The 246,772-nt window shown below is 38.6% G+C and overlaps 1 protein-coding gene and 1 pseudogene across 13 annotated transcripts; both read right to left on the bottom strand.

Moving 5' to 3' along the window:
• Nucleotides 1–6,320: 6,320 nt before the first annotated feature.
• Nucleotides 6,321–166,702, bottom strand: MPDZ (multiple PDZ domain crumbs cell polarity complex component). 13 transcript variants are annotated; one of them, XM_027047126.2, is made up of 48 exons: nt 166,441–166,702; nt 137,971–138,047; nt 134,969–135,135; nt 114,721–114,930; nt 113,956–114,095; nt 113,115–113,328; nt 112,264–112,392; nt 109,629–109,835; nt 107,127–107,241; nt 106,689–106,777; nt 96,576–96,759; nt 95,724–95,813; nt 93,722–93,831; nt 91,117–91,263; nt 90,101–90,265; nt 88,696–88,881; nt 87,341–87,550; nt 85,579–85,695; nt 82,887–83,054; nt 75,097–75,378; nt 74,707–74,830; nt 65,742–65,940; nt 59,820–59,924; nt 55,989–56,081; nt 48,672–48,849; nt 45,477–45,587; nt 40,852–40,950; nt 40,045–40,116; nt 37,646–37,808; nt 35,639–35,835; nt 34,416–34,507; nt 34,105–34,195; nt 32,023–32,103; nt 24,433–24,525; nt 24,274–24,348; nt 23,370–23,541; nt 20,799–20,944; nt 19,779–19,862; nt 19,413–19,606; nt 16,990–17,137; nt 16,046–16,132; nt 15,116–15,206; nt 14,178–14,221; nt 12,971–13,093; nt 11,577–11,681; nt 10,897–11,009; nt 9,532–9,655; nt 6,321–7,739 (listed from the first exon to the last, which is right to left on the bottom strand). In XM_027047126.2, exons 2-48 carry the CDS (start codon nt 137,984–137,986, stop codon nt 7,593–7,595), a joined length of 6,297 nt encoding a protein of 2,098 aa, XP_026902927.1. In that variant the 5' UTR covers nt 137,987–138,047; nt 166,441–166,702; the 3' UTR covers nt 6,321–7,592. The 13 variants fall into 13 exon arrangements, with proteins under 13 accessions (XP_026902927.1, XP_026902928.1, XP_026902932.1 ...); XM_027047127.2 differs by having other exon boundaries at nt 95,742–95,813; XM_027047131.2 differs by lacking the exon at nt 45,477–45,587.
• On the bottom strand, nt 65,952–74,696 carry LOC128312202 (60S ribosomal protein L9-like; annotated as a pseudogene).
• Nucleotides 166,703–246,772: the final 80,070 nt, after the last annotated feature.

Genomic DNA, 246,772 nt, shown 5'->3' with positions numbered 1-246,772 from the left:
ATAGGAACAGAACTTTGAAGAAGATGCTCTTATTCCCATTTTACAGTCAAGAAGGCAGAGGCTCAGAGAGAGAGGTCAGCCACTTGCCCTGTGGCAGCCAAGCCAGGGTATGAATCCAGGGATTAGGAGATGAAGGCTCATGCTCTTCACACTCTATTTCAGAGAAATCTAGAATTCCTTCAGCAGAAGACATTGATCACCTATGACTTACATTCATGCAAGACAGTCAAAGTGGGTGTTGAGATTTTGACGACTTCATTACATAAATACCTGTAACATACAGAGAGGAAAAACTAAAAAAAAAGCATCAACTACTGAATAGAAGGAAAACTAGCCAGGTCCCTCGCAATAAATGTAGATGAATGGGGTGGAAATAATTCACATCGTTTGTTATCCAAATGCCAATAGAAATTACAAAAATAGATTTTAAATGTACAATTCCTTTATTTATTAATCCTGAGATTAAAAGATGAAGAAATTATATGCTCCTTGGCCTAAAAAACCCTCCACTCTTTTTCTGTTCTTTCCCCCGACTTTTTTTAAAGGTGGGCCAGGGTCCTTTATCATACAGTGAATATCTGGCACCAGATCTCCTGTTTCGGTGGAAACAACGTCTGAAGAAGGATAGATTGTCCTTTTATTTTTAGAATGTGAGTAACAAATACATATCTGGTCGTAAGGGAAATAATAGGTATGTATACAAATTTCATAAAGGTGTTTAAAAAACCACTGTGAAGCTAAAACTAGAAGATGCTGGGTGTCCTTTTAACTGCATAGGTATCCACCGGCCACAAAAGAAAGCTCATGAAAATTCACATTCCTTAAATGCAGAGAACTCACAGTTAAGTTTTAAAAAGTTCAGGGGTGCCTGGGTGGCTTAGTCGGTTAAGCGTCCGACTTCAACTCAGGTCACAATCTCGCAGTCCGGGAGTTCGAGCCCTGGCCCCGCGTCTGGCTCTGCGCTGATGGCTTGGAGCCTGCTTCCGATTCTGTGTCTCCCTCTCTCTCTGCCCCTCCCCCATTCATGCTCTGTCTCTCTCTGTCTCAAAAATAAATAAACGTTAAAAAAAAAAATTTAAAAAGTTCAGTGACGTCTCTGAAATACCCATAGCAAAACATATTGTCTATATACTTGATTATACTGACATATTTTCAAGAGTAGCTAGCTACTTCTTAAAATGTTGCACGTGTATTAATATCTGAGCGATGACTGGCCGATCAAGTAAACCTATTAAATATTCAATTAGTAAATCTATCCTTTGAACTAAGGTGTAGCCGGTAAAATGTAAACTTAAGTACTGCCTTGCTGGCTTGAGAGCAATCCTTTCTTATGGGACATATATTTTAATATTCACAGAAAGGAAAAAGATCATGACTGTGAGGAAGGACTTATTTTTTAAATTAGGTAAATATTTCACTATTTCATTTCACTTACAGAATCGCCTTTTTTCCTTAGAAAAGAAGGAGGTCAGGTTGCGTTGCCTCACTCCAAACTTGTCTGGTGCCAGTGAAGGAACATATTTTATACTCAGCTGAGAGATTTTTTATCCGTGCACTTAAAGGCAGCGGGGTGCATCATTAGGTATGCCTGCCATCTGCATAGCCCCCCAGGTGGAAGAGGCATTAGCCTTATTTAATATTACCACAGCATTAATTTTACTTCATTAATTTATGTCATTTGTCCTTTATTTCAAACTCGGATTGCCAGAATAAAAGCACTGGAGGTGATGACCCGATCCCAGTGTTAGAGCCTTATAAAGAAAATTTTAACCTCATTAACAAGAATACTCTTTTTTTAAAAAAAAAAAAATTTTTTTTTCAACGTTTATTTATTTTTGGGACAGAGAGAGACAGAGCATGAACGGGGGAGGGGCAGAGAGAGAGGGAGACACAGAATCGGAAACAGGCTCCAGGCTCTGAGCCATCAGCCCAGAGCCCGATGCGGGACTCGAACTCACGGACCGCGAGATCGTGACCTGGCTGAAGTCGGACGCTTAACCGACTGCGCCACCCAGGCGCCCCTAGAATACTCTTAAGAACAGGAATTGACTGGCTTGCTTTCACATTTTAAAAAAGGAGCCTATAGACAAAGACACCTATGGGGTAGGTGGCGCTGATGAGGCTCTAGAAAATACTGAATTACATAATGAACAACATTTTCTTTCAGTTCCTTTAAGAAAAGAGTTTCCACTGAATTATTACTACCATTCCGACATTTGCCATTCTCCCTTTCTAGCAAAGCGAGCAGGCCTTCCGACCTTTGGTAGGCAAGAGTATCTTGACAGAATTTAGTAATGTAGTTTTTGCTTGTAGTTACTTTATATTAATGGCAAATGATAATAGCTTTCCGTTTAAAGTACTGAGATGTGGGGCGCCTGGGTGGTTCAGTCGACTGAGCGTCCAAACGTTGATTTTGGCTCAGGTCATGATCTCAGGGTTGTGGCATTCAGCCCTTCGTCGGGCTCAGCAGGGGCTCTCTCTCTCCCTCTGCCCCTCTCCCCCGCTCAGGCTCTCTCTAAAAATAAATAAATAAACAAAGTGCTGAGATGCATTTAAGTTAAAAAGTAGTCTATATTTTAAAAAGAATATTTAGTAATTAACAGGAGAGTTATACGAGGATATGGAAATTATGGGTTGTATGACAACTGAAATCTCAGCGTAAGTTGATTTGCACCCAACTTTAGAAGAAAAAGACAAGATTACACAAAAATGAAAACTGAAGGCTATTTAAGAAAGCTTTTGGGGCGCCTGGGTGGCGCAGTCGGTTAAGCGTCCGACTTCAGCCAGGTCACGATCTCGCGGTCCGTGAGTTCGAGCCCCGCGTCAGGCTCTAGGCTGATGGCTCGGAGCCTGGAGCCTGTTTCCGATTCTGTGTCTCCCTCTCTCTTTGCCCCTCCCCCATTCATGCTCTGTCTCTCTCTGTCCCCCAAAAAATAAATAAACATTGAAAAAAAATTAAAAAAAAAAAAAGAAAGCTTTTAAATTTATATTGCTCTGTGTCTACCAGGACATAACACACATGTACAACTATCACCATTTCTTGAGAGATTATCCCATGGACAGTGTCGATGCTTTATATACAGTTATCTCTTTGAATTTTCCAAAGCAAGGTCAATCTTGTTCCTTTGGGGTAATGAAGTTTGGGGCAGTGGAACTCTGAATGTCAAATATTTCAGGGTAGACTCAGGTGAAAAAGAAATATTATGATTTCCAGTACATCAATAAGAAAAGAAATGAGAGAAAAACTATGTTTTCCAAGGGTAAGTGTGCTGGTTCCTGAAACTATGTCCACAAGTAAAGAGGAGGAGGGTGGGGGAGGGAAGGAGAAGGGATCACAAAGTATTCCCAAAGGACACACCCTCAGAAAAAATGCCCAGTGTCAAAGGAACAAGTTGAAGCTCCCCCCAGAAGCTGCCTAAAGCAGTCTTTCCACGGTGGAACTTGTAGAAACTTCTAGAAACATTTTTAGTGAGAAAATTCTGAGATCATTCCCACAGATATGCCTCCTTTTGGACAGAATTCTTTTTAAGGGCCTATGATTGAACTTTCAGTACTTCATCGCTAAGCACAATTCTGAGACAAATAATACAATTATTTTTTTCTAATTGGCACCAAAATGAACAATGTGGACTACCTACCTATATTTTCAAAGGGAAAAGCAACAGCAATATCAAGTACACAAAAGTCACTTTTAAAACATTTGCTCTGCCTAGTTTTCATGCTCTTTCATTTAGAAAATTTCTTGCCGCTGATCATTTTTTTTTTCCTCTTGAGGTAACGGAGGCCAATCCCGCCTTACAAATAACTCTCTTTAGAAAGGGGCAACGTTAAACGTTAGTTCCCCATAGACAAAACTGAGGACCGTCTTTGCACAAATCGAATGCATTCCAGAATACCTGTCACTGACATGAAACAACACACCGGGGCTGCTGAAAGCAGGTGATGATAGTTCTGACATTCCCACACCTAGGCCAAAAAAAAAGGGCTATTTACTCCTGTCTCCCTGCAGGCGTCCTTTCAACTCCTCTATTCACTGGCCTGAGATAAGAACAAAGGCACTAAATCACACATGCCACGCCATTCTCAGACAGGCTCCCTGGCCAGATCCAAGACAACCTCGACAGTACACCTCCAGCAAGGAAGGGCTCCAGTTGCCTCGCCAAACCAATCAAAATCTGCTTTACCAAGATTCCCAGAAATACAAGAACGTGTCCTCTTACGTTTCGTGGCTTGTAAGGTTGGTTTTCATGCTTCCAACTTGATCACCGTTCTGATGTATGGAGCCCACGGACGTGCCGCACCACATTGCTACTCCCGCAGCTACATACCCGTTGGTGCCGAAATTAAACACATCGTTGTTATTACTCTTGTCACGGTTATAGTTATTGTTATCGCCGCCATCATCATCCTGTTGGGGGGGGGGGTCACGAAGAACACCAGGAATGTGTGGTGTTCTCCCATGTGACTTAATCACGCAAGCGATTATATTGCACCTACGATGGGCTATCCGCCATCTTGAGTGTAGGTAACATCAACACTATAACGTTCAAGTCCTCAGACTCTTTGTTCACTTTGTTCCTTCACTACAGAGAACTCTTGCTCTTAGATCTACAGAAAATAATAATAGAGGAAGCGTAAGCCTTTTCACTTTTCTCCAGTGCTGATGAATCTATATTCCCCTCGGTCTTTCTCTTCCTCCTCCCCTCTTCCTCCCTCCCTCCTCTTTCATGTGCTGACTCTGTTAATTAGTAGGTTTCAGGAGGGGTGTTTTTCCTCAGTGTTTATATATCCCTATAGTGGCATACCCCCTGTTTCTTCTTTTTGTTTTTTTAGTATTTTGTTTTTGAGAGCGAGAGAGAGAGAGAGAGAGAGAGAGAGAGGTGGAGGGAAGAGAGAGAGGGGGACAGAAGATCCCAAGCGCTGACACTGACAACAGTGAATATGACGTGGGGCTCAAACTCGGGAATGGAACCCCGAGATCATGACCTGAGCCAAAGTAAAGAAGCTCAACCAACTGAGCCACCCAGGCTCCCTCCACTGTTTCTTTTTTTTTTGCATCTAGCCTGTAAAACAATATTAATACTGTGAAATGAGTCATGACCTATGATTTAATCATGTGTGTGCTCAACCAACAGGTGCAGTGCACCTCCTGTTCCCAGGTCCAGTGAGAGCAGCCATGAATGTAAAAACATCGAAGACACTCATTATTAGTGCCCGAGGGCCTCCATGGCAAAGTACCACAAACTGGATGGATTAGAACAACAGAAATTTATTCCTTCACAGACCTGGAGGCCAGAAGTCTGGATTCAAGGTGTCAACAGGGCACCGCTTCCCTCTGAAGACCTCAGGAATACATCCTTCCTTGCCTCTTCCAGCTTCTGGTAGCCCCCAAGGTGGTCTCTGGCTTGTTTCTTGTCCCATCTTTACATGGCCTTCCTCCCCTATGTCTGTGTGTCTCTCTATGGCAGTAAGGATTTAGGGCCCGCTGTAATTCAGCACGGTCTCAACTAGCTGTATCTGCAAAGACCCTATTTCCAAATGAGATCATGTTCTGGGGCTCCTTGTAGCCACGAATTGTGGGGAGACACAACTCAGGCAAGTACAGACACATACCAGGGACTGTTCTCCTTGGGGTGCCCCACATATTTACTCAAATGTTCATGTGGTTGGTTAAGTTGCTCCCCTAGAGCCTATCGTGAAGTGTGGGAGAAGAATACCTCCTGGATTGCTGGTGGTGTGTGTGGCTTCGTCCATCCTGTGTAAGAACCACGGAATTCTTACATGTTAGCACTAGATGCATGCTTTGAGATAAGATAACCCATCATTTTACAGATAAGGTGAGTCAGACAGGATGCACACGTTCATTAGCTAATTGGGGACAGAACTAGCAGAACAGACGTTCCTCAATTCCTTCCTCAGTGTTCAACCAGACTTTTCATGTCTATTAATATAAATAACTTCCATTAGGACTTTTTCCATCTGAACTCACTTTAGCTCGTGACTACCCCAAGAACAATTTATAGTATTACCACATTAATACAGCACCTCAGAAAAAATACAGAGGCAGGACACGTCTCTTTCCACCATGCTGTCTGTCTTCCACCGCTCCGGAAGGAGTCTATGGATCTGCAGTATTAGTAAAAATTCTGGATGTAAAAAACATAGGGCTTTTCATAATGATGTTGTCAAACTTCCTCTGATTGTAACTATGGACACCATATGTTCAGTTAGACAGGATAAAAACCCATTTTAAATTGTAAATCTTGAACAATATAATGAAGCTTTTTCCCAGTAAAAAGAACAGACAAAAACTACGCCTGTTTCTTTCTTCGTGCACCATGAAACTTCTTATTTATTCACTCCAATTCTGCATTTACACAAAAGTGCTGTAATAAAATATCTGTACACTACTTCTGTTACAAATATAGATAATATTTAAAGTGACTTCATATATTCTAATGTAGGAGTTTCACGCTCTAAAATGGGAATGAACACATGATAATTCCTCACCAGTTGTCTCAATAAACAGCTCCATCTGTTTCCCTTAGTCTTAAACTATTGTATTATAAGATGTTAATATAAGGCAATGAAATGAAGTTATGTTAATCCCCTTAATTTTTCTATCAATTTACTAATGGCACACAACCAAAATAATTACTAACACATTGCTTTTTTCTCTGTCATTAAGATTAATAGTAGTTGAAAACCAATTGCACAGCGCGCTAACACATTTTTAGTGTTGCATCGGTTACCACCAGCATTAAAGATTCTGAGAGATGTCTATGTTCCTCCGTGGTCAGCTTGGCCGCGTTCTAGAGAAACTACAGTCAATAGCGGGTGGCATCACCACTGTACTTACAGAAACATGAAAATATTTTATCACAGGTCAAAAATAAAAATGAACATCAAGATTTGCATCAAACATTTTCTTTACAAACTTAGGGACACTGCTTCATTTAACTGCTATTTACTCAATCTTAGAAACCCATTTTAGGATAAAATGTATATGTGTATTTTAAAGGTGAGGAGATGCAATTTTTCTATAATATTCAATATTGTAACTACTGAGAGTATTTTTAAAGATTTTTCAATGGAAAAACTGTTTAATTTCCTTTTTTATTTAGCAATGGGGAGAGGAGTTGGACTGACAAAATGAGGCATTTTTTATGACACTTGAGATTTCTTCTTTATTTTATATTTTCATTCTTACCCTAATTTATTAAAGCCATTTCTCTTAGGTTAGCTTTAGACTATTTTTTTCTCTACTAACCAGTTCAGCGTATAGCATTTTCTGCAGATGTGATGACAAGTCGTCAGACATCTTTACAAAGAAAGGCTGGATTTACCTATGCACACAGTCCTTCTCTTTAAGTGTACGTTCACAAGATCCAAGGAGAAAGGCAAAATGACACTAGGTGGTAAGAGAATCATTTCCACACGAGAAAAACAAATTTAGATGGTACCTCCCCCACCCAGAGTTTTGAAAAGCCTGCTGAAGACCGCAAGGGGAAAGGTGTCCACAAGACCCATTCTCTCCACGGTGTGGGAGGTGAGCGAGGGGTTGGTTGAGTTGGCTCAACTCTGCAGTACAGTCAGGAGAGAACCATCAAGGTGACAGTTCCTTTTGTCCGCTTAAGGATGGCAACAGCTTCTTCATGGGTGACCCCTTCCAGACTCTGCCCATTGACAGCAATGATCTGATCACCCCTTTTGAGACGCCCATCTTCCGACGCTGCTCCCTGCAATTATAAAGCAGACTTGTTTGCTTCTCAAAAAATGCTGCCTCGCAGCTATACAACAGAAAAAGATCTAAACAAGAATGTAAATTGCTCTGCATGTACACACACATTGCTCTCGAAGCTCCATGGGCACTCCACAGCCATTAAGCAATGATGAACATACACAAAGGAGGTCTTGCTCCTGCATGGTTTTAACACTGAGATTCCAATTTTAGAGAGAATTTAGCAGTCAACAGATTAGTTGGATGGTTTTTGGCTGTTCAGCAGAGCAGTTGGTGGGAAATCAAATTAATAAAGAATATTTGGGAATCTGCCTGGCAGCAATGATTTCATAGAATCCAGGATTTTTCATCCTGTCAAGAAGGCCTACAGAAGATGACAAAGGATTAGATACGAACAAAAGCAGCTTTACAGGACAAGGGCATCAGGCCACGGAGCCCAAAGGTCTACAGGAGCAGAAAGCCCGTATGCATGTTGACAAGGACTAAGCAGGATGCAAGTCCTACTAATTCTAAATGTAATTCTTTCTGGGGCTTTGAATAGGCCGCTCAAGCTGCTGGTTCTTTACTTCCTGAGGGTATGTGCAGTCTTCGCATTTCTTATGGGCCTTAAATGATTAAGATGAAACACAGACACTGCCGTTTGAAAAAGAATCCCATCTTAAGGCATGCTTACAGTAGGCAATTATGCAATTAAATATAAGATTAAAAATATGGAAAAGTTAATGAGGAATCCATAATGATGAAATTCTTAAAATATGTTCTAACTAGCATGCCTTAAATAAATTGTTCCCAGGCTGAGGAAAAGGACTGCATGAGTCTTCTATTCACTGACAAATGCTGTTTGTATTTTTGGACATACCAATGGCTTTTAAAAAAATCTCGTAAATTAAGCCCATAACTAGGTTGCTGTAGATACAGCGCTTTAAATTGGTTAAAAATAATAATTCTTTTTCAAAATAATGGAATAAAACCTCCACATGTAGGCACTTTAAAGGACTATAGCGCTAACCTAAAGCAGCATCAAACTGTTCAATAGGTTGCCCATAAGGATTGCTCCTTTGCACTGTAAAATCTTGAGATTCCAGATTTTCTCCGTAGGAAATTATGTCCAATATTGTAGCTCCTGAAGAAAATGTCTCAAGATCGAATTAATAATAATTATGTGGGTTTGGATTATTTTAAACAGCACCAACGTTGTGATAAACTTATTCTCAACATCCTTAAATCAGAACACTTACTGTATATACAATTATATACACTTTTTTAAGAAATCGAATCCCCGGGCTACAAATAGCTGATTTACTGTAGGTGTAGCTACAGTAGCAGGTTAGATATTATTGAATCTGTGTAGCTATTTTATGTACTTTCCTGTGTCTATTTAGTATTTCACAACAACAAAAAAAAAATGCAAAGAAAAATAAATGCCAGCCCTCTACAGCATACATATTTAAAATGTCCCATTTTCAAAAGACATTCAATCATAGGCGACCTGTTTTCAAAGGACAAAAAAATCAGGTCTTACTGTCTAACTAAAGTTCATTAATATTTTTATTGCATGTTGTCAAGAGTTCCCATGGAATTTCAATTTGAGCCTCTTTTCCTTTAAACATAACTAAGCCTCAAATTGGACAAAAATATTTAATGACCTGTTCCTGAAGGGAGTTCCAAAAGAAAATGATCAACTGTTAACCATTTGGCGTTACCTCAGGCCATAAACTAATAAGCCAGCTGCTGACCACTATTAATGAATGTTTAGGGGGGAAGGGGGAGGTTGACATTCACAAGCTTACCTTCGCAAACACTGTTTTAACATAAATGGGTAAGTCTCCATGAGGGCTGCCATATCCTCCTACTATACTGAAGCCTAAGCCATCTGGTCCTCGGTCTAGTGTAATAGATTTACACTGAGGAGGCCTACAGCAAATGGAAGGAAAAAAAGGGTTTTCTGATTTTCAAAATCAAATCTGTAAGTGATGGATTATGTGACATCCACCTAGAACCAGGAAAATTCTCTGTGCTACTGACAATGAGTATATTGCGGGTCTTTTGGGGATGCTTAAACTGTCAGTGCATGCCAGTCTCAGTATTTTAAATTTACATAATCTGCCAAAATCCTACTTAACACACCCTAATTCTATTACTCATCTAAAGTTCCCTTACACTAACATGTTCATGACATGATCCCCCTGCATGCATGCACATTCTTTTTCCCATTTATTTAAAGGGAGATGGCTTAAAGTACAGAGGACTATCGTGGAAAAGGCATAAACATCAGTATTCCCAAGCTCAGAGAAAAAAATCGATTTCTAACAATGTAGAGGCTGCATCAAATTATTTAAAAGACTTTAAGATGTTCCTCTCTCCCCCTCTCGTTTTTTTTTTTTTTTTTTTTTTTAATTTTTATCTTTGATGTTTATGAGACAGAGACAGAGCACAAGCAGGGGAGGGACAGAAGGAGAGAAAGGCACAGAATCTGAAGCAGGCTCCAGGCTCTGAGCTGTCTGCACAGAGCCCAATGCGGGGCTCAAACTCACGAACTGTGAGATCATGAACTGAGCTGAGGTCAGACACTCAGCTGACTGAGCCACCCAGGTGCCCCTCTTCCCCTCTCTTTATGTTCTAATTCTTTTGTACTACATGTTGGGGGAAGTGTGAATTTTTTTAAGTTTATTTATTTTTGAGAGACAGAGATAGAGCGTGAGCAGGCAAGGGGCAGAAAGAGAAGGAGACATAGAATCTGAAGCAGGCTCCAGGCTCTGAGCTGTCAGCACAGAGCCCTACGTAGGGTTCAAACCCATGAACCATGAGATCATGAATCGAGCTGAAGTCGGACGCTCAACTGACTGAGCCACCCAGTTCTGGAGCCCCGGAACTGTGAATTTTTTAATCAAAATTATCATTTATTAAATGAGTTGGCAATACTGGAATTTAAAAGGGATAGCTTTGATCGGTTCCATATCACACAGGGTAGTGACATCAAGAATAAAATGCGCCCCCCTGCCCCCAAAAGAAAACTCAGGGCAGTGGCATGCTATGTACCTATGCCTGATAAACTGAATCCATGCCATAATTACCTGACAGTTTAAAAAACTCATCTCCTATTTTTTCACCTTGAGGTGAGTGGTAGGGACATAGAAACCATAACATGAGCTCACCCTAAATCATCCTGAAATATACCGCTTGACGTGAGCCCCGTGAAAGGGATACTAGAACCAGCAGGCTCCTGCTGGTGACTCGTGACCACACTCACGTCTCCTCCAGCAACTACCTGTACACGGGAGAAAGAGAGAGACAGAAACACACGTTCAGGTGGCCAGGACCACATCAGTGATTTTTCTTCAAAAATAACTTTTGGATTAAAACATGTACTTTAATGTCCACTTAATCATTTCTGTTAACTTCATATTCAACCGAAAAGAAAGAAATTCCACAAGGTCCAGAGGCCTCTTCAGCTGACAGTAAAAATACTTTAGTAATTCAATTCTACAAAGTTTTTTTTTTTTTGATGTTTTTCAAAGGTGGTCTCATATGCAGTTATTTTTTAAAGATCTTCAGACTACAAAGCCACTCACACCACTTAAAATTCTAGCAATTAACTGTTTACCACTAAAGCCTTGCATATACCCCTTCAGATATAAAATATGAAGCAATAAACGCATCAGGATAAAATGTTTCTTACATGCTTTCTTGGAACGCTCGATGTAATCATCTGTGTTCAAGGGAAATATTAAATACAATAGCATCAGGAGATTTAGGCAGTTTTACCGCCTTACTGTGAAAGCTCATGTGTCAAGCTAACCACACTGCGAAGAGTGGTCGGGATGCCAACTCTTACCTGCATTTCAATGGAGCCAGAGGCATTTTTCAGTAAGTTAACTGCTTGGGTATGAGTCATCCCCTCAGTGGATGTGCCACAGATAGTGACGATCCTGTCCCCAACCTGCAAGGGAGAAAAGAAAATAGACATCTGCGAAGGCAGCCATGGAGAGTGGGACCCTGAGACCTAAACAGTCATTTCCTTCTCTGCCTTGAACATCACACACACAGTGCTCCCAGCAACTGAAACACAATCAAGGAAACCCAATCATTTCAAGAAGGAGTGATGATAAAAAGAAGCTGTACATAATGACTGAGTTCTAGAAGTCTCTGGGGGAAGGGAGAAAATCACTCATCCCTTGTTCATTTCTCCTCAGGAGGTACTGCTTCCTATTATAGAATAAAATACCTGCTATCAATTAAAAAATTTTCTTTGGACATTATTATTTACACATTAGCTGTGTCTCTAAGTCGGGAGTTGGCAAACAATGGCCCGTGGGCCAAGTATGGCCCACTGCTCGTTGTGGTGGACAAAGTCTGGGTGGAAGACAGCCATGCTTACTCAGTTGTCTGCACAGGGCAGAGAAGAGTGGCTGCAACAGAGACCATCTGTCCCACAAAGGCAAAAGTATTCACTTCCGGCCCTGCACAGCAAAGTTTTCCACTGGGTGCAACCATCAATTTTAAAGTGTTAGTCACAAATGTAGTTATCAAAATAGACTCCATCATTTCTAGTTTAGAGACTATTTAAACTAAGACGTGGCTATGTCTTGAGACCCTTTTTGACACGAGGCCACACAGATTTTACTGGAATATCCACGTAATTTTCGGGCTGGGCATTTAGTGTAAATTTCATCACAGTGTTCTATGCTAGCATAATCCCTCAACTTTGAAGCAAGTTTTGTACGGTTTTACAACATAGGTCACATTTATAGTAAACTTCTGCAAAACTGAAGATCAACCACAACCTACGTGATAGTTTTCAATTTAATAAAGTTAAATTGGCATTTGAGCCAGTGACACGTGTAAGGAAAAACTTCACTTCATACTGGTATTCTGAAAACACTTTGTTTTCTTTTAACTTCTTTCACAGACCTTCAAACAAGTAAAAAAAAAAAAAAATATATATATATATATATATATATATATATATGTGTATATATATATATATATTAAGAAATGATGGTAAATCTTCCCAGCTCATTTACTTGTCAATTTGCATACAGCAGGAAATTCTCCTCTCTTACTTCTCTTCACCTTTTACTCCAAGCAAGCCCTCCTGTGGCTGGACTAGCGGATTTAAAAGCAGAATCAGACATTTAAAACTGCCTGCCGCAGCTGGGAGGATTCAAAGGGTTTATAAAAACTTCTGCCAGCTTTGTGAGGGCCGCCAGGGTTATTAGTAGAACTTACTCTGAGTTTTTGGGTCTGAGCTGCAACTCCATTTGGGTGCATCATTGCAATAAATATAGGAACATCACCAAGAGGGCTGCCCACTCCTCCAGCAATGCTGATTCCCAGGGAGTCAGCAGGCCCCTGCCATGGAAGAGATTAAAATATTTTTTTGGTCAATGTAGTATTTTAAATTGATGTTTGGTTTCTTTGGCACAATATCATCCAGTTCACTTAGGTCTTTGAGGCGTGAGGAAAATGAAGCTCAAGAAAGCTGCATTATTTCATGTGACACGGGTCCTTAGCAGGACTTAGGAAAATGAGCATCCTTCCAGGAAATGAAAGAAATTAAAACACATTAAATGAAAATCATATCATTATGGGGTGACGGAAAGAAAGCAGGTAAACTGGTGAACTGAAGGACCCCAGTTTTGGAATCAGAAAGGTCTGCATTCAAAGCCAGGAACCCACACTTACAAATATTGGGCCCTGATGAAGTTCAGCCCTCTTAATGAGTAACTAGGCCATCACCGATGAAATGGAGATTAGAGCACCCCTCAGAAAGGGCTGCAGAAAATATTAAATGAGATGGTGACAGCCTGATGTGTCTATGAGAATTTTCAGCATATAGAAAAGGCTCAATAAATTGCAGCTGGTTTTATGTTCTCTCTGTGGATGGTGGTCAGGGAAATCTGTTTCATGAGAATAAGAAATAGCTGTTGAAAGCCAAGGCTCACTTATGAGAAGCGAGAGATGGAGTGATCATTTGTGTGGGACTGAGTGGATGCCAGTTTGGGTAATACAGGATAGGCCAACAGAGATTTTCAAACAAGGTCCAGTGAAGACTGAATTGTGCTACTTTCCACTGTATTTCAGACATAATTTTTCAGATGGCATGGTAAAATAGTAAGACTGCTAATAGGAAAATATATATGCAGATGCCTCTGAAGTTTCAACAGAATTTATATTGTTTTCTCTTCCCGAAGTTACCCTTTTCATTTCTTTTAAAAAAAAATTTTTTTAATGTTTATGTATTTTTTTGAGAGACAGAGAGAGCGTGAGTGGGGGAGGGGCAGAGAGAGAGGGAGACACAGAATCCAAAGCAGGCTCCAGGCTCCAAGCTGTTGGCACAGAGCCCGATGCAGGACTTGAACCCATGAACTGCAAGATCATGACCTGAGCAGAATTCAGACACTTAACAGACTGAGTCACCCAGGCACCCCATTACCTTTTTTATTTCAACTGTCCTTAATCCCTGTATTTCAGATGCCACTGTAAAGGTGAAAAAAGAATAGGGTTATTAAATTATTTTATGTTCAACTAAATTTTAGTCAATGCCTGAAACTGGATGCAACTAAATGAGACACACTATTTTTTTTTTTGAAAGGGGGGTATTCTAAGTTGCCAGTACACATGACTTAATCCATCTCACATAGGGACTCTTTATTTTTCCAGTTGGAAAAATATGCACACCATCCCATTTCTTCCTTCTTATTTTAATCATTGATTATATAACTGCATAATCCACCTTGAATGAGTCAAGGATAGAATAAGCTTTGGACAGAAAGACACATGTGCACAGCTGAGAAAAATAAAGTCATGGATACATTAAAAGGAATTCATGGACCTAAGTGGCTAAATTTCTAGAATATTAGTCACATTGCAAACAGAGACTGCCATATGGTTAGTTCTTCAATTTGAACAACTTTCAACCAATGCTCCAAGCCAAAAAACCCTCTGCATCATGGTTTCATGTAATTAAAACACAGGAGGATCATACTAATTTTCTCAATCAAAATTTTGCAGTCTTCATGGAAAAGAAGGCTTCACTTAATGGTATCTTCTGAATTATTGGTGTTAAACAGAAAAAGGAAATGAAAATCAAGTGCACCAGTCTTCTTAGTAAGAAAAAAATTACAGAATCCTGATTTTAATGTTTAGCATAGCTCATAGAAAAAACAACAAATGGAAAAGCTGCCAAAGAACAAAGGCACAGCTTCACGTTCAGATTTTTTGTCGACGCACACCCTGGCACCTGTATTAACGTACAGAATGATTTAGGGAAAGAGAGCTCAAAGGTAAATTGAGACAGGGGAAAAAAACAACAGTGTTGGTTACCAAAATTCAAACCAGTAAATCATGTTTAAAGTATCAAACCGATCTTACATGCATTCTTCTTCAAACTACTTTCCAGTGACTCCGATGTACTGGATCCAGAAAGTGGAAAAGTGAATGAGGACAGGCTGCCTTCACTCATCTACAAATACACAATAATTATTCTAGAAAGTTTTGGAAGTAATTATATTGCATAAATACCACTTATTTCGGAATTCAATTCTTTTTTAATGCATCTAGAGAGAAATACCTTTTAAACAACAGTGGCATTTGATAATTAGAAGGGCACTTTAAATAGTTTCTATTAATTTTTTTCCATATTACAGAAGAATTTTCCTAGTGGCATAAAAAACGAAAGCTAAAAGAATAGATGAGGCAGATTCCAACCCAACTAAAATTTTAGTGGATTTTCATAATCTCATTCAAGCGAACCCTCTCTAGGTGGAAACGGATGTTGTACATAGACTGGGGCTTATGCAAACTGTAAAATCAGGGCCAGTCAATTGGAGATGAATGGTAGTCCTCAGGAGGTGAAGAAGGGGCCTTTCTGGACCAGTGATGGAAGTGGGCTTCTGTCATCAGAAGACAACTGAGGAGAGTCATGAACAAATGTGGTTTGTTCAACTTAAATGGGAGTTTTTCCGCTGAATATTGATAAATGTTTGTTATATACTTTAAAAATGTGTCATCTTGGTAGGCTTTACATCCACTAATTGGTTAACGTATGTAATTATGGGAACAGAAAAGCAGAATTGCTGACTTCAAGTTCCTTAGAATGACTTACAAACTACTCAAGAGCCACACCTTGTTTACCTGTCCCTCTCAGCAGGTGCCCCTCCCTCAGACTCCCCACCTCACTCCTGGGGCCAGAGGGCCAGGCCTGGGTATGCCCCCCCCTAGGCAGCCCCACCTTCGGGGCCATCGCCAAGTCCCTTTTGGCATGCAGACCACATCACCCTGATGAATCCCACAGCTACCCACCTGGCTGCTTTGAGAAGGCCTCCTCTCCGAATGGAATGGACCTGCTTTGATTCTTCCGACTTCCAAGGTTACCGTGCCCAGGGAACACTAGGGGAGTGGTTGTTTTATGAAAAAGTTCAATTAAAACGCTCCATTTATCGTCAGCAGTACATAATATTCTTTAAGACTAGGTTTTTGAAAGGCACGCTCGTTGTGGGGTTTCCACAGTCAAGGATGCCTCCAATGCTTTGTGAAAAGAGACTTTCCTAAAACACAAAACTAGTAACAGCAAGCAGCAGCAACACCCAGTGTCTGCCTCACGACCTCATGATTTACATGGAGACTGTTTCTGCTGAGGAAGAGAGAAACGGAGAATCAAGCCATCAACGCAGGAAACCTACTGGTTCAGATAGGCCAAGTGTACTAACTAACCAGGGCTTAACAAACAAAACAGAAACAACAGAACAACCGTGTCCTTAATCGATAACTGGGCAAATTCTTTACTGCCACACTGGACCTGAACAGACCTATGACACAACACTGAAATAAGCCACACTGCTATAAACACAAAATAAGAATGAAGACAACTTCCCTGTGACCTTTGCCAAATAAATCATAGGCGTGCAAAAGACACCAGGTAGTCTAATGTGAAAGCACAATGAGGTGTCTGAGATCCTGGGCTTCTGGAGGTAGACGCACTGGTTTCAATCCTACTGTGATTCACTAGCTATGTGACCTTAATGGATGTCAACCTTGACAAGGCTTTTCTGTGACATTTAATAACAGAAAAGACATTATATAATAAAGCACTATTACAGATTGTTCAGAAATTGCCACTAAGAATGTGTCTCATTTGAGACATTTTAAATAAAGAGAATTCAGTGCTTATTTGACCGTGGTAGCCCAATTAGTTCGCCCTCCTTCCCCCATGCCCCTCATACTCACTGTTGGCCTCTGAGGTTTACCTTCAGCAAAGCAGCCACAGCTTCCTGGGTGGCATCACGGACATCTTCTCCATTCACCGTTAAAATCTGGTCCCCCTGCACCAGTCTCCCGTCAGCGTCTGCAATCCCTCCTTTGACAATGTCGGATACAAATACTCCACTATCACTTCTGCAAACATAATTTTGAATTTGAACATGACTGTTTTTCCGCCACTGGAATGTACTGCTTACTTTTTGAAAAGAGAACACTTTTTAACTAAAAACTTGACTTTTAGTTTGATGACTTTAAAAGTTTGTTTTCAGCAACACAGGGGCAACATTATTAGAATTATTTTCTATGATAATAATAGCTTATGTCTTATAGTATTTCATGGATTAAACGTATGTTTCATAAGCATATTTATTCTTCAACAATTATATAGTGTGAGGTGAAGTGGCTACTATTATTTTCTCATTTTATGGGTCACAGTTACTAAATAGCAAGAATGGGACTTTAGAGTTAGTTCTTGGGTGCTAAGTCTATTGCTCTTTCTACACCATAATGAAGCCCTGAATGAATATTGAGCTGTGGCAGCATAAATATGTTGGTATTATCATCAACATCATTAACATTATTGAAAATAAATAGCGGGGCACCTGGATGGCTCAGTCGGTTAAGCGGCCGACTTCGGCTCAGGTCATGATCTCACAGTCTGTGAGTTCAAGCCCAGCATTGGGCTCTGTGCTGAGAGCTCAGAGCCTGGAGCCTGCTTCGGATTGTGTCTCCCTCTCTCTCTGCCCCTCCTCTGCTCACATGCTGTCTCTCTCAAAAATACATAAAGATTAAAAAAAAAAAAATTAAAAAAGAATCACCTTTTGGCAAACATCATAGGAATAATTAATTCAGGCAAGAAAACATTCATGGACAATGAAACTCATGGGCAAAAGCAGGATGAAAAACTGGATAATCCTAAAGTCTCAAAACAGCTCCACAAAGAATATTTACTGATGATAAAGGGAAAGGAGAACTTACTAGTGGAGAGGCCTGGAACATAGCACCTTAGCCAAGAGATCAAAATCAACATCCCCAGTGCAGAAAGACACCATGTGCCCCCTGGTGGGATGTGTGAAAGGGGCAACGCTCCGCGTCTGTGATATTCCTGCCAAGGATAACTGACCTACCCTCACATGAGCAACCGCAGGCTAACTGGCAGATCCAAACAGCGGATGTGTTCTATAAAATAACTGACTTCTGGGGCACCTGGCGGCTCAGTCGTTTAAGCAGCCGACTTCCACTGCTTAAGGTCCGCTTATGTGGTCACGATCTCATAGTTCGTGAGTTCGACCCCCACGTCAGGCTCTGTGCTGACAGCTCAGAGCCTGGAGCCTGCTTCTGAGTCTGTGTCTCCCTCTCTCTGCCCCTCCCCTACTCGTACCCTGTCTCTCTCTCAAAAATAAAATAGAAACATAAAAAAAGAAAATAAATAGTGAATGTGTACCTTAAACTGATACCGTTTGTTTAAGTATCATTCCTGTGATGCCTTTTATTTTAAATGGATTATTCTCACAATCTAACTTTCGTGCAAGACGGATTTATGCAAAATGAACTAATACTAATCTTATTCCAACCTTCCTTCCATTCATAAAACTACAAAACTACCAGCATTTTCTTGCTGACATAAAACATAACCGTAACTGCAGTGAAAGTGCAGTCACATAACTTCTTGTCAAGGTCAGAACCTCAAATGCACCATTTCCCCATCTGATCCTCTGGCTTTGCTTTCTTTAGCATAAAGGTGTTGGAATTTACTGGATTATGAATTGGTTGATACTTATCTATAAATATTTAAATAAATTAGGTACTGAATTCACCAATTTACCACCTGGCCTCTTACTTCTGTTCCCTTCTGATGGCAAGCTTCTGCTCAAGCCAGTCCTCCCTAGAATATCCTCCACTCCCTGCGCACAGACTATCACTTATCACTTTCAGCCTCAGCTCCGGCACCTCTTTTCTGAGCAGTTTCTCTAATCTGCTTCCTCAAATAGAGTCATGTGTCCCTTTATGCTGCCACAGCTCCCCCACCATATGGTTTGGTCACTCATCAATGGAATCCTTCTTTGCAGGAACATATTTAATTCTCATTTACCAAACTGTGAGTTTTTTGAGACCAGGAACCATATCTTATTTAACTTTGTTCCCCAGAACCTAATGTCTTCCCTGGCACACAGCAGGTACTTAAGAAATACCAAACATCTTTTTGTCTAGTACCTTCAAAATCCCCCAAAGTACTAACTTAAAAAGTTCAAAAGTGAGGTTGTTTGGTGCTCCGTTACTGAATGGGCTGATAGCAGCTGCCTACAGAACACCAGCGCCTGGGAGAAGTCTACTACTGTTAATATTCTTTAAAAGAAGTGACATTCAATCATTTCCGAAAGGTCACTGGGTTTGCCCTTGTCGGTCATACCTTTTCCCAACAATACTTAATCCCAGGCCTTTCCCCGGCTTCTTGTGTAGCTCAATAGTGAGGGTATCACACACATGCTCCTCCTTGTAGGGGGCCTCATCTCTATACAGCGTCAGGCGTACTCTGTGTGGCGTCTGTCTCAGGACATTTATTGCTTCATCATGTGTGGCCTTTCTCAAGTCAATTCCATTCACCTGGACAGACACAGGACACTGTGAGGACCCGGGTGAGTCAAATAAAGAAAAAGCAGGAATGGGGGGGCTGATGAGGGGGAGACGAGAGGAGGAGGAAAGAGGAAGTGAAAGAAACAGAGACCACCCTCCCCAGAATAGCTCTTTCTTTGTTAATTATAAAGGTATTCTGTACCTCTAAAATCTGATCTCCAGCCCAGAGTCTCCCGTCTTTACATGCTGCTCCTTCTTCATAAACTTCATGGATAATAATGGCACCCTAAGGGCCCAAACAAAATATGCTTTATCGCATCCTCCCTAGGACTGATGAGCAAAAATAAAAGGAAAACACACTGTACTTTCAAAAATAATGCTAAGGGTTCTATACTCAGTGGATCCAGAGTGAGTCATATCAAATTTCAAAGAAACGTGTAATGCGATTTTCAAAGAAGTTTATATTTATATATTTTTTCCAATGATAGGGAGGTTTAAAGAAAAAAAATTATGGGGGCGCCTGGGTGACTCAGCTGGTTAAGTGTCCAACTTCGGCTCAGGTCATGATCTCATAGTTCGTGGGTTTGAGCCCCATGTCAGGCTCTGGGCTGACAGACCAGAGCCTGGAGCCTGCTTCAAATTTTGTGTCTCCCTCTCTCCCTGCCCCTCCCCCGCTCTTACTCTGTCTCTCAAAAGTACATAAACATTAAAAAAAAATGATGAAACATATAAATCATACATATGTATATATAATAGATAGACATCACCTTTCCTATCTGCAAATGAAAATGATAGATATACATCATCTTTCCTATCCACAAATGCAATTACTAGATTTTAGAAGATTTTTGACCTTTAGAAAATGTTGTTCATGACTTTTCAAACTCCTCAGTATGGAACTGACCCAACCATATCCCATTAGTAATAAAGGAAATTAAAATATGGCAAAGACTGGAAAACTGATGGACCTATTTTGACCTAAAAGTCACGATCACGAGTGTAACTATCTTAGTGAGTCGGTATTCACTTCCTCAAATACAAATCCCAGTACTAAATTTCTGGTATTTGCTCTACAAATGAAAACAACAGTGAATGATGCATTTTTCTAAGCCTTTATATTTCATTTAATAGAACTGATAAAAACCTCCCAGGCAGTGATCTCTCAGGTGCACTGAGGTTGCCTGAGTAACCGAAGAATCTCTGTGTATCTGAGTGTCCTCACCAGCAGAGTGTCGGACCCTCCAACAATGCTCAGGCCCAGCCCTGTTCGCCCTTTGGAAATCTCAATTGTTGTTTCACAGCCTGGGATAATGGGGCAGGTTGCAGGATCAGAAGCAAAGATCGCTGGTGTTGACGATCTGCTTGTACCTAAAAATAAATTAAACATGAAATGAAATAGGATACAAATTGATTAGGTGGTATAAACAGCAAAGTCACCACACTGGTTGCCTTTGGGGGATGGAAAAGAAAAAGGGCCCAAGATTTGGGACAGCAAAACGTCAAATTTATCTTAATCTTTCAGTTATATTAAAAAAAAAAATCGAACAAAATGATTACATCATCATTAATTAGGGTGATGGGTGCCAAGTTACTTTCTGCACTATTGTGTATTTTCTAAATCGCCCGAGATAATATGTATAAAAGCCCAAGGACAGAAAGTTGAACTGAACCTCTAGTGTCATGTTGATAGTCGACTTTTCACTAGAGCCAAAAAACCTTCTCATGAAATTATGATTTGTAAAACTCAGAACTGTGATATGTGGCAGTAAACTAAAAACACATTCTGAGAAGACCAGAAAACACAAAAAGCACATCAATAATTCTAATCATGGTGCCCGCATTTCAGGGCTTTTTATGCTTTTGTTTTGGTTTTCCTTTTCTTCGTCTCCTAGAGCATCTCTTCTTATGTAATCAGATCTGTGTCTACATGCCCCAGGATTTACTATCTGAGTTTTATAAAACGTCAGGGGACCCCCACCCCCACAAGCAGTTTCGTTCTTTGTGTGTCTCGCGTGATGTTTTACAAACTCAGCTGTTAAATCCTAGTGCATATATGCTCAGGACTGAAGACATAAGAACAGATCAGGAGAAAACAAGGAGAATATAATTTCACACCTTGTTTTATGATAGTCTTCATATCATATGTTTTATGATATCCCAAAGAGCATACAGCAAATGTGATGTTTTGAAGAAGTTAAGAGGGGTGCCTGGGTGGCTCAGTCAGTTAAGCATCTGACTTTGGCTCAGGTCACAATCTCATGGTTCATGAGTTCGAGCCCCACGTCAGGCTCTGTGGTGACAACTCAGAGCCTGGAGCCTGCTTTGGAATCTGTGACTCCCTCTCTCTGCCTCTCCCCCACTCTTGCTCTGTCTCTGTACCTCAAAAAATAAATAAATGTTAAAAAAATTTTTTAAATAAAATTTAAAAAATGAAAAAGTTAAGATACTCAATGAGTAGTTTAAGACAAGAGGCTCTTTTTAGAAATCGAAAACACACTAATTCTTGCTCCTGAAATGGTAAGAGTAGGTGTAAGATGTTTTCTTTTATGTTACATTTTCATTTAGCATTTCATATTTTTATAGACAGTGCTACTTACAGATTGACATAAAATTGAAAAATGAGAAAATTTTTGTAAAACCTTTTAACATTTCAGTGAATTACCCAGTCTTTCTAAATAAAGGATTACCTTCATCCCATATGTATTACTTTTTTTTTTTTATCTAACTATATTACATATGTTTTAAAAATTGCTGTTTCCCTAATTACCTGTCAAAAGAAGTTAATGTTTCAGACTGGAGGCCAAAAGATTTTTTCTCCCATCACAGAAAATGCCTACGTGGGGGTGCCTGGGTGGCTCAGTCAGTTAAGCGTCCGACTTTGGCTCAGGTCATGATCTCGCAGTTTGTGGGTTCGAGCCCCGCATCGGGCTCTGTGCTGACAGCTCAGAGCCTGGAGCCTGCTTTGGATTCTGTGTCTCCCTCTCTGCCCCATGCCCCCTTGCATGCTCTCTCTCTCTCTCAAAAACAAATTAAAAAATAAATTAAAAAAAAAAGAAAACGCCTATGTGTTTAAGTACTTTTTTCAATGCTGCAAGGCTTGAAATTTACGGTCTTACTTAAAAGTTAGTGAACTGTTGTCAAAAAGCAACTTAAAGGAAGGATTTGCCTCAATATGCCACATTGGTATTTTAATGGCACACACCAGTCTCATTCCACAGTCCACATACAACCACTTCATTTATTTTGACAGAATCAATTACACCCAAATGACAGAACTCAAATCAATTATGCTTACCATAGCAATAACTAGCACTTTTAAGAGTTTCTGGTAATGCCAGGCATTGTTGATTCCACAGGTAAAGAGATACCACTGTATTCATTCACACAGATTAGATCACTGAGGCTTTAGAGAAGTTAAATTATTTGCTCAATATAAAAAGGGGATATTCCAAATGTTGTTTACTTCATTAGTCAAACACCCAGAATCACAGGTACCTTCAGCAAAATTTCCTTGGAGAGCAAAGAGTGTCATTGCCTTGCTTTAGAGAGGAAGCAGCTGAGGCTCAGAATGGCTGGATGGGTTTCCCAAGCCCGCATGGCTGGTTAGCGTACAGCCCACACAGACTCCCTGCCTGGAAGTCCAGCACTCTTTCTTCAGGAGCTCATCTCTTTATACCATCTTGTCACCAAAGTGTTCCCTGTCTTCGGCCTTTCAAACAGTGAGTTACATACAGGCAGGTGGCTCCCAAGTAGGAACCAGCTCTGAGGTTAAGTGCACCATACAAGCCCTTACTTCGGATGGACTCCGGTTCCGGGGAGCCAGAAGCTGGGGGCATCGGAGACAAGGAGCTGCTCTTTTCTCCACTGGCTGTACCAGCTGCTGAAGCAACAGCCTGGGAGTCTGGATTCTCAGCACGAATGGTAAGTTTCACTGTTGTCTTTGCTGTTTTCAAAAGGCTAATGAACTGGCGGGGTGTCGGTATGGCAGGGAAACAAAATTCAAAAGCAAATTAGTAGACATACCAGTAAGTCACTATTATAGTTGGAATCTCTTTCCTTGTCAGAACTTGAGGAGTCAAGAAAGAATGGTTGTAGTTTCAGAGTAAGGAAAACGATGCAACCAAAGAATTAAGCCAAAGGGAAAGTGAGAATACAGACGCATGGGTTAAAGGGTCCAACCTTAGACAATTATTAAAACTGAATTTAAAAAATGATTTAAGCTTCTTGCTGGCCAATGTAGAAACAAAAACATTTGCACACCAAATCTCACAAGAAACACAGCTTTTTTTCTAGCACTTATATATGAAAGGCCTAAGTGAGTCTACTAGTAAGTACAGACATAGGGAATATTTACTGGAGCAAATATTCATACAAATTCCTTTGATCTTAACACTAAGTTGATCTTTATTTAGAAATGCAAGTTTTTCTAAGGGAAAATGGAAATGATATTTATCAAAAACATCCACTGAACACCGGACTTACTAGGCAAGAGAAAACATCTTAACATCATTCCATCGGAAAACAGAAAACAGAAATTGGAGGATTTCCAAATAATCTCTTTTCTTCCTTAACGACATCGGTCTAACATAGCTACATGGTCCCAATTCCCTATGATCACATACACACAGACACACACAAACACTGGCCATGCCCACGGACGGGTTTACAGCGTTATTTGCTTTCTTTTGGAAAAGTACCTTTTCAACAGGATAGCCAACAACAACTTCATCATCTACAGCCAATATCTGATCTCCAACTTTCAGCCGTCCATCCTGAATGGAAACATGTACGATTTGGGGCGTTCTTATAGAAGTAATTCCCTTCTCCACCACTTTATGACCGTGAGAAAGCCTCACCTTGGCTGCTGCCCCGTGTTCTGTCAGACTCTTTATGATGACTCCGCTGAGCGTATCTTCTTCACTGATAGCAATGCCCAAACCCCCTTGATCCTAGAGAAATAGGAACAACTTAGAAGACTTGAAACAGATTAAATTTATCGAAAGGAAAGCTATGTGGCCATAACTTCTAAACATTATCTTCCACCCAAGGGCTAGAAAACTGATTAGAGCCATTCTAAAGTTCATTAATAAAAATCTCTTCTTAAGCAAACTTTCAAGTTTTTTAATGGGAAGGAATTCTCTTCCATCAACTATTCAAATGTATTCATTCCTCCCATATGTATACTGTTTCTAGTATATTTAGCATATATATCCAGTTACACATCTCCAGTAACTTTAGAAAAATATCCAGGGAACAAAATGCATTCAATAACTCAATAAACATACAACATTTGCCAATGTAGTTCTGTGTAACTGGCTGACGGCATAAGTCATTTAAAACCAAATCAAAGTATCCTGCTTCCTCTTTGTGGCCTACAACTTAGAAATAACAACCCAAACTGGCCCCTTCATCCTGCCCTTCTTCCTGGAGCAGACAGACTGCAATTACTTCTGCGTGCTCTGTCCTTTCTGGGGCTGAATGCCCAGCGTTGTTTCCCCAGACACTTGTGTTTTGATTTGGTGCAGAGTGAAAACACTCTCAACCCTGAGCCCAAAGACGTGCACTGAAAACCTGCCAAGCCTAGAGAGCCATCCATGTTTTGTCTATATTTTCCACATTTTCTTTTATCAAGACCAAATGTTCAATAGTATTGGCTTTTACATTTCTTTAATGTTTACATTAATAAAATTAAAATAGGGTTTTGGATATTTTCATTCTGGTTAGAGCTAGCAACCTTTTTCATTGTAGTTTCTACCCAGAAATGTAAAATGTAAAGCAAATGTAAAGCAAAAGAGGGAAAGGGAAATCTTGCCGTGATTTCTACGACATGTACACATGAGAGCCAACCAAGCCACCGGGCCTTTAGGACCATGACCATGACACCAGGTAAGGTCGCACCGCCATTTGAAAGACTATCAACACTGTGCTTTTCTGAGGTAGACTATTCATTGTAGACTTTCAGACTGTCACTGGGCATCTCTCTCTACCACTGCTCTCTTTCCAGACAATCAGTCACATGCGTAAGACAGAGAAAATTGCACTTTTGGGGTGAGAAGAGCTCAGTTCTAATTTACTTTCTGCCTACCTGCAGGAGTTTGGATAAGCCACATAACATGTCTGAACCTCAATTTTCTTATCTGAAGAAAGGAGTAATGATGCAGGTGACCCTTGAACAACATGGGGGCTGGGGTGCTGATCCCCCTCTGCACAGGTGCAAACCCATGCATAACTGCTGACTCCTCCAAAGCTGAACTACCAACAGCCTACCACAGAATGGAAGCCTTATTATTGATAACATAAATGGCCGAGTAACGCATTTTGCATGTTATATGCATTGTATACTGTGTCTTCAGATGAAGTAAGCTAGAGAGAAGAAAATGTTAAGAAAATCATAAGGAAGAGAAAATAAACTGCAGTACTATCCTTTATTATCAAAAATGCCCACATATAAATGGACCCACACAATTCAAACCCATGCTGTTCCTGCCCAACCATGACATTGCTCTGAGGATCGGATGTAATAAGAAAGGGATCGAAAACTTGATGCACTATATACAGTATACGTTCCTTCTGCTTGTTACTCTATAGAATGTAACTGGATTTACTCCAGATAAATTCTCTCAACTTGCCAGGATTTTGAGACCTGAATCCTGATTTAGTGGTAAAAGAATCAGGATTAATGAGTAGGAAGGTGAATGTGCTACCAAAAAGATAAAATCCCAATGCCAATGCCAAGTGCATCTAATATAGTTAAACATTCTATTTGGGATTTTCTACACCAATGGTCTTTCCTATTACCACAAAGAAATATTTGTTTGAGTATTACTCTGTATCTACAATGATTGTATGTACTCAACTCTGGGATTTGATTCTATTATTGCCTATTCACTTACCTGCAGTCAGGAAAGTATTTTACTAGTACAGTGAGCATTTGCTGGTTGTTTGCTTAATGCCCATTCTCATCTTACTCTTTTGTATAAGCTCATACATTTGTTTTAAAGAATATCCAGCCCCATTCCCCCTGCTGCCTCAAATAACATACAGGAGCACACACACACTCTCTCTCTCTCTCTTGCTGGCTCTCTTCCTCTCTGCCTACGTGTTGGGTGGTGGTTTTAAAATATATATACAGGGGTGTCTGGGTGGCTCAGTAGGTTAAGCATCTGACTTCGGCTGAGGTCCTGATCTCACGGTTTGTGTGTTCAAGCCCTGCGTCAGGCTCTATGCTGACAGCTCAGAGCCTGGAGCCTGCCTCAGATTCCGTGTCTCCCTCTCTCTCTGCTCCTCCCCCACTCACATGCACAGGCATGTGATCTGAACTGGCTTAACAGCACGGGTCTCAGGACTTGTGCTCAGCATTTTGGGACAGCCACTCTGCCCCCACCCTGCACGTGGAAGAAGTGGCACATGACCCCAACTGTGGTTGGCAGCCATTGTAAAACTGAGAGAAGACCAGCCCGGGGATACCGCTGACCCTTCACGGCTGTGCAGGGAGGAGAAGAACTGGTTCTTGACGACACGACGGAGCCACAGGATCAACTGTCCCTGAGGATCGCTGCCCAGTAACCCGAGCCCATAAATCCCCTTCTTTGACTAAGCCTGTCGGAGGAAGTTGGTTTTTCTTGTTGTTGTTTTTGTTATTGGCAACAGGCAGAGTCCTAAAAGGAACAATAAGCTGCACATCTGCAAATGCGGAATGTTCCAATTCCACCTGGAGTCCTATAAAAATAAGCATGTGTATACATATATACAGACGTTACTGGTATCAGAAGAACAGGATAAAACACGGGTAAAGGATAACAGGGCATGAGAGCAATGTCTTAGCTAACTGCTTAGCTCTCCACCTCACTTCTGCCACAGTACATACAGTACTTAACAGAAAAAGAGCTGAGAAACACTGTTCTGAGCCAGTTATTAAAACACCACCATACAGAGAAGGTGAAACAAATTAAGGGACCAAATTATTTATGGAGCAACAGTTGTATAATTAAACAGCTAGAAAAGAGTGAACAAGAATTAAAAGTGCAACAAAGCTAAACTCCTATTATTGTCAGGAGAGCTATTTTGAAGTTGGGAACATTCCCCCCAAAATTCTCAATGCTATTTGAAGACTTTTAGCCTATAAAACTGTGTGGACACGAAACCTATCTCTGACAACCATGTAAGGTTGCCACCTGCTTTGATGTATAGGTACTTTCCTAGGACAATGTGTACTAAAAAATCAATCTTTCTTTAATCAAAAATATTTCATCTGATAAACTGAACTGGCATTTCAGTCAACACTAAGGGTTCAGATTATATACATTATAAACTTTGTTTATACTTCTATTTTCTCACTTCAAAAGGGGGGGGATTAAAAAGAAAAAAAAGATAATCAACCTGTCTCAAGTGTTTAAGAAGTCGAAACAGAACTAGAAATGACCTGTTACTACAATTTCTGTTTTGAAACAGTAACAAAAACTATTCTCCCCTCCTTGTACTCTTCAAGTACACTTGACATCTTTCCTTTGTGCACACGTGGCATGTAAGCATCTGTGCATTCCTCCTTCTCGCATACTCGGCATGAACTATGGTACCCCATACTATGTAACCCCCCACTTGTAATGGGAGAAAAAGTATGGCAGTTTCTCCCTTTTTAACGTGTTTGCAATATAGACATACAGAAAATTTACCCACATGAATGTTTACTGCAAGAGACATGCTCTCGAGCTATGATTCGTTAAATGACAAATAAATGAAGATATTACTAGTAAACGTTACATAGGCCAGAATGTTGAAGGGGTATGTCAAAATAAACAGGCATTAGATTAAACTAGGTCTTGAGTTATCCAGGGTGTAGATAAGCTAAAAGAAAGCAGAAGGGAATCCCAAGTGCAGAGGCAAGGAGGGATGAATTCTCAAAATAAATCTCCATGGGCTCTTGATACAAGTCAGTCTGAATGAAGTAGAAGACTCATAAGACACAGGTCTTTTGGAAAGGTGAATGGGCCCTGGTTGCAAGTTGAAACAAGGAATGGCAAATGTAAGACTAGAGTTTAAGTTCTAGCGGTAGGTAGCATTTTGAGTTATGGGAACTGTTACAAGTGGGAAAAGCCAAACCAATCGCACAGGGTTGCTGAGAAGTACAGAACACAGTGCACGTGTGACTTTACCTTTAATTTTTTTCAAATAAACGTAATTTTTCAAAATACTGGGAATATAAAGGACAAAGAACTGCAGATGATGTATGAATGCTAGAAGATTGGTTAATTCTCCCTTCTTTGCTTTCTTGCATTTTCTTCCCAGAGTCGACTAATAATGGGGTTCAGAGTGGACAGGCTTATACCATATGCCGTCTCTTAACATGTCATTTTTAGCAAGGGCTTCCTTCCTCCAAGGCTACATTCTGTGGAGCATTCAGAACCTCATGGTTAAAATATTAACTTGCAAATAATAACTCAAACTGTGCCAAGTGTAGAGGCCGCTTTAGGCAAACAGGCTTGGGTGACGGAATGTAGAAAGAGCCCACAGCGACCCCCTGGCTGAATACAGGCAGGCTCATCAGGTGACCCCCCACCCCCCCCGCCTCAAAATATCCACAGGCCCTAACTAACCAATAGGCTACTTATAACCAGGCACAGTTACCAAAACAGGGAAAATTCCATTTGTTGCCTTACCTCCTCACCTTCTCACTTTAACTATGGCCCCCAGTCCCTCCCTGGTTGCAGACAGCCTCTCCTTTGCTGCCCTGCCTACTGCTCCCCTGCGGCGTGTTCAATAAATTTCTATCTTCCTTGTTCTACTACAAGTAAATGCTTTTACCACCTGTGCCATTGGCTTCCACCAGATTGTCCCCCCACATGCAGGGGCCCCCATATGATCAGGAGACACATCACATTTACACACCACACTAAGTGCTTTATACAAATTCTTTCGTTTAATCTTTACAAAAATACTTCCAATATAAAGGTATTATTATTTCCCTATACTGTAGGTAAGGAAACTGAGGCCCAGAAAAGTCAAGTGGCTCCAAAAGCCCACATTTTAAGTCATAGTTGATTGCTTCTTCTGTCAGCTGATCTTAAAACATCCTTGAATATTCCCCTTTATTCACTTTGGCTTTCATCAATAAACACATTTCAGTTACCGAGCTTTAGATGTGTTTGAAATCGACATATAATCAGAAGCTTTCTGTGGGCAATAAAATCTGACATTCTTCTGAGTTCTTAGGTTTCCCCCACAGCAACTATTTCAGAAAGGGAAGTGTACATGTTAGACAACTGCTGAATAAATCAGCAGTAGGCTAAAGACAGAGAATAGCTCTTAAGCTGCTGTAGAATGAGGGCAGCTCGTCCATTAGCTTGAAGAATCTCAGAAGTAACCCCTGAAACAAGCAGCCCCATCTACAGAAGAGGAGAGCGGGGACCAGTGATATCAAGCTTCCAAGTGATTTATGGGAGATCACTCAGAAGGGCTTCGGACAAAGCAGACCTCTGTCCACCCCACTGCTGAATGCCAGGTCAAGAGACTTTATCTGTCTGGGAATGGAAGTCCTTAAAAGATTCTGAACAGGGGATTAAGACGATTAAACATCTAAAGAACACCTTCATCAGGTAGCCTGAGGCAGGAGGAGAAAGCATCACAAAAAAACAGTGCCAACAAGCAGTTAGACATCTCCCTCTCTGCCAGCTTATTCCTTCCTAATAACAATAAAAACAACAACAACAACAACAAAAACAGGCAGTGTTGATGTATGTATGCAAGGTTCTAGACTCTTCACACAACATACATTTCATTCCCAGTACAACTCTATGAGGTGAGCACTACCATCATCTCCATTTGGTAGAGGGGAAGTTTTCCAGATTAAGAACCCTATCCAAGGTCCCAGCCTGTAAGAGGCCAAAGAGGGCTCCGACTCGGAAGGTTTGGCTCTAAATCTGCCTGTTCAGCTGCTACTGGGTTCTGTTCCTTATTCATCTGTTTAGCTGGGTCATTCCCCCAACACTTCCTGGGTACTCATATTCTAAACCCTCAGTAAATAAATTAAATCAGTGCCATGAAAGGTACTTGTAAAAAATATATATTATTTTGGGCTTTTCTAAAGATACGATAAACCTGTATTTTAAAAAAAGCACATAGTATAATGAATCCAGCCTACATTTAAATGCTTCATAATTAACAAATTGTAGGGAAATAACTGCACTGTTAAATACTATAAATTCTGACACTTCAGGATTTAGGAGGAAAAGGAAACTCAATCTGAAACCAGCAGGAGAGAAAGAAAGGTATGCTCTCTCTTACATGGCAACAGAGCAAGGGGTTCCTGAAGTGTATGAACTTCTCAGTAGAAAAGGCAAAAACTTTAATGGCTTGACGTACTTCTCCTTCTACCAGGAGACAAATTGTGCATAATAATGACTTCTTCTACGTGTACTGTAAATGACAGGACCAGGGCAATCCATTTTGCTCATGGTTATTTATTGAAAAAAAGAAACAAAATCAAGAGCCACAGCCTTCCTCCACCCCACCCCTCGCAAATACTTAACAAAGACTGGCTGTGTGCCAGGCGTTATGCCAACTCCTTACAAACAACTTATTTAACCTCTAAAACTAGGTCAAAGGTGATAGTATCATCTCCAATTTACTGGTGAGAAAACGGAGGCAAAGGAAGATCGCGTAATGTGTCAGGTGTGTACCTGACGAAGCAAGGATCGAAGGTGGACAGACAGACTCTGGAGCCCAGGCGGTAAGCATCACACTGCCCTGCCTCTTTGCTGAAGACTGGCGTATGGACCACTTCTCTTCTTTCCGCCCATGGCGAATATCCCACCGCCCCGCCGCCTTCCCCTTCTCCCTGAGCCCCTCAGGGCTCTGTGTTCTCCTTCACCTACTGCCTGCCTGTATTCCAGCATGAGCCCGCAGCACCTGAAAGCATTTCTAGGTTTCTGTTCAGGAAACCACCTCTTTGAAGTGGTCATTTGAACAAAGGTTCAGATCTTTTCAAAAGTAAATACTTCGCTGATGTTTATCAGTGAAACTTCTAGTAATTGGAGCTTTCGGTTTTATGAAGCACAAAGACTATAACTTGTTTCTTTATTCTTTTTATTTCCTCCACAGCAGGTCTTTGGTGAATGTATCAGAGCACAGACTGCTAACCGTCCTGCTGGGAGATAATCCTAAAGGCAGGAAAAGCTTAGTCCCTGTTAAAGTATCAATTAACATGGTAATTCTCAAACTTCCGTGTGCGCCAGAATCGCCAAGAAGGCTTATAAAAATCCAAACCGCGGTCCACCCCACAGGGTTTCTCATTCCATAGGTGTGGGCAGGCCCAAGCGGCTGCATTTCTAACAAGATCCCAGGTGATGCTGATGCCGCTGGTCTAGACAGCACACTTCTGACAGCCAGTAAATTAGACCACTGGTGTGAAGGTGCTCACACCTTTTCATTCCAACGCAAAGCAGACTTACCTTGGGAAGCTCCAGATGCTGCACGTTTGTGAATGAACAGAGGTCCACAGGTGCCTCAGAAGTAGTCACACTTGGTTCGGCCTGACACAGGGAAAGAACGGCAAAATAGACAACCGAATGTTATGTATTTTTGCTTAATAAGGGCCACTTCATCAAAACTGTTTCACGTATTAGAATTCGTTATTATTCTAACATTTCATGACGTTTATGAACATTAGACTCTCTTCAAAATACTAAGAAGGCGTGATTAGACAGCAATTGTTTTAGACCACAAATCATTTTAGGCACAAAGTGGCTCTCAAGACTGCCTGCGTTCCCTCTCAGTGAAATCTAACAGCGACCCAGCTACCAAGTGGCGAAACTAGCTTTTTAAACACAGAACACAAGCAGAGGCGCAATTCACTCCTTTTCACTCTGTTAGTCATCAAGCGAATTTGGGAGCTATTAAACGTTCTACTTGAAAATTATTAAAACATTCCATTTTCCTAAGGGATATATGCAGCACCATTCACATGAAAAGAAAATTTTCTCCTTTCTAATCTTGAGAAATCACTCGCTCGGTGCACCACTGTGAATGACTGCCCAGTTCACCAGAACGAGCGGCCTGCATCAGGTACCAACGCGCTCAGTGTTTGTACGCTCCTTTAGGGGACAGTGTTTCCGTATCTGCACCTTCTTCCACCACGATCGTCACGGCTTCTCTCATTTTATGCTCTTCATTCTCTATGCCTCCTTTCACTCATCCTAAACAAGTATTGGAAGCTTTACCACATCAGAACTCCCACCAAAAACTCCAAATTCTAGACTCACCATCTGGCCACTGCCTTCTCTTTCCTAATTTTTTAGCCACCATTTGCTCAAAAAACACCAGTAATCACCTGGTTACTAGGTCCAATGGACTCTCTTTAGTCATCTCCTCATTTGACCTCTTTGCCACACTCAAGACTGGAGAATGCACCCTTTGGCTGCTATGCAACATGCCCGCTGGTCCTTCCTCATAACCTCTGAGTACTCTTTGTTAGGCTTCCTCCTTATTGCTATTAAATAATTCTGACCTTGGCCGCCTTCTTCTTTCTAAGTGTTTTCTGTACATAAGAGCCTCAGCTCCTGTGGCTAACAAATGACAAATCTGCATCTAAGGGAATTCCTCTCTAAACTCTAGACCCAGTGTCCCCATGTACACTTCTCCCAGGCTCTTCAACAGGCACTTCGTTCTCAAGCAGCCTCAAATAGAATGTTTTCCACTTTTACAGCTATCTGCTTTTTAATATTCTTTTTGGTAAAAGTCAGCCATCCACCAAGTCACCAAGTGAGCCAACCCAAACCTTGCTACATCTTGTCTGTGTCCTTCACCAGCCCATTTCCAGCCCCCAAAGCAGCACCAGACACAAGGCAGATACTCAGCAAGTGCTTGTTGGACAAACAGATCGTCAACCACTCACTGTTCCTCACTGAGTACATTTAGTCAGGGATAAGGTGACACTAAGGTGGATCCTAAACTTCTGACATAACCATTTCTTTCTTTTCTTCTTCTTCTTCTTCCTCCCCCTCCCTTCCCCCCCCTCCTCTTAAGTTTATCATCTCTTCCCTGCAACCTCTGATTTTTCTCTGTGCCATTTCCAAAGAAGTATTTCAAAATACAATTCTTACTGAGGTCCCCAAGGCCTCAAAGGCAAAGTTTCCATCGTGAGTCCCATGGTCTGACCCTATCTCCTCTCTCTCAGTGACCCTTTCCTCACCGGGAACCCACTCCCCCGCTCCCACTATTCAGTGATGCCCTGTGATTTACATTCCTTGCATCAGCCAGAGTCCACACGCCATTCCTCAGTGCATGCCCTCAGTTTGGAAGGTTTTTGCCCCCCCACATCTTCTACTTCCGACATACACTTCATGTTGTCACTTCCCCTAGGGGGTCATTGTCTCTCTCCAGAAGGAGACTTGACAACTTTTTCTACTTTCGTTATTCCCCATGCAGACGCCACTAGTGGCCTCCACATAAGCAGTGTGCCTATTTACAGGAGTGTTTCTTGTAGTAGGCTATAAACTCCTTGGGGGCCAATACCCAATACAGAAAATACATACCTCCTTATTCTGAGAATTCTCTGAGGTAGAAGGCAAAGGTTCTACTGTATTTCCAGGACATACAGCCATCTGACTCACCGCATCTTTATTTCTAAAAGAAAGAGTATTGACCTATCATAGCATAATGATTCATATTATATTCATTCTTTTACTTGAGGACTCAGAAGGACTATTAGAGAAAATTCTGCAACCTCAAAGACTTTGGACTATAACACTCATACATTTATAAATGTCTTATTTTCATTCAAAAGAACTCTGAATTGAAAGCCTAATCAAAAATACTTAGTAAACCAGAAAAAGAAAGTGCTTACCTGATAAAAATTATTTTTACTTTAGAAGGGGCACATTTAATGATTGAAGAAGCATTCTGATGACTTCTTCCATATAAAATTTGACCATTGATCTATGAGAAACAAATAGCATTAATTGAGCCTGAAATTTTAATTTTGCTCATTTCTTATCACCTTATCTAGCTAATATACAGGTCATTTTTTTTCTTCCTATAAAATATTATATGTATGTCTCTTCCAAGAACATGAACCTAACTCTGAAGGAGAGTAAAGAAAAGCTCATGTTTGAAGCTGACGTTACGATGACGTGTGTGTAGTGTGATCCCCATAGACAACAGAGGCAGCACTTGGACTGTAAAAAAAAAAGCACAGCAAGCTTCCTGGAGGGCACTGGGGTTCCAGCATGTTCTGTCAAAGCAAGGGCTCTCCTGGAAGCACTAGTGACCTCCGCAGATCATCAAGGGAAGTCCCTGTGGTCGCAGATCTTAGTTAGTCTCAAGAATCAGGCCCTGGGATTGGCTGCTGGGAGAAGCACTCCGGCAGACCAGGGATTTGGGAAGCAGAACGTGCCCAAGCAGAACAGTACCTAATGGAAACTTCCCGTCATCTAGTCACTTAGCCCCTGCTGACTGAGCCTTCCTGGCCAAGGGAGAAGCACAGGAGTGCAAGGAAGAGTATTAAGGCAATATAAAGACACGTGGATCCCAGCCTCCAGGAGGCAAGGACAAACAAAACAAGCACATGTGATTCTAAACACTATAAAATCTGGTCCAGAAATTTATTTGGTTTGGAGGGCTGAGTTATTGTTTTTGTTATTTAGCCTTAACCTTGACCCCACCTCACCCGACCCCTATCGCTTCTACCATTAGGAATTCAACTTCCAGAACGTCCAGTGGGTCAATCTCATTACTAAGGAGTGATTGGTCGTTTGGCTTTTCAAAAGCTCCTAATAAAAATGCAGCACACAAAAAAATGTTTTTGAAGTGTGATCTTTATTACTGTCTTGGGGCAAAAATTGTTTCTGGTGCAACACAGTCACAACCTTTTAATGGAAGTTAATGGGAACATGGACTCTACTTAGCAGAGATTTGGTTTAGAGCCAAACTTGCTGCAGCACATCTATTTTATTAGGCAAGCAACAGTTTTCTCAGTCACCATATGAGGCCCGGGTGGATTTTCTGGAAACTGATGACTCCAGTGCACCAATTCAGCAATGAATTCAGCATTTTCCATTAAGAATTTACCTCTAGAAGCTCGTCTGCAATCTGCAGTCGACCATCTTTCCCAGCTGCTCCATTTGGATCGATCCCCACTATAAAGACACTCATCCTGGATCGGTCTTTGTTTCCAGCAAGACTTAGACCCAAACCACTACGACCTTTCTCCAGTTCAATCATATGGAGCTCTCCTGTTAGGGTTCCATAACGCTCTCTGATATTTTCTACACACAACAAAACAACAACAACAACAAATTATAGGTTAATTCACAGCCAGATGTTTTACTATGGAGGGTCATCTGGCTTCAAAAGAGCATTACTTGGACCAAAATGTAAATCCTTGGCAGTTAAGGAAAGCTAAGAAAAATCTGGTCCCCTAGGCGTCAAGACTGGGTTCCTGGAGTACCCAAACTCTGAGGAATTTCTTTGCATCTAGTGTGCAGACAGTATCATGTCTAATTAATCAGTTCATCTGGGTGATCAGGCCCAAGAGATTCATTATTAACCAACTCTCAAAAGACTCTGATTAAAACAAAGCACTAGTTTATCATTCACAGAGAAGAGAACATTCTTCTCAGTGAAGAATTTATCTTCACTGATCAGTGGAGACATCTCTCCCATAGAAAAACTGGCCTATATGTGTCACACCATGTTGGGCAGCTGCTTGGTACATACACCCAGAATAAAGAGGATGCATTGTCTTATTGCACAGAGCCATTAGGCCAGGACAAATCAATGTACCCGTCTCAGATTTTAGGACCCATGTCTTCACTAGATGAGACCATTCAACTCTCCCATCCCACATGTTCAAGAGGTACAATTTATTCTTGAATCTGAGAGGGCAAGGCTACATGGAGGTGCCCTAGGCCACAGGCCCAGATGAACAACCAGCCAGGAGCCAACACAGATTTCTAGCCATGCGAGTGAGCTACCCTTAAGGCCCAGTCCAGCTGAGCCCAGTCGACCACAACACCACAACACAGTAATAAACTGTTTCCTTAAGCCCTTAAGTATTGGGGTAGCTTGTGACATGATATTCCCTTTCATGTTTTCTTCAGAGTATATTCTGGCCACCTCAACGGATTAGCAATATACTCTTATTTTATTGAAAACAGACGTAGAAAACTGCAAACTTTACAAATCTTCTCTTAGAAAATGTTACTACACAGCTGATGTCTTGCATTCCATATTGATTCTTACCTGCGCCAACTTCATAAACTGCCATTTCCTGATTCCTTCTAGAATCCAGCGGCACAAAGTTTATACCCTGTGCTTCCTAAAAGCATATACCACGGCTTTCTTAAAGGAATTATATTTTTTAAAACAGAACTTCTTAAAGCACTGATACATGAGTAACTTTTCACTAAATGTTTAATATTTCCTTATAAAAAGGCTTCTTTCATTAGAAAAACAGACACCCCAATGATCCTAAGAATAGCTGCCTTTGAATGCTTCCTGTGCTTCAGACATTGTGGTTTGCACTCCTCAGACATTATCAAATTTGATGTTAGCAACCTGAGGTGAGGACTGAATTTTCAAAAGAGATATAGCCACTGGGCAAAAACTTAGAGGCAGTTAAACAACTTGCCAAAGGCCCCAAGTTTTTATCTCAACACATACTACGCTACCACCCTAGGCAAGACAATACCAGAGTTCAAGGCAAAATATGAACAGCAACCAGACTTTACAGTGAGGAATGTGAGGTCTGGAGAGGGGCAATGACTTGTTCAAGACCACAAGGTGGCGGATCCTGTACTAGGTTCTGAGAGAGTGCCCTGCCCTCTTTAATGCTCATACAAATGGCAAAATGGGCTTAGCAGGAACGTTCGGTTAGAGGAAAGGAAGAACATGATTTCATGCTTTGGGAATGTGGGCTGTATCCAGGCAAAACAAACAGTATTTTTTCCAAACAAAATTGCAGTATATATAACTAAAGCTGAAACATACTTATCCACCCAGGGCATAAGCCTTGAGAAACCCAGAGCTACTTTAATGTCGCTATTATAACTGAATGCATCACAAAAGACAACTTACTCCAGCTGTAACCAAACTCATCCTCTTTGTCCACATCTTCTGAGACTTTGCTTGTGGATGACTGTGTATGATCGCTGCTCATTTCTTTAGACGCTGAAGAAGGGGGTGGAGGCACATTGCACAATGGAGCCTTTTCCGGCTCTGATTCTGACTGACTGGGTGCCTGCGGGAACAAGAAGAATACAGTGGGTATGTGCAGTCTAAGGAAGACCAACTTAAGTAAAAGAAATAAAAGTATAATGTCAAAAACGGGCTTTAAAATATCTAACACATATATAATCAAAAAATGTATATACAATGGTAGACAGGATTCAGGTAAAGTTTAAATATAGTAAAAAATAGCATAATATATAATAAAAAAGTATAATTCATTAAACTATTATTTGGTATTTTAGGCCAATGATTTTTTTCAATTTGAAGGCTTAAATGACAAGACAGAAAAAAACCGTGCAAACTTCCCCTTTTGGAAAAAAATTCTCATTCAAAAGTTTTCATAGATATGCAGGGGTCTAGGCGAGATTTTGTGTGTCTAGAAAAGTCTTCCAAGAAATTGGAAAAAAAAAAATGAACAAATAAGTTAATCAAACAATGAAAGACGTTCAAAGGCTGGCAGTCAGACTATATATATAAAGAATTCTTCATCGCTACCTGAATCCTCTCTCCAAATGACTCTCTTAACAAACCCATGAAAATGAGCATTACACATGCAGGCTCATCTACCAGGGGAGCTGGTTTGTTAGCACAGAGTGCACAGACTCAGATCTGAGGAGCAGGTTTTAAGGGACGGCCCCATCATTCCCTTGCCAAGGGAGTTCACAAGGTAAGTGAGAAAACACAAGAGACCACTTCATACAAACCCAGAGTACGGCATACTTGCTGTCACTTGGGGCTCTCGGTCCTACTTCAAAAAAAGGGCTTGGTATCAAGCTCTTATATTGCAGATTATCAAATAGAATATTAGAGTTGGAAAGGCCTATAAGTCACTGAGCTCATTTTACTCATTTTGCAGATGAAAGACCTGAGGCCATGAGATGATGTTGTTCAAAATCACACCGGTACTAGATTTCTTTTAGTTCTTAATCCAATGCACTTTCCATTATGCCATGCTGTCTCCTCCAACTTCCATAGTTAGTACCTAATCCAACGCTCAGAGATACCCACTTAAAGTTCTAACCATGGTATGAAGCTGTCCCTGATGTCTTGAATCAACATTTTTCCTATTCTTATTTTACCTTTTTTTCATACAAAAATCCCTCTGATATACCTCATTTTATATGTGTGGATCTGGAAAAAGATTTTGATGAAAAAAAAAAAAACTTCCTATAGAACACATCAGATGATAAGCACGCACAAATAGTTAGAAATTGTTAACTCGTGTCAAGAACCAGAATACCACAAAATACACCTAATACTACAACTATATAGCACTGAAGGTGATCTTTCTTTGTTGATTCAGAAACCACGTTAGGATGCTAAGCTGCCCCAAAATGAACCTAATAAATATCAATTACTATTTTTCTGGCAAAGTAACAGAGAGCTCATTGGTAGAGACTTATAGGCAATAGATTTTCAAGTGACAGAATCTACTGTGTTCAAATGTTTTGTTTACACACAGCTGGCCACCCAGACAAAAACTACCACTGCAAACAAAACCCTTGTTATCTTCCCAAATACTGTGCCATAAAACCCTCAAATCAACAACGTACAAATAAAAATGTCCAAAAAACAAACAAGGTTCATTTAACATACTAAGGTAGGGGCGGCGGGGGAGGCAGGGCGTGGGGGAGGGGGGGTATGGAATTTACTTTTTTTCTGGTTAAAATAAAAACAACTTCTCTATAACAAGAGAGAATATTAGCAAGTATAGGTTAAGCCCATTTGGTTTTTAAAAAGGGGGACAAAATCTGATTTAAACCTCCCGTAATTTTAATAAATTTATGGATGCAAACGTTACAGATCTTGCTGCATATCTTTCCTGAGCTGTTATTTTACTTAAAAATAACAAAATCTACCTAAAAAACTGTTTAGGAACTGACTTAGGCACACCATTTTCATACCGAGAGTAAACTAAAACGGTGGGTCCTCACATTACTGACTCATCATAAAGGGAATACAAGCCTGTTATTTATATTTACTAAAGGGGCAAGCGATTAGGTGTTCTATTTTACTACTCCTGAAAACCCTCCTTCTGAATGAGATCATGTAATTAGCTTGTGGTTGACACTTAAGATTTATTAACGAAAATACAATTCCTTAACAGAGATTGTTTAGCCTCCATTGGCAAAAAATGCAAAGTGCACTTGAGATCACTCCATGCCATGTATGCACACAAGTGTAACACACACATAGCACACAGTAACACACCTACTTACTCATGAAAATTTCACACTGAGACAAACCTTAAATGGTGTGGGAGCAAAAGGGTTAGTTGGGGAACAACGGAAGATAACTCTACTTGAATTCTGTAATTCCTATAGTAACAGAAAACATATTCCTTCAGATACAACATCTTTGGTTATCCATATTACAATAACATGAAAACCCAATGAATATTCATAAAATGCTTCCTGAAACTGTTGAGAGCTTTCTTCCTTATCATGATCAAATTATCATATAGAGATTCTTGTAAGTAAGTTTTTGTTTCAATTCTGGGTTTATAATTTCATCGGAAGATGAGACTATCCAAGTATAGGTTTACAAGCATTGAAACAGGGGCATGTTTCCTCATTCAGGCATTTATATGGACACACTTTATGAATATTCAACATACTCCTGCATACACACAATTATTTGTGGAGTGATTAACTTACAGAAGGGCTTTTTTAGGACCACCTTGTAGAAGTCTGAGAAGGATTTAAATCAATACGAGGCTTTAAATAAATTATGTGTGAAAGTACTTCATACATTTGGCAACTAACAAAAATTCAAGTATCAGAAAATTTAACTCACACCAAAATATAGGAAAGGCACTGGACTCACGATTCTCCCTTACTGTTCAGAAGGGCCATCTAATTTCAGCTATAAAAATGAATATGCTCTGGCAAAAAAAAATGTGCTTATGAAAGGATCTGCATGCCCACTCCAAACACACAGTTTTTTTTTTTTCCCTGCCCCAATTTAGTAAACAGTGAACTAGGACAAAGGCACAACAAAGAATGAAACATTTGCAAAAGGCAACGAATGGCAAGACAATGGCATTATCCAACCTTGTCAGCGTTGAACTGAAGAGAATCAGCAAATGGGTTAGTGCTGCTGAAGTTGTACTTAGGATAAAGGTTGTGCGGCAAGGAAGACAAAGGGGATTTCTAAAAGGAAACATAAGAGGCGCTGAGCGCAAAAGAAATATATTTAAAACAACTCAAGTTTTAAGAACAAAGTACTGATTTAAATAACAGTGTGAAATTACTAGATCCAGTCAGATCTAGTCATTAAGAGCAACATCCTATTAAACAGTCTAGAACTAAAGGTTAACCTCTAGCGATCTGGATCTACACCTCGACCTAAATCTGGCCACGAACTACGTAGGATATGAGTTGGTGAAACTGATACCACATTTCTTTTATTTTCACTGTCACAGACAGATGCACATACACGTTGCCCAATCTATATACTCATGTATGTCCCATGCATACCAGTAAACAGGTTTCAAGACGAAAACCATAAATGTTTTTTGTTTACGTTTAAAAGCAAAGTATGCTTCTATTGTAAAACAAAAAAGAAACAGTCTATCTGCTGCAGAATGCAAATTAAACATTTGTCTGCTAGTTCACTGGTAACCTTCATGATTCTTTTATCTTGTTTCCCAGGAAGGAAAATTTTCAAACTTAGATTGGATATTAAGGTTACATCAGGTCAATGGGATGTTTCCCTTTAAAAAGGGAAATCAACAATTTTAAGTAAATGAACCACCCTACAGTGGCGTTCTTTATTTCCGCCCTGTTCTTTTTTTTTGTGGAGGTAGAAACATTGATTTTTAAAATTTCCTATAAAAGCTCCCATATGAGAGGGAATTTATGAGGCTATGCATATACTGAAGTCCTGCCTTAGAGTGTTTCTCACAGATTTTGTGGCTTGCTTGAGATACTCCCTGAGCTAGGACTACTGGAGTTGAATATATGTATTAAAGGCAGGATGACTGCCAGATAGAATTTAGCATTTTCATAGTTTAAAAAAAATGAAAGTAATTTCCTTAGCACAATAAATTCTTCTCCTTCTTTTCATACCCGCTATCTTCTTCTTTTATTGACTGTATCTTTCAGGGGAAATTGCAGACATTTAAAATTCATTTTGGCTCCAATTAAATGTTTGTGTTACTTCTGTCTATAAAAAAGCCCTACTGGCAAGCATCAAGAGTAGGGAGAGGTTGTCATGTGACGCCACCCTGTACGGGAGAATACTCTGGAAAGGCTCTATCCTCAGTACGCCTGTACTAAAGCTTATGCCACATTACCCTTTCAATCTGCTCTTCCTGCAATGTTTTTCCTACAGAGGGAAGATGGGAAAAAGAAATGGGCACAATGACATTTCTGCTCATCTCAACTTTCTCTCTGCTTTTCAGTTTAAATGTCAACTCCTGCTTTACAAAAGAAAAGATCACGAATGCCAAGGAACGCGACCGTTTATTAAGGGTGGGAGAAATGACTAGGCAGAGATTAAAATCATATTCTAGGCAAAATAATTCCATGCTATGGAAGGTGGGAATTATTTCTGATCCTCATACGTGGAATTTTTGGGTTTTAAAGTTCCTTTATAATTCTATAGAATAATAAAAAAAAACATAATGGTAAGAAATGGAATATTTAATGAGAGCTCTCCTTTCCTGTTTTTTTTTTTTTTTTTAATTTGCAGCTCCTACATAGGATTAGAATTTGGCCCTGATAGCAGAGTATAAAGTACAGCATGAGTACAGCAAATGGAGTGGTAGATCTATTACTATGAAGAGATTTATAGGAACAGGCCATATTCTTTATTAAAAAATCAATGATGAAACTTCTACTTATAGTTCGAAGGGCTGATAAAAACGAAAATGTCATTAACTAAGACAAAGCATAGGAAAGACAAAACCATTCTCTAGTCCATATTAATAGGGTCTGTCCGCCCTCTGGTATGACCATGTGGTCCAACGGATGGAACTGTCAGTAATAATAAGTACAGAATATATTATTAATTATCAAGAGGATTATTATCATCATTCTCAGTTCTGGGAAATTCTGATTCTTGAATAGTCTAGGTGCCAAAGAGATTGACTATCTTTTCATCCTATGTACAGGATTTTTTTGAAGTTTTATTGTATCTACAAAGAAAACATTTTCCATTAAGAGAGTCTTCTGTATTGGTGATTTTTTTTCCCCTTTAGATTACTGGAAACGTGATTATTTCCACAAGGAAGTAAACCACTGAAAATAGACCTCATTTTAAATGCAAAAGTGATTCTGATTTCCCAAAGCTGAATGCGTATGAAGAGGAGGAAAAATATCTTTCCCCTATTCATCTGAAGTTCTCAGCTCGATCTCTGTAATAAAAAATGGGATTAACAAGAGAAAAGTACTTATGTGGATTTAATGTTAACTTTCACATGACACATGATCTGAATGACACAGAGCCTTCATTAGATAATGAAGAACTGAAGCAATAGTTAGACTTGAGGTTTTTTACAGGAGGTTTGCTTAAGAGTGGAAAGTCATGGAAAATATGATGGGACAAAAGTATGAACACAGTGGGGAAACTGAGGAAAACTTAGGAAGGTCTCTTCGTTCAGATTCTTCCCAGTGTCCCTCTGTCTTTGGAGGCAGGAATGTTCCTTTCCTCCAGGTATGGGGAGGGCGCCTCTCAGAGGAAGGTTTTAGGACCTGCATCAGGGGAGAAGGGGGAGGTCTGAGTCCTTCCAGCACCTGCCTTTTCCTAAATTCCTTTGGCTTAAAATATTCAGTATTCTCTATTTTGGGGTAGCATACTCTGAATCCTGTCACACATAACTTGACTAAACATGTCACTCTAAGAAAGATTTATCCTGGAGTAATTGCTATAAAATCAAGAGTCATTATACCTCAGATAATAAGATAGCGGTATTTTCCAGGTGTGTGAGAAAATACCTTCCCAGCTCATTAGAAACTGTGACCAGCATTGAAAGAAATGTCTGCAGTTTAAGTTTTTAAAACTAATATGAAGAATCCTATTCAGCAGTTTACAGTACTGTCCTGTATGATATGCAACTTGGAAATTAAAAATACAACAAAGGAATAAAACCTACCCACGTACAAAAAAAAAATGGTTTTAACTTAAACAGCCATTTGCCAACATCATCATTCTGTATCTACGTTGGACGGGACAAATGGAAACAAATGTGGAAAGATTTGTAGTTATTTAAACAAACTGAATACCATTTGAAGAGAGTTGCAGCATGGTGCAGCCCTACCATTTGGCAGATTTTCTCATCTGAATGGGCAATTATTACCTAACAATAAACAACGGAATGATTAAAAACTGCAGGTGTGCAGATAACTGCTCACATGAAGAATGACGAAATTCATTTCTTACAGTAAACCCAGACCAGAGCTACACCTGTCTTGACAACAGAAGGACCGACAGGATAAATCTGGTCACTTCGAATTCCACTGCACAGAACACTGGCGAGTCACTTTTGCTCACCTCATCTACGGAGCTGCCTGCTACTCTCTTTCCATCATTCGAGCACTGATTTCTTGTATTCTTGATTTTAAAGTTATAAAATAATTACCTATTTTAAGTTTCAGAAGGTTCTTTTAACTTCCCTCACATATGTTGACATTTTTCTTTTAAATAAAGCTAATTAATGAGCAGGTATTTGAGAGACAACCAGTATGGCAGGGTCTCTTTGTGTTTTGTTTTCTTTTTACTAAAATCCAGAAGTTAGAACCTCTGTGAACTTCAGAACATCTAGGAAGCTCCTGAAATGATACGCAAACTTTTCAGTGAATGGGTATGGCTCTGAAGAACTTTCCAAGGGGTATGGTTAAGAACTGCTGCACATGAAAATAAGCTTTTTCAGTGAGACCTAAAGAAGGGACAGCTAAAAAAAACAGTCGTAAACTCTTGGCATCGTTTTCCTCTTCGGAATCGTTAGGGCATATCAAATCCACAAAGCCTTGCTTCGTCTCTTCTCCATCAACAACATTCATTAAATTCATTCATCCTACTTTCTCGAATATTTCTTCAAGCCATTTTACCTGTCAGGACTGATGGTAAAATGGGTCAGGAGGTTTTTGTCTGCCAGGGATGAAGACCTTTACAGTGACTGTGGCTGGGAAGCTTCAGTTATGAAATCACTAGTGTATAAACACACAGCTTAAATTTCCACTGTGTAGAATGTTCAGTGGGACAGACAAATACACTCAAGATGATTCACAGGTGATCACGGGATTGCATCAGCTAGAAATTCTGTCTAGAAAGTAAGTGTAGAAAGAAAATGTAATCTCTCGGGCTTCTCAGGGACTCCACCAGAGGTCACACACTATTAAGTTAAACGATTGTATCACGTTCCTCTTAACAACTTATATATTTTGTGACTATGGTGAATACTAACAATTATCCATCTAGACACCGATGGCCATCAATGAATCCTACTTCTCTGTGTCTTCAATGGGCTTCCAGTGTTTATTAAACATGGCAGAAGGGATTTCCAGGATAGCTCAATTAAAAAAAAAAACAAAAACAAAACAATATAAATTTTAACAAGTCTCCTGAGATTTCAACACTGGCTATCTGCTCTTAGAGACAACTTGGCCCTTGTTACATTAGCTTCCAAGTTGAACACTGTTTGGGTTTGCCTACCTTGCCCTTTTTGTTTGCTTACCCTTGGTCTGTTTATAATGCTCTGTACCATAAAGACTACGGGGTTGCCTGCTTTCCGAATGGCTTCCACAGCTTGTTCATGGCTTGCATCTCTGAGGTCCATTCCATCCACCTGCAATGGAAGGCCTCAGCTTAACATTTCAAGAAGCTATAGAACAACAGAACAGTTTGTGGATCTGGAGTTTTGAGGATCCTGGGTGAGGCTCCTGGAAAGTCTGTTTCAGAATCAAAAATAACGGTGACTACTTTTGAGGCTCCAGAACTCTTAATTTGTCCAGGAGACTTGTGGTCCCTTTTTTTGGACACAGATTTCTGTCTCCAATAATCAACTAAAATCATAATCAGTTGAAATGAAGGCTCTGCTTCTGCTTTCCTTACACTATCAGCTGTTCCCTTAAATTAGGAAATCAACATCATTAAAGAAATCATATGAGGGATCTGTCCCGCAGCACTGTCTTCATCAGGAAAATCACCGTACACATTTGCTTCCGATTCATTATAGATTAGTTTGGGAAATGGGTGGGCGATGCTTTGTGTGTTTCTCTCTGTATACAGACGCTTGAAGTTAAAAACAAAAGTCTGATGTTCGGAAAAATCGGGTTATGACAAGATTAGTTTTGCAAAAGAATCTTTGTAGTAGATGTGACAGGAGCTGGAAGCCAAGAAATTGTGCTTGTTACTAATTCTTATATAAATAGCTTGAAAATGAAAGTTATTTTGTAACCTTTTTTTGACCATGGAATGCCGGGGGGATGATCAGGTCAGCTTATGCACTGAATAGGAAGGAGAATAGTTCGAAAGGCCAAATGCTAATCCTGCCAGGTTAAAACTATAGGATACTGTTATCATTTTATCATTTCCAATTACCACAATACGGTATATGCAACAAAATAGCAAAATTGGAGTAGGCACAATTCTGGAAAAGAAAATTAATTATTCGATCTCTGCATAGGACATTATCACCTTTAAAAGAAGTACATGTATTTAATTGAAAACCTCCCTCAGGTTGATACTTAGATAATGTATTACATCTTTCAGTGCATATTAAAAATGGCTTTCATTTTTGTAGAATAAAAGTTAGTGTTCACATCCACTAAATATTCCATCTGTGGATGTTTACCAGGACGTTACAGATCTTTGCTCAAGTCCAAAGAACTCTATACTTAGAATGGAATAGTGTGCAGGTCTCTACTCGTCTAGTCTAAATACATTTTTAGACACTTGGCAGAGACATGTTTTAGAATCTCCAGGATCCCAGAGGCCTAAGGCTTTCTTACTTACTAGAAAAGCCCCTGTACATAAGAGCCTTCAACAAACTAGTGCTAAAACGCATATAGTATTTTACCACACACAGAAACATACTTTCTTTTCAATTTGAAAGGGATGCTTTAACTCCCTCAATACATTTAAACAACATTTTGGTACAAACCATAATCAGTCCTTTCTAGAAATAATTATAAATGTTTCCTTACTTTTTAGCCTTAGGTCAAAGGTATTTAATAGTGAATTATCCATAAAATAAACTGCCCTGTGATAATCTGAAATTGGGAACTTTAGATAGTGTTCTAGCTAAAAAAGAGTTCTTTAAAAAGGTGCTCTGGGCCTGCCTGGGTGGCTCAGTCTGTTAAATGTCCAACTCTTGATTTTAGCTAAGGTCATGATCTCACGGTTCATGAGTTTGAGCCTGCACTGGGCTCTGTGCTGACAGCACAGAGCCTGCTTGGGATTCTTTCTTTCCCTCTCTCTCTGCCCCTCCCCTCATTCATGCATGTGCACTCTCTCTCAAAACAAATAAGTAAACATTTCTTTTAAAAAGGGGCTAAGATATCACCTAATGATAGGCAAGGATGCAGGAAGAGAGAAAAAGCCCATTATTGTTCCTTATAAATGGTTGGAAGAAAAAAACAAAACAAAACAAAAAAGACATTACCCTTGTCCTCCCATGTCTCAATCTTCCTCCCTCTTTAGCTCTCACAGACAATCAACCAGTAAAGGACTAAATAAATAAATCCTGAAACTGTTCATTTTAAAGTTGTGGTTAATATGTTATCATCTTTTTCTACACAATTAATGCATTTTAATGCATTATTAACTATTAATTAATCAGTTATATGGATTTAGAAAATGAGAGACAATCACTTGCATAAAGTAAACATAATGGTCCTTATAATAATAAAGTGATTGGTTTCTACTGGGAAGTTGTCTCTTATTCTACTCTATAAATCCTGACAATTTAGCAAATCTGGGTCAGGTACCCTCCCTCCACCCTCTTAACTAAAACTACACTTACCCTGATCAAGTAATTTATCACACTGTTCTGAAGTGACTTGATTACTTGTTAAGTCTGTCACACTTGACAGGCAGGCATGGTGCCTTGTTTACTGCAGAATGCCCAGAGCCTGTCGTAGCATCTGGAATGCAACAGCTGTTCCAGGAATATTTGCTGAGTAAATGAGTAGTGACCAAGGAAGAAAAGTCTATTTAACATATTATACTTTGTTTTGAATTAAAAGATTAGCAACAATTTGATCAAATACTTCTCTTGTTCATAACAAAGTTACACATACGTGAGTGTGTAAATACACACACACACACACACACACACACACACACACACACCCCTCAGTGATAAATGGGCACAGCACTGAGAAGTAGGAGGAAAATCTGAGCCTGGATTGTGGGGGTGGGGCATTTATATAAAAGGTTACCAGGGTGATTAGCATAAAAGATTTACCAAAGAGACTCACTTGGAAAACAATCTTAACCAACGAAGTTAATCTACAATGAAATGATCGTGACAAAGCATTTCTTGAAATAAAATCTCACTGGAGAGCTTAGTTATGATGTACACATTCTGTACATGTATACATAATTTCAAACAATTCAATTTTTCCCCAAGAAATTTGCTTTGTTCTTTCAAACAGAACTTCATTATTTTAATTCAGGGCCAATGTTTTTAAAAATAGTTGATGATACCTCCAAACACCAGTGTCTGAATCAAGATATATAATCTGTCACCATGCTCTAAAGAGAAAAATTATAGATGAAATGGGACATATGAGAGAGAGACGCCTCCACCACAAGCACATCTGACTTTCATGTTGGGTCGAGTAAGCAGTGTAAAGACAACGATTCCCTTAGTAAAAAGGATGGAAGAGGGAGGGAACTTTGGCACAGAAAGCTCACTAGAGGATACCTCTACTATTCTATCTCCGGGTTTCAAGGTTCCATTTGTGCCAGCTGGACTATCTTCAAGAACATGTTTGATGAAAATGCCCCTCATCACTTCACCGTTGCTTAGACGACTCCCCATGCCTCGTCCACCAACAATGCTGATGCCCAAGGATTTGCTTGGTTCTCTCCAAAGTTCAACCCTATAAAGATAAATAAAATTGTAAACCCTTATAAGAAAGCTTACAGAGAGAAGTCTCACAACACTGGGCTTTGCAATGATTTTTGGATATGACTCCAAAGTCCCAAGCAACAAACGACAAGACAGACAAACTGGACTTCAAAAAAATAAAAAAAACAACTTGTGTTAATCAAAAAATACTACCAATAAAGTAAAAAGGAAACACACAGATTGGGAGAAAATACTTGCAAATCACTCTTTAGATAGGGATTGATATCTAGAATTCTTAGAGAACACCAAAACATAACAACAAAAAATTAAGCCATCGGGTTAGTTAAGCGTCAGGTCATGATCTCCAGCTGGTGAGTTCAAGCCCTGTGTCCAGCTCTCTGTTGACAGCTCAGAGCCTGGAGCCTGCTTCTCATTCTGTGTCTTCCTCTCTCTCTCTGCCCTTCCCCCACTTACACTCTTGCTTTCTCTCTCTCTCTCTCTCAAAAATAAATAAGCATTAAAATAAAAAAAAATTAAAAAATTAAGCCGTCTGATTAAAAAATGGACAAAGGAATTAAACAGACTTTTCCCCAAAAATGATATACAAATGACCCAAAAGCTCATGAAAGATGCTCAACATCACTGATCATTAGGGAAATGCAAATCAAAACCATAGTGTGATACCACCTCACACCCACTGGGATGGCTATTATCAAGAAACAACAAACAAACAAACAAAGAGAGAAAGGAAGTGTTGGCAAGGAGAAATTGGATCCTTCTGTGCTGTTGGTAGAATGTAAAATGTTGCAATCACTACGGAAAACAGTATGGAAGGATCAAAGGATGAAAGCTTTTCCTCTAAGATCAGGACAAGACAAAGGTGTCCACTTTCACCACACCTGTTCAACATATTGCTGGAAACCCCAGCTAGCGCAATCAGGCAAGAAAAATATTCAGAAGGTATCAGAATTGGAAAGGAAGAACTAAAATCGTCTCTATGGAGATGACATAATTTTCTATACATAAATCAAAAATAATCAAAACACTGTTAAATCTAATCAATGAATTCAGTAAAGTTGTGGGATACAAAATTAACATACAGAAATAAATAACATCTCTATATACTGACAACAAAATTTCTGGAAAAAAATAATTGATCTCATTTACAGTAGCACCAAAAATAATAAAATAGTAATACATTTAAGGACTTGACATTTCTCTACTCTGAAAACAACAAGACATTCACAAAATAAACCAAAGAAGACACAGATAAATGGAAAGGTATCCTGTGTTCATGGGTTGGAAGAATATTGCTAAAATGTGAATACTAACAAAAAACATCTATAGATTCAATGCAATTCCTATCAAGATTCCGATGGCATTTTTTACAGAAATAGAAAAAAAAAAACTCCTCTAGAATTTATATGGAATCACAAAAGACTCCATCTAAATAGTCAATGAAAGCCTGAGGAAAAAAGAACAAAGCAGGAGGCATCACACTTCCTGATTTCAAGCTGTACTTATAAAGTTACAGTCATTCAAAACAGTATAGTTCTGGCATAAAAACAGTCACATAGACCAGTGAAACAGAATCAAGAGCCCAGAAATAAACACAAGAATATATAAGAAGGTCAACTAATATTTGACAAGGGAGGCAAGAATACTCAATGGAGAAAAGAAAGTCTCTTCAATATATGGTGCCAGGATAATGGAATATTTACATGTAAAAGAATTGAAAGGGATTCGTATTTTATACCACACACAAAAATTAACTTGAAATGGATCAAGGATTTAAACGTAAGGCTTGAAACCTATTGTGATAATCTTTTGAGGACACATATAAAATCAAGCCATCATGCTATTTGCCTTAAACTTATACAGTGATGTATGTTCAATTACTTCTCAGTAAGACTGGGGGAAGAGAAAGAAGAATGGTGATTGCTAGCAAATGGGGGTAAGGCAGAAATGGGGAGTTATTTAACAGGTACACATTTTCAGTTTTGTAAGACGATTTAAGTTCTGGAGATAGATGGTAGTGATGGCTATGCAGCAATGGGAATGTTCTTAATGCCAGTGATTTGCACACTTAACAAATGGTTCATATGGTCAAAAATTCTAACAAAATTTTTAAAAACTCAATGTAAGTTAATGTAATGTAATTTTAAAAACTCAATGTAATGTAATGTAAGTTAATTTTTGCCAATTTATGACATTTTGCCAATTTAAGGTTTTACCGGTAGTGAAACAAAACCATTTTATTAAACACTTTCTCAATTATATGTTTTATAGGGTCTGATAAACACTAATGCCATTCTGAAGCTGATTTGTTACAAGGAAATGCTGGACTCACACTCCTGGCTGGGACACAGACCAATGTAAAAGTACCATTTTCCAGGAGCTCTAATACTGCAGACATTAAGAAACCAAGAAATTCAGCTACCCCTGAACAGATGGTAGCTTCTACACTTGGCAATCAAATCAAGGAAAAGAACATTCCTGCACACTCTATGTCAGAAGCTTATCTCTGTAGAAATCCTCCTTGCCAAGGTAGACCTGGTACCTAACAGTCCGGGCATGAAAAGCAGTGGCTGACAATATCCTACGTGATTTGATCCCACACCGCCGCCCTAAATTCCTCTCCCATAATTCTGCTTTCCTCTCTATACTCCAGCTACCCCAGCATCTTCTTGTTGTTCCTTAAGTAGGTCAGGCATGCTCTCTGCTCTGGGGCCTTGGTGCTTGCCACCTCCCCTGCTTGAGTGCACTTCCCCTACCCCTATAATAAACACAGGAACTCGTATTTAGTGACTGCATATAGCTCTAAGAGCTATGAATGCACTAAATTTATGTCTTAAGAAAAGGCTGGGGGATAAGAACAAGGTGATTTGCAGTGAGGTAGGTGTCTGGCTGGGAGGAGGAACAAGCAGCTCAGGGTGTTGGAAAAAAAGCAGAGAAACCTAGCAGAGAGCTCTGAGAATGCAGTCTGCTCCGTGCTACAGGATGGGAGACAACGTTGGGCATTAAATAGGAAAACAAAGCATGGTCCAAACATGGCCTCAATTTGAGGAGCTTTGAGGAGTGTCCAGAGGAGAGGAAAGATTGGAGTGTGGACTCCCGTGTAGTGAGGGAAGTCCCAGTAAGAAAAGGCTGGGTATAAAGGAGTACCATGGGTGGAGGGAGAGGACAGCTCCTGGCCAGATGAAGGCAGATGAAGTCAGCATTTTTTTTTTATTAGAAATCTATAATCTTAGAGACCTAACTATTTAGTTCGAAAGGATGTTATCAGGTTCCTGAATCTTAATAATATTTGTATAAATAGTTTAAACTGGTTAAAATCCTAGTCCTCATATTCTTTCACTGTGGGAATTCTGTGAAAGACAAGAACCAAAACTCTTTCTTGTTTCTTAAAGCAATTCCTAAGATAAAATGGCAAAGTAAAGATGTCAGTAAATTTAGCCATTTGTAGGGAGACATTTAATAATTCAGAATACGTATGTAGGACTCCTTAACCCTTCTCTTAAAAAGGAAAAAAATAAAGCAAAGAAAGAAAATGTCTCCTAGGGTTCTTTGTAGTTAGTGTGAATTGGGGAGACCGATTCTTATAATTTCTCAAACAATAAAAATAGCAGCAGGAAACACTTATTAAGAGCTTATCATGTGCTCAGCATTATTCTCTAGATGAGTTTGTTTACTTTCATTCATTTTACAAAGGGAAGAGGCTCAGAGAAGTTAAACAACCTTTGGAAAATAGCACTGTATGTCCACATAGGGTCTGGCAGATAGTAAAGTGTTTTCAAATACAACATATTTGCTAGGAGAAAGGCTGTAACTCCTTAAAACACTGGGGAAGATAACAAGGACCGAGCTGCCGAATGACCAGAGCCAGGAACCAGACTCGTTATTCACTGAACAGGACATGGTAAAACATTCCGTGGACAGAAAAAAGGAGATGTGTAAAAGAAAAATGTTATAGAACATGTTCAGACTCAGTTGAATGGAATAATGGCAGCCTTCCTTGAGACCAATACACAGGTTTGCGGAGAATGAAATTCAGAAAAGCAAAGGTAAAAGAGCTCCGAGGCCAGGCTGCCTGAGCTCTGAATGGACTCCCTCTTTTCAAGTCCCAATTTTTTGCTCCTTAACAATTGTGTGACCCTCTGCAACTTATTTAGTCTCTCTTTTACCCTTCCTCAGCCGGGAAATGGATCCAGTGAGTCTCTCTATGTCAATTACTGTGAGGACCAGATTAATGAAGGTATGCAAGGTGCAAAACAAAGCTTTGGCACAGAGCAAGCAATCAATAAATCTTTTACTACTCTTATTATGAAGATGGAGATTATGATTACTGCAGCAAGGTAAGCAAGATATAAAATTCAACCCAGATGACAGATGAGAAAATGTGTACCCCACCACCTTACTCCTGTTATACCTATACGTTGCTTATTAACACAAGATACCATTTTCTAACCACCAGATTGACCAAAAAAAACATGTTTTTTAAATGATCCTATGATGTGGTCACAAGGACATGGGGAAAAGGAAACTCTCATATATTAGAACTGCCTGATTTAAAAGTTGGTACAGCCACCTTAAAAAGCAATTTGACAACTTCTAATAAAATAAATAATACATTTAAATCTATGAGCCAGCAATTCCTCTTTTGGAAACATACCTAGATAAATCCTCACACATATGTGTAAAGAAATAGATATATTTATTGCACACAATTATTGTAGTTGTGGATAAATGTTAACTACTCAAGTAGCAATCTGGGAATAAATGGTGGTGTATTCATGTGCTGAAATGTACTGCAACAACTAAACTGAATGAATTGAGTATCAACATGATAGATCTCCAAATCACTGGAGTGAGAGAAAATAAGCAAGCTAGAAAATGGCACATAGAGTATGATACCAATTCTGTACATGAAAATCACATGCAAAATAAGAGTAACAGCTTATTTGCATTCTTAAAATTTATACTTTGCTAACAAATATCCTCTATTGCCACACAAAGTAAACTTCTTTAAATTGCATAAATGAATGTCCCATCATATTTCCCGTGTTGTAATGCATATTCATGACACTTGCTCCTCGTTTACTAAAAGCTCTGGTTAGTTCGATAAGCTTCCTCATGCTATTCTGTGAACTGTTCCCAAAAAATACCTTAGCACAGGGTACCTTGTTTAAGATTTCTGGAAGCTCCGAACATATTCTCTCTGTAAAGTAGCTATCACCTTTAGAGATGTGAAGACTAAAACTCAGGCTAGAAGTATAAAAATCTTCCACTTCCGAAGTTACACCCAATTCTTTCTCATAATAAAATATCAGATGATTCCTGTGTTCAACATTTTTTATTTGCTTACTTATTAGTCATGGCGGCGGTGATTACTGACCAGGCCAACCACTGACTGCTTACTCCGCACGAGGCACTGTGCTAAAAATTTTACGTGCATTATCACACTGAATTCTCCAAATCTAAAAGATGTGATTATTAACCTCATTTTACAGATGAAGAAACAAACCTAGCAGAGGTTAAGAAATTTATCTTAAAAAGTGTCAAACTTAGAATTCTAACATGGCTCTTAGGGACTCCAAACTTTTTGCATATTGTCTCCTAAAATCTACTTTTTCTCCAACAATGTTATTAAAAGCTAATAAATCTATCTTAAAAGTTAGACTTGTGATTTCTGTCCTCCAACAAAATTCAAGTTTATCACTAGGATCACCAGCTACAAAATAATTTCATCTAACTTACTTTTGCCTTTATCTTCATATAAACAAGAAACACCATAATCTATTTTCTGCCACAGATCTAGCATTTATATTTTGGTCTGAGTGTGAGAATGATTCAGAAAGACCTTGATTTCTTTAAGCAGCCTAAATAGCTTTACAAGAATTCCAATCAAAAAGTTATTTTATTTCTTTTAGTGTTTATTTTTGAGACAGAGAGGGAGAGAAAGAGACAGAGAGAGAGAGAGAAAGAGACAGAGAGAGAGACAGAGACACAGCATGAAGGGGGAGGGGCAGAGAGAGGGGGAGACACAGAATCCGAAGCAGGCTCCAGGCCCCCAGCTGTCAGGACAGAGCCTGAGGCGGGGCTCAAACCCATGAACCATGAGATCATGACCTGAGCTGAAGTTGGATGCTTAACCAACTGAGCCACCCAGGAGCCTCTCAAAAAGTCATTTTAAATGGCTAGAAATGCTTACTGATTTTTGTGAAAGCAATATAAAATGTTTCCTACATTTTGAATATGACTCAACCAGAAATGTTTAAATGTAAGCAAGGAAAATCATCAAACTGTATTACATCCCTGAATAGTAGAAATTTTTCTCTTCAGAGTATTTTGTTTATTCAGTGTAGAATAAATAATAAGTGTTTACTAAATAAGTGCAAGAAACCATTATGATGGTCACTTGTAGATCTGTTTACAGGGACGATCCAGTGACTACTTCTATTTTATACTTAATGCAAAATACCTTACTTTTTTTCCTTAATTATTTTGTGTGTCTCTATATCTTGTCTATCCAAGTATATTATACTTCCTTGAAGGTAGGATTTCTGTCTCATACTTCCCTGTTATTCACAAAAACATGTGCATCCATAATCAGAGCTCAATAAATTCCTATGAAACTGAATTTGATTTTACTCAGCATGAATACAAAAATATGCCTTAGTGATGCATAGGGATATATAGGAACATATTTAGGAAAGTTATCTTTTCTATATATGAAATTGGCTCCAGACAGAGCATGGGTTAAAATAACTACAGCCTGTGATAACAAGATGCTTACACACGCGCGCGCACACACACACACACGTTTTGAATATATATGCTATAAATGCTAGAGAAAATTTAAATTAACATTTGGTGGTATACCTAAGATCACACTCTATAGAAAATATTATGCATTCTATCTACCTGTGCATAATTTTCTCTAGTCAACCACATTTTACCCCTACTACGTGCCAAACCTTTGTATACATGTTAGTTTCAACCCCGTGGAGTAACACATTATCTTCTCCACTGCACACATGAAGAAACGGAGGGTAAGGGATATTAAAACACCTTGCTTGATGTCACAGCAGCAAGTTGTAATCCAGTACTTGAAACCACACCTCCCTATCTTTAAACACTGAGTAGGCAGAAGACAGAAATAGTCCTTACCGTCTGGGCTGATTCCAATTACTGTATGCTGCATTTTGAAGCTCACTTTCTTCTCCCTCTCCTTCTTCTCGCTCTGGTAGTTCTGGAATGTCTCTGTTAAAAATTTACATAGTGAGTACTCCAAAATCCTAGTAAAACTATGCAAGTTTGTCTTATATATACCGTATTATTTATTTGGCTAAAAATGCAGAGCTACCTTATATTTTTACATACTTGGCCAATTTTACATTAAGGGGAAAAGAAAAACCTAATGAAACAAAATGAAAACCTTATATTAGAATCAATCTACCACAACTTAGTCTGGAGATAGAGCTGAACACTAAGATTCTTAGCTAGTCTGTTTCTTTCCCAAGGAAATATGGGAAAGGAACAAGAAAGGGATAAATGCAAGAACTTTAAAGAAAAACATTCAACAAGTATTTCTCTTTTTTTAAATTTTTTTCATGTTTATTTATTTGGGGGGGGGGGAGTGGGGGAGGGGCAGAGAGAGAGGGAGACACAGAATCTGAAGCAAGCTCTAGGCTCCCGTCTGTCAGCACAGAGACTGATGCGGGGCTCAAACCCAAGACTGTGAGATCATGACCTGAGCTGAAGTTGGACGCTTAACTGACTGAGTCACCCAGGCGCCCCTCAACAAATATTTCTTAAACTAAAGATATAAGAGATAGAAGCACCATGTGGGTTATAAACTTGTATGGCCCTGATTGATTCCGTTCTTGAAAGAACTTATCCACAAATAAGACAGAAAATTAGCATCTCCGCCTCCTAAGGACAGACCAAAGCTTTCCCTTCAAGAAAGACAGAAGATGCTTTAGGTCCAGCTTCAGCCCACCCAGAGGGGTCATGCATAGAATACTCCTCACAGAAAGCAGTGTACAATGTACCTGTATTCAAGGCCACTTTTCAATTTCTTTAGGAATTCAGATTTTGCCAAATGCCAGGCACATAAAAAAATGTGTTCCGTCTGTTAACTAATTTTAAATTAAACTGTAAATAAACCATATCGATACATACTTTGTTTTTCGGAAGGTATACTTTGCATCAATACATTGTAAGAGCAAGAGAGAATGATTAAATTGGTTATAGTGTGTCCTTACACTGTTAGTAAAAATTGATTTCTAAAGACATATGTGAACACATTCTTTTGAAAGCAGAGAAGGCTATAAAAATTCTAATTTAATAAATGTTTCCAGTTGACTTTTATAGAAGCTGAATAATCTAAAGAAAGTGTATACTCAAATTATGTCTATTCTCCAGTGATATGAATACTCAACTCTGTCAAGTTGTATAACCTTTAGACTCTGAGATCAGAAGTCACATAACCCAAACCCAATAATCCATCTGTGTTTGAATGTGTTTCACAACATCTTTGGAAAGCAACTGTCCAAGCTCTCCTTGAATGTCTCATTCTTCCTTTGACCTAAATGTTAGATTTTTGTTTTCATGTGAAGAGGAAATCTGCCTATCTGTCCTACCCATTGTCGTATGTTTGAATTCCCTTCCTGTGCAAATTGAGGTAACAAGGTTCTGAATGAGGCTGGGACCCAGGAGCCTAAGCTTGACAGTGGGACAAGACTGATGGGAATGGGTCCAAAAAGGGGATTTAAGAAGGATGTTTGAGAAGCAGACTGAGGACTAGAGAGACTGAGGGAAACCGTACTCCTGAAGATACAGGGTAGACAGGTGAAAACTAGGCTAACCCTCAGGAAATACAGCTGGAGGGAAGATGGCAGAGAAGCCGGTATGGAACGCAGCCAATAATAAGAACTTAAAATGAGTTACTGAAATATTCAGTGACAGCCATGGGGATGGGAGAAGTTCTTACCCATCAAGCCCAAGCTCAGGGAGCTACCCAGATACCCTCTCAAATACACTAACCTCATGTTCCTACCTTTTTAGCTGTAAGACTAATATCCCGAATCCTCTGATACAAAAACTCCATTTTCTTCAAATGATTCTATAATCCTAGAATCCTTTCATCAACCCAGATAAGCTCCTATAAATGTGCTGTTCATTCATTCCTTATCCATCTTAGAATGTGGTTTACAGGAATCAAGTGCCGTGTGCTCCAGAGAACAGAATGGACCAGTTCTCTTCTCCTGAACTCACTTGGCTAAGAATGAATTAGACTTCTTTGCACCTGTGTTTGGCCACTACCAATGACATTTCTATCAAGTATAACAACTCTTTGTGCATCTGCATTCAGATTTGGGAAATTGGCACAAGGTCACACAGTAAAGTAACAGAGGTAAGGTATGAACTGAGGCCATCTTATTATAAAACCTGAGCTCTAACCTCCATGCTATACTGTCCCATATTTTTATACTGGGCTTGTGCAATTCTCTCTTCGAGTCCAAAGGTTAAGAACATAGGGCCTGACTGTTGATATTCTAATCTTGGCTCTGCCAATTAGTAGCTACGGAACTTGGACAAGTTACTTATCCTCTCTGGTGCAGATTCCTTTTCTACAAAATGCAGGCTGTTTTATTTTGAGGGCCCTTGTACTAACCGCAAATATACTTTCTCTGCAATGAAGCAAGTAGTCACAGCACTGGACAATCCAGGTCAATGTGCTGGGAGGGAGCACACAGCGCTGAAAGTGGCTGTTTCTCTAATGACTTTTGAGAGCTTGTGAGGCCTCAGAACTTAATAGGAATATGATGTTACCTTGGCATAGTCTTTAAACTATTCGAAATAATATTTTAGGGGGATACTGGAATTATTGCTTTACCATTTTGACAGGAAGCTATAATCAATTAATGCCATTAACCATGAGACAAATTCTAGAGAGGGGTATGGCTGAACTGTGCACAAGGTGGAGTGAATACTCCTTTTCCCATAAAATTCATGAGGCCCCAAGGCCTATGACATTCCGCCTCCTCATTAGCTCATAAAATACCTTTCCCTTCCCTAATGCTTTCTGTAGTACTCCAGTCGTGAGCACGTCGCAGAGGAAACCGTGATGCCGTATCAAGATACCTGCACGGTCACTGGACACCCGGGTATTCCGGGATGTTCTGACATCCTCTATGGAATGGCAGAACTCTTGTGAGAACACTCCACAAGGTTTGCAGAGCCATCACTTCTCTGCCATACTTAAAGGGAAATCTGGTACTCAGTTGTTAATGCAATTGAAAAAACAGGCCTGGGGTTGAGAGTGTAAAATGGTTCATTCTTCATGGAAAAGCAATTTGACAACATTTCTCTTCCTGTGTTGAACTCAGTCAGCAGCAGCAGCAAAATGTACTTTCTGACATTCTTAGGGGAGATAAAAAAAACCTTTCTCTGTGTTAAAGGTTCTTAATACATTATGTGTCAAAAGCCTTCAAAAAGCCATACACTGTTGCCTAACATGCATATATACAAAGATGTTCAGTTCAGAACACTCCAAAAGAGTAAGAAATAATCATTAAAAATATTTCTGAATAGGTATGTATGTTAATAAAAAACTAAGTATAATTTCTGAATGTGTTTGAAAACATTTATGAAAGAGGAAAAACCATGATACAATACCATACGAACTGTAGGCTCCAGGGAATCAATGAAATAATACTGAAATCTGGGGTAAATTCCCAAAACCCAGTCTGTTAAAAGTACCATACTGAGTGGTGCAACTAAAGAGGATTTTAATTTCTTGATTTTAACTGTCATATATTTTCCACACTATATGATAGTTTCTTAAGTAATGGGGGCTGAGTATTTTTAAAATCTTAGAAGAGAGAAAAGGAATCCATTCTTTTTCATTGCTAGTCCTCCCTGACTCTGGCTCCTAAAGTCTTTCTAGCTTTCTGTATCAGCCACTCACTGCAGCCAACTTAAAGCTTCACTCACCTGCCAGTATATGAAGAAAATATATCCAGTGCCATTATTCCTCCAGATTGTTGCCCCAAATTTATTTTGAACTCTTCCAAATGTTCTGCAGGCACATAAGTAATTCTGAAACAGAACACAATCCAGGGGAAAAAAAGGAAGCAAAGTTTTTTGCCTAACAGGCAAAGTTTCTGAAATACAGAAATAAAATTATATTGTCCCTTCATCCCTATTTTTTCACTTTTTCATTTAACAGCTTATTCAGCAGAGAATCCAAACTTGGAAAAGATAAAGCATCCTATAAGCAAAAATAACAGGTTAAGGTTTACATTTTTTTTTAGAGAGAGAAAGAGAGAGAGAGACAGAGACAGAGAAAGAGAGAGAGAGCATCTCATGCAGGTTCCACACTCAGTGGGACTCGATCTCAGGATATGAGACCATAACCTGAGCCTGAGCCGAAATCAAGAGTTGAACAATTAACTGACTGAGCTACCCAGCTGCACCTAAAGTTTCCTTTTTTTTTTTTTACTTTAAATGTCAAGCGACAATTAAACTTTAAACTGCTGATAAACTATATGCTTACTAATAATTATGTGAGGGAGGAAAGCAGCATTATTTTCATTTCTGAATGAGAAGAGTAACAGCAATTTTTAGAAAGATCTACTAATCCTTAGAAACATAACTAACAGCAATAACACTGATTTCATCCAAAGATTTCTGGGTTCCTTAGCAGACAAAAATCAGGCATGCTCTACTAAAACACTACTTACCCCAAATTATTTTATATTCATCCATAATATATAATTAATTTTAGGCACTGATAAGCATTATAATAATTATATGTTAGCTCTATTAAGTTATGAACCCGAAAGTCTGAAGTTAAACTATCACAAGTTTATGGGAAGATTCTCTTCCTAATTTGTAGCAACTCCCTAGTAAGCTATTTTGGTTTTAGAGAAAAGCCTGATATTTGCCCTTGAATGGTCACTTACTAATTCAACAAATACTGGCTGACTGCCTACAATATGGAGGGCATGAAGCAAGATGCTGACTACAGCTATAATGTTTAGAAACTGATATTTAGAAGTTCAAGTTTACTGCTGCCCTATAAGGCTACAGAACTGATCAATACAAGGCTACAGAACTGATTGTTCAAGGAGGTGGTCCTGAGATCTTCAAATTAAGGAACAGTTAGGTAAGAGAAACACTCAATTTGAAGTTGGTTCAGCACCTTGTGCAACTAAAAGAAGAAGTATGTATCAAAATTGCACAATATAAAAATCATGAAGACTATTAAGCCAGCTATCCATAACTTACCCATGAAGACAATAAGTACATAAAACCTTAGCAATGGAGGGCAAGGATAAAAGGACTGTCTTTTATGCCATAATAAAATAAGAATTATACCACTGGCATAATTTACTGAGTGAGGAGGATATGTAATTCCAGACATATTGGTTATTCCATAAAAAGCATTCACTCTTGTGAGGTCACTTAAATTTGGAGTCAGAAGACACAGCTCTGTTGCTCATCAAGAGTGTAATGGGAGGGTAAATCACCACCACCAAATCCTTATATCCTCAATCACGAAAAGGACGTCACTTTTTATGAGGCTGCTGTAACCCGAGAAGCATAAAACAAATGTAAGGCAGTGCTGTACCAGGGCATCAGCTAGCCTGGTCGCACCTGATCACTCTGGCCGACTCCGTGGACCCTTGGGAGCCTCCTCATGACACTTTTACCGCAAGGATCAAAAATAAAGCAGCACAGTTGAGAGGGTTCAGGAGTACACTGGGAGACAGAGTCACATTCTAATTCTGGCTCTAGCTAATTTATTCATCTATAAAAACACCTTCTCCATGGTGTTAAAAATATATGGAATAATAAACTTGAATTTATCCCTTCAAAAATAATGAGTAAAAAATGTGTAACACATTATGTCAGGAAGATTGATTCTATTTTACACGAAGACAAGTAAAGATAAACCTAAAACTAAAAAGCCCATTCAAGAAAACTGGCATTATTTCTGAAGACTCAGTAAAGGTAAAACATATAAATAAAAGTCAGGTAAAACATATAAATAAAAACATAAAAATAAAAGATAAAACACATAAAAAGACTTTTATAAATAAATAAAAGTCAGGAGTTGAGGGGGGAGCTGGAACACAATAGCAAAAATAATAATAATCAGTTCAAACTATTGATTTTTTTTAAATGTTTCGAGAAGGAAAAAAGGTTTCTACCCCTAACAACGCTGAAAATGAATTTTCCTCCGTGTTCGTCCCAAATTGTTTTTTTCTTTTACCAAGGCTAGGGGACAGGGAGTTTTACAAATATTTTTCTGATACATTAGATGGCAGTGAGAAATGGAAAAGAAGGCAGTTTGCATAAGTAGTTAGCCCACAGACAGCAAGGACACCAGAACAAGAGGCCCACAATGCAACAGCACATGCAAAGCAATTCTAACACACGCCTGGTCATACAGCACACAAAACCTCCAAATCGCCAGAGCACCAAAAATAAACACACCGCAACAGCTTATTTGACAGTTGTACTAAAAATTCTTAAATGTAAACTAATCTTTGGTTACAAATGGGGTGGAAGAAAAAAGAATAGCATTAGGAACGCCGAAATGTGATACGGCTATTAATCCCGAGACCGCGTCTGCACATGCAGACATTCCCTGACAAAGAGCCTGGTAGCTTAGTAGTTGGAAAATGTGATTTTCAAATGAGTTCACAATCAGCAGTGCAATGTGAAAATGTAACAATCTCATAGTTCTTTTGGGATTTATGTTCTGAAATAAATGGGGGGGGGTGCAAAATGTATACACTGAATCTATTATCTGGATGTATCCCTGCACTGGGAAGTTATAAAAGCATGAAATGGTTTTCACAGACAAGTTGTAACACACAGCCATAATGAGCTTTTGAATCACCGATACTCACACATAAAAGGGGGCTCGATCATCAGCAGGTGCTGTAGAAAATCTAGAATGTGAAGCATACGCCGCGGCATCTTTTTACAATGGTGTTAACAAATGTCAATGTCTTGTGCTGAATGTGAGATGCATACATATGTAGTTAAAAGTGGGTGCTCCTGGTTGTTTTTTTTTTCCCCTTTCCACCTCCCTCCCCATCTACACCTCCCCCAGAAAAGCATCTGCTCTTCACTGGTGTCTATAGCAGTGATTATTAACAAGCATGGAAAAATATAACTGCAATCAATCTTTTATTCCTTGATCAGGAATTCATCCCACACTTTGGGTTAAGGCAGGTGAATTCTGATTCAGCTCGGTAATTATCTGGCAGATGTTAGAAGCAGCTGCTGCTAAGCACAAAACCCTGGCTATTATTATAGAAATATAAGAGCTCCTGGCAAGGTGGAGTGAGAAGTGAAACAGTGCATTCTGGTGAGGCTTCACATCTGGTTTTCCATAGAAAATAATGAAACCTGGAACTTAAACTGGCTGTTCTTGAACTCTTGAAACTCACATTATCTACCCAGGCACGCATGAACACACACACACCAAGTTCCCAGCTATCTATCGTAAACAGCAAAAAAGAAATTCGGTACATTATCTTCAATAAGCAATGATTTTCCTAAAACCCGCCAGTTATGTAACTGAACCATTTAGAGCCTCTTATTTTCTAAGTCCCCCCAATACACTCCCTCCACTCCTATCCCACATCAAGCTAGGCTCATAACCAGAAATAAAGAGGAAGAGACGTGGATGGAGCCTACATCCAGCAATGACAGCAAAGCTTAACTGGCCAGGGGCAACGTTATGGTTCCATTCAGAGTAGTGGAAGGACTAGACTTTCTTTTTGGGAGGATTACTCACAGAGCTTTTAAGGTAATTCTAAACCTCTGCTTCATAAAAGCAAGTGATAAGAAGGGGACGGGGCCAAAACACTTCATGCAAAATGCACGGAACACGCTGCTCAGCCCTGGTCAATCTAAATGGCTATTTGTGTTGATCATTTAACACGCTTTTTCTGAAAAAGGATTATGTGATTCTAATTTCTTTCTACCATTTACCCAGTAAGTCAAATCAGACCCATCTGAATCACAGCCTTACCAGGACACTTGAGAAGAAATCAATGTGTTTTGCGTGTTTCTGCCTGTGTACATCCCCACACACCTGACCATGTGAGAAAGAAATGGATTGACTGGTCTTCAGAGGAGGGGAAGATGCAGGACTTTTCTTATTCTTTACGATATGTTCTGACTCCTGGGATCCTAAAGCAGTAATTCATGAGGCTCTCTCTTTAGATATCCTCAAGGCCCTCATGAAGCTGCTGTCAGCATGAATGGGTCCATTCTGGTGCTGAATCAGAAGGTGGGAGAACAAACAAAGCAAAGGACAGTAGCAACAGAAATGAGGAAAAGAGAAAAAATGACTTTGGGAGCTTGAAAAAGTACCATTAGACTTTTCTAGAGTGGCCTAGATGCCTAAGTTAGGCCAAAACAGTGTCACAATCGTCTTATTTTTCGGCCACTTTGTAAGTTTTGTGGGACATCTGAACTGAGGGGGAAGACTAGACACAGGCACCGTTTCCGGGCCTCAGTGCCAAAAACTGGGCAGGGGACTCGCATTGGTGCCTAGAGCATAAGACGTGCGTATCACACAATAAATCAAATGATCAGTTACCAGGCCATGTGTGTTTTATACTCCATCTAAACCATGTAAGCTAAAAGCCTTGCAAAAAAGGGTCTCCATGTGGGTCTATGTCATTCATCTTTGAAGCTAGATGAATGGGCACTGGTCTATAAGTGGTGAAGAAAGCTCTTAAAGTTTCTCTTTTTTCTTAGAGGCACTGACATTTTTAATGTATTCTCTTGGACTCACATTATTCAGATAATTAAGGAACTGTCACATGATGAGATGATCCATTCCATTACAAAAGTCAAAAGGGCATGCAAATTTACAAAGTCCATCACTGAAATTCTGCCTAAAAATAATACTTCTTTTGTGTAAGATAGCAGAATCCACTTCAGACAGTATACATTTTTCTGCTATTTGCTGATGGCAGAATGAAAAACAGATTGTAAATACAGTTTTCTTACCAAAGCTCTAGCAGTATATACTTTGCACAAGAATAATAGAGAATGCAGTCAGTAAAATAACATTAATGCAGCAAAGTTTCCCATACTGGTAATCATTACTTCAATGTAAGCTAAACCATCTTTCCCTGTGCTCTTATTTTACTATTTTATCCCTTATACATTAAATACAAATATTCAATAGTTGATGCGAGAGAAGAAAAGCCAAGCTATTACACTGATGAGGTGTGTCAGAGTCATAAACTGATTTTTATGTTCGCTCAAGAAATGTTTTGTGACTTAAAAACCAAGCGACATATATGATGTGCTTTTAGCACAATATGGGATTATGGGATAGTTTTAAGCACTTCCTGACAAAATGGCCTACATGACCTACAATCAGACTATACCAACAGATTGGTGAATTCTCTTGGATCACGAGGTAGTTGACCAAAGGGTGAATTATGGGTCAGACTGACACTGTTCTATATAGTCTCTTCCATGACCGACCACTGAAAAACTAGCTTAGTTCTAGGATTTGCATAGGTCAATTAGGTAGTACACAGTTCCTTATACTGATCCTAAGTGGACATCCTGTTCTATGAGAGATGGCTCATATCACGGAGACCTAAGGTTCTTGCAGAATTATTAGAGTAAAATTAAATACAGCAGGCAATTTTTTTCAAATATTTAAACATTGTATCATCTTAAAGAAACTATATCTACAATCAAGAACTATTCAGGAATAGTCAAATTTCTGAGTGATTTATTTTTAGTAAATGTGTGATAATTTTAGCATAGTAAACAGAAGTACATACTGAAAAAAAAAGAAAAAAAGATCCGTGAATTGAACTTCCTGAATTTCCCAAGCCAAACTGGAGTCCAAATGATACTTACTTAATGTCAGGCCCGATGAGAGAGTGTCTTCTCAACATCGCTCGCGCTTGGGCATTGGTTAAACTGATAGTAGATTCTTCATTAATAGACAAGATGCAGTCCCCAACGGCAATCCGGCCATCTCGACTAATGGAACCTCCGTGAATGATACTTCGAACGATCATCCCCAAGCCATCTTTATTAGCACTTACTGTCATCCCTATGGTAAAGGGGAAGCACAGATATATATCAAATACTTGACCTTCAAATTCATTTTAAGTTGAATTTAATATACCCTATGGATTCACAGATAAAAGGAGTAACTTTTTTATCCAATAAAACACAATCAAAAGGAAAGAAAAAAAATGTTAACACAAAATCTACTTTTTGAAATGGTTGTGAAATTATATCCAGAAAATGATAATCTATGTTAGACATATCAGAGATGAAATAGGTCTATGTTGTGGAGTGACTACAACTCAGGTTATTGATGTGTTGCCCCTGAAAGAGAAAACGCTCCTGAGGAAAATATTTTGACAGAAACAAATCAATTTTATAGCAGTTCGTTTCTTAGACATATAAGAGAATAGATAACAAGACTACAAAGGGAAAATTAGTTGTGTAAATTAAGAAACTCTGTGCTATTATTTATTATTATTATTTCTAGTTCATTTATTCATTCAGTATATATTTACTACATGCCTACTATGTGCCAAGTACTATGCTGATTTCTTGAGATTAAAAAAAAGGATAGCTAACACCAAGAAGCTTTTCTTCAAGTCTTATCCTCAGTGACTGATGTACAGTGGTCTGTTTAACTGAAGTGATGTGGACTTAATCCTAATCTCTTCCCATTTTATCTCTAAGTCTGAAGTATGAGCTCCAGGTTTGGGTATTTAATTGCCGTCCCAACATGTTCCCTGGATGGCTAACAGGAGACACAACGTTGGGATATACAAAACTGAACTTCCAAGTTTCCACTTCCCGTACTTCTTCCCATTTTTGACAATGGCACCAGTACCCTACTCTCCATTTCTCAAAGCAGAAATGTTGGAGTTGTTCTCAATTCCTACCCCTCTCTCTCAGCTCTTGTATTTAATCCCTCACCACGTCCTGTCATCGCTGTCTCCAAAATGTATCGCAAATCCATTCACCCTTCTCCGCTTCCCGGCCAACCCCACGCCAAGCTCGCACTTCTTGCCCCACCTTTTGAAAGAGCTTCTCAACTGGTCTTCCCATTGCACTCTTGTCACAGCAGACACAGCGACCGTTCAAACAAGACAAATCACATCACTCCCTTGTTAACAATCCTTCACCAGCGTCCTGCCGTGCAGGACACACCTACAACACACTTCAGTGGCACAACCCATAGGGCACTGCTGGCCTGGCCCTCCCGACGTGCGCCCTTCTTCAGCACCACGCCCTGGGCTCCGTCTCCTCCCGCCATGTTGACTGCCTTCAGAAATACACCTAGTCTCTCCCCACTTCCGTGTTGGCCTGACACCTTCTTCCCGAAGCTCCGGTCGGCTAATTCCTTCTTGCTCGTCAACACCACTTCCTCCAAAAGGGTTTCTCAACGAACGCCCTCTGGATTTATGTTCCCTACTCACCCTACCCTTTCTCCAAAAATATAAAACTTTTTGAAATTATGTTTAAAACTTTACATAAAATAATGTAAATTCACTTAAAACAAAGTGCTAGAAGTTCCTTCCAAACAAGATCATATAATTAAATAATATAAGAAGAGGTACAACTCTATAAGGGTAGTTTGCAAAAACCTGCTTTGAGAGAAGTCACAAATTCCTTTTTAGGTTTTGTTGTTAATATAAAAATAAAGAAATTCTTCTAAATACTAACATTTAAAAAAAAAATTTTTTTGATGTTTGTTTATTTTTGAGAGAGACAGAGTGAGAGCAGGCGAAGGGCAGAGACAGAGGGAGACACAGAATCCGAAGCAGGGTCCAGGCTTCGAGCTGTCAGCACAGAGCCTGATGCGGGGCTTGAAAACTCATGAACCACGAGATCATGACCTGGGCCAAAGTTGGAAGCTTAACCGACTGAGCCATCCAGGCGCTCCTAAATATTAACTTTAATAATACCAAACTAGATTTCTGAGAATACCTTTCTGAGAATAATCCTGACTATAATGTTTCCAACTTGATATTTCATACCTGGATATGGGACATCTGAGCTCTAGTTACAGTTTCTGATAGAAATGAACTATTATCAAAGGTATTTAAAATATTGTTAAGACTTACACTGATGATTTCTAAATGCATTGTTGTCAAGGAAACACCCCTGCTTCCCATAAAGCAACAAGTTGGATGCTGTTTCACCCCTAGTGCGTTTCTTACAAGCAAACGGGGTGGGTCTGGAATGTTTCAATAGGTACTCTAGCTTGTCCTGATGTTGCCACCCTTCCTCCCATCAAGACCCACCAAATGACTACTATGGTAAAATTAAAATTAAAAGGCAAGAGTATGAAACAAAATTTAGCTCAGTGGTATAGACCAGGACTCTAACCCATCATCTTGTTCTCACTGCCACCATGTGCGGTATAAATAAAGCAAGTCACTGGGTCACCTGGGTGGCTCGGTCGGTTAAGCATCTGACTTTGGCTCAGGTCATGATCTCACGGCTTGTGGGTTTGAGCCCGTGTCGGGCTCTGTGCTGACAGCTTGGAGCCTGGAGCCTGCTTCGGACTCTGTGTCTCCCTCTCTCTCTGCCCCTCCCCCACTCACACTCGGTCTCTCTCTCTCTCTCTCTCTCTCTCAAAAATAAACATTAAAGAAATTAAAAAAAAATAAAGCAAGTCACAGACATGGGACAAATCATCATGAGCTACAGTCAATATGACCTCTGAATTCACTTTTAATGGTACATTTAACCCACGATTCCACCAGCTACTAGCTATTAAGGTTTCCCAGTCACATCAACTACATAAACCAAGAAGTTGGCACCAATTTGCTCAGCTTATACTTTCCTTTCACTAGGTGATAATTTTGGGGGTTCAAGAAATTCTGTATAATATAATATCCACTAATGAGATTTTGCTTGTAACTTCTAAGATCTCTCAATGTTTTTCCTGCAAGAAATATAATAGAACAGCCCAAATCACGCACTGTAGAACCAGAGAACTGATTCCAAATCTGAGTTTCACCACTTCTAATCAGTATGGCCTTGCGCTGACTTAACGTCACACTTGGCCTCATTTTACTCATCTGTAAAATGGGAATAATATCTCCTTTTAGAGTTGTTTAAAGAATTATATGAGAAAAACATGGGGAGTACCTTTCAAAGTGCCTGGCACAAAGTTCCCAAAAAAGTACAAAATAAAAGCAAAAGAAAACTCACAAAAATGTATTCTAAATGCATCTCTAGCCCAATCCAAAGCTATATTGCTCTCTAAAGGCTAACTGCAAATCTCAGCTTTATGTATTCATTTTTTTAACATTTATTTATTTTTTGAGAGACAGAGAAAGACAGCTTGAGTGGGGGAAGGGCAGAGAGAGAGAGACGGAGAGAGAGAGAGACAGAATCCGAAGCAGGCTCCAGGCTCTGAGCTGACAGCATAGAACCTGACGTGGGGCTCAAACTCACAAACCTGGAGATCATGAGATCATGACCTGAGCTGAAGTCAGACACTTAACTTGACTGAGCCACCCAGGTGCCCCTTAATTCAGCTTTAAAGTAAAGCATATTCTAGTCATCTTGATGTAGCCTTGGGCAACGCAAGCACTAAAGTGTGACGTATGGTACGTGAAAACCAGAGACAGACTAAGGTTTGAGTACTGGCTCCACCTTCCAACTGCTGAATACTTTTCAGAGAAATTCCTGAGTCTGCCTGTGTTTCTGTTCCTAATCAGTGAAAAGAAGGTAATACGTTTCTTTCTATCTGACCTTTTGACCTTTTCTTTTTACCTTCAAGTTCTAATACAATGTAATCAGCCAATGGACCACAACCTTATCAAAAATCATCAAGATTAGATTTTTCAAAGATATTATGTGCATGTGTATGTATCTGAATATAACATTTCTCCCTTAAATTTAACAAAGTTAAAAAAGAAGTGATTCATGACACCAAAGCAAACAGAATGTGGCAGCTTTTATGGAAGTCTGTCATTTATTAACAATTTCTTTTGGTTATCACTAGAGAAAGAAACAAATTATCCAGAAGGCTGAAAGTGCAAACAATCTTATACAGTTAATTAAGGGGAGACTATGAATCTAAGAAAATGTGTTCAGTGATAGACCCTTTCAGAGCATACTCTCCTATCAGCACAAAGCCAGCCTCTCTATTTAGGTTTTCTAAAACATAAACACACTTTTTTGTTAATTTACATTGTAAAGGCAACACTTTTTAAAAGCTTAAATGAATGATTTAATTATTTTAGTGTTTTACACAGATTTTAAATAGTCCTTTTTTTGTGATCCCTTTGCATTTCTTTACTATAAATGCTATAAAAATCTGAATGTCCAACATCTGTCAAATGAGGTAATGGATAAATGTTGTTTCTTTGGCATATTGAAGTTGAACCCCAAAATGCTAGAGGAACCTCAATGGGTTCCAGGAAGTGTAACATCCAGGAACAAAGCCCTGAAAACATTTTGCATACATAAATTATTTGAAATGATGTCAATGAACTGGAGAAATAAAACTACAAGTTACTTATACTTTTATATTACAAATTAGTTGGCAAACTAATGGTGCTATAATTTCCCACTTACAAGTAAGTGGTTTAGTCTCGAAAGCAAATGAAACGGCTCCCTTATGCTTTTATTTAACCTTATTTTCTTTTACTTTAAGAAAAAGCCCCAAATCAATGCAGCTTTTATTGCCTCTTTAAAATATCACAAGGAAGGCTGAAAAATCAGAAAAATCATGTGGCATCTTGCTGTTTCTGTAGCTGAACGACTTAGATCTTATTCATCAGCGTGCTGGACTGTTCCTTTTTCAGAAACATAGATGCCATCCCCAAATTTTCCAATACCCTTGTTTTTAGCTGTTGCGGCTTGCTGAGTCAAAGCAGCTGAGTTTGATACAAATTCAACATCATTTCCTTCAAGAATTAACTCATCTTTCCGGGTTTGAGATACTGAACAAGCAACACCCGGCCTCACCCAACCCTGTGGATGTATTTTTCACCCAAGAAATTTCAGATTTCAACAGGAGAAGGCTTCTCCTGAATAACATTGAAGGGGAAATGAGCATACACAGACCTCATCTTATAACAGAAGCCCAGCGTAACGCCCTTGACCACGTTCTGCACGTGACTACAGATAGTACAAATGGTAGCCAGTTCATTTCTATTTCCCCACCATTTGTCAACTCAGAGCCTCTTCTTTTTCCTTCCAAGAGACTGAGTTCCATATTTATGTGACTGAAGTCCTTCCGTACAGTTCCTCCGGGGACCTTCACTGTACCGGTGCATCTCTTCAGAATGATGTCAACATTCTCTGTGCTGTCGACGGTCTAATTACTGACAATGGTCTTCATTCTCACAGTAGATGCAGCAAAGAGTTCTTACGATTTAATTTTAAAGTCAAACTGAGGTTTAATGGGATTTCCTGGGACGCCCGGGTGGCTCAGTCAGTGAAGCGTCCGACTTCGGCTCAGGTCATGCATGATCCTGTGGTCCATGAGTTCAAGCCCCGCGTGGGGCTCTGTGCTGACAGCTCAGAGTCTGGAGCCTGCTTTGCATTCTGTGTCCCAGCCTGTCTCTGCCTATCCCCCACTCGTGTTCTGTCTAGCTCCCTCAAAAATAAATAAGTGTGAAAAAAAATGTTTTTAAAAGGATTTCCCGATATGGTAGAACGCAAGGATAGTTCACCTTTCACTGCTTTTTTTCCCCAAGAGCTTCATCATCTTAGTGTATTTCTTACATCTAAACTTAAAAGTCAAGGTGGAGGCAACCCAAGTGTCCAACAATAAATGAAGGTGGTGCTTATATATAAAATGGCATTATTACTTAGTCTTAAGAAGGAAGGAAATCCTAAAAAACCTAATAAAAGAAATTCTGACATGTGATTTGAATGAATGAATCTTGAAGACATTATGCTAAGAGAAGCAAGCCAGTCACAAAGGGACAAATACTGTATGATTCCATCTACATGAGGTTCTTAGGAGAGTCAAAATATATATATAGACACAGACAGCGGAATGGGTACCAGGGGACAGGGAGAATGGGTATTTATTATTTAATGAGTACACAGTTTCAGTTTGAGAAGATGAAAAACTACTGGAGATGGCTGGTAGTGACAAGCTGTGCAACTATGTGAATGGACTTATTGTTACAGAAATACACACTTAAAAATATTTAAAACGGTCAATTCTCTATGTCCTGTATGACACTAAAAAATGATATAGCCTGACATACTAAAATAGAGCAAGCAAAAAATCCACATGATTGTCTCAACAGATGAAGAAAAATATTTGACAAAAGTCAACATCCTCTCAGCAAACTAAAAATAGGCAAGCAAGCCAAGGGGTCAGTTTGTAAAATCAGGTATGCTCACACCATGGTTCTTACAAGAGTCTCCCAACTGCTTCCAATATAATCTACCAGCCTGTGCCAGAATGATCTTGAAACGCAATCAGATCATGTCCCTCTTCTGCCCTTAGCAACCACCTCCGGTAGGAACCTAAAGCAGGAGGGTGTTAGGACAGACGTCCTGTGTCCCGCACAGGAACCCCTCCAGCAACCGTATCCCACCTATCATTTCTTCAGCTTCAATTCTCACTCTGCCCACTGTCACACCCCACCTCATCCACGCCACAGAAACCAGTCATGTTTCACATCACTCTGCCTCAGCTCTAGCAGCTTCCGATTTTTCCCCATCCCTCAGTTATGTGATAAAAATCTCCCCTTTGAAATCTTTCTAAACTCCTCGACACTCAGAGTAGGCATCAGTTATTCCTGTTAAGCTTTCAAATGTTCTTTATATGAGTGTCTATCATAGTGTGTAGAGTATCTTAATGCATTTAGGATTCTATATGTTGATTTTCTTATTCTCTAAAACTCATGTTCCTGGAAGAAAGTGATTAAAGCATGCTATCTATGCATGGTGCTGAGAATACAGAAGACAATAAGTGTTTGATAGTTGAATAAATAAATACACTAGAATAGGGGTTTTCACATGGGCTTTGCAAAACCTCTGCCTTACAAGTTAGTCAACAAATTGGGTTCCGTGGCCAATGAAATGTGAGAAATGCTGCATTCTATAACCTCTTCTTAGAGATCCACAGTGCACATCTGAGTGCCGAAGATTCCAAGAAGTATTTTTTGCAAACAAAAATCTGTCTCCTTACGTGTATCACATTCCAGACCTCTAAACTTGTAGCCCATTTACACTCCTATGAACATCCCACAGAACTAGTATTCAAAGTAACATGCTTTCCTTCCAGGGGTGTCTGGGCGGCTCACTCATTTAAGCATTGTACTTCGGCTCAGGTCATGATTCCAGGGTTCATGAGTTTGAGCCCCGCATTGTGGGTTCTCTGCTGTCCGTGTGGAGCCTGCTTCAGATCCTCTGTCTCCCTCTCTCTGTGCCCCTCCCTGCTAGCTCTCTCTCTCTCTCAAAAAAAAAAAAAAAAATTTAATGGGGGGCGGTGCGCCTGGGTGGCTCAGTCAGTTAAGTGTCCAACCCTTGATTTCAGCTCAGGTCATGATTTCACAGTTTGTTAATTTGAGCCCCGTGTGGGGCTCCATGCTGATAGTTCGGAGCCTCCTTGGGATTCTCTCTCTCTGCCTCTCTCTCTCAACTCAAAATAAATAAGTAATAAAAATTAAAATAAAATAAAATTAAAAAAACATAAAAAAAAAAAACCAAAGTAACATGCTTTCAGAAACCCTGTATTACCAGATGAAATATTTCTCACACGTTTAGATACCCGTAATATCTGTCTCATAATTAACACATTAATAAGAAGCTCTGTAGCTTAAGTTCTATGTTACTCTACCAAATACAATGTATAAGAAATATTGTAACTATGGAGAAATTCTCTGCTATAACTCTCCATTTAGCTGCTGTTAGCAGTACCTGGCTGCCACCGAATGGAACAACATCCTGGAGACAGAGACTGGAATCCCGCTCAGGAAGTAAGCGCTGTTTGGCTTCTCCACCAAGTCTCAGATTTAACAAGGAAACAATACTCCTCCGTAAGATACCAATGCAGAGGAAACTGCCTGGTCCCATGACAGAAGAACATCACCTCTGATGTGGAGCTAAACAGAGTGTCTCGGGCCACGACTGGGCATCCAGAGCAACTAATTTATGATCCTATTTATCAGCACCAAGCGCTAGGGACAGAGCTGAGTCATCAACTCAAAAGCCTGTGCTCTGCCTGCATACGGTTTTAGCTACTGTAATTGGGACCGCATGTCTACAGGAAATCTTCTTTGTCCGATTCAGAAAGTTTTATGACTGTTCACCAAATGCAACCCTTTATGGGTAAAAGAGGACGCGAAAACCCTGCCACCTGGGAAGAAATACTGAATAACTTGCATTTATAGTTCGGTGCTGGCACACCTGGCTGTCTTTTTAGTCTTTATTTCAGTGAATGAGAGAAATTAAACACAAACTGACTTATGCATAACTGGTAACATTCAAAGAAACTAATAATTTACTTTTTCAAAGAATTTGAAATTCCAAATTGCTGACTTTTCATTTTCTAAGAATTCCTTTTCTGATTTGCTGTTTCATACACAAACAGTTCGTATATCTGTTCTTGAAAGTAAATGATGCTCGTGAATACTCTTAAATAATTAAGAGAGTGAGGGATTTAGGCTAGTCTGAAGTAAACAAACCTATTAACCATTTCAGGAAAAATAAAGAGTACATAAAAAGAGAAACCATAAAAACTATAGGAAAATTTGTAACACCTTTTTTATCACCTACAGCCAACAATGCTGAAACCATGTTTGATATTTCATCTTTGGCAAGAGGGTTGAAGAGGCAAGATATATGTGGAAAGGAAGGGACTTACCTAGGCTAGAATTGCCTTTTGCTATAGTAATAGTCCTCTCAAAAGATTCATTGGTTATATTTTGGAGCATGACGCACTCAGCAGTTGAGGTCAGGGAGTTCTGCTGAATTAAGAACTCGGAGCCCTGACAGGAAAAAAATAAATAAAAAATAAGTCACATGGAAAGGAAAACAAGACTTTGGAGTATGATTTCAACATCACCCATATTCTCTAACTGGTTGCGCTTTCTTCAGCAGGAAGCTATAACCAAAACAAGTTCATAGGTTGGATTCTGAAAATCTCAGCGTCAAGAGAGCACTTGCTCCAAATGCAGAGACCAGCCTGAATCCTCGACCATGTCACTGCTTCCAACCTCATCATAATATACGATACATATCTTTACAACGTTACCTTCCCAGCTGAATCAGGAAGCACAGAAGTAAGCTCTGCACTGGATGTCATTTCAGTTGGCAGGTGAGATTCAGTCCATGCTCTCGAGTTCTCACATTCGTATTGCTGTTCAATAGCATTTGCAGGTGTATAATCATTTACGGTAAAGCCAGAGACAGGTCCCATGGTCAAGTCCACTGAAGGTGGACTCTCATCCTGTCTTTGCAGGAGATTCTGGGTGTACAGTTCCTCCAAGGACATGTGCACATCAAGTACTGGATCTGAAGAATTTTCAGTAACATCCTGATGATGAAAGAACAAAAGATAAAAAATCATGGCCAGAGACATCAATGTATTTTTGTAAGACCATTTCTTAATGAATAACTATCTGGTAGAAAACAAAACACAATTATTCATTACCCAAAAAGTACTAGCAAACATACAAATTCTTCACTTAGCTAACATTCTGTAGATGTTTATTTTTATAATGTTTTTGAATACATTTCCCACAAATCATAGATGTTATGTTCAACTGAGTTATTCTTGTATACTGTACACGAGATCACTGAAATACAATATTATATTCTATTTACAAATAAAATTATTTTTAGTTCAATCCACACAGGAAGGCAAGTAACTTGCATTTTCAAATCCTATTTAAACAACAGTTCATTTTCAATCAGTACGAAGTTCCTATTTAATATCAAGAGAATATTGATTCTGATTTACAAGAATCTCCATGAAAAAACTATTTTGATAGTCACTTGTAGGTATTTATGGAGAACAGAAAGCTATGTTATTCAAATTATTATAGGGAAAATTTTCATAAATATTCTGCAAGATATACACAGGAAATATTAAGAAGGTATATAATAAGGTATAGGTTCTAAAGTAGGCTCTCTTATTAACAATCTATATACATCACCGCAGAACCTCTCTTGGTTTTATACTTTACTTAATTTCTAAAATTCCCTGAAACTTTAAAATTCGGTACTTCGACATAAATGCAGGCATGTACTTACAACAGACATACGGTATCACTTGTGTGCTTTGGGCAAGCCGTTGCTACACGAACTACTAGTGAACAAACATCAATTTTCCCTACAATCCTCATATTAATATTTTTAAAGTATAAGAGTAGCATATGAATACATTATCATCAGCAAAGATTCAAGCCGTGCAGATATATACGTGTGTGCTTACAGAGTACAATCTGAAAGCTTTTCCTTATGGCTCCTACTCCCATTATTTTCCCTGGTAGAAATGGCTGGAGTCAGTTGGATGTCTGTCAGAAGTTTCTATTTATTTGCATAATAAACAGATACACACACACGTGCATACTCACACTTACTACATGCACTTGTACATTTTTAAAACCTCACTGAAACCATTAGTTAAATAGAATGTTTTCACTTTCTTTATTGAAGTACCTAATATCTGGGCAGGAAGAGATTTCCATGTCCGTAAATAAAAATCGACTTCGATCTTGTGACCACAAAACTATTCCTAAGTATGAAAGGCACTGGAGCACAGACTCTGGAGCACAGGCCCAGATGCTCACTGAATCACTAGTTATACTCTGTGTCGTGGTCCCCTCATCTATTAATTGGGGAAAATAAAAGGACATATTTCAGGACTGTTGGGAGGACAGAGAGAGTTAATATCACAAAGTACTGGGACACCTGGGTGGCTCAGTTGGTTGGGTTAAGCATCTGTCTCCCAGTCAGGTCACGATCTCGCGGTTTGTGAGTTCAAGCCCTGCGTTGGCTCTGTGCTGACAGGTCGGAGCCTGGAGTCTGCTTCAGACTGTGTGTCTCCCTCTCGCTCTCTGCCCCTCCCCCACTTGTGCTCTCTCTCTTACTCTCTCTCTCTCTCTCTCTCAAAAATAAACATTAAAAAAATTTAAAATAATACTATAAAGTACTAATAAGATATCTGACTTAAGAGAAAATGCCCAATAATTATTAGCCATTGCTGTTATCTTTATTACACATCTTTGTGCATATGAGAAAATTTATTTAGTATAAACTAGAATTATGGGCCGAATAACATGCACACTTAGATGCTGGTATATACTGCCAAAGAGTCTTCCAATTTTTGCTCACAAAAATATGGGAATACCTATTAACTGACCTTGCCAACCCTAAATTAGTTTGCTAATTTGAGCTAAAGAAATATATTCTAAATAAATATAAAATTTAGAGTTTACTATGCATGTCCCTGACAATTAGTGAGAACGTGACAATTGTATATCTCCTGTCAATACTCCCTTCATATATTTAATCCAACTTTTCATAAGTTTCATCAGGGTTTCCACTTGTTCCTGTCATTGATACACTGTATATGAAAAGTCTGTGATATATACCACAAATATTTCTGAGTCTTTACTTATCTTCTCAGCCTGTACATGTTATATGGATATACATGCAGAAATTAAATTCTTTATGTAATCAAGAATTCTTTATGGAAAGAAATTCTTTTTTTTTTTATTAAAAAAAATTTTTTTTAACGTTTATTTATTCTTGAGACAGACAGAGACAGAGCATGAACGGGGGAGGGGCAGAGAGAGAGAGAGGGAGACACAGAATCGGAAGCAGGCTCCAGGCTCTGAGCCATCAGCCCAGAGCCCGACACGGGGCTCGAACTCACGGACCGCGAGATCGTGACCTGAGCTGAAGTCGGAGGCTTAACCGACTGAGCCACCCAGGCGCCCCTTTATGGAAAGAAATTCTTGATGCAATCAAAGTGTCAAATTATTTTTGTGCTTCTGGGTTTCGTAAGTTGCTTAATAAATCCTTCCACACAAAGTAAATGAAATGCTTTCTAGTATTTTTCTTATTTATAAATGCTTTCTTTTCAGATTCAGTTTTAATCCTTCTAGAATTGATTTCAGGGTGTGGCAAGAGGTATGGGTCCCTTTCTGTTTTTCATAAAAGGGTAATCAAGTTTTCCAATACAGTCCATTACATTCCTCTTCTTCAGTGTAAGTTATCATCTCTCTGGAATTATCAAATATTCTTGGTACAAAGAACTGAGGCAAGTGGGAGCATCACACAAGCAAGTAACACCTTTAGACTCTTCGGGAACAATGACAGGAAACCATCATCCTCCACACAGTTGGAGTCTAACCAATAACCTGTTGGCCCATTCACCCAACTTTGGTGATTTTGTTCTAATGAAAAACAACAATGCACTTACTACAGAATTAGCTTCTGTATTACTATATTAATTATAATATTTAGCAGTAAATCATCTTCCTCAGGCCTCAAATAAAGGTTACAATTAAAAACCACTTTTCATCACAAAAAGAGGTCAAGCCACCCTTGTTAGCTGGGGTTTACTATAAATCGTGTAACAGAAATTTCCATGCATTATTCATAAAGGAGTTAACACAGACACACAGAAAAGAAAGAGCTAATCAACACAGTAGACAACATACGCCTACTTCAGAAACGTTTCTGGTTGCTGAACAACCAACTGAGTTTTATTTTTAAAAAGTCTTATGGATCTAAAAGAAAAGCAGCTCTTCCCCTGTAAGATGTTCAAAAATAATTCTATAATTTCCCAGTGCAACTTGGTAGCTAAACCGAAGTCTTGCAAAAAACCTGCATTAATATGTGCCTCTACTTGATACGGCCTTGTTCTCAGGGAAACAAAATGAGAGGTTAAATAAAAATGTCAAGGACACTTGTAAACCGCCGTTTAAAGGTGATGAATAAGTGAGGGTAATACCTGGGCACATTATTTACTCAGATGATTTATTTATATAGACTAAGTAAATACTCAAACATTTACTGGACACAACCTAATATTCTCAATGAGCACTCTACCACAAAAGCCTTTTCATAGTCTTTTCATGTGGGAAAATATACTACAAGCACAGCTGCCCCAACTTACCATCATTCTCCCACCCTTTCTGAGATAAGGTATAGTGCTTCCTTTATTGTTTGTACACTGACCCGACTGAGCAAAAGAAGCGACTGGTTTTATACCTTGAGAGCCTGTCGGTTTGTCACTAAGACTTCCACAATCACTCTCAGCATTCTGACTGGAGTGCTTTAATTAGTTTTTCATACTAACCCCTGCTCCAAAGAAAGAAACAAACATTTTAAACATGGGTGTGAAGGCAGCAACATTTAATACTACAGAATGACTCTAAATGGAGATCTATAGGAATAGGTAGATTTTTATTTTTTGTTAATTGTTTTTTTTTTTTTTTGAGAGAGAGAGCACAAGCAGGGAAGAGGGGCAAAGGGACACATGCAGAGAGAGAAAGAGAGAGAAAGAGAGAAACAGACAAGGAGAGAGAGAGAGAGAGAGAGAGAGAGAGAGAGAGAGAGAGAGAGAGAGAGAGAAGCCCAAGCAGGCTCCACACTCAGCACGGAGCCCAACAGGGGCTTGATCTCGGGACCTACTGTGGGATCGTGATCTGAGCCAAAATCAAGAGTCAGATGCTCAACTGACTGAGCCACCCAGCTGCCTCAGATTTTACTTTATGTTTTTAAATCATAGAATCCATTAGCTGTGTTTTATGTGCATGGTGCAAGAAGGGGCTTCTCTCTGGACAAACACCGAGTTTCCCTTGCACTAGAATCAACAGCATTTCCTAGTGGGACCAATATGAAGAATGAAGGGCATGCACAAAACTGGTAATCATTTCATCCCTGAGGTGAGAGCCAGAGTGGATGTAAAACAAAGGGCGGGGCATGGGAATGTGGATAAGGAGTAGAAAGGAAGACTCCTTTCTATATAAGTATTCTATAAGTATATGTAAGTACGTATGTATTCTTATATAAGTATTTGATCTTTATTGGGTGTATTTAAAAATCCAAAACAGGAAAAAATAAATGAAAGCATCCTCTTCCCAAAACCATGTTGAGCTTTTAAACAAAAGTCTACAAGCACTTAAGTTTGTAAAACAATTATTTCTGCATTTTGTTATGTCTGTGAAGGTGACAAGGAAAAGGGGATAAAAAGAAAAAAAAAATCAAACCTATAACAATGAGAAAATCCACTGGGTTCTGGCCACTCAAATTCACACTTCAATGACCTTCCTCTGTTAGTCCAGATGCCATAGAAGTAGCTGGACAGTATTTTTCAGATTCCTGAGTAATGGTTATTTTCCTTGAACTGTTACATGATAATCAAATTAAGCAAACACCACTCCTTCAAAAATAAAAATCAGAATGGGCTCCCAGATGGGAGAATTTGGGGCAAAGGAGCTCCAAGGTGTGCCTCCAGGCCTTGGTATCCAAGCTGCTGGCCAGGCCCACACAATGCTTGTAGGAGTCAGGGCTTCCCCTAAGAGGACTCCCCGCTCTGGATGATTAGTTCTTACAGCTTCTGGTAGTATACATGACCACGGTCAAAGACTTCTCTTTCATCAAGGTAAGAGGAAAGGTGAAACTATTTGTGCATTTCCAACCACCAAGATTATTACATAGCTAACAAAGTAAAGTCAAAACTGTGAGCAATCACTGAGAAAAATGTGAGAAAATGTGAGAAAAATGGCCAGTTCTAAATTCCATGTCAAATTGCCATGTTGTCTTTTTTTTTTTTTTTTTAACGTTTATTTATTTTTGAGACAGAGAGAGACAGTATGAACGAGGGAGGGTCAGAGAGAGAGAGGGACACAGAATCTGAAACAGGCTCCAGGCTCTGAGCTGTCAGCACAGAGCCCGACGTGGGGCTCGAACTCACGAACCGCAAGATGATGACCTGAGCCGAAGTCGGATGCTTAACCGACTGAGCCACCCAGGCGCCCCAACCATGCTGTCTTTTTAAAATAAATTTAGTGCAAAGAAACAGGAAGATGGATGCATCATCTGGTTTTTTATTTATGTACAATTTTCTAGTAAATACCTTGGTACTATGAAGATGCCATAAAACAAAAACAAAAATAAAAAACAATGCTGCAGTGATTTACCACGATGCAGAAACAGTCCTACTTGCTAAGAAAAACTGAAAGCACACAGGAGTTTCTCAATGTGTTTTAAAACACCCTAATTAATGTCTTCTTTGTTGTTTTGTAGTTTAAATATTTCAGTTGATAGGCCAGCTTGCCAAAATTTGCTTCAACAAAAGAGTAAACTGCTTAGGGAGAAAAAAAAAAAAAAAAGGAGGCAAATAGACTTCAGTAAGCCAATATGGTGTGCTGCATACAGCCAGCATTTGCCCTGTAAAATATATGCTTCTCAGTATGCAGATTGTGTAATCCCTTTAAGTAACAATTACTAAGTTAAACAATGCAATCTGTCCCGCTGGCAAGAAGAAGTGTGCTATGCTGTGGATTAGGAGAGTCCATTAGGAGATGAACTCAGCTTCCAGCCCTGAGGCCAGTAAAGACTGAACACGTTCCAGACAGGACGTGGTCACACAGACCGTCTCAGGTGTGTGCTCCATTCAAGATTATACCTTGCAAACCAATTCAAGGAGATTTCCCAGCATCATTTGCAAGGGTAACAGGTGCACCTTGAACGTGAAAGAAAATGCTTTGAAAATGTTCTGGCCAAAAAATTACTTGTTAATCAGGAAAGGAGGAAAAGTGTGCTAGACTCACGGAAATTCTGCTCTCCATCTTGTTTAAAAATACAGATCTCCTTCCCACTGAATTTATGTGGAAGACAGATGTTTCCTATATTTAAGTAAGTTATTGTCCAGTCTTTTTATCTTCGTTTTTAATGTTTATTTATAGTACATTTCCAACATAGAAGAATAAGGAAAATATATCCATATATGAACTCTTGGCCCGGATTTAACCGATGTTAACATTTTGCCATATTTTCTTCAATCTCTCTTTCCTCTTAAAAGGATATAATTCATTACAGATACAGCTGAATTCCTACGCTTCCTTCTTTCTCAAAGAATAAATTGTTTCCTGAAGTTAAAAAATGTCATTTCCCACACACACTCACACACAATCCTCATAAAATACACTGTATTGTTTTGTCTACCGGTTTCTAGAAAATATTTTTAAAAACCCAACGAATCAATAGAAAGATAGGCAACACAATATAAAAATTGTCAAAAGATATTAAGAGGCCATGGATAGGAGTGAAAACCAAATGGCCAATATATGAAATGGTGTTCAACCCCACTAGAAATCAGAACTCCAAATCCAAATAGTAAGATACCATTTCACATCCAGATGATTGGACAGGTTTTAAAATATTACTTATTAAACCTTATAAAGTACCTCACCAAGAAAATGAATGGAGTTGGGGCACTCATGCCAATACTCTATTTCTAAAATATACTTGGCACACATATGTCAAATAATAACTAAATTCTTCATCCAGTGACGTTTAAACATACTTTGCCATTCACTGTGATTTCTACATAAAGTATTTTTGGCATCATTTTACATAAAAACATATAACAGCATTAAATTTAACTTGCTGGTAAACATTAATGCAAGAAACATTTACCATCCAACTCTGCATGAAAATCAATTTTAAAACCATTAAGAAAATAAAGTTATACTTGTGATTTTTCTAAAGTAGACACAGCTAAAAACACAATTTGAGAAATACATTGACTTTTTTCTTTCTAACATGCAAATCCTAATCAAAGCTTTGAATCCTTGGGTCTATCATTCTGTAAAACTGAACAATTTAGGTAGTACTTAGGAGTCTAGTAAAAGATGCTCAATCAGCACTACCTGAATGAAACTGCGCTTTAGTCTGAATGAATCCATGACCGGAGAAACACAGTGCCTCTAACATGCTACTCCCACAATTCCCCATAAACACTGACCTCTGGAAAATGACACAGAAGGCTCTCCCATAAATAAAATGACAATCTCTTTGTACCTTGGGAGGAGAAGATGGAAGGGAGGGACCATAGTTCAGGCCATCGCTACAAGCACTTCCATGAAGAGATAAAATAGAGGCTTGAGTGGAGTAGATACTGTCATTATCAGGAGAGTACTGAGACTCAAATGTAGATTCATCTGCTAAGTCAGCCTCATTTGTGTCCACCTAGGAACAAAAATGATAGTATCGGTTGGAAATTCTGTTCTGTTACATATACGACAAGTCTCTACTTGAGACTAAAAAGCATCCCGGCATTCATTCTATCTCCTACATGACCCCTTCACACTCTACGACACATCAGAGACTGACTAACGCAAGAGAGTAAGGACAAATCAGGGCTGGCATCAGTTATTTATTCCAACAATAAAAGGGCAAAGGTAACAATTAACAAATGGCCTGGATCAATTCTAAGTTTAAAAAGTTCCATAAATTAAGGAAAATATTTACTTTTTCCAGTCACACTATTTTAAAAAATACCTGCCCGACTCCTAGAACTGTCTAATAAAATGAATGAGGTCAACACCTTCCCTATTCAACTAACATAAACTCAACAAGTTTATTAGATTTTATTAAATTTATTAAAGTTTATTAGATTTTATTTATGTAAGTTGAATTAAATTTCAGCAAGGCATCCAGGCAAACATCTATTTAGAAAACTCACTAAAACAATATATTTTAAATTATTTTTAACTAGATTTTAAAACCATTCAAATTGCAAACTCAGAACCTGATGGTGATCATCAGAAACCAGAAAGAGTATCTGTGGTTTCAAGCTGAAATTATACTAACAAGGGGCCTGATTATGGCTGTGGGGAAGCTATAAAGTTATAAACTCCTATTGTTGGAAAACTCATAGAAAGTAGAGAATTTGACTGTATATTAACTCCTGTTATATTGGGGCACCTGGGTGGCTCAGTTGTTTAAGCATCCGACTCTTGAATTTTGGGTCAGGTCATGATTTCAGGGTTCGTGGCACTGAGCCCCACGTCAGACTCTGTGCTGACAGTGCAGAGCCTGCTTGGGATTCTCTCTCTCTCTCTCTCTCTCTCTCTCTCTCTCTCTCTTTCTCTGTCCCTTCCTTGCTTGTGTTCTTTCTCAAAATAAACTTAAAAAACAAAACAAAACAAAAAACCCCAACTCCTATTAATATCTTCTGTAGCAGAACGAAGTGAAACAATCAACTCATGATGAGTCTGAAGCTCCATTTACAATTCACTTACAGTTACACCTTAGAATACATAGAACTAACATAAATACTACTCTTCTCCAATATTACCAGTATTTTCTGTCTTGATGGCAAAATCCCTGGTGTTCTACTTCTTTGTGATTTCAACTTACATGTGTTTTGCCAAGAGAAGAATTATAACATTATACCAGGTCACATTCTTACAAAAACATGGTAAGAACACAGGCCATTTCCAAGTGACCCTCTTTCTAATAATACATTTTAAATATATGTTCAAAATTCATTAGTTAACTGCTTTGTTGAGTTTTACTCTTCACAAATACACATCATATAGAACAATCTAGATAATAAATAACACTGCTATCTAGATAGATGGTATTAACTAAGCTTTGTGCAATGGATTATTAATATTGTAATGTGATACTGTTGCATTTAATATACACCAAAACTTTCCAAAAGGCAATTTTAGGAGCTGGTTAATATAAAAATATTAACAAGGAGAACTGTCTCCCCAGAATTAGAATTATCAAAATCAAATAATTCATACTTTGTTTTAAAGCAAGATACGCACAATTGGTTATAAGTACATAATGGAGAATGTCATGGGTTTTAAACCTCGCTCTAGTCTGATGCCCTGAAACAAGAATTTAAAAAGTTGGGCATATTCCTTTGTAGTCACACAGGGCAATGTCTGCCCAAAAGAAAAGTTAGGTCAGGAACCTGGCTTTAATAGAAGTAATGCAATAGGATGCACAATCTGTTATATTTATGTTGTATAAATGCCACATGTTTATTTGTGTCTAGTATTTACCTTTATATTTTAATTATTGCTATAGTATTGTCTCCTCTACCAGACTGTAAAGTTCTTAGGAGCAAGGTTCATGTGTTTATTCGTCAAAGTGACCTCCAGTGGTCCACAAATACATTTACTCCAACAAATAATTTTTACATAGATCAAGTAAAAATAAAATTTTAATTAAAAATTTTCTAGCAAATCAGTGATGTTTACATTCTGTAATTTGAGAAAACATGGATTTTGACTATTTTGGAAACTTTTGTGTTCTTAATAACTGCATCAATTGATATATTTTCACATTATTTAAATATCAAGTGGAAAAAATACACTTGTTAATAACCTTGTTAACAGGTAGCCAAAACACCTGATTAATGACTGAATACTAAAAACAGTTACATAAATGCCTAGAAATGGCCCAAGTATGAAATTAAAACAATCGGGTGTTTCAACAACTTTTGGTATGACGTGAAGATTAATTCTACCAGTTGTCAGAATGCATTGCCAACTGAATTTCCTCCCCAAATCCAACAAATAGTTTTCACACATGATTTCTGAACTATGAGAACCACTGCAGTTGAAATTAAAGTGTTTACTTTTCCAAAACATAACGAATAATGAGTAGAGTAAGGTTTTAGACTATTTTGAAAGGCAAAATAGAAGACTCATAAGATTTCGGAAAGAAAGCTTGATAAGTTGTGGCCACTAACCAGAGCCAAGTCAGCCCTGAAGAGGGCTTTGTCAGCCAACCCTTCCTCCTTGCAGGAGTGTGGCGAGTAGAGAAAGGAATCTTCCTTAGCAGAAACATAACCTTCTTCTGGTGAAAGCTGCAGGGAGAATGAGGCTCAGTGTTTGAGGATGAGGATGGGAGAGAACAGCAAGGAGGAAAGAAGGAAAGCAGGGGAGGGGGTAGGAGAAGAACAGTCAGAAGAGAAGAGGAAAAAGAACGGGAAAGTTTTCAAGTGATAAATATTCATATTTAATGTTTTGATTTGTGAAATACAACAAGGATATTTCTTCTAATACCAACACATCAACTGTTAAGTGAGAATCCCTTCTAACTTTTTCATTCTTCTTATAAAAGATCACCCAAATCAATAATTTTTTATATTATAGTAATCTTCTGGCCATTTTTATCTGCCAAATATTCTGGCTACACAATGACTTCTTAATATAAAAATAAGTAAGGCACTTTTTAGGTGTTAAGATATAAAGGAAGCTGCGTGAAAAAAAAAGAACATTAAAAAGAAGGATCAACCTCTAGCTGTCATCCTTTACTAGAACATGATTATAAAGCATGTGATTTACTTGACAAGGAATGTGAGTGAACTCTACAGTGAAGCCTCTCAATTGAGCATGGTTTAAAAAAACACACAAAAATTCTCTCTGTAAACAATCTGCTTATATTATAGACCCAATATAAGGATATTGTAACTGATCACACTAACAGAAAACCTAACATTTTTATTTCAATCTCAAATAAAATAGGCTAAAATCTTCAGATTGCCTTGCCCACATCACCCTGTATTAATAACATAGGCAGAACTTGCCTCCTTTTCTCTGTTTTCATAAATATAGTTTCATAGGCTACCAAAGTTCACTTTGTAATACAAAGTGAGGCATGAAAAATTTAATTAACATTGCAAATATATTAATAAAGCTTACTATTTGAACAAACGCTTTCATAAAGTCAGCAAATTGTTATTTGATGTTTAGGCAAATACACCTCTGTGTTTGTGTTTTAAGAAAGGTGTATTTGCCCTTTCACTTAAAATAGATTTATACACTGAAAAAGCCCTCCAAATATTGAGAATGTCTCTAATATTTATTTGCAATTCAGTGATAAGTGTAATCATTATACCTAATAAACATACTGATGTTATGTAGCATGAACTGATTAGTTGTTTTTAATACTGTACTAATTAATAACAGGAGGGCTATTCCCTCCCAGGAGGAGAGCCAGAAGCTGATGAACCTACTGTGAAAAGTTCAATTTCTTGCTCTGCAGTAATTAGACAAGAAATGTGTTGACAGAATGCAGGACCTTAAACCACACTGACAGAGATTCTACTTCATTTCACTATAATTAAAGATTCCACTGTCAGTTGTTAATGCTATTAATTTCTCTAATACCCCACTACATTGGTATAGATGTTTTAAGGCATATTTCTTCGAAAATACTCATTTGATACTCATCGTGACCTTATTACCCAATAAAAAAAAAAATCAAAAGTGAACTACAAAACTATAATTTTAAAGTTACAAATTTATTTCTGAATTGTCAGTTTTCTTCACTTTTTAAAAAAATATTACTCAAAACTAAATCTTTATACTCATAGAGCCAATAACCATCTTGGTCAAAATTACCAAATGTCGTGATTCATTCACGAGAACACCTTCCGAAGCTAACAGTAGGCCTGAAAGCCATTTTGTTTACAAATTTTAAAAAATCAGTAAAACATGAATTCTTACAGGTAAAGGCTTGGCTACTCCAATTCTCACAGTTCCTGATGGTGCACCCTTCAGCGCCTGCACAGCTTCCTCAAGACTGCTGTTTTCCAAGTTAACATCATTGACAAACATGAGTCGATCTCCAGGAAGAAGTCGACCATCCTTTTCGGCAATGCCCCCAGGCACCAAAGAACGAATTACAATCACAGTGCTTGCTGGATCAATGGGATCCTGACAAAATGAGGGGAAAAAAAAAAAATAAGGTAGTTCCTTTTTACATGGGGGGGGGTGGTGGTGGTGGTGTGGGAGTTTTTATAGATTGGTCACTCTGAATTGTAATGGATGGGTACTCATTTCAAATGTCTCAAAAAAGAATTTCAAGCACCACTTCTGAGGAATGAGTGGGGCAAAGGCTGTCTCCTTCTTACAGAGTACAGAAGGAGTTCCCCCTGAAGGACGGCATCCTCAAGTACCAAGCTGTTCCTGAGGAGACCTCATCACTGTACAGATCCCTTTAAACTTGTAATTTGAATTTTCGATAAGCTGCCCAATTTTATAACAGGTTTTTGAGGCCAGACATCAGATACAGGATTATTAACAGCGTTTGTTAAGTAGGATGCTACAGCTATGGAGTGTACTGAATGACAGTCAGGCCTGCCTTCTTGAAATGAAGACATCTAGAAAGAGTCCATACAGTAGTATGTGACGATGCAGTGTTCAGATACACAGCAACAAGGCTCTGCAATCAAGCCCCATGAAGAACACAACTCCCATGAGTCCTCAGAGATGGCTCTCAGGTTCAGTATTAATTAATGAGAAGCAACAGCTGTGCTCTCGCACCCGGCATAAGCATTTCCTCAGTTACTCAGCACAGAACACAATGTAGGGTAAGGGTGGAGGCCACACTTGACCAATGTAAGCTAATTCATAAATTTAGTCATTTAGTCAAATGACAGGAATCCATATCCAGTTAGAACTCAGTCATTCACTACAGACAAAAGAAATAAGTATTTAACACTTTCAGTCTTACCACTAAAGTATGAACTATCAATTATGAGCATGGGAATAAGAATAATTTAGACATACTCCCCAAATAACAACAACAACAAAAAAACTATTTCTAGGATATTCCTAAAATGTATTTGTAAGCTCTTCAAATTCTCAAGGCTGAAATCTAGAAGAGCTCAATGAATTCAATGTTAAAAGAACCCTTCATGATAAATGAATACTATATATCATCATTTGGAAAGATTTGCTAGAAACAAGGAAATGTCTTTGAAAACTAAAATATTAACTGATTTTTCTATTATCCACAATATACCTTTAGTATTGTATCATTTTTTTAAAAAACATTGTTAAAAACAGGATATATTTACCTGATAATCTAAGATGCTAAACCCAAGTCCTTTGTTTCCTTTCTCCAGCTCGATATGCTGAACATCAGCCTCCCACATGGCCAAAGGTCCTTGAACCTCCACCGCATTCTGACCCACGTCGGTCATCACCAGTGCAGGATCCTCTGTCTCCGAGGACCCGGTGAACTCGCCCAGATCTACATGCGGCTGCGTAACAGACCGGGCAGCTCTTATTTCAGAGGCACTAGTTTAGCAGACACATACCAACACTACAAGGGAAAGGGAGAGGCCCTGCATCTGTCCAGAATAAAACACCCACAAATAAGGGTAGCAACAGCTTACCATGAAACCTTTGCAAATTAAGGCAGTCATTACTGAAAGTTGTTACAGAGGAAGAAATACCTAACTTGGAACAGGCATTAAAAATGTATGGTTCAAAGATCACCTATAAAAATACACAATGGTTAGTTACATCTCAGCAGCAGGACTGTGGGCGGTTTTCACTTTTTTTCATCAAGTGTCTGAATCACCTCGACAGTCAGAAACAAAATGTAGATCTATTTTGATATTAAAGAAAAGGAATTCGTACGATAAATAACAACAATTGGAAAGGAAACGGCTATACGTAAAAGTTTTGTACTCTCGGCAAACAAAGGTTCTAAAATGTTGTGACTTGTGCATGTGATTATTTCATGAATAAATTAGCACACTACAGTAAGACAAGATGTGAAGTCAGACTGGCCTGGGCTTAAAGACGGGGTCTATGATTTCTTACTGTGTTGCCTTGAGCAATATTCTTAAGCTGGACTTCAGAGTTACCCACTTGATAAAAATTTTGTGGATTAGAGGAGGTAACATTTATAAAGCATTTGGCACAGAAATAGGAATACAGAATGTTAGCTTCTTTCAGTAAAAATATATTAAAGTGAACCTAAATTAATTCAATTTTGTTAATCTGTATGAACATAACAAATTCAGGAAAGGCATGTTTTTGATGATGAAATTCTAGTTGATATGCTACCTTTGCTGTTAATTACTGCATATGCTAGGACCATGGATGCAAATCTGCCTACCTGCTTTATTGTAATAATCCCCTTTATACCACATTAAAATGTATACAGATATGCACGGTGCCAGACTGGTGTCTCTACAATTCAGAATTATGTTCCTTATTTACCCTGTTCTACTCATATGAATATTACATTCTTCAAAGTTTTCAGATTTACTCCACTGTACCGATTCCTGCAGTCTGATGTAAATCAAATCCTAACATCATGTCTCATTATACCTTAAATGAGATTTGACTAGACTGCAGATTATACAAAATTCAAATTCAAATACCAAATGAAAGAAGAAAGGCTTAAAAACATTTTAGACGTCATTTAGGCTTCCCATTATTGATTCCGAGTGGTCTCAGATCTAATACCTTTTCTGCCAGTTCAATATCACATAAGTCCAGGCTATCCAATTCTGACTGGGGGGTGGGCGGTACAGTCCGTCGACAGCACACCATTGTCACTTCAATGGGCAATTCTTTCAAAATATTCACCACATCTTGGTGATTCTCCCCAAGCAAAGTTATACCATTCACCTGTGCAAAAAGAGAAGTTGCTCAAGAGGGAACATTTCATAACATGAATACTCCTTTGAAATCAATCTTTTATTAAATAAATGGGGATTTTACTCCAGTGATTACCATCGTTCTGCTGTGCTCGGAACTACAGTCACCTACATAGTTGACCTAAAACAACTCACATGCAATTTATAGTTGTGTCGGAAGATAATCACTATCTTCCACCCACATTTCATGTGCCAGTGTAGTAGCTGGGAAAGGGAGAAGTAATGATAAAAATACCCAGGGATGAAGGGATAAGGAGGGGATTATTTTACAAAGTGACATTTCATATCATTAAGCAATAAATTACAAGGGAAAACAGTACATACAGCGTGCCAGTATGCTTTTCAAAGCCGGGGGAAAGAATATATTCAAATTTTCTTAGTTATTCCTTAAACATATCTGGAAGACGGCATAGTACCAGATATAACAGTAGTTACTTAATAAAGGGTAATGAGAACTGGCTGGATTGTTCACTGCCCATCTTTACGTTTTTTGTGACTCTGAAACATGTACACGTATTATCTAGTCTAAAAAATGAAAAGATGTTTAACATTTTTAAAAAAGAAAGTGTTTATGGTTCTCTGGACTAAAACAAACCAAAAAATACCCAGCATGGAATTATGTGTGAAGATCAATGTACGTACAGATTTGAAATTTCTACTTTTGGTGGGTTTTTACTCGCATTATTTTTCTCAAGTACCCTTTGGAGGGGAAATTTACAATAAGAACTTACTTATTATGCATACTATTATTACACATTAAGCCCCCCTGCAGCCTTTTCAGAAGTTTACTTAAGGGGATAAAGGAATGGAATAGCTCTTTACTTCCAATAGCTCATCTCCACTGAAAAGCTTCCCACTGTGTCCAACAGGACCTTCTGGTAGAACAGATCGGATAAAGTGATGTCCCACTGTTGCTTCCAGACTTATCCCCAACCCACTGCTCTCACTGAACTTGATCACGTGGGCCACCTGAAAGAAGAAAATCATCATGAATCTAGCATTTTTTTCATTTGTTTTTTTTTTCCCTCATGTATATATTTTATGTTCACCCCAAAACAGTCAACTTTCTCACAAAAGCTTCAAAAATCTTATTGTAGAGCTGCAAAGCTTTGGAGCTTTGCCTCTGAAGGATTATTGATTATCTGTCAGCTCTAGGAACCAACACAAACCCCGAAGGAGGAGCCAGGTGCAAGCACCCAAGACACTCTGCAGTGCCTAGAGATGCTGGTAACAGATGGAGGGTCGTCTAAACTACCACAGATAAAATCAAATGCCTGAGCTCCAACAACAGTATAGAAAAGACACATACCTAGCATTTAAACTATGTCCTAGGGACCGGGCTGACCCATTGCACAGATTATCTCATATGCCTCTCATAAATAATTCCAATGTCTATCCTTGTTTCCCAAATTAGGAAAATGAGGTTCAGAGAGGGTCCTTTTCCCAGAGTCACACAGACAGCTCTAAAAGAATTTTGAATCTGAAGCAGTCTGAACCTGGAGCCCACACTCCTGACCTTATGCTGTGTCAACAACCAACAACGGTCTTTAAAAGTGAATCAAAGCTTGGGGCACCTGAGCGGCTCAGTTAGTTAAGCATCCGACTCCTGATTTCAGCTCAGGTCATATCTCGCAGTTCACGAGTTCGAGCCCCACGTGTGTGGCTCTGCACTGACAGTGCAGAACCTGCTTGGGATTCTCTCTCTCCCTTTCTCTCTGCTCCTCCCCCACTCTCTCTCTCCCTCAAAATAAATAAATAAACTTAAAAAAAAAGTGAACCAAAGCTTAAAATAGGAGAATGAACTTCCTATTTCCCACTATTACACTAAATAATGAAGAATGTTAGGAAATCACCCACTTTCACAACAAATCCAATCATTATAATATTAAAATCAGAAGGTATACCAATGATTATCTACTTCGGTCCCTTTATTGTACAGTTCAAGAAACTAAGGGATAGAGGGGCTGAGATTATTTTTTTTTTTAATTAAAGAGATTTTTTTTTAAATTAAAAAAGATCTCTTTCATATCTTGCTAATGTGTGCAGGGCTATTATCAGAAACTGCATCATCCAATTTTGAAATCTGCTGGATGAAATCCTTCTAACTCCTTAAAACCCAATTTAAATGTCACTTCCTCTGAGCAGCTCTCCAGGTCCCTCTCAGCTAATGTCCATCAATCCTTCTTTCTACTATACCACTCCTCTTATGACTACATTTATTCTGTATAATCACATAGCAAACAACTTAAAGTCAGATCTATGTCTTTGTTCAATGAAGGGCAATAAATAGCTTAGCTCTTGCTTACAGCATGCTTTGCCCTTGACACATAACTGGGAGTGCTACCAGATTACTGGACAATGCGCATGAAAGGCAGCCAAAAGTTCAAGGTCCTGTGAGCAAGTGGTTCCTTAAAAGGTTCCCTTCTCTATTCAATTACCCACGAAGAAGTGCAGTCTGGTTATTTGTCCCAGCCATGTTAATCCCAGCCCAAAGAAGGAATCTCCCAACTTTCTTTTCATGCCAAATTAACCACAGTTAAGCTGGACCTTATTGTATTCTTCCCTGACTTGATTAGAACAGAAGCTGGACTTCTTATTTGTTAACCATCTTGAGTTTAAAAAAAAAAAAAAAAGATCATTGTCACGAAGATTCAATGAAACACTAAGAACATCGCTTAGCACAAAGTGTTCAATAAATGCTAGTTACTATTATATGACATCTGTTCTTTGATCTCTTCTAATCTAGAGTTGTTTGAATATTATAAGCAATAGGAAAAATTCTACTTAACCTAGTATTTTATTTTTCCTTTTGAAAACCGTGAAATTTGCTGGTGTACATCTCAAGACTGATAATTTGGGTCACAATTGTTAAGTCTCTTTTCAGGACAGCAAATCATGATTGCTGTATGAGATATGCAAACTGTTAATAAACATAAAACATTCACTGTGGCATAAGTGGTATGAAAAGAGAATGCAGAATTAAGCCTCTTAAGGAAAATATATATGTAAAGGAATAGTGGGGAAAATCCTCTTACAATATTATATATGGATCATGGTGATTTTTTTTTACCTTTAAGTAAATTCTGTCATTCTATTCTGATCCTTTCTCTAAATCCCAGACTTAAGAATAAAAACAAAAAAACAAAAAAAACAAAAACAAAAAAAAAACATTCCTTTTGTCGAAATATTGGTGAATTACAAGTCCTAAATTTTTCAACCCATTTATCTCAGTTCCTTTGTTGCTATCCAACTTTCTCCTACCTAAATTTTTTAATACAGGAATCAATGCATTTCGGTCTTCAAAAAAAGTCCTGGGCATTTGCTACTTCTCTAGGTCTCTTTATGAAGATCATCTTTATTTTTGTCATGAACTTCCTGCTCAAATACAGTTACAAGTTAGGAAGTTAGGGAGGCTAAGCTAACCTACCACTATTTCATAATTAATTCCCATAATCCTTTGCCACTTCGTCAGCAGGGCAGCTTCCTGTTGTTGTGGGTCTTCTGTTTCTTCCATCTCTGCTGCCAATAATGGATACCCTGAAATAGTCAACACAATGACGTTAGTGACAAACTACAAAAATCTCCATATTTTAACATTCTATATAAGAGACACTGTGATCAGAACCTGTCTGTTGTAGCAAGTCTGACTCTTCACCCAGTATATGTTACCCTTACTTTTTATTAAAAGATAACTGACAAACAATATCCTATTAGTTTCAGGTGTGTATCATAGTGATTTGATATTTTCATACATTATAAAATGACCCCCACAGTATGCCTAGTTATCATCTGTCACCATATAAAGCTATTACAATATTACAGACTGTATCCCCTATGCTGTACAATGCATCCCCATGACTTATTAATTTTATAACCAAAGGTGTACCTTTTAATCCCTGTCTCCTATTTCGTTTGCTCCTGAACCCCTCCTCATCTTGTATCAAACAGTTGTTTCCTGTATCTATGGGTCTATTTAATTTCTTTTGTTTGTTTGTTGTCTAAGGATAAGCACTAGGGTAGATGCATTCGAATCATTTAGAAGCTTTTCCCTAGTTTGTGTAAAAAAGAATTTGGGCCTTCTAATTCTAAGTCTAGAGCCTCTCCCACCCATCCTCCCACACACATATGCACATTTACAAGCAAAGACGTGGTCCCCCACACCCCCACACCCATCCCTACGTACTGTCTCAAGTTTCATGCTCTAAAAGCTTTTTATTCTTTCCTGCTACTCTCGATACTCACTTTAGCCTAAATAATTTCTTCACCTACTTGTATAAAAATGGCAGAGTGCAATTAACACATATGAATCCTACACATCACACTCTCAGGATATTACTGCAAACACAAATATTCATTTAAAATAATAAAAGTAAAGCAAAATTTTCAGCAGAAAACAAAACCTGTTAATAATGGAGTAGATACTTTAAAGAACCACAAAGCTCCAAAGGAACTATTAACAGGAAGACCACTCTTGGACTCTGTTCAGTAGATGTAAGTTACCAAAGCGCCTAAAGCAATCTGACAGCTAAGGAAAGCACATAGCTCCCAGCCTAAAAAGATGGCAATAATATTCTGGCATAATTATATATTAAAACAATGCTGCTCTAAAAAATGTTTAAATGTCTCGATGAAGTCTACGTTTATACTGAAAGAAATCTCAGAAAGGTTTAATAATTTCTCCATACAATTCCTTTCCAAACCAATTCCCCAATATTAAGATTTAGAATTTATGAAAAATTGACAAGGAAAAGCCTCCCAAAATAGAACAGTTTCATTCCTAAGAGCTTATGCTTTAAAAGAAGATTTTCATGTTTCTTTTAAAAATACTTCATAATTTTATTATTGCTTGCTCAATAAGATATGAACATGTCGGCTATACTGAAGTAAGGGGACTGATACAAAACCTTGTACATAACTGACTGATTCCTAAAGCCCTCTGGTTTCAAAAATATGTAAGACAGACTGGGGTGCCTGGGTGGCTCAGTCAGTCAGGCATCTGACTTCAGCTCAGGTCATGATCTCACAGTTCATGGGTTCAAGCCCCGTGTCAGGCTCTGTGCTGACAGCTCAGAGTCTGGAGCCTGCTTCGGATTCTGTGTCTCCCTCTCTCTCTGCCCCTTCCCCGGCTCATGCTATCTTTGTCTCTCTCTCTCTCTCTCTCTCTCTCAAAAATGAAAAAACATTAAACATTTTTTTAATTAAAAAAATATGTAAGAAAGAACATACGACCATAAAATATGCCAGCTATAAATGAACTATTTTAATCTGTTAGAGAAATTAATCCTATCTACAAATAAAGACTTAAAAACATCTCTTTTTCTTTCATGATAGATTTTTTTTAGTAATTTACAATATATCCATAGAGGCTTAATCACATTTGCAAAAATCATGTCTCTAAAAAACAAACAAACAATAAAGAACGTAATAACCTGGCTCCAGGTGTTTACCTTCTTCTTCAATTGGTAATATGCTGGTGTTTCTACTCAAAGATGAAGAATCTTCATCTTTTTCATAATTTTCTTAAAGATAAGAATATTTTAGTAGTTACATCTATGATATAATCAAGCACATGACGTTTTTCAAATCCCACTCTATTTATCTGAACCCCTCAATGAGTGTTTTTTTGTAAGTAAACCTTTCAAAACAACCACCTGTACTTAAAGGGAAGTTCTCCTGTGACCTCCCAATTTCCTAGTACTGCAATGAACAGTATATGGCATAAATACCAGAATGGTCAACAGTTTGAGAAATGAAACAGCATTTCAAACCAAAAGCCTGGCTTCTACTAACAAACTCTAACACCAGTCAGCTACCTGGGGATTTCACTAATTTTCAGAGATATTCATGTACTAACAGCTTATAAAAGACATTTCTAAATGTGTTATTAAAGTAGATTCCTTCAGGGGAAGGCTGGATGTTTAGAAACATGAGGCTTGCATACATACACAGCCCAGGCCGAAAAGGTTCCCCCTAAAGGGAAAGAAAACATGGCAATGACACCCAAAAGTAAGGCAGGGACAGAAGGATAGATGCACGTTTCCGACTCTGAAATGGGGACTGAATAAACAGGAAAGAAAGAAATTTGCTTTAATCAAGAGCCCATTTTATAGTCAACGGACACATCCCTGGTTCTCGTTAGTCCCAACTTCATCAAATTTCCTTTTTACTTGGTTCATAGTGAACAGTTAAGACTAAAGACCATTCTTTAAATAATTTCAGAATTAGAAAAACATCTAAGGGATATAAGGGTCTAACTGAAAACCAGCTGAACCTGGCACTACCTTTGCTTCCGCTGGCATTCCCAGGAGATAAGACCGCGTCCTTCATGACATCCTCCCTTGACACCAGCTCAGCCTCTTGCTTCGTTCCTCTCCTCATTAGTGTCAGGTGCACAGTTGGTCCTGTGTGTCGCAACACCTCTACTGCTTGTTGATTGGTAAAACCCTGAAGGTTTGTGCCATCTACCTGTGATAAGAGCAACATATGTTAAAAAATAAATGAATATTTGTATTACCCATTCACGTAATGCATGTTTACTGCTTGTTAGTGGGAAAAGAATGGGGCTGAGTGCTCCCCTAATTGCAGAATGAACGAACACCTGTTTGGGGACTAGTAATAACTTAGAGCACTAGAATTACCCAGAAGAGTTTTGCTTTGCGTATTAGAGATTATGGTGTCTCGCTTCTAGATATTAGGAACCAACAGTTCCAGGGTGGGAATACTCTTTTATATTCCTCAGGTGATCCTGATACACAGTCAAGCTTGGAAACCAGTACTCTGCAGGATATAAAGTGTAGAAGACAGTGACAAAAGTAGTCCCTGACAGCACTGATGTATTCCAAAATCACACTTAACCTAGCTTTAAAAAAAGACGACAAAACTACCTTCCTTTTAATTTCTTTGCCTCTTCAAAAAATACATGGGGTTTTCCCTTAATCTAGTTCACAAAGGATGAAACATTTGAAGATGCCCCTGTGATCTTTCCAAACTGAAGATATGATCACATCGTCCCAACCCTGCCTTTGGTAGAATATTCCTTAGGTCAATTTTCCATACTGTGAACACAACTTAGAAACACCTATGTCAAGTGTCCCCAGCTGCACCACCAATCTCATGTGGCACGGGACTGCCCACCCCTGTGCCCTCCAGCCCCCATACACGCATTTCCACTCCCACCCTGCAATGCCCCCCTTAGCCAGAAGACCTCTGCAGGTTCTGCTCCCCGAGTCTAGACTCTCTGGGCTCCCTCCAGCCCATGTTCTTTTTCATCTGTCCACCCAGAAAACACCTGTACTTGCTTCAGATGTCCGTGCAATAGTTACGTTTAGAACTGAGCTATCATAAGGTCTCTGACTAACTCAAAGCCCCCTTTACCATTTCTCCCTCCCAGCATTAACCAGAATATTTTTAAAATTTTTTTAATGTTTACTGATTTATAAGAGAGAGAGAGGGAGGGAGAGAAAGAGACAGAGTGCGAGCAGGGGAGGGGCAGAGAGAGAGAGAGGGAGACACAGAATCTGAAGCAGGTTCCAGGCTCTGAGCTGTCAGCACAGAGCCCAAGGTGGGGCTCAAACTCAGGAACGGCAAGGTCATGACCTGAGCTGAAGTCGGACACCTAACCGAATGAGCCACCCAGGAGCCCCTACCAGAACTTTAATTTTACAGTTTCTGTCATTATTAGGTTTGTGACTGCATACTCCAATAGGACGGGCTCTGATGTCACCAAAACATACCGCTGTCTATACAGCAGATATTCATCCCAAATGGGAATATAGAGTCATTGGTCCATTTGTCAAGGATTTATTTGTAAAGCAAATTACCTTTTGAATAAATAAGTGGTTTATAGCACCTTATTTTTTAAAATTTCATTGAAAATTATAAAATTTCAAAACTACATTGAAAACAGTTTGGAAAAGTGTAACATATTTGATATTGAAACTCAAAGTCATTGATATTTCTTTTGCATTGTAAAATGGGTATAAAATGGCTGTGTAAGTGTCATGCTTTTCTAAGCACAGTGCTGGCCACATTAGGCACTGAAATGAATGAGAATTACAAGAGCTAGATCATGATCTCTAAGATATAATACCTTACTTCAGAGGTTTCTGAAAGAATATAAAAGGACTTTTAATTAAACATATTTTAAAATTCCATTTGTTTTATGTACACATATAACATATATACTAATTATATATGAAACTATATAATACCATATATATACATATATGTGTATATATATACAGACAGAGAGAAAGAGAAAATATATATCACATATGAATACATAAAGGGGGGAAGAAGAGGGAGAATGCAGTGTTTAATTGGGAGATACTCAAAAATCTAGAGACTTCTGATATAGATTTTTCTAAATTTATCTAGATAACAATTCTTACCCTTTGCAAGTTACTTAAAGTTGACATAATACTTTTGAGTTTTGGTGTCTACCTCTCTTCTCTTTCCTCCTACCTTCACCCTGTTGATTCCCTTTTGGAATAACTAATAAAAATATAACAACAGAGAAAACACTGCAACACAACTGGAAACCATGGAAAAATAAAAGTCCCTATGCCAGTAACTTGGAGGAAACTTCTACTAGGAGTGGCCTGGACATGACCAGATCCAAAGCAGGCCAGTTGAGTCTATGTGAAAGAATAGTTTGTTTGGTCTTTGAGAAGAAACTCCAGTAAAATCCAACAACAGTCTCTTATTAAAATGAGGTAGTCAGATGGTACCTGTGGATCTTAACCAGTGATTCCACAAAATTACACCAAGTGCTAAAGGCTGCACACCATGCTGGGAGCATGCAGCAGCATGGAATTACACATATGCAATGACATCACACCCTACACACATGCACCCACACAACCCCAACCAACTCCTGGCTCCGCAACAGACACAGAAAACAATCTCTCAGTACACAGGGGCAAAATTCCCCACTGTGATACCCCAGCACTGGTTTCATCTTTATTAATCTACAAGTGAAACTTAAATAAATTTAAATGTTCCCCTTCCTTCTTGCTCTGTCAATTCCTGAATCATCTGGACAAAACCAACACAATTTTTGGCAGAATCCATCTCAAATCCCATTAGTACAAGCACAATTCCTACTAAGAACGATGATAGGTCACAGGATATGGAGGAAGATACCATGTCCAAAAGAAGGTGCTTGCACTGAGGCATCATTACAAACATCTTCCAATGAAATTGTTACTGTAGTGAACAGGAAAAAAGATGTTTTCTGAAACTTCCCTCAAAAGGATTCATATTTCACTGCATTCAAGGAAACATGGATTTAGTTATAAAGGAAAAAAAAAAATATCTACCAGAAAAGAAAAGGAAAGTTGTTACAATGAGGGCGGTCAACAGGATTTTAAATACTACAAAAACATCCAGGTAATGGAAGGCAGGAGCATACAATGTTCCCCTATTTCGGAAGAATAAGCAAAAAAATTATCAGAAAAGACTAAAGACATATATAGGCTGATCTAAAAATCAATATAAATGAAAAGAATTACAAGGAAAAGAGAATAAATGAGGAAAAAAATAAGCAAAGAAATGATTAGGAGGTTAGGAAAATTTACCTTAGTCTACAAATAAAAGAGGTACATGAAAAACCAGAAAACAAATTTAAAAAACAAAACCAAACAAAATTCTAACACTTAGACATATCCTGGTAAAATTCTTGGATTCCAAAGGTCAAAAGAAAAAAGAATCTGCCAGCATTTAGGCAACAGAGTGAGCAGGTTATCCAGAGAATTTGTGGTAAAGAAATTACAAATCAAGAGTTTAGTGTGATATACGTAAAAATGGAAATCATGGTTGAGATGCTAAGATGATTTATATCCTGTACCACAACGAGCTATGAGCGGGCCCATCAGGCAGAAATTTAAACCAAGTAGTAAGGATGAAAATGTACACACAGTTACGGCATAGAAGAGGTGGGTTGTTACAGGTCAGGAAAAATTAAAGAGGTTTGTTTTTTTGTTTTGTTTGTTTGTTTGTTTGTTTAAGACAGAAGATGACTGTAAGTCCCCAAGCCACCCACTTAGATGTTTCACCCTTGGCCTCAAGTCAGAAGAGATCAGTCACCAGTAGTAGGGAAGGATGCAGTGGATTATGTCTAACTTCATCGGGAGGACAAGGGAGAGGCTGTTTAGTCGCTTTGACAGGGGAGCAAGAGAAAAATGGCTATTATGTTGATAAATGTCTGACTTTGGGCATAGACCTGAGGGAGGCCACACACGTGAGAAAGTCAGGCTCAAACCATTTTGAAACCTACCCAAGAGTGCCCCTAGGGAATGATGGTACCCCAAAGACAATCTATGGAGTAGACTGCTGAGAAACCAGAGGCCAAAGGTAAGAAAAGTCAGATGAAAACTCCATCATCCGTCTTGGCAAGTTAAATCAAACATCTTCAGGAACCCATCTAGGACCTCCTAAGAATCCAAGAAGGAACTCTTAAGAAGCAGTTTTAAGCATCTGCCAGGCTCACTCAGCACAAAACCATCTTACAGCAGAAGAGTCAAGGACAGTGTATCTGATTATCCTCCCTACACTTCCTTCTCTCACCTTTTATGGTGGTAGGGGCAGAACCTGCCATAAGAAGGTGAGGGAAAAAAAGAATAGCTAGGTAGGGAAAGATAAACTGGAGCATACACTCTCTATCCCCAGGTAAGCCATCACTTCAGAGCAAGCTTCTGCTACACCAGGGCTGTAGTTTAAAATTCAATTACTACTTAGGAGGAGAAATTTTCTATCTTTTCTTTTCTTTCTTTCTTTTTTTTTTGGGGGGGGTGGGTTTTTGTTGTTGTTTGGTTTGTTTCTGTTTTTTGTTTAGAGAGAGAGAACAAGTAGGGGAGAGGGGCAGAGGGGGAGAGAGAGAGAGAGAGAGAGAGAGAGAGAGAGAGGGAGAGAGAACCTTAAGCAGGCTCCACGCTCAGTGCCAAGCCTAACATGGGGCTCAGTCCCATGACCCTGGGATCATGACTTGAGCCAAAATCAAGAGTTGGACACTCAACCGAATGAGTCACCCAGGAGCCCGAAGAAATTTTCAGTCACTAAACTGGGACTGTGTTTAGTGATTCTAATTGGCCATAGGGCATTTTATTCTCTGAGAATGAGGTAAGCCATGATACTTGTATAAGATTTCTTCCAGAGGGAAAGGGAAAATCCTTCCCTATTAAAAATTAAAAAGGAATGTTGCAAAATCTTTAAAGTTGTTTAAGATTACCTCCCCTAAGTTTCTCTTATGGAATGTTTTTGTTATTCCCAGCCAAACTATCCAAGGCAGCAGAAGAGATTCTCAGACAGAAAAGGTTTGGCAAGCCTACCAATACATTCTCTTTCCATAAAATTTACTCAAAACACTCTAGCTGATTGAGAGATTAATCAGATTTAAAATTTAAAGAAAGAAAACAGTGGCATACAAGATCCAGTGCTGAGGAACAAGTAAAATTCAAATCTAACAGTATTAGAGAAAAATCAGATGCTTCAAGTCAGCCTGTAAAAGACATAAAAAGTGGTATGTAATGCCAGGTGTTTATAACAGCAGAAAACTGTAAAAAACATTAACCATCCATGAATATGTACCACTTAAATATATTACAATAGAACTACATGTGATGAGATGACTATACCTTCCAAGTATGTTTTTAAGTAAAATAAAAAATAAAAAGGTAAAAAAAAAAAAAAGGTAAAAAAGGGCCTCTGGGTGGCTAACTCGGTTAAGTGTCCAACTTCAGCTCAGGTCATGATCTTGTGGTCCGGGAGTTTGAGCCCCACTTCCGGCTCTGTGCTGACAGCTCAGAGCCTGGAGCCTGCCTCAGATTCTAGGTCTCCCTCTCTCTTTGCCCCTCTTTCTCTCAAAAACAAATAAACATTAATTTAAAAAAAAAAGTAAAGCAAATATAATATGATCCTATTTAAATATATGTGGAATTTTTCTGAAATACTAATAGTGGTTTCTATGAGGTTCTTCAACCATGTTCCAATGTTATGATCTTTAAACCTCAAAGACAAATATTAATCTAAAAACAAATGAACATGTTACTTACCACCAGGATAGTGAAGAGAATAAGAAAAAAATCATAAAAATCTCAACTTCGAGGCTCACTTAGGTTGCAACTTTTCATCTATAATAGGTTTTTATTGCTCAACTCTTTCAAAGCTCAATTTCATTTTTAAAAATCAAATGCACATTATTTTGTCAATAGCAATAAAGTTCAAGTATGGTAAAAACAAAAACAAACCAAAACCTGCATTCTTCCTTTACTTTCAAAATTTGATGACCTCAATTTAAAACCATATCCCCTTTTACCCAAATGTTAGATAGAGATGGTACCAGTACAAAAGAAATTGCTGTAATGGAATAATCATGGAACTAGATTTCAGTCCCAATTTCTCAGTATCTTCATCTGTTATATGGGAATAAGGGTACGATTTCCCGCAAATTACAGTGCCCGAGCACCTTACACTGGGAAGGAACCCAGAAGCTGGTATTGTTAACAGACGGAAGAAGTGATTCACCAACATGAAAATCTCAGGCCTTCCCGAGAGCAGTTTCTGTTCAATATCATTACACTCATCACACACATGAGATGAGGTCACCAGAGCCCAAAATAGGGCCCCGGGTGGCCGTGGTCTGTCATTATCACAGGCAGAGTGAAGACGTGGCTTCAGACCCAATGGTACCACAGGGCACCAGAACTACACGCAACAGCAACAGAACTGCCTATGTGCTCCCTCGAGGAGAGCTCCAGTAACCTCACAATGCACAGGGCAGACACGACAATCAGCAGGAACAGTTACAGGAGAGAATCACTAGTTGAAACAACTTGAAAACCCCAATCAATCATAATTCCACATCGCTTTTAGCAAAGACCTCTATATATCAATCTAAAAAGAATGAGATGCCTGGGTGACAGAGTCAGTTAAGTGGCTGATTCTTGATTTCAGCTCAGGTCATGATCTCACATTCATGAGATTAAAACCCCACATTGCATTCCATGCTGGGCAGGGAGCCTGCTTAAGATCCATCCATTCATTCATTCATTCATTCATTCATTCTCTCTCTCTCTCTCTCTCCCCCCCCGCCCCACCCCTACTTGCACTCCCTCTCTCTCTAAAAATAATTTAAAATTTAATTAATTAATTAATTAAATGGAATGAGTATATGATCTCATCAGATGACAAGTTTGGTCAACTTTTTAAAATACAATAGAATCCCTTGATCAAATAATTCTTGTACGGAATACCAATATACCAGAATAAAATGGAGTCAACTGCTCTATTCCCTACCCTGTAATAGTCACAGTGAAACCCTAGGGGTCAACAGATCACAATGTGTGAAACAGGAATCTTATAGCAAAATTGGTTTAATGTTATAAAATACTTCCTCACAATAGTAAGAAACAATTTCTCAATTTTCTCACCACCTCAACAACTACAAAACAAAAACAGAGTATAGCACAGCTTCAAACAGCTGTTGCCAAAACAGAAACTGAAAAGCAAAGACTGCAGTTGTGAAAACGCAACCAGGGTGAAGAATGCCACCACCAACATCTCAACAGTCCACAAGATGGCGACATTCACAAAAATTCATGCATGAGCAAAAGCACTGCAGGAAGTTTCTTTAGAGCCTGAGATGCTTGCAACTTTGAAGAGCAGATTGCTAAAAATTAAAACTCAGAACACTGATGACAGTGAAGACAAGTGATTTTATTGAAAGCAAGAAAACAGAGGAAGGGTGCTTCTACTTTCTCCTCAACAATGCCCTTTATTACTGACCTTATGTGAGCAAAACCGTATATGAATTTCCACTTTTATAAGAATGAAAATGACAACAAGTTTGGAGGGAAGCTATTGTGAGACTCTTTAAAATGTGCAATCATTTCAGGTTTTCAGGAAGTATCTGCCTAATTAATAAAATGGTACTTCTATGTCTAGTGTATATTAATTATGTTAATTAAATTACAGGTATATTAATTACTCATTTGGTCTTCCTAAAAATTACACACAGGAAGTTTCCTTATCCCAATTTTGTAGGTGAAAGAAGCTTACTAAACAGTTATCATGGGATCCAGCAACTCCACTCCTAATTATATACCCAAGATAAATGAAAACATACATCCATACAAAAACTTGTACATGAATGTTCATGGCGGCATTGTCCGTAACCGCCAAAAAGCAGAAATGACCCAAATGTCCATCAACTGGTAAACAGGTAAATAAAAGGTGGTATATCCCTACAATGAAATATTATTCAGCTATAAAAACAAATGAAGAATTGATACATGCTATAACATGGATGAACCATGAAAACATGCTAGGCGGAATAAACCAATCACAAAGGATCACATGTTGGGGCGCCTGAGTGGCTCAGTTGGTTAAGTGTCTAGCTTCGGCTCAGGTCACAACCTCACAGTTTGTGAGTTCGAGCCCCGTGTCGGGCTCTGTGCTGACAGCTCAGAGCCTGGAGCCTGCTTCGGATTCTGTGTCTCCCTCTCTCTCTGTGGCCCCCTTGCTTGCGCTCTCTTTCTCTCTCTCAAAAATAAAGAAACATTTAAAAAAAAAGAAACACAAAGGACCACATATTGTATAATTCCAACTCTCACAGGCTCTCTCTCTCAAAAGTAACTGAACATTTTAAAAACAGCTTTCTAATGGATTAAAATACGTATCTTAGGGGGGAAAAAAGACTACATTAGCTATGTTTTCAATTTTTAATTCAGTATTGGATATGGTTTTTGGGGTCTATGTCTATGCACTCTCTCTCTCTTTTCCTCCAAAATAAAAAAAAAGTAGTTAATTTTCATTTTGTGTTAAAAAGAAAATACAGTGGTTAAAACTGATGCATAGGATACAGCCAACCAACCTAAGTGGCAAGCACAACTGCATCTTCAGAGTAGGTTTCAAGAAGTGAACAGGTGTGCTTAGTTTGAAGCCCAAGAAGAAGTTGTAATGTAGAAGCAAAGGCACAGAGATAAGGGCACCTCTTTTTTTTTTAATTGTGGTAGAAAACACAAAACAAAACAATTTAGCATCTTAATCATTTTCACATGCACAGTTCAGTAGTGTTAAGTTTATTCACAGTGTCATACAATAGATCTCCAGAATGTTTTCACTTTGCAAAACTGAAACTCTGTACCCATTAAACAACAGCTCCCCAATTGGCCCTCTATTCAAAATCTTGCAATGACCATTCTATTTCTGAGTGTGACTATTTTAGGTACCTCATATAAGTGGAAACACACAGTACTTGTCTTTTGGTGACTGACTTATTTCACTTAGAATAATGTCCTTAAGGTTCAATCGTGTTGCAGGATGTGACAGAATTTCCTTCTTTATAAGACTAAATAATATTCCACTGTATTTATATAACACATTTTGTTTATCTGTTCATCCATTGACAGGTATTTGGGTTACTTTCTCTCTTAGCTATCATGAATAATGCTGCTATGAACAGGAATCTTAACATTCTTCTTTCTTAACATATTAACATCCCAAGGGAACAACAGGGACTTATATATAAACAGATACATTTTAAGATAAATCAGTATACTCCAAAATGTCTTCCAAAGTATGTTTGAGGAAAGAAAGAGTCTATGATTACAATAGCTTAGGAAAACCCAAAGTAAAACAGCTGCATTTTCTCTATTGCAGAAATTCTCAGAGTCTTAGATTTTTTCACTGTGCTTTATGAATCCCTAAGAGACCCTATCACATGCAGTTTTTCCTAAACTTACCTGACCAGGAAGCCCCTGATATAGGGTCTCTTGGACTTATGTTCTGAGGAGTACTTAGGGTAGCCCAGTTTGTGCAGAACACTGAACTGAAAGTTGTATTCTTTTGTGCACAGCCTTGAATAGCCATAGGCTCAAAACACACTGAGGTTACGACAATATCCATATGATGGGCTTGATCTGATTAAGGGGATTAGATCTATTTCTTTTATTCTTATATATTCCTAAAGTTAAAAGAGTCCTGGACATGGAGCCAACAACAACACCATCATTCTGTTGATATTAAAAAAAAAAAAAAAAAAAAAAAAGCACTCATCCCAAAATTCAGATTCAACTACACTAAAGATTATGATGTCTGGTCTTTACCTTTAACGTGTCAACAACTAAAGTGTGATATTACTGTAACAAGTTCATTACAACTAGGAATCAGATATATCAGAAATTATTCTAATATTTAGATTTGAGATCAGTGAAGCTTCTATCCAATGCTCTTACTTTCACAAAATAACAAAACGGGTAATTGTAATGATAGCCTCAAATTACCAAAAAGCTTAAATTAGTATGGAGCTAACAGTAGTTCCCAAAACTGAGTAAACTATGAGAATGCACTTCTCAACCATGAAAATTAACAAAGCTCTTATTAAATGTGTTACTTACTGCTATAATTTGGTCTCCAATTTGGATTCTTCCATCATGTTCAACAGCACTGCTCTTTGTAATGCTCTTTACAAAGATTCCTGAAGGCTCTAAGATTAGAAATAGGGTTTTTAGATTTTATTTTTTACTATTTACAAAGCACACTCAAAAACTATACATCCTTCATTCTCCAAATATAAAGTCCTAATTATGAATAATTATAAATCAACAAGCCACACAAGCAAAACCAACAGAAACTTAGGCTAGAAAATATGACAATGATTTTGTCTGTCAAATACAGTATCCGAGTTTCCTACACTGAATTATTCCTAAGGAAGTTTTCAATCAGTTTATCCAACAATCTGAAAATACATAATAATGTTGATTCAATGTTTCATAAGACAAAGAAAAGATATGAGAGGCAATTCTCAGGTAGAAAAAAAAAGTGTTTAAAACTACCTAATTTCTTATCTCCAATGTAACCAGCAATGGTAATTCCTAGTCCTTGGACATTTTTAGTGAGTTCTACATCAAATGTCTCACTTTCTTCACTTTTCTGAGTAGAAGCATCAACCTAAAATAAAATTGGTAAACAAATAGAGCAATTAGACATGTAAACAAACAAGATAAACTCAAAAAGCAACAACCTTTATTTAAGAATAATACAATGTAATTAGATGGCAAATAACTCTGCTAGAGAATTATAGCAGGGACTACTCCTTCAATGTTGACAACATGAACTGTCCATTACATTTTTACTCAAAAGGAATGTCAGCAGTAAGGGTGAACACCCCCTTATCAGAGAAATACATAATTATTTGTGTGTAAATCAAATAGTCTGTTATTAACAAATTCTATTTTTAGGGATGGTTTATATTCATTTCCACAATTGAAAGAACTCATATTTTGAATTCAGGTCAACAAGTTCAAATCCAGTTTTGCCACTGAACTTTTCTAAGCATCGCTTGGCTCAACTGTCTATCAGGAATAAGAATAATAAGCCCAGCTAACATTTACTGAGCGGTTTCTATGTAACAGACACTTGACTTGTCTTAGTTAATTTACTCCTTAGAACAAGCCTATGAGGTTAGGTACAATTGATAAATTCTTCTCTGGGGAAACTGAGGAACATAAACCTTACCAAAGACAAGCAGCAAGCAATCTGGTAGAGGCAGAATTCAAATGCAGATAAGCTGGCTGCAAAACCAAGGCTCTTAAAATGCCTTGCAGCATGTAAAATCCTTGGGAGAATGTAGGAGCCACAGTGTCCACTAAGTTGTTGCTGCTATGATCTTAAGTTGATAGTTGATTCTAGTACCATGAATATGAGTTAATCTATCTTCCAGGTATTTTATTAATAGACTGAAGATTATTTTGAAAGCCAGGGAAATGCAACAAAGCTATTTAAAATTGTTACTGTATTTGTTTTATAAATTCAGACTTTAACATAAAAAGCTCTTTGTAAGAAAAGTATGCCTTTCTGCATTGATCTTCGTTCCTGAAATGACAGCTGAAAGCAAGTTTCTCTAACATGTGGAGTTGTTATTAATTATATATTGGACTGAAGGGCATGGTTTTCTGAATTAAGCACTGGTGGACTAGAGTGGTAAGTCACCAACAAGCTACTGGCATTACATACTTATGTGGTTCCAGCAGAGTCCCCAGAGAATCCTACAAAGATCGTAACAGAACGAAGGTTATGGGTTCGAATGCCCATACACGTTGCAGTGAGCTGGTAATAGTTTTGATTTTCTTTAAGCAAACTCTGTATCTCACTGATAGTCCATCTAAATGAGATAAAATTTTATAGTAAAGTTTGATTTATTTTTTTCATTGCACATAATTATCTGTGCAAACTTAGCAAAAGTTTAAAGTTTAGATAATTACAAGAAAATGACAGGATGAAATCTGCTTCAATTGAAACAAATGTGTTTTCTATTTTTAATAAGACTTATGCGAGTGCTATTTTAGAGGGTGGCAATTTGACTATCGAATGGTTTTAAAAGGGGCACAAGCTTCAGAAATGATGATATGCACAGAATAGATATTTTTCTAAGCTTTCAATTACATCAAGTGGTTTTCGGTATTGCATTCATTTATATATTGCTGAATAAAATGTTTTGTTTACCACAAAAGAATGTGATTTAAATACTTTCATACACAAGCTTTCTTTCTTTACTTCTTTCTCTCTGCAAAAAATAGCAACTAACTCAATCCTAAAAACAACAGAATCATGGAAATTTCAAGTGTTCTAATAAAGTTTTAAAGGGCTTGTGGAGGAGGTTAGGATATTAAAAAAAGAATCTGTAGCAACTAATTAGAAAAAACTTTAACAGGAAAAAAAAATCATTGATGTTTTTAGATCTACCAGAAAGGAATGTAGCACTTGCATTTGCTATCAAGCTTATCTAGAAATTGGGTGTAATTATTTTCTCAAATATTTAAGAGATTTGGGGATAAAATTATTTTGTTGATACTCCCACCCCTACTCCTCCCCACATCTAAAGTCACTAAAAGGAAAGCTGTTGAAGGAGAATGACTGGAACTCCTAGCTCACCTAACTAGAGTCTTCTAGTTAAGAGATAGATAGAATTAAACATTTTAGTTATCAGTAGCAAATAATTATTTAAAATTTAGTCCATTATTTCAAAAGATTATCCTCATAAATGTGCTGCTTAGAGAAAGCACACAAAACATTTCTGTAAACATTTCATGTAACATTACATTTCATGTAAACATTTACTATGTAAAACAGTAATCTAGAATTTTTTAAAGAAACCTATTTTTCATCTGTTACACATTATTCCTAATTAATAAGGTATTAGTGCTGAAACACAGTTACACTTGAATTTACATTCTTTAGCACTAACATGTGAATATCATTAAGACTAGTTTCTAAACATCACCATCATCTAAATGCTAGTGCCTGCGACTTTCCTCCTAATGTTTCCACCTACTTACCCGCATTTCTGGCGTAGATGGGGATGAGGAAAGGGTGATGCCCACAGAGGCAGGTGCTGCTGCTTCTTCTATGGCACCTCTTGCAATCACCAGTTTGACCCTATTTCCACACTGCCTGAGCACTTGTGCTACTTGCTCGCTGCTCATTCCTGCCAGATCAGTGTCACCAATCTTTAGAATGTGGTCTCCACTGCATAATCGCCCATGCTGAATAAAGAGATCGGTTAATCAGGATATTGATTTTTTTAAATTTTCTTAAGTTTATTTATTTATATTGAGAGAGGGAGGGAGGAGGGAGAGAGGGAGAGAGAGAGAGAGAGAGAGGGGGAGAGAGAGAGAGAGAGAGAGAGAGAGAGAAAACACAAGCTGGGGAGAGGCAGAGAGAAAGAGAAACAGAATCCCAAGCAGGCTCAGTGCCGTCAGCGCAGAGCCCAATGAGGGGCTTCAACTCACAAACCATGAGATCATGACCTGAGCAGAGATCAAGAGTCAGAGGCTTAACTGACTGTGCCAACCAGGCCCCCAGGATATTAATATTTTAATTTCATCAGAGAGATCCCAAACGAGGGAAAGAGAATAATGTAAAAATAGCAGTCATGTGAATTACCAATCATGGAATATTAAACATGTGGTTGTTATTTTAACTGCCTTTTGAAGCATCTTAATGTTATTCAATGTGATATAAGTAACTGAAATTCACAAATATTCCCTAAACCAATAGTTGATAAGAGCTTATCACTTCGATGTCTACCCACCAGATGCAAGAAAATATGAAGCCTTTTGAAAATTTTTTGAGAAACAGAAAAAGAAGAAAATGCCACTAAGCAAAGATGAAGCCCAAGTCACTATGCAAATACATATTACTCAAAAAATATAGTACAGAACACAAGAAAGCACTGAATTAATACTACAATTTTTTGTCTTGTGTTTTCAATTAAAAATATCCCTAAAAAAATCATGTGCAGATGAAATCCTTATGAGATGAAAATTTAGATGGATAAGGGGAGTAAAAAAAGCAGACTTATTATCTCCATACTAGAACTTTCTTCTATGACAGCATCATCCAGTATGGCAGTAACTAGTGACATGTGGTTACAGAGTACTTGAAATGTGGCTAGTCCAACTGAAAAGCTGAATTTGTCATTTTATTTAATTTTAATTAAATTAAATTAATTTAATTAAATTAATTTAATTAATTAATTAATTAATTTAAATTTGAGTTTTACAAGTAGCAAGTAGCTACATGTGGCTATACTATTGGACGGGGCAATTCTACACTGAAGATAAAGCTTAATTTACTGCAAGCCAGTCACCTAGGGAAATTTCATTCAATACTGTACATGCTGGCTAAGAGCTAAAAGGAAGAAAATATGCACATTATTGTGTTACTGCTAATACTTCCACTGATACAGCTGCCATTAAACAAGCCTTGTATATATGAATATGAGAAATATCTGATGAATTGCCTTCCTAGTTTAAGTTCAAATACACATGGAAAAACAAACAAATTTATAAACAAAATGTTATAACAACAGCAAAAGTTTCTGACACTAGAAATTCTCAAATTAAAATATAAGTCAGGGGTGCCTGGGTGGCTCAGTTGGTTGAGCATCCGACTTCAGCTCAGGTCATGATCTCACGGTTCGTGAGTTTGAGCCCCGCATCAGGCTCTGTGCTGATGGCTCGGAGCCTGGAGCCTGCTTCAGATTCTATGTCATCCTCTCTCTCTGCCCCTCCGCCACTCATACTCTGACTCTCTCTCAAAAATAAACATTAAAAAAATTTTTTTAAATATATAAATCATAATAACTTTCCATTTTTTCTCTCATATATTCCAGCAATGTCACATAGCATAAACGGCAATGCTTTTTAACCAACTACTCCGAGAGATTAAAAATAGGCTGTGCTTTTACAAAGAAGACACAAGTGACCCATCACTAAAGGGACAAGTTGAATCTTGTTTTTTTTCTCTCAGTAATAAAGTATTCTTCTTTCCATAATACCTTGTGGCTATACAGCAGCTAACTAGGTTTATAAATAGGATACAGGATTGTAAAATAAAAGGTAGCTACCTCTACAAGGATCAAAACCATAACCTGGACTTTAATCTGTGGTTCTACAAGAGTCTTAAGATCACTGCCTAAAACTGTAACTTAAGATCAATGTCCCTTTTCAAAAGTATTTCTCCCAAATCTAAGAAAACACTTTAGAAAATGCCCAGCAAAACAGAAGATTCTCATTCAGCTTCTTTGACATTATGTAAAGCCAAAGTTTCTTCTAACACAAAATATAAATGATGAAGGCATAGGGGTGCCTGGGTGGCTCCATTACTTACGTGTCTGGCTCTCGGTTTCAGCTAAGGTGATGATCTCACACTGTGAGTCCACACTGGGCTCCATTGCTGGCAGTGTGGAAACTGCTTGGGATTCTTTCTCCCCCAATCTCTCTCTGCCCCTCCCCCACTCAATGTCTGTTATCTTAGAATGAATGAATGAATGAATGAAAAAATAAATAAATACAATTTGATAAAATTGTAAAAAAATTTTTTTATATTTTTTTATATATATTTTTTAATATTTTTTTTAATAAATACAATTTGATAAAATGGCATAAGAGACCTGTTGGAATAGCTTACCTGGTCAGCTACTCCTCCAGGTAGAATGGTTTTTACTATCACACCAGTTGCTTTTCCTCCGACAATGCCAAACCCTAGTCCAGACCCATCATTCACCAATTCAATAGTTTCTACATGCTGCCAGTGAACCTGAAAACAAAACTCCTGTATGAATTTGAAAAAAAAAAATCTGCGGAAACTAAAAGTTCTATTACAGTTGAGATTTCTGTGAATATTATTTTGTGATTAATATTAAATAACGGAGTTCAGACATAATAATAAGCCCGAACAATGTCCCTTTTATTTAGTATACTTCCCTTTCAACACATTGTAACTGCTACTGATATAATCATTCTTGAAATTATCAATACATCTTTATAGTGACCGCATTTAATCAGTTGAAGATAGGCACTGATTTGCAAGATCCTTTCTAGAACTTCTAAAAAAAGGAAAAGATCAAGGAGAAATCATCACCTGCTAAGATTATCTTCTGTAAAATCTTGACTCAGAGAATTTCAAATTACAAGATTCCCTTGAAGTCACTGACAGCTACCACTAACAGTATAATTCTGTAATTTACAAAGCAAAATCAAGACTGTATCTGCCTACAGATAGAGTCTGATTTGTTGAAGAAATAATTTTTTTTTTTTTGAGGAATGCAGTCAGTCAACTGAAAGAATCACACAAAGAAAGGTTAAAGTTGATTTAGAAGACATAGACTTAAATAAAAACTTTCCAAGCTAGGGAGAGATAAAAGCATAAAATGGGAAAAACTCACGAACTACATAGGACCTACACAAAGACAGGTCTATAGACAACCAACAAGAATGGAAAAATATGTTCTGTCCCTTTTAAAAATCTTACGGACTCACCGGGTTAGAGTGAGCGGAAACTGTGCTGGCCGCAGATGGAGAACGGGAAACTATGGGGCTGATGAGCTGAGGCAATGAGCCTCTGGCAATAACTAGCTGGACATTATCTTTGGCTTTCTGCAGGATGCTGATAGCCTGCTGATGTGTAATTGTCTGATCAAGTGCCTGTCCATTGATGGCAAGGATCTGATCAGTTTCCTTCAATCTTCCATCTCTAGCAAGAAGGAGAAAAGGGGTAAAAGATACCTGACAGCTCTCAAGAAAAGGAAAGCTTCTTTGGCATATATTCTCAGGTTATTTTTAATCCAGTTTTCTAATGTCCACACTTTTTAAGCTTTTCCCTACAATTTTACTTTCAAAAATATAAGTTTTGGCTCCAGCCGGTCCATCCTTAATCAACCCTTCCCATTTAAAAGCCACCTTTACAGCTACTCACTCAACTTATACGTTTTATCTTAGATATTCCTATTTACTAACAAATAAAAGCAAAGGTGTATACATTTAGTTGTTGCTTTGAGTATATTACTAAAAATGTAATTCAAGCAACCATGGGTCATTTGTATATTTTTCTACATAGTAACCTTTAAACTAATCAAAAAGAGCCGTTTTAATAACAATGAGAATAATGTTCTGCTTAAATTTTCCTTTTCTTCCTAAAAAGTGATTATGACTGTATTTAAAAGATATTCTCCCTTAAAATAACTTGCTTACCATAGCAGTGTTAAAGAATTCTAGCAACTGGTTAATAACAGATTGTTTCTGTTTTAATTCATTTTTGTTTCTCTATATTCTACCTTCTGAATGTGGTATCAAACACAGAGAAGATACCATGAGACCTCACCTGTGAGCTACGCTGCCCTCTTGAATCTCCTGCACGAATATTCCCAGTTCTCCCCGGTTTTCACTCCTAAGTCCCACAACACTAAAACCAAGGCCCCCACATGGAGGTTTGAGGAGCTCAAAAACTTCTACATGGCGACCCTGTTCAGGAAACAAAGCAAGAAATCAAATTAAAAGTCAATCACTCTATTCAGTTATTTTATTAATGGTATTACTTTGTTTAAAAAAAATAACAGAGGGGCGCCTGGGTGGCTCAGTCGGTTAAGCGTCCGACTTCGGCTCAGGTCATGATCTCACGGTCCGTGAGTTCGAGCCCCGCATCGGGCTCTGTGCTGACAGCTCAGAGCCTGGAGCCTGTTCCAGATTCTGTGTCTCCCTCTCTCTGACCCTCCCCTGTTCATGCTCTGTCTCTCTCTGTCTCAAAAATAAATAAACATTAAAACAAAAATTTTAAAAAAATAACAGAAATTTCAAAGAATTTTCTCAGATAACTTTTATCACTCATCACCTACAATGAGACATTTTATTTTGACCCTGAAGAATAAAAAAATAAAGAAAAATGAAATAGAAAAATCTCTGAACCATCCAAACTGACGCAAAATCCACTTTTTTTCCATTTCAATTTTTTCAAATGTTATGTCTTCATAAATACATTTAATAATATGTTTATATCTATATAATGTTAATATAAACAAGCATATTCTTCCAATTATCCAGGACCTGACTGCACTGTTCTATCATAACTAACAGGAAGAAATGTTCTTACCTGGGCCATATTTTTGATTAGTTGATCAAAGTCATCACAAGCAGGTTTTCCATTGATGTGTGGAGTACCAGATCCTGTAAATGCTTCCAGATTCCCATTATTTGAGGATGATAAAAATAAATCATTTTGCAGAGTAGGAATTACAGCTGGGCTGAGATGTGGAATGTGGGCATATTCAACATTTGAAATTGCCGAAGTTGCAATGTTTACCTAGGAGCAATAAGGAGATTATTAACAATTTTGACATTCCATAAACTATTTCATAGGAAACATCCCAAGAGGATAATAATGAAGTTACATATATAATTTCGGTATTGTACCCTTTCAATCAGCAACTCTATTTCAAGAAATTAATTTCAAGCGCAAAATGAGAATAATACACAAAGATGTGTGTAAAAGGAAGCTCAATGCAGTATTGTTTATTAGATGGGACAATTTTTAAAAACTACTTCCAGTGTTGAAGGTATCATTACAACACACACACACACACACACACACACACACAATCATACGTTCATATACAAACTTGTGAAAAAGGCTAGTTATCAAACAATGTGCATAGTATGATACAATGTACATTTAAAAAGATGTTTACATTTGTATTAAACATCTGGAAGATTATACACCAACCAATATAACAGTTGTCCCTGAGAGGGGATTCCAGGGCACCATTTACCTTCTACATTCTTGAATTCTATTTAGAACAATGTATGTAGTAATGAATTTGGCCTTTCCCAAAGACAGGTCTGACTTTCATCCTCAGCTCCTAGGAAGTAACCGCCAAACCCGTGGACTTTCCAGAATGATAGGAGGGTCTTCTTGCTCTTCATGGGGGGCTCCAAAGCTACAAGATATCACTCCACACTGACACAAAGTTCAACACATAGGCGATCAATTATGCCTATGAAATGATACCGTAATTAAATGTCTGAACACCGAAATCAGGCAAGGTTCCTGGGTTGGCAATACTCCATGCATACTGGTCGCCTACCGATTTGGGAAAAGAAACGTTTATGGAAGCTTCGGATTTTGAAATCCTCTCAGCCTGTACTATGTCTTCCTTTGGCTAATGTTTTTTACCCATACCCTTTCTTTATAATGGACCATAAGCTTGCGTATAACAGTTTCCAGAAAGTTCTGTAGGACCTTCTACTGAATTATTAAACTTGGAGATGGCCTGAGGAAGATCCAGGACTTTCAGCTCATCTCAGAAATGAGGATGGTCTTTTGTGGATTCTTCCCTCTAACTCCATAGTTAGATCCTAACTCTTTGCTGTTGGTGTCAAGTCTTGAACAGAGGTGGAAGTCTAGAGGACTATGCCCTCAAACCTCACAGTTTGGCTAACTCCAGGTACAATCACATAAGTAACAACAGTGACAAAAAAAGATAATTCCATTTTGGAAAAGCATTCTATAATTACTTGCATATGCCTGTTATAAAGAGCACCAGTTAAGGCTAAATAATCTCCTATTTCTGTAGGGTGTCTCTAATGTAAATTTTTACCCACAATTATTTATCAGAAAGAGTACATCAATAATGCTTTATGGATATGTCTCTGAACTCATCTCTTGCACTGTGTCTCTCACCTGCCAGGCTCCAGCTATACTGACCCCTTCATGGCTCCTCAGACTGCCAACCTGCTCCTTCTATCAGCCACATACATCTTTCTGCAAGTATCAACATGCTTATTTCTTTATTTCATTGAGATGTGCTCAACTTCACCCCAGAGAAGCTCTCCCTGACAATGCTATCCAAGACAGCACCCCATCATTAGGCTCCATGAGCCTACCCTGCCCTGTTTTTCTCCATGGCACTTATTACTACCTGGATGCACCCTGTTGTCATAGACCTTCCATCCCAGCTGGTAGGGACAGATTAGAATGTAGAATTCGCCAGTGGAGGAATTTGAGTATTTTATTCTCTATTATATCCTCATTCTCTAGAAGAGTGCCTTACAGAGTTGACATTCAATACACATTTGCAGAATGTTCATCTTTTTAGGGACCTACTCTGATCTCATCTCCCCAACAACCCAAATATCATTATTTCCATTTTACAGATGACATAGTTACACAAAGTCACATGTCTAATAAGTTGACTGTGACCTAGATTTTTTTTCATCACAGTGTTCCTATGTTTCTATTATACATATCACAAACAGGAGTGCCTGGGTGGCTCAGTTGGTTAAGCGTCCGACTTCGGCTCAGGTCATGATCTCACAGTTCATGGGTTCGAACCCTGCGTCGGGCTCTGTGCTGACAGCTCAGAGCCTGGAGCCTGCTTCGGATTCTGTGTTTCCCTCTCTCTCTGCCCCTTCCCCGCTCACACTGTCTCTCTGTCTCTTAAAAGTAAATAAACATTAAAAAAATTATACATATAGCAAACAGTCATTTGAGGTATCATTTCCAGAAATAAGACATTCGGTAAAGAGTTTACATTGACAGAGCAATCAAAATATTTTACAACACATCACCAATCCATGCCTAAGAGTTTGTTACCTATCGTTAAAATTGAACAGAAGATTCAGTAAGTGAACAAAGTTACCAATAATCCAAACATTATATTGGCTATCTACAATCATGGATTAAAAACCAAAAAAAAGATCAATGTGTTTAGAAGAGGCTTTTAGGAATCTTTCAAATGGTCATTTTACAATATACAGCAGGCATTATCAATTAATATTTTTTTCAAATGCAAGATCCTTATGCCAAACCTGATTTTTTTTAATCCTCAACCATGGCAACTTCAATAGAGTCTGCCAGCAGAAGATACACCGCTCAGGTTGAAGCAGATGGCATAATGATTTCTGTGACAGGCTGAGGATCCCACACACCAAGACCTAATGCCTATGGTATGTTTGCACAGGAGAAAAATATTTGGACTTCTCCTACGGTAAGCCAGAATGAACAAATCACATTCCAAGAACAGAGAGTTTATCTATATGAAGTTGACTGGTGAAACAGAAGCTCTGATATAGAAGACCACGTATGAAGATACTCTAAGAGTGAAATTACAGGACCAGAAAAGTACAACACTATGAGAATCATTTAAAAGTACTGAATATCAATTGTTTTCTCCAAATTTGCTAAAGGTTTAACCAATGTCACTAACTGTTCCAAACTCCTCTTGGCCCTTGAAGTCTATGTAAATGTAAGAGCAAGGGTTAAAGAGATCACATATTTAAAAACTATAACCTAATTATATCATTATACAAAAGAGTTATTTTTAAATGTGCAGATTTGCATTCATAGGAGAAAGCACAAACACACCTTTCAACTCTGCTATAACTGTTTAATAAAATGGCTTTCTGAACTATATATAATCTTGAAAAACAGGAATGGATCTTACTTGCCTTGACAGACCTGTTCATAGCAGACACAGCATAAATGTTTAATAAAAAAGCTTGACTCCCATCTTGGTTTATAAATATAAAATAAACAGAAGAAAACACAACTATCTGGTGATTTTTATATACAGATAAACAATCTGTATAATTTATGTAAGTTGCTAGTAAACGAGCAAGAGTCACCAAGTAATTAACTGTTCTCTGTTTAAGTTCTGGCTGAGTATTTCAATCTAAAAGGTCCTTTTGTGTTCTTAGTAAATAGACGGATTAACCTAATTTATGGATTTTAATTAGTGCTAATACCTAAAACATAACTTAAAATGAAGGTTATGTAAATCAGTCAATTGAAAAAGTCGTCAAAGTCTTTGTAAAAAGGCAGGATGAAACACCTCTCAGTTTTTAGAAGTACAGGTGAAGTCCTCTTATAAGATGCAGTCAGAACAGGAATTGGTTGAGTTATCTCAAAATGTCAGACTGAGCAGAAATCATAACAAAGGACAAATACATAACTTGGAAAGCATTTTGATCCAAAGCATGTATGTATTCATTCACAAGTATCTTGATGCATGAGAGGTCCCCACCTTCTTTCCTGCATGAACTGCACTCAAGTAATATGGCATTATTTTTAATTTCAGTCTCTTTAAGATGGAGCAAGAGTTTGGACACCTGAGAAACCATTTCATTAAAAAACCTCGACGTTTAGAAGATCTTTCTTCAGAATGTTACAGTTTGATCACACCCAATAAATTTACCAACAACTGTTTTCTCAATTCATTTACATAGTCTTTCAAGAGAATTTAAGTAAATGTCCATGGAAAAAGTTTTTGCCATAACTTTTATGTTATGTAATGGAATCACATAGTTACAAAAAAAAATTATGACTGGCCAAACAGCTCTAAAAAGGACTCTGACAAATGTACATCTGCCCCCCAGGTGACACTGCACCTTCAGGTGGCACACAGGACATGTCTGAAGAAATAAGTTGTGCTCTGAGCATCAGTCACTATGCCTTCCAGGACTACTGAAAAGCAAGCCACTCATCTGGAGGTGTTGCTAAGAGAGCTGCTCTTCTACAATAGCACGCCAGGAAAATAAACAATTCCCTTTCGTTCTATACATAATTAAGCCCACCCTGTGGGAATAGCTGTATCAGAGTAACCCTTCCACTGAGATCAATTAGAAAATTTATATAAAGAGCTGTGTGTGAGAACAACTCTGAAGGTGTCAAAAAGAAACAACCACTTCTGCCATATTCTATTCATCAGAAGTAAATCAGTAAACCCACCCCACACTCAAAGAGAAGAGATCACACAAAAGCATGAACACCAGATGGCAGGGATTATTGGTGTCCATCCCAGGGGTAGACTACCACAGAGTGTCATAGTAAAACTGCTGAAAGCCAAGACCTAGGGGAGATCTTAAAAGTCACCAGAACAAAAAAGAACCTTATCTTCAGAGAAGAGTAAAACAGACAGCTGACTTTTCAAGTTAATCAATGAAAAACAGAAGACAATAGAATAAAAAAGTACAAAATGACAACAACGAGAAAAGGTCACCTGAGCATTTTCAGAACACCTTCCCTACACACATACTCACACAGTGTTGCTTCAGAACTGTACCAAAGGAATTCACAAGTAAATTCTTAGAATTAATAAAGATCCCTCATGGAATTTCCTTACATTAGCACAAAAGACTGAAGAACACACACACACACAAAAACAAGTTTTAAAAATGTGAGTAGGGGTGTCTGGGTGGCTCAGTCCAGTTGAATGACCGACTCTTGACTTTGGCTCAGGTTATGATCCCAGGTTCGTGGGATCAAGCCCCACACTGGGCTCATACTGAGTGTGGAGTATGCTTGGGATTCTTTCTCTCTCTCCCTCTGCCCTTCTCCCCTGCTCACACAATGTCTGTCTGTCTGTCTCTCTCTCTCTCTCAAATAAAATAAAATAAAATAAAATAAAATAAAATAAAATAAAATAAAATAAAAATAGGGGCTCCTGGGTGGCTCAGTCAGTTAGGCATCCAATTCTGGATTTCAGCTCAGATCATGATCTCATGGTTCATGCTTAGGATTCTTTCTCTCTCATTCTCTCTCTCTCTGCCCCTCCCCAGCTTGTGCACACATACACTCTCTCTCTCAAAATAAATAAATATACTTAAAATAAAATAAATAAATGAAAATAAAAATATGAGTAAATCAATGGTAATATCTTAAAACAATAAATAAAATTTGTGGAGTTTTAAATATAAGTAGAATGAAAGTACATGTCAATTACATAAAAGACACGAGTAGGGTACATGAGGTTGAACTGTACTAAGCTCCTTTCATTTTCCAAGAAGTAGTAAAAGTTCCAATTGAAATAAAATCAAAATAACTTCAGGGTAATATATCTGACAAAGGACTCAGGTCTGGCTTAAAAAAGGAAAACTCAATATTAAAAAAGATCCAAGTAGAAAACGAACAAAGAAAGACATTTCACCAAAAAGTTGTGTGGATGGCAAATGGGAACATAAAATATGTTCAGCATTATTATCCATCCTGGAAATGCAAATTAAAAGCACAAATACTATCACTCTATATCTATCAGAATGACTGAATAAATAATAGCGGTAAAACCAAGTGCTGGTAAGAATGTGGAGAAAATGGATTTCTCCTACATTGCTGGCAGGAATGTGAAATGGTACAGCCCCACTGGCAAAGAGTTAGGCAGTTTCTGAAAAAAAACTAAACATGCATTTACCATACAACATGGCAATTACACCCTTAGGCATTTATTATATAGAAATTAATACTTAACATTCACACAAAAACATGTATGCAATGCTCACAGAAGCTTTATCTACAAGAGTAAAAACCTAGAAACAAACAAAATGTCTCTCAACAGGTGTACCCCTACCAGCAAATAATACTAAACAACAAAAAAGAATAAAATATTAATATACACAACAACTTGGATAGATCACAAGAGTGTCATGAGTAATGAAAAACATGAGACAATCTCAAAAGGTCACATACATTATGATGATATTTTCATAAAATTCTTGAAATGGTTAAATTATAAAGATGGAAAAAGTTGCCAGAGGACAGGGGTGGTGGCAGGAAGGGAACAGGGTATAACTCTTAAGGAGTAGCACAGAGAGATCATTGTGGTGATGAAATAGTATCTAGATTGCGATGGTGGCTCCACAAATGTATGCCAGAGAATGACATGGACTGAAGAAATGGACACACCTTGTACCATTATCAGTTTCTTGGTTTTGATATTTTACTGTAATTACCAAGACATCACCCCTGGAGATAACTGGGTGAAGTACATACAGGACCTCTCTATTATATTGAAAACCTCCTGTGAATCTATAATTATTGTAAGATTTTTTAAAAGTTGACTCTAATAGGCCAAGGATGCTCACTCTAATCTTTAGGGTAACCACTAAAAGAATAATAAAATTAAGTATAAATAGCATGCTAATAGAGGAAGAAGATGAAATAAAAAGTGAACTAGGGGCGCCTGGGTGGCTCAGTTGCTTAATTGTCCTGATCTCATGGCTCAGGTCATGATTTCATGGCTCATGAGTTCAAGCCCCATGTCAGGCTCTGTGCCGACAGCTCAGCCTGAAGCCTGCTTCGGGTTCTGTGTCCCCCTCTCTCACTCTGTCTCGCACTCTGTCTCTCAAAAAAGAAAACAAAAGACACTAAATTATAAATTTTTAAAAGTGAGCTAATACCAAAAGGAAAAAAAAAATGAATAAACAAGACAAAGAGAAAAAAATAATGAATCAAAATAAAAATTTATCAATAATTACATTAAATGACTACAATTGCCCCACTGTATAACACAAGAAAATGCCTGCTGTTTACCAAAGATATGACTAATAATAAAAAAGATAAAGATGAAAATAGAAAGATCCACCATACATACATCAACCAGAAGAAGCCTGGTACACCTAAACTGGTACCAAGCAAGTGGACTTTAAGGCAAGAAGCATTACTGGAGACAAAGGCAGTAATTTATCTGATTCACAGAGATAAAGGGTCAATTCAGTAGAAATAAGACAATCTCAGTCACCTAAAAATATAACTTCAAAACACGTAGGGCACAAGGGCTCAGAATCCAGATGAGAAACAGACAAATCCAAGTCCTAATTAGAGATTATAACACATCTCTCCCAGTAACTAATAGAATGGGGGGGGGGGGGGATCCGTAAGGATATAAAAGATCTGAACAAAATTCTAAATAAATTTGATAGAATCAATATAAAAAAGAAACTATATTCCTAGAAAAGAAAAAACAATTAGAAAATCAAAAGCTTTAAAAAAAGACTGCATTTAAAATATAATAAAATTATTTGAAAAAACTGGAATACAACATAGAATTCAGAAACACTCACATATACATGACCACATGATTTACTGTGCCAATGTAAGGGAGAAAAGAATGGTCTTTTCAATAAAAGGTTCTGGTTCAAATGGATATTCAAATGGAAAATTAATTCACAAACATACTTTACCTCACAAAACAGCCAAAATTTAGAAGCTAAAGCAAGCTTCTGAGAGAAAAATCTCTAATCAATGATTTAAGTAGGACAAAAAAGGCAGTGTATACACATAGAGGAAAAGTTTTAAAAACTGGACTTTATTAAAGTTAAAAAAAACCTTCTTGTCATCAAAACATATAACTAAGAAAGTCAAAAGGCAAGACACAAGCAGAAAAAAACAGTTACAATACAAATATCCAACAAAGAAGTCGTATTCAGGAAACAAAAAAACAAAAAAAACAACAACAAACTATTGTAAATCAATAAGACTCACAAACCAATAGAAAAATTGGCAAAAGACTTAAACAGAACTCCACCAAGGAGTATATCAAAATGATCAATAAGCATATACAAAGGTGCTCAATATCATTAATCATCACATGATACTACAACATACCCCCTACAGTGGCTAGAAATGGAAAAAGAGAAATTTAAAGCTGACAGTACCAGCAATGAGGCAGAACAATGAGAATTTTCTTACATTACAGTGAGAACGTAGACCTACTCTTTGGAAAACAATTTGGCAGAATCTACAAATGCTGAAAAAAATACCTTAAGGCCCAGAAATTTCACTGATAAGTAAACATCCAAGAGAAATGTACACTTATGAAGATCAAAGGACATGTGTTAGAATGTTTATGGCAGTTTTGTTTGTAATAGCAAAAAACTGGAAAAAAATTACAATCAACAGAAGAAAGTACAGATATATTCTAGTACATTCATGCAATGAAAAATGGAAAAGAATTACAGCCACATATAACAACATGAAGGAATATAACAGACACAAAGTGAAGAAAAAGGCAGGAACAAAGCATGTATACTCATATTGTATTTATGTAAAACTCAAATACTTATTCATGGGATAAAAGTCAAAATAGTATATGATCTGACTTCCATGAGAAATCTAAATGAGACAAACTCACATAATCAGAGAGAAGACTGGTAGTTGCCAGGGGCAGGGAAAATGGGGAGATGCTGATCAAAGGGTACAAACTTCCAGTTATAAGTAAGTAAGTTCTGGGGATCTAATGTACACTGTGGTCACTACAGTTAACAGTACTCTATGGTATATTTGAAAGTGGTGAAGTGAGTAGATCTTAAATGTTTTCATCATACACAAAAAAAGGTTATTACTGAGGTGACAGATGTGTTAACTAGCCTCATTTTTGGTAATCACTTCACAACACACATATGTATCAAATATCCCTTTGCATATCTTAGACTTATGCAGTTACATGTCAATTTTATCTCCCACAGCCTGGAAAAAAAATAGTGATTCTTTTGGGGTAGAGGATGGGGACTGACTGAGGGGATACAGAGTATGATGGAGTTTTAGTAACTTTCTATACTTTGACTTAGGTGAAGAGTTTTATGTGTACATTCCATTTATAAAATACCCATGAGCTATATAGTTTTGTCCTTGACTTTATGTTAATTCTAATTTTTTTTTAAGTTTGCAAGGTAGGTAAGTGCTAAGAACTTGGGGCACTCCAATGACTAATAAAACAACAACAACAACAACAACAACAAACCTACTTCTCTGAAAGAAAGAAGGTGGTTTGAACAACCTCCGTGTTATTAAGCTAAATCTCCTGACAGAAACTCGGAATTTAAAGTTCAATTACCAGGCACTCACCTTAAATGAAAGAGAACACAGAAACTAGGTATCTGAAGATGAAGCCAAGACCATTACTGTGATGGATGGCCCTCTGCAGGCTTGATACGGATTCCACTGGCTAATTCCCATCTACAGAAGAAATCCTTCAACAAGTGATCAAGTCAAGATGAATCCTCAGCACGTGTGTTTTAACCTCTGTAGCATATGTAGATGTTTCTTCCTCAAAGATCATGAATTTTTGCAACTTGTAATCATTTAATTGCACAGCAAATTACAAGAAGAAAAAATAATTATGCTATCTAATATTTTTATACTGAAGTATTCTGATCTACCCTGATACAAGGTTGACACAACATGAGGTTTCAAAATTATAATTTTTTTCAACAATACCTATCCTGTAAAACTAATGTCAATCCAAAAATACTTGAAAAGATCAATGTCTTAATATTTTGATCATAAAAACATGATCTACGCTCTCAAGTTTAACAAAATTGAATATTCGCAAATATGTAGATTCACTTAACTAATCTGCTACAAAATATTGAAATATTGACTTCTTATGCTCCATCTATTCTGGGTTGTTAACTGAAGATGAAGTTAATATTATTAACTATGTTTTAATGGCTAGCATCAATCTTTCCAGAAGTACTTGTATAATGGTCTAGAAAAAGGATTGCTTAGGACCAAACCAAATCTCCTAAAGCATTTTTATACAGATTATCAAAACCTGTTTATGGTCCTGTTATTTTGACTTATTCTGAATGCTAGAATAGCAATGAGAATACAGTGACCCAAATGCTTATATAATTTGATGGATATTTCTATCACTTAAAAGCTAAAATATATATATTATCTTAATTAAGTAAGAAAATGACCACTGCTTTTGCAGTCCTAGTTTTGATAGACTTTAAACAAATTTATAAACAAATATTGCTAGTTCAATTTCCCAATTTCTGTTTGTTTGTTACTCCTTAATGTAATGAGAAATAAGAAATAAGGCACTCTGGGGAATCTGCCATAACAGGTGCACCTCATAGAAATGCAGACTGTTGTTTTTAATCTGCGCCTTGTCTTTTCTTCTTGCAGAGGAAGAAAAGTGCTTATTTTCTTGTGAACTTACAAAACTGCTGTAAAACACTCTCTGGAACTGATCCCAAACATGAAATGCAAAGACAGACAGGATACCGAGAGTATTCAATGAAATACAGCACCTAAAATGGTAGCAATCAGAGGAAAAAAAATTTTACACGTAATAGAACTGCATTTCAAGTTTGGAACCAGGGGAGGCCTCCTTTTCCATAAATCTTTCAGTGAAATACTGATTAGAGCACAACTCTGATGCATTATTGAACAGGCAAACCCTTGCACAGTAATTGATGGTGGCACTCTGATTTAATGATCCTTATTTTTAAAGCTAATTAAAGAAATTGAGTTGCATGTTCAACGGGGATTAGCTTAATGTGACGAGACTATTTTGGACATAAAGTACCTCATAGCTCCTGAACTAAACAAGATACAAAATGGAGCAGCAAATTATAAGATGGTATGGGGGGGGGTGGTATTTTCTGATGGCATCAGCATAATTTCATGTTTTCTATGAAAACTTCTCTTCATTCATTCAAATACTTACTGAGTACCTCAAATGTCCAAGACATTGGGCTCTAGGTAACAGGACACAAATTGAACATATAAAATGCTTGCATAATCACTAATATGTTAGATATCCTATAAAATTACTCTACCAAGCATAGTTAACCCACCTACTGAGATAGAAAACTTTCTTTTCATAGCTATGAGTTCTTGAATAGCAAGGCAGATAGTGGATGAGAATTTACAGATATTCTTAATGTAGCCATTGATGATCCTTGCTGACAAATTTAAAATATAAGGTTATTGAATTTAGAAAATAATCCCTTAACCCAAGAACATTCAGGCAGTCATTCTGAGTAATCAAAATGTAAATTCTCTGCATCTGCCTCTATGTGGATACAAGTACAAAGTTTCAGGGGCACATTTGTCTTAAAATTCCCATGCGCTATATAAAAAGGATAAATGATCAACCAGGAAACCCAAGATGAAACACAAAGAAAAAAATGAATTAAAGAGTACCTACGACTCTTCTTGTCTTCTCCCTTTTGATATTTAGAAAGATATATATAAATCATCAAAAATCTACCTAAAGTAATGTGTATTGTTACAGGTCATTAAATGACAAGATCAAGTAACAAAATGGTAAACTTTGTACCTTTATACAACTTAGGTGATGTTGTTAAGTTAAATGAATGGCCACATGGCAAGTTATGCTATTTTATAACGTTTCAGTCTTCATTCAGGGCTGCATCTATGAAAATCTGATTTATTGTTAAAACTACACCACAAAAGATACTAAGTAGAATCAATATACAAGGCATACGGCACTAAAATGTCAGGCTGAGGCATCATAAAGCAGGGGGCTCCATGTGTATTTATAAACTAATTTTTTAAAAGTCTAAATTTCACTAAAATCTTTAGAAATACTCATAGATGAAAAGATTCAAATTCTTCCCCTCGACCCATTTTCCTAAAATATATATGAATACTTGAGTAAAGATTGCAATAGAAAAACTGAGCTTAAAATAGTCAGCTTAGAACAGTTTTAAACTTTTTTTCATTATTGTTGTAAATTTTATAAAAATAAATTGTATTTATTTATTTATTTATTTATTTAATTGTATTTATGTAAATAAAATTTTTACAGAAATTTTAAGCTTACCATTTAAAGAAAAGTTAGGTTCAGGCACCTGGATGGCTCAGCAGTTAAATGTCCAACTCTTGGTTTCGGCTCAGGTCATGATCTCATGGTTCATAAGTTCCATGAACCATGGAACCATGTTCTGTGCTGACAGCACAGAGTCTCCTTGGAATTCTCTGTCTCCCTCTCTTTCTCTCTCTCTCTCTCTCTCTGTCTCTCTCAAAAGTAAATATTTAAAAAACAAAACAAAATACTAGCTTCACCACTCAACCTCCCTGTGCCTCCATTTCCCTATCCCTTAAAGAAGAAAGGTAACATTATCTACTCCATCTATCTCCTAGTATCGACCACTTTACAGTATCGTTGTAATTACAAAACGGGTACTTGGAACAGTTCTGGCACACAGTAAGAATTTCATAGCTGTCAATTGCTATGATGTTGACGGTGAAAAGTGGTGCATCTTTCCAATATGGCTAGTAAGAAAAATACAAGGTCTTCAAAGTAACTTCAGTTACTTGGCTAGTTTATTTATATTAAAGATTAGTTCTCTGGCAAGGAAAGATAATCACTGATGTATAACAATTCTGAATTTTCATGAATATTTACATATTCCTTAATCAAGCAATCATTTATTGACCTTGGGTGAAATGTATTAGGCACAAAGCAGTCGAAGATGAACATGACATGGTTTTATCCCAAAAAGCAATAAATGGTCTCCAAACAAATCTGAAAGGCACTTAATTCTACAACTCCTTTTTATGCTTGGTGAGAACAAATGGCAAGTGGAATGCAGCATACACACCACGGTCTAGGCATGTGTGTTGATGTGTATTTGCAGAATGTCTTTTCTTTATTTAAATCTCAACACTTCTGTGCTTTCTTAGCAAAAGTTCCAAGGGAAAAAAATTTAAGGAATGTAGCTTGACCAAAAGTAATATTCTTATCAAAGTATGCTAAAACTTTCTACATTAAAGGGGCGAAGGTATCAAAAATCAGTAAATTAATATATTTTAAATGCCAGGACAAATAGAAACTCAGAAATTGAAAACTCAGACAAACAACATGTTAGAATGTTTGTAGTGTTTTTTCTATCAGTCCCACTTTTCCAGAAGACAAATAAAACTGATTCACAGTTCACAGTCTGCTTAGAGAAAAATAAAACAAAACCTTACAGACAAGTATAAATATATGGAAATGGGCACAGGAAGCTGATGTCACTTTGTCACATGGCCTCTCCATCCCACTATTATCCCATCCAGTTCATCTACTTTAAAATCTAGAATATTTTAGAAAGCAGAATGAAAATTCTGTTTTGTATGTAAAAGGTCCTCTGATTAAAATCTGGGGGAGAATTTAAGGGAAATGGCCAATCTTCATGAACGTGAATTTACTAAACATTAAGTGCATTTCTCTTTAGTAATGCTAATAACTGTTTTTCTAACCTATTTGTTCCTTTATGGAAGAGAACTAAGAGTTTAGGAACAGTGTAAATTAAAATAAAAAAGCACTCTGGCTTCAGGGTCAGACGGACTTACATTCTTCCTCTAAATCTACCAAAGGCTAATTCTGTGGTCCAGACTAAGCTACATCACCTGTCTCAGCCCCAATTTCCTCCTGGACACGATGGGGATAATACATACCTCACTGAGCTGAAGGACTAGTTAAATGAGACAAAGTCCACAGCAGTGGAGGGCTTCCTAAAGGCAGTGGTGGTTGTTTTGCTTATAGCTTCAGATGTAGATCAACCTCTCTTGTTCGTAAATTCCTGGGTTAAAAAACTCATTTAGGTTACACCCAGTAAATTTCACATTTTTTCCCTCTTCTCCAAAGACCATTTAACTTTGTCACAAAAACACCATACAATTAGCACCATTTGCTGTTTTAGATACACATGCATACCCAATAGCAAGATGGTGTTGCATTTTAATCCAGCACTGTATAAAAAGCTTGAACAGTGCCTTCTTGCCCAGGATAAAACAAGAATTTTAGTCCCTCAAAGGCTCTATATTTACAAACTTTTGGTTAAAGGAACAAACATTTAAAAGCTGTTATTGTACCAAAAATAAAGTATTTGAAATTCCCACAGTAAATAAACTCTATGGTAAATGTAAAAACATAAGACTCACTCCTTCTCTTTTAACTTCCCCTAGATAATGTATGGTGAAGTCTCAAGAAACAGATACTTTCCTGTTAGGCAGCTGCAATGCTGCAACGCTCTATCATGAAAGTAAAACCATTTCAGGGGTAAGAAAAATATTTTTTCATTTTCACAAGCAACACCAACTTGGAAGAATTCCATTCCATTTTTAGATAATTCCTGTTAATGGGGTCAAGGCATATTTTCTTTCTCTCTGTATTTCCTCCCCCGCCACCACCAAGTCATAACTTAACCCAGGCATTCTTGGGAGACAGCAGTTACTCCCTTTACTGATAGCAAGACTGCAGACGAATCGTCTCCATTTCAGTCTCAAATTAGAAACCGTAGAGAGAGGGGTGATGCTTTTACCATTTATGTAAGCAATAAAGCTGAAGAAACACAGGCATTTCTGCTCTTTTCCATGAATCCTACAAAACTGTATCTTTCTGATTACAAAATGCCCAGTTATCAAAATTCTCGTCTTTCCACCAATCTAAAAAATATAATTGTAAGAAATTACCAGTGCTGCTGATGCCACTGCTTAAAAGCAACATACCTTAACAGGCTGGCCATGAACCTGAGTTAGCAGTCTTACAAATGAGTACCCACAGAATAGTAACTCCTCAGGCATGCCCCTGAATACTTGTGTTTTAGCCAACACCCCCTGCTTACATCGGATATTTGAAAGGGATACTGTGAAATATATACTGACTACTTATTTCTCCAGATTCTCTAAAACGTACCCTCTTTTAAGACAGAGCATCAGAAAAAAAAATTCATAGAATGCAGTACATTTTAGCAGAAGAGCCATCACTAAATTAGGATGGGACACTGTATTCATAGTGTGTGCTCTTAATGTACTGCATTCTTAGAAAGATGAAAGAAGCATTTCTTTGAACAGTTTATGCATTTTACGATTGTAACTGAAGGTCTTATTTATCAAAATGTCAGTAAAAACTTTACTTTAAATTTACCTTAATTCTGTTACGTTTTTGCTATAATTTTTAAAATGTGGAGAAACAAAATATATGATGGCTGAATATCGTATACAAACAAGTGTTAGAAGTTGATACAATTTTCAACTTGATCCAATGACGTTTGATACAGAATGCTGAGTGCAAAAGAGAAAAGATGATAAACACACATACAACCCTCCCCAGAAAAGCGAAAAAAGCCCACTTAGTAAATCCTTCACAATCTGGCTCCAGAGTTTCCTCCCTTGCCAAGAGCCCACACATAGGCTACTGCCCTGAGAACATACATCTCTAGCTGATTCTGTATCAAGGTCTCAACCTCAGCATTACACATATTACAAACCCAGCAATTCTTTGTTTTAGGAAGCTGTGCTATGCGTTTGAGCAATGTTTCACAATATCCCTGATGTCTGTCCACTTACATGCCAGTAGTATGCCCCAACCACCCCCAAGTTACAATAGTCAAAAATGTCTCCACATATTGCTATACATCCCCTAGAGAGAGAGAGAATGTGAAATCACCTTCACTTGAGAACAACTCCTCTATTCCCTTGTAAACACTGTTTCCTCTACCTGAAATAATTTCCCCTATCACTGCAGAAAACTCCTACTCACTTTTCAGATCCGTCTTACATGTTCCCTCCAATGCAAAGTTTTCTTTCAAAGTCAAAGTTAATAATTCCTTCTTCTTATACCTCTCACTTTCTCATTTAGTTACATAAAATGCATGTATGTTCTCCCCCCCTCTATATAATGAGAACCTTCATCTTATTTATTCATTGTATTTTTATCGGCTTTATTACTAAATGATTATAAGTCTTCTATAAAAGCATCCATGAGATAATTGCCAAGGAAATTGCCCTCCAATTGCCAAGGAAAATCTAGCTCACAGATTGATGTCTCACACTGAGCAATATATAACCCTCCAGCTCTCTCTTTATATGTACACAATTGTTATTGCTGCCTTTGCTCCTGGGAAATGGAAATTAAATAATACTCAACTTGAGTAAACCAAGGTCGTTGGAATATCTAGTTCTCTGATGTTTATATTTGGTCTTTATTTAGATTTACCTTTGAATCACCCATTAGTCAATACATTTTGCCATGAGAGTTGTTCCAAATTCTTTTCTGTGAATGTGAATAGGTAAAATTTAAGAACACGGAAATACAAAATTTTTATACCATGAAGACTATATTTCAAATAAAAAAGAAGGATCCAATTATTCTAATCAACATTGAACAATAATTTCCAACATGATTCTACCTGTCCAATTATTTCAAGACATGTCATAAAGTTTCCAAAGAAAAACTTAGAAAAATCCTGGCTTCATTTTGTGTGTGTATATATACACTTTATGGATTTAGATGATATGTATATAAGCCAATACTTTTCTGGAAAAAAGGTGAAGAACAAGGAGCCTTGAAATATCAAACAACAAAAACAACAGCAAAATAACAGAATATCATACTCCAAAAAAAGCTGCAAATCATAGACATGCAGAAACCTCCAGAATATGCTGTGCCCTGAGGCTTGTTTCCCTGTATCAGCAGCATTTGTAACCTGAATTATCCACATCATTTTTTGGTCTTGGCTGCCATAGCTTAAAAAAACAAAATCGCAGCAATGCCGATTTCAAGGTACTAGTCCTAAATTTCCACTGAAAGTGATAATTTTAATTCACAGTTTTTGTACAATAACTCTGGGTAAAAAGACATTTAATTTCATGTCTATGGTCAGCTCATCAGGCAAGGCAATTAATTAATCAGGAAAGCAGTATCCACCTCTACTGGACTGGAGAAACATCACAGAATAAATATGCAAATCCAACACCCTCATGGCTGACAAGTTTCTATTATTAAACTGCGAACGTGTTTATTTCCCCCACAATAGCTGGATTTCTGTCGTGAATACGCGGTGAGCCCTGCAGTGATTAGCTGTGATGACTAGGTGACAGTGAGGACACTACTTGAGAATTTGCATCTGACAGATCACTGACACACAGTCACAGCTCTTTTTCTTCCTTCTCTTCACTTAAACAGGAACCATGCAATAGGAAAAGAACTGGAGCTATTAGAGATTATTCAGGTTTAATAGCACACATCCTTTTAGCTGGCGGTTAGAACAATACACAATGTGGCAGAGTTAAACAGAGGCATCAATTATGCTCTCAGACCTGTTAATATTTTTGACAATATTTAAATAGCACATCCCTTCAGGGCATGGCTTTTTTGCCCTCTCAGTTACACACCTGTCAAGTGTTTAATTTGCCAAAGGGAAACAGTTTGATTTCTAAGCGCAGTCTTAATACTGAAGAAGCAAATTGGAAAAATTACACATTATTGAATAGAAGTAATGAGAAGGATCTGAGGGGAACAAATAGTTGGCTTAATTCAACATGGCATGTCAGCATCTGTCATTAACGCAACAATATGATCATGTTCTCCAATATGCTGCACATACCTTGGGCTTTTCAATTATTCACTCCTTTCGCTTTCTAAAAGGTAGGAGAAATGATGGTGGAGTAAAGTTGAAGGAGTCAAATTTTTTGGTAATACTAAAAAAGATGGAGACAATAACTTGTACCTGTTGTGCACATAAAACTATACATCTAAAACATAATGCAGGTGGAAGATAATAAGTAAAACCTAGCCAGCAGTCAGACTGGTGTCGCTATTGGTTTAAAAGCACAAATTTAACTCCTAGGTTCATTAATATTAAATAACATTTATAAATTAGCAGTGGGTAAACTACATAGAAAATTTAATTCTAGCATGATGAAGCCTATAATATTCATGTTTAAACTTTAAAATGGAAAACAATACAAGGTTTTAAAATTTACTCTACTCATGTAAGAAAAACACTGGTTCCACAAACACATGAAATTGAGTTAGTCAGAATGAAGAATGAAGCGAGGAGTCACAAAAACTGTGAGAGAAATCAATGGTATTTGCCAAAATTAAACTCTTGACTTACAGGGGCCAAGTTTCTACCCTTGCGGGGAAAAAAAGATGTGAGACAGGCCGCAGAATAAAAAAAAAAAGGGAGAAGACTGTACCTCGGGAGCCAAGAAAACCGAGTTCTAGTTCTGGCTCTGCCCTTACAAGCAAGTAACTTCACCTCACTAAGTAGTTGAAATAAGCAGGGTATGGGCCAGTTCGTTTCCTGGGTCCCTTTCAGTATTTGAAGAGACCAACTAGCCAAAAGTCCAAAGGCACGTGAGACATGCCCATAGAATTTCCAAACCTCACAATGTACTGAGTCTTGAAATATATCCGCATCTATCACTAATGAACAAGATCACACTCTCTTTAGTCGCAGACTGTCTGGCTTGATAACATTTTGCTCAAGGGTTTCCAGGGTGATTTCAGCTGAATCACGAGGGACCCAAAGTTTTGGAGCCCGTATCCAACTTCTATTTGGAGATGGTAGAACAGGGTCAACAAGCAGAGCCATTTCTGCCCTCCTTTTGGAGCTAGCAGGGATATTTCCAGTTATGTCATTGGATTAGTGGTATTTCCTAACACACTAGTACTTTTTGTTTCAATATTTCCTTTCATTCTATTCATATTTTCATATAATATAATAGGGGGAGAAGATACCTGTTCAACTTCTTCACTGTCTCTGAAAAACCAGATAATCGTCCTCATCATAATTACACTTCTATTCAGGACACTGATCTCTCTAAACTCTTGCCCATTCATTCTGAAATGGAGTACCTAAAACCAATCTTTACAATAACTTGCAAAAAAAAAAAAAAACTACATATAATAAAACACACCTTTTTCTTAAATCATGATCATGACTTTTAAAATCACTAAGCAGACATTCACTAGAGAAGACTATTTTTTAAAATTCTTTCTTTCTTTCCTTTCCTTTTGCTACCAAAATATCTAGATTAAGAAGTGATGTGACATTAAATAAATTCCTTCCCTATTGCTACTATTTGTTCTTTTTGCATCTGGCACATTTGTTTTTAGCTAGAGCTATTCTTTCACTGACCTATGAAACTAGTCTTCAAATTTCATTTTTAACCTTTTAATAAAAGGTAAAATATCTGTTAGCAATCCATCTATAGTAATTCAATTAATGCTAAAACCATCAGAATGAAAATTAACTTAGGTTGAAAGCATGAGGAGATTGACTTGAAACGATGGAAGGATAAAAACCATTTTAAAAACATTTTGTTAAAAAACCTGAGAAATAATTATTAAATTAAGTTCAAAGAACATCTAACTTGAGTGCCCATTCTGTCATTGCAATGTTTCGATTTTAATATAAATGCTAGGAAATTTTAAAGCTCTTAATTTTTACAGAAAAAAAAACAGTGTTACATTTAGAAGTTCTAATGTTCATCACCATCTGATGCTGTCATTGAAGCAATTGCTACTTACACTCTTAAAAGAAGTGAGAATTGCAATTCCTCTAACTGATGACAATGTAATTATTTCTTTTACTGTCAAAATAGAGGTCATTTCCCTTCCTCACACACAGGATTACACATGCAAATCCAGGCTTATCTGAAATCTCATAAGCGTGCTGAATGTCTGAATCTGAAGACACAGGATCAGGTGAACAAAAAGTCTTAATGGGAAGGGAAACCAAGTCTATGGCCATCTACCCTACACTTATTTTTATCATCCCCTTCTCCTGTAAGGACTCACACTTCAGCATCCACACAGCTTTCAACACAATGTCATATCATCTACAATATACAGCAACAACCATTACAAAAATAACTAGAGGGGGTGAAAAGTCACAGTGAATCTGAATGTCTCATTTGGAGGTTTAAATGACTTCATTAACTATTCATTAACACATTCAAAAATCAGCTTTTTAGAAAAACACAAGACTTTCACGAGATCCTTGCCATGAATGCCTGTTTCAGGAGCATCGTGTCCTACCTGGTCTTTCAGCTGCTGTACTGAAGTCTGAAGGTTCAGAATCTGACTGAAGAGCGGGCTCTGCAAGACTGACTTTAGAAGGCTCAGTTTGTCTTCATTTGCTACATCCCCGCGTTCTCGCAGCTTGGCTTGTAAACGCTCTGCGGCCTGCAGGGCCCGATTTTTGTCTAAATCAAAGGGCAGCAGGTCATTAACAAGATTCGAAAGACACACATCAAACCATGCTTACAGAAATCCTAACACTACTCCTTTCAAGAGCATAAAATTGACTCAGCACAAAAAGGACTATCATATGTCCCTATAAATGTATCCTTCAAACCTTCAAGTCTCCGGTAAGACAGTCTGTGTGAAAGCAGAGAACTGGGTATAGTGTATGCTCCATGCAACTACTTGTAAACTATGGAAACTAATTCAGATGAAGTATAGTTGAATTCCAGTGCCAACCATCAGCTCTTACACAAACTACTGAAAACTAACCACTTTGTGATCTGGCAAATGCTGGTGTTATTACTTTTTAAAAAACATTATTTACATTCAAGAAAAATTAGAAATATAACCAGTAAGTGGATGCAGACAATGTCACTGATGAGCAAAACATCCAAAATATGACAGTCTCATATATTAAGGAACAAATATTCTATACTTGAGAATTTACTTGAAAATATATCACAACAATGTATAACCCTTCAAAAACACTACTTTTTTTAAATGTTTTTATTTATTTTTGAGAGAGAGAAAGACACAGAATGTGAGCAGGAGATGGTCACAGAGAGAGAGAGGGAGACACAGAATCCGAAGCGGGCTCCAGGTTCTAAGCTACCAGCACAGAGCCCGATGCGGGACTCGAACTCACCAACAGCAAGATCAGATCTGAGCCGAAGTCAGACACTTAACCGACTGAGCCACCCAGGAGACCCTAAAAACACTACTTTTTAATCCTTTAAATGTCTTTCCCTAAAATTAAATAGCATATTCATATAGGCATCAAGGCAAAATAATTCAAATATTTATCGATCACCCTATGTATCAGGCATAAAGTTGCAAAATAAGTATTTTGAATCAGTGTATCCCTAGTAACCCTACCTACCGGCCCCAATCCCTACCATTTTACATGCATGTTACTACCAGATGGTGAGTTTCTATGACAAATAACAGTTAAAAACATCTCCCTTAGGATGCCTGGGAGGCTCAGTTGGTTAAGCGTCCAGCTCTTGGTTTCAGATCAGGTCACTATCTCACTGTTCATGAGATTGAGCCCTGCATCAAGCCCTGACAGTGCAGAGCCTGCTTGGGATTCTCTTTCTCCTTCTTTCTGTCCCTCCCCCATGCAAGCACACTTGCTCTGTCTCTCAAAATAAATAAACAAACATTTAAAAAACAAAAAATCAAAACATCTCCCTAAAACTATCTCTCACTCTCTCACAAATGAACCCAAATTTGTTTTAAAGGAATAGAGACTACTCAAATATATGTTCTAATGGATTCATCATGGTAATAAGTGTACCTATTAACATTCATTTGCTGTATTATAGTAATCAAAGAGTGTGATCACCACAGACACTTTCTATAGCACCAAATGTGGGATTACACAGAAATGGGGAAATTAAGGCATGAATTATTATTGACCATGAGGTCACACACATACTCAAATTTAAACAAACAGGATTTACTCTTACACATAATTTTACAAGGTATAATAAAGACAGGAGAATTTTATTCTAGGCTTATTTCCCATGGGATCTCAGAATACAAATCTAGTATTAATTTCCATGTCAATTCTCAGAAAGTGTACAGATCAGTAATAACTTACAAAATAAAGATTGGAAGGGGACAGCTTAAATAATTCTGTATTTCCCCTTTGCTATCCACTTTTTTATGAGAGACTCTGCTTTGTGGACTAGTAGTCTTTATGGTGTGTGACTTTACCACATAATGAGATGAGGGAAATACATACCCATGCATTTTCATCACTGGCACAGCACATTACGAACAAAAGTCATAGTCATGATCCCATCTATCACAAAGACAGCTCCTTCTCCTTTCCCTGCTACCTACTCTCATCCTACTCCCCAAACCATGCAGGTATCAAGGCACCAGCCACAATCATAAAGGCACCAGGGTGAAATTCAGATACCTTCCGATAATCATACCCAAAGACTTACCTGGAAAATATGAGGCACTGGGCCATCAGACAAGGGATGGGTATACCTGATATACCTCAAACAATTTCTACAAACTAGCTTCTGTAAAACTAAAGAGCAGTGAAAAATAGACTAACACATGAATTTGGATATTTCAACCTAAATTATCTCATGCAGAAATTAAACTGCCTTAAACTGTCACTAAATGTTTGTTACCGTTATTGTTCATCATCAACTTAAAAGCAAAGCTCAGTAGTATTTCAACTGCCACAAATAAAGCAGGCATTGAGCTTCTTTCAATATTAAAAGTACTGTTAAACTTTCTGGTGCTACCCATACACAACCATTAACCAGAAGTGGGTCCATTAAATCAACTAGGTTTACATTAAACGACGGTTTCATTAAATTTCTCATAATTGGTAGAACGTTTCATATGGCTTTATCTTTTGCCTGAAAATGAGGTATTTTTATAACACTTCAGATTAAATCATCCAAATACAGAAACACGTTACCCTGGTATAATTATAGTGGATACAAACTTGTAAAAACTTTAAGTCAAAATCCTGCTATGTAGAAAAACCATTTCAAAGATCCCAAAGGAAAAAGGTTTGATTTTTATAAAAATAAGAAAGAATAGGGGCACCTGGGTGGCTCAATCAGTCAAGTGTCTCACTTGAACTCAGGTCATGATCTCACGGTTTGTGAGTTCGAGCCCCACGTCAGGCTCTGTGCTGATAGCTCAGAGCCTGGAGCCTGCTTTGAATTCTGTGTCTCCCTCTCTCCCTGCCCCTCCCCCATTCACGCTCTGTCTCTCTCTAGAGAATAAACATTAAAAAAATAAGAAGAAAGAATAGGTCTTACCTATAGTTTCTAACATGTTTTTCCAAATTTCAGCGTTCTTCTCTGCAATGATTTTAAACAGCAACTAAAACAGAACTCTGGGGAGAAAAAATAAAATGGAATGGTTATGTTTTATCACAACTTTAAAACTATATACTTTAAAAAGTACTTGATGCTACTATAATTCCTTTGATCATTAAAATCTTGTTGATTTAACTTAAGATAGTTTTCTATGTAGGAAAAAGTGATCATTTTTGGACTTACTCAAAATTACAGTTGCAGGTAACACTAGCATAGTAAAGTAAAAGGCATACAATCTGTTTTAAATAGGGTGATAGATGTACCCAAAATATTTTAATTTAATGTTTATTTATTTTATTTTTTTTAATGTTTATTTATTTTTGAGAGAGAGAGAGAGAGACAGAATGAGAGTGGGTTGGGGCAGAGAGAGAGGGAGGCACAGAATCCAAAGCAGGCTCCAGGCTCCAAGCTGTCAGCACAGAGCCTGACGCGGAGATCAAACTCACGAGCTGTGAGATAATGACCTGAGCCGAAGTCGGTTGCTCAACCGACTGAGCCACCCAGGTGTCCCTATTTATTTTGGAGGGGGGCAGAGAGAGAGAGACACACATAGAATCCAAAAGCAGGCTCCAGACCCCAAGCTGCCAGCACAGAGCTACGGGCACAGAGCCTGACACAGGGCCCTAACCCACAGTCTGTGAGATCATGACCTCAGCCAAAGTCGGACACCTAACCAACTGACCCACACAGGCGCCCCCAAAATATTTCTTTAAGAATGTCTCAACACAGCCCACTATAATCTTGGATTCACTTACAGATTCTCACCCACAGAGTAAGGCCATAGTTGGCTTGGCACGGGAAATTCTGTGGGGAAGAACATTAAAACTTAAAAAGCATAAGTTGTGATATTGCCCTTGACTACTCATAGTCTTAACTGGGGAGAAAATACACGCATACCAATTAGAAATGAACTATGACACTCAAAGAGTATGTGAACCATGGGGAGCTAATACATTAAATCATGAATGAAATGCTGAATAAAAGAGAGCACAGTGTTAAATGGAAGAAGGGTTTTCAAAGGTTTTCAAAATACCCTCCTGATTATAATATTCTCTTCTCCCTCAATCAAAATAAACCTTCTCGACTCCTTCAACTCACACAGACTCATCTTTCTCTGAAAATACTTACCTAGACTCTTTAAAGTACCAGCTACAGATTTCCAATGACAATGTCCATATCACTAACCACATCTACTGTTTGCTAACCACATCTCCTCCAACAATTTATAAATCTTCTCCTTAGTCACACCTATCCTCTGCCTTGCAGAAAACCCTCAGCCACTCCTTCAAGGGAGAAAAAAAAAAATCTACAACCAGACTTCCTCACTTTTGGAAGATGAAACAGGATTTGTCTGAGAAGGAACAAGCCATCCCTGTTGTCTCTTTAACAGAAAATGCATCCGGAAAAAACGAAGTATGTGACATACGTGAGCAGACATATAGACCACCAACACTTGTAATTAGCTCTGTGTGATAACAGGGAACAGTTCTTATCGACTCTCCTTGCCCCAATTTAGAATATACTATTTAAACCATCAACTCCACTTCAACTACTAGCACTTGTTTTATAAAATGCCCTGGTGTGAAATGAGAACACCAGCTCTAATGTGGAATTGAACCCTAAATCACAGTACAGGCCTGTGCCAGGGGCCCATCATCCAAACCTCCGTTTCCTAGAAAACTTAATCAGTGGGTATAGTGTGATAAATGAGATAAATAAGGTATACAAATTTCCAAGAGTATAACTCATAACTATAAAATATATATTCAGGAACAAGGCTGAGCCCATACAGGTGAGCATTTATGCACTGCATGGTTTCATGGGGAAAAATACAGGGAGATCTCTAAAATAAGCTCGTCGTATTTTTATTCTAACTTACAAGGACACTTCATACAATAGTATACTATTAGGTCCACCCTCAAAAACTTACCAACTTCTGACAATTAACAAATAAAAGTAAAGATACCCCAATATAAAGAAGGTCTATAATTGATATATGTCCAGGAGGAAGCATGATAGTAATGAAACTGCATGAACTAGGGAGTCTGATAACCTGAATTAATATTTCAGCTTGACCATTTACCAGCTATAGGTCCTTGTTAAGTCACTTATCTATCTTTACTGAAGTAGAAAACTCTAACCACAAATGAGTGATACTCAAAGTTTTGAAAGGAAAAAACTATATACACGAGTCTTTGGTATGCACAATAAAGTTAGCTCTATCTTCTTCCCCCTTTGAAAAATTAACTTTGAAAGACAGGCAGTATTGATGATGTGGAACGGGTGGTAGCCTGTGGATTTACAGACCCAGTGATCTATGAGGAGTCTACAGAGAAAGTACAGAGTAAGCAGTTCCCTACTGAGAAAAACACTGCCATTCCAAAGTTGAACCTCAAGTCAGTTATGTGGAAAGAGAATTACTTTCTTTTCCCCAGAGCAACTCTTATCATAAAGGATTAAAAAAAAGAAGAAGGGGCGCCTGGGTGGCGCAGTCGGTTAAGCGTCCGACTTCAGCCAGGTCACGATCTCGCGGTCTGTGGGTTCGAGCCCCGCGTCAGGCTCTGGGCTGACGGCTCAGAGCCTGGAGCCTGTTTCCGATTCTGTGTCTCCCTCTCTCTCTGCCCCTCCCCCGTTCATGCTCTGTCTCTCTCTGTCCCAAAAATAAAAACGTTGAAAAAACAATTTAAAAAAAAATAAATAAAAAAAAATTAAAAAAAAGAAGAAGAAGAAGGAAAGAAAGAAAGAAAGAAAGAAAGAAAGAGGACAAAAAAAGCTCAATTCAGCTGCAAGTCACTGACATTGGCTCCCAGAGGAGAGCTCCATTCCTCTGGATTTCAGAGATAAAAAATGAGTTCCATGGTTTTTCTTCTCTGATGTCCCTAAAATAAATATGTGGCTTTTTTGAGGTCTTCTAGTTTTTACAATTAGTAGCCATGACAAAGAGACAAGAGGTTAAAAAAAAAATTGCTCCTTTCTATGACCTATACTTCATCCCCAGGATTCAGCTCTAAGTATAAAAAAACTCATCTGTAACCACAACTTTCCATCAAACTGCATGGATTTTCCTTCTCACCTCACCATCAATCCTCCCCCTTCACCTATCTCACCACCATGTGGAAACAAAGGGGTACCTGGGTGATGACAGTGGGTCATGGCCCATGGGTAAGACGTAAAGTAGATCCAATACATGTCAGAAGATACCAAATTCTTGGGGTTTTTCTGGACAATTCAGGCTAGGAGTGAGGATGATGGGTCAGAGGGGCAGTAAAGAGAGGAAATGAGATGTGGATACGGTAACAAGTAGGTGACTCCAATGCTGGGGCAGAAGCAGTGGTGAAAACAGCAAACGTACGTAACAACTACCACATCCTGGGCACCATCCGGAACATGTCATCCAACTAACCCGTTTAATCTTCACACTACCCATTCGCTTTACAAATGAGGAAACTGAGGAAGTGGAAGAGTAAGTAACTTGCTTACCACGGGTACATCACAGAGCCAGAGGTGAACCCAGGCAGCTTGGCTCCAGAGCCAATTAACAATTTAACTTCTACAATATGGTCCTCTTGTTAAGAGGAAGATCACTTTACCATCCTCTTCCTCTTTCCAAGTTCAAAACTATGTTGACTTTGCCCTACACAATGAGAAACCAAAGGAAAAAACAGAGGCCCAAACTGCATGGAGTCTGAAATGGACTGGGGTAGATAATGCAACCAACAATCCAAGCAAAGGTTTGAGTAACTCAGAACGAAGCACTTTGGAAACTACGGGTGGGTACATGAAAGAAAGATCAGTAATATTCACCATTTATATTATGTCCATGTATGTTTAAAAAAATCACTTTTAAAACCCAAGATTTCAAGAAAAATCTCCACGAAAAAATAAGCCTCCTTACATCAGTATTCGACATACATTAAAAAACATGGCTGTTATATTTCAAGGTGCTAAATCCCTCAGCACAATGAAAATATGCATTTTTTAACAGTGTGAAAAACATACCTACCATACACTAGTCCCTCTAGTTACTGCCCATATAATTGAACCACTATTTGGTTACAACCGATCCTGTTTCAGTAGCCATGACACTTAGAACTACAAGACACACCCATAAAAGGCTCAATGAATTCAGCACCTATGAAGCTCTACAGTGCTGGGCAAGGGCAGTCTGTACACATTACATCACGGGAGCAGGGACACTGACCCTCATGCTCTCCACAATATCTTCCACTGCCTTGCATATATCCGCTCCATCTTCCAGATAAGACAACAGAGGGAGGGAGAGACTCAGGTCTGACTCAAGGTCACGAAGCCACTAAGCAAAGAACCCAGATTTGAATCCAACTCTGCCTGATTTCAAAGCCCACATTCACTCTTTCACACAGCCCCATATTTTCCATATTGTACTGCAAAGATCACATGGAGAAAATGCACAGTTAGATAAAAAGACTGTGCAAAAATCAAGACCATACTGTGCATATTTTCAGACCACAGCGCTATGAACCTCGAAATCAACCACAAGAAAAAATTTGGAAAGATAACAAATACTTGGAAACTGAAGAACATCCTACTAAAGAATTAATGGGCTAACCAAGAAGTTAAAGAGGAAATTAAAAAGTATATGGAAGCCAATGAAAATGATAACACCACAACCCAAAACCTCTGGGATGCAGCAAAGGCGGCCATAAGCGGAAAGAATAGCAATCCAGGCCTTCCTAAAGAAGGAAGAGAGCTCTCATACACAACCTAACTTTATGCCTTAAAGAGCTGGATAAAGAACAGCAAATAAAACCCAAAACCACCAGAAGACAGGAAATAATAAAGATCAGAGCAGAAACTAATGCTCTCGAAACCAAAAAAACAGTAGAACAGATCAATGAAACCAGAAGCTGGTTCCTCAAAAGAATTAACAAAAGTGATAAACCACTAGCCAGTTTGATCAAAAAGAAAAAGGAAAGGACCCAAATAAATAAAATCAAGAATGAAAGAGGAGAGATCACAACCAACACAGCAGAAATAAAAACAATAATAAGAGAATATTATGAGCAATTCTATGCCAGTAAAATGGGCAATCTGGAAGTAATGGACAAATTCCTAGAAACATATACACTACCAAAACTGAAACAGAAAGAAATAGAAAATTTGAACAGACCCATAACCAGTAAGGAAATGGAATTAGTAATCAAAAATCTCCCAAAAAACAAGAGTCCAGGGACAGATGGCTTTCCAGGGGAATTCTACCAAACATTTAAGGAAGAGTTAACACATATTCTCTTGAAGCTGTTCCAAAAAATAGAAAGGGAAGGAAAACTTCCAAACTTCTTCCATGAAGCCAGCATTACCTTGATTCCAAAACCAGACAGAGACCCACTAAGAAGGAGAACTATAGAACAATTTCCTTGATGAACATGGATGCAAAAATCCTCAACAAGATATTAGCCAACCAACTCCAACAATACATTAAAAAAAATAATATTATTCACCATGACCAAGTGGAATTTATACCTGGGATGCAGAGCTGGGTCAATATCCACAAAACAATTAATCAGACAACAAAAAGAAATAAAAGGTATCCAAATCAGCTAGGAGGAGGTTAAACTTTCACTCTTCACAGATGACATGATACTCTACGTGGAAAACCCAAAAGATTCCAACAAAAAAACTGCTAGAATTGATTCATGAATTCAGCAAAGTTGCAGGACAGAAAATCAACACACAAAAATCAGTTGCATTCCTATACACCAACAATGCAGCAACAGAAAGAGAAATTAAGGAATCGATCCCATTTACAGTTACACAAAAAACCATAAAATACTTAGGAATAAATCTAACCAAAGAGGTGAAAAATCTATAAACTGAAAACTATAGAAAGCTTATGAAAGAAGTTGAAGAACACACCAAAAAAAACAGAAAAATATTCCATGCTCCTGGATAGGAAGAACAAATATTGTTAAAATGTCGATACTACCCAAAGCAATCTACATATTCAATGCAATCCCTATCAAAATAACACCAGCATTCCTCACAGAGCTAGAAGAAATAATCCTAAAATTTGTATGGAACCAGAAAAGACCCCGAAGAACAAAAGCGATCTTGAAAAAGAAAACCAAAGCAGGAGGCATCACAATCCCAGACTTCAAGCTATACTACAAAGCTGTAATCATCAAGACAGTATGGTACTGGCACAAAAACAGACACTCAGATCAATGGAACACAACAGAGAACCCAGAAATGGACCCACAAATGTATGGGCAACTAATCTTTGACAAAGCAGGAAAAGAATATCCAATGGAATAAAGATGGTCTCTTCAGCAAGTGGTGCTGGAAAAACTGGACAGCAACACGCAGAAAAATGAACCTGGACCACTTTCTTACACCATACACAAAAATAAACTCAAAGTGGATGAAAGACCTAAATGTAAGACAGGAAGCCATCAAAATCCTCGAGGAGAAAGTAGGCAAGAACCTCTTTGATCTTGGCCGCAGCACCTTCTTACTCAACATGTCTCCAGAGGCAAGGGAAACAAAAGCAAAAATGAACTACTGGGACCTCATCAAAATAAAAAGCTTCTGCACAGCGAAGGAAACAATCAGCAAAACTAAAAGGCAACTGACAGAATGGGAGAAGATATTTGCAAATGACATATCAGATATAGGGTTAGTATACAAAATCTATAAAGAACTTATCAAACTCAACACCCAAGAAAACAAATAATCCAGTGAAGAAATGGGCAAAGGACATAAATAAACACTTCTCCAAAGAAGACATCCAGATGGCCAACGGACACATGAAAAAATGCTCAACATCACTCATCATCAGGGAAACACAAATCAAAACCACAATGAGATACCACCTGACACCTGTCAGAATGGCTAACATTAACAACTCAGGCAACAACAGATGTTGGCGAGGATGCAGAGAAAGAGGATCTCTTTTGCACGGCTGGTGGGAATGCAAACTGGTGCAGGCACTCTGGAAAACAGTATGAAGGTAACTCAAAAAACTGAAAATAGAACTACCCTACAACCCAGCAATTGTACTACTAGGCATTTATCCAAGGAACACAGGTGTGCTGTTTTGAAGGGACACATGCATCCCATTGTTTATAGCAGCACTATCAACAATAGCCAAAGTATGGAAAGAGCCCAAATGTCCATCAATGGATGAATGGATAAAGATGTGTCATATATATATCACACACACACGCACGCGCACACACACACACACACAATGGAGTATTACCCGGCAATCAAAAAGAATGAAATCTTGCCATTTGCAACTATGTGGATGGAACCAGAGAGTATTATGCTAAGTGAAATTAGTCACAGAAAGACAAATATCATATGATTTCACTCATATGAGGACTTTAAGAGACAAAACAGATGAACATAAGGGAAGGGAAACAAAAATAATATAAAAACAGGGAGGGGGACAGAGCATTAGAGACTTATAAATAGGGAGAACAAACAGAGGGTTACTGGAGAGGGATGGGCTAAATGGGTAAGGGGCATTAAGGAATCTACTCCTGAAATCATTGTTGCACTATATGCTAACTAATTTGGATGTAAATTTAAAAAAAATAAAATTAAAAAAAAGACTGTGCAAGACAATGTATTAAGTTGTTAGTATTTGTATAAAAGGGGAGGGAAATGTTTATGTAAATAAAATTAATATATACATGTTTACAAAAGCACAGAATATTTCTGCAAGCTTTCCAAAGACACTAATAGTGGGATATGAGGGACTAAGGGACACCGAGAAACTTATTTTGCACTGCATTTCTTTGGGGCTTTTAAAATTTTATATCAATATTAAGGTTGCCAGATTTAGCAAGTAAAAATACAGAATGCAAAAAAATTCAAATAAATTTCAAACTCAAATAAATTTGAATTTCAGATAAATAAAATAAATAATTTTTCAGTATAAGCATATCCTGTGCTATACTTGGCACATACAACTAAACAATTTTTGATTTTCTAAAATTCATATTTCTAGTTAGACATCCATTATATCTGGCAATCCCACTTATACATATATTTCCTTAGGGGAAAATCAAGTTTTGAAAATCATTTTTACTTTAAGGCCTTTATGCTTCTTGCATAAATCTCTTTACAAATCTCTAAAGATTTGAGCTGGACCCAATGACTGTGCAACAACTAGTTGATAATACTAGTTTCAGCAGGGGATAAAAATCAGATCAAATTTGGTTTTACTTAGAAATAGGACCTGATTAATTGACTAATCATTTTATTTTTCAAGAAGTTGCACTGGTAATGTGTGGGCACAGATTGTATGCAGTAAAGAATCAGTGCTTCAGGCATAAAATAGATCTTTCTGTCCAATGCAGATTATATGGCAACTAACAAGTGAAAATAAGCTTCTGGCTAAAAATAACCCAGAAAGAGAAACTGTCCTAAACGCATAAAATTTTCTAGTTATCTTAATTCAACCATGAAAGGGGTAAAACTTTATTTTTTATGTTTTGCTTTTAATCCCAGTTAGTTAACATACAGTATTATATTAATTTCAAGTGTACAATATAGAGATTCAATAATTCCATACATCACCCTGTGCTCATCATGACAAGTGCACTCTTCATTCCTCATCACCTGTTTAACCCATCCCCCCCGCCCCGACTCCCCTCTGGTTAATCATCAGTTTGTTCTCTAGAAGAGTATGTTTCTTGATTTGTCTTTTTTTCCCTTTGCTCATTTGTTCTGTTTCTTAAATTCCACATATGAGTGAAACTATATGGTATTTCTCTTTCTCTTATTTCCCTTAGCATTATACTCTCTAGCTCCATCCATGTCATTGCAAATAGCAAGATTTCACTGTCTTATGGCTGAATAATATCCCAGTGTGTGTGTGTGTGTGTGTGTGTGTGTGTGTGTGTGTCTCACACCTTCTTTATCCATTCATCAATCCATGGACAGTTGGACAGCTTCCATAATTAGGCTATTTCATTACAGTACTGCTATAATCAGCCAGGTGCATGCATCCTTTCAGGATTAGTGTTTTTGTATTTTCTGGGTAAATACCCAGTAGTACGATTGCTGGATCATAAAGTAATTCTATTTTTCACTATTTGAGGAACCTCCATACTGTTTTCCACAGTGGATGCACCAGTTTGCATTCCCACCAACAGTGCAAGAGGGTTCTTTTTTCTCCACATCCTCACCAAAACCTGTTGTTTCTTGTGTTGCTGATTTTAGCCATCCTGACAGGTGTGAAGTGATACCTCATTGTAGTACTGATTTGCATTTCCCCGATGGTAAGTGATGATGAATATCTTTTCATGTGTCTGTTGGCCATTTGGATATCTTCTTTGGAGAAATGTCTGTTCATGTCTTCTGCCCATTTTTAATTGGATTATTTGTTTTTAGGTTGAGCTTTGTAAGTTGAGTGGGGTGTTTAGGTTGAGTTTTGTAAGCTCTTTATTTTGGGATACTGATCCTTTATCAGAAACATCATTTGCAAATATCTTCTTCCATTCTGTAAATTTCCTTTTGTTTTGTTGATGGTTTCCTTTGTTGTACAGAAGATTTTTATTCTGATGATGCCCTGATAGTTTAATATTGCTTCTGTCTCCCTTGCCTCAGGAGACATCGAGGAAAAAAGATGCTCTGGACAAAGGGGTAAACTTTAAATGAGCTTGCTGCAATGCTATGTGGCTGGTCACAGTCACTCAGCATCTATTTACTGCACACAAATTTAGCATCTGTCTCATTTACAGTGGCCTGGGCATTCCTAAAGGGAGCAGACAAATGCAAGGCTGTAGTCATTACCAGGGAGTCTGTCACAATGTCAGCTGTCCATGAGAGCAAACCTTACACTTGTAATCACAATTCACATACTAGGGTAAGGTTACTGAACGAGGACTCCAAAAGCACAGAAACATCACCCTACCCACCAATGTTAGTGCGCCCATCCGACAGAAAACACTCCACCTCTTCTTAGTATCTGCTCTTTTCAAATTCCCCTTCATTTCCATAGGCTTGATCAAAAGGCATTCATGAACAAAATTTTTATTTTCAAGTTCACATTTATGAATCTTTCCGAATTCCTTCGATAATAATAGAATTATTAATTCCATTCTGTTCCCCAGAATCAAAGGAAATCAAGTATTAAATAACCTTGCCTTCCCAATATACTTGAAATGCTAATTGACAGTCCTGTCATTCCTTTATAAAACAGAAAGATAAATTACCTGTCCAAAGTGAAACATGCTAAGGGGATCACAGGGCAAGAAAATAACTCAAATTCTGTTTTTTACCAATTCAACAACACATGGGGCACCTATGTGACTGCCATGTTGTTGGGTGGCAGAATTGGAAAAATGAAGACATGATCTGGGAACTCATGGGCCAAGCGAATAGAAGAAAAAAATAATAAGCAGACAATTAAAATACAAATGACAAAAGCAGGGCACCAATCCCAAATTAAAGAGAAAGAGAAGGCTTCCTGGAGGCAAAGAGCCCCACACAGAGTCCTGAAGAACAGGTGGGAGTCAGGGTGAGAGTCATGACTCTCAGGCCACACAGAGGCAAGAGCACACAGCTCCTTCTGCGCATTGCAAGTAGTTTCTTTTAATGTTTGTTTGTTTATTGAGACAGACAGAGAGCATGAAGGGAGGAAAAGACAGACAGACAGAGAGAGGAGAGAGAGAGAATCCCAAGCAGGCTCCACACCGTCAGCATGGAGCCTGACATGGGGATTGAACAAAAAACTGTGAAACCATGACCTGAGCTGAAATCAAGAGTTGAACGCTTAACTGACTAAACCACCCAGGTCCCCCCATTAGTTCCTTATACATGAACTGGGCCTGGAGAAAAGGAAAAACAGGTGATAAGGCTAGAGATGTGGGTACAGGCTAAATTACTACAGGCTCTGCATACCATTCTTAAAGAGTTCAGACATTTAATTTTGGTTTTTAGGGTTTTTCATTTTTTGTTCTTGTTTTTGAGAGAGAGAGAGAGAGAGAGAGAGAGAGAGAGGAGAGAGGGGTTGTGGGAGAGAGAGAATCTTAAGCAGTTTCCAGCCCACCATAGAGCCCAATGCAGGGCTCAATCTCATGACCATGAGATCATGACCTGAGCCAAAATCAAAAGACAGGGCACTTAACTGACTGAGCCACCCAGGCGCCCCTAGACATTTAATTTTGAAGTTTATTTGGTATAGTGGATGACAATGGTCAAACTTTGTTTTAGAAACATCACTGTGATAATGGTGTGGAAGACGTGTAAAAAGAGAAACTGGAAACAAGAAAGCCAGGTAAGAGGCATTTTCAAAAACAGACATGAAAGTGAATAAATGAAAACGAGAGACAGATTCAAGAATTAATGAAAAGCTATAAGCAACAGGACCTGGTAATGTGGAAGCAAGGACGATGAGCCTAGGATGAACCCCACATTCCTGCTTGAGTTTATGACTGGATAGGAATATCAATCACCAAGATACAGAATATGAGAAGAGGGTGTGGTATGACTGTTCCAGAAATTAAGATGGGTCCTGACCAAGAGTTTAAAAGGCTGAGTTCTAGTACTTTATAATGCTGCTATCAACTGAACTTATCCCCCAAAATTCATATGCTAAAGTTGTAAACTTCAACGTGATTGTATTTGGACGTAGGGCTTTTCGGACATACTTAAGGTTAAATGAGGTCATAAGGGAATGGTCCTCATCCAATAGAATTAATGGTCTTATAAGAGGAAGAGCTATTTATCTATCCCTTTTTCCCTCCCTCTTTCCACATGCAAGTACCAAAGAAAAGGCATGTGAGGACACAGTGAGGACGTGACTATCTACAAGCTAGGAAGAGTTTTCACCAGACACAAAACCCTACTAGACCTTGATGTTGGACTTCCTAGCCTCCAGAACCATGAGGAAGTAATTTCTGTTGTTTAAGCTACCTAGTCTGTGGTACTTGTTATGGCAGACCAACCTAACTAATACAGATTTCAACCTTTCCACTGCCTCTGCTCCAAGGAATATGCTACTGCACACTATTCTACATTCTTCTCTTCCACCCATAACCAGGAGAACAAGGGTTGGGCTCCTCACTTGAGGGAAGACAATCTAAGTGCTGGCCTGAAAGGCAGAACTGGGCTAGAGTCTCTCTCTTGGGAACTGAAGAGAAACACTGAGAGAATAAACGAATAGTGAAGTTAGAGTTGAAAAGATAAGAGGATGAATAATTTAAAAAAGGCTAAGATAAAGCACAAGCCTTAGTTATAAAAGAACAAAACAAATGAGCTGACAGAGACATAACACAACTGACATGAGAGTGACAGGTATTCCTTGTGAGATCCAACACAGCCAATGAGAGGTAAACAGAATAGCTGGTCCATAAGATGCACAGTCACTGACATTCATTCTTACTGTGAACCTCATTTTGACAGAAATAATTTGTATGAGGTTCTGTTTGTCCCATTCAAATACCTACCAATCACAGCCTGTTTGGGTACAGCATCACACTATCACACCCCAAAAAAGCAATCCTTCCAAGCATCCTGCTTCGGAAGTACCCTTGCTCCTTGAACTACTTCATTTGGACACACTAGTTCCAATAAGAATTTGAGGGAGCTTTCAGGCAAAGGTAAATTTAGTAAGACCACTGAAATAATTAAGAATCTTACAGGGGGGATAGTTACATCAGAAAAACAAAGTATAGAGAAGCAGCTGCTATGGCAGGTGAATAAAATATTATGAAGTATTCAGTTTTGTTTTGTTTTTAATTTTTTTAATGTTTTTATTCATTTTTGAGAGAGAGACACCAAATGTGAGTGGGGGGAGGGGCAGAGATAGAGGGAGACACAGAATCTGAAGCAGTCTCCAGGCTCTGAGCTGTCAGCACAGAGCCTGATGCGAGGCTCAAACTTGTGAACCACAAGATCATGACCCGAGCCAAAGTTGGACACTTAACTGACTGAGTCACACAGGCGCCCCTGAAGTATTCAGTTTTGACCAGAGCCTGAGCAAAGCTACCAGGTTCCAACCAAACAAAACAAATCCACTGTTGAAAAGGCATATAAGATCTAATTGACAAGGCTTCATTTTATAAATACCTTACTAAATGTGAAAAAAACACAAATAATTAAAATATTTCTGGCTTCAAAATTCTAGTCATAGGAGAATAGAAATATTCACTTCAAACTCCACTAGAAAAATAAGCCAAGTATGCATGTTAAAAGATTTAAATTAACAAAAAAGAAAGAAAGAAAGAAAGAAAGAAAGAAAGAAAGAAAGAAAGAAAGAAAAGAAAGAAAGAAACCAGAAATGGATATAATTTATAAACCAGGAGAAAAAAGATGCAACAAAGAATACTCAAGCAATCTGAAAGAACTTGGGAACAGAGGGGAAAAAAATGAAAAAAGGGAAAATCATAGTCAATAAAAAACACAAAACAAAGGGACTAAAATAAATTCAAATATTCGTATTCACAATAAATATAAACAGGTTAGATTCACTTATTAACAATAAATTCACAATCCAGGGCACCTAGGTGGCTAAGTCAGTTAAGTCTCCCATTCTTGATTTCGGCTCAGGTCATGATCTCACAGTTTGTGAGATCCAGTCCAGCATCGGGTTCCACACTGACAGCATGAAACCTGCTTGGGACTCTCTCTCCCTCTCTGTCCCTCCCCAGCTTGCACTCTCTCTCTCTTTCAAAATAAACAAACAAACAAACAAACAAAAAGGAATCCAGATTTCAAACATGAAATTTAGCGTTGCAGAAGAATTTGGCATTGTTTACCTATATTAAAAAAATGTATATATATATATATGTATATATATATACATATATATACACACACACACACACACACATATATACATAAATGAAATAACAATATATGCTTACATATAAATATGTATACATACAGACTTTCATTATATTCAACAATGAATTAAAAAGGCACATTCTAAAATCAATTACAGTATAGGTTACTTTTAGGTGTAGACAGATAAAAATGGTAGTCTGAGATCACAGAGAGATCCAAAGGGTGCCTTAGCTTTCTCTGTTTTTTTAAAGAAACTATACTTTTAAAATATTTTTAAAGTATATATGTAAAAAGTACCCAGGTTGAAATATTTATGAATAAAATTGTGAAATGTCTGATTTACTTCTAAAAAATGAAAAGGACAAAAGCAACAGGACTGGCCATGAACCAAAGGCTGTTGAAACTGAATGATGGACACGTGAGGATTCTCTATAATAATACTTCACTGTAAAATGTACATTTGAAAGTTTTCATAATAAAAATTAGAAAAACCTGGGCAGTAACCATGTTAAAATGTTAATAACTAATTTTGGAAAATAGAACTAGAGAAGAGTATTTCCTTTTTTATAATTCACAATGTTTTTCAAACCCTTCATTCTTGCTCAGGAAAAATGAAAAAAGATTTCACCTCAAACTACTAAGTTACTTAGAAAAAAAAATGTCATTGATAAATGCTGCCAGAAAATAATTGTCGCAGGCTATATTATTACTTAACTCCTGTGAAAGGAAATGAAATATTCTGAAAAGATTTCTTCAAAAATTAGTATCTTGTAAAGAATTTTCATTTTTATCGTTAAAAATAAGGCTTTAGAGGCATCTGGGTAGCTCAATCGGTTGAGCTTCCAACTTCGTCTTAGGTCATGATCTCGCAGTCTGTGGGTTCAAGCCCCACATCGGGCTCTGTGCTGACAGCGCAGAGCCTGCCTGGAATTCTCCCTCTCCCTCTCCCTGACCCTCCCCCACTTCACTCTCCCAAAAATAAATAAATCTTTAAAAAAAACAAGTGTCTTTATTCTGATTTCCTGATGGCTACTCAGATGCTAGTTTTACCAGTCTGTTTTAGTAAGAGCCTTACTAAAGGCTAGTAAGAGCCTAGTAAAGGCAGAAGCTAATGGCTGTGGATTAGCCCACTCTGTGAGAGAGAGAGCAGCAGGGCAGGAAGTGATGAATGACCTTTGCTGCTCTACTTCGGAAGGCATATACAGTGCAGATGCAAAGGCCCACCTTTGGAAATGATGGGTGAATCCAAGAGAGTACACATAAATATAAGTCTGTTTCAAGTAAGAGAAAACTTACTTATCTTTCATGTATATTCAAATGACAATTCAATGTAATAAACAGTCACGTATCTAAGCTAATACTATAAGAGAGAGAAACAGCAAATTAATCCACAATTACACAGACATACATAAATCAAAATCATTACTTTGACCAAGAATCCACATACTTTAAACAAGTTTTGGTAAAAATAATATCGCCTCATTCCTTTTCACAGTAATTTCCTAACAGGGCAAAAAAACCTACTGAAAAGGAAAATACACATAATACAGAAATTGGAATATTTTGTTACAGGTAGATTTTCACAGTATAGTTACACTAACAAACATGCTGATTAAACTTCTTTTGGTTTTGAAAGTTATTTCCTTTTATCTTTAAGACCGTTGGTTGGCAGTAAAGGGTTCATTATCCCTTCAAAAAGTACACACATTCTATCCTTAACTGCAGATTCCCTAAAGCACATACTTACTTTATAAAGACATTTACCAGATTCATAACCACTTCCAGAATTACACACTTAAATCATATTTTGTGATGCTTTTGAGTTAATTTCCCCTATTTGCTATACGCACCAAAGCAGGAGTCCAATGCTGGTGTTGAAAGGAATGTCAGAAAACATCCGGCTCAGAGACAAGACAAGCAGAAGCTCACCTCACGAGGAGGGGCTCCACAACAAATCGGTGGTGTGTCTGGGATTAGAGCCTCAGGCTGCCTGCTACTATTACTCAGCTGGTTATCTGAAAGGCCAAACTTTCTCTTTAAATTTATTAGACACATCAATTCTGTCTGTAATCTACTGTATTATATTTATTTCCTTTCTCCTCACCCTCACTCATAACTTCTCACACACACACACACACACACACACACACACACACACACGAGAAATACGGACTTCACAATACCTGCTCTCTGGGGACCCATTTTTACATATTTTCCATGCATACTGTCCTATCTTAGTACATCCCCAGAAGGACAGCAGCCCTCCCCCCAAACTGTGAACTCACCCCAAACATGGTGACTCAGGGAAAAGATTTAGATGCTTCTGAGAATGCACATTCAGCCCCTTCTGTTTCTCACTCCCTAGTTAAACTCAGAGGAATTCGGATTGTTGGGCAGTCTGCCACGATTTGCTACCACATTTTCAGTGTTAAGGACCAACATGCAACAGGCCAGCATATTTCTTGGACAGAACCAGACCGGAGGACCCCTCCAAGGGCTGCCCTTGCAGGGGAACAACAACGGGTCGGCATCAGACTCCAGAGGCAGGTACTACTCATAGAGCACTCACTCCAGGCACAGAATTTTCTTGAGGGAAACCAAAAATGCACAGAAGGATTAACTTCAGGCCACAGAATTCTCAGGTGCAATTCCTGAACTGGCAACATTAATCCTCCAGGGAAATTACTCTGGGTTCCTGCCTCCTGCCCTTTTGCCTGCCTGGAGCGAGGCAATTCTCCAGTGGACCCGAAGCAAACTGTATCCTTGGTGCTTAGAAAAAGCATGGATACTCCAAGCGTCCCCATGGGACCCTGAAACACAGCCCACAGCTGCTGTTAGGACTTGTCAACTGCAGGAGGAGGTACAGAAGTATCTGTCATTTCTCAGCTGCCCTCTCAGAGACAGGACTTTCATTGAGTTTGTGAGATCTCAATGACGATACCCAGGCAGAACAATATATAGCTTTGTCAGCTGTGACTGAACAATTCCTCAGGGTAAAGCCTTAAAGGACAGTATAGAGATGTTTTCAATGCAGACTAAACTGCAGAAAGGCAGGGGCGGGGGAGGAAAGAATATTATAACCCTACTGTTTCAACTTCGCTCCCCACCCAACTACCTCAAGTTCATGCTCTTCAGCCAAGATCCATTTTCTAGGGCTTTTTCCCATCACTTTTCAAATAACTCTACTTCTGCCATTTCCCCATTGTTGTTCCTTATGGTTTCTTCTGTTTGGGAATCTTTTCTACAAAAATTAGGAGGACTGCAATCTATCATCATATAGCCTACGTGGCTATCACAAAGCTCTAGATATTTTTATCCTTCCCCATCAATCAGTGCCTCCTAAATTCAGTTTGTGGCCCTTATGATCTCCCCCTGTTGAATCTGGATATGAACAGAGATAAAGATTATAAACTTTACTCAGAAAAGGGCAGGCTCAAATTTCTGACAGAAAGTCCTCTGGGAAGAGAATGGCATATTGGAGGGATATTTAATGTGGCTTCTCTTCTCTCCTGTACTTTGCTGGGGGTGACTAGTAGTCTGCATCCCCCGGTGGCCTGGTTTCCTGGTCTGCACACAGAAGTACCATGTGTGTACTGGGAAGGGCTGCTGAAAGATTATGCTTTCTCTGAGCCCATTTTTGCAATTCTTTTCATGAACCAATTCAGAACCCTTAAATTCAGCTGAAAGAAGAAATCAATGTATGTTTTTGCAATTATTAACGCAGCATTTCGAATATCTTATCTGAAAACATAAGAAAATTTCCTGAGTTTTTACTCTTTCCATAATATAACCTGCTAATACCACATTTTACAGATGTGGCAGTAGAAAGTCAAAAAGATTACTTTCTCAAGGTCACATAACTCAGACTTTTACTAAGCAATCATATTTCGATAGCCACTATTATGTAGGGGTACCAAAAAGTCTATGTAATAAAACATCAACAATTATCTGAAACTACCCATCAAAAGTAATCTAATTCAGCTACAAGAGGATTTGGGGACAGAGAAGAAGAAAGAAATAATAGGCTTAAAAGCCTTATTCAATCTGATTGGATGTCTGTTAGTAGCTTCCCTAAGTAACAAAGTGTTTAATTTTCCATGTCATTTTGCTGATTTAAAAAAAAAAAAAAACTTTATTCCTCAGGTATAAATTGACTACCAAATACTCCCTTCAGGAGGCAAAGTTTCCAAACATATATTCACCACTGATGTCTAAAATGTAAACTTGGCTGTAATCCATAAATTAAAGCAATAACTTGTTATTTGGGGCCTTTAAAAATATGCTATTCAGTAAAAAATAATAATAAAACTGCATATAAGAATTGATTGCTATTGCATCTACTATAACAGTAATTCTCCCAGGGAATTAAATAGTCTCCATGAGTGACTATTTTGGGCAATAAACTAACATTATGTCTACTGTAGGAAATGAAACTATTTATGAAATAGCCTTCCTGTATCCCTGTCTTCTTAAACAGAGCATATGTGCTTCACACACATACATTTCCTTTAACCCTACCAACAGTTTCATATTAGATACACACATTTTTAAATAAGAAAATTGAGGCTCAGAAAGATAAAGTGTTTCCCCGAACCTGATGAAGCTTGTAAGCAAGAGAGCTGTCATTTAAAATGAACCTAAGTCTGATCTGATTGATACCTGACTGATATCAAAACTAAGACCTTTCCACCTCATAGCTCTGTGCTCTAATAAGACTACTGTAGATAAGAAAATAGTTATTTACCTTCAGATTATGTAGCCCCAGGCGCCTTTACTTTCAGAGTTCCCAGAATACTTTATAAAGCTCACTTAAAAACCACTATACCTTTTTATTAATTGTAAGATCCTGAGCTGCTGTTGTAAAGTGGACATTTACAATAACACTCAAAGGGACTGGAAATAATAAGCAAACCAAAAGCTACTATTATTATTTTGTTTTCTATTAGTGTGTGGACGCTAATCTCTCCATTTTGCTACTTCCAATTTTCTATCAGATTAATCAGGTTTATTACATCAGTAACTCTTTAACAAATGAAAATCCAGCATTTCTGAACTGGGATTTGCAAAGCACAATAAAGAAAGCACACAGCTTTCAGGACATTTCTTTCCCCATTGCTGAAAACTATACATACTTTTGTACTGCTGAATATCCCCCAAGTCACCCCCAACAATACTTCAAAGAAGTCGAAATGAATCCAACCATTGCAAACTCAAATTCTGCTTACACAAAGAACTGTCACTTAAGAGTATTATGTTGTCTTCCAGAGAAGACAGATGGAGAGAGAACAGGTCTGATGTGTGGCAAGACAGAGATAAACAAATAGGGCACGAACGGAATAAAAAATAATGAGGTGAGGAAGCTAAAATGGAGAAGAGATAGAAAACATGGAGGGGCAGCAAGATAATTTACAAAACTCTGAGAAAATTCCTTAGCATTCACTAGCCTAATAGGAGGTGGAACAGGGTGTTAACGGAGATTCCAGACGCACAAGAACTGAATCACTTCCCCCACCAAAGTGAAATCTGATCTCAAAGGAAAAACTTCAACTCTCTTTTCTGTCACCAACCAAGTAATCATACACAGTAACAATCATTAAGTCTGAGTCACTTTCCGTGTAACTAGCTTGTCAATATCCCGTAAGATAAAATGTGTGAATGTATGGAGAAAATGAAAAGTGCCCTACGAGCATTATGCATTATTATTAGCATCAGTATGGTTAACTGATATTGTCCTAATTTTAAGAAAATTAGCAAAAGGGCGCCTGGGTGGCTCAGTCGGTTAAATGTCTAACTTCTGATTTGGGCTCAGGTTATTTTCTCACAGTTCGTAGGTTCAAGCTCCGCATCAGCTCTGTGCTGATAGCATGGAGACTGCTTGGGATTCTCTCTCTCTCTCCCTCTGTCCTCCCCTGCTTGTGTGCATGTGCACTCTCTCTCTCAAAATAAATAAGTAAAAATTTAAAAAAAAACAAGAAAATCAAAGCAAAAAAATCTATCCGTGTGTGTGTGTGTGTGTGTGTGTGTACACACACACACACACACACACACACACATACACACAGCATTATTTGACCAAGTTTTAGCCACACACTTATGTTCCCCTAAACAGATTTAGCATGAAATATTTGCACAGGATCCTTCCATTCTCAAATAAATAGGCACTCTCACATCTTATTTTGTATTCATAATTTTGTTACGTTTTTATTCAAGAGGGCCTCCCAAAGTCTACAAATTGTAAGCCCCCACAATCTGTATCTGCCTCTATCAGATGGACAGATACCTAACTTCTGAGCTCTCGATTTAGTGGGAAATAGTTAAATAACTACACTGCAATGGGATATGCTAAATTCTGTGAGAGTACACTGGAATCCAATGCTCTCAGCATGCATTAGAAAGAATTTGGAGATGTGACATGTGAACTGTCCCAAAGAAGGCACAACCTAGGAGTTCTGCCTAGAAGACGCAAGGGCATGAAGAGGGAAGGGCATGTCTTGCTAAGAAAGAAACCACAAAGAAACCAGAGAATTTAAATGACAGGAGTTCTATAGTACAGGGCTCCCAAACTAGACAGGAGCCAGGAAAGCGATGTTTCAAGCCTCCTTGGGCTCTTGCCCTGCAGGTGAGGCAGTGCATATACATAGATACCCAGGACTGGGGGTGGGGCGGGGCAACTAAAATTCATTTCCTGGAAAAACAATTTTGGTAATAGGGTAAGTAACTTATGAAAAAGACAAAGAAATAATGATAGCATAATCACGTTAGGCTGTTAAAACAGACCAACAGAAAAATAATACAGGCCAAGATTAAGGCAAAGACCAGAAAAACAAGGAAATATAGACACATTCATTAGAGGGAAACGAAAAAATTCAATGACCACTAGATGTGTTCTGGGGGCAGGCAGACTGAGTAAGTAACAGCAATGGAAGTTGACTCGCAATGTTTCTAATTTGGGAAACCAAGAAATATTGGGACATCGTTAGCTTAAACAGCAGAAAGAGAATCGTCTTCTATTTTTTAGAGAAAGGGGTGGAAATACACTCCTGTGAACATAACCAGTTTGAAATGTTTCTAGAAAATAGGAAACATTAGAATTTAAGCTCTATGAGGGCAGGAATTTTTGTTGTTGCTGCTGTTGTTTTCGTGGTAGTGGTGGTCCCTTCTTTTCTCAGGGCTATATCCCCAGAACCACAAACAGTGGTGGGCTTGGATTAGGCACTAACTAAATATTTGTTGAAAGAATGAATCAACTACACATGTGCATCTATGGAGAAAAGAACTTGGAAGACCTAAGAGTAGGTGATCACTAGCCTCTGGGTGTCGCTGAAGATAAAAGACATTAGTCAAGAAGTAGGTAGGGATTAACAAGGAGAGAGAACTAAAGTTGGAACCCTGGGGAACATGAACATTTTAAAATATAACTCAATATATAAGAATTATTTTAGTGGTAAAAATCAACTAGAAATAAAGACCCTTCAACAAGAAAGTGAACGAGGATGTTCAAGGAGGAAGGGAGGAAGGAAGGAAGGAAGGGAGAGAGGGAGGAAGGCAGGCAGGCAGGCCGGCCAACTGGCCGGCCCTTCATGCTCTATCACTCTAAGTACCATATGCATAAAGCACCCACTATGGCCAACACACTAGGCAAGGTTATTTGTGATACTGACATAAAATAAAGCTTATTTGACCTCACTTTGGTTCCTAGACCAATGTGAAAACAAATTACTTACAGAAGATAACCTTAATAAGATCAAATTAAAAACAGGGTGAGATCAAAGTATTTTTTTTTAAGCAAACTCCACACCCAACGTGGGACTCAAACTCACAACCCTAAGATCAAGAGTTGCATACTCTACCATTGAGCCAGCCAGGTGCCCCAAATCAAAATATCTTAGACATCAACAATCATCTGTGAGGTAAATTAAAAATCTTAGCAGAACTGGGGCACCCAGGTGGCTCAGTCGGTTAAGTATTCCACTTCGGCTCAGGTCATGATCTCATGGTTGGTGAGGTTGATCCCCACATCGGGTGAGCTTGAGACCCACTTCAGGCTCCGTGCTGACAGTGTGGAGCCTGCGTGAGATTCTCTCTCTCCCTCTCTCTCTCTCTCTCTCTCTCCCCCTGCCTCCCTCCCTCTCTCTCTCTGCCCCTCGCTCACTCACGCCCATTCTCTCTCAAATAAATAAAAATCCTAGTAAAATCTTTATTTCTTCAAAAACGAAATAAAGTCTACATATACAGAAAAGAATATATTTAAAAAATATAAAATCAGCTATAATCCTCTCTTATTCACCTTCAGATAATTTGTTAATTGAATATGTATACAGTCAAGAGGAAAACAAAATTTGTTCATAATAATAAAAGCAATGTATTACATAATTGGAACTAAAGAATGGCTGGAGAGAACCTTGTATTGCTCTGACAGCAAAGAGATGTCATGGTCTAAATCAGCAGATAAGCCTGTCAGTGGTAGTCTACACTGCTGAGAATACACTGAGGAAAGTCAGCAAAAGAGATGACAATTTACATCTTGCTGGCAAGATTACAGGTATTTCAGATTAGGGAAAATTATACAAAGAAATCCAAATTCATATGAACCTATCCAAACATGAAACTTAGCCATGTAAGATAAATAAGCATGGACCAATTCAATCCCTTAATTACTAATTGACAGAAAACTGTTAATAGGCTACACTATTTAGTTACTACATATAATTCCACAGGACTCACTAGGGCCATCCTGACAACTGGTATTTTCTCTCTGAAAACATTTTAAGAGGTCTTATTTTCTCTCAATAAACATGGCTATTTGCTTCTTAATTAACTCAACCACAATTTAACTACATTCATTAACAGTCTTTTACTATGGTACTCAAAAGACTGTTAACATTAAGATTATAAACCAACTTTTACTTTTGTAATAACCCAGAGAACACATCTGCCTTAAATGTTTGAGTTTTGTTTTGCTTTGCTTTTGCCACTTAATTTCAATTAAGTGACTAAAATTAAGAGACAAACATATAAATGTTAAAAGCGGCCCCCAAAATCCGAGTGATGCCAACAAAAACAACATGTTTTCACAATATAACGATCATCCTCTCTCCAATTCTTGGTACCTTTGACGATGTTAGTTGTAACATGTACTGAATGGCAATTATTTAGATAATTTAGGCACCAAATTACAACTTAGCAAATTTACTATATGATTGTCACATAAATCTATCCCAAGAAATCACAAATAAATTCATCAAAAACTATAAAAACTTCAAAAACATATGCAAATAAGTCAGGAGAATTAGGCAAGCAGTATTTTAGTATATGTGCTGCCGAAGCGAGAGCAAGGCAAGCAGTATTAAAGTTTTGAGCTCAACGCTGAAACTGACTTCACAAAGTAGGATACATAGGCTTGTGGAAAGCCTCAATACTCACGTGACCTTTTTTTTACTTGATATCTTTAAAGACTAGAAAAAATTTTAATCTCTATTTTACAATTGTTAGTTTTTTTCACAAAATATGTAATTTACATATTTTGAAATCTCAAGTAATCTTATATAAGGGCATTTAAATTTTAAGTTTATCCAAAAGAGGCATGAATTTAAGAGCCAGTAATACTGTCAAATACAAAAGTCTAACAAAACAAAGTCAAAACCAACAACAAATACAACACAATGAATAAAGTGCAGGAGAATTCTAAACTATTTTTTTAAGTTTATTTATTTGGAGAGAGAGCAAAAGCTTAAGCACCTGAGCAGGGGAGGGGCAGAAAGCAAGGGAGAGAATGGGTCCTAAGCAGGCCCCCCACTGTCAGCGTGAAGCCCAAAGAAACCCTGAAATCTTGACCTGAGCAGAAATCAAGAGTCAGACCCTTAACTGACAGAGCCACCCAGGCAACCCGAAACTATTTCTTTAAAAAAACCTCTGAATGGTATATCCATTCAGTAAGATGAACTAGTACTCAGCAATAAACAGTATTAAACTATGAAGAGAGGCAACATGGATGAATCCCAAAACACCAAGCAAAAGAAGTCACATAAAATGAGAGAATATCTTGTATGACTGCATTTATGTAAAACTCTAGAGAATGCAAACTACTCTGTACTGACAGAAAGATCACTGGTTATAGGAGATGGGTAGGTAGGGGGGACAGGGAAGTTTTATAAAGGGCCATGAGGAAACTTTTGAGGGTGACGAATATGTTAACTATCTTGATTACGGGGATAATTACACGGGGGCCAAAATTCAACAAACTGCACTTTCAATACATGCAGTTTGTCACATCAATTACAAATTACACATCAATAAGAAGGAACTAATGTAATGAATGCTCTGTCCATAAAAAACAAAGGCCAGTTTTTCAGTGAAAACCAGAAAAAGAAAACAAGTGGCCTCTGGCTTCCTCAAATGGCAGTTTCTCTTTCTTCCCAAACAAATTACCACAATAACACTTAGACTCACACAACAGCCTCCTACATGTCCTCCCTCCTTACCCGAAACCAGTCCATTCTTCAAGGTCACCACCAGTGTATAGCCTAAGGTCTCTTTAAGAAGTTTGTTATGTGCTGAGCTGTGTCCTTCTTCCCACTGCCCCAAAATTCACGTGTTGAAGTCCTAACCTCCCATACCTCAGAATGTCCTTGTATTTGGAGACAGGGTCTTTAAAGAGGTAAAATTAAATGACATCATTGGGGCTCCCCTAATCCAGTATGACTGGGAGACACAGGGAGAAGATGGCCATCTACAAACTGCCAGGAAGCAATCCTATGTTGATCTCCAATTTCTTTGAAATCCTGTAACTTTAACATGTGTAAAACTTTCTTATTCTTTCCTTTCTTTGTGTGACTACTTTTTCGACCAAGACAGTAAGCTTCTAGAGCAGTATCTTGTTTGATGTTCTCCTCAGTGCTTAACCCAATGCAACATGCGTCCTAGTCCATCTATTATTATCTACTGAACAAATAACTACCTCAGATCTTCCCAGAAAATATTTCACAGGAAGGCAATGGATTATTTAAGTAGAAGTAGTTCTTCATCTCCTTATTCGCCCACACAGAACCCCACTATAATTATTTAACCATAGTATATCAACTTTACCATACTAACCCTAATTTACAAGAAAAAATAACACCTTTCTTGTTATAAATAAGGGGTTGATAATGTACATAACAATGTAACAGTACCAAATGAATTCCTACTTTAGGCCAAATGTACTTTAAAAGCACATACAGCTGTTTGGGAAATACAACAATGATAAAATATATCATCAGTCATATGTCCCACTAAGAATTCTATGGGAAGTTTTCTGCCTCTTCATTTTGAAGTATAGGATCTCTCTCTGGCAGATGTGTTGTTTGCTCAAGCATGTATGGGGACATTTCCAGTCCAACACATCAACTTTGATTCAAGATATTTTATGAAATTCACCAAGTACTTTGTACATATTATAAATGTACAAAGTGGTACCAACCTGCAACTCAACCTAAGAGAGTCAGGTTAAGATCTCAGACTTGGAATGTAATCTGAACAAAATAATCTGGGCAATTTAACTCAGGGCAGTTAGTTATCTTCTGTACAATTCACTGCTGAATGCCAGCTTCTAAATCCCTTAATCTTAACTCTAGACAATGGGTCCACTTCTTCATTTGTAAGGCAGAGCCTCCACACGCCAGCAGCTAACGGGTAAAAGCCTGAATCAATGCAAACTTACATTTCAAGGATTTCCACAAATCTCTCTGAGTACTCCCACCTTGCAGTGAGACAGTAAACTCTAGGGACAGCCTCCACTCCTTCATGATATATGTGCATTTCAAAGGTATCTGAAATGCAAAGAAGTCTTTAACGGTCAAACAGGGCAATGTCTATGTAATAGGAATTTGGAGCACACTAAAAGCTGCAACTGACATCTTTCCCTGCCTAAGTCAAAAGCAACAGGCTCAGGCAATAAAAGGAAGAAGTATGGTAAAGCGAGAAGGAAAACCAGAAACGAGACATGGGAAATGGAAAGAAGAAAGACCAATGGGAGCCAAAAAAAAAAAAAAGAAGAAGAAGAAGAAAAGGAACACATATTAGAGGCATGTACACATATGATCAATCTCTTAGTAATACTGAGAATAAACTTCATCATTTTTTGTTTCAGCAAATGTTTGGGAAGGAGGAGTGAAGAGTCAAGCCTCCCCAACAAACTGGCTTTGTCTCAAGTGGTAACTTCCCTACAAAAAGGAATCTATGATGCCCCCCAGCCTCTGCTGGTCTCTACCTAAAAACACAAAACTATAATTTCAACCTGCTCAGGTAGCAGGGCAGTAAGATGTCACTTGTACTAACTGCAGAACACCCTGATAATTTGGCTATCTATATTAAAGTAACTACGCACACAATTTTTGCCAATCAGAAAACCCACTGTATTCTAGATTCTGACCCAGAGCAATACTGAAAGGTTAAGAAATCTTTTTGAGAGTGAAACTTGGAAATGAAAAAAATCCAACACATTAACTTAATTTGACTATTGAGGAAAAGTCAGACAGTTCAAGGGATACCAGAAACAGAGCATGAAAGGCAATGAGATTAGACAACGTACCCATCACAAGAGGGAGCATTTAAGCAATACTTTTAAAGGCTGCTCTGCGTTCACACTTTTTTCTGTAAAGAAAAGAGTAAATATTTCATACTTTGAAGGTTATACATCTATGTCTCAACTATGCAACTACTCAACTCTCCCACTGCTGCTTTGAAAACAGCCACAGACAGTAAAAAATCACCATACACGATTGGAATGAGTGAGGCTGCGTGCCAATAAAACTTTACTTATGCACATTAAGATTCGGTTTTCACATAATTTTCACATGACATATTATTCTTTTGATTTTAATTTTCAACCATTTAAAAACGTACAAACGATTTCTAACTCCTACACTTTATGGGTAAAAACAGGCTGCTGCTGGCCATTGTGGCCTATGGCCCTTAAGTTTAGAGACCTCAGCTTTAAAAGACCCTATTATGAACTCAGAGCAGAGATAGAGCCCAATCCAGATAGACGTGCCCATTTGCAAACTAGCTTATTAGCTAGCTGGAAATCTGGGGATCCTTGACAAGACTATCCTCACCACTCTAACCCTCTCAGCCCCTCTTTCAGGCAAGGGCACAGGTGCACCCATCCAGAGTTTTGCATTGAATTAGAAGTTCAAACCTAAGAACTTGGAAGTTTTGTCGGTTTTTTACATGTAACAGGTGCTAAAGCATGTATTATACAAATTTAGCTGACTCGACCCTCTAAAAAGGTTCATTGTAGTCACCTATGCCCGCATTCAACATATAAAAACTCCCAAGCCCCAAACCATAATCTCATAAGTTTTTAAGATAATACCCCCCCCCCACTCCCTAAAAGGTAACCTAAATGAGCGATGTCTAGGGAAACACAAAAGGTATATTTACACCACGGCTGTGCACCAAAGCTGGATGACAGCATCTAGACACTTTTCAGATTCTTCCTCTCTGGACATCTAAGGAATATGGAGAGTATTCTTTCTAGGCTGAAGTCATGGTCCTCTTATCTGATGCTACCAAAGAAACCCTAGCCGCCACCGGCACCCTCCCCACACAAGGCATGTAGCGCCCACGCCCGGGTTCTTCGCAAGCTGAGCAAGCTCTGCAAGCCCCGCCCGCTTGGATGGAGACGTCCAGCCGCCCCCGACTCGCCCCCAGCCACTGCGCAGCGGCGCCCACCCCCCAGTCCCCCGCTGTCGCCTGGCCCCTCCTACGTTAGGCAGTCCCAGCCTGAATTCCCATGTGATCTGCAGGAAAGAATAGCCTGGCCTTTGGGCCTCCGCAAGGAACGCAAGCAAAAATGTACACCATCACCACCCCCGACACACACACACACACACACACAACTTCCAAGACACAAAGCATCTCCCGAACCGCGCTTCCCGAGAAACATCCGGCTAGGAATCGCAGACAAAGGGGCCCCAAAGACGCCGGGTAGAGAAAGAGGATGGCGAGAGCAAACTGATCCCACCATGGGTGGGGGGGCGGCGGATGAAAGGGCACACGATCCGCGGGGGGTTGGGGCGGGTACCAATTAACGGAGCTCTGGGGTCCCAACGACTAGGCTGGAGACGCCACTCTGGGGGGCCTTTCTCCCCACCCGCTACCCGCCTGGCACAGCATAACGCTAGAGGGGACGTCCGGCCTGGACCGCGGCCACACCAGCGGCGAGCAACAGGCTCCCGCGCGCCGCCCCCCCCCCCTCCCCCCCGAGCACTGGCTCGCGCGCCAGGCCCGCGGTTCCCCTTCCTGGCACCATCCTCGGGCCCCTCCAGGCGAAGAAAACGAAAAAAAACTTTTAAACCGTTTAGAGTAAGCGAGGGCAAAGAGGGGGGTGGGAGGGCTGAAAGGACTGGGACCAGCGCTCGGGGGCCATGCAAACAGCGAAGGAAACTTCCAGACCCCATCCTTTTAAAGAGCCGGAGGAGCCGCGGCTTCCCGGTACGGCCCGGCCGCGCGGGGTGGGGCGAGTGCACCCCGCCCGCCGCCCGCCCCGTGCGCGGAGCCCCCGGCGCCCGCGCACCTTCCCGGCCGGCGCGCGCGCGCAGAGCGCGGGGGCGCGCTCCGGCCTCCGGGCCCGGGCCCGGCGCCGCTTACCCGGCTAGCGGCGGCCGCCGCGGGCGGGGACGCGGAGCGGGAGGAGGGCTGGGGAGCCGGGGTCGCCGGGGACTCGGGTGCCTCGCCTCGCTCGCGCTCGCCCTCTTCTCTGCTGAAGTAACGGCCCGGCGGGGAGCTCCGGGATAAACGCGCACAGAAACTCACGCGCGACCGAGAAACTTAATCCCGCCCGGCCGGCGGCGGCCCGACGCCAGTCTCGCGCTCCGCCGCGCCCCCCCCCCGCCCCCTCCCGCGCGCGCCGCACTTGCGCCGACCGGGACTGCCGAGGAGGAGGCGGCGGTGGCGGCGGCGGCGGCGGCGAGGCCGGAGCTGCCGGGGCTGCGTGACGCCTGCGGCCGGCGGGGCGGCGGGCGCGCCTCGGCCAATCAGGGGGCGCGGCCCAGCCCGCCGGTCCTGGGGTGCGGGGAGTGGGTTCCGTGCGGTTGCCTGGGGAAATACGGAGCGCCCCGTTAGATGGGAATATCCAATAACAAGGAATAATTATTTTGGTCAAGGGGGGCCCGTGCAATGTTTGGGACATACGAAACATTTGTACTAAAAAATTATTCATTGTTTATCTGAAATTCGAATTTAGCTGGGCGGCCTGTATTGTCGTTTCTAAGTCTGGCAACCTGTGGGAACTGGTAGCCTGTATTTATAGTTTTGAGGTCTTAATTTTTTTTTTTTAATATTTTATTACGTGGACTGCCTTGTGGATGCCTTCTATATGGGTAGCTTAGGTAAGTGGTATGGGAAGGTGACGAGAAGCGCTTTAATGAGGCATGGGGCGCAGAGACGAATAATCTCACATTCTAACTTTCAAAACTTGGTGTGCTTCTTAGACATCCAATTAACAGACAAAAGCAGTAAACATCAAAGAAGGGTTCAGAATCGCACGGTGCCAGGAAAGAACCTACTCATTTCTATTTTGTGCCATTAAAGGATGTTTCTGATACCCTCAATTCCTGAGTCCCAGGAATCTTCTCTTGGAAGAAAATTGCTCCTTGTCTCCAAACATAAATCTAATATTAGGGCATACATCAAAGATACTCAGAAGTCCAATTTAAAATATTTACAAGAATTTCTTTTAATATCCTGAATTAAAAATTCCGATTTCTTTGACAAACTCGTAATTTTTTTTTCTTTTTGGTCTACTAAAAATAGTCCATTGTATTTCTCCAGTATTCACCAAATATTTAAGGGGAAATACAGTTTTTAAAACATACAGAGCTGCAGAGGGAGACTGATTTGAGCTATGTTTAATGAATAAGCTTCGAATTAGATCATTTGCCTGCAAATGACTGGGAGTAAAATGAGCTCAAGTGCCCTGGGTGGAGGAAGTGTCCTTGGCCCAAGACCCATTGTGCTGTCTCAAAAGTCGGCATCAGCGTAGATTTGCCCACTAGCGAATTAAAAACACTGACTAAATTTCTTCAGCATCTGTGGATATCCATCTCCTCTGGGTCGTTTGAAAATGAAAGTGAAGTTAGGATTGAAGGGAAAACTCATCCCTTATATCTTCAACCCTTATATCTGCAACATCTCTGTGTTGCATAATCTTTCAATCAGCACGCTCAAATCTCAGCTTGAGAGAGAGAGAAAGACAGGCAGGCAAAAACATTACTCTCCAGCCCATCTCTCTTCAGTTACATTTTCTCTTTCCTTCGCTATTAGATTTCTTGACATCAGCTAACTGCATCCTGCCTTCTTGCCCCATCAACTGCACTGAAAGGGCTTTTGCTGGACACCAATAGCCTTCCGTTACCTAAGCCCAATGGGTATGTTTCTCTCGTCATATTTCTTGTCCTCTCAGGTGCATTTATAACTGTTGAACCCTCTCTTGAAGCATTACCCCCCACCTCATGATTCCATAAAACCAACTCTTTCGCTCCTTCTTATTCAGGGGCAGGTGTGTGGGACCTGAAGCTTATATAATTTGCGGCTCTGCTTTAAGAAATGAAAACCAAATATATCTTTCTTTTGAAAACTTTACAGACATATGTGACCATGCAAACACATTGCAAACGTTCTCCTAGGCAAGAGAAAGACCCAGAATCCTTTTTATAAAGTTCTATTTAAGTTTTATTTATCTCTACCCCTCGTGTGGAGCTCAAACTCATGACCCTGAGCTTAAGAGCCGCATGCACTTCTGACTGAGCCAGTCCAGCACCTCTGAGAAAGACCCAGAATCTTAGCCTTCATTAGCTTCAGAGTAGATCTGCTTCTGACCTCGGGCCGCTCTTCAATCTCCGTTGCCAACTAACCTCCTCTCCCTAACCTTATATGCTGGAGTTCCTCAAGATTCAGTTACTGGTCCTACGTAAGTAAGTTGATTTTCCCCTTCAGCTTATCATCTATTGGTCAAAGATTCCTAAATTTTTACTTCAATCTAGCTTTCTCTATGTATCTGAGTGTTTACTTGACTTCCCTGTTTGCCTGTCTCAAACCTACATTATCCAAAATGGAACCGTGATATTTCTGCTCAACCTTGGTCATCTTTCACAGTTCAGTGTCTCAGTGAATGGACCTACCATGGATGTTATTCAGATTCCCACAAATTAGTATACACCCACTGTGCTACATTCCCCTTGTATTCTATTGCTTCATAGTATTTGTCCTACTTTGTAATTATATAGTTAGTTTTACAATTGCCTATGCAGTGGCTTTATGCCCCCTTAGGCCACAAACCCCAGGACTGCAGGGACCAGGTCACTGTTTCATCCTCAGAGACCAGCAAAAGGTTTCACAACTGGTTAGTGTTCAAATGACATAGACAAATATATGACTGCAAGAATGAGTGATTCATCTACCGTGCTTCTGTGTTCTCGCCATAGACTCATCTCAAGGCATCCCTTTTGGAAAGGATTCTCTTATTGCTTACAAATTCTGAAGGATTCCTCTTCTTTGAATAGTAAAGCATTGCCATTTGTCATTTTCCAAAATCTGGTCATTCTCAAAGGCAAAGGAAATAAGTGCATGAAATGCTAACCGCTAGGAAAGTACAGGAAGGGAACAAATCTGAATACTGCAGGTATTCTGAGGGTCTTAAAAGGTAAAATGACATCTGTTCTATTGCACTCTAGGGGAAAAGCCCTTATTAGAGGGTAAGATTAAGGAATTTCCTTTTCTGATTTAATGCAAGTATATAAATGAGATTAAAACAAAGGATTCTACCTCGTTCCAAAAGACACTGTTGCTCTGGTCTCATTTCGCAAAGCGAATCCTACAGGCCCACTTTAAAAAGTGATATATCAGAGGACAACAGGCATCTTGTTTAGGTCAGTTCTTCCATAAAATTATCTAGCATTTGGGGACGATGTCATCTGGGAGCTTCCCCTTTTGAAGTTAACCCATACAGTTATAGCTCTTTTGTCCTCTGCTTGTTCTAAGCCAGAGGGACCAAGATTTTCTACAAGAAGCAAGGCACTGTGGTGTATTGCTCTGATTTAAAAAAAAAACATCAAGAGGTTCAAGCAAAACCTTACAGAGAAACCCAAATTATAGAGTAGATGAAATAGAGCCGCACTTCTCTATGAGGTGGGTTGAAACTCATCGCAAGCATATAGATCAATAATTCTAGTTTGTGTAGATCACAGACTCTGGGATCTGAAGAGGAGGGAATTAGGAATGCTGTGTGCATCCCAAGTATATCCTCAGTGAGGCATTCTCCACACCAATTTGTTTTTCTCAAATCTGAGTAATCTTCAGACCATTTTTATACGGAAAATGATTTGGGGGACTTCCAGGATTGACTTAAATTATTTTTTTATTATAATTTAATAATCACAAGCATAAATGAAGTACATAATATTATTTTACATTTGTTGCCCCTCTGTAACTCTAAAACTGGTGAAAGGCACAAGTTGTCCGCTCAAAATCTTTAATGTCTGCTAGGAGGATAGATCATGGACATTCAATTATTTTTTTGGTTTTAATTTGTTTTTAATGTTTATTTATTTTTGAGAGAAAGAGAAAGAGAGAGAGACCGAGTGTGAGTGGGGATGGGGCAGAGAGAGAGGGAGACACAGAATTCGAAGCAGGCTCCAGGCTCTGAGCTGTCAGCACAGAGCTCGACACGGGGCTCCAACCCACAAAACCCTGAGATCATGACCTGAGCCAAAGCCGGACGCGCAACTGACTGAGCCACCCAGGTGCCCCATGGACATTCAATTCTTGGTTCATGAAGATACAGAGAAGGACCCTTTTAGTTGCCTTTCAAGCACACAGTCTCTGTTCCACCTTCCTACAGGCAGATAGCCTTGGTGCGCAAGACGGGCATCTCTCACTGGGAGGTGTTTCTGCAGGACTCCAGGTCAATGCTTTATATGAACCAAATCCTTTCCCCAGGACTAAATGACTCTGGGGAAATTCTAAGTGTGGGACAGTGGACTATTTCCATACCTTAAGCAGCTCTAACTCTGATTAATGTTTCATTTAAGAGCAAAGAAGGTAGCATGTGTGCATCATCCTCTGCCTAAAGCTTATCCACTACATAACAGATACGCATTTCTGATTTGTTACAGTTTGCAGAAAGATTTTTTTTTCTGTCCACTGGCTGACTGATTTAATGGGTTCAGTTGGCCTCTAGTTTCTCAAATAAAAGAAGAGATTTTTTTTCAGTCTGTTTAATGTTAGAAAAACATAGACCATTTTAAACAATCTTTGGCTTGTTTTCACCATTGGAAACAGACAAGATTGAAAGAGAAGAATATGAAGAAGACAGGAAAGAATGTTAGCATAATAAATATATATGTGTCTAGAAGAAAGCCATTAGGAGGAGGGAATGGCTAAGAAAGAATTCCAGGCATGAGAAAAATGCAAAATTATATCTCTTTTGAGAACATGTAGAATAATCTGTCTCTCTTCATGTAACAACTGTTTATAGAAGATTAGAGGCAGTGAAATCTACAATGCGTCTGATTGGGTTTCATATCTCTAAGGAAGAAAGAAAGGGCGCTAGGAGGTCATGACCATCTGCCCTTGAGTTAATTTGCTTTTATACCCACAGAATTCCGGCGCAATGAGGAAATCCTGGGCAAAAACATTGGAACTGGGTTATTTTGGGGGTAGATACATCCAAACACTGTTCCAGAATCTGACTCAACTTCATGCAAACTTGAATGACATTTTAGAATCTCTCTCCTACAAAATATGACTGTAAGTCAAATATCCAAACAGAGGTCAAGAAAAATAAGCAATGAATAAGCAGTTAACAGTAATGAAAACAATTTGTTCAAGTTGCACAGTGTCTTTTAGGTAATAACCCTCTATGTTCTATAAGAATAGAGAAAAAAAACAACTGAGCTTTCGAGATGACCATTGTGTGACTGGATCACATATTACCTGAAGTCTGCCCCATCTCTTGAATTTGCACTTAGATGAGCCAATAAATCTCCCCTAGTTTTTAAAGTAGCTTGTATTGGGTTTTCTGTTATTTGCAACTAAAATCACTTAAGCTTATGAAATATCCATATTAAGCCATTCACAGTGAGCTAGACAGGTACTTTCAAGTGTCAAAGAACACACTGAGATTACCTCAACTGAAAGGAGTTTGTTAAAGAATAGCTAGGATCGTGAAGAAGACAAGAGTCTCCATAGGTGAAATGTGACATCTTTCTGGTCGTACCACAAGCACACAGAGAGAAAGGGGAGGTCAGTTCAGAGGATCCAGCTCTTAAGTTCTAGTTTTCTTGGAGTTTTTGCCCTTCTACCATAATTATGATTTAGCACAGCCTTGTTTCTATTTACCTTGTTTTCCTTCTGCCTCTAACAATGTTTGCTTAAATTGGTTCCTTGAAAATCTGGTGATTCTTCATATTCTGTTTTATTTAACAATGAGGCAATGAACAGCTCTTGTGTTCTGTACCCACAGTAAGGCTTGTTGACATATATGTTTCCTTTTTTTTAATAATTTTTTTTCATGTTTATTTTTGAGAGAGAGAGAGACACACACACAGAGTGTGAGCGGGGGAGGGGTAAAGAGAGGGAGACAGAATCTGAGGCAGGCTCCAGGCTCTGAGCCGTCAGCACAGAGCCTGATGCGAGGCTTGAACTCATGAACCCCTGAAATCATGACCTGAGACAAAGTCGGGTGCTTAACAGACTGAGCCACCCAGGAGCCCCATATATGTTTCACTTTTAAGGGAGCAGCATTACATTCAGGAGTCCTGAAATTTCAGAAAAAGAAGTCTTTGCTCAGATCCATTTGATGATTTAAAGAGGATGTTTTTAGGTGTTTGAGAAATAGACCCCTGGCTGCCAGGAGTTCTGTATGGTAGCTGCCTATTTGTACATATGCATGTGTGTGCACATATTTATTTGTGTGTGTGTGTGTGTGTGTGTGTGTGTGTGCGCGCGCGTGCCTGTCTACATGCATGTATATGGTAGTGTGAATGTCAGGGTTTTTAAAAATATTTTTTAGTTAATTAATTTATTTAGAGAGAGACAAAGAGAGAGAACACAGGAAGAGCAGAGAGAGAAGGAGAGAGAATCCCGAGCAGGCTCCGCACTGTCAGTGTGGAGGCCAACGTGGGTTCAAACTCATGAACCGTGAGATCTCGACCTGAGCCAAAATCAAGAGTCAGACACTCAACCGAGTGAGCCACCCAGGCACCCCAGTAATGTCATTTGTTTTAATCCCCATGTTTTGTACCTGACATTTTATTTCAACTCTCCATCATATGTGACATTTCAATATCCACAGCTTTTCTGCAGTTTAGTACATGGATTGCTTCCCTCCATAGCTGTAGTATTTTAGGCCTTAGGGCAGTGCTTCTCAAACTATTTGTGAAGATTTCTTATTTATTTATTTATTTATTTATTTATTTATTTATTTATTTATGCTTTCTGCCTCTAATTTCCAAAGTATCACTGACCAATGCACCTTAAATGAATTACGAATGATTAGATGCATAGATGTTGGGTCAATGTCCAATTGTTCTAAAGAGCTTTAAAGAAATGTTTAATTTCTTTGTGGACCAGGCTACCCACAAAGCAATTCTCCAGGGCCCTGTTACTCCAACTATGGTCAATAAACCAGAAACATCTGCATCTCTTTGGAACTGGTTAGTAATGCAGAATCCCAGTCATCACCCGAGACAACTAAATTAGAATCTTCATTTTAACTCGATGTCCAGGTGATTTGTACACATGTTAAAGATCGTAGAGAATTTCTACTCTTTCATCTGATTTTTGTCTTCCAGGAATGTACCGCTTACATCTTTGTGCGGAAAGCTTCATTTTTTTCTTTCTGAGTTTCAGATTGCTGGCATCTTTTCGTCTTTTCCTCATTCATGCCACTGATCAAATATCACCTCTGCGGAGAAGTCTTCATTGGCTCTCCAATAAAATTAGCAGCCCCTTCCACATCACATTACCTTGTACTATATTCTTTACATTATTTATAGCTATCTAAAATTATTGCTGACTCTGCCTGCCCCACCCCCTCCCCTGCACTCGGCCCAGCTAGAATGTAAGCTCAATGAGAGCAGAGATCTGTCTCATTTCCTGTCCTTTACCCAGTGCCAGCTCCCTGCCTGCTTGGGGGTAGGACTCAGCACTGCTTACACTGTGCTCCAGTTAATTTCATGACTCTGCTCGCCCCTGGCTCCTACTGCCTCACCTTTTCTGTCTATAGCTTCTTCTGTGTGTCCCTTTGAATTTGTAGCAGAAAGCCCCACCCAAACTGGCTTATAAAAAAACAAGGATGCTGGCGTAAGTAACTGGAAAGGTCCGCAGTAAATGCAGTGGTCAGACCCAGTTCCCTCAGGGCTCCGGCCCTCTTACCCTCCAACTTTTTCAGCCCTGTGCTTTCTCCATGTGCCAGCTTCCTGTTCATGTTGGTGGCTGGAGGACCAGCGTCCTGGCTCTCACATTCTCGTGGAGTGCGACCCAGAGACCACGTTGCTCTCTGTCTCTCGAGGTAAGGAGACTTCTGTCCCCCAAACCTCCCGCAACTTCCTCCAACGTTCCTTCGACTGATTTGGATCACAGGCCCATTCTAATACGTATACACATATAGAGTGGTATAATTACAAACGTTAAAATGTATAGATTTAAAGGTAATTTCTTTAAGTTTTGACAATTATATGCATCCACATAGACACCATCAAACCAAAATGTAGAATATTTCCAACTCCTGGAAAGCTGCTTGTGTCCTGACCTTTCCAGTCAGTCCCGTTAGTAACAGCACCCTGCTGAGCCATACTGGAGTTGGAAACAAAGAACAATCGGGAATATCGAACCTGTCTTTATGTAATATATTGATGTTTTATTCATCATTTACATTAATTTTTAAGAAATGTATTGGGTTTAAATATGGTTTATCTTGGGGCACCTGGGTGGCTCAGTCGGTTAGGCAGCCGACTTCGGCTCAGGTCATGATCTCGCAGTCTGTGAGTTCGAGCCCCGCGTCGGGCTCTGTGCTGACAGCTCAGAGCCTGGAGCCTGCTTCGGATTCTGTATCTCCCTCTCTCTGACCCTCCCTCGTTCATGCTCTGTCTCTCTCTGTCTCAAAAATAAACATAAAAAAAGATTTAAATATGGTTTATCTTAATTACTCGTTATTGTTGTTGTTGTTGTTTAATGTCCTCTGTCTTAAATCTTGGCCCAAGGCCAGCGCACACACCTTACATGAGTCTCCCTAGTGGCTGCCCTGCAATCAGAAAACCTCTGTTTCTGTCTGTCTCTTGTTTCTTTCTTTGTTTTTAATGTTCATTTATTTTGGAGAAAGAGAGAGAGCACGTACGTACACGCATAAGCGGGGGAGGGGCAGAGAGGGAGGGAGACACAGAATCCGAAGCAGGCTCCAGGCTCTGAGCTGTCAGCACAGAGCCAGACTTGGGGCTTGAACTCACGCACCATGAGATCATGACCTGAGCAGAAGTCGGATGCCAGTCAACTGAGCCACCCAGGAGCCCTTTGTCTCTTTTTTTAATATGATAACTACCTGCGATTTCTCCACATGATATCCTCTATATAGCTGAGCTGTTTACATGGTAGCTAAAGGCTTCCAGAGTAAGTGCCCAAGAGAGCCACAGGCCAGCTGTATTCCTTACCTGATTTAGCCTTGGAAGTCACCCAAGGCAACTAACTTCTGCCATATTTCATTCATCACAACAGTCGCAAAGTCTCACCAAGTACAAGGAGAGGGAACATAGACTCTGTCTCTTGACAGAAGGAGTATCAAAGAATTTTCAGATGTATTTTTAAACCCTGGATCCCATTGCTTTTGTAGCCAATTTTGGATTATAGTGAATAGCCCTTATTTTTGAGTATTAAAAATTCCTATCCAAACGACTTTTTTTTTTAAATTCATCTTCCTTTCAATTCAAAGTGTCTCCTCTTTATACCCAAGTTTAATTGGATATTGTTGGTTTCATTCACTCCTTCCTCTCCATTCACTCACTCACTGCTATTTCTGTCCCATCCAAATTAAGAGTAAGAAGCTGAGACTAAGATGAAAAGGAATGAAAACATCTTTTTACTTGGCCGAATGTTGAAACCAGTCTCCAAGGGCAGATAACCAAAGGCCATCTCCTTCTTTTAGGGGGTGATTTGGTTATGGGGAGACCCTCTCCACTCTGGCTCCTCAGACCTCTGTCATTATAGGGACGATGTACATTCCTGCTGACCTGGTAAGATTCTCCTTCAACTCCTGCTTTCTTGATATACCCCACACAGCCTCTTCCTGTAGCGTCCACTCATCCAGGCAGGCAGTTGTTTTGGGAATTTTTTTTTCAAAATGGCACTAGTCTAGACCTAACACATCCAAGTTGTCTTTATGGCACTGCAGAAAAGCTCAGCAGCTTAGCCGCATCCAAATCTGTGGATTGGTCTTAGCCCTTCCATAAAGGCAATTTTAGACAGGCTTTCATATCCAGACTTTCCTAAGGAAGAGTCAGAATTCTTTATGTTCCCCAAACTCCAGAGGACCCAGAATGAGTTTCTTTAAAGACGTACTTACCATGTTCTTTTTTTAAAAAGTTTATTTATTTTTGAGAGAGAGAGAGCATTCATGAGTGAGGGAGGGGCAGAGAGAGAGGGAGAGAGAGGGAATGAGAATCCCACACAGGCTCCACGCTGCTAACACCGAGCCAAATGTGGGGTTTGAACACGCAAACCTCCATATCGTGACCTGGGCGGAAATCAAGAGTCTGATGCTCAGCTACCTGAGCCACCCAGATGCTCGACCAGGTTCCGTTTCAGTAACCACACCAGGCAGGATCTAAGTTTTACAGCTTGGCAAGCATCCAGGCTGGGTAGTGAAATGCGTCCTCTCTATCAGTCAAACTAGACTTGGTGAGAGATTCTCTTGAAGCCCCCCTCGTTTTTATAGGGAGATGGTGAAGAAGTGAGATTCTATGACTATGAGAAGTGGTAAAGAAACATAGTGCTCTCTCCCAAGTGTGCATTTTTCGCCACAGAACGCCTCACCTGGAAGACACTGGTTGAAATCCTAGTCTCTCTTAATGTGGCCTGAAAGGGCATCAGGACCCATGTTGTGTTTTTTAGTTAAGTGCGGTCACGATGTGTCTAAACAATTTCTCTGTTTAGAATATGTGGAGCAAATAGCCTTTGGGGCCTGAAATTTGGGACTTCATCAAAGCTTCAAGACCACAGAAATGACCCAATTGACATCACTAACACTTCTGTTGTTTTCTAACATTTTTTAAAAGTAGCCTCTGTGTCCAATGTGGGGCTTGAACTTGCTACTCTGAGTTTAAGAGTCGTATGCTTGGGACACCTGGGTGGCTCAGCTGGTTAAGCGACTGACTTTTTTCTGCTCAGGTTATGATCTCGCTGTGAGATCTCATGAGATCGAGCCCCTGCTTGGTGCTCCACACTAATAGCAGGGGGCCTGCTTGGGATTCCCTCTCTCAATCCTTCACTGCTGGTCCCCCGCTCCCGTAACCCCCACCCCCACCCCCCGTCGTACTTTTGTGTGCTCACTCACACTCTCTCTCAAAACTATAAGTAAACTTAAAAAAAAAAAAAAAGTCAGTCTACTAACTGACTGAGCCAGTCAGTGCCCCAACACTTGTGTTGTATTTTAGAGTCACATATGACAGTGCCTGTTCCTGGATCATGCCCCATTTGTCCCATTTGTTGCATCAATATCACATCCTTTTAATTATTATACTTTGTAATAGGTTGTAATAAACCGGTGCTCTCTCACCACTACCTTTTTATTTTCTCAAATTCCCGTAGCTTTTCCTAGCTGATAAGAAAAATTATTTAATTATATACTTCAATTTGTGGAAATCAAGAATACTAGAAAACCCGAAGTCAATCCATATGGAATTTGTAGTTTCTTTTTCTCTTTCAGTAGAATCTAAGGTTATTTGCATTTTGTTACAGGTTGCAACATTTGCAGATTTTATGGAATCTATATTTTCTAAGCAAATAGATGATAGCAATAACAGCAATGTGTTTGAGATGTGTTTCTTTCTGTGACATTCCCTTTATTTATTTTTTATTTTTTTAAATGTTTTTATTGATATTTGAGAGAGAGAGAGAGAGAGAGAGAGAGCAAGCAGGAGAGGGACAGAGAGGGAGACACAGAATCTGAAGCAGGCTCCAGGCTCGGAGCTGTCAGCATAGAGCCCAACGCGGGACTTGAACCCATGAACCATGAGATCATGACCTGAGCCGAAGTCAGACACCCAACTGACTAAGCCACCCAGGCTCCCTGTGACATTCCCTTTAAAAACACAGTTATTCGGCCAGCAGCCACCTATCAAATTAATACATGATAAGGGTTTAAGTGAGGCATTAGGTACACAAAAGTGAGGGATTCGAATTATCCATAGACTAAATAATTCACCTTTGAAAGCTCTTATCTTTTTTTGCAAGAGAATTACACATTTAATGAGCATAGTGATTATATTTTCTAAAAAAAAAAATGCATGAGATGAACAAACTCGGTGCGTTCTTCGTAATCTTAGTTCAGTAACGTTATTGCAAAATTGAAAAGGGGAAGGTGAAAAATTTGACGAAAACACACTAACATAACACACACTGTCTGCACACTAACATATCAGTAATATCATTTCAGGTAAATATTTGAGTTTCTACTTTGGAGGGCTTTGCCTCATCATAATAGTGTCTGAGTCTTGGCTCTTTATCGCTGCGATATATGCCATGGTCTTTATGTTCAATTATTGAGAAACTTGCTCCAGTTTACTCAGAAAGTATGGGCTTGTTTATAATTGACAGCAATTCAATTTTGAGGCTTTTCTCTTTTCTCTTGTGATTATGAGTTATGTTACATATAACATGGATGATAATCTGTGAAACTGAGCTTACACGAATAATACTTACTATAATATTTAGCGTGAGGTGAAATTCATCCAGACTTAGAGTCTGAGGCAAAGAGGGGAAGCAGCGGGCCCACCACAATGGATTGACTTCAACCATGGGGGTGATATGTACATCAGAACTGTTCAGGGACCCCATTGACATAGCTCCTAATACCTACACACGCTATTTACAAGGACCCTACTGTCGACACTTTCCTGCTACCACCAGTGCTGCAACGACTCTCTCCCAGTCACCTCCCTACCCCGCATGGCCATGATCAGCCCCAACAACACTGCATGCTGCAGACAACTGTGTGGGTGGTGATTGTATGTTTGGACATTAGGTGAATACACAATCATGAGCCCTAGTTGGATCACTCTGTGCACACACACAGTGTGACCTGGGCATATGCACCTCCAAAATCAAATTCTGGGACATTTCCTTTCCGCTCAGTGAAAACAGAGAAACTAGGGGAATTGGCTACAGTTTCTTATTGCTGAGCTTCCCCCAGTTTGATTTATTTTTGGCTTTCTTTTCTGGATATCTTCTTGCCTTTTTTTTTCACCACATTTTGATATGGTGTTTATCTCCCAGGTCCAACATGTCTGCAGAGTCATATGTGATCATAGAAAACACCCAACTCTGACCCGCCCACCAAAATTACACTTTTTTATTTTTTTATAGTCATTATTTTTTGTTTTCATTTTAGAGAGCAAGAGAGAGAGAGCAGGAGGGAGAAGCATAGATAGAGAAATAGAGAGAGAGAGAGAGAGAGAGAGAGAGAGAGAGAGAGGGAGATTGAGAGAGAAAATCTTAAGAAGGCTCCATTTCAGCATGGAGCCCAGTGCAGGACTTGATCCCATGACTCTGGGATCAAGACCTGAGCCCAAATCAAGAGTCAGACACTCAACTAACTAAGCCATCCAGGTGTCCCAACAGCCATTTTTATCCAAGCAACTTCTGCACTAGATGGCCTGACTTGACCTAGTTCAGATCCAACAAATATTTGCAGAGAATGTCTTCTTCCTGAAGTTTTCTCTTCTCTTGGATTTTAGGCAATTCTCTTCTGCTGATCATGTCAATCTTCCTATAAAAAACCTTGAAAATGTTTACCACTGATTTTCTGTATAGAGATAGGTGTCTCCAAAACCTTTAGACAAAACTAAGCTCTTGCCATATCAAAATGATTGTACTTTGTGAGATTTTGACTTTTCGGTTTTAGCTTTTATTGAAGTAAAATTTAACTTTGTACATTTTGTCATCATTGGATTCCCTGGGAAGTGTAAAGTGTGCTGGGGGATGCCATGGGGATCAACACTTAGGTGAGGGGATCATGAAAGTAATAGGAGTGGGCAAAGGGAGGTGTTGAATGTTAAAGCTTTGCAACAAAGCAGATCCTACAGGTGATCTGAACTAAGGTGGCCCTTTAGACTCGTCCCACCTTGAAGAAAGTGGTCTGGCCTTTTATAAGTCCATGAAACTTGCCTAACTTATTAAACATGATTCCCAAAGATTGTGTCAACAACATCGTCCTTCTATTTTTGTGGACTTTGCTTCAACGATATGCTCCAGATATTTTTCTAATTCTGTAGTTGTTTTTCAAATAGAATCTAATTACATTGAACGAGTTTTGCCCACCTCTCCTTCTCTCCATACACCAGGGTGCAGTACAAAAATTGCAGTGATGATTACAGCAAGATTAGGGTACAGTCAGCACATCAAAGCACTCTCAAGTGGAAGGAGACAAAGGCATGACTGACTCAAGCCTGGGAAAGCAAGTACAAAGGTCAACTCCAAAGGCAGAAACAGGGTAATGAACAAACAGGAAAAGTATTTGGGTATCAGGATAAGGACAGAAACTGGAGTGGGGAAGAAACTGGAGCAGTGCAAGAGTAGGTCAAAAACAAAGCAATTGCTACAAATAGCACCCCGTTTCCACAGTGTGCCTTTGTGGGTCATTTAGTCCTAAATATGTAGTAAATGAAGTGGTTAGTGTGGCTTAAAAGGACACAAAGAGAGGAGACATCTTACTGTTTGGGTTTTTTTCAAGAGAAATGAATCATGAAGAAATAGAAAATCTGAACAGACTGATTACTAGTAACAAGATTACATCAGTAATTAAAAAACCTCCCCAAAAAACAAAAGTCCAGGACCAGATGGCTTCACTGGTGAGTTCTACCAAACATTTAAAGAATGAATACCAATCTTTCTCAAACACTCCCCCAAAAATTAAAGAGGGAACACTTCCAAATATTTTAGGAGGCCAGCATTACTCTGATACCAAAACCAGAAAAGGACACCTCAAGAAAAGAAAATTACAGGCCAATATCCCTGATGAACACAAATGCAAGATTCCTCATAAAATCCAAACCAAAATTATGAAACCAAATTCAACAATACACTAAAAGGATCACACACCTTGAAGAAGTGGAATTTATTCTTTTTTTTTTATTTTATTTTTTAATGTTTATTTATTCTTGAGACAGAGACAGAACGTGAACAGGGGAGGGGCAGAGAGAGAGGGAGACACAGAATCTGAAACAGGCTCCAGGCTCTGAGCTGTCAGCACAGAGCCCGACATGGGGCTCGAACTCAAGAACTGCGAGATCATGACCTGAGCCGAAGTCAGACGCTCAACCGACTGAGCCAACCAGGCGCTCCTCGTGGAATTTATTCTAAGGATGCAAGGATTGCTCAACATATGCAAATCAGTCAGTGTGCTACCCCACTTTAACAAAATACAGGATAAAAATCATATACTCAACTCAATATATGCAGGAAAAGCATCAACACTTGTTTATGGTGAAAACTTTCAAGACAGTAGGTGTAGAAGGAACGTACCTCAACATCAAAAGGCTGTAAGAAGCTTAAAGCTTACATCATACTCAATGGTGAAAAGTTGAACTGAAATCAGAAATAAGACAAGGATGCCCACTCCTACCATTTTTATTCAGTGCAGTCTAGCCAGACCAATTAGACAAGAAAAATATATAAAAGCCATCCAAATCAAGAAGGAAGAAGTAAAACTATCACTATTTGCAGGTGACATATATCTAGAAAACCCCAAAGACTTCAGCAAAAAAAACAAAACAAAAACAAAAACAACAGTTAAAATTAATAAGTGAATTGTGGAAAGTTGCAAGATACAAACTCCATGTATAAAGCTCAGTTGTATTTCTATACATTCATAAAGTATTGGAAAAAGAAATTAAGAAAACAATCCTATTTGCAATTGCAGAAACAGAATAAAACACTTAGGAATAAATTTAACCAAGGAGATGAAAAACCTGCACGCTGAAAACTGTAAGATATTGATGAAAGAAATTGGAGAAGACATAAATAAATGGAAAGATATTAACAGAAAAACAAGATAAATAAAAATAATTATTAAAAACAAATAAGAACACACAATCCTAAAATTAGTATGGAACCACAAAAGATGCATTTCTTACCTAGCTCAGAAAACAACATTTTTCAAGCTCTTTGACCAACTGACTTCCAGCTCAATTCCACAAAAGGACAGAAAAAAAGGGAGAAACCATTTCTGACCTCTTTCTCTTTGCTTTGGGCAGCCTCTAGCAATGCCTTGTTCCTTGGAGATGTCTGTTTCCTCTGGATTTATCCATGGGCCCCCATTCACCCTGCTTTTGAGCTCTGGTGTATCTGTATCATCCCTTTGTCTCTTAATCCCTCACTAAGGACACTATGGGCTTTCTGCTGTAGCTAACATCTGGGAGGGCTCATCAGCCCTTCTTTGTTTTTTCTGTCTTTCCAATACATTTGTAGGTCATTGCTCATGCTAACTTCCTTTTATGAAACTAGCTGGCATAGACTGTTTTTCTGTCGGAAACTTGATATAGCCACTAATTTTTTGTGTCCCTTTACACAACATGAGGATTACACTGACTTCTAAGGTCCTTTCTAATCTCCCTTTTATTGGGGATTGTGTCCCACTACACTTTCCATGTGATCTTGCACACCTTTACATTCATTCATTCATTCATTCATTCAGCTAATATTTATTATGTTACTATTGAGTGCTAGGCACCGTTCTAAGTGCTGAGGATACACAACAGTGAAAAAAATAAAGTTTTGCTCTCATAGAGCTTGTATACTACCGTGGGGTAGTAGAAGCAACTGTCTCTTTTGGCTGAGGACTGAGAGGGGATTCTCTAGATGTAGGACCTTCAGCACTGAACCTGGAAAAATCTCAGACACAGGCATTTTGAGACAAGGTCATCCTCATGTGGGGAGATAGATTTTTTTTTTTTAAATCTCAGGTGGTAATAAATGCAGTGAAGAAAAATAAAGCAGGATGGGAAGAAAGGACTGGCAGAGGTGCATGAGTTTTCTGTTTTGATAGTGTGGTCTGGAAGACATTTGGGCTGAAATAACATTGAGCAGAGACCTGAATAATTTAAGGAAACAAATACTGCAGATATCCAGGCTGAGAGACCAGCCAAAGAAAAGACCCTGAAACTGAAATATGTTTGACAAATACATCAGTCATGGTTCCAGTAGGAAACAGATGGCATAAATAAATAAACAATAGGTAGTCAGTAGGGATAACTTGAAGGATATGGAAACCAAACCAATTAGTGGGCCTGGGTGCATGAAAAGATGCCATTTTCTCCATGATGCTCATCTCTCCTCTGCTCACCTCAAAGACATCATCGCAACACTCCCTTCCCACAAACAAATGAAAAACAAATTCACCAAAAGTTTCTTGCTCTTATTCCAAATCAAAGACCTCATGAGTCGAAGAAGGATTTTTAGGGAAGTATATTCTACATATTTACCCTAAATGTACAAGTTCCAGTTGCAATCTAGCCAGAATGCTAGATTATAATAAAATATGTTTTTACATACCTTAGAACATATTGGATTATTTAAAGTCTCATTAAAATAAAATCATTATTGGGGCGCCTGGGTGGCTCAGTTGGTTAAGCGTCCGACTTCAGCTCAGGTCACAATCTCCCGGTCCGTGAGTTAATTTGGGGCCCGCGTTGGGCTCTGGGCTGATGGCTCAGAGCCTGGAGCCTGCTTCCGATTCTGTGTCTCCCTCTCTCTCTGCCCCTCCCCCCTTCATGCTCTGTCTCTCTCTGTCTCAAAAATAAAATAAACGTTAAAAAAAATTAAAAAAAATCATTATATAAAGTAGGAATCTCACAAGAATACAGTAACATGTGACAGAGACTACTCATTTTATGTAAAATTGTATTCTTCCCTTCTTCCTTAGTGAAGGAATCTTGTATTTTTTCAGGGTGGTAATGTATGTTGGGAGAGACATGGACCCTGAGCATTCCTGCATTTTCTCATTGGGTATGTCAAGGATGCAAGGTCCTGACTACTCTTGACCCAGACCATTTTTCAAGGTTGTTTTTGCAGCAGGCAGAACCAAGAGTAGGCTTGCTTTCTACTTGCTGTAAGATGTTGTGTTTCCCAAAACTCAATGTTCTTCTCCTGTAACACAACCAATCGCATGTGCAGGCTGTTGTCAAGGCCATGACATCATTCCCAGAGGACCTAGGGGGACAAGGTATGCTGCATAACGATTAATAAAGACCCAGTCGTCTGTTGTCTTCTGTCAGCATCCATGAAATAGGATAACATAATAGCTTGTAAGTTAGGTAAAATCAAATTCCAGGGTTTACTTGTGGAAAAGTAATTGTAGGTATGGATAACCAGGCATGTAAATTCTGACAAAGGATCTATAAGTAGAAATTACTGGGAGGAATTTGTGCAAAGCTTCTTAAAAGGACAATAGCTAGCTAGAGTGTACTTTTTTTTTTTTTTTTTTTTTTTTTTTTTTTTTTTGTCGTTTATCTCCTCTTCCTTTCTATTGTTGGAATAAAGATGGTTGACTATCTAGCAGCCATCTTGGACCATGCAGTGACATTGAGGATAGAAGCCCACCCCGAGGACAGCAGAGCAGTAAGATAGAAGACCTGGGTCCCTGTTGCCTCTGTGGGGTTTTCATACCGATTTTTGTCTACTTGTTTAGATGGTTATATTTGGTGAGAGAATAAACTGTCATCTATTTGTTACAGGACTTGGGGGTCCCCTACTTTCAAAATTATCAAATAATTTTTATATATTTTAAAAATTTAATATATGAGATATCAGTGGTTTTAAGTGTCTCAAAAGCATAAGTAATTTCTAAGAAGTGCCTCATAGACCTGTCTGAAAAAAACAATCAGTAAATTTGGGAGTAGGAGAGTCTGTTGGGCAGACCTCTGAGTCCTGTAACTAGAGAAGACTTTTTTTTTTTAATTTTAATTTATTATTTTGAGAGAGAGAGAGAAAGAGACAGAAGAAAGAAAGTGAGGGAGGGGCAGAGGGAGAGGGAGAATCCCAAGCAGGCTCCGTGCTGTCAGCACAGAGCCCAATATAGGGCTGAATCCCACCAACTGTGAGATCATGACCTGAGCCAAACTCAACAGTCCGATGCTTAACTGAATAGCCACCTAGGTGCCCCAAGAAGACTTATTTTTAATCTGTTTTGTATCACTTGGTCTTCTGGGTAAGTTATTATTTGAGGAAAAACTCCACCTCTGTTGGAAAGTTTGCAAACTACTGTATTAGAGAAAGTTTATAAAACACCATCCATATTATTATGTGAACTTGAAATTAGAAAACTTTATCTTAAGTTTACTATTTGGAATTCATTGTATATTTTTATAATTGTATTTGCAAGAATAGAAAATTAGCTTTAGTTGTGATGAAATGTGTTTTGGCACTCCTAGTGCATGGATTTCCATTTGTAAGTAATTTTAAAAGGTTATATTCTTCCCTGAGTACACATTTTCAAGTACCTATTATTACTATTCTACTGTATGCATTAGTATCTTGGGATGAATATGGCCCTTAATGTAGAACCGGGGATTACAATGTTATCATTTTTGAATTTTTTTAACCACTACTAAGAGGACTCTGCAATTACAACACATTAAAATACTTTTCCTATTGCACAAAAATAATCTTACAACAACTGCTTCAGCTTTTACCATAGTAAACACAGTGAAACTGATAAAATCAAATGCAAAAGATTTTCAGTTGCTAACGAAACAGAATATGATTTGGTTCTATTTTGTTTATAAATGGTCATATACCTATTTACTTTGAATTCAGATCTACTATGAGTAATGAGAGGTGGGAAGCCAGTCACACAATATACTAGCTAGTCTTGAGTTGAAAGCACCAAGATGTCTTTGGGGTAATAAACGTTTTTCAAAATTACAATGATGTTTTTAAAAGTTGATCTACAAAAATCCTTCAGTAACAATAATGCTATTTCTTACCTGGATAGCTACCAGAAAGGATGCTTTCATGAACCATTCACAATGGCTCCATTTCCTTTCAGTAAAGGAAGATTATGTAACACAATGATCCAGAATCAGCAACTGATTGAGGTTGAATAGGAGCCTAACCAGGGATGTCTTCAAAATTTTTAACAACCAGTATGGCCTAGGCATCAGGAGACAAGAGGAAGAGACTCAGCCTCTTTATTGGAGAAGAATGAGAGTCACATGACATCGGGTCATTTGGGAGGGATGTTTGTGACCATCTTCAGAAACAATCTACTACAATTTTCTTCTTATCACTGGTTGCCCCAGTTGGCTTATATCTGAGAGTTACAAGGCATTCACAGGTAGGCTAGGAGGAGGAAGCATTTTTTTTTTTAATTTTGTGGAAATATTAGGCACTCCTAAGATTCCACCTGAGCTATAGTAAGATGCCCTGGAAAGATCTAACCCCAGCCATAGTCTCTAGAGTCAATCAAAATCAACGAACCACAGTGCAATCCTGTGATGGAGTTCTAGTATCTTAGGTTAGGTGTTAGAAATGGAGGCATGTAGTGAAGCTTCTAATGTGACCTCTATAACTGTCTGTCATCTCTTAGATGTCACCCATATTGTCCCTGAGATGGGAAGTTCTGCCATCTCTCTAACGAAAACATTCCAATTACTCAACAAATCATCATCAATAATTAATTACAAAATCAACATTATCAAAATTAATATATCAAGAAATTAATTATAAAATTAATATTATTAATTCAACCTTTTCCCTATTAATAAGCAAATACAGTTAGTAAATATTATGGAAGAAAATATTCCATTTATAAAATCAATAGAATAAAAAAAACTAAGAAGAAACTTCTTAAAACATGGGACATACACTAAAAAGACTATATTACTTGATGCACACAAAAAAAGACACAAATAAATGGAGAAGTATGTTTTGTTGTTAAAGAAGACTGAGAAGCATGTCAGTTCTCTTACATTAATCTAGAATTTAAATGTAATTCTTATAAAGATCTGCTTAGAAACTGTTAGGGGGAAAATGGTCCAATAACTCAAATGCATATATAGAAGAATCAATACATGAACCTTCTAATTAAAGTTGGTTGATAGGAAAATATACACATTTCCCTCTGCTACTGAGCCCCGCTCACATGAGAAAAAGTGGATATGACCATATAAAAAGTAGTCATAAATACACAAGGGTAAAAATATTGCGAGAAGAGTCCACAGTAACAAATTCGTAATGTTGGAAAGAAACGGAAAGCCACAAAACCACTGAATGTGCATTGCAGAGTTGGGAATTGATGGTGCCAGGTACTTCTGGAAATGAGAGTAAAGGTAGTGCAAAAATAGTAGACTGGCTGAAAGTATCTTTAAGCTGAAGTCGCTCCCAGATTCCCTACCCCATTCCACACCTGGGCCTTTGTGTCTTTTCCATCATGACAACAGACGGGGGAGGTGGGGGGCGTTATTCTTTGTGACGAGTAAAACCAAAGACCTCTGCCCTGGAGAAAATGGGGCAGTTGAGAGCTAGTGTAAACTGTACTGAAAATTAGGGATGTTGAAGTGAGGGTGAGAAGGTAGTTGTTAATGCCCAACAGTCCCCTCTTCAATTCAATTCCCAGAGCAATAACAACCTGACCTATACCCTTAAGCATGGAATTGGAATATTCTTTATTGAGGAATCCAATCAAGCTAAGATTAAATTCCTAAAGATATTGATATTAGATGCTCCCTAAATTTATTTTTTTAATAATAAAAATAAAAACAATTATAGGTTAGGTTCCCCAGGAAATAGACTCTGAAATAGAAATTAGCTTACAGGAGGTTAACTAGGGAGTACTCATGGAAACCACACCTATGAAAGGGAGAGAAGGGAAGAAGCTGGATTGGAGGGAGGTAATTGGGCTATGGCCACATCTCAAACTGATGCCATGGGAGATCTGGAGCAGGTATGGTCCTTCAGAGTTGCCCTGCATTACCACACAGGGAATGGGCTTTTATGCCTTCATACTGGCCAATCATTGGATGCAGGTTGCCCCCAAGAAGGACGCATCACTTTGGTGAGGAAAATTTTTTCACCTGGGGGCAATTTCCAAAGAGGGCAATTTCCAGCTGAAGACGGTCAACTGGAGGCACTTTGAGCAGCTAAGAAAATTAGACCTTCTGTTCTGAAGGAGCTGGGAACACCTGCTAGACTGTCTGTAGTGAGCCCCACATTTGTCACACGCACAAGTTCCCCATTAGCTATTTAGAGTCTGTATCATGCGAGAAATGCTAAGTTGTGCTGGAGTAACAGATGATCTCCAAATTGCAATGGTTTATAACGATGCAGTGCTCTGCTCAAATTCAGCTTTCATTTGAGACATAGGCTACTGGGGAATAACCTCTAACTGAAATATTGCTGATTTTTTGCAGATTACAAAGAGCATAGCAAACTGTGTAATGACCCATAAAGCTCAGGAGTAACAGACATCACTCCTGCTAACATTTCATTGGTTAAAGTATATCACATGGCTAAGCCTAATGTCATAGAGATACGTAATACCCTTTATATCAATTATCTATTACCCCAGAGCTTAGTGACCTGACACAATATGTATTGATGTATTATTTTTCATGATTCTAAAGGTTGGCTGGGCTCATTAGGGTGATTCTTTTCTACAGTGTAGACCAGATTCACTGAGGTAGCTGCATTTGACCAAGAACTTAGCAGAGGCTAAAACAGCCACGATATGGCCTTTTTCCCATGCTTGACGGTTGGTATCAGCTGTTGGTTGGAATCATCTTGGTTTTCCTTCATGAGGTCTTTCATTATTCAATAGGCTAGGCTGGACTTATTTATATGGTGGTCAGAGCATTTCACGAGAGTCAAAATGGAAGTTGCTGGCCACCTAAGGCCTATGCCTAGAACTGGCATCACTTCTGAGGCACTCCATTGGTCAACCCATACTCAAGGGAAGAGAAGTATACAAGGATGGGATAAATTGTTCGCAGCTGCCATTGGGAGCTATTTACATTGAAAGGGAGGGAAAATAGGAGTTTGGTTATTGGTAATACCATCTAGCACTGGAGAGTCTGCTAATATAAACATCTGAAAGCCTTGAACATGAAAGAGAGACCCCTAAACATAGAATAAGAAGGAACCTGGAAGACATATGCAAGGAGAGGAAAATGTAAAAAAAAAAAAAAAAAAAAAAAGACCAAAAAAACCCATTAAAGGTAGAGGAAAAAAGAAAAGATTTCATTCATAAAAAAATAACATGATTTAAAAAAGAGAAAATAAAAAAGTTTTGGAAATATAAAAACCAACGGTAGAAATAAAAAAAAACTGCATTAGCAATTTTAAATTATTAAATTGAAATCTGCCAGGAGATAAAGCAAAAGACATAAAGTGAAAAATAATAGAGAAAAGATAAAAAAATAAGAAACTGGGAAGTCCAGATTTTCAGTAATCAGAAATGCAAACAGAGAACAAAAGAAACAGATGGAAGAAAATCACTAAATAAATAATTCAAGAAAATTTCCCAGAACTAAAGGTCATGAGTTTTCAGTTTATAACATCCTCTGACAACAAATGGATCAAAATGCGACACATAATTATGAAATTTCAGACATTTGGGAGAAAAGATAAGAGCCTACAAGCTCCTAAAGAGCTTTCATATAAAAGTTCAAGGAGCAGAATGGCACTGAACTTAAGCAATGATGATATTGGGAGATAGAAGCCAAAGGGGATTTGCCTTAGAATTCCAAGAGAATGAGATTTGTAATTTACAATTCTAAACTTGCCAGTAGATCACAACTAAGGGTACCCGACAATATTTTTTTGAGCGTGCAGCATCTCAAGATATTATCTCCCATTTACCAGAATAAAGAAATAAATCGTGGGAGAGCAAGACGTGTGAGCCAGAGAGCTGGAGATTGGCTGGAAGAGGCAACGGGACACCCCAGGAGACGCCTGTCTCCTTCTTAGGAGAAGACAGACAGTCCACATGGGAAAAAAAAGGAAGTTTTACTGAAGACTTCATATGTTTGAACAAACTGAGAGAAAATGAACACTTCTACAAGAGAGTTTGTGTGTAAATAAAAAATGAATGTTCACATAGCTCGTGTATGAATGGCATAGCTGTAGAAAAATAACCCTGAATATTGAACTGCATTGGAAAGTAGGAGAGGGAGAGAACCTGTGTGGGTGGTGGCATACAGAGGACAGAGATTGGTAAGTAAACCAAATTCTCATCATTCAAAGGAGGAAGTCAATAGAAAAGTCCTACAACCAAAATATAAGAATGGAAACTACTCGTGTTATTTACGAGTAGAAAGTATACCCCAATAGAAACATGTAAAAGAGTAGACTAATGTTTAAATTCCTCTTTCTTAAGTCAGTTTGAGTTCCTTTTCCCTCTTTTTTTAAATTTTGTTTTCATGTTTGTCTTGTTTACTTACTGACAGTTTAGTTTCCTCACTGACCAAGTCTTGTCCAAACATACATCCATATTCTCCAATGCCACATCAGAATTCTGGGGGGAAAAAGTATTTGGAAAAACTCCCTAGGTGATTCTGATGCATGGTCTGGTTTGGGAATCACTACTCTGAAAAACAGTGATCTTAGCAATGAGCTGAATTCTTCCATAAGGATTCTAATGAGCTCATCTTTCAAATTCGGATAGAGATAATAGCTTGTGTTCCAGTAAATTCTGCACTCCTTATCTTCAGCATAGGAGGCAAGATCTTATCTCACATAAGAAGTATGAAATAGTGATGATGGCAGGAGGAAGAAACACGTTGCTTACTTAGGAAAAAATCACACAAAACAAAGGGCTTGAAGAAATCAGAAATTTTCATTATCTGATACATACATAAATTGCTTAATGTACTTTGAACTTTTCTGCCTCTGTAATGCTCCTTCATCTCTCCTGCCCTGAGCCTGGATAAAAGTTTCAGTGTTTTATTTTCTATACATAAAGCTGAGCAATGATAGCACCTTCATCCTTCACTCTATGAAGAATCTCTTTCTTCTGCCGGGAGATGTTTTCTAGTTGAACTGAAACTGTAAATTCACACAATACAGTGGCTAACCGGACAATTTTGCACCTGCTGAACACATGTTTCTGCACCCCAATTCATTCTGTAGAAAGCCTAATTTTCGTAATCTCTACCATATTAATGTTGTTGACCCAAAAATGGGTGTGAAATGTTTAAGGAATAAAACCGCCAAACTTCTACAAGCAGGGATGAAAGTTCTAGTTACCAAGTGCTGCATAACAAACTACCCCCAAACTTACTTATTTTCTAACCATTTTCTAATATTTCATGATTTTGCAGGTAGGATTTCAAGCAGGTCTAGGTGATCATTCTATTCGGGTCCACATAGCATGAATAGAAGTCACGTGGTGATATTCAGCCAATGAGGAGACCGAGTAGGAGATCTCAGGTAGCTGCATTTGCTATCTGTCCCCTTGGCAGAGGTGACTGGAAGGCTGAGTTCAAATGGGCCAGTTGACCAGACCATCTATAAGTGTCATCTCCAGGATGATAGCCTCAGGGTAGTTAGGCTTCTTACCTGACTGGCCAGTGCTTACAGAGAAAATGTTCCAAGAGATCTGCTGAAGGTACAAATGGTAGCCACCTTTATTCTACCACAGAAAGTATCATGACACTCATATATCTGAGCATTGGGAAATCCCTTATGATACAGAATCAATCTAGAAGTCACTCTTCCAAGTAAAAAAAAAAAAAAAAAAAAAAGGAATATACTACTTAGATCCTTAGAAAAAGGAATGACCCAAAAGACAAGCAAGATACATGAACACCCATAACAAACAATTACATCAATTGAAAACAATTTTATAGGTAATAAGAATCTAATACAGTCGTTTAGCAGAGTGTATCAGAGAAAGTAGAACCTCTGTATTAATACAATTTTAAAATAGAGTTAAAATAAGTAATTGCAGATACAGTGAGTAGGGCTTTTCTGCAAATTGTAGTAAGATATTTACATATGAAAACTTTTCTAGCTCAGGTCATGAAAGACAATACTCATGGAGGCAGACACAAAAGCAGAATGTAGGCAATGAAAAAGAGAAATATGGATGAGGCAAAAGATAAGCCCGTTTTTAAGTCACAGATAAGTAAGCTATTTAAATAGATTTTTGGCATAGAGATATTAGTATAAATATCCTATTATATTGTCTTTATGTTTGTTTTCTGTAAATTATGTGTATATTAACCATCTAATATGTATTCAATAGCTGAATACTCTTCCCCAGGTACTATTTGTAACTCAGTATATATTTGTTGATTGAATAATTGAGTGTATAATGAAAGAACAAACAAAAGATTAGTAGTAAAGAATGAATAATCAAGATCCCCTTTGATTGTATTAGATTCTCAAAAGCTTCATAATCTATGTGATGGTATTCTAAATTATAGTAGAAAAAGCTAAAACCCATTTTTTGCATAGCTAATAAACAAGCTTAATGATTCCCAATAATGAAGATAATGAACTTTGATCTGAAGTTCTCTTAAGTTATTACAAATTTCTTTACAATGTCCTCTTATGTTTTGCTTTTAACTTAGAAGTAATTATTCCAACTATGTTGCCAGGATGTATGTAGAACTCTATAGGAAAAAATGTAGATGACCTTTTTTTTCTTATAAAAAAAAAGAATAATTGTTGTGCTGTTGACACTGAAACTTCTGGGGGTAATAATATCAGGCAAGTTAGGACACTGATTCTCTTAGACGGGCATACATCTCATGAAGGAATTGTATTTGAGGAGTAAAATGGGAAAATGTCACATAGTGCAATATAGTCAATGGAAAGTAGACAGCAAGTTATCAAATGTGATATAAAGAATTCAGGATAGGTAGATTTTTAAAAGTCTTCCCTAAGAAATGAGAAATAACTTTACATAATATAAAATTGGGAAATAATGTTTATAGTTTAGCTTCCTGAAACTTATTATAGATTTGTTCTGCACTGTTAATAATATTAGCTGTATAGTCTGGGGAATGATACACACTGGAGCCAGGCCAGGCATTACCATAATGAATGTTTTTTATTTGAATGCTATTGTAATTATGCAAATTAAACTTTAGCTATAGTTACTCTTGCCTCCATGCTGAATGGGTTGTAAGCACAGATCTTCTGCAAATTTGGAATTCTGTTTTTAGTGACGCACATTTACCTGTGCATCAGGAAAGGGGTTGAAGTAAAGGCTGTAGAAATGAAGGGTGGCTTTGGTTACCAGAATAGTCTCAGAGTCTGCACTTTCTTGTATTGGTAGCATGGCCTCATGTAAAGACTGAAATATTTTTGGTCCAGACAGAATTCCTCACGATTTCTTTCTTAACTCAAATATGTTTATGTTTCTGATTATAAAATTAATATTTGCATATTGAAGGAAATCAGAAATTGTACAAGAGCAAAATAAGACATCTGTAATTTTCACCACCTCAAGAGAGGCACCATATTCACAGACCAGCTTTTCCTTCCAGTGTCTTTTTTATGTATCTGTGTGTATATACTCAATATTTTAGAAGTTGCTGTAGCATAATGGTTGCAAGTACATGCATTGAATACAAGCCACAGTGCTTGTATTAAATTCTGATTTCATCCGTTCATGTCTATGTAATCTTATACAATGCCTCAGTCTCCTCATTTGTAACATAGGGACAATGATCTATTACTGAGAGCTTTTATGGGCATTAGATAACCTAATTAGAACACCCAAGGAAGAAGGTCTTCCCCTCCCCTCATCCAAACCTTATTAGAAAGGGCTGGATGTGGCACATAGAATGGAAGAGAACTTGGCTGTGGGAGCGCATTGGCAGAACTTAGCACAAATCTACCCTCTAGAATACCAGGAAAGCTGTTCATGGAGAAGTGTCTAACAGGAGGCTCTGCTACAAATTGCCTATGGGGGAGGGACAGGTGCCAAGAGAAGCTGCTGGTAACCATGAGTTGCAGGAGCCAGCTGCTGGAGAAGCCACAGAGAGAGGCAGTAAAGCCCTTTTCTCCTGCAGTGTCTCTCCAGCACCCTCTACTGACAAAGCTTAACATTGTGCCCAAAGGCAAAGGAAAAATATTTAAAGGGCCTAGTTTAATTTTCACAAAGCAGGCAAAAAGGGTAAATTTGAAGCTGCGAGGCAATAGATTCATAGGGATCATATCTGAACGTAATAAAGACCATCTATGAAAACCCACAGCTAACATCATCCTTAATGGGGAAAAACTGAGAGCTTTCCAGCTAAGATCAGGGAAAAGACAAGGAGGTATACTCTCACCACTTGTATTCAACATAGTAGTGCAAGTCCTAGCCACAGCAATCAGACAACAGAAAATGAAAGGAATCTAAAGTGGTAAGGTAGAAGGAAAGCTTTCACTGTTTGCTGATGACATGATATTACATATAGAAAACCTAAGACTCCATCAAAAACCTGGAAGAACTGGTAAATAAGTTCAGGAAAGTCACAGGATACAAAATCAATGGACAGGAATCTGTTGCATTTCTATGCACCACAAATGAAGCAGCAGAAAGATAAATTAAGAAAACAATCTCGTTGGGGCAACTGGGTGACTTAGTTGGTTAAGCGTCTGACTCTTGATATCAGCTCAGATTGGATCTCAGCGTTGTGAGTTTCTGGAAAAAAAAATCCCATTTACAATTGCACCGAGAATGATAAGATACCTATGAATAAACCTAACCAAAGAAGTAAAAGGCATGCACACTGAAAGCTATAAAACACTGATGAAAGAAATTGAAGAAGACACACAAAAATGGGAAGACATTCCTTGCTCATGGTTTGGAGGGACAAATGCTGTTAAAATGTCTGTATTACCCAAAGCAATCTACACATTTAATACAATCCTTACTTGATACAATCCTTATTAAAATATAGAGGGCAACTTTTACAGAACTAGAACAAAGAGCCCTAAAATCTGTATGGAACCACAAAAGATCCCAAACAGCCCAAGCGATTTTGAAAAAGAAAAGTAAAGCTGGAGGCATCACAATTCCAGACTTCAAGTTATATCTCCAAGCTGTAGAAACCACAATGGTATGGCACTCATGCAAAAACAGGCATATAGATCAATAGAACAGAGTATCAGCACATGTTTCAAAATGTATGCTTTGTGAAAATATGTTTTTGTTATTTATACCAGTGATCACATGTAAGGAGAATAGTACTACTCATTACAACAATTTCTTAATCAGTTAAGAATCCTTTGTTAATTATTGTAAAAAGAATTACAGGGAAGCGTAGTCCTGCATTTCTAGAAGTTTGTTTGGTAAAAATAACTCTGCTCTGCCATTATCCAGGTGATAGTCAAAAGAAAGAACTGACCTAATTTAGAAAACTACTGAAACTTTATCACCTGCATAATTTTCTTCCGGCATGAATTTTTTTCTTCGCTTTAGGAAGGAGAAAATTTTTCTTTAATTTCTGCTTCTTATAAAAATAGATTGTATTAGACATCAGCAGTGGCTGGTCACACTATGCTTTAGCCCTGAATAGGTTTTAATTTTAGCAATTTACTTTAACCTTTAAAAATTAACTATTTTCTAAAACACACACACATACGTGCACACACACCTTCTTCTGATTATGCAAGTAATTCCTGAACACAGAAAAATCTGTAAAATGCAGGAAGATATAAAAAAGAAAATTTAACATCATTCAAAACTAACCACTAGGGAAAACCATATGTTAATATTTTGGTGAATCTCCCCCTGCCTTCTGTGGTTTCCCTGTGCGATCTTAGAAAAGAGACAATTTTTGGAAGCAAATCATATAGGGTTTTGCATATATATTCCTTATAAATAATTAAATATCATTAGTACATTATAATATAACATAATTATATTAATAAATAATAGTATATTAATATATTACTAAAAAACTCATATATACAAATATATAAACATGTTTCTTATATCTTTTATTGTTTTAGTATTCTCGTATTTTTACTCTATTCAAGGTTTGTTCTTTACCGCTATTCTATTCAATATTTTTTTTAAATCCCCTTAGAACCCACGTGCCATTTTAGTACATGCTTTTCTATAATTTAACACATTTCATACAGTTGAGCATTTATGTTGCTTACTTTAAAGCACTACTATGATGCTATGGATACTTGTCTAAGCTAGACCATTGTGCAGTCTAATCACCTTGTAAGAATAGATTACTAAAAATTGAATTACTGGACCAAAGAGTATGAACATATTTGAGGTTCCTATCCATATTACCTCATGAAGTTTGAAACAACTTATACTCTCAACAGTGTGAGAATGATCTTTTCACCACATCCTACCCTGTACTGGATATTTCAAACAAAACAGGGTGAGGAGGGGAATCCTGCTAATTTGATGGGTTAAAAAAAAAAGGTATATTTTATAGCTGAAATGTTATTGTATGTTATTAAGTTTCCCATTCGAGTGGGAAGTATCCTGTTCAATAATCTTTAGAAAAAAACTTAACTTTTTTTGCAAGTTTTTTTTTTTTTCAAAGCTGCTTTAAAGGTCATTCCAATTTTAAAAATACTGTGAAGAACTTAATTGGGATAGGGTTAAATCTAAAATTGCTTTGGGAAGAAATGACATCTTTATGATATTCCAATTTAGGAGCATTTATCCCTTCCGTTTATTCAAGTAGCATTTTACATTTCTTAAGTAACTTTTTTTAAGGTTTATTTATTTATTTATTTTGAGAGAGACAAAGCAAAAGCAGTAAGGGGCACAGTAAGGGGCAGAGAGAGAAGGAGACGGAGAATCCCAAGCAGGTTCCACACCCTCAGTACAGAGCCCGACGTGGGGCTCCATCTCACAAAACTGTGAGATCATGACCAGAGCCTAAATCAAGAGTCTGAAGCTTAAATGACTGAGCCACTCAGACGCCCCATAAGTAAATGTTTCCTATACCTCTTTAAGGTTTATTCCTATATATGTTATGGTTTTGGTATTTTATGTATGTAGGCATTTTATGATTTTTGCTGCCACGGGGATTGGAATCCTTTTTCCCTTTTGATCTTCTAAAATGTGATTTTGAGATTAGGAGAAGCAGAAAATGTGGTAATTAAAAGCTCAGGTCCTATATCTAGATTTCTCGTCTGCATCTGGATTCATGTCTTATTGTGTGACTTGTGCCGTATCACATATCTTTCACTTCTCCCTTCTTTGTACCCTGCTCTGTGCCTATAGACACAGGCCTGTAAGCTCCCTCACTAGGGCTTCCTTGCCTCTTTTGTGTGTGTGCAGGGAAGGGGCAGAGAGAGAGAGAGAGAGAGATTGAAAGAGAGAGAGAGAGACTCTCAGTCAGGTTCCACACTGTCTGTGCTGAGCCTGACATGGGGCTCGACCCCACAAACTGAGATTATGACCTTAGCTCTGAAATGATGAATCAGAGGCTTAACCTACCGAGCCACCCAGGCACCCTGGTTGCCTTTTGACTTCCAGTTAGATTCAGCAAAGGAGAACATTGGCAGGAACTCAGAGTGGGAAGAAAGTAAGGGGAAAGTATTCCTTTTCATTTATTTCTCTCCCTGCTTTGCAGTGGCTGTGGCTGTATCTGGCCAAGGACAGCAGCCCTGATGGGAGTCTTGTCCACATAGCCAACCTATCCCAGTTATGTTTATGGGTCCCTCCATTTGCCCCTTCGGCTCTGTAAGAGGTCTTAGTTCCCTGTCTTTGCTACTTTAGGATGCTATGGAATCCTTTGGTGTTTTTCTAACCCTGCTACCCAAGCTTGAGTGTGTCATCTGTTTCCCGCCAGGATCTTGATTGAAAGCAAATAGCACACAGGGACAACACTCATCCTTGTCATTTCCTTCATGTTACTGAGACTGCTTCTTGGCTTTCACGACGATTATGATTTTGGCAATTGATGTACGATAGGTGTTCTACATTATGTTCATAAAGTACCCTTCTCTTTGCGACTTTCTGAGTTTTATCAGGAAGGGTTGCTGGATTTTATTCTCTATATTTTGATATTATACTGAGATTATTTTTACATTGGACTCACTGATGTATTCTTTCATATTCTGAAGTTTTCTATCAATCAAACATCCTTTCATTCCTGGAATAATCCAAATGAAATTTACTTTCATAATATTTTATTTTAGGCTTTTATTTTTTTTTAAACATTTATTTATTTATTTATTTATTTATTTATTTATTTATTTTTATTTTAGAGAGGGAGAGAGAAAGAGACTATGAGCGGGGGAGAGGGAGAGGGAGAGAAAGAATTCCAAACAAGCCCCACGCTCACTGCAGGATGTGACATGGGCTCAATCCCATGACCCTGGGATCATGACCTGAGCTGAAACCAAGAGTCAGACACTCAACTGACTGAGCCTCCCGGGTGCCCTTATTTTAGGTTTTTAAAAATCTCTCTCACCTGGTCATCTCGAGCTATCTAAAACAATAGACTTAGATGGGAAAAGTAGCACCCTTAAACTCATATTTTGCTTAAGCCTGAATCATCTTGAATAACTGGAAATTTTAGTAGCCCTTTATCATCCAAAGTCCTTATTTTATTTTATTTTATTTTATTTTATTTTATTTTATTTTATTTTAATTTTAGAGAGAGTTGGGAGAGGGGCAGGAAGAGAAAGGGAGAGAGAGTCTTAAGCCAAATCCATGCTCAGCAAGGAGCCTGCCACGGGACTTCCCAAAGACCTTTTTGTTGTTGTTTTTCCCACAGTTTGGAGTTCAGAAGCAAGTGGCTTATTCAACCTTTCGAGGTGCCATATTTTGGTGGGACAAGGTTGCGGGGTGGGGGAAAAGAACAAAGAGCAAGGGACAATGAAGACTACAATGTAATGTCTGAGCCAGAGTGAAGAGAGTATAAAATGACTGGAGTGCATTTTTGCCCTTTTTATTTCTTGAAAAAATGCACTTTGTTCCTTCAATTGTGGTTTTTACGCTAACACTATCCATCTATGAGTTTCAATCTGGCAATGGCTTAAAATAGAGATCTTACCTAGGTGATGACACTGTATATTAGGTCGAAACCTAGAACTATCAATGTATAGCAATTGGTAATTCCAATATTTTACACCTGTTCTACCATGCTATATCATGTTATATCAAGCATGCATTTTTAGTTTGGTTCCCAGGAGTCAGTTTCATCAGAGTACAATCCTTAGCACAACATCCCCTTGGGAAAAGTCTAAATATATTTACTACTTTTATGAATGATTATATATTTGGTGCCAAGTGCTTGAAACATGAGAATTATAACTGATATAATTGCTGAGTCCTTTCATTCTGGAAAGGAATGAAGAGTCTCGTGTAGAAAACAGAACTAAGACTACAAAGGTTGTATCTGAACTTTTAAACGAGATTCTATCTGGTTTGGTCTGATTTAAACTAAGAATAGAATCTGCAAATATTAAACTTTACATTTTTATTTAAAATTTTCTCAGGCAGATTCCTAGTAAAGACAAATGTCATGATTTATAATCAAAGGTAGCTACACATATCAAAGATGTACAATTTGAGAAGAGGTGAGTTGCTAAAGTCTGGAGTGAAGAGTTTATTTTATTTTATTTTATTTTAATATATGAAATTTATTGTCAAATTGGTTTCCATAAAACACCCAGTGCTCATCCCAAAAGATGCCTCTTCAATACCCATCACCCACCCTCCCCTCCCTCCCACCCCCCCATCAACCCTCAGTTTGTTCTCAGTTTTTAAGAGTCTGATGAGTTTATTTTTTGAAGTGTTTTCTCATTTATCATCCCTCCTCACTTCCCACTCCCTAACTAAGGATGTTCCCTCCTCTGAACCGCACCCCCCCCCGCCCCGTACGTGAAAATTCCATTCCCACAGTAAACTTGCTTCATTTTTGTGGTTTAAAGCTAAAAACCAAGCGTGAGAACATATAGTATCTAGTAAAAGCCAGCATTACTGAATGAACTCATTAAAGCCAAGTGGGAATTGCAACTCCGAAAATTAAAACATCTGAACATCTGTTAAAACTCAATCTGTGTTTCTTTGAGAAAAATAATAAATCTGATCGCTTTTTGGTGTAGCATCTCAAAAGAATAAACAAAGGAGCTTGATAAGTAAAATTAATTTGGCAGATGGTTCAATAAGTTAGAACCGGGGACAATTCTTGGAAAGTTCTCCTAATTTCCTTTGAAAAGTAAATATAAATCAAGAAAATTCCCAAGCAACAATAGAGTGGAACTGGAAAACTGCATTTACCAATAGTGGAAGAGGTGGAAAATGACAAAGAACAACTCTGTAACTTGGAAAGAAAAGTCAGCGGACGTGTACTTTATCAACAAATACTTCAAGTTTTCAGGAAGGTTAACATTTTGGTTTTTTTTTTTTTAAACTTTACTTAAAGTTGTTTATTTGCTTGAGCTTTATTTTTTACAAAGAGTTTTTATCCCACTCTCAGAACAGTCCTTGTGAAGTTTTGTTGTTGTTGTTGTTGTTCTTTCTTCTTCTCTCTCTCTCTCTTTGTTTTGCAATCAGCTTTTTCTCACGAGGGACAAATGAAATGTTTGTAGGATTTGTCAAAAAGTCAGGTTTGTGCAGAATATACATGCAAAAAGCACTGCGCATTCCAGTGTTGCTGGAAACACATTTAACTCTTATTGTCCAGGAACAGCTAAAACTACCTCTCCTATTTATTATTTATCATTTTTTCCTCTATAGTTTCCAAATTAAGGTACAATTTCTTTGTCTTCTACTCAGGAAATTCCTTTTTTTTTTTTTTTAACGTGGTGGCAAATTTAAAAACAGTAAGAGAAATTCGTAATCGGTTTTGCGTGCCTTACAGGGAATACGATTCCATCGCTGAAACCACGTTTCCAAGAGCCACGTCAGCACAGGTGTGGGGTGACATCAAATGCACCTGTATGATTGGCCCCTCACAACCTGGGATCCTAAAACATCAGCTCCACGCCCACCCCAGCCCATCACCATACCTTCTCTTCAATCAGAACACTCAGAGAAGAAAGAGATGCTCAGAGAATTCTCTGTGACCTTGTTGTTGCCTTTTTTTTTTTCCTCCATGACATCAGATGCTGCAAATAAGGCTGTCTGGCGTCCAGTTTCAAGCCATCTGGTTTTTGAGCTCCCGGCTATACTATAGATTTATCAAGTGTGTCTGATATTATTGTTGAAACCATATGGAAACATAAACATGAAGACCTGCTTCAAGCTAGGAGAGTTAGCTCTCTAGAACACCAGGACTCCACTCACTTTCCCCCAGATGCTGCTTCTGTGCCTGCTGTTGCCCCAGTTGCAAGTTCCAGTGTTATCATCTGTCTTGCCATGTTTGAGGCATCTAGATTCTGGCCTGGGGTTGACATTGGATTCTTAGAGATTTCCTTAGTCCCCTCTCTCCCCATTCATAGCTTCTAAACAGACAGAGCCATGTTCCCTTTTATTCTTCCCTTCCCCTAACATTCCACTTCCTTCCCTCAACCCTCTTGTAGACAAACTCAATTCCTGGAGTGGGTTTCCTAGTTCATATCTTACCTCGGGAAAGGACACAGTAGACTAGTGCTGACTTTCGATACAAAATATTTCCATGGATCAGTTTAAACAGGGGATACAGGGCACCTGGGTGGCTCCATCAGTTAAGCGTCCAACTTTGGCTCAGGTCATTGATCTCAGTTTGTGAGTTGGAGCCCCGCCTCAGGCTCTGTGCTGACAGTTCAGAGCCTGGAGCCTGCTTTGAATTCTGTGTCTCCCTCTCTCTCTGCTCTTCCCCCGCTCATGCTCAGTCTCTCTTTCCTTCAAAAATAAATAAAAACATTAAAATAAAAAATTTAAACAGGGGATACTATGTACAGCTGCTTTTGTATTTTTTGTGTGTGTGGGTTTGTTTTGAGTTTTTAGCCATTTTTACAAAGTTAATTCAGGCACATGGTACAAATTGAAAAACATAAAAAGGGTAGAGTTAACAATGCATTTCCCTCCCACTCTTGATGCCTATTCATGTGGTTCTTCAACTCAGAGGAAACTCAGTTCTTAGTTTCCTATGTATATTTCTAGAAACAGCTAAAATATACACATATATAAGCTGACATATTTATGATGATTTTCACAGAAATGCTAGCATGCTATATGTACTTTTTTTCATCTTTCCTTTTTAAGTTAGTGAAATATAATATAGATAATTATCAGTGTTACAGGGTTGTCCTATGTTTTCATTTGTGTTGCCATATGCAATGGGCACAGAGTGTTTTATTGTATGAATGTATCATATCTTAAAAGTATATCCTTCCCTGGTGACTATTCATGTCGGTTCCAGTTTTGTTTTTTTTTTTTTTTTTACCAGTACAGAGGTGCAGTAAGAATCTATGTGCATATGTCTGTAACAAACTCAGAAAATTAGAAGGAAAGTCATTGGGTCAAAAGCTATGTAAATTTTAATTTTTGATAGGGATTGTTAAATTTCCCTCTCAAGAAATTATACCAATATATACTCCTTAGTAGTTCCTAGCTTCTCTCTTGACCTCACCAACACTGTGTGTGTGCATGTGTGCATATATATATATATACAGTGCATATATATTTATATGTGTATAAATATGTATATATTATATTTATATGTATGTGTATATACATACACGTGTAAATATGTATATACACATACACATATGTATATGCACATACATATATGTGAGTATATATATGTGTGTATGTGTGTGTATATATACATATATTTAGTTTACTTTTTTGTTGTTGTTTTTTGTTTGTTTGTTTGTTTGTTTTTTGATACCAAAAGAGCACTAGCAGGGGAAGGGCAGAGAGAGAGGGAGAGAGAGAATCCCCAGCAGGCTGTGCACTGCCAGTGTGGAGCGGGATATAGGGACCGAACTCACAAACTGCAAGATCATCACTTGAGCAGAAACAAGAGTCAGTCGCTTAACTGACCGAGCCACCCAGGTGCCTCATCACTGTATATTTTTTAATGAAATATTTATATCTTTGTGAATCTAATAAATGAAAATATTATTTCACTGTCATGTACTAAGAGAGAAAACTGATAAACTGTGATCTTCCTACACCATAGGTGCTTTAATCACCATAGGTGTAAGTTAATGGATCTCAAAATATGTGTAAAGTAGTTCACTTCTTATGGTACCAAACCTTTAAAAGCTAGAGTAAAATGTTTAATATTAATTTCTAAGCTGATGAATTTCAGTGTCTATTTTCCCTGTTATCTTTAGGGTTAACCACTAATTCTCAACAAAATTAATTTAAATGTACTGACTTTAAAAACAAAATGCTGAAATCACTCTTCAGGAGTAGCAGTGACTATTGGAAAATAATACTAAAATTAAAATTATTAGAGGCATCTGGGTGACTCACTCAGTTGAGTGTCCAACTCTTGATTTTGGCTCAGGTCATGATCTCATGGTCATGGATCAAGCTCCATGTCGGGCTCTGTGCTGAGTGTAGAGCCTGCTTGGGATACTCTCTCTCCCTCTCTCTCTCTGCCCTCCCCTGCTCTCTCCCTCTCTTAAAATAAAGAAATAAATATTAAAAAATCTTTTAAAAATTAAAAATATGAAACTTAGAAGAAGATATCAATTTTTCTCCTTTTTAAAGGATATAGTCTAATACTTTTGTACCTATACTTAGAATTAACAAATGATGATAGTCTTGTCATTTACGATATAGTTACTCTTTGTATGCCTAAGTGATTCAAAATTACAAAGATGAAATCCTTCCATCTATGGAGAAACATTCCTGTACCACCCCAAAGGTAAACCCTGTCATTAATTCAGAGTATATCCAGGCTCTGTTTTCATATATTCGCATATATTTTATTCTGTAATTTGTTATGTTATTAAACATATATTTTTTGACATCTATGTAGAATTGTTTATTCCTTTTAATTGAGATACAATTTTTTTGTCCTGACTTGTAATAGTGGAGATTTGAATAGTTTCCAAAGTTTACTATCAAAAATGGTGCTACAATAAACATTATCGGACAAATTTCTTTGTTTGTAGAGCGTATTTACCTAGAAGCCAAACTGCTAGGTCATAAGGAATTTCTCACCTTTACTAGACATGGATAACTTTAAAATGATTGAATCATTTATGCATCTACTGAAGTATATGGCAGTTCTCATTTCTTACATCTTGCCAACACTGTTGTTGGCTGAATTTCTTCTCAGTCGGATGAATATGAAATGTATCTTATTTAAATTTGTATTTCTCTGATTACTAGAGAAGATGAACATTTCTTTATATATTTACAGGGGTTTGTGTTTTCTCTGAATTGACTATTTCTATTTTTTTTTTTGTCTTTTCATATTAGTCTTTATGTGTTCTAGACACCAATCCTTTGAATGTTGACTATGTTGCAATATATTTCATCTGTCACTTTTTTGGGGGTTATCATTGTGTGTTGGGTGGTTTCTGTACAGATACTAAAATTTTTTTATGTATAACAATCTTTCTTTTATAGTTTTATCTTTTTCCATCTTGTTTAATAAATAATTCCTTAATCCAAAATCCCAAGGTATTTTCCTCCTACAGTATGTTTACATGGAGTTATATTTCCATTTGAAATTTTTTGTATGTGTGTGGTAAAGAGCTACCCTTAATTTTTAATCTATCTGGCAAGTCAATAGTCTTAGTACCATATATTGATATGTGTTGTATTTCCACTACTGATTTGTAATATTTCTAGCATATATTAAGTCTCCTTTACCATCCTGAGACCTTGAGTCTGTTTCATTACCTATTATCTATCACTGTACAGATATTACTATATCTTAATTATTATAGAGTTATACATCTCAGTGTCACTGTTCTATTTTGTCAGAAGGGTATTTGGCTGCTCTTGAACTTTGCTTCCATAAGAATTTTAGTAAAAGTATGTCAAGGACCAAGATAAATTCTGTGACAACTTTTATTAAAATGTGTATGTATTTATCCTGTTGATATACCAAGTATTTCTGTCCATCATTTCTTGCCATTCATTTCAATTTTTTATGTTCTTCAAAAATATTTTGTAATTTCTACCCTAAAAGTCATGTATATCTTTTGTTATATTCATCCCTAACATATTATGGGTTTTGTTGCTATTATAAATGACATATTTTCTTAAATTAAATTTTCAATTTTGTTAGTGATGGTGATTAGAAGCATTATTGATTTTGCATGATGATCTTGTTTGTGTCCAACAATTTTGCTGAACTTGCAAGTTCTAGTAATTTCTAAAGATTTTCTAGTTAGATATTTATGTTATTTGCAAATAATGAATTTTCTCATTATCTTTCTATTTCTTATTTCTTCTTTTTTTTTTCTTATTTTCTGCATTGGTTAAAAATTCCAGTATAATATTGAATAGCAGTGGGGTCATCATTGATTTACAGTGGCTGTTTCATCATTAAATGTGATGCTTACCATCGATTTTTGGTAAGATCCTCTATTAGATGGAAGAAATCTATCCTTCATTTTCTAATAATTTTTATCGTCAATGGGTGTAATATTTTATGAAGTGATTTTTTTTGCATCAATAGAGATAATTATATGAAATTTTTCTCCTTTTCTCCATGAATATAGTTATATAGTAAATCACATTTATTGATTTTCTAATATTAAGCCATCTCTGCATTGCTAAAATAAATCTCACTTGATCCTGGTATGTTATCATTTTTAATACACTGTTGGATCCTATTTACTACTGTATTAGCATTTTTATATCTATATTCATAAGTGAGGTTAGCTTATAGTTTTTTCTTCTTTCATAATTTTTTCCTGATTTTAAACTAGTTTCATAAAATGAATTTGATAGATTTTCCTCTCTCTCCTTTTTTGCACTTTTCCTCCTTTCTTTTGATCTTTTAAAAAATTCTGAAACAGTTTTCATAAAATAGTGACTCTCTTGCCTGGATACATGGTGGATGTGGGAGGATTTGACTATTAATTTTTTGGTTATTGATTATTCAGTTTTGCTGGATGTCTTCTTTAAGTCAACATTAGTGATTGTTTTAAAGAAGTTTTTCATTTATTTTAAGTTTGCAGGTATAATGATCTGAAATTTCCCATTGTGCTGTATTTGTGTGATTTTTTTTTTGTTTGTTTGTTTTAACTAGTAAAATTTTGTATTAGTGCAAACTTTTTTCATTGATTGATGTACTGGAAATTTTTTTTTTATTTCATTAGCTTTTCCAAGTAAATTGCCCTAACATTTGCTTGTTTATATTTGACTCTTTGTTAGTTTATTGCTCTCTGTTTCTGATAGTGTCTTACTTATATCTCCTATAGGTTTCCTTTCAAGTTTTTAAAAATTCTACTTTTACTATTCATTCTACGTATTTTATAATTTCTGCTTTTGTGTATCAGTTATTTGTGGATGTGAATTATAGTTTCCAAACAATATGTTTTAAATTAAAGAAACGTTTACTTCTAATTGAATTGCAGTAATGGCCAAATGCTTTAATTATGGTCCTTTCTCTACCCAGCTTCCCTGTTAATATTGCCTTCTTTGTATTTTACTGCCTCCCTCCATAATATTCTTATTTTGTACTCGATCATTATTTTTCCATGCTTTTCCCCTATTTTCTTAAAACTTTAATTTTGTGATTTCAAAAATCTGTTTCAAAATTCAAAATATACAAAAGGGTCTCTGGTGAATTTCTCTATAATCTTTATTCCTTCACTTCTGAGGGTGCCAACCTTTTCAATTTCTTAAGTAGATGAAAGTTGTTAAACAGGGAAACATGTTCCAATAAAATCCCCAAATACATGTCATTATGGGCAGAGAAAAAGGCCTATGTGCAATTAATAATGTCCACTTTGAAGGGCTATAATTAAAAGACGTTGTGTACATATACAAAAGCACTTAATATGATAATTGGGACACAATAAATGCTCAACCAATGGGAAAGGCACACATTGTGTTAATTATTATTAATAAAAATGTATTATTACCATGTGTCCTTGGCTTGGATAGTAGCTGAGAATATAGGCTTATTGTCAGCCACTCCCAGGTCAGATTTCCTGTTTTGACACTTTCTACTTGTGTGATCTTGAACAAATCACTTTAATCTCTTGAATTGTCAGACTTGCCACCTGTGTAATGGGCATCATCATAATACCTACCTATTAAAATGTTGACAATCAAGTGAAATCATAGATGTTAAGAGTGTGTACACCTAGGGGCGCCTGGGTGGTTCAGTGGGTTAAGCATCCGACTTTAGCTCAGGTCATGATCTCACAGTTCATGAGTTTGAGCCCCGCATCAGGCTCTGTGCTGACAGCTCGGAACCTGGACCTTGCTTCGGATTCTGTGTCTCCCTCTCCCTCTCTCTCTCTCTCTCTCTCTCTCTGCCCCTCCCCTGCTCATGCTCTGTCTCTGTCTCTCTCTCTTTCAAAAATAAATAAACATGAAAACAAAAGAGTGTGTCCACCTAAATCGTGGCATTGCCTGAAAGATAGTACTCAATATTATTATTATTATTATTATTATTACTATTATTATTATTTTAGTGGTGGTAATCAATGATAATTATACTTTTAAAATCATAGTGTTTATCTGGAGGACTAGCACTGGATCCAGTTTAATCTGGAAAGATAGATTAGACGTGGGTCAGGAAATTTAAAGATCGCCAGGAGTGTGGCTCTTCCAGCCTTATGCCAAAGGAATTATCGTGTTCAATCAGTTTCTTGGGCGTCGTTAAAATTTGAAATATAAAATATAAATATAAAATATATTTTTTCCACTTTACAGAAAATGAAAATAGAGCTACCCAATTGATAGATGGGCCATCTGTGGATTGAGATCATGGGAATCACAGCCATGTTAACACATACTCCTTTATTCGACTTTCTGTTTCTCTTCAACATCAGCTCCAGGCAAGACTACAGATTTAAGTGATGCATGTAGTGGGCGGGAGAAGACTGATCTGGGTAGGAGGTAGGCGGACTGCCATATTCCCCCGGGTGATAGAGAAATCTTTTTATTATAATTTAATAGAAAGTGTTATGCCAAAAATATTTCCGTAAATAAATGCAAATGTTGGTTCTTGTTGAAAAATGCAAATCAGATGGTTTCAATGTTTTAAAGCTTACTTGAAATACCTTAAATAACAAGCACAAACATTTATGTGTGTACATATATACATTCAAATGTATACCAAATTAAGCACATAGAAAATGTTCTACGAAATGGCATAATAGGACCCCACCAGCATCCCGCCATCAGGCTGAAATTCAAACCAAATACTGCCACCCTGAAAGCACTGCGGGAACTTTCATCCCCATAGCAAGTATTCATTAGACCTTTTTGTAGGTTGTGTTTAAACAATCACAGCCCCAAACAGACAGAAATAAACATCTGGTCTGTCTGGCTGCATCAGTCCTATTCCAAAATATTAATCTTCTACTTAGAGGGCATCAAAACAAATTGCGCAGATTAAAAATGCCAGTGTCTGATCCAAAGTCTGACTCTTCTATATCAAGTAGAGCTGACTTGATCTTTTCTTTCCACTGCGGGGGCAGGAATTACAGAACTCTCTGAGAATTAGGATGTTGGCGTAAATTATGGAGACCCGACGGTTAAGCTAAACTTAAAGATTGTCTGTTCCTTATAAGAACCATCTGTAGAACATAATGGTGCTCTTTGGATATTAGGTGATTGGCATAGATGATAAATATATACAATTTGCATTATTAAAGCTTTCCTGACGTAATCAAAATATTTGCTGAGCTATGCGGGCCAATTCACTTCTAAATAATGTATTCCTGGGAATGAAAGACTGTATTTTAAGACGACTGGCTGATCTAGCAAATTGAAAACTTTCCCAAATAAAATGTAGATTGATGACAGATTTCATATTTGAATTGTAGGCTAAATCATCATTTAAAAATTTTTATGGAGAAGTAAAGATAATGTCGGTAATAATAATAATAAACGTGATTATCATTATTGTTATGTGGCCTGTAACTGGCACATAAATCTTATTACAATGGATACATAACAATAAACTCTACAAAGTAGTTGACATTAAGTAACTTTTCTTATTGGGGAATAATTTATCATTTATTCCCAAATTAAATGAAGTGTTTAATAAAATGGCATATTATGGCCCTCACGTGCACCTTTTGATTACCTAGAATGACATGCTAATGACACCAAATAGTGTATGTAACTAGTTTATGTAACTATCTCACCATTTGACCTTGGTCAGAAGAGTGTCCAAGTGAAGCCTTTGAATAACTTAGTAGAAACCTTCCTTGCCACAAATTGGAAAAAATCAACTGAGTCCATATTTTAATGATGACAGGTAGGTACTGTTAATTCTTTAAACGTATTTCAGAAATTTAGGAAGGAAAGTAGAAGACTAATTTATTCATTTACAATATTTAGATATCTAGTTAGGTTTACCAGGCACTGTGCTACATAGTAGAGGTTAAACAAGGTATGTCTTCTGGCCTCAAAGAGTTTGCAATCCAGCAAAAGTGAAGTAGGACTGAATAAGCCCACCTTCGCTTAGGAGCCGGGCATATATGTATGGAAGATGCACTTAGAGGTCATGTAAGAGGACCTTTAATGCTGAGGTCCGTGAACATTTTCACGAGAGCTAAGGAAGGAATGAACATCGACCAGGTTAACAGTATAGAAGCAGCATACCCTGGGCTCCCAGGGGCAGGGAAGAAACACTGGAGGAAGTTCTTGATCTCTTGAGAACATGTGGATGCAGTTTTGATGAGAGATCTTGGTAAGATGGGAGACAAGAGCTGTAGGCACTCAGGCCTGACTCTGGGGCCGGAAATTAATCCTGCAGTAGAGCAGTTGGGCAACTCTAATCTAATTCTTAGTTGGCACATGTACACAAAAGTCAGAGGTTTGGGGCTCTGGGGCAAAGACGCAAAAGCCAGATGGGTGGCTCTATGGTATGTTAGCTGCACATCTGGTTACTTGCCAGGACATGGAGTTTTTATTACATATAACAATGATATATTATAAATATAACAATATAGCACATATTATCATTACCATTATAATTCCAGAGAGACCAAAGCTGAGTTCACCATGGAGATGACTCCAGAGTATCCATGTGTAAGGCAAACTCAGCGACCTGAGGGCCAGAGGTACTCCAGATACACAGGAGACAGCACAGCAGTTTTCAACCTTGGCTGCACATTTGAGTCACCTGGAGAACTTATTTTTCATTTTTATTTATTCATTTATTTTTGAGAGAGGGAGAGAGAATCTCTTAAGCAGGCTACATGCTCAGTGTGGCGTCCAACACGGGGCTCGATCCCATGACCCTGGGGTCGTGGGATCATGACCTGAACCGAAATCAAGAGTCAAGTGCTCAACCTATTGAGCCACCCAGGAGCCCTGGGGGAACTTGAAATAGATGCTAATGCAAAGTCCTGGCCCCCAGAGATTCTGTGTTAATTGCCTGGGGTGCAGCCAGGCATTGGCAATTTTGTTTTTTTTCTAATTAATAAAATGTATTTTTTAGAGAAGTTTTAGGTTCTCAACAACATTGAGCAGAAAGTACAGATTTCTCATATACCCTCACCCTACCCTCCATAGGCACAAAACTCCTGCCCCATCATCCCATACTGCACAGGTACATTTGCTACAACCCATGAACCTGTGCTGATGCATCATTATCACTCAAAGTCCACAGGTTACATTAGGGCTCACTCTTGGTGTGGTACATTCTATGGGTTTTGACAAACATATGACAAACATATGATGATATCTGTCATTGTAGCATCATGCCGTTGGGCAGTTTTTTTAAAGTCTCTCTTAGTGAGCCAGTGCTCTAGCAGGTAAGGAGTCACAGAGACAGACTGGATATCCAGAAACTGCCAGATGTTACCGTCAACAAAATTACGATGGGTCCCTCACCCTCTGGGACCGTTAACTTTTAGGCAAAAGCAGAAGAGTATTTCCGAGACTCTTCTGACTGGAGGAGAGATCACTTGGTGAACAGTCTTCATTGTGGGAGATTCCAGAGGTCGGAACGTTGCCAGCAGTGCATGGAAAGAACTTTCAGGCAACAAACTTATGTATCACAAGGAAAGAAGGTGTTTGGAACTCAAGGCAGATTTGATTTGGAAACCTAACTATGTCAAGATTTGTTACATTGACCAAACTGTCTCAATTCTCTGAGTGTTGGTTTCTGTATCTGAGAAACGAAGATGATAGGACCTAACTCGAAGGGTCATTGTAAGGAGTGCCGTGGGGATGACCTACAAATGGATTCTATTACAAGTATTGCTGACAGTGATTAAAGACAAGCATATAAACAATTTCTTAGCGGTATAATGTACACCAGAGAATCATGAGAATTCAAGAGCAGGGAATGGACTGGTGGCAGAGTGGTCAGGCAACCTTTTTTTGGATTTTATAATTTCCATAGCTTTGTCTAGAGGAGTGGGGGAGAGAAGGGTATGACCGACCCGTGTGATGGAAGACGTGGCCTGATGTCGTTTGTTTGGGGGAAATGCAGGTCAGGGGGAAGCATTGCTGTGCTATATGGGAGGCCTCACAGAGTTGAGGCTGAACAAGAGGAGTTTACAGCTGTCAAGTGAGCAAGGCCTCTGAGTGAAAACCACACTGTCAACACGAAGTACACAGGTCGTATCCAGGGGCCTTTCGAGATGGTGGTAGTGAGACCATCCTACGAATCTGCAATTCATGCAAAAACCTTCTTTCTCCTTCATTTTCTCCTCCGTTTGTCACAAACTCTGCCTTTCCTGGGCATTCTCACTAAGAAGAGACATCTGGTTTTGCATAAGCAGAAATGAAATGATTTGTGACAATCTGTCACCAACAAAAAGGGCATTTTATCGCCATACTCAACAAAGATAACAAACCACCACATGCCAAATCTGTACTCTGCAAAAGAAAATGTTATGTCTATATATTTTATGTTACCAAAAAGCTACTGAAATGAGTTAGCTGATGAAACGAAAGAATCTGCTGTGGATGGCGAATTTGGGGCCCGAGAATGAAAATATGGATGTACGACATTATTATTTTCAGTATCTTTAAGAATTAGGTGTACCTCATCACCAGTAGGTGTCACTGCAACCATTAAACACAGTCTTTGTTTCTAGAAAACTTTGTCCCATAAATGTTGGTGTAATTTAATTGCTAGAACATAGTTATGATAGGCATAAAGGATATTTATTCTGAAAAGCAATATATTTTATCATGGTCATGAACTTGTAAAAACATTGGCTTAAGGAAGCTAAAGTGTATACTTTAAATGGGCTTACTTAATACAATATACTGCAAAAGTAATAGAATCTTATGAGGTTTTAAATATATACAGTGGATTTTCCTGGATAAGATAAGGTTTGCTTTTCAGTTATTCTATAGAGTCTGATTTATAGAACTAATTTAATGAGAATTCATAGGCCCAAATGTTACCTTCTAAATCTTTGTGCAATTGACATTTTTTTCTTTATAATGTTTCTTGTAGGTTTTGTTAGAGAAGGAAAGGAAATTAAGAATTTTAGCTTGAATTACGTTAGTTACCCTCTTTTGGGTTTCTTTGGCCCTTTAAATATACGGTACCTGATATTAGGAGGCTAAATTCACTAAGCTCTTTTAGAGAAGCACACGTTAGTAGCTTCCAAGCATCTTACAGAGAAATATTGGCCATAACGAAACACTGATCTCTTTCCTTTTCTACTGTGGTTTTAGAGTTGATTCATTAGCGCAATCCTGCTGGCATTGCTGGGTTGAACTTTTGAACAGAGTATTCTCAATAGAAATCCTTGCACTTTGAAATTAATTTGCCTGCTGAAGGTGTTGGTGGTTCTTATTTATGCATAATTTAAGGGCTAGGTGTGTGAATGTGCCCCTAGCGACAATTTCATTGGCTCCATTTTACAAATTGAAACTGATGGTGGTGGTTGTGGTGCTTTTCAAGTGTGACTTGGGGGCAATCTAATTTCCCTAAGCTGTTCAAAGGTGAACTCAATCTTTTCAATCATAAATTAAAAATCTATTCCAGTTTTGAAATCAGAAACTGCGCAAATTACATATCTGCAGGCCATAAAGATTCTCTTGCCCTGGCCTACCTCTGTTGATTTCATCAGGATAGACAAGACATTCCCAGACATCCCGTGTTTTAACACGTCCCTGTAACATCTAAAGTATTTTTGGAAGATCACATTGCCTCTTTTGCTGTATATACGAACGGGAACTTTGTGATCATCTTGCTTTTGCCTATCTAAGTAAACCCATCTATGATAATACTTTTGACCTGTTAGGTTACTGAACTGCCATAATATTACTCCAAAAGATATTTCTCCAAAGATACATCCAAAAGATATTATATTACATACTAAATGTCAAACCTTTAGGAAATACTTAGCAAAGCCAACTATGTGTGTATTTTTCACACGTAACAACATATCCATGTTAACTACAAGATGTAGACTCTGCTCTCTGCAAAGACTACATCCTAAACCTACACTGTAGATCATGGAGACACAACAAATAGATAAAAATGTATGTCAGTCGACTGCATGATACACAAATTACTGTATTTGTAGCATTTGCAGTCAGTAGGATTCCTATGTGAAGTCTGGTGCATAGCAGTTGTCAAAGACCAATCTCCCAGATACTCTAAAACTTACATTACATTGGACTTCAGGGATGAATAAACTTCAATCACATCACTGTGACACCTCGTGCCGTTCTTTCTACTTTAATTCACTCTGTTGGGATACCTTTGACTTTCATTAAGGGCCAAACACAGGAAGTAATTTTGGGGGAACTTGTGTTAAGAATGAGGATGTGTTAAGCATGCTGGTCGTTGTTTGACAGAGTTCCAACTTTCAATCTTTGGGTCAGTAATGGCTTGCTTCTTCTGAGCTCTTTATAATTGTTTTTATTTAATTTTACTCCACAGTAGACCGTTTCGTAACCAGATTCCTCCCTCTTCCTCAACTTCAGCTTGTAAGAAAGCATAGAGCCAAAGTATGGTCCTACAGCAAGTGTGATGGTCTTTAAAGTTTACATTTTTACAATAACTTCACTCGTAAGCACAGTTGATTTTTCTTTAATCTTCCATACTCCCTTATACTCTCTCTCATACTGCTGTATGTTATGTATCCTTGTAGACTCTGGAACTTTGGGGACAAAGCGAGGAGGGGTATAAATAAAACACAACAAAAATAAATGGGGCACGTTTCCAGAATAGATCGTATTAGACTTAAAATTCACGTAGGTAACCATAGCTTAACCTCTGGAGTTTACAATAAAAGTACAAGAAGATAGTACCCACAGTTACAAGGAAAAATAAACAACATTAAGACCCTTCTATAATACTTAAACTTTTCTGCTGTACTAAGGATTGAGTCTGTAGGTCTGTAAGAGGGGTGACACTCATGCAGTAATTATTTTTCCAGGTAGTTTGAAAGATGTATTGTTAGGACTTCCTCCATTCAGGGCAGGAGCATCTGTTAAACTAGAAAGGGAGCTCTTGAGATTAGAAAGAGTAATCCATTGTTGGAGTTAAAGATATAGGCATAGATATTTTAAATTACTACACGACTATGAACAGAAATAATGCGTGTAAGACTGAAATTTGTGGCATCTTTGAATTATAAAAACAAATAACTTAATTGAGCCAGAGAGGAGTTACCTTTCTGGGCTCAGTGTAGGGCTTGCTGGAAGACTGGGGGACAGCCATCTGAATAGGGGAAATGAAGACTGATCTGGGTGGAGGAGAATGAGTAGACATTGGGCTAGGGCAAGGGAAAGTGACTCATTGAGGTCCCTTTCAGCATTATGGTTTTGTTATTTGATTTTGGACTCTGGGTATTCTGGCAAGATTTGCTAAATCTGAGACGGGAAATTGTCTTCACTTAAAAAACATTTGAATGATCTTGAAAATAGGAAAGATATTGTCAAAATAGAAGTAAAAGATTTCTTTTGTTTTAGTAATAGAATGAATAGTAAGAATAATGGGTAGATCAGTGCTGCTAATAGTGGAATTCCTATTAAATTTTTAGTGTTCCATTGACACATCAGACAATTGATTGATAGAAGCCTTGATCCCAAGAAAAGATTTCTGTACTTAAAGATCTTTTCCTCCAAATATTAATAATTTTATATGATCACTTTTTCTTCTTCTTGTCTTTATTTTACAAATTTCCTAAAGTTTTTCAAGCCAGCCTACAGAAATTTGTTTAGAATTGAAAGAGTAAAAACTGTTTTAAGAAAAAGCTCTTTAAAAGTATGTAAATTAAATTCTAAAACAGTAAAAAAAAAAAAAAAGAGTATCATATAGGAAGATTTAAGAATTTCTTCTGAAATAATATGTCCCTGCTTCTCTAACTCTGTAGAGGTAATACAGCAAAAAATGGGGGAAAAGCACATATTTGTTATTTAGGCTTACATATCATCAAATGGATACGGGAGAAATATACTACTTTGAATTTTGGTTTTGGCTTGAAACACGTTTCTCCCTTTGGCATAAGGATAGGGTTAGTCATTACAATTTGTCATCTCAGAAAAGAGGAAAGCAATCATTTGATTTGGAAGCTATGCATTTTCCAAATGACCAACCTAAATTTTCTGTTTAGCTGCTTTTATAAATGAAAAAGAGGAGGCCACTCTATTAAAGTGACTGAGACACAATTATTCACTGAATCAATGGCAAAGTTAGGCTTGTATTCATCTCATCCCTTTTTGTCCCACAATCTCATTTCAACTATGGGAAATTCTATTTTTAAGTACTCATGTATCTACAACACGATACATGAAAATTTACTATGAGTTAGCTAGCTGTAATGGAATACGGGGTCTGGAATTAGACAGATCTGGATTTGAATTTTTACCCTCCATTTACTAGGCATGCAATTTTGGGAAAATTACTTTATTTTTCTGGATCTCAGTAATCTTTTCAAAAGGCTATTATGAGAACCAAATGAGAAGATTTATGGGAAATGCCTGGCAATTTTAAACGCTAAACAAATGGTAATCCCTTTCCTGTTCCTTTCCCAACTATAATTGCCACAGTGAAACTTACCATTTTTAATTGAGACTCATCATTTAGGTAAGATTACCCTGATTCAAGTTGAACTGTCAGGAGTCTACCCTAGGCAGCTATTTTGTCCATTCCCTGTACTGTGAGTGGGTCATGAACACTCAGCACTGTATGTCGAGAGAGACACACATAAACTTGGAATCTAGAAATTTGCCAAAATGATTTTAATTTACTTCAAACTCTAAAGTTGTGTTGGAGTTCAAGATGTACAATTTAGAACTTAGGCGTTTCATTACTGTCTATCACTTCTCTCTTAATCCAGTTTATCTAGATGCAAAGTCAGAGGAAAAAAAAAAGAACATGCTTCAAAAACAAGTCTGCATTCTTAGACTTCGAGCTTTATATTCAATAAATACCTGACGACTGGTTGCCAGAAGAACTTCTTTTAGGCTCTTCATATTGAAAGAATAACACTGAACCTGATGGTATTTTTAGCAAAATAGATACTATGTCCCTAGATCATCTGATTAAATTTTGGGATTTTATGGAACACCAGTATATATAACTTCTGTATACTGTGTACTAGTCTCTAAGAGTACTCACATAAACAGGATTAGGTATCATTTGATCTGGGTGGCACAGAGAAAAAGAATCGTTCCTTAGCTTTTGTTGTTTTCATGGTCTTAAGAAATCACAAAAATCAGTTGAGGGATGAGACACAGTAGATTCATAGTAATATATTGAACCTAAAAAATATGAAAAGGCCGTAAAGATCATGCCAAGGGAAAGCAGTGATATTTCTAGTCCCATTAATCTTAAAGCTCTCCTATTAATTTCAGGTCCAAGGGACTTAGCTAATACATTTTCCATTGATAGGCACTCTAAATCGTTTTCATATGTATACTACGGGAATGAACGTTTATCCTTGGAAAGGAGGAGAGCTTTAGCGGTACATGAAAAAGGTCTTTCTTTCTTTCCTTTTGAGACAAACTGAGGAATCTGGGAACTTGGGTCCACGTCTTTTTATTTTTTGCTGCACCCTCCAAAACCTAGCTGATCAATTACTAGAAATCAAGAACATCTTTATCTACCTAATAACAAACATGACTAAAAGTAACAAAATTTAATAAAAATTGCTTTATCTCTTGGGGCCCCTAATCACTCCCTCTCCCCCAACTTGCTATCTCCACTCTGCCGTCAGCTCTAAAATGTAGCAACTAGATGCTCTCTAGCCTTCCTGCTCTCAGTGAGTTAGTTCACGGACACCTAATTTTCCAAACATCTCACTGAAGGCTGGTTGAATCGATGGAAAATGAATATGCAGATGTTTGACGCCATATGGTCAAACATCTGGATATCCGACTCAACTCTTCAGGTTTTAAAGGTGTTTAATCTTTGGAAGACACTTGTCTGCAGCTGAACGTTCGATTTAATTCCAGAAAGGCGGAATGGTAGCGTTAACTGCTCTGGCAGGAAAACCATTTACCTGAGCCACGCAGAATTAGCAAGTCAGAAAAGATCTCAGCCACTTTTTTGCGACCCCTTTAGTAGCCCACATCTACAACCGGTACCGGAGGCTGAGTGTCCTCGCTGGGTGTCGCAGTTCTGCTCATCTGCTCCCTCGCTCCTTATTCATCATTGCCGCGGCCCTAACTACAGAAATGGGAGTCTGGCTTTTATTAACAAAACGAGAGAGGACCGTGCGGTAATAAGAAGGTAGCCCCCCTCACACTTCACAGTAGTTGTAAGACTCAAATACCTTCAAGGCTTTTTCCTTTAGGTTGAAGTTCTCTCTCTGGTGCACACAAACAGGCCTGCATACCAAAAACATAGAGTCATCGACTACATTCACTAGATGAGGATTGGGCCTACAGCCATACCACCAACAGACTACGACCTTTGCCAAGGCTCACAAAGAAGAGTCAGGCCAGCTTCTCTCGGGAGAAGTTAACTCTGAAGTATCAGGTCGGGACCGTAACAGCGTGTCAGAATAAATAGATTCCGGAGAGGTGAAGTCTCTCAGATAGAATCATAGTCTAAGGTCCCAGTCTGAAGGGATGCCACAGGGGCCTTCCTCGCGGCTAAACGAATTTTTTGGCAGACCACATCGAATTCGAGGGGCAACCTGAATCCAAGTTTTGTTATTCTACACGCAGATTGCTTTTCCAAAAATTTTGTTTATTTAAATTCAAGTTTGCTAACACACAGTATAGGATTGGTTTCAAGAGTAGAACCCAGGGATTCACGTCTCACATATGACACCCAGTGCTCATCACTAAAAGTGCCCTCCTTAATGCCCATCCCCCATTTAGCCCATCTCTCAACCCACCTCCCCGCCCCTCCCCTCCCAGTTTGTTTTCTGTATTTAAGAGTCCCTTATGCTTTGCCTCCCTCTCTGTTTTTATCTTATTTTTCCTTCCCTTCCCCGATGTTCATCTGCTTTGTTTCTTAAATTCCACATATGAGTGAAATCATATGATATTTGTCTTTCTCTGACTGACTTTTTTCGCTTAGCATAATACATTCTAGTTTCATCCACATTGTTGCCTATGGCAAGATTTCAGCAGATTGCTTTTCAGAAAAATCTCAAAACGTCGTAATTTTTTTCTTAAATTTTAGAAATTGCTCATTGTGTTTAGCTAGTCTCCTGGCATTTCATCTTCTCTTCCTGCCATATTTATTTTACCCCTTACCATCTACCACACCTCTTGCTCCCCAAAGCTCTCCTGATACTCCTTCCAGGAAAATCTTGACATCGATATATCTCCCAGCTATAAAGCTCTATCTGAAGCTCTGTTTCTTACCCGTACTTAATTGGAACTCATTTCTCCAGTTATTTGGCAGAGGACCCCCAAATTACAGTTACCCAGGAACTAACGAACGTGATTCTTAGAAAAAAAAAATTCTAGACTGTTTCCTAAACAAGTACACTAAAACATTGCCTTTGTATGGTATTTGTCAATACCAACCCTCCAGAGAGGGTCATGACCATGATGCTGAGTGTTCAGCAGCATCAAACTGAAGCATAAGAACCACTCAGCTCTATGAATGTGTCAGCCATCCCATTCTTGTTGTTTTCACTGCCATTATCCCTGGTCCAAACCTCTTCTTCCCCCAAAGGAGGCAATAATCTTTAGATTGTCTGTCTACCTGCACTGTCTCCCTTCCAGTTCTCTCTGCGTCTTGCTTTCAGATGACCCATTAGAAGGTGCAAATGCAGTTATCGTCACTAACTTTCAGTGACTTTCCATTGCTTTAAGGAAGGTGGCCCCGTCCTTAACCTGACATTCGGTCCCTCTTCCTGTTTCTCCCAAAGACTCTTCTACTGCTGTACTGTGCTTGAGCTGAATAATTTAACGTTCCCTAAATACACTCTGTGCTTTCACACCTCTTAGATCTCCCAGTTTCCTCTGCCTGCAATGCCCTCTTTGAAGTATTTACCTGAAATTTGAACCCAAGTCCTTGAATTCCTACCGAGTATCCTTTCAATAATTCTATGGTCTTTGGGTAAAGACTGTGTGTCGTGCACATAAATTAATAAGTTGCTAGGAATCCTGGTGTGGTAGACAGAATAATGCCTCCCCCGTGCCTCCCAAGGTGCCATGGTGTCCATGTCCTAATTTCTGGGATCTGTGAATAAGTTACCTTACATGGCAAAAGAGACGTTGAGGATGTGATTAAGGCCTATGAGATGGAAAGATTCTGCTGGATTTTCTGGGTGGGCCTAATCTAATTACATGGATTCTTAAAAGTGAAAAATCTCTCCCGGTTGTAGTCAGAGGTGATGGCAGACGAAGGGTCAGAGATGAGACATCTCTGGCTTTGAAGACACAGGAGGGCTGCCACAAGGAATGTGACCTCTAAAAAAGCTGGAATAGCAGGGAAATGGATTCTCACCAGAGCCTCTAGAAATGAACAAAGAAAGACCTTCTGGAACCTTGATTATAGCCTAGTGAGACCTCTGTCAGACTTCTGGTCTCCACAACGGTAAGAAAATAAATTTGTGTCGCCACGAAGTTTTTGGAAAATTGTTGCAGCAACAGAAAACTAATTCTAGAGTTTGCTAAAATAACTGTAAATTGAGGAAATTGGAACACAAGGTTTCTTAAGCTCCCTCCCAGTGGCAGAATACCGATCCTAATCTAAGCTTTCCTGATCCTTCAGACCAAGATGCCACCTAATTAATATAACAAACAAATGTGTACTCATGTGCTAATGGATTTTATCCCACAAACTCAGAACATTTTCAAGTAATGAGAAAAATAAAACTCTTGAAGGACACTAAACTCCACCATTTAAATAAATCCAATTAAATTGATATGGGGAGATGCTTCGTGTCAGGGCTTAGGTACCTCGGAGTTGCCAAATGAAGACTTGGTTAAACCCCCATTTAACATATTAAGGAAATAAGGCTCAAGGATATTAACCCACTCAGCAACAATCACTAATGTAAGTGACTTGTTCATGTGTTAATTTATTCAATAGCTCTTCAGAACCTTTTATCAGCCAGCCTATTCATGGAAAATCCAGAACTCTAAACAATGTCTGGTGCTAAAGACAGGTAATCTTATATAAGGAAACACAGAATTATCGTCGCTGGGCAGCATGAAGTTTTGCGAAAGTCAAGCAGACCTGCAGTAAAGGTAGGATTTGGGAAACAGAACATTTTGATAAAAGGGAAGCCACAGAACTAACGTGAAGGAACCACTGAAGGTAGTCCTACCTAGTTAATGGTTTTTACTTGGGGTTGGATTTTAGGGATTCAAATAGTCTCATTGAAGTATTTATTCAACAAAACTGAAATATTATATGCCAGGCCTGGTGTGATGCATTCAGTATAGATTATGTTCGTTATAGTCCCTGCTTTTCTTTATTTTTTTTTAATGTTTATTTATTTTTGAGAGAAAGAGTACGAGTGGTGGAGGGGCAGAGAGAGAGGGAGACAGGGATCCAAAGCAGGCTCCATGCTGTCAGTAGTGAGCCCAATGTGGCGCTCGAACTCACCAACCATGAGATCGTGACCTGAGCCAAAGTTGAATGCTCAACCTACTAAACCACCCAGACACCCCCGTCCCCGCTTTTCTGAGGCTCACAATTGCACTGCCTGTCAAAAAGAGAGACATTTAAGAAATCACTGTAAATTATATGAGTGTTAAAAGGACAAGTATGCAAATAGGGCCCTAATTAAATACCACGGGTTTTTGGAAGTAGTGCTGTTTCTGCTGAGACCCAAAGGATGAGGCAAAGAAGGTAAGGTTCTCTTTAGAGAACATTCTTCCTGGAGAATATTTCCCTTAAAATATTGTTTTCCCTCTCTGAGGGCTTGTTTCCTCAATGAATTAACATGCCCATTTCATCACTTAAAGAGGTTTTCTGCAGGTCACAGAATAGCCCTTATTCTCTTAAGAAGTTTAGAGGTAGGAAATCCAGGGCTGATGATTTTAAACTTTATCAAAGTTGTCAAGAGTCTAGAATGTTTTAACCTTCTCTTCAACCAGCCTTAGCAGGTTGCTTGACCTCCAGGATTCACATTCCAGCCTTAGCAGGTTGCTTGACCTCCAGGATTCACGTTCTGCCCCAAAGACAGGATGGTAAGGAGGAGTAGAGCTTGTATAACATGTATCTCTCTCTTTTTGTTTCAAAAAAAAAAATCATTCCCAGGAACAAGTCATTCTCTACCTGCCTCTGAGAATATTGCCCCTTCTGTAGAAGCCTATGACCAGGTCTATTACAGGCTACACGATGCAGTGAAAAATAGAACCGAGAGGGGGCGCCGGAGTGGCTCAGTTGGTTGAGCCACAGACTCTTGGTTTCAGCTCAGGTCATGATCTCATGGTTCCTGGGATCACGCCCCTTGTTGAGCTCTGCAGTGACAGCGCTGAGCCTGCCTGGAGTTCTGTCTCCCTCTCTCTCTGCCCCTCCCCTGCTCACGCTCCCTATCTCTCTCTATCTCTCTCTCTCAAAAAAAAAAAAAAAAAAAAAGAAAGAAAAGAAAAGAAAATTGAACTGCAAAATATGAAACTGTGATGCAGCAGGAAATCACCATATAAAGTAGCAGATAGACCCTCTACAACCCACATAGCCTCTCGCCTAGTCTAGTCATATAAAGGACTTGAGACTGCAGTTTCTTGGTTCCCGAGAACTGTGGTGGGTTTCACTGGGCACCACTCCTCAGGCTCCGGGAAACCACATGCACCCTTTCTTGTAGACTTATCAGGTGTGTGTGATTTGTACCACTTGTTTGCTAGTTCAGTCGTAAACCAAAGTGATAGATTGCAACCTTGAACGATGTCAAAATCGTCCTCTTCTCATATATATATATATATATATATATTTTTTTTTTTTTTGTTTTTTGTTTTTTTTGTTTTAACCTGGGCCAATCCTTTGTTGTCTGACCTGGTCTATTACCCAGGAAAGCATTTGGCTTCCCCTAGCTGCAAAGGAGATTGGGAAAGGAAGTATCTGGCATTTTCAGACTCTACTACTGCATGTTCGTATAGAACAAAATGGAAGAAACTAACTGTTGGTTAGGCAACCTACAGTGTCTGGGCTCCCATCTACATTTTTAGAAATCAGTTAAGAAACATTTCTTTAAAAGGAAAACCCACCATAATGATATGATGGGGGAAGAAAAAAGAAAAACCACAACCTAACGTTCCTTAAGAAAGTGATTGAAGAGGAGAGTTCCTTCTGGAAGTGTAAATTCTATATACTTTTTCATGTTTCTCAGGTAAATTCTAGATAGCCCAATTCTTTCTGCTATTTTCCAAGGCTGCTGCAGATAACCTAGGTTTGGTGAAAGTTTTGTTCTTTTATCAAAGATAAAATCTGAATAATATCAAAGACAATGATTCTTGGTTTAAGATAAGGGAAGTGAAGCTAATTTTCAGATACCAACTGAAGAATTAGACAGCTGTGATAGACACGAAGAAAAATAGTTCGCATTCTGTGTGGTAAGTGTTGCGATTGCCCACAGAGCATCTGTGTACGTTTCTGAGATTACTGTGTGCTCAAAATTAATGAAGCTAAAGGCATGGTTGCATTTCCAATTATGGATCGATTCCAGTGTCCCAGAGTACACAGTCCTGTATGTAGTCATATATGACTTCTGCAGAGTTATCAGTAAGCACCTCTTAGCTCCTTTTCTAGATGGTTCCTCAAGGACAGGAATGCTGTCAGTTTTATCGCTGTGTCTCTCACAAGGCCTGGATTCAAATCCTCGCTCCATTATTCAAGACTAGTGTGACCTTGGGCAAGTTATTTGATCCCAATTTCCTCATTCGTCCAGGAAGCCTTGTACTAATAATGGCCTTGTGGGTTGTGCGTGCATGTGTGCGTGTGTCTGTGTTTGCAAATAAAGTGTGGAAATTTGTGTAAAGGATTTAGTGCAGTATCACTCAGAGAAAGTGTCCTATAAATGTTAGTTATTAGGAGCCAAATTTATTTCTTAATTGGAAATTAAGGCCTGCTTTTTCCACTAGCTAGCTGTGCGCTTTTGGCTGAGACACTCAACTTTCTGAGCCTCATTTAACACATCTGCTGAAGGAGAGAGGTAAAGCTTACTTGCAGCTTTAAAGATCAGTGACTTCTGGCATTGCTTATCACTCATCCCTGGGCATGCTGCAGTGGTCTGAGGGAAGAAGAAAAACCCCAATGCCCACCAGAAAAGACACATAGTGTAGTTAGGAGTCATGGAAACTTCAGTATGTAGTTTGACAGTGAAATTCGTCCACTAGTCGTTACTAATCCGTTACCACGAAACAAAGTATTGATAGTAGAGGGTAGAATGTCCAATAAGTGGAAGGACCCATTTCAGAAAGGAACCTTTTCTCCTTCGTGTCACATGGAGAAAAGGATCCTTCCATGGTGTTTTGTAAATGAGCTCTTGGCTATTGCTGGGTAGTAAGTTCTCAAGTTTAAGTTTTACCATTTATTGGCATCCAACAGAGAAACAGAGTACTTTTATTTGGAAATACATTTGGAAAGGATTCCAGAGAGCCCAGGCAGCATTAATTGTACTCTAGTTTGGGAGATTTTCACCTTTTCTGAGCTCTGTAACTAGCTGGCGCTCTTCCAACTGTAATTTAGACTTACCGTGAACCGTAGGGCTTTTTAATGTGTGCAGTGATTTCTAAAAACCAATAACTTCTTTTGTTCGTTCTAAATTTTAATTTTGCATCTGCCTTTCTTCTTTTCAAGCACTCTCTAGCCCCCGAATGTTTATTCTCAGAAAAAAAAGTATCAGTGGGTTCTAGTAACATTTAAAAACTTTGGATATTTGGTGAACTTGGGTTCACTCATGAAACCTTTACTAATCCCTTTCTAAACTCTCATCAGTAAAGTCTACTGCCCCAAGACTGCTTTATTTAAATTACAATAGGAAATGCCTCTGAACCTTCAGGCATCCCAATTTATGCTCTTTTAATCAAATAACTGCAGGCCACGGTGACTCTCATAGTGAACTCATTAAGGGAATCAGGTTTCATCTGACAGGATGTTTTATTTTCTAGAAGATTATAAAGATAGAAAAATTCTATGTGCAACCTCATCTTATAGCTGTCTATATGTTATGAGCAAATAATCCATGTTGTAATCAACCACATATTAGCATGAACATTCTTTGCATGAACACGTGAATAGTCCGATACACTTCGGGGTCTTTGGATTCAATTTATTAAGATGAACAATTACTTTGTTGTTGTTGTGAGCAGCTCATTCTCCTCTGGGAACAGAGAAGAATAAGATTGATATTGACCTGGGGAATCAGATCAGTATTCAAATTCTTATTTTGTTATGCACTAGTGACAGCAATGGCAAATGCCAGGTTACATAATTTTCCTAAAATCTATGCAAGACTCTACCTTGAAGGAGTGGAAGAAAAAATGTAAAGGGTTATCAAACACAACAAGGCTAAAAGAAAAGCTATGTTTTAGTGGGCATGGGGACATCAGATCAGCTCCCAAGTGCAGACAGAACAAAAGACTGAGTCAAGAACAGGCATTTTTAATGTTTTCTGTCTTAGTCAAGATCGGCTCAGGAACAGGATACCTTGGTGGCCGAGTTGGTTAAGCGTCAGATCTTTGGTTTCGGCTCAGGTCGTGATCTCACAGCTCATGATATCAAGCCCTGCGTTGATGGTGTAGAGTCTGCTTGGGATTCTCTCTCTCTCTCTCTCTCTCTCTCTCTCTCTCTCTTTCCGCCCCTTTCCTGCTTGCTCCCTCTCTCAAAACAAATAAATAAACATTAAAATCAAAGATTGGCTCAGGAACTGGGAAGGGTGTAAGAGCAGTGGAAGACTTCAGAGACTGTAATACCTGGGGTAAAAGTCCTCTGGCTCTTTCGTGTTGTGGGTGGTGAGGCTAACAGAGAAGAGGAGTGCCACCTCCCTTGTCACAGGTCTTCAAGAGGCTGCTAGGCTAGATTGCTATCCTCCTCTTCTTAGTGAATCCTCCCTTGCTTTTTCCTTAAATTTTGGGGTATGTATTTTCACAGTTAAATCTATGACTTATTAGAAATTTATACTTGGTGTGAGGTACCCTACATGGGTCCAACTTACGTTTTTCAGGTGATCGATGAACCAGTTGCCTCCATGCCATATTTTGAATAATACATATTTTCTCAACTGGATTAAGATGCCCCCTCCACTTTTATATCCTAAATTCCTTTAAGTATTTGAATTTGTTTCTGGATTCTCTATTGCATGTCGTTGCCCTGTCTATTGAGTGATGCACCAGCACTGTATTGTGTTAATCATTGAGAATTTATTTTAAAAAAATAAATAAATAAAAACACTTGGTATTGAGAGTCCCTGGCCCATCTCCACACCCCATACTCTTAAAACACAAATGCTTTATTATTTTTCATATTTTCCCCTAGGGCCAATCAGATGATTCATCCTCATCAACTCTTCACCCACATAGGCATTTACCTAGAACATACTTACTCTAAAAATTGAGATTCTCACAGTGTGCTTTACCAAGTGACAGATATGGTGAGAGACAGGTCTACTGTGGCAGAAAAAGTGAAACTATTCTAGCACGTGAGAGAAGTATTTCCAGACATCTAAGCTCTGGATTGCAGAAAGTTCATTCCATGCTATCGTTCTATCATATTATTGTATCGTACGTATATGTATCATATCATGCTGGACTATCATATCATATCATATCATATCATATCATATCATACTATCATCATTCTCTACAATTAACACCAGGAAGAGAAACAACTATCATGCTTCGGAAGGTATTATTAATTAAGTTTAAATATGAAATATTTGAAGCTACTTCCTAAAGCAAGCTATTTTGCCACTACAGAATATAAAATAGTTTTCATTCGTTCATCTTTCCTATGGAACTCATCTGGTAGGATAGGTTTATCTGCAAACCAGATAAACCAGATTGTATTGCGTCCAATTTTTAACCCAATAGTTACATTTTTTAAAAAGAGTGGTTTTGATTTTCAAAAAATCCTTAGTCAAAAATTTAAAACCATCAGGGGGAGCTTACTATTTAAAAAAAAAAAAAAAGGACTTTGGTAAAGCTCTTTGTGAAGTGAACTACCACTATTTTATATTTGATGAATCTAGATTTTGATTTTGCTAAAGGTAAGGTACAGTTATAGAGCCATACCCTGTAGCAAATGCTATTTTCTATCCATTGCAGACTTTTTTTTTTTTTTTTGGCACTTCTGGAAAGAAACGAAGCAAATGGATCAAGCAATAATGCAAGAGAGATCAAAGCAATTCCTTCTGTCAACAGTAGCAATTCTTGCAAATCTCTAAACACTGAAGGCTTTCCTGAGCTACAGAGAAGTCCGTGAGAGAGGATCATTGTGGAACACACATCATAGAAAGTGGTATCAGCTTCTTAATTTTAAGGTATAAGTAGATTCTGCTTAAGGACAACCGAGCTTGCTGTAGGAGAAGGGAAGGTAGGGGAGAGAAACTGGGGTTTATTGAGCACTAAGTGTGGTATTTCCCGTGCATGCGAGCAAGACCTCTCCTCTATGGGGTGGTTTTAATGAGAGGGGCTCTTGAGCTAAGCTGCCTAGACCCATACTCGGTCTTGGCCACATGCTAGCCATGGGTCTTTGGTGCGGGTGATTTAAGCCTCTTTTGTTAACACTTTCATCATCACAAATACTAAACTCAGATTATCGTGAATATAGAATAAGTTACTTTACGTAATGCATTTACAACAGCTGCCGGACATCTAGTACCAATTGAATATTATCCCTTCCATGTTACTGATGAGGAAACAGGGGACACTGCCTTAACTAAATTGCTTATGACTTGGTGGAGCTTGGTTTTTGTAGCAGACTGACCCCCTGCTTAAGGATTGTTCTACACGCTTGCTACTCAAGGTCCCTGAATCACCAAGCAGCAGCAGCATCACCTGGGAGCTAGTGGGGCCTGCTCCAGACTCACAGAGGTGGGGTCTACAGCCGGACAAGATCACACCGAAGCTGAGAAGGGTGGCACAGCAACCCACATGCCTGCCCCGTCAGAACTCTGCAAAGTGGAAGGACAGCCGAGATGTATTTGCATGCAGTCTATAAGTGTCCCAGGGCAGGGCTGGTCTTCAGTACTTAAGGTTCTGCCTTTCTTCTTTGTCAGGCGGACTGCCTAGAGGCTCTCAGGCTGGTTTTTAGTTTGTCTCTAGCATGAACTAATCTCCACTGTTCTTGATCTCTCTCTCTCTCCCTCCCTCCCTTCCCTCTCTCTCTCCCTCCCTGTGTCTCTCTCTCCCCCTCTCTCCCTTGCCCCCTCCACCCCTCACTCTTCCCCCCCCACCCCCGCCTCTTTCTCTGTCCCCTCACCCTCCTTCTCCCCCTCCCCTATTTTTTATGTCTACATTGACATCTTGAAAGATTTACCTGGGCCTGCCCAACCATTTACCCGCTTGTGCCTGTGGTTCTGAACAAAACCCTATGGAAACAGCCTTGACAAAGGCAGCAGTTTATGGAAACAGGACAGATTATGGAACTGGACAAAACTGGGTCCAAATGTTCATTCTTTCACTTACAGTTTTCTCCAAATAATTTATTTAATCTCTCTGAAACTTTATTTCCTTGTCTTTAAACATGATGGTATTAGTAGCTATATCTCAAGGTTGACAGGATCAAATAAACTCAAGGTATGAGAAAGCACCTGGCACATACTAGGTGCTCAGGATTGTAAAACAAGTAACTAAACCCTGATCTATGATAGGAGGTTTCCTGTCAAAATTTAGGAGACCCAATACAAGGGTGCTTGGGTGGCTGAGTTGGTTAAGCCTCTGATTTTGGCTCAGGTCATGATCTCACAACTCATGAGTTCCAGCCCCACATGGGGCTCTGTACGGACAGCTAAGAGCCTGGAGCCTCTCTCTCTCTGCCCCTCCCCAATTCGTGATCTGCCTCTCTGTCTCTCTCGGTCTCAAAAATAAGTAAACATTAAAAAAAACTAAAATTAAAAAAGGAGACCCAACACATTTAAAGGAGCGGGAGACAGGAGTGCCTGGGTGGCTCAGTCAGTTAAGCATCCAGCTCTTGGTTTCGGCTCAGGTCATGATTACGCGGTTCGTGAGTTTGATCCCTGAGTCGGGGCTCTGTGCTGACAGCATGGAGCCTGCTTGGGATTCTCTCTCCCTCTCTCTCTGCCCCTCCCCACTCTCAAAAATAAATAAATACATATAAAAGAAAATACAGGGGTGGGAGACAGGGACTGCCCCTAATGGAATGCATGAATTCCAACTGTGTTTAAAGGAATATCTTCTATATTTAAAGACTAAGGCAATTGCTTTTATGTGGAATAAGCCCCAGGAGGGCTCCGTTTCTTAGAGAGAATCATCAGTTTCATTTTAGTCTGTACAGATGTGTTTTTTTAGGAGGATTACCATTCGTGAATTGCAAGAAATCTTGTCCCTTTCATCATGTGATTTAAAAAAAAAGTTGCTCCAATAAATAAATAATAAATAAGCAAATCAATAAAATAAAGGTTGCCCCAATCTTAAGAGGAATTTTATTTTTTATCAGAGCTAAAATTCCTGATCTAGCACTAATTTTATTAATAACAAATTGAAGGCAATGAGCAGAAATTGGCTTTCTGTCCTTACTTAGAGCCTATGTTCCTTCCATAAAGGAGGGTGCACCCGCATAGCAACAAGGCAGGGAGCAGTTTGGTAAGCTCCCTCAGTTCCGGTTCTCAGGACCACAGAGAGCAGCACACAATGGAAATGCCTTTCAAATTGTCGCAGCTGCTCTCCCTGGTGCACCCACTGCGTTAAAGGACAGACACGCCACATACATGTGAAATCCTCAAGCTCTAAAGCTTAATTAATGACCTGAAATCTATCAAAAATGGCACAAGCACGCATCTAAAGTACATATCCATGCTGGAATAGTAAACAGTTTAAAAGTAAATTGGAAAAAAAAAAGAAAAGTAAATTGCACACAACTTTATTCTGTCCTTTTTTTGTGTGTTCATATACTCTTTAAAGATTAAACTTAAAAACAGCCTAAACCTTTCACCTCACAGTTTGGCTTCAATTGTTTCACAGTTTTGTGCAGTTTGGCACACTTGAAATTGGGTTTCTTTGTAATTTGTGGTTATGTGCACATCATGTAGGCACACCATTCCTGCACATTCTCTCTTGATTCCTTTTTCTCCTTTCAAACAAGAGAACAATGCTCAATGAGAATAAAAATAAAGAGCAAAGAATCCTGCACAGTTTGGGGGCAACTTTTTGATTTCCCACTAAAATAGTTTTAAGAAGATTTGGCAGACTACATAAATATGAGATTAGATTACACTTTTTTTAGTCTTAATTGAAGTGTCCAGGTATGAAAATGCCTGGGCATGAACAGAACCTCTCAAATGTCTATCACATTTAGAATAATTTTTTTCTGGTACACCCTGGGGAGATAATGCCCTTAGAATTTCCTTCCCTTGGGAAACCACATTTATCACTGGGAGTTAAGAAGAAGGGTCTAGTCAAGGATGATGGGGCTGATTGCTTCCTGTCTCACTCTGTGGAAAAAACCAGGCTAATCCAGCCCCAAACATGCTAGAAGTATGTGAGAAGGCTGTCAGATATTTGCACTGTATCTCTAAAATGCATTCCGATAAACTCAGCTTGCATCCTCTGTCACTGCTTGTTCACTTTCCTGTTTCCATGAGTGATTTTGTTTTGTTTTGCTTTGTTTTGTTTTGCTTTTTCCTGTTTTCAATCTAGTCCTTGAATATTGCAACTAACTATCCTGGTTTAACCCCAGAACCCTTTGGAACATGGTATTTGCCCTCCACCTCCCTGTTCCAATGGTTTACTCTGTTTGTCATAATGTGGCTTAATGAATTAAAACAGGCTGGTGGAGAGAGGGCAGATGTGAAGCATGCACTTGCCTTGGAAGAATAAACCTCTCATACTGTCTCACAATAAGAGAGCCTAGAGGTCATGGATCATTCTGAGACTTTAGCGGTTCTCTGTCCCCAGATCCCCCATTGCAATACCTCTATCAGCAATTGCTTTAAATGAGCATTAGAAGTCTCTCTTGAACTTTCTTTTTGCAAAACTGTCAAGGAACGTTCAAATTGCTATCTTGCCAGCTGTGAATTATTTCCTTTGCTCTGGAGTTTGCACTGGCATGTGGGGAGAGGGTAGGTAGCAAAGATCCCTTGAATTTCCGGAGTACAAAATTAGGGAGTACAGAATTCCACTGCATCATTCCAAAGGATCCAGATTGATGTAGGAGCTCTATTTTGCCTCTTAAAATGATCAAATACCCAGATTTTCTCTGCAGCATAATATGTAGTCTTCTTTGAATGCACTGAAATGATGTGGCTACATTTTATCATGGAGACTGCCATATTTTATCAATTCTAAATCATCCATATTTTCACATTTTAACTTCTCTGAAATTGGAATGTGTCTTAAAATTGATGGTGCATTGTAGCTTGATTGCCTGTATTTTTTTTTCAAGTTGGTGGTACATAAAATTCATGTCCCATTTTACAGTTAAAGTCCTCTTACATTTAGAGTTACAATGAACCTTTTTTAAGCACACCTTCAAAGAGGTCCTAATTTTCTTTTTTTTTTTTTAAATTTTTTTTAACATTTATTTATTTTTGAGACAGAGAGAGAGCATGAACAGGGCAGGGTCAGAGGAAGAGAGAGACATAGAATCTGAAACAGGCTCCAGGCTCTGAGCTGTCAGTGCAGAGCCCCACGCAGGGCTCAAACCCACAGACCGCGAGATCATGACCTGAGCCGAAGTCGGACGCTTACCGACTGAGCCACCCAGGTGCCCCAAGAGGTCCTAATTTTCAACTCTGGAACTGTGATAGGAATAGTGAGCCTACCCATCTCTGCATTCTATTCTCCATAGCAAGAATATTCGGAAGTGAAACTTAAAATAAAAGAAATTAATGGAAAGCAAAACCAGAATGTTTGAAAACATTTAACATTTGAATGTGTTGTCGTTTACTATGACTGAGAGCTCTTTTCCTTTTACATCCATTTCAAGTGTCCATAATAAATGAGGTCTCCATTTGCAAATGGTAAGCTATGGAAGTCAAATAACTGCTGATGTATCATTAATCTTCACTTCCAACAAAAAAACACATCCTGAATTGGATCAATGTGTTCGATCTGATCAATTACCGCAGTAGTGAGCGTCTGAAATTCTGAATTAACTGTGTCATGACTGATTTACTTATACTAGAGTCATGATATTATTAAACCTTAAAGTCATTGTTCCAAGGATAACTTATACATTAGATTTTCTTCAAATATGTATGGAGATCTTAGTATAGCTCTCTAGTGACTTGCTAGGTTCTCTAGGAATTTAATCTTTGTTAAGATTTGTGCTTGGTTTTGAAAAAAGTTAGGAGGGAAGGATATGGGACTTGAGACATTTATTGAGCAAAACCACCCTGAATCCTTCATGGCTATTGACCAAGTAGTAATGGAAAACGGGAACCAAGAAATAAAAATCTCATCAACACAGTGAAATCTGTTCTTCTCTCTGTGTATATAAACCTCATGTGTTGGCTTTGGCAGTAGTTTGAACTTTGTCATTCCAATAAAGTTCCTGAAATTCACTAGATAACACTTCTTTTTACAGGAAAACATCTGCAAGTTTATTTATCTGGTTATAAACAAAACTACATTTCACTTCTTCAAATGACATATCAGAAATGTTTATTTGTATTTGCAATATACATTATTAGCCCATCACAGAAATCTGTGAACACACACACACATTATTAAAACATCATTCGTAAGTTTAAAAATATACTAACTAGAGAAGCATACATAGTTCTCTACTTCAAAACGTTTTCATTGCACTGGTGAAAGAATTTTACTTGGTTGAACAGAGAATGGTTTTAAACTTTCTTGAGGGAAATTTTGTTAAAACGTTCCACTCTCAAAGTTGATTCAGACAGCAGTTTCAATCTTTGAACACACACACATACACACCCATTCTGCATTTTATAGATCTGAGATGAAACCTTTTTCACATTTCTAATGTTACTCAAATTTGAGGCATCTTATAGTCGATGTCAAAACATGGTTGAATTGACAGGTTTTTTTCTTTCTTTGTAGTAAAAAATAATGTGCTACCTATGATAAAACACAGAATGCGGATGATGGTGCTGATGGGGTAAGAGCCGCTATATGTAGTTTACATTGTCTCGGGTGCCACTTCAGGTACCTTACGGTCTTTATATAATAGTCACAGCCACCCTGAAAAGCAGATATTGTTAGTTAATTTTTACAGACGAGGCAACAAAGTCCCGGAGAATTTGAGTATAACTTGCCCGGGGCCACTGACTGTAAATATTGAAGTTAGGGCTGGGATTCAGGTATGTCTGATGCCAAAGCTTGATTTTTTGAAAAATATCTATTTATTTTTGGGAGAGTGCAAGCAGAGGAGGGGCAGAGAGAGGAGGGCAGAGGATCCAAAGGGGGCTCTGGGCTGACAGGCTGACGGCAGCAAGCCCGATGTGGGGCTCGAACTCACAAACTGTGAGATCAGGACCTGAGCCAAAGTCAGACAATGAACCTACTTGAACCACCCATATGCCCCCAAAGCTTGATCCTTTAAGAGAGGCACAATGAACCAACTTCAAAAACAGCAACTCATGTCCATTTTTGTCCAAAAGCCTACATTTGGAGAGGACTACAATTTCTTCATGGCATTCCCACAACCATAATAAAGTGATGGCATTCTTAGGTGGGAAAACACATCTACTTTTTTGTAAGGCCCCGGCCTATTCAGGCAGAATAGTTTGTTTTCCTTCAGTTTATATTTCCTATACACCTTCTTTAGGTCAGGCACGGAGCTGAGTAAATATTGTAGGCGTGTGGTGAGGAAAAGGAGTCAGCTGAAAGGAGACTGAGGAGCAAGCCCTGGGTCCATGTTCAAGATCAGCAGATCCAGGTTTGGCTGCAGAATCCTGCTGGTACTGTCTTGCTGTGAGATATGAAATATAAGCCCTTCCCTGTGACTAGGTTTCTGCACAAGGATCTCTGTACCACATCTCATGATGGTGAGGATAACATGAGATGAAATAAGAGAAAGTGCTCTGCAATGCACAGAGGACAAAGTATGTGGCATTATTCATTCCTAGTGGGCTTGTTATGTGGATAATCATTGACCAAAGATCCTTTCAGGCAGCCCTTGCGCCTCACAATTGGAGGGGTGTGTGTGTGTGTGTGTGTGTGTGTGTGTGTGTGTGAAAGCAGAATTATTCTCTGAGAATCACGAATGAAGCACTTCTTAGCTCTAAATTTTCATTTCATTGGGATCACATAAATTCACGTTGCTTCTATATATAGGCACAAATCTTTAGTTCTCTGTCTCTGTCTCCCTTGGTCTCTCTCTAGCATGTTGGGTCATACTTTTCTGTCTGTTCTGGAATCAAGCAGATTGAGTTTGAGCACTGGTCTCACCACTTACTGTTCCACCGTGAGCCTGTTACATAACCACACTGCGGTCAGGGGTCTTGATTTCCTTATTTAAAAATGGGAATAGCACATTCCATTCAAGAATTTTTTGATGACTGAATGTGATAAAGCACTTAGCATAGGACCTAACACATAGTAAGATTTAATAAATATTGACTACCTGTTATTGTCCTAGTAGGTTGCAACCATCCATCACTATTTTAATCCCACTGTAAATTCCATACGGACACAGCAATTCTGGTATAGAAAATGCAGAAATGCTGCTCTAGTCACCATAGATGACATAGAAATAATGAAATATTGTCCATGTTCTTGAAGAAATTAAGTGCAATTTAATTTATGCCAAATCAATTATTTTGCCCACTTTATTAATCTAACTTGATATTTTATAGAAAGCAAGGAACTAGCGTTTTTATTTAAAAAAATATATAGGCTGTCATTACATAATCTATAAAAACCAGCTTCTTCTAAGTGATTGTTCTTGACTAACTCCAAATATTATTATCCCTTTTTCCTGTTGAGTCTCACGTTCATATCAGCAATTTGTCCTTACAGCACTGGTTGAATGCTCAATTTCATTTATTCTATTCGTGAAGGCAACTACTTCTGAGCCCTGTGGAATCTTCTCCTCCTCATCCACCTGTCACGTCCTTGCAGATGGCTTTGCCACACTAAATTCCCATGTCTGCTGTATTGTTGCCCATCCTAGAAGTCTCTTGAAATTTTTCCTAAAAATTTATCCCAGCCTTATCTTGACTTATAAACTGATCCCAATTTTATCCTAAATTGACTTCATCCTTTTGTGCCTGTGTTCTCCACCCGTACTGTCTTCATGGTTCGGAGGCATTCAAGATCAAAGGCTCCAGAGCCTGACCCACTAAATTCAAATCCTAACCAGTTCTATGATCTTAGTAGAGATAGTTCTTTTTGCTTCAGTTTCCTCACCTATAAAGCAGTATTATTAACGACAGTACCTACTTGTAGAGGGTTGCTGAGACAATTACATGAGTTGATATGTGTAAAATCCTGCTTAGAATCATGCTTAACACATAGTGAATGTTATATAAATGTTCACCATCATATCACGGTTTATTTGAGATAACTCACCCTGGGTTGTTGAGGCTGCCAGATGTGTTCATGATTTTACCAATAAGCTAGATGATGTGAATTAAGAACCAAACCACAGGGGGTACAGAGAACACATATCCAGAGAAAAGTGAAAAAGCTACAATGAGATGGGAAAGTTATGGGTGGTTAGACAGAACAATATTTCCTGTAGATGGAAATCAAAAGTCTCAGAAATCTGAGAACAGGTAGCTAGAAAAATGGACTGGAAAAGAGGCCCGGAAAAGTATCTGTGCTCAGCATGGTGTTGGCAATGTTAGTGTAAGGCACCGGGAGGGAGATTTCAAAGTACCAAGGACTAGATAAATGTAGGATGAAAGGCAGGCAGCAGTAGGAATTTGGAACAAAAAGAACAAGGGGGCGCCTGGGTGGCTCAGTCGGCTAAGCATATGACTTCGGCTCAGGTCCCAATCCCACAGTTCATGGGTTCCAGCCCCACGTGGCTGACTGTGCTGACAGAGCCTGCTTCAGATTCTCTCTTCCTCTGTCTCTGCCCCTCCCCTGCTTGTGCATGTATGTGCACGTGTTCTCTCTCTCCTTCTGTCTCTCTCTCTCTCTCAAATATAAACGAATAAACTTAAAAAAAAGAACAGGGAATGGCAGCTTTCTAAGGATATTGGAGAGGAGTACAAATTTGAAAGTGGAGATGAAAAAACCCATACAGGGCTCAGATCAATGGTGGAGAAGTGAGAGAGAATTTAAGCCCCATTTCTCAGGGACTACTAGGGAGGACAGCTTTCCAGCTGCTTCTCAAAAAACAAGTGGTGGCAATGAAGGAGAGAAGAGGAACAGAGACAGGAGTGTGAGGTAATGGAGAGGCTACTGGACAGGGAGACAAGACTTCTCCATTCCTATCTCTCCTGAGAACCAGGGGCACGACCTTTGTCCAGTCTCTTAGCATCACTGGGGTAGAGAAATTTAAAGTCCTGACACCCTTTTCATGCCTGAATCCTAATGGGGATACAAGCTGAGATGAGGGGTGGTAGGGAAAAGGTGTATATGGCAGGTAAATTTTGGTCTTCGGAAAATAGAAGTGAGAGTCATTTTCATGAACCAATATCACAGATAGGCACGTGGATGAGTTTCGCATGCTCCCTGAGAGAAGCCAGTCACCAAAACTTAATACTATATGATTGGGATTAGACACGGTTCAAAAATAGACAAAATTGATCTTCTGTATTAAAGGTCACAAGAATGGTTGCCTTTTGGAGATGGTATTCCCTTGGAGGAAACATTTGGGGATGCTGAATTGTTTTCTCTGTTAACCTAGGTGGGAATTACACAGGTATGTCTATAGGTAAAATAATGGAGCATCATACCCTTAAGGTTTGTGCACCTTAGTTTTGTGAGTTGCACCTCAACTGCAAAGAAAGACAAGTCAAGAATCTAATCAAGTAAAAAGAGAGGGAGAGAGAGAGAGAGACATGTCTACTCAATGAACAGGTGAAAACTGAGGGCCTTGGGCAAAGCAGTTTCTCTGGAGATGGTGGTGCCTGGGTCAAAGAGAGACAGACACACAGACACATGGATTGTCTCATGGATATGGATATGTTAACTGCCTTACACGGTGAATAGTTACTATTATTGAACCACCCATCGTTTGTACTTATTTTACAAATATATCCCGCTCATGATATGTAGCATATATACTTTATTTTACAGATATATACACGCTCACGATACGTAACATAGATACATTAGAACAATGATTTTCAAAGAAAGGGCGCTGCTAAGTTCGAGTGCCTCATGCACGGTGCTCAGGGTCACTGTGTGGGGTGAAGGGTGGGTGACCTGCCTTTCTCCGGCCCTGTATCGGCCAGTGTGGTTCTAGTCTAATCTGTTTTATAAATTGTGGCTTGGCCTTAATAGTTAATGCATTAGCAGATGCCACTGCTAGAAGTGTTTGAAGATATTGCAGGAAGTTATACTTAAAATATACGTAGGTTATGTGCGATCTAAAACTTCACTAAAAACAAACCAAACCAAAACAAAACACAGATCCGTTGGTAATTTTTATTGCAGCCCTACCAGTGACTCTGAGAATCAACAGAGAATTCAAAGGATGTTTCCTTTTCTCTTCAAACTAACAGTCCTGTGCTTGCCATGGGGTGTTGGAAACACGGAGCGCAAAGTCCCCAACCTTAAGGAGTTTAAGAGCCATGACAACAAGCCCTCGGATCAAGCCAAAGTTTCAGATCTTCAAGTATTAACGATTCAGGATGAAAGACGTGCTGTACCTTTTCTGTGTTGTCCGTCAGTCCTGACTTCCCACTCCTGATAAAGGAAAAGTCTTGCTTTAACTCTTCTCTCTGCCAGGGAGAATTACTTTCTGTTTGTTAAGTTTTAGAGCAGGGGTGCCCCTAAGGAGAGATGCAGGGACAGTACAATTCTGTAGTGTATTATGGAATGTTCAACATACTCTAGTTGCTTATTTAGACAATCGCAGGGCGAGCGGAGGAGGAAGGAGGAAGGATAGTTAACAGTGATGATCACTGTTATTATGATTCTAACCACCCTTGCCACCAGTGAGGGTTTCCTGTTTTCATCACCTTTGGTGGCCACCTCTGCCTCCCCACCCTGCGGGTTCATTTTTTTCTCCATCTGTTCAATTGACATTTCTGACACTCATCAGGCTTTTGTTTTCATACTCTTCAGATTCATATATTGTTCATTGTTTTCGTGCTTACTCAGAACTCACGTCCGTCAGCAGCACAGTCCTTGTGTGTAACACACTGCTAACTTTACCCTTAGTAGGGCTTCCGTTTCCAGGGACCTAGTGGATATTCGAAAGTTCTTAATCATGAATGTTGACAAAGTCTTTCATTTTGTGTGTGTGTGTGTGTGTGTGTGTGTGCGCGCCACGCGTGTAAGTGTGTGTTTGTGCGTGAGTGTGTGTGTTAGAGAGAGACAGAGAGAGAGACTGTCAAACTGCCTTCTAAAATATCTATCTACCGTGATTCATGAAGTTACCCACCTTTAAGATATTTCTACCTTCTTTATGGACCAAAACTGCCTCTATTAAAATAAATGTATTTTTTAAGTATTTTTTTAAGGTTATTTATTTATTTATTTTGAGAGAGAGACAGCACACATGGGGGAGGGTCAGAGAGAGAGGAGACAAAATCCCAAGCAGGCTTCACATTGCCAGTGCAGAGCCCAACACGCCCCACGCAGGGCTCGAACTCATGAAACCCCAAGATCCCTGACCTGAGCCAAAACCAAGAGCCGGACATTTAACTGACTGAACCACCCAGGCACCCCTCAGATAAATGTATTTAGAAGAGATATTCTAAAATTCTCGAACAGTTTCAATCACAGCATCTCACTGGCCATTAAAAAATCCAGTGTGGGTTGTGCATGCTGATGTAGCCCCTCTTTGTCCATCTCATTATTATAAGCATCCCTGTATTTTCTATTTCATGTTTTGTTCCTAGATTTGATGCTGGCCAACCCAAATCAGGAAAAAAGAAATGTCTACTTCAAACTTGCATGCCACGAATTATTTTTCACAAGGTGAACATGTTTTTAATCTGCGATAGTATAATTTATGTTCCGACGAGCAAGGAGTTTTAGAGGATCAGATTAGTGGCTCATCGAGCGGTTGGAACAGTACACCGCATTCCTTAACTTCCCACACAAATGTTTCCATGCACTTTAGTCCGTTCCGAAGCCTCAGATTTCCTATAACCTTAGGAGGAGCCTCCCGCTGCTATCCTTTCCTGATAAGCTCCAGATATATTTTACTGTCTCACCTTCTCCATAAAATGGAATTAGGAGGAAATAAGGGGCTCTTGGCTTTTATAATTTATTACCCTTCAGAGGATTAATGTTTGTACTTTTTGGTCGCAGAAACCTTTGTTCAAACAAAACATTGCACTAAAGCCAAGTGTGGAAAACAGATAAATGTTCAGTTGCTCCAGGTGAATTGGGGGGCGAGGGGGGGCGCGGCCCTGGCAGCTGGGCCCCTTCCCACCTGCCGGCGGCCCCAGAAGAACTCTGTAGAAGAGGGTGGAATCTGTAGCCTTGGAGGAGTGGTTCTTGTTCTGGTTGCCCGTTAGAATTATTGGGGGGACTTCTGAAAAGTAACCCTGCTCACCACCCACCCAGGGTACTGATGGAGGTTAGGGCCCTGACAATTGTTTTGTTCAGAGCCCCAGAGGTGCTCATGTGCAGGCATAGTTAAGAAGCACGGCTTCAGAGCGGTGCTTCTCAAATTCGAGCGTGCATCAGAATCTCCTGGGAGCTTGTTAAAACTCAGCTGGCTGGACCCCACCTGAGTTCCTGATGCCGTAGGTCTGGAGTGGGGGGCCCAGCATTTGCATTTCTAATAAGACCCCAGGTGATGCCGATGCTCTTGATCCAGGGACTATAGGTTGGAACCACTGCTTTGTAGAAATGGTGAAATTGGCCAAGATTCTCTCACTCCTGCTAGGAGCTGAGAAAAAAAAAAATTAGCTTCCACTGGGTGTGCTTCTCTCTACCCATTCTTGAGTTAAAAAAATAGAATTGCTATGTCCAGAAGGGCCCCTTATGGAAAGTATTGGTTATTTTGGGCAGGCATATGGGATCCGAGGTTGCCACTCTCTCTGTCAGTTAAGCCTCTGCCTACAACCTGCCACAGTGTCTTACTGGAAATCAATTATACTGGAACCAGCTTTCTAAACTATGAGAACATTGGGTCAATGTATCGAAGAGAAGATGTATTTTAAAGTGAAGAAATGAAAACCATGGTAGGGTCTACAAAGAGTGCCTCCAAAGAGTCGTCGTGTCATATTAGGAAACCAGAACAGAGGCAAGCCTGCATGTGCCTTTGAGTAAAGTAACCAAAGCATCAGTAAGCTGCCCGGTTGCCTTTATTTCTTTCCGTGTACTTCTACTTGCCACAGACGAGATCTAGGGAGAGGAGCAGCAAAATGTTTGCTTCATGCCAATCATTTGGGGGCAACCCGATTTGGAAAAAGGAGTTAAATAAATATGAAAAGTTAAACAAAGTTTTGGGACTTAAGTAGGCTTCCTGTCAGAATATCTGCTGGGAGGCATCATAAGCTCAGTCACCTATAATCACAAAGCAGGCGAGCTCATGCTGGGTGTCTAAGATGCCTCCTCAAATCAGGAGGACTGGGAGTTACAGAGCCTAGGCACTGATTTCTTGCCATAAATATAGGTGTAACAACATGGGGCTCATCCCATGCACTTCCTCAAAAGCAAAAGTTTGGAGAGGGGCTGGTTGGCGTGAGAATGGTTCACTATTAAGGGTTGAATTGTCTTCCCAAAATTGAAATGTTGAAGTCCTAACCCCCAGGATTTTATTAGGGATGCAACTTTATTTGGAAATAGGGTTGTTGTAAGTGTAATCAGTTAAGATGTGGTCGTTAGGATAGATCCTAATCCAATATGACTAGTGTTCTTATAAACGGGGAAATGTGGACACTGAAACACACACACATACACACACACAGGAAGAATCTCAAGTGAACAAGGAAGGCAAAGACCGAGGTGACGCAGCCATAAGCCAAGGAATCAACGCTGCTAACACTTTGGTCTCAGATTTCTGGCTTCCAGAACTGAGAAACGGAAAGATCTCTGCTGTTTAAGCCACCCACCCTGCAACACTTTGTTGTGGCGGCCCTAGAAAACCGATACATTGACCCAGAACACCATGTCAGATAACCGTGCTGTGGGAGAAGCCTCATGTGACTCCGTCCAGAGGACTCAAGCCAGCATCTCATAGGGAGCCAACATTGCATGAGGTATAGGATGTCAGTCATGACCACCCAGAGAAGCAACACCCAGTAGGGATAGGTCCATGGAAGCAGTTGGTAAAGAAATGAGACAGTAATAAGTACTTACCTCTTTCCTTCTCCCTGCTTATCTCAGTCAGGGTTGTTGTGTCTTGAAGGGCAAGCAAGTGCAAGTCTTTGGGGCCACACCACCTGCCCTCACTGTATGAAGTCAGATCCCCAGTTCAAGGCATCTGGGGGAGAGGAGAGTTGGGAAAGTAGGTAAGATGATGAGAAAAGATGGTCAGGAATTGAGATGGAAGTATTAAACAGCATTGGATTTTAACAATCTGAAGGGCCAGAAAAGTTAAGGCATTAATTCAAGACATTGCTGAGGATGGGAAAAAGGAGATCAAGAATAGCAGTGAAAAGTTTTGACCAGAGAAAAATTGAAGTGTTTCCCGATTATATTTCACTGAGACTTATGCTTTTTGGAACTGGTCAAAAACTGGTGGGAATAATAATAACAGTAAGAAAGCATGGTTAATATTTATTTTTCACTTAAAATTATAGTCTGGGCCAAGTGGCATGCATAATATCAATTAGCTTCTGCAGAGTCCCAGGGAGATAGGAGATAAAATACTATATATTAAGAAACAAAGTCCTATAGAGGATAACTTGTGTAAGTCCACTCAGCCAGCAAGGGTTAAGAGCCTGGGTTTGAACCTACGCTCCCCATGGCGCCATATTGCTCCTGGTTGCTTTGGTTCCTGAGCCTCATTGTGTCTACCTTCCACCCCAAAACGGGCTCTTCTTGAGGCCTGCTATGAGGTGCTTGCCAGGCATATTGTAGCAACTGCCTTGACATGCGACGAAAAGGTATGGCTTCTACAAATGAAAACAACCTTCAGATATGGAGACGGCTTTCAGTCTCCCTCAGAGTTTCTGAAAGCAAGTGCTCAGCGTTGCTACTTCACCTGAAAATAAAGTCATAATTCGAATTCCGTGGCCATTAATGCACCCTGATTCTGGTTAATATGACCTTAGTCATGACTCGGTACTTCGTAAAACAATGCTAGGTTGATGTGAAAGATACAATTGCCACCCACACTAAGAAAAATAAGGCAGAGTATAATGGTGTGCGTATACCGTGGTTCTAATCGAGTCCAATAGATAGAAATCAAAACATTAACCATGATTATTCCTAGCTAGTAAATAGAATGTGTAATTTACATTTGCTTTTGTATCCTTTCGAATATTCCAATTGCCTTACAATGAGCATGTATTTCTTTTTTGAGCAGAAAAACATACTGCTGCGGGAGCTGCAGAAAACGGCCACAGGCTCAGCATAACAAAGCAGTTATCTCCCTGCATCTGAGTGGCGAGATAGGAAAACATTTCCTGGTCTCATCAATATTATTGTAACATATTTTGTCCTTAGCAATTACATTTCTGCCCTTTACCATCGTTTTCAAAACATTGTATCTCCTTTGGCCCTGTGTGTATTCGTGCGGTCATATAGCACACCCTGATTGGAAGTGCTAAAGGAGAGTTTGTGGCTTTCCTTTCATTTTTGGTGAACCAGCGAAAACAAAACTGATGGTTTTTCCTTATGCATAAAGTGTCTTTCACGTATGATTGGTTATGAAATATTCTCCAGTTCCACTCCCAACTCCACCCTGTGTGCCGAAATTTATGAGAAAGGAAATGATCTGAAAGCCCTGAAGAGAATAAAATGACTGAGCAAAAAGGGATCGGCTGCCCATCTAGTCCAACCTTTCTTATTTTGACAATTGAGAGGATACATGCCGGAGCGATTTGTCCGCGGTCTTTTACCCGGCGAGCCTCAGCGCCCAGGCCACAAACCCACTCCCCAGTTGGTAAATGAGGGGCCCTCTAGGTGCTTTAGCAACTAACAGTCAGGTAGTTGGGTGAACACTCCTTTGATTGTCTGATATCAAGGGCATTCCTAAAAGGGAAATGGTTTGCCTTAGGAAAATGCCTTGAAAAACTGCTCGGGTCTAAGGCTGAAGCCTTGAGGCAACAGTGGCGAGAAGGAAGGAGAGCTCGCACGCTCGCTTCCTCCCCGGAGGAAGCGAACTTGTTTAAGCCTGGGAACTGCAGCAATACCGGCTGGAATGGCTAAGGGGGTTTCAAGAACAAAGGTGTCTAATATTCGACTTTATGCTGTTCCAACCGTGGAACCGCTATAAGCTACAGAGTAAACAGCACGTTTCCTGGAATTAGGAAAGCACAGAGGCGAACATCAACCGCTGGTTAATTATGGAAATATCACGGAGGACAATGGGTCTTTGGCAGAACAAATAGTGAAGTTTGATACAGTTGTGTTTACATTTAGGGGTACAAGTTATCCTCAGTTGACACATGAGACATATAATACAAGAGCTCTCAGCTATTGGACAGCCTTTTACGTACCAGGTACCACTGCGGCAACTTTTCACCTATTATTTGTAATTCTAGAACATTTCTACAAAGTAGTTATCCTTACCCTCCATTTATAGATGAGGACTAAATCATTAGAGAAATAAAGAATTAGATCCATTTACTAGCAGGGTGATCTTGAGCAGGTTATTTAATCTCTGAGTGTCTATTTTCTCACTTAAGAATGGGGGTAATAACTACATTAAGATTTAACATGTAGACATAATACTACGCAAATGACCTAGCAGGATGTCTGAAATATAGAGGATGCTTAATAAATGGATTAGTTAATGGAAATTAGGGCAAAATTAACATAAATCTGGACCTGTTTCTTAGAAGTTGAATGAGACTGACAGATGTGATGCCTAATTAAAATACAACACATTCTCCATGTAATGCATTCTCCAACTTTTTAAAAAAAAATTGTTTTAACATATACTTAGTTTTAAGAGAGATAGAGAGAGGGAGAGGGAGAGACCAAGCACGAGGTGGGGAGGGGCAGAGAGAGACAGGGGCACAGAATCTGAAGCAGGCTCCAGGTTCTGAGTTATCAGCACAGAGACTGACTTGGAGCTTGAACTTGTGAATCGGGAGATTGTGACCTGAGCTGAGGTCAGATCCTCAACCAACTGAGCCACGCAGGCACCCCTCCAACTTGTTGTTCAGGCTACAAACACGGTGGATGAAGAAGTCAACTGAAAATAAGCTCTCATGACATGACTTTGGCAATTTTTTTCTTCTTCTAAAATTTAATTTGCTAAAGATTGGGGTTATGAAGTTTGATTATATAAAATACTTTTCACTTCTTTCCTATTCCCCTTACTTTAATCTCTTCTGCTCATCCTCCTTTATTTATTTATTTATTTATTTATTTATTTAAATTTTGATAGGGGCGACTGGGTGGCTCAGTTGGTTAAGTGTCTGACTTCAGCTCAGGTTATGATCTCACGTTTTGTGAGCTCGAGCCCCCAGTCAGACTCTGTGCTGACCGCTCAGAGCCTGGCGCCTGCTTTGGATTCTGTGTCTCCGTCTCTCTCTGCCTCTCCACTGCTTGCTCTCTCTCTCCCTCTCAAAAATAAATAATAAACATTAAAAAAATTTTTTTTTAATTTTGATAGTATATTTTTTAAATTAAAAAAAATTTTTTTGGCAATTCTTCCTTTTTGGGAGACAGAGAAAGGGTGTGAGTGGGGGTGGGGGGGGCAGAGAGAGAGGGAGACACAGAATCCAAGGCAGGCTCCAGGTTCCGAGCTGTCAGCATAGAACCTGATGTGGGGCTTGAACTCATGAACCATAAGACCATGACCTGAGCTGAAGTTGGACGCTTAACCAACAGAGCCACCCAGGCTCCCTGAGAGTGGACTGTTTTTAAAGGAAATGAATATTGTATCAAAACTCAAAGCAGATCCCCTGCAGCATTTGCAGGGGGATGTGAGGTTTAGATTCTTTACAGCCAAAAGGTAAGCCCATTGAAAGTAGGGATTTTTGTTGTGTTCACTGGTGCTTTCAAGGGCCTACTACAGTGCTCCATGTGTAGGAGACCCTCAAAAAGTATTTACAGAATAAGTGAAAAAGTTTTCTGGAAACTTCAATTCATCAATTCTTACATTTTTATGCCATAGATTTGCATTTCTAGTAATCATGGTGGCTCTAAAAACAATTTTTTTTTTTTTTACTGGTGGGACTCAAAGGGTTCCTGTGGGTGATGGGAGGTGTGGTGCTCCTCTCCAAGACTGGGGTTGGGGATGAGGTCCCGTCTCCTCAAGCTCTGGTCCCAAACATAGGCAGTGGACACCACAATCTCTAAAGTATCAGTGGCCGATTGTAGCTCTGTTTTCTGGATGAGGCAATGGAGATGCAGCAAAGATGTTCTAAGACTGAGGGTCATTAGTGGTTTTCTGACCTATTTGACCATCAGGCCTCCTTATTTAACCGTTTCCAAACAATTGCTTCAACTTTCAGACATAGTGCCTGGACACTTGATCTGTGCGTATGAAAGAACAGAATCTGTTTTGTCCTTCCCTCCTTTCCTACCCTACTCTCCTCCAAAGTTTTTGTTTTTGTTTTCAGTGAATTAGTAATTCTCCCAAGACACTGATTTAACTTCATAGCCGTCCAAATTAGAAAGGTTTGCTGAAGAATGTGTCTAAAGTCTCCACATAGGCTAGCTGTAGCACTTAGCCAACAAGAATGTGAATTTGGTGTAATTCATCGGACATGTTTAAGAATTTGGCATTCCCAGCATCTCTGCTGTCTGCTGTATTAAAATTTAAAGAGACCTCAGTGCTCTTTTTGCAGTCGCCTATGCTGGACACATAGACCTTGATCTCTGACTATCCTATGATCTCTGCTCACTTAGGAGGAAGAAATGCTGGTTCCAGAATTCTTTCCTCAGAGAAGACAATTGCCCTGAAAACTAAAACCCCAACACGCTAGATTACTCCCGTATAAGTTTTAATGAAACTAACCTGGGAGATTCTGGGAAGGCCTTGAAATCCTTATACAAGTAAGGAAAATTCTTCGGACAGAGGACATCCAATGCCAGTGTTAACAGGTACAACTGAAAGATTGGAGTGTGTTTTTAGTGAGTTGGCCAGGTAACCACTGGGACTGACCCATACCCCCAATCAGCGGATCATTGGATTATCTCTAGAGTCAACTAAAGCCTGCTCATAGATGATCTATGGGGAGTAGAAAGCTAAAGATATTTCCCCAAGAAACTGATATTTTGTAAGGACTGGACATGAGTATCTACACTGTTTGCCATATAAACATCTGTGAGATTAATAATGAATTGTAGAAACTATCCACACACAGATGTGATTACAAGGATTTGTAGGTAAGAAATAAAGCATACCAACTTCTAAGTCAAATCTCCTTCAAATCCTTTCCTCTCTTCTCTCTTCTGTTTTTCATCAATCGGCTGAGGTCACACAGCTGTGATTCAGGCCCTGGTGACACAGATGAATCAGAGATGGCACAGGGTCCAGAATTCTTGGCCAGACTTACAACAGATTTTTCATCTATCAACCAGAAATGATGCAGTGCTCTGATTCAGTTATGGTGGCCCCAAATGTTAGCTAGGCTATTTTGGAAATATTCCTAGTACTTAGGCAGAATCTCTTATCTTCTTTCTGCTTCTACACATAACAATTATGGGGGGGGCGGGTATCAATAATAGGCAAAGTGTCTTCAGCTCTTTGAGTCTTCCCCCAAATACCTGGGTGCTACCATGTTATTTCTCATTATTGAGCCTTCCGTAGGCAACACTTCTCTTGATTCTGGTTGACAAAATAAGATGTGATATATCCAGGTAGAAAGGTAAAATTGTTGAGATAAATTATTAACGTTTGTTTTCCCGAGACCCAACTTTAACGTTTATTCATTTTTGAGAGGGAGGGGGTGCCAGAGAGAGAGGGAGACCCAGAATCCGAAGCCGGCTCCAGGCTCCGAGTTGTCAGCGCAGAGCCTGAGGCGGGGCTCGAACACGTGAACTGTGAGATCATGACCTGAGCTAAAGTGG

The sequence above is a fragment of the Acinonyx jubatus genome, chromosome D4, assembly GCF_027475565.1.
Source record: "Acinonyx jubatus isolate Ajub_Pintada_27869175 chromosome D4, VMU_Ajub_asm_v1.0, whole genome shotgun sequence".
In the NCBI taxonomy this organism is placed as follows: domain Eukaryota; kingdom Metazoa; phylum Chordata; class Mammalia; order Carnivora; family Felidae; genus Acinonyx; species Acinonyx jubatus.
This window is presented reverse-complemented; position numbering and strand designations above follow the sequence as displayed.

Coding starts and splice junctions, on each gene's coding strand:
- MPDZ (XM_027047126.2), bottom strand. Junction 59,925..65,741: donor CTCATCGGGCCTGACATTAA/GTAAGTATCATT, acceptor GTTCTGTTTCAG/AATTACTTATGTGCCTGCAG. Junction 37,809..40,044: donor TTGCTCCCACACCATTTAAG/GTTTGTCTCAGT, acceptor TTGTTCCCGCAG/GCACCCAGTCAGTCAGAATC.